Below are 285,537 nucleotides of genomic sequence, written 5' to 3' on the forward strand. Positions count from 1 at the left end.
TGAGGTTGGTTAATCCTAAGAAATTCCACAAAGCTTTTGGTAGGAGCCATCAAAAGAAAGGACAGTATGAACTGTTATGTCTAAAATGGTTTGAGTCAGAGCTGACCACTGGGCAGCACTTCCTGCACCTGTGTATGAGCTCCTTGTGAATTTTTTCCTTTATAAGATTGCCCTGAGAAGGGGGTTGGGGATTTAGGTCAGTGGTAAAGCGCTTGCCTAGCAACCGCAAGGCCCTGGGTTCGGTCCCCAGCTCCGAAAAAAAAGAAAAAAAAAAAGATTGCCCTGAGAAATGTTTGATGTTGTAGTCTCAGATAACCCCGAGCTACTCCCTGAACTGATCAGTATTAGGGTGTGCTTTCAATAAACCATCCCAATCTGACTGAGATTGGTGCTTGGGTGGTTTGTGGGGTGACTCATGAACGCCAACACTCTGGACAAGCTGCCAATGTTCTAACTTCGTGCCATCGATCTAGCCTCGATGATTATGATGATGATGATGATGATGATGATGATGATGATGATGATGATGATGATGATGAAATTATATACATGTGATCTTTTTTTTTTTTTTTTTCGGAGCTGGGGACCGAACCCAGGGCCTTGCGCTTCCTAGGCAAGCGCTTTACCACTGAGCTAAATCCCCAACCCCAGATGTGATCTTAACAGATGAGCCATCTCTCCAGTCCTGTGGATCAATAATTTAAACAAAAAGAAAGAATGGTATAAAAATCATCAGAGGAGGCTGGAGAGGTGGCTCAGTGGTTAAGAGCACTGACTGCTCTTCCAGATGTCCTGAGTTCAAATCCCAGCAACCACAAAGTGGCTCACAAACATCTGTAATGAGATCTGGTGCCCTCTTCTGGTGTGTATAAAGACAGCTACAGTGTACTCATATACATAAAATAAATAAATCTTTTTTTTTTAAAGAAAAAAAATGGTCAAAAATACCAACAGTCAGTTAATGGAAAAGTAAGTCTTTACTAATCCCATGAGAAAGCCAGTCATGGCAGTTCGTGCCTGTGGTCTACTGGAAGCTGGAGACAGGAGGATCTCCATGAGTTCAAGGCCAGCCTGAGCTCCAGGCTACTGAGGGATACTATCTCAAGAACATGTTTTCAGAAAGAAGAGAGATTATGAACATAAAGGGCTGAGAGTGTGGATGGAGAGTGGAGGGTAGCTTGTGTACAAGGCTCTGGTTTTGATGCTTAACACCAGAGAAAGAAAAGAGACAGACCGGGGCTGGAGAGATGTCTCAATGGTTAAAAGGTCCTGAGTTCAATTTCCAGCAACCACATGGTGGCTCACAACCATCTGTAATGAGATCTGATCCCTCTTCTGGTGTGTCTGAAGACAGCTACAGTGTACTTCTATACATAAAATAAATCTTTAAAAAAATGAATGAATGAATGAATTAGTGAATGAAAGAAAAGAAAGAGGCCAGTAGAGTGGTTCATACCTGAGATTTCAGCCTGAAAAGCTGAGACAGGAGGATTGCCTCACATTCAAGGTTAGTCTAAGCTACATATACACTTTCCTTTTCTCTTTGTTTTGTTACTATTTTAAATTTCATTATTTTTTCTTGTAGTGAGGTACATGTGCTCATGCGAATGACGGGAAAGGAGGTGGCCCATTCTATGGCATACAGGTGGAGGCCAGAGGACAACTTCGTGGAACCAGTTCTCTCCTTCCACCTCTAACTTGAATTCCAAGGATCTGATTCAGGTTGTCAGATTTGCTTTTACTCGATGAGTCATCTCCTCATCTCACCTCACTGCCCAATTCAGTTTGTTTGTTTATTTTAATTTAAGATTTATATAATATTTAGATTTGTTTATTTTTTTCTTTTATGTGTGTAGGTGTTTTGCCTGCATGTGTGTATATGAACAATGTGTCAGAGCAGGTGGCCAGATTCCCTTGGATCTGGAATTATAGAGATCAAATCTGGGTCTTCTGGAAGAGCAGCCAGTGATCTTTAAACAGTTTTTCTTTTTCTTCTAAGACTTACTTATTTATTATATTCAGACACACCAGAAGTGGGCATCAGATTCCATTGCAGATGGTTGTGAGCCACCATGTGGTTGCTGGGATTTGAACTCAGGATCTCTGGAAGAACAGTCAGTGCTCTTAACCACTGAGCCTCTCTCCAGCCCCAGTTACTGATCTTAAGGGCTACCCAGTTTCTCCAGTCCCCCAGCTGTTGTTCATTTGAAAGACAAAGTCTAATGCAGCCCAGGGTGGCCTTGAACTTGCTGGTAGACAAGGATGACCTGGAAGTTTCCATCCTCCTATATCCATCTTCTAAGTGCTGAGATTACAGGTGTGTAACACCATGTCCTGGTCATGCTGTAGTAAAGTGTCAAACCCAAATCTTCATGTATGCTAGGCAGGCCCTCCACCAGCTGACCTGCATCTCCAATCTCCTCCAAAATAAATACCAAAAAAGTCTGAAGGCTGGAGAGATGACTCAGCTGTCCAAACACTCTCTGCTCTTCAAAGGACTCAGGATTACCAACACTGACATAGTGGCTCATAGTCATCTGAAATTTGAGTTTCAGGGGATCCAATGCCCTCTTCAGGCTTTGTGGCCACTACAACCAGATGTACATGCAGGTAAAACACCTATATATATCAAGTTAAAACAAAACAAAACAAACAAACAAACAAATAAGCCATGCTTATTTACATATGGTGAAAGTCTTTAATCCTAGTACTTGGTAGTGAGAGACAGGCAGTTCCCTAAGTTTTCGGTCACCCTGGTCTACAGAGTGAGTACCAGGACAGCCAGGGCTGCACAGAGAAACTTAGTGAGGGTTTCTATTGCTGCAATGATACCCCATGACCAAAAGACTGCTTGGGAAGGAAAGGGTTTATTTGGTGTACACTTCCATATTGCTGTTCATAATTAAAGGAAGTCAGAAGAGGAACTCTAACAGGGTAAGAACCTGAAGGCAGGAGCTGACGCAGAGGCCATGGAGGGATGCTGCTTACTGACTTGCTCCTCGTGGCTTGCTCATTCTGCTTGCTTATAGAATGCTGGACCACCGGCCCAAGGATGGTACCACCCACTATAGTCCGGGCTCTCCCTCATCGATCACTAAGTAAGAAAATGTCTTAGAGCTGAATCTTACTGAGGTCCCCTCCTTTAAACAACTCTAGCTCGTGTCGAGTTGACATAAAAACTAGCCAGAAACCCTGTCTCAAAAAAATTAAAGTAAATAGGTATATTTTTAAAGTCTGACAGGACTTTGTGGAGAGGAGTTATGGACTCTGAAGCAGAGAGGTTAGATGTTGGTGTGTTGGGTTAGTTCTAGGTCATGAAGACAGCCTCTGTCCACATAGCTGATCTGGTTAGTTTCTCAAATTTAATGCCAACTAACCCAACGGGGAAAACAATTCCCTCAGAGTATGTAACTTTAATTCTTTTCAAATCATATTTTTTGCAGTTTTTAAAAATTAACTTGAGTATTTCTTATTTACATTTTGAATGTTATTCCCTTTCCCGGTTTCCGGGCCAACATCCCCCTAACCCCTCCCCCTCCCCTCCTTTATGGGTGTTCCCCTCTCTACCCTCCCCCCATTGCCGCCCTCCCCCCAACAATCACGTTCACTGGGGGTTCAGTCTTAGCAGGACCAAGGGCTTCCCCTTCCACTGGTGCTCATACTAGGCTATTCATTGCTACCTATGAGGTCAGAGTCCAGGGTCAGTCCATGTATAGTCTTTAGGTAGTGGCTTAGTCCCTGGAAGCTCTGGTTGCTTGTCATTGTTGTTCATATGGGGTCTCGAGCCCCTTCAAGCTCTTCCAGTTCTTTCTCTGATTCCTTCAACGGGCGTCCTATTCTCCGTTCAGTGGTTTGCTGCTGGCATTCGCCTCTGTATTTGCTGTATTCTGGCTGTGTCTCTCAGGAGAGATCTACATCCGGCTCCTGTCAGCCTGCACTTCTTTGCTTCATCCATCTTGTCTAATTGGGTGGCTGTATATGTATGGGCCACATGTGGGGCAGGCTCTGAATGGGTGTTCCTTCTGTCTCTGTTTTAATCTTTGCCTCTCTATTCCCTGCCAAGGGTATTCTTGTTCCCCTTTTAAAGAAGGAGTGAAGCATTCACATCAAATCATATTTTTTTCAAATCATATTTTTAATGATCGTTCTTAAAACTTTAACCTCCCTTGTAGCCCATCACCCACCAGAGGTAGTGGGAAAGAAAGGATATGGGAGAAGTGGGCCTGTTTAGAGGTTCTTTGGAGCAACTCCCATCTGTGTTGTCTGTAAATAGGCAGTTCAATTCAGTTCAGACAGGTCAGCAGCAGCAGCTCGATTCACTTGCAAATACTTCACAGATACACCAATAGTCCAGTGATATGACGTAGCAGAGACGGCCAGGCCTCAGCCTCAGCTCGAGTCAACAAGAAGGAACAACAGGAACACCTGTTCTCTGCTGTGATTTTTTTCCCCCCTTTTCTTTTTTTTTTTTTTTAACTGTTTGTAATTTTCCCCCCTTTTCTTTTCGGAGCTGGGGACCGAACCCAGGGCCTTGCGCTTGCTAGGCAAGTACTCTACCACTGAGCTAAATCCCCAACCCCTATTGTGACTCTTTCAGTGAAGCTAGATCAGCAAAGACTGGAGACTCACAAATGTTATATACCTAACTGTACCAGCAAGCCACGGTCTGTCTCCATTACTTCGTTGAGTCCTATTTATACCCTCCGAACATCTGTGTTCTTTACAAGCCTTGTCTCAACACAGTCTTACCTGTTTCAGCCTGTGCCTTGCCTCAGTACCTGTCTTGCCTTAGCACATGTATACAATCAGCCCCAGCTTTGGAGTCCCAACAAATGGAGCTCAACTACACAATGTAAGGTGGACCAATAGGTGTTATCAATATACTTTCATGTGTTTGTTTTAGCAGAACAACCTCTCTCCTGTGTCTGTTTTAGTGAAACATTGCTTCATGAGTCTGCTTTAGTCTTTCACCTATGTCCACTCCTTTACATATTTGCCCCAGCAAAACACCATCCAACACAACACAACTGACTCTCCAAAGAACCCTTAAGTTTCCACAGGACCAGAAATGACTCAAAGACAGCTACATCACCATAGCCCACCCAGCATGGGTGACTGCTCACAAAGCTGGGAACCTGGAGCCCACTGCACAGTCTGCAGGCGGGTCAACAGGTTGGAGAGTGTTCTTTCCAGGTAACTCAGTTAGTCTAATACTCATTTGATCTAAAGCTCAACTGGTTTCTGCTTTTTTTCTAGGCAGCTGGTCCTATCCTAATCTTTGCAGCTTGGGTTTGTCTGAGAATCTTCTTTGTTACTTTTACTGCTTACTCTGCCAGGGAGGGGCCTAGTGGATCTGCTCAGATTCATGGACTTCCGGAGTCTATTTTGTCTTGTTTACCTTTCTTTTTTTTTTTTTTTTTTTTTTTTTTTTTAGGTTCTTTTTTTCGGAGCTGGGGACCGAACCCAGGGCCTTGCGCTTTGTTTACCTTTCTGTTTAAGGAGCTTTCCTGCAGCACAGAATATTTCAATCTCAAAAGAAACTGTTATACCCTACTGATCAAGAGAATGTAATATAATACCTGGTAGTGACTGAAAATGCCCTGGGCTTGTGTCCCCAACTTCCTTTAAGGGCAGGAGGAAAGACTCTTCCCAAAGGCAAAGTGAACTGCCAAGAATGAAGAATAAACTTTGTATCTAAGAATAAACTTCTACCCACAGCGCATGGGCCCATCTGTTCACCAAATTGGCTACACTTAGCTGGCCAATGTGTTTGTCATAAGTCTCACTACAAAAATCCCAGAATGAAATGGACAAACTTCCTCAAAAGATTAATAACAGGTAACATGTAAATATCTTTTCTTCTTGTTGTTGTTAATGACACTGTATGTTTATTTTGTGGTTGGTTGTTTTTGTTTGTTTGCTTTTTGTTTTTAATATTCTTTTGTTGTTTTGAGACTGTAGTCCAGGGTAAACACAAAAACCGTTTTTAGCACCATCTGGCAGAATAACTGTGTCACAGCTGGGCAACCCCAACTGCAAGGACCTGGAGGTGTTGACTCTGTTCCAAGCAGCAGATTGTCTGTTTGGGACCTTTAATTGTCAGAGCAGGGGAAAGAGATGCCACTGACATCTGGCGGGTAGAAAATGCCCAAGCAAGCATCTTAAAACAGACAGCTTCTCAACAGCTTCTCACCAGACCCAAATGTCAAAAGTACTGACATGGGTTGGGGATTTAGCTCAGTGGTAGAGCGCTTGCCTAGGAAGCGCAAGGCCCTGGGTTCGGTCCCCAGCTCCGGAAAAAAAGAACCAAAAAGAAAAGTACTGACATGAAGAAAAATCTTTGTTGTAATTATTTTTAGATTCCCCACCACACTCACACATACACAACACAGGGTCTCTCTGTGTAGCCCTTGCTTTCTTGGAACTCAGAGATTAGCCCACCTCTGACCTCTACGTGCAGGGATTAAAGGTGTGCACCACCATGCCCAGCTAGATTTAAATATATATATATGAGGGGCTGGAGAGATGGCTCAACAGTTAAGAGCACTGACTGCTCTTCCAGAGGTCCTGAGTTCAATTCCCAGCAACCACATAGTGGCTCACAACCATCTGTAATGGGATCTGATGCCCTCTTCTGGTGTGTCTGAAGACAGCTACAGTGTGCTCATATCCATAAAATAAATAAATCATATATATATGCATATATATATATGCATGATTTCCATGCAGGGATGTACGTATATATACCATGTACATGTTTTGTGCTCTTGGAGTTTGAAAGAGGTTATTAAACCCCTTGGGACTGGCATTACAATTGATGGTTATCCAATCCAGTCCTTTGCAGGAACAGACAGTGTTTCCAGCCACCGAGCCTTGTTGTCAAACCCATTCATCCATCTGTCTATCTAAGTTTCTCTTAGGGTTTCCATTGCTGAGAAAAGACACCATGACCAAAGCAACTCTTTTTTTTTTTTTTAAGATCTACTTATTTATTGTATATAAATATACTGTATATACTGTCGCTGTCTTCAGACACACCAGAAGAGGGCATCAGATCTCATTACAGATGGTTGTGAGCCACCATGTGGTTGCTGGGATTTGAACTCAGGACCTCTGGAAGAGCAGTCAGTGCTCTTCACCGCTGAGCCATCTCTCCAGCCCCCAAGGCAATTCTCCCCCCCCCCCTTTTTTTTTTTTCGGAGCTAAGGACTGAACCCAGGGCCTTGCGCTTGCTAGGCAAGCGCTCTACCCTACTGAGCTAAATCCCCAACCCCTCAAGGCAATTCTTATAAGGACAACATTTAATTGGGGCTGGCTTATAGAGTCTGAGGTTCAGTCCATTCTCATGGCAGGGAGCATGGCAACTGGAGCTGAGTTCTCCATCTGGTTCTGAAGGAAAAAGGAGACTGGCTTCCAGGAAATTAGGAGGAAGGTTTCTCAAAGCCTAACCCCACAGTGACACGCTTTCTCCAACAAGGCCACACCTCTTAATAGTGCCACTGCCCTGGCCTGGCCCAGGATATTCAAACCACCAGTTTCTTTATGTAGTCCTGGCTGTCCTGGAACTAGCTCCATAGACCAGGCTAGCCTCAAACTCAGCGATCTGCCTCTGCCTCCCGAATGCTGGGATTGAAAGTGTGCACCACCAGACATATTATTTATTTTTGTTCTGAGATATGTGTTTCTATGTGTGTGTGTGTGTGTGTGTGTGTGTGTGTGCACCCACTCGTGTGTGTGTAAAGGCCAAAGTGACTTACTCCATTGCTATCCACTTAGGTTTCAAAGCAGAAGCTCTCAAGTGCTCGCTGATTGGCTAGACTGGTTGGCCAGTGAGTGCTACTCATCTATCTCCTCACAACATGGGGTTACTGCCACACAGGGCTACTCTAGCTCATGCCTGGTTTTTCATAACCCACACATAATGTATGTATGCAAGTGCTCAGGAGACCCTAAGGAGGTGTCATTGGAACAGAGTCTTTGCCATGAAAAAGAGCAAGTCTTGTATTAAGCAGAAAAAATAGCATTTTTAAACAGAGGGAACAGGGCTGCAGAGATGGCTCAGCGGTTAAGAGCACTGACTGCTCTTCCAGAGGTCCTGAGTTCAAATCCCAGCAACCACATGGTGGCTCACAACCATCTGTAGTGAGATCTGATGCCCTCTTCTGGTGTGTCTGAAGACAGCGACAGTGTACTTATATCTAATAAATAAATCTAAAACAAAACAAAACAAAAACAGAGGGAATGGACCGTGTAAAGGCTTTGGGTAGAATGAGATTGTTTGTGTGAGTGTAGGGACAAGCACCAGAGACAGAGTGGGGGGCAGGTGGGTAAGTCCTGCTGCCTACAGGGGATTTTGTTCTTAGAGTGGTGGTTAAGCAGGGGCCACGACATTGTTTTCTTTTCCTTTATTTGGTTATTTGTATGTGTGTGTGTGGACGCGTGCATGTGTATATGCGTGTTCACAGGAGGGTGGGTTTGTTTGTTTTGGTCATTGTTTTATTGCTGTGAAGGGACACCATGACGAAAGCATTTAATTAGGGCATTCTTTTTTTTTTTTAAGATTTATTCATTTATTATATATAAGTACATTGTAGCTGTCTTCAGACACACCAGAAGAGGGCATCGGGTCTCCTTACAGATGGTTGTGAGCCACCATGTGGTTGCTGGGATTTGAACTCAGGACCTCTGGAAGAGCAGTCGGGTGCTCTTAACCGCTGAGCCATCTCTCCAGCCCCCTAATTAGGGCATTCTTACAGTTTCAGTGGCTTTGTTCATTGTCATCATGGCAGAGAGCAGTTTGTAGGCAGACATGGTTGTAGCTTTAATTTTTTTCTCAACCCTACTTTTTTTTTTCTCTTTTTTTTTTTTTTTTTGGTTCTTTTTTTCGGAGCTGGGGACCGAACCCAGGGCCTTGCGCTTCCTAGGCAAGCGCTCTACCACTGAGCTAAATCCCCAACCCTCTCAACCCTACTTTTAATGAGGGTTCATAAATGCTTTAACTTCCCTTGTGACCCACCACCCACCGGAGGTAATGGAAAAGAAGGGATATCGGGGAAGTGGACCTGTTTAGAAAGGTCCTTTGGAGCAAATCCCATCTGTGTTGTCCGGAAGTCAGCAATTCAGTTCACAGGTCAGCCGTGGCAGCTTGGTCCACTCACAAACACTTCTCAAATAGATACACCTCAGTCCAGTTCAGTAGTGTCAGGATAGCAGCAGTGGTGGCACGATCTAGCAGCTGGATTGGCACAAGTCAGCAGGAGGGACCAGAGTCAGCAGGAATGGCAGGAGAAATTCTCTGTTGTGCCTCTCTCAACAAAGTGAAGCTAATCAAAGACACCAGACCAAGAAGTGTTGCAGAGCTAAAACCCTCTCGTAGTCTGTTGGTCTTTATACTCCCTCCAAATATCATGTATCCTCCACAGGTCTTGCCTCACCAAGTATCTTGCCTCAGCATGTGTGTCTGTATCAGTTGACATCACTCTGCCAATCTGCTGAGTCCTTAGAAGAGGCCAAGAAGCCACAGCATACTACCAGAAGTTTTTTGATGCGTTTCTCTATGGAGTCCTGACAAATGGAGCTCAACTATGCAATGTGAGGCAGACCAATGCATACATGTTGTTAGCAAAGAATCCTTTATCCCACCTCCTTTCACCTGTGTTTGCTTCAGCGAACATTCCTTTAGAAGTATGCCTTACTGAAAAATCCTTTTTCTGGTGTCCGCTTCAGGAAAACACTCCTTCACATGTTTGCCTCAGCAAAACAGCATCCAACACCACAGACTTTCCAAAGAACCCTTAGTTTCCACTTCACATGGTGCTGGAGAATGAGCTTAAGAGTCCTACATTTGGATCCACTGACAGTAGAAAGACTCTGGACCTGGCCCAGGCCCTTGAAACCTCAAATCCCACCCTCAATGACAGAATTTCTCCAACAAGGTCACACTTCCTAATCCTCTCAAACAGTACCATTCTCTGGTGACCAACATTCAAATCTATGAGCCCATGAAGGCCATTCCTATTCAAAACACCACAGGGTACATGGATGTGAAGGACATTGGGAGTTATCCTGAATGGCTTTCCATCATATATTTTGAGGCAGAGTCTCACACCAAACCTAGACCTGCTGATACTGGCTAATCTAGTCAACCAGCTTAGACCCAGGCACCCTTGTTTCTATCTCCCAAGTGTTGAGATTCCAGGCAGCCCCGATGTCTGATCAATTTCTTCATGAATTCCATATTCCTCACTCTTGAGGGATGTACTAAAAGACAAGTACTTTATCTACTGAACCATTCTCCAGCCCGAGTTCCTTTTCTGTTTAGGTATGGTCTCAAATAGCCCAGGCTAGCTTTGAATTCTACAAAGGATAGCCTTGAACTTTGTATCCTCTTGCCTTACCCTTGTGCCCCACCACCCCATGTTTGGATTAGAGGTATAAACTGACACAAGTCGGTACAGGGAATTGAACCTAGAGCTTCATGCTATACAAGCAGTCTACAAGCTAAGGGCAGTGAGGCCTCTGGTGTGTGTTTCTCCTTGAGCCAGGAGATTGCCGTTTTGGCTAAACTGGCTGGACAGCAAGCCTTGTGGATCCTCTTGTCTCTGAGTTTGGATTAGAGTACTGGCTCCTTGATTCAGATTTTTTAAAAGATATTTCTGGCTGAGCAGTGGTGTTGCATGTCTTTAAACCCAGGGCTAAGGAGGAAAAGGCAGGTGATTCTCTGAGTTCAAAGTAGGTCTGATATATAGATGGAGTTCCAGGACAGTCAGGGTCAGAAAAACTGTCTGGAAATGCCAAATTAATAATAAACAAACAAATAAATAAAGTTGTGATTGATAAGTTACTAGGGAGGCAGAGGCAAGTGAATCTCTGAGTTCAGAGCCAGCCTCTCGTCTACAATGAAAGTTCCAGGATAGCCAGGGCTACACAGAGAAACTTGCCCCTCTTCAAAAAAGCATGTATTGAAAACAGTCTCTCACACTCTCTCACACAAACCTCAAAGTGTTTATTGTAGTGAGAAAAAAAAATCCAAGAACGTAAGAAAATAAAACTTACAATTCTACCACCTTTAAAATATTATCTATTTATTATTTAAAATTACCAAACCTGGGCCTTATGCAAGAGCAGCCAGCGCTCTTGTCTCAGTGGTTACACTGAACCAGCCCTCCAGAAATCCAGCCTCCTGTTAATTATTATCATTGTGCGTATAAAGACGGGTGTGTTCACTTGAAAAGGGTGTGTAGATCAGAGAACAATTCTGGATTCCGTGCTCTTCTTTCACCTCGTAGGTACCAGGATCAAACTCCTCAGGATAGTGTGGCAAACGCCTTTGCTAGGCTAAGCCGTCTTGGCAGCCCTTGCTACCATTGTTGTTTATTTCCCAAATGTACCATACTTCTAATTTTTCCCTCACCTTGTACACACTCTCAGACTTCCATTTCTTTCTGAAAATTGAAATCGTAGTTTTCTAATTTAAACAACGCCCCACCCACTTGGCTTTATTTTTCGAAACCACGCTGGCGAAGCCTCAAACTTCCCGAGAGCGGAAGTGACGTAGCAACGCGCGCGACGCTGAGCCGGTCGCGGAAAAGGCAGGTTGTGTCGGCGCGCCGCACTCACTTCCGGAAGTGGCTGCATCTTCAACATGCTGGCGGAGCTCGGTTTCATCGGGACCATCGGCGAAAATGACGAGGTGCCGGTTGAACCCGAGTCGGATTCCGGAGACGAGGAGGAGGAGGTGGGAACCGGCGGGGGAAGGAACCATGGGCGGGAGCGGCCGGGAATGAGCTGCGAGCTAAGCTGTGCGAACTCCGCAGGCGGAGTCAGTCTTGGTTCCTGCCTGGTTGGGGACACATGCTCCCGTGTATCCACCAAGCCTCCCAGGCTGTTCTAGTGGTGCTAGGGGATGTAGCCTTGAGAAAGTAGCTCTAGGGTGAGTGGCGAGTAAAACAAAAACAAAAACATCCAAAAAGCCAAAAAACCCTGCGTATCTCACATTGTCATCTGCCTGCCTCACACGGCCCTTCTTCGGGTCACCCAGAGCCTCTGCAGTCCGATTCCGAAAAAACTAAAGTCTAAGGCTCCAGTCTTTGCATTTCAGGATGTTGCTGTAAGGTTGTTTGGTGCTCTGCTGGCCAACTTGGGCATCTGTTCAAGGCTTCTGCCCTCTCTGTCCATCCACACACCGTTCTTTGCTTCTTCCACTGGCAAGTCACACCCGCAAACCTGCCTCCCTCACATACTTCGTTTCCTGTCCTCTTCGAGTAGTCTCCACGCCAAGCAGCAGAGTGGTCTTCTCATGATGCCGTTTCAATCCTGCAGTTGCTTTTCTATGTCTTTCAGAGTGGGACAGGCTCTGTTATCTCCTTTCTGGATTTGACTCTCAACAGCCCTCCTTGTCATGACAACACTGACACCCTGTTCCGTTCATGTCAGAAACTTTTATATTTGTTTTTTGTTTTTGTTTTTTTCCTGCTCAGAGCCTTTCACATCCCCACCCACCCCACCCCCTAAACATGCTTTCTCTCTGTAGCCCTGGCTGTCTTGAACCTACCTCTGTAGACATCGAACTCAGAGAGATTGCCTACTTCTGCCTCCTGAGTGCTATCACTGTACAGGACAGCATTTTTCTGATGTCTGTCACTGGAATGAGGCATTTTAAATAGGACTCAGGCTTGGGAGCAAGAACTTAAGGGTCTGGGTTGGAATATCACTTTTTCCCTCCTGACGCACCAGGCGGTGATCGTGAGATACTTAGCTCATGCCTTACCCCCTCTGTAAGGCAGAAATGAAGTGATACCTCACTTGGTAAGAGGCTTGTTGGTATCAAATTCTGTATCGGTTCTGTGTTTTGGAACGGGGCCTTGTAACCCCCTGGCTGGCCTCATTAAATTTGCTATGTAATTAAGACCAGACTTGAATTTCTGACCATCCTGTTCCTGTTTGCACTTTACGTACATTCATGTGTGCATGTGCACACGCTCACGTGTGGGTGCTTGTTCCCACGCATGTGTGTGGGGCCAGAGGACGACTTTGTGGGCTGTTACTCCACTTTCCACCTTGCTTAAAGACAGGATCTTTCATTGGTGTGAATGGAGTTCACTGGTTAGGCTAGACTGGCCATTATTAGACTCCCCAACCCCCATCTCCCACCCCCGTGTGTGTCTGTGCTTGGAGATGTATATGCCTCTGCAAGTGTGGTACATGCGTGTAGGTACATACACACGTGCTCGAAAGCCAGAGATTAATGACTATCCAGTGTGTCATTCCTCAGGAGCTGTCCACCTTGTTTTCTCTTACCGGAGCATGGGACTTACCAGTTAGGGTCGGCTGGTCAGTCAGCTTCTGGGGATATGTCGGTTTCAGCCTTCTCAGAAGTTTTAGAGATGTGGAGACATGGTTCTTCTGTGTAGCCCTGGCTGTCTTGGAACTTACTGTATAGACCAGGCTGGCCTGCTCAAATTCTGAGATCTGCCTGCTACCTCTGCCTCCCAAGTGCCAGGATTAAAGGTTTGCACCACCACAACTAGCTTAAGATTCATTCATTCATTCATTCATTCATTCATTCATTTATATTGAGACAGGGTTTCTCCATGTAGCCCTGGCTGTCCTGGTACTCTGCCTCCCAAGTTCTATTAAAGGCACGTACCTCAGCCACCTGGTAGATTTATTTGTTTTTATGTTTTGTGCATAGATATGTTTTTGTCTGCATGTTATGTATGTATACCACAGGTTCACAACAGCAGAACCTAACTAATGGGCTGGTGACTAAGTACAGTGATAGAGCATTGGCCTGCCATGCCTGAGGGCACAGGTTCAATTCTCATTACTGCCAGAACAACAAAAAGACATGTCATCGGGGGCTGGAGAGATGGTTCAGTGGTTAAGAGCACCGACTGCTCTTCCAGAGGTCCTGAGTTCAAATCCCAGCAACCACATGGTGGCTTACAACCATCTGTAATGGAATCCGATGCCCTCTTCTGGTGTGTCAGAAGACAGCTACAGTGTACTCATATACAAAATAAATAAATAAATCTTTAAAAAAAAAAAAAAAGACATGTCATCATGTATACATATGAGGCCCAGCATGGCCCCACACTTTTAATCCTTGTTTGAGGAGGCCAGAAGAGGGCATTGAATTCTTTGCAACTGGAGTTATAGAAAGTTGTTAGCTCCTAAGTTGGCACTGGGTACCAAACGGCCCCTGTGGAAGAGCAGTCAGTGCTCTTCTCTCCAGCCTAGATGATGACTCACCTTTACGCCTTGTGTGCATTAGGGACTCAGTAGCTATGTCTTTTTCTCTCAGCTTTACCGAAGTACATTATCGTTAATTGTGATTTTGTAAATATAATGTGGTGATTCGGTATGCGTACATTGTTATTATCATTATCACTGAGATAGGGTTGGATAGCCCTGGCTGTCCTGGAGCTCATTATGGAGTTCAGGCTGCCTTCAAACTCACTGAGATCCACCTGCCTTGGTCTCCAAGTGCTGGGATTAAAAGTGTGTGGCCATGCCAGGCCTCATATGTATACATGATGACATGTCTCTTTGTTGTTCTGGCAGTACTGGGAATTGAACCTGTGCCCTCAGGCATGCCAGGCCAATGCTCTATCACTGTACTTAGCCACCAGCCCATTAATTAGGTTTTGCTGTTGTGATAAAACACCGAGATCCAAAGCAATTTGGGGAGGAAAGGATTTATTTCAGCTTAGAGTTCTATATCACAGTCAGTCATCAAAGGAAGTCAGTGCAGAAACTCCAGGTGAATCAGGAACTGTAAGCAGAAGCCAGGGAGGAATGCTTACTGCCTTGCTCAGCCTGTTCCTTATACGGTTCAGGACCACCTGCCCAGGAGTGGTACCTCCTATGGTGGACTGGGCCCAACCGGATCGGTCATTAATTAAGAAAATGCTGGACAGATGTTTGGGTATGAAACTTGTTAGGTATTTAATAAAATTTTCTGTGCAGTTACTCACTTTTGGCCTTATAGACTATTGAGTCCCCACTGATAGGTGTGTTAAAAATCTCCCAGGACCGTTGTAGGCTGGTCACTTCCTTATTGTCTGTCCATATTTGCCTTCTATGTTTCTTTTGTATTCTGTGTGTTGATTTGAACCCCAGGTCTCACACGCACCATGCAGGCTCTTCCAACTGGTCTACCCATCTTCCCAGCTGTGGGTTTCTCCTGTCAGGCCCCCTCCCTTTCCACTTTCTGTTCTGCCTTCCCTCCCTCATCTCAGCTGGGCACTCTCACTCCCACTTCTCCTCTCTGCAGGGACCCATTGTGCTGGGCCTCAAGCAGAAAGCCCTGCAGAAGAACCGCAGTGCTGACTTCAACCCTGACTTTGTTTTCACTGAGAAGCAGGGCACGTATGATGGTAGCTGGGCCCTGGCTGACGTCATGAGCCAGCTCAAGAAGAAGGTAAGACTGACAGGGATGGGATTCAGGTGGTGGGCGATGGATGGGCTGTTAAGGTTGGACAGTCAGTAGGTGTTAGGACAAACACTTACCTCATGGCCTTTCACGTTCATCCTGCACTCAGGAGCGTTTGGAACGTGAGGACTCTGGAAATCCGTTGTGTAGGTTTGATGGAGTAGGGAGAGGAGGTTCTGAGTACCCCATAATCCTCGTGACAGCCTCAGTAGAAAGCACTGTAAAGTGAGCTGATTGTGGACTATGGTCAGAACTATATTAGTTTGTCTGCGGGTGACATTTATAACTATCAGAGAATCTTAGTTCAGTTGGTGAGATGGTAAGGGCATATGTTACCCGATGATCTGAATTTAGTCCCCAGGACCACATGGTAGGAGAGAACTGAGTCCTGCTGTTTGCCCTCTGACCCCCACATGCTCTGTATGGCTCTTATCCCCTACATCTGCTTCAGTAAATGAGTAAATGAGTTTTTCTTCTTTATTAAATGCTCACATCTGGGCCCGGTGGCACATGCCTATAATCCTAGCAGAACAGAAGGTGAAGTTTGTGTGAAAGTGTACTGCATGCACAGTGTGTACGCAGTCTAGAAGAGGGTGTCAGATCCCAAAGAACTGGAGTTTTAGGGGGTCGTGAGCGGTCTGTGGATCTGGAAGCTGTAGTGGAGCCTGGCTCCTCCAGAAAAACAGCCAGCGTTCGTAACTGACGAGCCATCTTTCCAGCACCAAGATGTGCGTGTGTGCGTGTGTGTGTATCTGCTAGGCATGTACAGGTGTGTGTGTGTGTGTGTGTGTGTGTGTGTGTGTGTGTGTGTGTATCTGCTAGGCATGTACAGGGGTGTGTGTGTGTCTGTCTGTCTGCCTGTCTGCCTGCCTGCCTGCCTGCCTGCCAGGCATGTACAGGTGCCTACTGAGGCCAGAATGGAGAACTGATCTTTTGGAGCTGGAGTTAAAGGTGTCTGTGGACCACCCAGTGCAGTACCTGGAAATGGAACTCCGGCTCTGATTTGAGCAGCAGATGATCTTAACTGCTGTGCCATCTCTCCAGCTTCTAAAATAGTCTTAAAAAAAATTGTGTTCTTAGTAATCTAGTATTTATTCTTATTTTTAAACAAACCATTTAATAACTTTTTTTAAACATTTAATGTTCATATGCCCATGGTAATATGTTTGGATCAAATCCTACTTTGGTCGTTAACTTTGGTTAACAAAGTTTGCAGATTGATTAAGATTTCCAAAGCGAGGGGTTGGGGATTTAGCTCAGTGGTAGAGCGCTTGCCTAGGAAGCGCAAGGCCCTAGGTTCGGACCCCAGCCCCGAAAAAAAAGAACCAAAAAAAAAAAAAAAAAAAAAAAAGATTTCCAAAGCGAGCCTTTGGCAGCACCGTCTAATAGCCTTTGAGACAACCTTAGATAGGATTGACAGGCCAGGTCGGCTTGGAACTCACTGTACTCAAGGCTGGCTTTGGCTTTGTGGCTTCTTGCCTCCACCCTTCCAAACACTAGATTACAGGCATGAGCCGCCATGCCTAGCTCAGACAAGCCTTTTCTGTACTAACATTTTGGGTCCTGACCCTGTGACATGCCTGTTTGGCGTCCTTCCTGCATTATGCGTTCCTTTGACCTGTCTTGATTTTCTCTTCAGAGGGCAGCCACTACCCTGGATGAGAAGATTGAGAAAGTACGGAAGAAAAGGAAAGCAGAGGTGAGGCTGTGGCCATTGTAAACACGCTCTGGCCTGTGGCTTTGGGCTTCACTGCCTGAGAGTGGGGCGGGAACAGGTGATGCAGTCTGCGTGGTCCTGACTCCTTACTGTCTGGCTGCGAAGCTCACCATGGCTTCTCTAAGGTTCTGAGTTTCCTGGTATTTGTAGTCACGCCTATTTTATTTGATTTTTTTCTTCAGGATAAGGAAGCCAAGTCTGGGAAGGCAGAGGAGAAAGAAGGCCAGGAGGGCTCTGACCTGAAGGGGCAGGAGAATCTAGGAGAGAATGAGGCAGGCTCCAAGGACGAAGAGTCTGAGACTGACTACTCCTCTGAGGATGAGGAGATCCTCACCAAAGCAGGTAGACCGATGCGCCTGCTCTGCAGGAGGCTATGCGGTCTTCTGTGCTGGTGCCGCTGGGCCCACAGTGCTGGGATGTGTTGTATTAGGTTGTCTCTTCATCGGCCATCATGTCAGGGGTTTATTCTTTGTGGGCAGCCACTTCTCCCTCATCCTCAGCTCCACAGAGCGTTGGCTCTTCTACAGCTTACCTGCTTGGGGTGACTCAGCCACATTGCGTTTGCCTATGCAGTTGGGGATCCAATGAACATTTGTCAGAATTCACTAAAATGCCACAGTGTTGTGTTGTGTTGTGTTAAGAGCCTACTGTCTACACTGTACTCCTCGGGCTAGTGTCCTGTCTGCATTTGTTATTATCTGTGACAGGAGGCTGGGACAGCAGCCTCCCTGGACAGTGATGGGCCTAGCAGTCCCTGGACAGTACTGAGGACATGTGGTCCAGAGGCAGCACTGGGTAGGAAAGACTATGCTCACTGCTGTGTTTTCCCACAGACACACTCAAAGTGAAGGAGAAGAAGAAGAAGAAGAAGGGCCAGGTGAGCCTGAGTCTGAGGTTGCGGGGCAGCTTGACGTGCAGGCTTGGCTGCTCTGCTGAGTTCTTTTCTTGCGGTCTGGTCTGTTGCAGGAATCAGGAGGATTCTTTGAAGATGCATCTGAATATGACAAAAGCCTGACCTTCCAGGACATGAACCTCTCCCGGCCCCTCCTGAAGGTAGGGCAGCAAGGGTTTGGCAACAAGGGTTGATTCTTTTTTGATTGATTCACTTTCGTGTGCGCGCGTGTGCTCATGTGCAGTGTGAATGTGTGTGTGCTGGTGCCTGTGGACGTCAGGAGAGGGCATGGATCCCCTGCAGCTGGAGTTCCAAGTGATTGTGAGCTGCCACGGGTGCTGGGAACCAAAGTCAGGTCTCCCGCAAGAGCAGCAAGTGCTCTGAGTTGCTGAGCCATCACTCCATAGAGTCTCATGTAGTCTAGGCGCCCTGTGAACATGCTGTGTAGCTGAGGTCGGCCTTGAACTCCTGGTCCTCCTGCCTTGTCTCCCAAGGGCTAGGATCTAGATGCACATCACCGTAACCAGCTGATGACTGACAAGGGTCGATTCTTACAGTAGGCTCCATCCAGGCTCCTTGCATTCCCCATTGACCTCCTCAGTGTTGTGGGCTCAGCTTCCAGAGTTTGAGCAGTAAGTCCCACTTTCATTTGGGATGAAACCAAAGTCCTTGCACTGACTTCCAGACTGCTCTCCCTTCCAGTCCCTTTGGAGGACATTGCAGCACTTTTCTCCTTTGCATCTGCTGTTTCTCTGCTTGAAGGAGTTTTTCTGGAAGTCTCCTGCGGTGCTCTCCCACCCCACACTGTCCAGTGAGTCATCCCTGACACCCCTGGTATGACTCAGTGTCTTCCCTGGTTGTCTGCAGCTCCGTCATGGCTGCGTTTATCTTTATAGAATGGGTGTCTTGTTTTTCTGCCGTTCCCAGAGTGAGGCTTTCCTTTTTGTTTCCTGCTGTCCAGTGTGCAGTTGGTGCCTTAGGCTCCGGAGCAGAGGCACTCAGAGGAAGCTGTGTGCCTGGGAGGCTTGTTACCTGCCCTGTCTGACTGTGACTTTTCCCTTCAGGCCATTACAGCCATGGGCTTCAAGCAGCCCACTCCAATTCAGAAGGCATGCATTCCTGTGGGTCTGCTGGGGAAAGACATCTGCGCCTGCGCAGCTACTGGGACAGGTGAGGGGGGGTGGGGAGGAGGTGGAGGCAGCGGCAGTGGAGTGCACAGCGCTCTAGGCTGCTGTGACTGCTCAACACACCTAGCTCCTTAAAGATTGATTAGTGAGCTGGGTGGTGGTGGTGCACGCCTTTAATCCTAGCATTCGGGAGGCAGAGGCACATGGATCCGAGTTTGGAACCAGGTTTGTCTACATAGAGTTCCAGGAAAACCAAAACTACACAGAGAAATCCTATCTCAAAAAACCTAAAATAAAGATTATGACTACTTTACCCGCTCGTATGTATAAGTACCATATGTGTGCAGGTGTGGTATAGGGCCTTGTGTAACTGTACCTAGGGTTGACCGTAAAGTACCATGTATGTGCAGGGAACCCACCCAGATCTTCTACAGGAGCAGCAAGTTCTCTCAACCACCGAGCTATCTTTTCAATAGAAAGTGTATTCCTCTAATCTCAGAAGTGAGACAGGAAGATTGGAAATTTCTGCTCAGTCTGGGGGATTAGAGAGTATCTTAAAAAGAAAAGTCTGTAGAAATCTGTACTGAATTGGCAATATGAGGTCTTTGCTGCTAAAGATTTTATTTATTAGTTATGTGTTTATGTGTATGTCTTATGTGGGTATATGTACATGTGAGTGTGGGTATGCCCAGAGTCCAGAAGTGGTGGCAGGTCCCCTGAGCTGGAGTCGCAGGCAGCCTGGTGGGGGTGCCGAGAGCTGTGTTCATTTTTCTAGACGAGTAGCACTCTGACCGTTGAGCCATCTCCCAGGTGGTGATTTTTTTTTTTTTTTTTATAAATATTTTTAACTCTCTTGCTGTCTTCAGACATAGCAGAAGAGGGCATCTGATCTGGTTACAAATTGTGAGCCACCATGTGGGTGCTGGGAATTGAACTCAGGACCTCTGGAAGAACAGTCAGTGCTCTTAACCGCTGAGCCATCTCTCCAGCCCCTCTCAGTTGGTGATAGTAACAGTATTTAAAGCTGTTGGGATGCCAGTTTGGCTTCCTAGCAGCATGCTCTAGAACACTGAACTTGGGGACTGGAGAGATGGCTCAGAAGTGAAAAGCACTGGCCACTTTCTCAGAGGACCAAAGTTTTGTTCCCAGTACCCACTTGGCAGCTTAGCAGGTATCTGTAACTGCAGCTCCAGGGGATCAGATACCCGATCTCTGCTGGCCTCCACGGGCACCAGACATCTGTCCGTCCAGGGTAAATCCTCACAGACATGTAAAATATAAAATAAATAAGTGTCAGGGCTAGAGAGACAGTTTAGGGGTTAAGAGCACTGGCTGCTCTAATGGGACCCAGGGTCACTTCCCAATCCCCAGTGGCAGTTCACAGCTGTCTCTAACTCCAATTCCAGAGGACCCATTGCCCCTGTATGGTTTCAGGACGCATGTGTGGCATCCATGCACAGACATGCACATAAGTGTACAGAAAGGATGAATCTTTTCGATAATGAATGACGGAGACTCTAAGCTGTTGAGCTTTGTGTCTGGCATCCACTGGTGCTTGGATGGGGATGGGGATGGGATGATAGTGGGTCCTGGGGAGAATGGCTTGCCTGGTAACGACCTGCTCCAGCCTGGTCATCACGCTTTTCTTTACAAATGTTTACGTGGACATGGTGCGGCAGTAGGCACACACAGCATGCGTAAGTTGTGTGCTCCCATAAGCAGAGATGTGGGTTCCTGTACTCAGCTGGGGCCAAAGCATGGAGGGTGCCGAAGCTGCTCTCTGCTCTCCTGTCCTCCTCTAGGCAAAACGGCAGCCTTTGCACTGCCAGTCTTAGAGCGTCTGATCTACAAGCCCCGTCAGGCTGCGGTCACTCGAGTGCTGGTGCTGGTCCCCACCAGAGAGCTGGGCATCCAAGTGCACTCTGTCACCAAGCAGCTGGCCCAGTTCTGCAGCATCACTACCTGCCTGGCTGTGGGTAAGTGAGGGCCACGGCCTCTGGGAGATACAGTGTGATGGATAGAGGGCGGACCTTTGTGTTAATTGGGTCCACCTAAAAATTAGTGGACATGTTTTCATAGTGGGTACTGGAGCAGGGAAGGATGGTTCATTAAGACTTAACTCTTGGGGGTTGGGGATTTAGCTCAGTGGTAGAGCGCTTGCCTAGCAAGCACAAGGCCCTGGGTTCGGTCCCCAGCTCTGAAAAAAAAAAAGAAAAAGAAAAAGACTTAACTCTTTTTGTTTTGTTTTATATTTTTGAGGTAAGGTTTTAATATGTAGCCCAGGTTGGCTTAAATCTTTTAACTGTGTATAGCTCAGTTTGACCTCAAACACAGCAATCTTCCTGCCTTCCCTCCTGCTAATGAGTGAGACAGCTAGTACACTTGGCATGACGCGACCTCCTTGATTTGTAGTGCCGGAGAGTGAATCTAGGGGCTTTTGTGATACTGTATTATTTTATTTTATTTATTTATTTATTTATTTTGGTTCTTTTTTTTTGGAACTGGGGACCAAACCCAGGGTCTTGTGCTTCCTAGGTAAGCGCTCTACCACTGAGCTAAATCCCCAGCCCCGTGATACTGTATTATTGAACGCCATTTCTACTCACAAAACTTAACCTTGGGGTTGGAGAGTTAGTCCAGTGGTTCAGAACATGTGCTACTCTAAAAAAAGGACCTGGGTTTCAGTTCCAAGCACCCACATGTAGCTCACAACTATCTGTAAAGAGATCTGATGCCCTCTTCTGGTGTATCTGAAGACAGCTACAGTGTACTTATATATAATAAATGAATAAATTTTATTTAAAAAAAAAATTAAAAAAAAAAAAAAACAAAAAACCCCACAGTATTATTTTCCATAGAAACTTTTGTGATCCTAGCTCTTGGGAAGATGAGGTAGGGCTCATTGCCAACCTGGGCTACATATGTGGGGCTCTGTTTTACACCAAACAAGAAAGATGAGGCTTCAAAGGTCAGACTTGTAGGTACTGTATCCGTTTAGGGCGGAATTTCCACTTGGTGTGAGCGATCGTGTTTGGGGAGGACTCTCAGTGAAGTTAGTGTCATGGAGTCTCACTTTGACCCAGTGTGTGCAGTTGGGAATGATCGGGGATGGTCATGGTTCCAGGACAGGGACATCATCGGTTTGTGCAGCTGCTGCCTTCAGACCCAGAGCTCTAGCCGTTGAGTTCTGAAGTGCTGCTTTGATGTCTGCTCTCAGCGGATTGTAATGGATGCATCAAAACCCCAAAGAAGACTTAACCTTGACAAAGAGAATTCTGGGATGGGGATATGGCTCCCCATCCATGCTCATTGAGAAATCATATTGCCAAGGCCTTGGGCTCTCTTGCTTCTCTGTGTTCTACATTTGCCCTGAGCCCCAGGCAGGTGGCACCACTGCTGAATGACTGACCAGGTCATCCATGGGGTCTGCTCTGCAGGGGGCCTGGATGTGAAGTCTCAGGAAGCCGCTCTTCGGGCAGCACCAGACATCCTCATTGCCACTCCTGGCCGGCTCATCGACCACCTCCACAACTGCCCTTCCTTCCACCTGAGCAGCATTGAAGTGCTCATCTTGGACGAGGCTGACAGGTGTGCCTGAGGTGCAGGGCCTGGGATTGTGCACTGTTCCCTGTGTATTCTCTAAGGCTCTGGGTGACTCCTGTGTAGCACCATTACTGTTCACATTGTGTCTCTGTCCAGATTCTGGGTATGCGTGTGTGCTCTCTCCCTTCCCTTCCCTTCCCTTCCCTTCCCTTCCCTTCCCTTCCCTTCCCTTCCCTTCCCTTCCCCCACCTCTCCTTTCCCTCTTCTTCCTCCCCATCTCCCTCCGTCCTTATTCCCCTCCCCCTTCCTCCTTTCCTCCTTTATAAGGAGCTGCTTACGAGGTAGGAGAGGTCATTCGGGAATAGTGCTGGTGCCTGTAACCCCAGCACTTAGAAGGCTGGGGTACTGAGGTGTGAAGATGGCCAAGAGTGAGGCTAGCTCAGAGGACATAGCAAGTTCCAGACCAGCCTGTGCGCGGAGCGAGTCAGTGTCTCCAAAGAATCAGAACTCTACCATTTCTGAGATTTGAAAATTCGAGATCCTCAGAACAGATCTTTTTCATGTCTGTACCCATCTCCTGCTGAATACAATAGTAAGAGGAATGCAGGCAGTATAGCTTCTGCAGGCTACTTCCGGGACTGCCTCTCCACACTGCCCTCCCCTCCCCTCCACACTACTTCCTGCCCCTCCACATTTCCCTCCCCCGCCACACTGCCCTCCCCTCCCCCTCCACACTCTACTTCCTGCCCCTCCACATTTCCCTCCCCCTCCACACTGCCCTCCCCTCCCCTCTACACTGCTCTTCCCTCCACACTGCCCTCCCCTTGTTCATATGTCCCAGTTCGACCAATGACAGGTCCATTGAGGAAGTGGGTTACCCTCTTGGCGGAGCACAGGAGAACTGAGCACACCTCACACTTGTTCCTCTCTCAGCTCAGCTGATGACAGCCCAGTTGGTCCAGCTCAGCTCTTGTGTGTCACGTCTGTGGTGCGCCCCTCCTGAACACTGTTAATGCCCACATGGTGTGTTTCCACAGCACAGCACCATCTCCTTGATCTGCTTCAAGCTTCTGTAAACCCTTACCCAGCAGCCTCCTCCCTAGGATGGCTTAGCATTCCAGTCACCAGGACACAACTGGACAAGCACAGAGAGAGCGAGTCTGAGGGGTTATTCCAGGCAGACTAAAGAGACATGACCATCACCTGAAACACAGCATTTGGGGGTACAGTGGAGGAGATTGGTCTTGTCCAAACACTCATGTCTGTCGGGTGGTTTGACGTTGTGCTTATATAGGAGCAGGTTATTGTCTTCAGAATATGTGCTGCTGGGACATTTGGGGACAAGCTGCTGGGATCTCGGTGCCTTGTAGAATAGGACAGAGTCCTGGTGGCTCAGACATAACAGAATAAGGGTGAGACAACAGCAGTCCCAGAGTAAGCCTGAGTCTCAATACGGCCATGGCCTGTGCGGTACCCTCCCTCACCCTCGCTCTTGGCGGAAGAGCTTCCTCAGCATGTCCACTCCTTCCTCCAGGATGCTGGATGAGTATTTTGAGGAGCAGATGAAGGAGATTATCCGAATGTGTTCCCACCACCGCCAGACCATGCTCTTCTCGGCCACCATGACAGATGAGGTGGGTGTGCCTAGTTGCATGCAGAGGATCCCAGACGGGCAAGCCCTCCTTTTTCTCCACGTCACAGCCCTGACCTTGTACCTGGTAGGTGAAAGATCTGGCTTCGGTCTCCTTAAAGAATCCTGTGCGGATATTTGTGAACAGCAACACAGATGTAGCTCCCTTCCTACGGCAAGAGTTCATCCGGATCCGGCCTAACAGGGAAGGGGACCGGGAAGCCATTGTGGCAGGTGAAGCCTCGGGGCTGGACTGGGCAGGGTGGGCATCTGCACTCAGGCTCTTGGTTTCTTTTGTTGTCTAGATGCCTCAATCCATTGTCCCCTAGCTCAGACAGTGGCACTGCTTGTCACCTAGCCCACGTCACCTCTTACAGGAGGCTGGCTAGCCTGCTGTCTCCTATACTTTAGAGCTGGCTTCGCCTTGGCATGTGAGCCCCACAGACAGGACATGGTCAGTGTGCTCAGTGCTGGCTCACTCTTCTCTCTGCAGCTCTACTGATGAGAACCTTTACTGACCACGTGATGCTGTTCACCCAGACCAAGAAGCAGGCCCATCGCATGCACATCCTCCTAGGGCTGCTGGGGCTGCAGGTGGGCGAGCTCCATGGTAACTTGTCACAGACGCAGCGGCTGGAAGCTCTCCGGTAATGCTTGGTGCTGCCCTCCTTCCTGGTAGGCCCAGGGGACCTTATGGGGAGCAAGCAGGACTGTGGGGTTGTGTTAGAGCAGAGGCAGGAGACACAAATAATCAGTGCCCCACTTTAAGCAGTTGGCTACGCCAGTGTCTGCCACCACACCTCTAGTCCCAGCAGTGGGAGACTGAGGTGGGAATCGGTGACCTCTTGGAAACCGTTAGTTCTAATCTGAATGCTGTAAGGGTGCGTGTAGTTAGATCTGGCCTGACCTTAGAGCACGAGGCTCTCATTGCTTTCCTGTGTGTGGCTTTCCCAGGGCAGTGCAAATGTCAGATTGTTAAGATTCACCTTTGGCCAGCAGCCATTCCATGAGCATCTGCTGTGTATGTGCTACACGGTTCCTGCATGGTTTGCCATTCAGTTCTCCAGAGCAGAGGAGAGCTAGGGGCAGGGCCTTCAGAACGCCCTCGCTGCCCTGCTCGGCACTGCCTGAGAGCTGTCTGTCAAGCAAGGAGGCTCCACCCTCTGGGGCTCTGCCCTCTGCTCTCTGCTGTAGTCTGGACAGTTGGTTCCCAAACTTGAGTGTGATGGGAACTGCCTGAAACAGTATATACCGCCTTGGCTACTTAGTGCTGGTTGTTTTTATTTATTTTGTGTGCTTGAGTGTGTGACATGGTGCTAGTGTGGAAGTCAGAAGACAGCTTGTAGGAACTAGTCCTCTCCAGCATGTGGGCCCAGGGATTGAGATCCTTCCATCGTGAGGCCCCAGGTCCTCAGGCGTGGTGGCAGATACCTTTACCATTAACATCTCTTTGGCTCTTTCTAGGCGCTTTAAGGATGAACAGATTGACATCCTGGTAGCCACAGATGTGGCAGCCCGTGGGCTTGACATTGAAGGAGTGAAAACAGTGAGTCCTGTATTGCTTCTGTTGGTGGGGTCCCGGTGCCTCCCTGCCTGCCTGCTGCACCTCAGTATCCTTGCTCTAATCTTCAGGTGATCAACTTCACCATGCCCAACACTGTTAAACACTATGTGCACCGGGTGGGGCGAACTGCACGTGCTGGCAGGGCTGGGCGCTCTGTCTCTCTGGTGGGAGAAGAGGAGCGGAAGATGCTGAAGGAGATCGTAAAGGCTGCCAAGGCTCCAGTGAAGGCTCGGATCCTTCCCCAGGGTGAGCAGCACGGGGTTGGGCTCAGGCAGCTTGAGCTCTGTCGCTCCTGAGTCCCCTGGACAGCAGCTGTGGAGCATGCAGAGTGATGACAGTAGGGTCCAGCTCGTCAGAACTTTAGGAGTTAACAGAGCCCCCCTTCCTACTGGGCGGCGAGGCTAGCACTTACTCTTGGCTCTCATCCCATTTGGTCTGTTCCTGTGGGTGCCCACCCTTTCTTCCTTCCTTCTCCTGTTTTTGAATCCAACACTAGAGATGGAACCTCGTGCCTGTGCATGCCAGGTAGCTACTCTCCTGCCAAGCTTTGTCCCAGACTTTGGTTTGTTTTGAGATGTGGTCTCAGTTGTCCAGGGTGGCCCTCAAACTGGTTCTGTGGCTCATGATAGACTCCTTTTATTTGCTAGTTTCCTTTTTCTTTTTCTCCTCCTCTTCTTCCTCCTCCTCTTCTTCCTCTTCCTCTTCTTCCTCCTCCTCTTCTTCCTCTTCCTCTTCTTCCTCCTCCCCCTCCTCCTCTTCCTCTTCCTTTTCTTCTTCCTCCTCTTCCTCTTCCTGAGGCAGGGTCTTGCTATGCTCTGTAAACCGGATTGGCCTCAAAGGTGTGCCCACCATGCCTGGCCTTGGCTTACATGTGTTAACACTGCTGAGTTGAATCTACTTGTGGGGATTAGTGATAATAAAAATGAACTCTGTAATCAGAGAGCTCATCCTTCAGAGTCTCTTCTTTTTGTGGATGTCTTTCATTTCTTTTTGTTTTGAGGTTTTATTTCTTTTTATTTTATGTAGGTGGATGTTCTGATGTTCTGCATGGATGTCCGTGTAGTGTATGTGTGATGCTCCTAGAGGCCAGAAGAGGGCATCAGATCATCTAGAGCTGGGATTACGGATGAGACTGAGCAGCCTGTGGGTGCTGGGAACAACCCAGGTCCTGGAAGAACAGCCAGTGTTCTTCCAACCTGTTTTCCCCATTGTCATTTCTGGTTGTCACTCAGGGAGTGGGTCCTTCTGTGCCCTTCAGTGCTGTTGTCCTAGTAGCCAGGAATGGAGTAGGAAACAGCAGCTGGTATTTTGCTATGGGAGTCAGTGAGTTAACAGTGTGACCCAGTGACAGAAGGAGAGGAGCATGTTAGAAAAGCTGTCAAGTCTGGTTTTACCTCTCATCTGGCTGTAGGAACAGTGGGGATCACAGATGTGTGCTGTTGTGCCTGGCTTTGTGAGGGTTCTACGTGACATCTCCACGGCCCTTATGTTTACATTTATTTATTTATTTATTTATTTAGGTTCTTTTTTTCGGAGCTGGGGACCGAACCCAGGGCCTTGCGCTTCCTAGGCAAGCGCTCTACCACTGAGCTAAATCCCCAACCCCTTATGTTTACTTTTGAGAAGACTTCTGGCTCTCTTGTGCTCAGGCTGGGCTGAGCAGGTCTCAGCCTCCTGAGAAACCAAGGATTGGCAGGCATCATGGGGCCTCATTCTTAGTAGGTATCTGCATTATTTTCGCTAACTGCCTAGTAGTCCCCTTCATTTTTATTCTTCTTTTCCTTTCCTGTAAGATGTTATCCTCAAATTCCGGGACAAGATTGAGAAAATGGAGAAAGATGTGTATGCAGTGCTGCAGCTGGAGGCGGAGGAGAGAGAGGTGCAGCAGTCAGAAGCCCAGGTGAGGCTGTGTGGCCTCTCCCCACTCCTGCGCTCATGACAGCTGCAGCGCTCACCTGGCAAGGACGCTGCAGTGTGACCACGGGTATCCTTGTACCATCCCCACAGATCGACACAGCACAGCGACTCTTATCCAAAGGGAAACAGACAGCAGACCAGGAACCTGAGAGGAGCTGGTTTCAGACCAAAGAAGAGAGGAAAAAGGAGAAGAGTAAGTCCTGAAGCTCCTCACTGGCTGGGCACTATAAGGGCCCGACTTTGAATTTCCCCGTATAAGGAGCTCATGACATAACTTCCACGTTGAGGGATATTGAAAGTTTAGCCAATTTTTGCCACTAGGCAGATGGGGTAGGATGTCCCGAGAATCTTTGAACATGTGCTCCTTAGTTAAGTAAGCGTGTGTGTTCTGTGGGGGATGCCAATCTCTGACTGTACTGGCAGTTTCAAAATGACCTCCCATATAGGCTGTGCCAGCAATGTCAGACATCCTACCTCTATTTGATGGGACAGGCAGGAGGGTGAGTGTATTAGACTCCAGGGTAGAAGAGGGCTGTGACTGTTGGTGGAAGCTGTTGAGTCCTAGGTAAAACCTGTCTTTGCCCTTTGTAGTGGGAGTGGAGAGAGTAGGAGCCTTCAGTGTACCGAGGCAGCTGGGGCTGATGAGCTGAGGGACAGACAGCCTCAGCTGTTTCTCTTCAGGGTCTTAGGTTATCCACCCTGTTATTTATTTATTTATTTAGATTTATTCATTTCATGTATGTGAGTACACTGCCACTGTCTTCAGACACACCAGAAGTAGACATTGGATTACATTACAGATGGTTGTGAGCCACCATGTGGTTGCTGGGAATTGAACTCAGGACCTCTGGAAGAGCAGTCAGTGCTCTTAACCACTGAGCCATCTCTCCAGCCCTAGGGTCTCTCATTGGTCTAGAACAAAGCAAATGGGCCTAGTCTGGCTGGCCAGTGAACCCTAGAGATCAGCCTTTCTCTGCCACCTCAGTATTGGGGTTATAAACAGATTACCACCACCACTACCCCATGTAATAGCTTCTGGGTGCTGGGTTCACCCTTAATCTCAAGATTCTGGTGGCAGAGGTGGGTGGATCTCTGAGTTCCAGGCAAGCCAGGAGTACATAGACTCTGTGTCGAGAAGCCAGTTTAAAATGAACAGGGCCGGGCTGGAGAGATGGCTCAGTGGTTAAGAGCACCGACTGCTCTTCCAGAGGTCCTGAGTTCAATTCCCAGCAACCACATGGTGGCTCACAACCATCTGTAATGGCATCTGATGCCCTCTTCTGGTGTGTGAAGACAGCAACAGTGTACTCGTATACATTAAATAAATAATAAATAAATCTTTAAAAAAAAAAATGAACAGGGCCAACTTGCCAGTGGCTGCACCACTGAGGAGTATGACTCCCCTTCTCCCAGCAACCATAATTGAGCAACCCTCCCCAAGCCATCATTCTTCCCTGAAGGGCACTTTACTCAGTGAGCTGTCACCCCCTAGTTACTTCTCATTTTAATTATTGACAGAGTCAAACAGCCCCTAAAATCCACTCTGTTTCATTCCAGTTGCCAAGGCTCTGCAGGAGTTTGACTTGGCCTTAAGAGGAAAGAAGAAAAGGAAGAAGTTTATGAAGGACGTCAAGAAAAAGGGGGAGATGACGGTGAGTGGCCTCCCTGTGGCACAGGGTCCCATGGAGCACTGGTTGGTTCTGTGCTCATCCCTCACTCTGCTCCTAGGCGGAGGAGAGGTCCCAGTTTGAAATCCTCAAGGCACAGATGTTTGCAGAGCGGCTGGCCAAGAGGAACCGCAGAACCAAGCGAGCACGGGCAATGCCTGAGGAAGAGCCTGCAGCAGGCCCTGGTAAGCGATGAGGAGGTCCATTCTGATGCCTGCACCAGGGCAAGTGTTGGTGGCGTGCATGGCAGTGACCAAGCTTTGGAGGACTTGGGATGTATCCGTGTACTTGAATTCTGGAATTCTCTCCCTCAGTGTCAGGGGACTCAGTAGCCTCTGAGCCATTTTTCTCTGTGTGCAGCCAAGAAGCAGAAGCAGCACAAGAAGTCTGTGTTTGATGAAGAACTCACCAACACAAGCAAGAAGGCCCTGAAACAGTACCGGGCTGGGTAGGTTTAAGTGCTGTATTCAGCCTCTGTGCTGCTCACGGAAGCATCTGCATCTAGGCTCACTCCCAACTCTTCCCTAGAGCTTCATAATGCTGTGTGTGACTCAGGTCCTGATGAGCAGGAGCAGGGGAGGTCTAGTGTGCTCCCTACAGGAGCTCTCCTCATATAGACAGCTTGATCTGGCTGGTCGGAAAGGCCTGCCCGCTGATTCTGAGTTGTCGACTGACTTCCAGAAGGGCATGTCGTTCTGTACAAGCCCACAGGAGACTGAGCCCCAGCCGCTAAACTTTCCTCTCAGCACTCGTCCCTCCTCTGCTGGCCAGCGAAGCCAAGATAGGGTGGGTGCCGTCACTCATGCCCCACAGCCTGCCCAGCTCATACCTCATCTCTCTTACAGCCCTTCCTTTGAAGAGAGGAAACAGTTAGGTCTGCCCCGCCAGAGGAGAGGGAACTTCAAGTCTAAGTCCAGGTGATGCTGCGCTTTGGAGGGGCTGGAGAGGCAGGCTGCTGTGGGAGGCAGTACTGTCCTCCCTTCTGGTTCTAATGTTGATTTCCTTAATAGGTACAAGAGAAAGAAGTAGTATGAGTGGTGTGAAGAAGTTGGTGGGACAATTTTATATCCCTTCCCTGTGGGAAGTCATCTTGTCTTGGTCTGAATTTTTCCATTTATGAAACCCCAAACCCGAGGCTGGAGAGATGGCTCACTGGTTAAGAGCACTGACTGTTCTTCCAGAGGACCGGAGTTCAAATCCCAGCAACCACATGGTGGCTCACAACCATCTGTAATGGGATCTGATGCCCTCTTCTGATGTGTCTGAAGACAGCTACCATGTACATACGTACATAAATAAAATCTTTAAAAACAACAGACCCTCCTGTTGTCTGTGGATCTGTTGGAACAGCTCTTAGATACTCACCCAGTGTTATTCATGCCTCCTTTTTTAAATCTTGAGTGTGTAGCCCAGGCTAGCTTGGAGCCTGCGGTTTAGGCCTCTATTTATTGATGGGATTACAGGTGTGCACTGCTGTGCCGGGTTCCCCTTCCTGGCTAGATCTACACATACCAAATGCAGGAATTCTACTGTGGGACACAGCCAGTTCTCCAGCTGCATAGACCCTGCTCACACTTGCCAACTCGGGCTGTTTAGTAAGTCAGGGCTCATCTGGGGCTGGGGTACAGGTCAGACCAGGCTCTGCCACAGGCAGAAGGATCTCCTGTTAAAAGGCGGGGCTGGTGAGACGTCTCAATCAGCAAAGGCAAGACTGACCTGAGCCCCATGCTGGGACCCGAACCCTGGGAGAAGACCACAATGTGTTCTAAACAGTAAAGTGCTGAACTTTTAGGAATAGGCACAGGGTATATCGTCTCGGGACTCGTGAGACATTTGCTATGGGTTAAGGAATGTCTTACCAAAAGTGATATGCCTCACCATAGGGAGTACCCCACCCACTATTGCTACTGAATGGAAGAGAGACAAATCATTGGCCTAGGACGGTGACAGCTGTTGAACATAGCTGAAACCTTAGGTGCGTCAGTTACCAATACAGCAAAAAAGACTAGGTTTTTTCAATCATTTTTATTAATTGGCTTTATAGGTTAAAGTGCATAGTAAAGACAAAAAAAGGAAATGCATACATAAGAAAGGGGCTTTCCTAGACAACATTAGAAAGGACCTGAGATGCCTACGTCTGTTCTAAGAACATGGAAAGAGATGCAGATGCAGGCAGTGGGCCTGGAGTCGGCCTGCAGAAGCTGCTGGCATGCTAACCCTGCCCAGGCAGAGGCCGGGAGGGAGGGTGCCTGGATAGACTCACAGGCGGTGCTGCTGACACTGAACCTGCACACAGCACCCCACAGAACCTCTCCTACAGACACACATACCCACCCCTGCTATTTGAGTGCAAGTTTCAGGAGGGTGCAGGGGTCACTCAGCTGTGTCTGCTATGAAGCCCCACCACACTGGGGACAGTGACTATATAACTGGGAAGAGAGTTGAAGTGTCTGTCACAGGTCTCCATCTCCAGGAGGGCAGGAGCCCGAGGAGTGGATGCCTGGGTGCTTGTGCTCCTTGAAGGTAAAGTGGTTCCTAAAGCTCTCTGGGCTGCACTTAACTACAATGGAAGTTAGTATGCAGGCCAGGGCCTGGACATGAGAAGCGGTGCCCACTGGGCACGCGCAGAAGTGCTGACCATGCCAGGCCCCAATTTCCCTAACAACGGGTGGAGGTCAGTTGCTCCCAGGAGTCAGACTTGCTACAGTAGAGGAGCTGAGAATTGTGGGCTCTGCTCAGTGCTGGGGGTAAAGTGCTTACTCTAGCGCAGGGTACATCTAGAATCACATGTGGGCAAGCCCTAAAAGTGGATCCTTAAACAAGTGCGAAGACTAAGGACACTAATAAACTGGTTCCTCCACAGGGGAGCCAACCCTGGCTCTGAGGTGGCAGGGCAAAAGGCTTGGGGTGCCATCTTCTACATCATCCTGTGGATCTCAAAGTTCATCAGGTTGTTGGCTGTGTCAGACCAGGCAGGGTGCTGGGCTCCATCCATCTCAGGGGCAAGGTGGTTGCTCCTCTCCAGAGTATGATTTTCACCACCAATCACCTCCTGGCACTCAGGACAGGTACTCCTCTGCATGGCTCCCCCACACTCAGTAATTACATAGATGTGGCCATTGGGGCACTTGAACCAATGGCCACGAGGAACACCCAAGGCAGTGACAATCTGCACACGTTCCTCCTCTGAGATGCCCAGGCCAGAGCAGGGAAGGGTGGTTTTCAGAGCATCCATCTTCTTCTGCACAAGTTGTTCATCTTCCTGGGTAAACTTACATGTTTTTTCGAGAATATTCCGGATGCTGGAGACCTCTTCTGCTATGCTGCCTTTCACCTCTGTGATCTTGCAGCGCATCAGAAGGTTCACCAAATAGGTCAGCCTCTGGATTTCGCTCTGCAGGTCACTCAACTCCTGACTGCTGAAGCCCAGGCGCCTCCTGGCCAGCCACTCGTGGACCTGTTCAAGGCGAGTCCTCACCTTCTGCCGTTCTAGTTGATGCACCTTCTCCAGGGACCCCTCCAGGTTGGCCAAGTGGTCATAGAAGCTGATAGAATTCTCCACAAGGCACAGGTCCTTCACTGAAAGGTTTTTCTGGGTCAGCTTCTCTTGAAGTATTAGGAATTCTTCAGGCCGCAGCTGGTGGAAGAGGGTCTTGCTCTTCAGCAGGGCCTTAAGTCGCTCCTGGCTGGCTGCGATCTCTCCTGCAGAGCCCTGGATCTTTTCCTTGACGGTTTCTATCTCTTCCAGCCGCTGCTTGATGCTGGTCCCATACCTCAGGTTTTTGCGGATGGGCACCTGACAAATGGGGCAGACTTTCAGCTTGATGGCAACTTCATCATCCTTCTGCTCGTTCATGTAGCGATCCAGGGCTTGTACCTCAAAGATGTGGCTACAGTCTTCCAGCTGCACAAAGCGGGCATCAGGCTCATCCTCAAAGCCAAAAAAGATTTGGGTGACCTCATCCAGGTGGCAGACACGGCACTTCCTTGGACATGGCTCCCCACACAGACCAATGCAAGGGTGGCCGCAAGCCAGCAGCTTAGTACAAGGCACGTAGCATGGGGGCCGGTTACAGGGCTCTGAGCAGAGTTTGGTGCATTGGTAGTGCTGGCAGCGCCAGGTGCAGGGCTCCACACAGGGGCTGCACAGCTCCCCACACTTCTTCTTGCACTGGCTGTGGACACAGCGGTTCTGACATGTTCGCTGGCAGGGCGGGCACTCGCCCATGCAGGGCTCCTGGCACTTGTGTGAGCACACGAGCAGGCGCTTACATGCCTGTTGACAGCGCTCATGGAAGCGCCCTTCAAAACAGCTGTGACAGGAGCCTGGGCAAGCATGGCCACAGTCTAGGGTAGTGTCACACTTGGTGGTACACTTGACTGGCAGCCCGTATTTTAGATCTTCCACCTGGCCACACTTCACCAGTTGACTGTGCCCACAGTTAAGTTTTACGGTGACCTTTTCTGGACATAGCCGCACACAATTCTCACCACAGAGGTGGCTGCATCTGTGGCCACATCTTAGTACCTTGGAGCAAGGCTCCTGGCAACAAAAATCTGACTCTGACACTGAACAAGGGACCATCTGTTTGTGGCCACACTTAAGGATGATTTTGGGCACTTTCACCTGACAAGGCTGACACTCTTGGAAGCAAACATTTGGGCACCGGTGCCCATCCTGGCAGATGACTTTCTGGCACGGCTTCATGCACTGGAACTCCTTGTGGGAGGAGTCATATGGGTGGCAGGCCCTTGTGCACACATGCCCACAGGCCAAGCGGAACTCACAGGGCAGGCTGCAGCCTCCTTCTGGTACTTTCTGGAAGTCAGAAGCTTTGGATACAAGTGTGTGGGTCTCAGGGTGGTTTTGGCAGCAGAGGCGGAGGGATGGGCCTATTTGGTGGTTCTCTCGCAGGGTGTGGATGATCCTGCTCCACAAGGGCACCTTGGCCAGCATCTGCATGTTCCCAATGCAGTACATCCCCTTCTTGGCCCGGGACAAGGCTACACAGATGCGGTTGGGAATCTGGAGGAAGCCCACCTTGCCCTCTTGGTTGCTCCGCACTAATGAGAGGAGAATGACGTCATTCTCTTCCCCTTGGTACTTGTCCACTACATGGACCTTGATGCCAGCAAACGTCTTGACAGGCATGAGTTTGCGCAAACAGAAGAGCTGCCCAGTGTAGGTGGTGAGGATGGTGATCTGGGAGGGCAGGTACTCCTGGCACAGGAGGTACTGGCACAGCTCCACCACAAAGTGTGCCTCATGCTGGTTCTGGTGACTTTTGCCTTCTTGGATTTCCTGTTCAGGAAAGTTGTGCTCCACAAAGAAAAGGTTGGAGGAGACCCCCTGAAAAATAAGGCAGCAGCACATCAGACCCCCTCGTGCTTTCCTCTTCCTGTCAGCACTGGGGCAGAACCCAGAGCCTCATCCATGCTGTGTGCACCCGCTGCACCTCTGAGCTCCACCCCAGCCCTTGGCACTTCTGTTTCTCATCTCCTGGACGCTGACCACTGACCCACAGGAAGAGCCTTTGCGCTTTCTGTGCCGTCTCAGTTCACCTCTGCAAAGTGCTTTATCTTAGGCCATGGCACTGAGCTGGAAAATAATTAACCTGTCTTTGTTTTCCAAGTACTGGATCACCTGTCATGGCCAAGGGGACAGCAGTGCTGGTTGCCGAGGAAGCAGCAGGTGTCCGCAGCACTGTGGTGCTGACTGGTGCACACAGAGCCCTGCGCAGAGTCCGGCTCAGGGACAGGGCAGGAGCCATTGCTCTCTCCACTGCGGACTACAGCATCAGGATCTCTTGCTGACTGACTTGTTCAGGCCCACACAGATGCTAAGTGCCAAGACTGAGATTCAAGCCAGGTCGAGATCCACTGTCTCCACCCCATTCCCATTCCTCCTCCTAAGGCTTAGTAGTCCTGACTGGCTTTATTCCCATTTTCCTTTTTACAGCTTCTACTTCTGTTTTAATGTATATAACATATATGATATATATTATACATATATGAGTGCTCCATCTGCATACAGAGCCTTTATGCCAGAAGGGGGCACCAGGTTGGGGCTCACCAGGTTGTGAGCCGCCATGTGGCTGCTAGGAATTGAGCTCAAGACCTCTGAAAGAGCAGCCAGTGCTCTTAGCCTCTGAGCCATCTCTCCAGCTCCCTCTATTTTTATTCTTAGTTATTATTTGTACGTATGTGTGTCCATATGTGGTTATGTTCATCTGAGTGTGGACCAGAAAATGCAGAGAGACCAAGAGAGAATCAGTGTTGGATATGGAACTGGAGTAAAGGCAGTTGGGGGACCCAGTGTGGGTGCTAGAAGCTGAACTTGGGGCCTCTGCAAGAGCAATGCACTTTCTCTGAGACGTAGCTGTCTACTATGGAACTCTTGCTGTCCAGGAACACGCTGTATAGACAAGGCTGGCCTCAAGCTCACAGAGCTCCACCTGTGTCTGCCTCCCGAGTGCTGGGCTAATGGTATGCACCACCACGCTGGCTTCAGGACACTCTTCAGCGCTAAGCTAGCTCTCCAGCCCATCTACTACTTTCAGAGGCTTTTTTTTTCTCCTAAGGAAGGAAACCTCCTAGGCTGCTGACACCATCAGAGATGACCAGGTAGGTCAGACTGACCTTAATCTGCTCATACTTGAGAACAGAAGGATGGTTCTCCAGATCCTGGTAAATGTGGGGGGTCAAAAGGCGGGCGATCTCAGGACGCATGCGGTGCTGAAATGACAGGTATCATTAGGAACAAGTACCAGACAAAGGGCCATTTGCTGGAGGCGATGGTACCAGCAGGAAACCTACAGAATTAACACTGTAATGGTTTCAGACAGTATTTCTGATTGGCTATTTAAGCAATAGCCAGCTCTATTGCTGGCAAGTGGCAGACACCCAGAAGCCTTCTCCTAGATGTTGGTAGCGACACAAGTCCAGTTTCTCACCTGGTAATTCAGACGGACGAAGGGGACGTTCACTTTTACCAGCCGTTCAAACAGGGACACTTCAAGGTTGAAGTTCTTGGCCAGATCATACACATTAGCGCTGGGGCGCAGCTGGGGAGAGAAAGAAGACAGAACTCTCTGGTAGGCACACACTGACTGCCCAGCAGCATGTGTTTCAAGCACCTGTTGGAGGTGGTACTAGCCTAGGTGCTGACAGGTTCAGGACTAATAGTGCCAAAGATCATGAAGAACCCAAGATGACGTAACAGAGAGCTCTAGAGGAGAGAGTCTGGCTAGGCCTCTGCACAGGGACAGCTGAGTTGGCAGCAGGATAGAGGAGGCCGCTGGTCATGCATTCATTTGCAATGCAAGCCATGAGAAGGGGCAGGAAGGATAGCAGTGAATGTAGGCCCTGAGCAAATGAGATGAGGCAGAGACAGAACAAAGCCCACTTCTGATTCTGAGACGGTCTTATGTAGCAGCTTCTAGGCTAGACATGGCTGTGCATGCCCCCATAAACCCACACTTGGGAAGTGGAGGCAAGGGTCAGTGGTATAAAGCCACTCTCAGCTACAAAGCGAGTTCAAGGCTAGCCTAGGCTACACACGATCATCTCAATTGTTATCATCTTGATTTTTAACATCAAGAGTAGTGAGAAGCCCCTGAGGGCTGTAAGAGTGACTTGTATGGACTGAAGAGAGCACTGGCTGCTCTCCAGAGGTCCTGAGTTCAATTCCCAGCAACCACACTGTGGTCCTCTCTTTGGTGTGCCTGAAGATATATGTAAAATAAATAAGTAAATCTTCCTTAAAATAAAGTGGCATGATCTCACTTACTGCGATTTTGAAGTTTTGGCTAATTTGGCTAACTGTGACTGGCTAATTTACTTTTTGTCTTTCTGTTTTTGAAGGCACAGTTTCTCTGTGTAGCTCTGGCTAACTTGAATCTTGCTCTGTAGACCAGGCTAGCTTCAAACTCAGAGACTGCCTGCCTCTGCTTCCCAAGTGCTGGTATTAGAGGTGTGCACCACTAAGAGATGTCGTTTATTGTTTTCTTTGTTTTTGTTTGTTTGTTTTTCTTTTTCTTTTTTTTTTTTTTGGTTCTTTTTTTTGGAGCTGGGGACCGAACCCAGGGCCTTGCGCTTCCTAGGTAAGCGCTCTACCACTGAGCTAAATCCCCAGCCCCGTTTGTTTTTCTTTTAATTCACTTTGGCTCCTTTTCAGAGGACAAACCAAACAGTAGCAAAAATGAAAACAAAAGACATAAGGAACTTTCTATGCAGTTGTTCATGGTGAGAGCTGGAGGGAGGGCTCCACGGTTAAGAATACTGGCTGCCGGGGTTGGGGATTTAGCTCAGTGGTAGAGTGCTTGCCTAGGAAGCGCAAGGCCCTGGGTTCGGTCCCCAGCTCCAAAAAAAAAAAAAAAAAAAAAAAAGAATACTGGCTGCTCTTGCAGGGGACCCAAGTTCAATTCCCAATACTCATGTATCAGCTCAAACCTATCTGTAACCCCAGTCTAAGGGGATCTGTAACTGCAGTCTAAGGGGATCTGTAACTGCAGTCTAAGGGGATCTGTAACTGCAGTCTAAGGGGATCTGTAACTGCAGTCTAAGGGGATCTGTAACCCCAGTCTAAGGGGATCTGTCTAAGGGGATCTGTAACCCCAGTCTAAGGCGATCTGTTGCTCTCTTCTGGCCTTTGCAAGCACTGCAGGTGTGTGACACCGACGCAGGCAAAACACCCATACATACAAAAACAGGACACCGTGTAGGTTAGCTTTGGGCTTCTTTCTTTACAGGTACGTTGAACCAAGCAAGGTGCAGTTTTATAATCCCAGCAGTCTAAGGCAGGAGGATTATAAATTCATGGCCAGGGGCTGGAGAGATGGCTCAGAGGTTAAGAGCATTGACTGCTCTTCCAGAGGACCTGAGTTCAAATCCCAGAAACCACATGGTGGCTCACAACCATCTGTAATGGGATCTGATGCCCTCTTCTGGTGTGTCTGAAGACAGCTACAGTGTACTTAAAGATAATAAATAAATAAATCTTTAAAAAAAATAAATTCGTGGCTAACCTGGTCTGTATGGTTGGGGGAACAGAGCTCAGGGAGGGTAGGGCAATGGCTGCCTAGCATGTGTGGCCCTGGGTGCAATCTCTAGTCATGAGGTTGCAAAGGAAAAGAACACGGTTGCAAGGAAGAGAGCAAGCACCAGTAAGCTTGAGGACTGTTAAATAGAGCGGCCAGGGCTTCTGTTTGTCCTGTCCCCCAAAGAACACCCCATCTCTTAAGAATTCTTGGGCTAGGGGTTGGGGATTTAGCTCAGTGGTAGAGCGCTTGCCTAGCAAGCGGAAGGCCCTGGGTTCGGTCCCCAGCTCCGAAAAAAAGAAAAAAGAAAAAAAGGAAAAAGAAGAAGAAGAAAAAAAAAAAAGAATTCTTGGGCTAGAGAGACGGCTCAGCGGTTAAGAGCACTGACTGCTCTTCCGGAGGTCCTGAGTTCAAATCCCAGCATCCACATGGTGGCTCACAACCATCTGTAGTGAGATCTGGTGCCCTCTTCTGGTATGTCTGAAGACAGTGACAGTGTACTTACATATAATAAATAAATCAATCAATCATAGAAAAAAAGAATTCTTATGTACCTGCTGGTGGTCCCCGATCAGAATAAGATGCTGGCAAGCTTTGCTTAGTGTGGCAATGGTATGGGCCTCAAGAACCTCGGCAGCCTCTTCCACAATGACGATCCGAGGCTCCACCTGCTGCAGGATCTGGCGGTACTTGGCAGCACCTCGAATCAGGAAAGATGAGAAGGTCCTTTGAGCACAAGACCTGAAGGGCCAGTTCTTCTGTACCTTCCCTGGGCTGGTAGAAAACTAAGCCCTTCTGTTCATTGGAGCAGCCACTGAATAAGAGGGTGGGCACTGAGAGGTGGGCACCAAGTGATCCTGAGCTACAAGTCTATTGGTTATGTTGGAGTTTTAAGCTCTGCACCAAGTAGGACAATGTCCCAAGATAAGCGCTGCTTGCAACAATAGCTCTCACCATATTTCTTCATCTGATGGGATAGGGCACCAGGGTAAACTTGGCTTCAACAAGTAAATCCCACCCACCTTCCTACCTGTGGTTGTCATGCCTACAACCTGGGCATCTTTGAGGATATGAAGGTCTTCCTGGAGTCTCAGCTCAGCCATTCTTTCTGCCCAAGTGCGGTACTGGCGTTCATAGCTGAGGATCTTCCGGCGAGTGTCCGACTGGTACATCTGCAGCCACAGTCTGGAGAATGGAGAACCAGGGAAAGGAAACCTTTCTCTGAGTAAACGATGTGCCAGCCAGTTCTTGGTGTGAGCTATAAAACTCTACAGAGTTTACAGGCCACATAGGGAGATGAGAGGTCCAGAATTACAGGGACTGAGAGTTAAAAATGCCCCATAAAGGCTGTGCAGGGTCATCACGATGTAGGGAGAAGTGAGGACGGAGCATGGGACACACTCTGCTATAAAAGCCTCCAGTGTTGTCCTCCTCCTCACTTGAGCCATACGAGGTCCTGCCCAATTAGGAACTAGACAGAACTTCCGTGGGAGGTGACACAGACTGGCCAGGCTTAGGCCCCACACCCATACCTATAGAGCTGCCATCGAGAGCTCAGGTCCAGCTGCCAGACATCCTGGATTGCACTGGCCTCAGCCTCGGTTATGGTGTTCAGTTTGCGAAGTTCAACCTTCACTCTCCTCTTCATTTTCTTTTTCTGGCTGCGCTGAGTCTGCAGACATAAATACCAGGCAAGAGACAGTGAGCAGAGGCCCCATCACACAACAGAGGGATCACCACCCCAGTGAACTCTGTCTCACTCTCCAAACAGCCCTACTCTATCATGGCAACTTGCACAAAGTTCTAGAGAACTGCCTGGATCCCAAATCTGACTGTCCTGACTGTTCTCTTTTTTTCTTTTTTTTCTTTTTTTTTTTTTCTTTCGGAGCTGAGGACCGAACCCAGGGCCTTGCGCTTGCTAGGCAAGCACTCTACCACTGAGCTAAATCCCAACCCCTGTCCTGACTGTTCTCAAGAGGTGTGACCTAGGGTGCTGGCTGTGGGCGTGGCAATGTGAAGAGCCCTCGGAGGGACCTCCACTGGCCAGCAATGACAAGGTCATCATGACATTTTCTGACAGTGTGTTTGAACCATGCCCGTCCTTCCCTTTTGCTGCTACTCCTGTCCAGACTCACTTTGACAACCATTTCCTTCTAAAGTGGATGTGAACCAGCAAAATAGAGGACCCTGGGCTCCTGCTGAATGCTTTCTGGGCCATTGCCTAGGAGCTGGTGTTTGATACAGGGTCTGCCAAAGACCTGCTGCAATAGTCCTCACTCATAGTATCGTATCCCTTCTGGATCTGTCACTGAATGAGGCTACAAGATTTCATGAGGACTGGCATAAACTGATTTCACCACATTAAAGGCCCCTGAAAGAGTAAGAGTTGAAGTCAGTCTAAGGCAGTGGGAAAGTTCCACCGAAAACCTCCACGCACAAAGACCCCTCCCTTCCAGGGAGTAGTTAGTTCCTATGACATAACTACAAACCAAACTGTCAAACAGAGCTACCTGTGACTCCCAACCATCCCCCCTGGAAAGTCCAGAATGGTCCACTGATCACAAGTCAGCTTGGAGGTCACTTTGTCCCATCAATAATCCCTGCCTAGTTACCAACTGTTTGGATTCTGCCCCAATTGTTTGCAAGGTATATAACTCCCTGTCAGAGTCTGCTCGGGGCCATCTCCCCTTGAAGTGGGAGGACCCCGACATGTTGTAATTAAATTCCTCTTACTATTGCATCGATCACCATCTCCATGAGTCTCATTCCAGAGGTCCTGGAAGAGGTTCAACTCAGACTCACACCCCAACACCAAGTGACACAACAGAGAAGCTCAATACACAGTTTTGAGAACTGGGTTCATTCCTTTGCCCCATACAATACCATTGACCTGAACCAGTAAGGCGCAAAGTCTAAGGTGAAACATTCCTGCAGTCAGGTTGTCCTTAAGAGACCTTCATTCTCAGTAAGGGATACAAATTGGTTTTTGGCTAGCAAGTCTCCGATTGATATAGTAACACATAGTAAATGCTTGACCAAAAGCATGGGAAAGTTTACAGGAGACTAAGTCACACTACCCTGGCTCTAAGACAGGCTTGATTCCAGGGTGACTGGAGGATGAAGTTTGTGACCTGTTTACTCCCTGTCCTCTATCTGCACCGGCTGCACACAGACACAAGGCTGATGAGCTACGTGAGACAGCAAAGCACTGCACTGTGATGTGGTACCCTGGCCCCTGCCTCTCATCTAAGGTGCTCGCTCCTGCCTGGACGCTCCGACCAACCATGGCTTTTCTACCCTCAGGTTACATGCATGATGCTACAGCAGCTGGCTGTGAGGAGGGAGTGATGTAGCAGTAGTAACAGCAATGGCCAAACCCTCCAGAGCCTGCTTCTACCAGCCCAATCCAAGTCTGCCTGGTAAGACTAAGTCCTCTCCTCTATTCTACTGGGGCTTCCCTTCTTAGGGAAGGAAACTGGTTTACCTCCCACTCTTCTGCAGCCTGTTCCGGTCCAGCCGTAGTCCCAGGCACATCCTGGTCCAGTCTCATGGCCAAAAGCATTTTAGCCAACTCCTGGTCTGCCCCGTTCTCTTCCTTCTTTCTTCTCCGGGGTCTCACCACCTCTTCCTCTTCAATCACTCGATCAGCTTGGATCAGGTCCGCTTCCTCCTCAATCTCAATTAGGGAACCCTCCTCTTCCCCTTCTTCCTCCTCCTCCCCTTCTGCCTGGGCTAAGAGAAGAAGCAGGAAGGAAAGGGACACCTGTAAGAGCTCACACACAGGACAAGCTCGTGCCACTAAGCAGTCCTGGGATGGAAGTGGGACGAATACAGGGACAGGGACTTAATGCTTTCTGTACGTGCATTTGTTACCTTTTATCAAGTTTTAAAAATCATATAAGGGCTGGAGAGATGGCTCAGCGGTTAAGAGTACCAACTGCTCTTCCAGAGGTCCTGAGTTCAATTCCCAGCAACCACATGGTGGCTCACGACCATCTGTAATGGGATCTGATGCCCTCTTCTGGTGTGTCTGAAGACAGCGACAGTGTACTCATATACATTAAATAAATAAATTTAAAAAATCATATAAGGGGCTGGGGATTTAGCTCAGTGGTAGAGCGCTTACCTAGGAAGCGCAAGGCCCTGGGTTCGGTCCCCAGCTCTGAAAAAAAAAAAAATCATATAAAAGGTGGCTCTTTTTGGGGGGAGGGATTGTGGACACAGAGTGTCACCGCATAATCCAAAACTTAGTATGTAGACCAGCCTAGTCTCAACCTGTCAGAGATCTGCCTGACTCTGCTTCCTGATGCTGGAATTTAAAGGTGTGCACTGCCAGATCCAGCCAAAAAAATGTTTTTTGTTTTCTATTTTAAGAGAATTATTCTGCATAGTCTTGACTATCCTAGAACTTGCTCTATAGACCAGGCTGGCCCTTGAACTCACAGAGGTCTGCCTACCTCTGCCTCTCAAGAATGCTGGGATTAAAGGTGTGCGCTACCACCCAGCTATCCAAAGGTGCCTTTTAAAGAAAGTTTTAACTATATCAATTAGAAAAATGAGGGTAAATAAAATTTAAGTGTGAAATTTATTTTATTATTTTTTTAAAGATTTATTCATTTATTATATATCAGTACACCGTAGCTGTCTTCAGACACACCAGAAGAGGGCATCAGATCTCATTACAGATGGTTGCGAGCCACCATGTGGTTGCTGGGATTTGAACTCAGGACCTTTGGAAGAGCAGTCAGTGCTCTTAACCACTGAGCCATCTCTCCAGCCCCCCGTGAAATTTATTTTAAATGTTTATTCATTTAATGTATATGAGTGTATTGTAGCTGTCTTCAGACACACTAGAAGATAGTGGGCATAGGGGCCCACTGTGAGCCACCATGTGGTTAAACTCAGGACGCCTGGAAGAGCAGTCAGTGCTGTTAACTGCTGAGCCATCTCTCCAGCCCTATTTTTTATTTTTTAATGTGTCTTGCTTGCATATATGTCTGTGCACCACAAGTATGCCTGACGTTGGTGCAGGATTCCCTGGGCTAGACAGTTGTGAGCTGCTACGTGGGTGCTGGGAACTGAACCCTCTACGAGAGTAACCCATGATCTTAACTGCTGAGTCATCTCTGTTGTCCCCCCACGCCCTCGAGAGGGTTTTGTTGTGTTTTGTTTTGTTTTTGTTGTGTGTGGCCTGGGCTAGCCTTTGATTTCTGAGGGCTAGGATTATAACTGTGCACAACCATATATTAAATTCTCTGGTTTCTTTTTCTTTCTTTTATTGTTTTATTTTTTCTTGAGACAGGGTTACTCTGCATATCCCTGGTTGTCCTGGAACTCACTCTGAAGACCAGGTTGGCTTTGAACTCTGAACTTTGAAGATTTTCCTGCCTCTTCCTCCCGAGTGCTGGGATTAAAGGCGTGCACCACCACTGCCTGGCTTCTCCAGTGTTTTTGTTTGTTTTTGTTTTTAATTTATCTTTATTATTATCAGTGTATATGTATGCATGTGTATGTTTGTGTGTGTGTGTGTGTGTGTTTTCTTTTTTCTTTTTCTTTTTTTTTTCCGGAGCTGGGGACCGAACCCAGGGCCTTGCGTTTGCTAGGCAAGGGCTCTACCACTGAGCTAAATCCCCAACCCCTGTGTGTGTGTGTTTTAAGACAAGTTCTCACACTGCCCAAGCTAGCTTTGCAGTTATAATAGAGTTGGGCTGTTTTCTTTTCTTTTTTTTTTTTTTTTTTTTAAATCTGCCTGAGGCTATATTGAAGAGGTTGGCAGGGGAGATTTCTTTTTTTTTTTTTTTTTAAGATTTATTTATTTATTATATATGAGTACACTGTAGCTGTCTTCAGATACACCAGAAGAGGGCATCGGATCTCTTTACAGATGGTTGTGAGCCACCATGTGGTTGCTGGGAGTTGAACTCATGACCTCTGGAAGAGCAGTCGGGTGCTCTTAACCGCTGAGCCATCTCTCCAGCCCTCTTTTCTTTTTTTTTAAAGATTTACTTGACTTTATTTATATGAGTACACTGTAGCTGTCTTCAGACACACCAGAAGAGTGCATGGGGTCCCATTAGAGATGGTTGTGAGACATCATGTGGTTGCTGGGAATTGAACTCAGGATCTCTGGAAGAGCAGTCAGTGCTCTTAACCTCTGAGCAATCTCTCCAGCCCGGGCTGTTTTCTTATTCTTTTATTTTCTCTCTTTTTTTTTTTTTTCTTTTGAGACAGGGTCTCTCAACAGCCCTGGCTGTCCTGGAACTTACTATGTAGACCAGGATGGCTTTGAACACACAGAAATCCTTCTGCCTGTGTCTACCTAGTACTGGAATTAAAGATGTGTGTCACTATCCCTGGCTTGAAGTTATTATGTAGGTAAGGATGACCTTGAACTTCTGATCCTCCTGCCTGTACCTCCTGAATCCTGGACTTATAGGCATGTGCCTCCATGCCTGGTTTCAGGGTGCTAAGGATGGAACCTACCTACAGCTTTGTACATGCTAGGCAAGCAGTCAGCTGTAATGCTTTAGTTTCTAACAAGCACTTCCCATGTGTGTACTGTCTAATTTTACTCATCAGTCTGGGCCTTGCTCTCCTGTTAAGTCTTCTGCTGACTGATGCAGTCTGTCAAGTGTGGACACTGCATTTTGAGTGAGGTTGTTCTGGCTTTCACCATACTCCAGCTGACGGTGCCCTGGGTCACATGACCCTCTCACCTGTGTTCTCAGGCCCTGCTGGAGACGCACTCTGAGTGAAGGAACCCACACCAAGCCCCAGCCATTCGACTATCATGGAATGTTTTGAGGGCTGCACACAGAGCCAGTCAGCATCCTGCAAAGGAAGAATTGTCAGGCATGAGAATTCTGGGACAACCAGAATGAAGACAGTGTCTCTTCAAAGGATTTTAAAGTCTTTCCTGGGCTGGAGAGAGGGCTCAGAGGCTAAGAGCATTGACTGGTCTTCCATAGGTCCTGAGTTCAATTCCCAGCTACCACACGGTGGCTCACAACCATCTGTAAGGGGATCTGATGCCCTCTTCTGGTGTGCATGAATTCATATAGGTAGAACACTAGATACACAGTGAATACATAAGTCTTTAAAAAAAGAAAGAAAAAAGGACGACATAAAATTCTTTCTCGAGGGTAAATCTCAAGAGTATGTTCTTGCTTAGTTTGTATGAAGCCCTGGGTTCTAACCCAAGCATAGAGAACCTAAACCTTAAATCTTACAGTTCAGAGGCTGCTGGTTCAAACCCGGCTGGTGGACCACAGAGCCTCATTCCTGACCAGGGCTCTCAGCTGCTTATCACAGGAGGAAACTGGTCCCCACAATAGCACAGGTCTGCAAACAAGTAAGGCTCTGGACTGTGGCTTCTGCCAGAGCTGCCACCATGGGCTGAGCATCCTCGGGCAGCCCTACCTGCACGGGTCCATTCATGAGGCTTTCCCAGTGCTGGGGAGCGATGTACTTCTCCAGGTGCTGCTCCCGAAGGACACCATGCATGGTGCATTCCAGGGTCTGGGCCCCCACCTGAAGCTTTTGCTCTGACTCCTTCATCTCTGTCACAATCTGCCAAGAACAGAAAGACGCAATGAAGAAACATTCTCTCCTAAAGTCAGCCTCTGCCCTGAGAGAAAATAAAGTGGAGAAAGGAAAATCAAGGAGGAGGAATAAGTAAACAGACCAGCCAACAAACCTGTTTCTCAAGTACATTGTGGTCCTGGGGCCCAAGGACTAATGCTCAACAGCCTAGCCATTCAGTAAGCAGGGTGAGCAGAAGACAGGGGAGAGCAGGCCCAGGCTCTCTGGTCAGACATCAAGCCTCACAGTCTCTTTTCTCTTTGATGATAAGGTCAGAGAGATTGTTTTCTCCATGTGTTTAAGACACAGGTTCTTGGGGCTGGGGATTTAGCTCTGTGGTAGAGCGCTTACCTAGGAAGCGCAAGGCCCTGGGTTAGGTCCCCAGCTCCGAAAAAAAGAACCAAAAAAAAAAAAAAGACACAGGTTCTTGCTACATTGTCCAGGCTGGTCCCAAAGTTCTAGTTTAACCAATCTCTCCTGCCTCAGTTTCCCTAATAGCTGAGAATAAAGGTCTGTGTCACTGTACCTCGTTGTGATTGTATTGGGCACCCTGCTCAGACAGACACTTCCTAGCTGAGGCCTGAAGACGCACACCTTTAGTCCCAGCACTCAGGAGCAGAGGTAGGCAGATCTCTGATTAGAGGTTAGCCTGGTTTACAAAGTGAATACTAGGACAACAGAGGGTACACAGAGAAAACTGGAAAAACCAAGATGCTTCCCAGCGAGTAGGCTAAGTGTTCTAGGTATATGGAGGAAGCAGACTGAAGGTCCTAGTAGGGGCAGGAGAGGAGCTTTCTCACCCTTTGTCTTGGGCACCAAATGATGGGCAGGATGAAATGCCAGAAGGACGCTGGGTCCTTCAGAGGGCTATGGAGCCTGCCGGGAAGCAGTCACTATGCTCCGTGGTCCCTCACCCTAATCCAGCTAATCCAGGACTATGACTCACATTCATATAGGCCCTTCGCAGGTGCATGGGCAGGGTGCGGCGGAATTCCCGCTTGTTCCTCAGCTCCCTCAGGGTGAACTGCTTCAGGATCTCACTGTTGCTCCTTCCACCCACTCGCACAATGCTGGTCTTCTGACACCCGTAGATGCCTGTAAAGTAGCGTGCGATATCTGAAGTGAGCATTGTGTGTGTAGGACCTTATCTCACCTGGTGTCTTAGGGGGCAAACTTGTGCTTCTGGGATATTCACTCCACTTGTGTAAGCTACAAGGACAATGTGGGCTGCTGTGCATGGAGTGCAGTGCTTAAGAGCAGGGCTGTGGACCTGGACAAACGGATAGAGGACTCTGGCTTTAACAATTAGTGTTGCACGGCATGAGCGAGCCAGTAAGGCACTGAGCTGGCCGCTCACTCTGTGTACAAGCTGGATGCAGGACTGTCGTCCTTGTGTGGTTACGGTCTGGATAAGCAAAGAGTCCATTTCTGCAGCACAGAGCGGCAAGCAGTGAGCACATGTGACCCGCTCCACACGTGTAATGGCTGCTTCTAAGCTGGAGACAGCTTCTGACTTGCTCTCCTGTCTCACACTCTGGCTCTTTAAACCACTTACTCCAGCAGCCATAGCTCTAATATTGAAGGACCTGCTACTGCAGTAAATGCACGGACAGGACCTGAGCTGGCCCCTGCGTGGGGTCCACAGGGGGTTACGCAGGGGCTTACGCAGAGAAATGCAGAGAACATTTCAATTAAAGGAGAGCAAACTTATTTACTCACTGGGCCAAACTGTATTAAACATATTTTATCTTTCTATGTATATGACTGTGTCAACAGGAGTCCATGGGGACAGAAGAGGGGGTCTGATCCCCTGGAGTTGGTGTTACAGGCAGATTGAAAATGTGTTCAACATGGGTGCTGGGAACTGAACTCAGGTCCTGTGGAAGAGCACCAGGCACTCTCAGCCACTCAGTTACCTCTTCAGCCCCTAATGAGTATTTTGTGTATGTGATCAATATGTTGTGAAAAGTCAGTAAGAACGTTTCCAGCCCTTAATGTTTATAGTTCACGGCCCAGCACAGACCAAAATCAGCCAACCATGGGGCTGCAGAGACAGCTCAACAGTTATGGTCACTGGCTGCTCCTCCAGAGGACCTGGGTTTGACTTCCAGCACCACACGACCGTACATAACTTCAGTTCCAGGGGGTCGGACACCCTCTTCCTGTCTCTGACAGCACTATGCATGCATGTGGTACACACATACATGCAGGCAAACAGCCAAGTTTCAGTTAATATTTCATATATTAAATATTTAATATGTCATGTATAAAACACAAAATAAATTAATCTCTAAATTTGTCTTTAAAAAATACAAAAAGGAAAAGAAAAAGAAAAGAAAATGAAGGGCTGGAGAGATGGCTCAGCGGTTAAGAGCACTGACTGCTCTTCCAGAGGTTATGAGTTCAATTCCCAGCAACCACATGGTGGCTCACAACCATCTGTAATGGGATTTTTAAAAAGATTTGTTTATTTATTACATATGAAGGAGACAGGGCCCAGGGACTGGGAAGCAGAAACACAGATGCAGAGGAGAGCAGATCAGCCAGCCCTGCTGTCGGGGTGAGGGCTGTGCACACAGATGAGAAAGCTACAGAGGTTGCAGATGTTTGTGTGCGCGCACGCACCTGAGGTTGGAGCCCAGGGCCTTGTGTCACTGAGGAAGTACTCCACCACTGAGCTAGTCTCCAACCCCAGTAGAAAATGATTTTGTCAAAAGACATTCATTACCTTCTAGAAACTGGTCCAAAGCATGATTAGTATAACATACGACCAAGATGGGGAACTTCTGGGCACTGATTTGCCAAACAGACTTATTGGTCAGAAGGGCCTGAACAATTTTTAGACCCACATAAGTCTTGCCTAGAAAATAGGGAAAAGACAAGTTACAGAATGTACGCTTGTGTCAGTTTAACATCTCACTCCCTAACTTAAATGGTAAACAAGTGTGTAGTTCAAGTCTTAATAAACATATTTATCTGAAGTTTTCCTACAGAGAGAAAACACAGACACCGGATTTCAAATACCAGTCCACTATCTGCTTAAAAACATTCTCATTAGCCAGATGTGGTAGCACATAACCTGTAATCTCAGTGCTTGGAAGGCAGAGACAGGAGGATTGCTGTGAATTGAAGCTAGCCTGGACTACATAGTGAGCCTGTCTTATAAAACAGAAGTATTCATCCTTCTTCCTTGAGAATACTTTAGAAGACAAAGAGGCTTTTATAATCTCCAGATCACGCCTTCTCCTTTCCACATCCTCCTTACAAAAGCTGCTGACTCCTGTCTGTGCTGGATACATCGCTTACGAGATGGGGACTGTGGCTACTACCTATTGTCTGCCTTAGTGGACCAAGACTCTGCCTCCCTGTCATTGCAGGATGCTGGCATCAGAGCCCACACTTTGTAAGAGGGGTAATAAATGGGTCAGAGCGACTACTAATTCCTGTGGAGAGAGTGTGGGTGCTGCCCAGGATAGGCCTCAACTCCTCCTGTCTCAGTCTCCCAAGCAGCTGGAGTAGAATAGGTATATATTGGTATATATTTTTAAAAGTCTATTTGTGGGGGCTGGAGAGATGGCTCAGCGGTTAAGAGCACTGACTTCCACCTCTTCCGGAGGTCCTGAGTTCAAATCCCAGCAACCTCAGGTGGCTCACAACCATGTCCTCTACTGGTGTGTCTGAAGACAGTGACAGTGTACTTATATATGATAAATAAATAAATCTTAAAAAAAAAAAAAGGAAGGGACTGGGGGGTAGCAGGAGGGAAGCAGTGACTTTTAAAAATGTGAGCTATTTCTTTTCTTTTCTTTTTTTTTAAGACTTATTTCTTTATTTTATGGATATGAGTACACTGTAGCTGTCTTCAGACACACCAGAAGAGGGCATCAGATCCCATTACAGATGGTTGTGAACCATCATGTGGTTGCTGGGAATTGAATTCAGGACCTCTGGAAGAGCAGTCAGTGCTCTAACCGCTGAGCCGTCTCTCTGGCCCCGAGTTCTTATTTCTTAAAAAGACAACACTAAAGTTAGTGAGCCAGAAAACTTCACATCTCAGATGAACAAAATCCAGTATCAGGTGGCTTGGCCTGAAAAGTCTGCTTCACCCAGACCCCAGGACTGGCCCCCTGTCCTCCTCGACTCTGCTCTTGCCTCCATCACAGCAGCCCTTCTTATCAGAAAGAGATTTTCTATTCTGCTCCATGTCTGTGGGTTTTGGGGTGGGGGGTGGAGGTGGGGGGTCGAGGTAGAGATGTAGTTGCAGGCTGGTCTTGAACAACAACAGAAAAAAAAAATCCCCATCTTCTTGTTTCCACTTCCCATGCCAGCAAAACATTTTGCTTTTTAAAGATCTCCCTGCGTAGCTTGGCTGTCAGGGGACTCACTCTGCAGACAAGTTTCACAGAGATCAAACTCAGAGAGATCCACTGGTCTCTGCCTCTTGAGTACTAGGACTAAAAGTGTGAGCCATCAGGCCTGGCCTAATTTTAAAAACAAAAATCATGAATTGCCCTCACTTACCAAGACTCTGCAGACCTGCTTCTGCCTCCTTGCCTGACTGGGCACTGCTTTGGGGAGTGACTTTAGCAGTCTCTGCAGAGCTGCTTGCATATGCGGAAACTCAAAGCACAGACAAGCTCGGCTATGTCTTGAAATACAAAGGTACCCACAGCGCAGGGATAAACACCGTCAGACGGAGCCCAAGGAACCACAGCTACTGCTCCAGAGTAGGGTCAGAGTGCCTGTGGGGGTCCTGTGAGCAGCAGAGAGAGGAGCCAGGCCGCTCCAGCTCCATCCAGGCTGCCCATGCTCAAGTCCCAGGTCTGCTCACTGTGTGAGCTTCAAAGCATCTCACAGCTCTTAAGTGAGAGGAAGTTTACCCTTTCTTTGACTTAGCTTTTCCATCTGCAAGAAGATTTTCCTTACCAAGCAGGGCTATTGTCACGACACAGTGACCAGGCACATGTAAAGCAAGGCAAATGGTGCTTGGTATGTCTACTATAATTATATACTTGATGGTACTTAGTTTAAGAGAGCACAAAGCCAACAAACCTTTGGAAGAGAAGATGCACCTCTCTTACCCCAGCAGTCCTCTTGTGAACTTGAGATTCTGATCCATCAGCATCTTGCCTATGGTCCCCACTGGGAATTACTGTAAGTGGCTAGGCCACAAGCGAGAGTCATTGCATTTCAGGGAAATATTTCTAAACGAGGCACGCCAGACACCTGGAGCAAAATCTCCCTGTGTGACGTCGCTGTCTCGGAGATATTCTCTTACCTGTTCCCGGAGGTCCTTGGATGATAGCCAGCTCCCTTGTGAGGGCGAATTGTAAGGCTTTCATCTGGGAGTCATCCAGATTCAGGGCTTCTTTGACTGGCCACTGGCTAAAGTCTAAGACATTAATCTTAGAACGTCTCAAGACCTCGGCCCCTCTCAGAGACTTCCTAATGGCTGAGGGATTCTCAATTAGGGGGGTGAAATCGTATTTGCCACCCATTAGCAAGTACCTTGGTTCCCTCACATAGGAGTCACACTCCACAATGTTCCTCTGGAAGGGGACATCTTCCTCCTGGACCTCTTGTAGTCCTTCCAGGACATGCCGGTAAGCCTCAAAGTAGGCTGTTGTCTCTACCATGAGGAAAGAGTCAGAGGGTTGGACATCTGCAAGCAGCTGCTGGCTCTGCTCGTTGAAGCACAGCTGGACAATTCCTTGGCAGAGATCTTCATGCTCTCGGTTTGAAACGGTGGCAAAAAGAAACGTCTCAAAGTTGTCCTTGGACATGCACACTAATGACCCATACAGTAGTCGCTTGGAATTCTGCCAGCGAACAAACTTCAGGGGCTTTGTGTCAAACTGCACTTTGTACACGATGCCTGATGCTGAGCACATGGGGGTGATAATCCTGGCATCAAAGTAGATTCGGATGTCATCGAACTTCCTCTTCCTCAGACACTGGTCCTCGAAGCTCTGTAGAAGCTTCAAAATGCCTTCCCGAAGGGGCCTAACAAAATCCTCTCGCAGGAGGCGGAAGTGAGTGTCGAGGTAGACAGCGGTGCTCTCGTATTTCCCGGAAATGATGTTGGGGCGAAGGAAGGGCCTTTCATCCAAGTGCACCTCATTGTAGGTGGGGTAGATGGGCATGGCCCGGTAGCTCTCAACCTCGCCTTCTACCTCCGCCTGCACTAGCGTGTAGGTGTCCACTCTCAGAGTGCCCTCGCGCCTCTTTTCCTGCAGGTGTTTAATGATGGCCTGCACCTTTTCCAAATTCTTCTCTGTCTCCTCTTCTATGTCAACCCCAGAGGCTCTCAAAGCATTAAGAGAGGTTGGCAGTAGAGAGATGAGCATGGAGGTTTCCTGCACAGAACTGGCAGGGAAGACACTGACAAGGTCCTGGAGGAGGGAGATGATATTGCTTATGTGTTCTGGGTACTGGTTCCGAATGTCAGGGACAGGCTCAGTGATCATTCCCACCACATAAGCTGGCAGGCAGACTCTGAGGAACTTTGAGTTGTTCAGGATACCCAGCACATGCAGGATGCTCTGACGGTCTATCCTGGAGCTGCAAGCCTTCCGGAGAACTTGGCAGATCAGCTGAAGGAAGCTGGGCTTCATGTAAGAATGAGAAAGCAGCTCCTTGAGCCCTAGGCTTGTGGCAAGCGTGATGGCCACCTCAGAGGGCTCTTTCTGCAGGAGGCTCTCCAGGAACTTGTAGCCCAGTCTTTTTGTGTGCTGTGGCTGCTCTGCTGGCTTCTGGAGTGGGGTGTGCCACTGCTGGAAACTGTCACTGGACCATGGTGGTCTGTGGTTCCTACCCTCCTGGTCGTCATTTCTCCTCCTGGTATCATTCTGGCTTTGTCTCTGGTCTCTAGCTTCATCACTGGTATGCCCTTCATGGTTTCTTCTTCCCTGATGTGGGTTCCTGCCCATAGCCCTAAATCTCTCCTCCCTCTGTCGGAAAGGAGCAGCATGGTTGCTGGCCCTAGGATGCCTTCCAGCATGGTTGGTGGCTGCTGGGTTATTGGCTTGATTTCTAGCTCTTGGTGGTACTTCTCCATCTATAGGACCTAAACACAATGGGAATATTGGGTGAGCACAGAGTCAAGGAGTAATGATGTCCGATGAGACAACAATGAACACACTTTCATCTTCCACAACAAACAAGCAGCTCGGACTTTGCTTAGAGATTAAAGTTTCTTGCCAAGGGTTGAGAGGGTGATAGCTTAGCAGTTAAGAAGACACACTGTTCTTCCGGAGATTAGTTCCCAGCACCCACACTAGACAGTACAAAACTACTCTGACTTCAGCTCCATGGGGATCAATGCTTCTGGCTTCTGCAAGCACATGCACACACGTGCCCTTAACACAGAGAGTTAAAAATTCCTGAGTTTTATTTTTTCAGAACAGTCTGACTGTGTAGACCTGGCTGTCCTGGAACTCACTCTGTAGACCAGGCTGGCCTTGAACTCACAGAGAACCACCTGCCTCTGCCTCCCCAGTGCTGGGATTAAAGGTGTGTACCACACTCAGATTATTAATTTTTTAAAGTTTCTTATCAAATTATATAATAAATAAAATATAGAACGACAGAGTCAGTCAGGTGTGGTGGTTCCTATCTGTTATCCTCAGAGACTGAAGCAGATCATTCAAGGCCAACTTGGATAGCATCCCTTCTTAGAAGCTAGCTTGAGTTTCATGGCAAGAGCTAGTGTGTGAGTGTGTGTGTGTGTGTGTGTGTGTGTGTGTGTGTGTGTGTGAGAGAGAGAGAGAGAGAGAGAGAGAGAGATGACTGTGGGACCTGGGGGGGGCGGGGGCGGCGCTGTGGGACCTAGGCAGAGAGAGAGAGAGAGAGAGAGAGAGAGAGAGAGAGAGAGAGAGAGAGAGAGAGAGAGAGAATGAGAATGAATCGTGAGCAGGCTATAGGACCTAGGCAGTGGCGGTATACTTGTCTTGAACGCATGAGGCCCTGCATTTTACTACAAGGAAAAATGATTATTATTGCCGTATAGATCATGAAGAGACTGTTCCTGAAAGATTCAAAAGAAAAACTGAATGTGCACCTGATGAGCACCTGGTACGTGTTGGAGAATGTTATTTTATTTCTTGCTGGTGCCTAACTTTCAGACGGTTCTAGTTTCTGGCCAGCACAAAAAGTCAGAACACAAGAGTCAGCAGTGAGGCTTGATCACTTCCTCACTGTGGAGCAGTTTCTTGGCTTCTAAGTGTTTGGCTGTTATAGATAAAATGTTTATAAAATGTCAGGTAAACACTGCCAATGTATGTCTCAATGTTTCATGTAGACTTAATCAGAGGAAATTTATTTTAACCCACATAAAAATTTTAGAGTGCTTGGAGCTATTCTTGGGTCTATCTTGTGATTATGCGTCTCCTCTGCTACGAAACTCTCATTTGCTACAAGGCCAAGTGGAATAAAACACGAAGGAAACACTACCTGACTTTTACCCTGCAACAGGAAATGAAGTGTGAATGGGAAAGAGGAAGGCAGTGCCTCCCCCTTCCAAGACGTTTTTTATTTTTGTGGCTAATCCGCAGACTGTGGAAGAGAAGGCAGCATGAACTCCAGTTTCCTTATCGGAAAATGAAAACTGAAACCTGAAACTCGAACTGAACTTTCATTCAGGAAACTGAAAATCGAAACCAGTCATTTCCCAGCTCCCCCAACCCCCACACTCACAGGGGAGCAGCACCCTGTGCAGGCTCCCTCAGACCCTTTCCTCTCCTCTACAAAGACTCTAGAACTGACCTCAGCAGAGTGGTGTGATTTGCAAAACACAGGTTGCTCACAACCTGACAGTAGAAGTTAGGAAAGCTACAAATATATGTAATACTTAAGATTTCAGATGCCTGGCCTCGCCAGGCAGTGGTGACACTTAAGAGGCAGGGGCAGAAGCAAGCAGATCTCTCTGAGTTCAAGGCCACAGAGTGAATTCCAGGACAGCAAGGATGACTCACAGAGAAACCTTGTCAATGAAAATACCACTTAAATGGCTTTTTGGTTATTTTGTTTGTTTGATACAGGGTCTCACTGTGTAATCCTGGTTGGCCTGCAATTCACTACACTACACTGACTTAAAACACAGAAATTTGTTTACCTCTACCTTTCTGCTGCTGGGATTAAAGAAGTGTGCCACCTACTAGTCCTTTTTTTTTTTTTTTTAAATTGGAAACAGGCTCTAATCCTGTAACCCAATTTGGCCTCTAATTTTAAAAAAAAATATTACTATTATTATTATTGTTGTTGTTGTTTTATATATACGAATGTTTTGACCACATACGACTATGCACGTGCATTAATTTTCATAAAATGTTAACGTCTTGGATTTTATTAACTTAAGAAATTAGAGCATTACATTTTACTAAGTTGTCAATGAATTAAAAAAAATTTCAAGGTCAGTGAGATGTCTTAGTGATGAGGGCACTTGCTTCCCAACCCTGAAAATCCTGAGTTCTGTCCTCAAGACCACATGATGGAAAGAAAAACCCAACTCTTATGAGAAGTCCTCTGTACACACACACACACACACACCATTAAACACTAATGTTACTGGATGTCTTTTGAATTTCCTAATGATGCTACTGGAGATTAGAAGCAGCTTGTATTGGACAGCCCTGCTGCAAACCACCAGTCAGTTTGTTTCTCCTACCCCACCACTTGTGGCAGGAACCAAACAAGAGCCTTGCACAAGGCTAGTGCCCTGCCGCTGAGCCACACGGTTTCTAAGCCCTGGTTTCTAAGACGCGGTTTTGCTATGGGACCTTAATCTCACTGTTCAGCTGGCCTCAATTTCTCAACTCTCTTCTCTCTGCTGGAGTGACAGGCCTATTATTCCACCACAGTACCATTTGCAGCTCTCCTAGGGAGACCAGGCTAGCCTCAAACTTAGGTCTGCCTGCCTCTGCCTCCCAAGTGCTGGGATTAGAGGTGTGTGCTACAGCCGCCGCCGCCGCCGCCGCCACCACCACCACCACCACCACCACCACCATGAAAAGAATTCCTTATTAATTGAGACACAGGTCATCTCAGGTGGGCCTCTCCTCACTGGGTAGAAACCCTGCTTACCTCTGTGGTTGGTAGGGGGATTCCTGGGTGTGGCCTCCAGATGAGGTCTTCTGTCTTCCATGTCTGAGTCTCAGGAGTTCTGCCGCATTCGTTACCTGTAACCGCACAGTCTGAGAGTCAAGTACAGCTAATACCCAAACACTATGAAGCCAGCCCTTCTGCCTTTATGTTAATGATTTATTAACAAAGGGTAACATGCAGATTCTAATCACAGGGCACAAGCACTCAACCTTGCAGATTCCCAGTCATGACGAAAACTCTAAACTTGAGCTCACAATTTAGGCGATTCCAAGGGACCCAATCCTGGCCTCCTTCACTTGCTTGGGGGCAGACGAGTGTGTCATCAACTCCCAAAATACTGTTTGGTTTGCCTTCAGCCAGGATATTTAATCCTCTGCGTAGGTTTCGTTTCCTTTCTTACAAAATGATTGCTGGGGCAAAAGGAATACAAGTGTGGGGGTTGGGGATTTGGCTCAGTGGTAGAGCGCTTGCCTAGCAAGCGCAAGGCTGTGGGTTCGGTCCCCAGCTCCAAAAAAAAAAAAAAAAAAGGAATACAAGTGTGCCAATCCAAAACCACACCAGCCAGCTGCAGGGTGCATGCCCCGAATCTCACTCAGCAACTGGGAGGTGGAGGCAGATGGATCGGGTAGTAAAGAGTACTTGGGGGGGGGAGGGGGCTGGAGAGATGGCTCAGTGGTTAAGAGCACTGGCTGCTCTTCCAGAGGTCCTGAGTTCAATTCCCACCAACCACATGGTGACTCACAACCATCTGTAATGGGATCTGATGCCCTCTTCTGGTGTGTGTGAAGACAGCTACAGTGTACTCATATACATAAAGTAAATAAATATTCTTTAAAAAAAAGAGCACTGGGGCTGGAGAGATGGCTCAGCAGTTAAGAACACCCGACTACTCTTCCAGAGGTCCTGAGTTCAATTCCCACCAACCACATGGTGGCTCACAACCATCTGTAAAGAGATCCGATGCCCTCTTCTGGTGTATCCGAAGACAGCTACAGTGTACTTATATATAATAAATAAATAAATCTTTAAAAAAAAAAAAAAAGCACTTGGGAAAGTAGAAGCAGGAAGATCAGAAACTCGAAGACAGCCTCCACTGAGCCTGAGGCCAACATGGACTCTATGAGACCCCGCTTCAATAAGCACACACACAAGGGCTCAGGGCCTTACTGGGCATTTTCATGACATGGCAGTTGACAGGTTCCTGCTCCCTCCCACTAGAGAATAAGTGAGCTCTTAGCATTCTTGTTGCCTTTCTTCTGTCTTGACGATTTCTGATGCTGGGTGAAGAGGAAGCCCCTTCAGGGAACTTCTCAATAGAACTCATCCTGTGGATGCAGGGGGGTGGGGTGGTGGTGACTCAGTTCTCAGCAATAGGATTGACTGTCCTCACAGTTTTAAAATATTCATAGTTGGAAACCGTGAATAGATTTGGCATTGTATGAGAGGTGGCTTTTATTCTTATCAGAAAAAAAAAAAAAAAGAGTCCCTTCTCTTCCCACTGGGAATATTTTTGTGGTGTCTTTTCTCCTCATCTTACCAAACCCTGTTCTCATGATGCAGGCTCAATGGCTAGTGTTTGTTTTAATTTTTTTTTTCCCCCTGAGAAAATCCCTTCTCCCTCATTTTGGAAAATACTAAAATAGAATGCCAGCAGTGAAAAGTGTAAAAGGAAATGGAAGAAAATAGTGCTAGAAAAGACAAGGAAAGAGGGGGGAGCAGGCAGGGGAGTGGGAGCTTTTTGCTTAGGGTTTTGAGGGAACCAAGGCAAGAGAGCAGCAGATTAGCAAGGGTTAAGCTGTTGCATGGATAACAAGTAAAGAACTCTAATTACAGGGTAAGAAGAAAGAGGATGGAGCAAGAGGTGGCAGCTGGGTTGCAGAGTAAGTTTCAAGTTCTGAAAGAAGTCTCCACACCTCGCATCCCTCAGAGAAACACTGTAAGGTTAACAGAAAGCTGGAAAGATCTGGGGGGAACTTAGAGGTCGGCAGAGCTTAGGGATAGGAGCCCAGGGTGGCTGTGGGAGAAGTGGGGACAGAGATAGGGTTGAGAAATGAAGAGAGTGGGGCTCCGGCGGCTGGGATCAGAGGCAGGACAGGTGTTGTGGGTACACGTGGAGAACTATCATCTATGATGAGCCCAGGGGATGCTAGAGGCGCTCCCAGGAGTGACTGGGTGCTGAGATGAAGGGCTCCTGGGGGAGGGAGGTGATCAGGGTGGTGACAGGTGAACTGAAGAGAGGCAAAGCAGGGTAATGGCAGTACTAGAGGCTCAGGAGGTGCTGGGTGCTGGGGGAGGAGACACCGACTCTGGAGGTGATGGGGGATGCTAAGGAGAAGAGACAGGAACTCTGGGGAGTGATGGTGAGGATGATGGGAAGGAACAGGGATTTAGGGGTGAAGGGGATGCTGAGGAGAGTAAACAGGGACTGGGGAATGGGGCTGCTAACCACGTAGACTTTACTCAGGGAACGATTGGGGGCTGAGGGTAGAGGTGGGAGGACAGGACTCTGGGGGTGGTAAGAAAAAGATCCTGGGGTGACGGGAGATCTCCAGATACTCCGGGGCTATAGGGGAACTGAGGAAAGGGAACAGGGGCTCCGGGGGCTATAGAATTGAGGGAAGGGGACAGGGACTCCGGGGCTATAGGAGAACTAAGGGAAGGGGACAGGGACTCTGGAGACTACAGGAGAACTGAGGGAAGGGGACAGGGACTCCAGGGGTGGTGGGGGCGCTGAGTGGAACAGACAGGGACTCCAAGGCTAACCTGACACCCGGCCCGAGACAGAGCGGGGCGCCGGCGGTCGCAGCGCCGCAGAAGCAGGTGCGAGATAGGGCGGAGGCCACTCACCGGCTCGGGTGCGTCCTCGGCAGGGCTAGAGCTCAGCTCTGGCCCTGGCAGGTCGCGGCCCCGCCCGGCACCGCGAACTTTCGGTTTCCAGTCCCCGCAGCCCCTGGGCGGGGCGAGTAGCCGGGTGGGCGGCCCGGAGGAAGAGGAGGCCGCGCAGGACGAGGAGGCGGTGCCGCGGGCGCCAGCGAGAGGCTGGGCTCGCCTGCGCCCCCGCCCTCGGGGCGGGCGGAAGGGCGGTGTCGCCTCAGCCCCCGAGGCGGCGGCTGGACTGGCGGCTCCCGAGGGCGCGGCTGAGGGGAGGACGCGGCGGGGGGCGGGCTGACTGCGCCCCCGGTGGCCGCAGGTCTCGGCCGGCCCCGGAGCCGGGGAGACGCGGCGGGCGGCTCGTGAGTGCCAAGCGCGACATGGCGCGGAAGCCGAGAAGCCCTGGAGGCCCAGTGAGCACGGGGAGGGGCTAGAGACTGGCTGGACAACCATTAGAGAGCTGGGGCCGGGAGGCTAGGGGACTACATTTCCCAGGACGCCAAGCGGTCGGGTCCGGAAACGACGGACTTTGGGCTAAGTGCGCAGGCGCACGCGCCGCCGTGGTCTATATAAAGAAGGTTCGCTCCCTTTTTCGTCCTTTGATTCCTGAGTCTCCGTGAGGTGTTCTCGTGGTTACGATAGGTCTCTTCCCTGTGATATTCATTTGCAGATGGTGAGTTGAGTTCCCACAGCACAATTTTCCTTTTTCTTTTTTGGTAACTTCTTACCAAGTTTAATTGCTGGAGCCGCTCCTAGTTCTCCGGGTGTGGCTTATGGAATGCCATCCTCAGGTTGACCTTGGAGGAGGTGATTCGGGTGGAAAAGACGCCTTCTTGTTCAGCCTGGAAAGTTTTTGCTGGTGTAAATGATGACCTCACTTTTTTCCCCGTCATATCGACAGTGCTGATGTCTTAAAACATTTGCCAGTTAGTTCTGATAACACCGGCCTCCAGGAACCCTGGTCTGCTTTGTTCCGGTCGAGGGTAGGTGGTGATTGATACTTTGTTTTGTAGGCTGGACTGATCAAGCAGTACAGAATGGAGGTCGGAGGGAGAGAAGGTCCTCCAGGGAGATGAGAAATCGCCGAGCACCTTAAGTCTCAAGGTACTCATTTGTCTTGTGGCCTAATGTGGGAAACACGTGCTTTGAAAAGCCTTTAAAGGCGGGACGGTGTGTGTGGGGGGAACACCCTCATAGAAGGGGGATGGCATAGGGTGGTTTATGAACGGGAAATTGAAGTCAAAAGACATTTAAGTGCGCTGTGATAGGAAATTAAATGCGAGTTAGTGCTGATATTGTTTAAGTGTTGAGGATTGAACCTCCGTTAACCCTAAGCACACAATCCTAAGTATACGTCTTTTTTTTCTTCCCTAAATATCCTGATTGCTACTTGTAACTTTTTTTTTTGTTCGGAGCTGGGGACCGAACCCAGGGCCTTGAGCATGCTAGGCAAGCGCTCTACCATTACTTGGCACATTTTAAATTCTCATTTCACATCTGTACATACAGATCCACAAGATGCAATGCTCTGTCCTTACTCAACCTGCCCTGGTTGGTAGAACTGCCTGAGAGAGGGCAGTGGTAGGGCGCTTGCTAGGCAAGCGCAAGGCCCTGGGTTCGGTCCCCAGCTCCGAAAAAAAGAAAAAGTGGTCTCATGAGTTTTGGCCTGTAGCATTTTCTTAGCAATTTGATATTAGAGGGCACAGCCATTTTTGGGCAGTGTCTGAGCCTCCTTGTCGAGTTGTTGGAATTTCTTTGGTGTATGCATGATTATTTTTCCTTTTTAAAAAGCCGTGAAACGCGTTTACTCAAGTATTTGCAGCCAGGTGCTTTTTTTTTATTTTTCCGGAGCTGGGGACCGAACTCAGGGCCTTGCCCATGCTAGGCAAGCGCTCTACCACTGAGCTAAATCCCCAACCCCAGCCAGGTGCTTTTCAAAGCAGTGTGATCATGTCTGTCCTCAGCTACTGTGTTCTGGTGGTGTCCATCCTAACCTGCTCAGAATGTGAACTACATGCCCTTAATGGAGGAACTAGGCCCAGGCAAAATGACGTGTATGTTTGAGGCAAGCTAGGGCTGCGGCGTGGGACCTAGAGACCCGAAGGGTGCTGCTGTGTCTGAACAGTACTAGTCAAGTCAGACTTGTATACTTGAGAATACCTCAGCAACTCTGACTAGTCATTGCAGACACTGGTATTACAGCTGTTGCCTCTGAAAGAGATGTAGTCCTGACTAGCTACCTACCTAACACTTAGGATTAGGTAGGATTAGGTTCAAAGCTTCCAGCAGGCATGTGTGATGACTCAACTTTTTTCCCCATCAGATCGACCATGTTGATCACAGTCTTTTAAGCCAGTTTATCTGACATGCCTGCTTGACAGCGCCTGCTGCTGCTGTGCCCCTTGGTCCAGGTAGTTGATGTTATTTTCTGTATTTTTTTTACCTAAGGTTTGCTGACGGCCAAGACCAGGCTTTGAATGAATGGTGAACTCAGAGGGGAGCGCGTTGGTAAGTGTCCCTCCTCCAGTGCAGACTTGTTTCTACTTGACACAAATTGGGCTGGTGAAGCTGATGATACCACTTCTTTCCCCATCAGATCGACCCTGTTGATCTCATATGCTAATAGCCAGTTTTCTCTGATGCACCAGCCCCTGGAATGACTCATCTTGGCTTTAATCTGTTTCATGTATTAATGGCTCCCATCTATTTTCTTTTCTACAGGCCTGAGGAACCCACGGATGCCAGTGTTGGTCTATTCTTGCTTTCAGGTGCGAGTCTGTTTTGACCTGTTTCTAGGGATGTTAGCAACAAGTATGGAGGGTAATGGACCCAGTTCTGAAGCTGTTCTTAGGGCTCTTGATACTCAAGTTTACCATGTTGCTCAGTGGGATTGGAGGGGAGGGGAATGTGTATGTTGCCAGGTCATCTACCTCATCTGATATTAGATCAAGGAGTGGGCCAGAGTGAGTTTCAGGATGCTGCTCCTGTCAGGCAAGCCTATCAACAACTGTTTTTCTTTTTAGGTACCCCTTGGAACACAGAATAGCAGTCTAGTCCTGCTGCCACCCCCACAAGGCTGGGCATGGTTCAAAGGCATGCAGGATGCAAAGAAGAGTCAGCTTTGGCTGGGGAGGAGTGGTTTGGTGTACACTGCTACTGAAATAGAAACTTTTGGCCTTCTGTCTGTAGAAATAAAAATCTGACTTGGTGATGTTTTTATATCTGCTGCCCCTCAGTTTTTCTGGGTTAACCCTGGAGTGTACTGGGTCTACTCCAAATGCCAGATTAGTGATTTTCCCCCAACAGTGTAAATGAGGCTGCTGTCATGCCCCTACCAGGAACAGTGCATAAGCCCAAGTCCTTGGGATTTATTGATAACAATTTCCCAGTCCCTTGAGTTGGGGATGCCTGTGTCTACTTAGACACCTTTTTTGTGGCTGGTCTTTTTTTCCCCCCCCAGAGCTGGGGACCAAACCCAGGGCCTTGCACTTGCTAAATCCCCAACCCCTCAGCTGATACTTTTAAGCAACACAGTATCTTATTTCCCCCATGGGTCTCTAAAAAGCCCATTTAAAATGTGTATGGATGTTTTGTTTGTATGTCTGCACCACATGTATATAGTGCCCACAGACATCAGAAGGGCATCATTCCCTGGAGGTGAAATTACCAGGGTTGTAAGCCAACACATGGGTACTAGACAAATTTGGTAGCCACTGGTCCATCCCTCCAACCTTTTAAAGCCCTCTCCATTACATGTGAAATATCTCTGAGGTGACAGGCACCTGACGCAAAAGAGGTGCGGAAGCCCACATCCCTGTTTCACTCATTGTCTAAGTGGCATTGCATTCTGGTATTCAAACAGATGAGGGCTCCTGGGTGTGGCAAGAAGTGTGGCAGCTGTGTGGACTGTGGGCTCACAGAATGCTGCTTTTCCTTCCTCCGCTTGCTTCTCCCTTTTTGCTTCAGTTTTCTGATGGGTGAAAATGGCTGGGAAGATAGTTAACTCGGTTTTTTTTTTGCTGTGCATCCTGAGGACTTGAGTCTAGATTCCAGCACCAAGCTAAGTGCACCTGTGAGCCCCATGAGGAGGGTGGGGAGACAGGATCCCTGGTGTTTACACGTCAGCCAGTGTAAGGAAATCTGTGAGCCCCATGTTTAGTAAGAGCAGCTCTTTCCCAAGATAAGATGGGGCCAGTGAAATGGCTCAGTGAGTTTAAAAATGGCTGTCTGAGTAAGCCTGCCTGAGCTCATTCTTGGGTTCTAGGGTGGAAGGAGAGAACCAACTCCCACTAGGTAACCTCTTAGAAGCACACCATATATACACCACAGAGTTATAACGCAGGTACACACACACTCACACGAAATCACAGACCAAATCTTCAGACTTTATTCACAATTTTCTTCCAAGCTGGGTGTCTGTAGTATAAACTTTTGATTCCAGTAGGAGGCAAAGGCAATTTGGCTTTTCCCAGTTAAAGAACAGCCTGTTCTATACAAAGAAACCTTGTATTCAAAAACCAAATAAACAAATCGCTATTTTGCGGGAAAGTGTCTCAACTCATTCCCCCCCTTTGTTTTTGTTTGCTGAGACAGGGTCTCACTGTGTAGCCCTGACTCCTGACTCACTGTGTACACAGTCTCAGCCTCAAACTCAAAAGAGATCTGCCTGCCTCTGACTCCCTGTCTCTGGGTGGGGGATTTAAGGCACCACTATGCTCAGATTTGTTCTTGTTCTTGGATGTAGTTATTTTTTATTTTATGTCTGAGTGCCTGTGCCACCTGGTGGTCAGAACCAGAATTAGTCAGTAGTGAACTGCCTTGTGGGTGCTGGGAACCAACTTGGGAGCCCTGCAAGACCAGCAGGGCTCTTAGCTGCTGAGCCATCTCTCCAGGCACCTCCATGCAAACCTTGCCAGCTGTCTGCTCATATCTCAGGAACATTTATGCACTTATAGATCTCCAGAGAATCTCTAATTTGGAGCAGTAGCTTGCTTTTTGGGGTTAGGTTTCACTATGTAGTCCTGGCCTACCAGAAACTCACTGAGACCAGGCTGGCCTCAGACTCACAGAGATCTGCTTGCCTCTGCCTCCTGAGTGCCAGGATTAAATGGATGCACCACAACATGCTTTAGACAGATAGTCAACATGTTTCGTTTGCTTCTGACTCCCCCCCCCCCCCCCCCCCCCCAGTTTCATCTCTGTCAGAGAGGGATGCTGAGCTGGAATAGTAGAACCACAGATCAAGGGAAACATCAGGCTTCCCCCTGAACTTACATTCACATGTGGTAGGTACAGCTTGTGTGTTCAAGGGCACCATATGCATTTTGAGTTGGGTAATGACCTCACACAGTTAAAGAAATGCCCCTTCTATCAGGCAAGCATCTTTTGTTTTCCTTTGAATATGGTTGACTACATAGAATGTCATTGGGGACGCTGTTCTCTGACAAAGGGTTCTTTGAAACAGGGTCACCTGTAGCCCAGGCTGACCTCTAGTTCACTATGACCAAAGATGACCTCTAGCCAAGGACGACCTTGAACTTGTGATTCTGGTTACCTGGCTTATGGGCTGCTTGGTAATCCAGGGCTTCCTGTATGCTAGGCAAGATCTCCACTGACTAAGCCTCATCTCTCACCCTCACTCTGACACTCTCGGGTGGGGTGGTCTGGGTGTGATGCTGTCTGCATTAATGAAAGGCTAAGCCAGGTTACCCTTGAGGTAAGTGTGGGGCTTGTGGGAAGTCATTCCCCTTGATGGTTTTGGCGCTATTAGGATGGAGAAGAGTCACAGGACTGACTATGTAGGTAACTCCTTCAGTATTCAGAGCACTAGGAATTCAGACAAGGTTAGGAACAGGTGAGAACAGGTGGCCAGCACACCAACAGAAGCTCCATCTGTTTCAGCTCCTTGACACTGAGAGAGAGCACTGTTTCTCTGAGCCTCGGCCCACTCCTGGTCAGAGCAGAACCTCAGTTAGCTTGTCCTGAAGTCACCCAGGAGCCACCTCTCTGAGCAGCCAGGCACGCATCCAGAGATGTTTACTCCTCTGCCCACAGACACCATAGAGGCAGACCCTTAGCTGCCAGGAGGTTAATTACCCAAATGGAAACTGACAGGGGAGAGCTCTTCCCCGGGCGGAGATCAACGGCTCAATTCCCTTCTCGGCAAGATTCCAGGCTAGCCTGGAGTACAGACACAAGGTGTAGGGAAGCCCTTGTTTTAGCAAGCACCACTCGCCACTATATCTAGATGAAAAGCCACTTTTCAAGACCCCTGGCTCCAGGAGCCCCAACATCCAGGAAGAGGTTGACCTGGTCAGGTTGCTGATAGGTGACAGGCCTTCTAAGTGTTGGACTGAACCTTGCGGGGCAGGAACTGTATAAACATTACGTAAAATGTACTTTTGGCCGGTAAGATGGTTCAATGGTTAAGGGCTGTGTTCGCCCAAGCCTGACAACCTGAGTTCAATCTTCAGGACCTGGGTGGTGGAAGGATGCATCAGTCTCCACGTGTGTGCAGTGACATCACCTCCAATAAATGAATAAATAACGCGTTAATAACGGGGGAAAAAAAGGTTATTGTAGCCAACCTAACCCACCCCGTATAATGTATGCGTATAATGTATACGTATAACGACACTCACTCTTCTGGCCTGTTACCCGCTCTTCTCCCTCTCCCGCCATCCCCCATTCCTCCTCTAAATTAGCTCACAGTCTTCTAGGCTTGACCTTTACACCGTTGAAAGGAATTACTGGTTGGGATGGCTAATATTGTCAGGTTGACATGTTCTAGATCCTCCTAGGAGACAGGGCGTGCCTGTGAGGGCTTATCTAAACTAAGTTGACTCGGTAGGAAGACCCATCCCATGATCTGCCTCCCGCCCCCGCCAGGAGAAAGGACAAAGGGCGCTGTGCACCGACATTGCTCTTTGCCTCCTGACTACAGAGGCGGTGTGACCAGCTTCATCCTACCCCTGTTACTGCTCTGGCCATGGCGGGCTGCACCCTGGAACTGTAAACCACAATAACCCTTCAGTTATTTTTGTCAAGTATTTCGTCACAGTAAAGATCCGTGTAACTAGTAAACTGTCATGATGGACGTTTGGAAATAAGACCCCTACCAGGTCGTTGGGAGATGCCCATCCCTGCTCTCGTCTTTCTTTCTGGCCTTATCTTGAGTAGCTGACCCTGAAGAAGCCAGACTTGCCACAAAGGGGACGCCTTAGGGATGTACATTCCCTTCAAATCCTTTTCTCTAGTCCCTGAGAATCATTTCTCGAGAGACTCTGCTTGGCACTGCTTGGAGCGCACGTTCATCCCTGAGCCAATCACCGAGGCCAGGAAGATAGAAAGCTCTGATTGGTCTGGTCTGGCGGTGGGCGTGGTTCCTGGACCAGGCACTTTTAGAGGTCGGCCTTTGGGTCTTCAGGCAAGGACCTGGAGTATCCTCTCAGTCAACTCTAATAGGCAGAGTCCTCGGAAAATAACTCTTCCAGTTCCACCGAGTGCTGGTGGGCATAGAGGGGCAGGGTAGGAGGGGCCAGGCAGTTTTGAGCCATCTCTGGAAGAAGCCTATCTACGCCTTCAGGCTGCCAAGCGGGAAGGACACCAGGGGGCAGCATCCCCTCATGGTCACCAGGGTCTCCGCAAGCAAGAGGCACTTTCCAGCAGGGGGCGCTGGTCATCGTCTTGTTCTCTGGGACACAGCTGGGAAGAAATGACTTGAGGGGCAGATCGTGTCTTATTTTGGATACCTTGGAATGAGCCTCCTTTAAGGCTCTGAAATTTTCCTCTGAGACAGGGTCTCACCTAGCGGAGATACTCAGCCCACTGGCTGGGCAAATCTGGCTTTGAAGTTAGGATCCTCAGGCATGCCAGGCTGCACCTGGGAGACTCACCTTTAATGGTTCTCATGATACTTCTGTTTTATAAATTAGGATCCTTTGCAAGATGTAGTGTCGAGCACAAGTCTTCAAACCGCCCTTTCCCAGCCGGCCCCATCATTATCCGCTGTATGACGTTGGCTTCTTGGTTTCCTGTAGCCTGGGGCGACACCTGCCCTGCAGGTTCTTCCCACCGCATCCGATAAGATGATTTGTACAACAAACTTTATGGAGTTGGGGTCTGTCTGGGGGCCCGCACACAGAAGCTAAAAAACGGATGCTGGGGAGTGACTGTGTTGGTCAAGTGCTTGCTGTGCAAGCAGGGACACTTGATTTTGGGACAGATAAAAGACGGTGCTGCCCGAGCCATTCCTAGTGAGTGCTGGTCTCGCCACTTAGACCTTTTGAGACCTGGGTTCTTCATTCTGTTATTTATTTGAGATAGAGTTTCATGTAACCCAGGTTGGTCTTGGACTGGTTATGTAGCTGAAGGTAACCTTAAACTCTTGACCCGAGTCCTGAAATTATGAATATGTGCCACCATGCTCATATTTAAAGTTTTTTTTCATTTTTTTTCTTTCCTTTTTTCGGAGCTGGGGACCAAACCCAAGACCTTGTGCTTCCTAGGCAAGCGCTCTACCACTGAGCTAAATCCCCAACCCCCTTTTTTTTCATTTTTATTTGTATGTGTGTCTTACTAGCATATATATTTTTGTACCATGTGTGTGCCTTGGAGGCTAGAAGGTGTCAGATCTCCTGGAACTGGAGTTACAGATGATTGTGACCTGCCATGTGGGTGCAGGAACTGAACCCAGGTCATCTGCAAGAGCAGCTAATGCTCTTAACCAGTGAGCAATCTCTCCAGTCCCCAGCCCCTGCCCCCTTTTTTTGTAACAGAATTTGACAATGTAGTCTGGGTTGGCCTAGAATTGGAGATGTAGACCAGGCTGGCCTTAAACTCATATTTTCCTACCTCCGCTTATCAAGCGCAGGGATTAAAGGCGTATGCCACAATGCCCAGACAGGCATTTGTTTTTTGAGACACAGTCTATGTAGCCCAGGCTAGTCTTGTATTTGATGCTCTGACATCATCTTCCCAGTGCTGGGTTCCAGGCCCAAGTTACCTTTGAAGACATGGGTGATGCTTACAGGAGGTTGGCTAAGTAAAGAGCAAGTGTTTGAGGGAAATCTGTAGTCAGACCCGGTCAAGATCGGAGTTTGGCCAGCCCCAAGTGGCCGGCCATCTCCTCTTTCTGCGCGGAGGAGACCACAGTCTGCCTGTGGCTCAGGCTCCTTCCCCGAGTTCATGAACAGGATTTTGTTTTGTGATTTAACTGAGATAAGGTGAAATGTGCCCTTGGGCATACTGTTACATTTGCTTAAATAAAGTTGGCCCTGTGCGTATGTTTATGTGTGCACGCACAGGTGTGCACACCTAGAGGTCAGAAGACAACTTTTAGGAGCCAGTTTGCTCCTTCCCCTGTGGGTTCTGGGGATCAAACCCAGATTATCAGACTTGAGCTACAAGTCCTTTACTTGGCGAAGCATCTTGTCAGCCCTGAATACATTTATTTTAAAAGGAAACTTACATTGCAGGATGGACTGTATACTTGGTCCAGATGACTGCAGAACCTAAAAAGGCTGTTGTTACTGTCACTGCCTAACATACCATGATTACTGTTTCATATAAATGGAAATATATATGCCTGTATAGGTGTAGCACACATTTTTGGGAATGCTGACTGTGATTGTCAACTTTGGATAACGTCTTCCGGTTTTGTGTGCAGAGTTGGCATGGAACCAAAGTTAACAGCAACACTGGCCTAGAACCATGAATTGTTCAAGGACCTTGTCTCTGATTGGTACAAGGGTAAAACCCTGTCCTAAATATTCCAAGTCTTATTCATGAGGGTTTGATGGGAGATGCTAATAATCTAGACGATGAGAAGAGTTACAACCCTGTAAAGAGGAAACGTTTATTACAGTTATAAATGACAATGAACGGAGTTCAGGATGTGGCTCAGTTGACAGAGTGCTTGCTCAGAGTGCAGGAAGTGTGGGTTCCATCCCAGCATCAGACAAATTAGGTGTACTGGCTTGTAATCCCAATGTTCAGGAGGATCAGAAATTCAAGGTCATCATTAGCTACAAAGCAAGACCGAGGCCCTGCCTATCTCAGTAACAGGATAAATAAAAGACAGAGCTGTAGCACCCTGCGCCCGTGACTCAAGCACTCTGGCTCCGCCCCACACCTGTGACTCTAGCACTCAGGCCCTGCCCACACCTGTGACTCAAGCACTCTGGCTCCGCCCCACACCTGTGACTCTAGCACTCAGGCCCTGCCCACACCTGTGACTCAAGCACTCAGGCTCCACCCCACAATTCTGACTCAAGCACTCAGGCTCCACCCCACACCTGTGACTAAAGCACTCAGGCCCTGCCCACACCTGTGACTCAAGCACTCTGGCTCCGCCCCACACCTGTGACTCTAGCACTCAGGCCCTGCCCACACCTGTGACTCAAGCACTCAGGCTCCACCCCACAATTCTGACTCAAGCACTCAGGCTCCACCCCACACCTGTGACTAAAGCACTCAGGCCCTGCCCATACCTGCTACTCAAGCACTCAGGCTCCACCCCACAATTCTGACTCAAGCACTCAGGCCCCAGGGATCAGAATCAGTTTCTATGTTGTTTCACTTTTCCTATTGCTGTGAGGAAAATATTCAGACTAAAGCAACTTAAGAGAGAAAGGGCTTATCCTGGCTCACAGTTCAAGGTTGCAGTCCATCAGATCAGGACCACAAAGCAGCAGGAGCCTGTGCCAGCTGGTCACATCTCATTCACATCCAGGAAGCAGACAGCGATGAATGAATGAATGAGTGAGTGAGTGAGTGAATGAATGAATACAGCTGCTTATGGTTCTCTCTTTTTCACACAATTCAGTGTCCCAATTCATAGTGGACTCAGGGCCACCATAGTGGGTAGGTTGTCCTACCTCAAGTAACCTAACCAAGATTACTTTTCACAGGTGTGCCCAGAGGCCCGCCTCCCAGGTGACTTCATTAAGTTGACAGTTGGATCATCACAAAGGTCACCCTCAGCGGGTTTGAGGTCAGTTTGGCCTACCTGAGACCCTGCCTCAAAACATAATAAAACAAGGAAACCATACAAATACAGTCAGACATTTTGGCTTCTCAAGACGCCGAGTATGGGGGCTGGAGAGATGGCTCAGTGGTTAAGAGCACTGCCTGTTCTTCCAGAGGTCCTGAGTTCAAATCCCAGCAACTACACGGTGGCTTATAACTATCTGTAATGGGATCCAATGCCCTCTTCTAGTGTACACTCATAGACGTGAAATAATTCTCTAAAAAGATGCAGACTGTGAAGTCACCTCTTGGTCTGGTAGGAAGCTAGTGACTGTTAGGTGACCAGGATCCACTAAACCCTGGGAAGGCTCAGATGACCGAAAAGCCAGCAAGAGAACTCTGTTCCTGAGAGTCAGCTGCACCGAGTCACTCTCGGTGACATCCCACACAGACATGCACTCCACTGCTCACCCATGAACAACTGCCGTTTGGCCCTCTCTGCACACCAGAGCACCGTTAGGTCCGTACTGCACTCCAGCCAACTCTGAGACCATCACATTGCTTTAGTCACTGTTGCTGGGAGACACCATGAGCAGGCAGCTTATAAAAGAAAGCATTCGACGGGGTCAAAGGGTGAGGCCACGGCTACACCGAAGCAACTTACATCTTATCTGCAGGGAGCAGAGAGGAGAAAGAGGGAGAGACAGAGAGACTGAGAGGAAGAGCCTAGCATGGGCTTTTGAAACTTCAAAGCCCACCCCCAGCGGCACGCCTTCCCCAACAAGGCCACACCTCCTAATCCTTCCTGAACACCTCTACCAGCTGGGAACCAAACATTCAGCGATATGAGCCTATGAGGGCCGTTCTTTTTTTTTTTTTTTTTTCTTTTTTTCAGAGCTGAGGACCGAACCCAGGGCCTTGCGCTTGCTAGGCAAGCGCTCTACCACTGAACCAAATCCCCAATTCCTATGAGGGCCATTCTTATTCAAACCACAAGAATGTACTTTTGGAACAGCCTCACTCCCATCTAAAAGAAACCCCGTCCCTGTTAGACTCGCCCCTCCCTCAGTCCTCTGACCCAACCAGCCCTAAATCATGGATTTACCAACTGTATGAATGGAACCAAGTGACATTTGCCCTTCTGTGCCTGGCCTCTCTGACTTGTGAGGTATTTACCTGGTGCCTCCTGATCTTGTCAGATCCCTAGAAATCCTGGGTATCACCTGCTGAAATCCTTGAATCATAGCTCCACATCAAGGGCTATGGTGGGCATGGATGGGGGGAGGAGGGTGGACGGGGGCGGGGGTGAGGAGAACGTAGGGAGGGGAGGGGGTGTTGGTTCAGGGTCTGGTCAGGTAGCCTTAGATGCTGATGAGGGAGGCACATCCAGCTGTCGTTGGCCTGGTCGGGAACTGGCTTGAGTCACTGTTACTTGATCCTCGTGCCTAAGTCAGGACTCATGCTGTCCCCACTCTGGCAGTGTGAGTCATTGGATGAGCATCTCTTCCACACCTGTGTGCCAGTCTGGGGTCAGGGGCTGGAGTAAAGGAACTGAGCGGCCACCTGCACAGCCAGGGGCCAACAGGGGACTGTCCCACTGCCTCAGAGCAGACACCCTGACCCATTGTATTTTGTTTTCCTGTGAAGGTTCTCTTTTCTCAAGTGGACTCTAAGTGCCTGGCTGTGACCCAGGCTCAGAGCATCTGTGCCACTATTGTCCTATCTAGAGATGGTGGCCCTTGTTTCAATTCCTTTAATCAGCTGGCAGGACGGGTGCCAGAGACATGGAGCCAGTGTGCCTGTAAAACCTCACTGCTGGAGGGTTAGAAACTGAAGGCTAGCCTTGGCTATATGGAGTTATGCCACAAAGGAAAGGAAAACCACAGTACAAACAGAAAAAAAAAGAGGAGAGAGAGAGAGAGAGAGAGAGAGAGAGAGAGAGAGAGAGAGCACTCGAGCCAGGCCCAGGAACATGGCAGGGTGTGTTGTGTATACCCTCAGGCAGGGCAGAGGATGTTGGATGGAACTGAGTTTTGAAAATGACTTTCCTGTGCTCTTGACCAAGCAGGAAACAGGGGTACACGAAATGGCCATGAGCCACCAGTCGGGTGCTCTCCCCATGGGTACTGCCTTTAAGGTGTATGGTGCTGTGTGACAGGGAGTTGGGGGACATTCTGGGGATGGGGAGAGGGTCCCCCAGCACCCTGTTTTGGAGCCTTGTTCCATAGCTGTACCCCCATTTTGCAGGACGAGTGACAGAACTCAACCGACTTCAGCAGAAGGGAGAATGTGCTAATCCGAGGAGTCCAGCCATCTCTGTCCAGCTCGCTCAGGGGATTCTTCCAGTCAAAGCCTGCCATATCACTTCCCTTTGGCCATGAGCTCCCTGTGTGCCTTTCATTCTTGGGTAGTCACCTTCTGACAGTGGCAGAGGTGGTTGCCACCAGTCCTGGGTCTTGTTCCCTCCAGCTGAGAGCACAGGAAGGGTGGCTTCATTTTAATCACCCCAATTAAATGGGAAGTGAATGTCCCCCCCTCCCCGGGGCTGATCGCTTACCAACCTGAAGGAGTTGGGTAGGAGGGAGGAATGAACTGCTCTGATTGGTTAGGACTGAGTCAGGTGGGTGCCCTTGGATGAGTGGGGGCGGGGGGGGGGTTAATTTTATTTGAACCACCTGTCCCAAGGGTGGGGAAGGTTTGATTCCCAGTAGAGATTCAGGATCCTTCCACCAGAAGCAGAGGGGATGGATGGTGGATGGACAGGTTCCAGGCAATGGCAGCTTCAGGGAGAGCAGTGGGATCACCAGCCTCCCTCCTAGCTCCGGCATACCTGTCTATTTGAGCCTGAGCAGGCTGCTCTCCTTCTCTGAGCCTCAGTTTCCCCATCAGAACAGAGACAATCTCAGAACTCTCCCAGTTCTAAACTCCTAAGGCCAGCGACCCAGTAGTCCGGCATCCCAGTGTGTCAGGTCTGAGCTGGGGGCTGGGAGTATGGCCCTAGGATGATCCTGGGACCTGCACCTGGCCTCCGATCTCTGCCCATCCCACAGGGTACAGCCTGTGATGAGGAAGGAGGTTTCTGAGGACCGCTTTGCACATCCCTAGTGTTCTTCGGCTAAAACCGCCTCCGAACGGCATGATCTCATCCCTGAGGAAGGAAGGCTGGGGGGGAGGGGGAGGAGAGTTTGGCTGCCAGCAGCTGACACAGTTTGTGACTAAACCATTTCCCCACGGGAGGCAGGGAGAGACGTCCACATTCTCAAAGACAATGTAAAAGTTTGGGGAGGGGGATGACATGAAGAAGAGAAGGCACCTCCTTTTCCAGTGTTGGGGAGGCCCACGATGATCCCCAGGGGGTCCAAACCGGATGTGTTCTAACCAGTGTTTACATTGAACTCAACCCCAACTCGGGCCCTCAACCGTTGAGGTGGAAACCTTGCCAGCCCCTTAAGTGGCCTGCCCCTCCTGTGTTCCTGGGCTCATTTAAATGCCCATACATTAATTTGGAAGGATAGGGTTGCGGGAAGCCTGTCTCTGCACCATCTGCTCGGCGTTTGTCACGGCCGCATTACATAAGAGGAAAGACATTTTTTTTTTTCAACAATGCGACTGCATTTAGTAATTGGATCGCCGGGAGAGGAACCAGGCCTAGGCATTTGGCACCGTGACTCAAAGATGCCACAGGCTTCTCTCCAGGGTGCGCCCTCCCCAGATTCCAGGCAGTATTGGCAGACACCTGCGTGCAGCCTGGGTCTGGGAAGCAGGCCCAGAGCCTCTGCCTCGCCTCCCTCTCTCTCCCTTTTTCTCCTGTTACATCCCTTGCTCTCTCCAACTGACCTTGCTCCACAAGTCCCGATTTCCATGACCCGGGTCACCGGCCTACGCTCTGTAAAAGAGCAAAGAAAAGGAAGCCTCGGATTCTCATCCAGGGCTCTGCCCAGGGTGATGGGTGAGGTCAGGCTCCAGGGTCTGAGGTGAACGGTGACAAGAACCAGCTGTTTTGTAAAGCTTTTCTGATACCAAGTGGGTACTAGGCTTGTGGCCATTTTCCTCTCCCCTCTAGTAGATTCATAAGTTGAGGAGGTGGGTGGCCCTGTTGGAGCAGAGCTGGCTGTGTGGACAGGCCCCAGCTCAGAACACCTAACGCACCTCAGCTGACTGCCACAGAGCAAAATGACCCTAGAATCAACACTTTATTTTAGATAACTGATCGATTGACTTTTTTTTTTTTTTTTTGAGGTAGAGTCTTGCTCAGTAGCCCAGGCTGGCCCAGAACTCACTTTAACACAGGCTAGCAATTCTCTCATGGCAACACACATGTCTAAGCCTCCTGGGTACTAGGATCATATCCAGCCATAGTCAGTATTTTAAAATCAGTTCTTGGAAAAGGCATGGCTTGTTTTGAAAAAAAAAAAATCTAAACACCTTGCTGTGGCCAATTTACTTTTTCGTATGGCCCACCCTGTTCCCATTCCTGGGGGCTCTCGGTCACCGTACTCTGTCATTAAAGTACATCAGCTGGTGGTTGCGGCCATGGGCTGGGTTCAGCTTGGCCAGGCAATAGTCATGTGACCTCTAACAAGGGCCGTTCCTCCTTTAAAGTTTTTGAAATTACATTTTTAAACTTTGTTTGCGTGTGTGTATGAGAGAGAGAGAGAGAGAGAGAGAGAGAGAGAGAACACATGCATTTGTCACAGTTCAGGCGCAATGGTCAGAGGCGTTAGCCTCAGAAGTTATCCTTTCCTCCTGCCTCGTGAGTCCTGGGGATCCGTCTCAGACTGGGAGGGTTGGCAGCAAGCACCTTTACCTCCTGAGCCATCTCGTTGGTCCTTAAAAATGGATCTTTCTGTTTCTGTCTCTCTGTCTTCTCTCTTAGGGTCGAGAAGCCACATGGTTGTATAAATGAAACCCTGGAACCTGTTCTGTTTGTTCTTTCACAGTCTCTTGGCAGGGCAGCTAAGACACCAGGGCTGAGGGTGGCCATGCCAGGGGCAGGAAGCTGGACCTACAGCAGGTGTCAGTGAAGTTGTCTCCTGGGGTCTTCAGCAATGTCCCAACGTCTCTGTTCATGTTCGCTTCACCTGCAGCGGCTGAGAGTTAAAGGTGTCATTCTGAAGGAAAGTCCTTCTGTCTGGGCTGGGTTATGGCTGCCTCAGGGCCTTTGCCTGTCACCCTTGCTCTCTAGACTGCTGCTTCTGTTCGTGCATCTCTGCCGTTTCATTCAGCTTGAATGGCTGAGGGGGGCCCTCTCTGCCTAGCCCAGGAAGAGCAGCCCTGACCTGCACACCCATTCTTCCCTGACGCTGTTGTTATTCCAGAGGGCGGTCTGTCCTGGCTATGGCTGTGTCCTCAGCAACTAGACCATTGTGCGGCACATGCTGAAGGAGAGGGAAGGAGAAAAGGAAGGAGAGAGGGAGCGAGGGAGGGAGACAGGATGGAACAAGGGAACCTTTTAACTCCTATTGGCCACACTGTGAAGCAGGGTTAGACATCTGGGGAAGAGAAGGTCACCAGCCAAGAAGGGGACAGGAAGGAAGGGAGGGACCCAGGATTTCTGTTTCTACACCTCCTGTGCTTCTGTATCCCCGCAGGTAGCAGCAGAACAGACAAGCAGGCCACCAGCCCACAGGTCACCCAGAAAGGGTCAACTTCAGAGGGTCACAAAATGAGCTAAGCAGGCAGTCAGTAAGGGAGACTGTTTACAGGGGCTGGTGGCCATCACCATGACAACTGGGCAGCCTACAGCTTCCTGCGTCACCAAGGACGCAAGTTTGCTGCAGACTGGAAAGAGTGAGGACAGTAGCTGGGAGGGGTGCTGGCAGAAGGGAGGGGCCATGAACGTCCATTGTGGGGCAAGATGTTCTTATTCCTCAGAGTTGCTCTAGACCTAGAAGAATCTGGTGTTACTACACTGTGTGTGTGTGTGTGTGTGTGTGTGTGTGTGTGTCTGTGTGTGTGTGTGTCTGTGTGTATTTGTCTGTGTGTGTGTCTGTATGTGTCTCTCTGTGTGTATTTGTGTGTGTGTCTGTGTGTATTTGTCCGTGTGTGTTTATGTATGTGTGTCTGTGTGTCTGTGTGTGTCTGTGTGTATTTGTCTGTGTGTGTGTGTCTGTGTGTGTGTGTGTGTCTGTGTGTGTTTGTGTGTGTGTGTGTCTGTGTGTGTGTCTGTGTGTCTGCGTGTGTGCCATCTTGAGGAGGTGACTTAACCTCTCTGTGACTATTTTCCTCCACATAAACAAGGATGACCAGTAATGGCTCCCCAAGGCTCATGTGGGGACACTGTGGTACTGGAATGGAGCTTACATTGTATCCCCTGTGTTCATTTCAGTTTTGTTTTTTGGGACAGAATTTCACTAAACAACTTAGGCCATCCTCAAACTCTCCATCCTTCTAGCTCAACCTCTGGAGTATTGATGTTACAGGTGTGCCAAGCACAGCTCTCTTTAGTTCTTTGTGTGAGGTATGTGTGCATTTGTGTGTATGTGTGTGCATGTGGAGGTCAGAGGTCAATGTTAGATATCTTCCTTACTTCCTTAGTTGTTCCCTACTGGTGCTGGTGTGTGTGTGTGTGTGTGTGTGTGTGTGTGTGTGTGTGTGTGTATAAAATTAGGCTTATGGGCTGGAGAAATGGCTCAGTGGTTAAGAGCACTGGATGTTCTTCCAGAGGTCCTGAGTTCAATTCCCAGCAACCACATGGTGGCTCACAACCATCTGTAATGAGATCTGGTGCCCTCTTCTGGTGTGTATGAAGACAGCTACAGTGTACTCATATAGATAAAAATTGATAAAAAAATAAAAATAAATAAATAAATAAACTTATTTATTTTGCATGGATGAATGTTAGCCCCAACATGTATATGTGCACCAAATGCCAGGTGCCCAAAGAGACCAGAAGAGGCCATCACATCCTGAAACATTCCAAACCATGCGGATGTTTGGAATTGAAGCCAGGTCTCTGTGAGAAGAGCCAAGGTTCTGAACCACTGAACCATTTCTCTAGTCTTCCACCTTAATTTTCGAGACAGATCCTCTGACTGGGCTCTCTGATTGATTGGCGTTTAAGTTCCCTTGGGATCCTCTAGTCAGCTTCCCCAGCACTGAACATATACCTTGCCTTCTTACATGGGTTCTGGGGATTCGAACTCAGGCTCTCGTGCTTGTCAGTGGGTGCATCTCAGTGGAGCCATCTCCCCCAGCCGCTCTCCTTACTCCTTGAGACGGACTTAACACTTGACTTGAGGGGAGGGGCAGTAGAGTGTTCCATTATTTCAAGGAGCTTCATTCTCCATCTTCTCTCATCCCTTCCACAAACATCGAATGAACACCTACTGTGTGCCAGGCAGGGTTCCAGAGGCTGGCACAGCACTGAGACAGAAAACCCTGCCAAGGCTGGGAAACGTTAAAAGTGACTGAAGGAAGCGTGCTGTGTGCATATTAGATCATGTCAAACTGCAGTGACTGCCAGGGAAGGAAGCAGGCAGGGGCGGGGCGGGGAGACAGCGTTGCTCATGGATGGTGATGGATGCTGAGGACTTAGGAAGCACTGGCCATACTCGTGGGAAAGCTTCACTGAGCAAGTGAATTTTGAGCCCACTTTGCAAGATGTGAAGGAGGAAGTTACTAGTCATTTGGGGCAAGTCTTCCAGGCGGAGGGAAGAGAAAGGACAAAGGGCTGGAGCCATGAAAGTGAGCAGGTATTTTTTTCCCTTTAAAGATAAAGAAGATTTGTCTTTTTGTTTTGTTTTTGTTTCAAGTCAGGGTCTCTGTAGCCGTGGCTGCTCTGAAACTCATTATGTAGACCAGACTGACCTCGAACTCACAGAGATCTGCCTCCCTCTGCTTCCTAAGTGCTGGGGTTAAATACATGCAGTACCACGCCCAGTTTAAAGAAGATTCATCTTATGTTTAGTTGTCTGTATGTGTGCCTGTGTGTGGGTTTGTGCACATGAGTGCAGTGCCCACAGCGGCCAGAAGAGGGCACTAGACCTCCAGAAACTGTAGTTATGGGCGATTGTGAATCATCCTACGTGAGTCCGCTACAAAATGAGTGTGTGCTGTTAACTGCTAAGCCATCTCTCCAGACCTCTGTCTGCGTGTGTGACATTGTGTGGCACATGGTAGTAAAATACTTATGTCTATTTATTTAGGGGTGTCATGGAGCTTGTGGTGCAGGGAGACTTCTTGGATCTAGACAACACAGTGTATCTGTGAGGGAGCACATCAGACATGCCTATGGACCACACACCTATGTCTATTCCGGATCTTTTGGGTGTGAATGATATGCAAATGCATGTATATGGATAACATTAAACCATTGGGCATGACGGGTCATGTCTAACACTGGCACTTGGATGGCAGAGGTGGTGGTAAGATTAGGAGTTCAGGATTATTCTAAATTACCTATCAAGCCAGCCTAGGTAACTTGAGACAATGTTACAAACCAACAAATAAGCAGAAACAATGAGTCTGGAGCAATTAAGAACACTGGCTGCTCTTCCAGAGGACCCAGGTTCAATTCTCAGCACTCAACATGGTGTGGTGCACAACCATCTGTAACTCCGGTTCCGGGGGATCTGATGCCCTCTTCTGACCTCTGCGGGCTGACAGTGATACATGGATTTACACTCAGGCGAACTGCCCATATGCATAAAAGTAAATGCAATTAAAAACAACAAAATAAAATGAATTTTTAAAAGACAGGGCCTGGGGCTGGAGAGAGGGCTCAGTGGTTAAGAGCACTGACTGCTCTTCCAGAGGTCCTGAGTTCAAATCCCAGCAACCACATGGTGGCTCACAACCATCTGTAAGGAGATCTGATGCCCTCTTCTGGTGTCTGAAGACAGCTGCAGTGTACTTCTATATAATAAATAAATCTTTAAAAAAAAAAAAAAAAAAAAAAAAAGAGCACTGGCTGCTCTTCCAGAGATCCTGAGTTCAATTCCCAGCAACCACATAGTAGCTTACAACCATCTGTAATGAGATCTGATGCCCTCTTCTGGTGTGTCTGAAGAGAGGGACAGTGTACTTATATATAATAAATAAACAAATCTTAAAAAAAAAAGGACAGGGCCTTTATTTTTTTTTTTTTTTTTTTTTTTTGGTTCTTTTTTTTTCGGAGCTGGGGACCGAACCCAGGGCCTTGTGCTTCCTAGGTAAGCGCTCTACCACTGAGCTAAATCCCCAGCCCCAGGACAGGGCCTTTAAAGATTTATTCATTTTTATTTATATGTATATGCATGTGCTTCTGTGAGCTTCTATGCTCTGCATGAGGTACCCTCAAAAGCCAGAGGACATCAGAAGCCCTGGAACTGGAGTTACAGATGGTGTGAACCACCAGGTTGAGCGCTGGGGATTGAATCAAGTGGATGTGAGCCACTTGATGTGGGTGCTGGGAGTCGAACCCTGGACCTCTGGATCAGTAGCTGGTGCTCTTGATTGCTGATCCATCTCTCCAGATGCTAAAGACAGGGTCTTACACAGCCCAGGCTGGCCTTGAATTTGCTATGTAGCAGAGAATGGTCCTGAACTCCTGATCTTCCTGTTTCTGTCTTCCTGGTGCTGGGATTCCAGGCATGAGGGACACCGAGCCCAGAGCTTCACAATTGCTTACCTAACAGCATCACTGTGTCCGCTGATGTTGGAATATGGTTCCCTGGAGGTTTTTGTGCTGGTGCTGTTGATTCTGAAAGTACCATTGACAATGATGTTAGTGATCTAGAGTCCCTGGGTCTTCTGTGAGTTTGTTTGTGAATCTGACACAGACACATCACTCTCCTCACAATGGCTGAGCCCCGGGAGGGAGGCCTGTCTGCTTCCAGCGCCTCAGCACGTGACCAGAATCCAAACACATCTGAGCACATTACATTCTTTTAAGAGAAGACAGCCTGGCCCTGTGGTGGTGCACGCCTTTAATTCCAGCACTTGGGGAGCAGAAGCAGACGGATCTCTGAATTAGAGGCTAGCCTGGTCTACAGAACTAGTTCTAGTACAGCCTGCGGTACATAGAGAAGCCTTGTCTTGATAAGAACCAAACCCTGGGGGGGAAAAAAAAAAGACAAGACTTTGAGCAGGGTGTAATTGCTCCTGCCTGGAATCACTGTATTTGGAAGCTGAGGCAGGAGCATCAAAATTTCAAGTCCAGCTACATGGCAAGTTTGAGATCTGAATGGGCGATGAGGGCTCCTGCCTTGAAACAAGAAACAGGAACCGAAACCCAAACATGATAATGTTTATCACAGCATGGAAACCCATCTGCAACACAGTGCTAAGGCACCTCATGTAGCTCTGGGTAGAACACTTGCCAACATGCATGAAACCCCGGGTTCCATCCCCGCAGCTTAGGCAATAAAGAGACAAGAGTCCAGGCTAATCACATGCCAGGACTCTACTCTTATTTCGTGTTCCCTTATGACCACTCCAGCGGAAGACGTCTGCCTATTCAACCAATGACCTGTCTGTGCACCCGCATGTGTGTGTGTGTGTGTGCAAGTGCATGTGTGCAAGTGCATGTGCATGTGTGTGTGTGTGTGTGTGTGTGTCCAAGGTCCTGCTGTGTGACCTCAACAAGTGTTCCTACAATTCAAGCCTCAGTTTCCCCACCAATAAATGGCAGACATGGTGCTGTCTGCCCCCAAGGGTGAAATGAAGGATAGAACGGTAATGAAGTAGGTTACAGAGCGGGGATGGCGAGAGCTGATGAATGTGAAGTGTTATCGTGGCTCTGCTTTTGAGGGAAGGAGGGGTCTGGAGCTCCCAGCAGCCCTTGGCAGCACCTTCATCCATCTTCTGCCAGACGCCAGGCCCTGGTGCTCCGATCCAGGCAGCACTTAAGGAGTCGCTCCCAAGTTTCTCTTTTAATTTTCATTATGTAAATTCCACATTTCCTGGAATTAGGATCTTGACTGTCTGCACTTCTTCGGAAATTGAGTCAGCGGAGGGCCTCATTTATATTAATCGGGCCTAGAGTCTGACCGGAGGAGCCCAGACAAGGATGGATGGTGGCAGTGGGCCTCCGAGCCATGCAGGCGATACTCGTGTGCTGCCAGGGGAGGGGCTGCCTCTGGCTTGAGGCTAAGACTCAGGATGAGGAACTCCTCATGTGGCCTAGATTCCAGCTATCACTGCTCATAGTTTGGAGAGAGCGATAGGCAGTTTGCCTTGTCAAGAGGCAGCTTGATGGGCTCCCTGGCCTCTCCTGTCTTCTACCCTTATCCTTTCCCTCATCCATCCCTGTAGCCACACGGGCTTACAGAGCATTCCTGCCCCAGGACCTTTGCACTTGCTGGACTTTACCCTGGGTTGTTCTCCTGGCTCATCCGGTGGCAAGCTCCCTCTTGGCAACTCAGTTACACTACTACCATCTCAAAGAAGCTTTGCCTGATTGTCTCTCTAGGGTGACAGTCTCCAGGCCCCAACCATTTCATGGTCTCCATTGTGACAACCTGTTCTCTAGTCTGACTGTGTATTTATATGTTGACTGTCTTGCTCCAGGAGAATTTTGACCCCAGGGAAGCATCCTTTATCTCCTTCGGGCTTGGCTTAGAAAGGACATCTCATAAATAATCATGAAGCAAGCATTAAGCAGGGCAGAGTCCTGCGCACCTGTCCCAGGTGAGGCCCTGTGCTGGTCCAGGTGAGGCACTTGGAACACAAGCGAGAATAAGACAAGGTGAGTCCCAGCATGGAGGGAGTGAGGGGCAACTGACTTCAGCTGAGCGTGACAGAGAGTTTTACAAAATAACACACATTTAAACTCAAACTCAGCCCCTGGATCCAGCTGTGACTTCCTCACGAAACACAGAGAGAAGTGAAGTCACTCATGCGAGGTCACACAGCTGGAAAATAAAGTAGCCAAGATTGGAGTCCTAGTTGTCCGGCTCCTACCACCTCCTTGGGGTAATCAGTCTACCCAAGAGATGGAGGACCTGTGGGCTATGATTGGAGAGGTGTCAGAGGCTGCTGGAAGTGAGAGGAAGCCAGGCTTCGATAGAGGGAGAGATGTGGAAGCCTTCCTGAAAATGAGGTGCCTTAGCACTGTGTTGCAGATGGGTTTCCATGCTGTGATAAACATTAGAAGCAAAAGCAGCTGGTGAGGGAGGGGCCAATCCCACCCTGTAGATCCTCACTGCCCTCTATCTCTGAGGGAAACCAGTATAGGAGCTCAGGGTAGGGACCCTGGAGGAACCAGCTGAAGAAGCGGGTGCTGCTGACTAGCTTGCTTCCCAAGGCTGGCTCAGCCTGCTTTCTTATACCACCCAGGACCAGCAGTTGAGGAGTGGCCACCTGGAATTCTGGGGGTGGAAGGTGGTGATAGCTTGGAACTGTGCACTTCAAAAGGGTCACCTGGAGCCAGGCTTGTGGCTAACACCTGCCATTCTAGCACACAGGAGGTGGAGACCGAAGGATCAGAAGTCGGGGCTGGAGAGATGGCTCAGCAGTTAAGAGCTTCTGACTGTTCTTCCAGAGGTCCCGAGTTCAATTCCCAGCAACCACATGGTGGCTCACAACCATCTGTAAAGAGATCCGATGCCCTCTTCTGGGCACTGTATCTGAAGACAGCTACAGTGTACTTATGTTTAATAAATGAATAAATCTCTTTAAAAAAAAAAAAGAAGTTCGAAGTCATCCTCAGCTACATATCAAGTTTGAGGCAGCAGGCTGGAGAGATGGCTGAATGCTTAAGAGCACTTGATGTTCTCCCAAAGGACTTGGGTTTGAGTCTCAGGCCCCATATGCCTTCCACTCCCTTTCTAGGGATCTCATTCTCTCTTCTGGCTTCCCAGGGGCACCAGATGAGAAGGCAAAGCATCCATACTCACAAAGTAATAAAATAAAGAAAAGAGCAAAAAGGAAAAAAGAGGAGGAGAAGGAAGAGGAGGGGGAAAGGGAGGAGAGGAGGGAGAGGAGGAGGCAAGGCTGGAGAGATGACTCAGTGGTTAGAGCACTGGTTGCTCTTCTAGAGGTCCTGAGTTCAAATCCCAACAACCACATGGCAGCTCACAACCATCTGTGATGCCCTCTTCTGGTGTGTCTGAAGACAGCTACAGTGTACTCATATAAATAAAATAAATCTTAAAAAAAAAGGAAGAGGAAGGGGAGGAGGAGAAGGGGAGGAAGAAGAGAAAGGGGAGGAAGAAGAGGAGAGGGAGGGATAAGAGGAGGGGAAGGAAGAGGAAGAGGCGGTGGTTATAAATTTACATATACTTCACCAGAACAAGAGTAGGAGAGAGAGACCAGGCTTCTGTCCTTGGTTCGTTCACTCTGGAGAACATCAGTTACCGGGGCACTCTTTCGACAGAGAATTAGATGAGGTTCTGAGGTGTCTGGTCCCCAGACCCTCCCAGACAGTGCCACCCCTTGTAGGACGGAGGATCATCTTAAGGACATTTCCGCTTTCCCAGCCTCCAGTCACTCCTGACCACCCCTCGGCTGCTGCACATCAGTAAGACCCTTTGCAAATCCACTGGGGAAGATGTTCCCAGATGGCTAAGGCCCAGAGACAGTGAGATAGTAAATGTTAAATTATTCAAGCCACTGAGGGACAGAATAACTTGTTTTACAGTGACAGACAAAGGTGGCTTATCAGTGAAGGAAAGATGGTGACTTCGTGGTGAATCTCTCTGTGGGTCGTTGAATCAGTGCATTGCATGGCATACTTGGAGTAGTGCCTAGCATGCAGTAGGTGCTTAATAAAAGCTCACTGGGACAGTTTTGCGTCTTCTGGGACTGCTGACACTGTGGAGTGCTTGGAGTCTCACTAAGGAGCAATTCTACACCCCAGGGTGCAGTGAGGGTAACGCATGAGAGCCACAAGCAGGGAGGCTGTGATAGCACAAGCTTGCACAACTAGAGTTTGGCTTTGTTTTGTTTCTCAAGACAGGGATTTTCTGTTCTGAAACCCTGGCTGTTCTGAAACTCGCTCTATAGACCAGGCTGGCCTCAAACTCACAGAGCTCTATCTGCCTCTGCCTCTAGTGCCCAGCTAGATTTTTGAATTAGAGGTAGTATTGAGTTTGAAGCCAGCTAGAGCAACATGGTGAAACCCTGTCTCAAAACAAACAAACAAACCAACAAACAAACAACAAGCCAGGCTTAGCAGCTCACAGTTTAGTCTCAGTGTTCAGAGGCAGAGGCAAGAGGATCTCTGTGAGCTCAAGGCCACCCTGGTCTACATAGTGAATTCTAGAACAGTCAGGGTTACATAGAGACCATATCTCAAAAGCAAAGAAATAAAACCAGTAAGCAAAACCAAAAAGATGACATAAACGGTAGAGGCTAGAGGGATGGTTCAGTAGTTTGTCTGCTGTTCATTCATAAAACCTGGGATTTGGCTCCCAGCACCTACATGAAGGGGCTCACAACCGTCTGTAACTCCAGCTCCAGGGGATCTTAATTCAATGCCCTTTTCTGTTCTCTTGTGGGCACTACACACCCCAACACTACCACCCTACCAACAAAAATTACCCAAAGATAACGCAATGAGACCTGCCACAATTGAGCACCTACTATGTGCCTGCTCTTGGGATAAACACTAGAGCCTTTAACTGAAGCTCCCAGCAGCATTCCAGAGACCAACTACCATTTTCCTCATTTTTAGACTAGGAATCCAAAGAGGTTCAGACAGGCAAGATTACAGCTCTAGGTAACACCACAAAGATTCAGTATAGATAGAATTTGAACTCAGCTGCTTCAAACCCTCCAACGATCTTAAACGGAAGTGCTGAACTGAAGCTACGGATACCCCGAAAGCCCACTGCTCCCTTCAGTAGCCCCTGCTGCCTGGCACAGGGCTCATTGTCCAAGTGTCTAACAATGGGAGCATTTGTTTCTTTACCCCCATTTATACAGCCAAAGTCTTTCACATTGGGCAGTCGAAGGGCAGTCTTGGGAGACTCCCTTTTGCCATTCTGGGGTTCTTCTCCCAGCTGGTAAACAGCTGGATCTAGAATGAGAGAATAGCATGCAGGTGCACACAGAGAGTGCAGGTGCACACAGAGAGAGTGCAGGTGCACACAGAGGGAGTACAGGTGTACACATAGAGAGAGTGCAGGTGCACACAGAGAGAGTGAAGGTGCACACACAGAGAGAGTACAGGTGTACACATAGAGAGAGTGCAGGTGCACACAGAGAGTGCAGGTGCACACACAGAGAGAGTACAGGTGTACACACAGAGAGAGTGCAGGTGCACACAGAGAGTGCAGGTGCACACACAGAGAGAGAACAGGTGCACAGAGAGAGAGAGAGTGCAGGTGCACACAGAGAGTGCAGGTGCACACACAGAGAGAGTACAGGTGCACAGAGAGAGAGTGCAGGTGCACAGACAGAGAGAGTACAGGTGTACACATAGAGAGAGTGCAGGTGCACACAGAGAGAGTGCAGGTACACACAGAGAGAGTGCAGGTGCACACAGAGAGAGTGCAGGTGCACACAGAGAGAGTGCAGGTGCACAGAGAGAGAGAGAGTGCAGGTACACACAGAGAGAGTGCAGGTATACACACAGAGAGAGTGCAGGTGCACAGAGAGAGAGAGAGAGAGTGCAGGTGCACACACATAGAGAGTACAGGTGTACACATAGAGAGAGTGCAGGTGCACACAGAGAGTGCAGGTACACACACACAGAGAGTACAGGTGCACACAGAGAGAGTGCAGGTGCACACAGAGAGAGTACAGGTATACACATAGAGAGAGTGCAGGTGCACACACAGAGAGAGTACAGGTGTACACAGAGAGTGCAGGTGCACACACAGAGAGAGTACAGGTATACACAGAGAGTTCAGGTATACACAGAGAGAGTACAGGTGCACACAGAGAGAGTGCAGGTGCACACAGAGAGAGTGCAGGTGCACACAGAGAGTGCAGGTGCACACACAGAGAGAGTACAGGTATACACATAGAGAGAGTGCAGGTGCACACACAGAGAGAGTACAGGTGTACACATAGAGAGAGTGCAGGTGCACACAGAGAGAGTGCAGGTGCACACAGAAAGAGTGCAGGTGCACACAGAGAGCGTATATGCACACCACCCAAGCCCTGCTACTTCCAGTGTTTCACTGGGGGCTTTTAGTCAGCCCCAGGCAACTTCAGCAAGCTGGCTCTGCACAAACAGCTCTCCAGATTGCTGCTGGAGGCCATATGACTGGCAAGAGAGCCAGGTCTCCAAACAGGCCCTAAACTCAGGCCATGGGCATGGGCACACCCTGAGTGCTGAGCAGTGGGGCAATCACAGCAACATTGTCTTTTTTTTTCTTTTCTATTTTTCGGAGCTGGGGACCAAACCCAGGGCCTTGCGCTTGGTAGGCAAGCGCTCTACCACTGAGCTAAATCCCCAACCCCAACATTGTCTTTTTTAAGTGGGTCTTAAGTGTGTTCTTGGGCACAGCAGGAGAGGGGCCAGGGGCCAGACTGAGCCTGGTAGGGGCTCAGAGGGACAAAGGCGCTTCCAAATATCTGTGATCTGGCCAGGGCTGAGTTGGGCCTTTTTGTCCTTATGTTGTCTCTATCATCCCTTAGATTTTTGTTTTGTTTGTTTTGTAGACAAGGTTTCTCTCTCTATGTAGCCCTGGTTGTCCTGGAACTCACTCCGTAGACCAGGCTGGGTTCCTACTCAGAGATACATCTGCTTCTGCCTCACAAGTGCTGGGACTAAACGTGTATCACCATTAGTGGGGCTGAGTCCCTGGAAGAAGGAGAGTTCACTTGTTGAAGTTGATGTATTGTGACATCAGAGTCACCCAGGGAAAGCTGCTCCCGACCTTCAGTATCATAAAAACCCCAGGAGGGCTGGAGAGATGGCTCAGCGGTTAAGAGCACTGACTGCTCTTCCCGAGGTCCTGAGTTCAAATCCCAGCAACCACATGGTGGCTCACAACCATCTGTAATGGGATCCGATGTCCTCTTCTGGTATGTCTGAAGACAGCTACAGTGTACTTACATACATGAAATAAATAAAATCTTTAGAAAAAAAAACACAGAAGAACAAGTGCTTCAAGTTGCCAGGTGCTGGGGTAATCTGGTTCACAGTAGTTACAAATAAAAGGATATTCTTGACCTTGTTACTCGGGGCAGAGAGCCCAGTGCTGGTGGTTACTTCTGGTCCATAGTTCTGGTTAGTCTATAGCTATGGCTGGCATGTGACTGTGGTGAGTTAATGGTGTGACCAGCCTGCACACGAACCTCCATTGGCCATTACACGTAAACTGACTAGAAGTCATCACTAACACTTAAAAGCTGTCTAAAAAAAGCTTAAATGCTAATCTCTTGTAAAATATAGATTTCTGATTCTTTTTTCTCTCCTTCTACCATGTAGGCCTAATGGTCAAACTCAGGTCACCAAGCTTGGCCGCAAGTGCCTTTATTTGCTGAGCCATTTTGCCAGCTGCAACTTGCTGGTCCTTATAGGGTATGATGTTGGTATCCAGGTCCCAAGGAGATAAGAACCAGTGGAGAAGACAGCATGGTGGGCGTGTCTTCCAGCTGCCCACCCCACCCCCACCCCTTCCTTTACTCCCGGAATCCAGGTTGCTTTGCAAGTCTGTCAGCCTTTCCACCCTGTGTTAGTCTACTCCCTTCTTCTCTTCTGAAGAGACTGTTATTTTGTTTTGGGCTTCAGGAGACTGAGTCTCCTAGATCCCAGTTGCCTGGAGCTGCTGCTCCTGCTTCCACTCCTAGGAGTGCTGGGATGCACCATGTTACCTCCTCACTTGTGCATTCTTATGGGAAAGGGGCGCCCAGGTAAGTGGCTGTGAGAACCACATGGCTGGCACTGGGTAGTGATTCACGGACCCAGGCTTGTGGAACGGGGGTGGAAAGCCAGTTGCGTTTTCACGCACCCACTCTTAATGGACCTTCCAGGTCCCCAGACTCTCAGATCGAGACTTTCCTACACCCCAGCCCACCCGAGCCTTCCCCCCTCCCGGAAATAAGTCAAACACCACAGACTTGTTTTCTCCGTATCTTTTATTTGAACGCTGTAGACTTCATTAAGGGACCATTTGCTTGAAAATTCTTAAACATGTGAACTTTTTTTTTTTTACAAGACAGGACAGCAGCCGGAGGTCACACAAGGGTCACAAGTCCATCTCACCACATGCAGAAGATGACATTGGGGTTTGGTTGGTTTCCTTGTGTGTGCACTCTTGTGCACGTATGAGCACACGCACACCGATGTGCATTGTCACATGGACCGGAAGGGCTGATGAAGGTTGAACAGGACCCAGGAACACAACCCAAGAAGAGTGACTGAGGACCCTGGTGGATTATGGCTAATATGGTTGGCTTGGTCTCCTTGAAAGGTGGGGCAGTCAGAATGGCTTTGCTGGCAGAAGAACCCTGACCTTACATTGTGGGGTTCTGGGAGGGACAGAGAGTCTGGGCTGATGGGATTGGGGTGCTTGTCATTTTAAGGGGGCTTCTGGGCTCAGATGAAAGGAGGGACCATCGGTTCTTACAGTTCAGATAATGAGACCCGGTGATAGACACTGGCTCCTAGGTTCCTAGTCAAGTCCCATAAACCACCCCCTACCTTGGACCCTTGGCTTGGACTACTGGGTAGCCACTGTGGTCTCCATGTGACCTCCCTGGGAACTGAATTAGAACAAAGGAAGGAAGAATTAGAAAAGGAAGAAAGCCAGTGCTGGCCAGCCTCAGGGTTTGAGTAGATGATGACCCCATCAGCTTGAGGCTCCCAACATCAACCGTGGGCATTAGTGTGACTCCAAATAATATGGTCATAGAAGAGATGGCATTTGTGGGGACAGTTCAGACAAAGGGACACTTCCACTCTTTCCTTCCTGGCTAGCAACACCTCCAGTCAGGTGAGAATCCAGCACCGTCTGCCCAAGCACTTACCATACTCACATGCACTCACCCCAAAACACAGGCTGGATGACGACCGCTCTGTGCCAGCAGCACATTGGCAGAGGGCCATGAGCTCCTGGTGTAGGAAAAGGGGACTCCTTGTCCTTTAGCTTGGACTCAAGCCAAATGGGCCCAGAGAGAAAGAAGACAGCTGCCCTACCCTTCCTGTAGCCACATCTGGCTCTTGGATGCTCGATGGTCTTGGGCATTTCAAACCTTGGGGAAGCCTGGAGGCTGGAAGCTGTGCTGTTAAGATAGTCCTTGGTGGTCTCTTCTGTGGTGCAACCCTGTCTATCCAAACCAAATTTCACCCAGGGAGGCAGGAAGTGCCTGGGTTATATGTGTGTGGCTTGGAGCACATCTAAGTGGGACAGAATTGGGTGGCCCTACATTTCTCTCATTTACTCTGTAACTGGCAGCTGAGGTGTCATGGGAAACACCTCTGTGGACTGAGAATCTATAAACCAGTTTCTATTTAATTTAGTTTTAGAAGATAATGGTTCAGGCAATTCTGGCCTACTGGTCTACCTTGCCTTTCAAAACCACCAGCTCTGTGCTGAGTGGAGACAGACAGCATTCTCTTTGGAGATGGATGTGGAAGTGCAGGCTTTCCTCTTGGAAGCAGCTGAAGCCTTGTTTCCCTGATAAGGCTGGATTTTAATTACCTCTGCTGTCTTTATTTTTCTGGGTTTATTTCTTGGGCAGAGACCTTTGAAGATCTTGATTAGGTTTCTTTTTATTTAATAAGAAAAAAAAAACAGCCCTTTTGGAATGGCGCCATTTGGGATTGCTTGGGCAGTGGGTGGCTGGCTTGTGGGGAGATAGATCATTGAGTCCCTTTGAGGGCACAGGATATAGGGGGAGGGGCTGAAGCACCATGCGGTGGCCAACCACAGGTGAGACCTCAAGTTGGCCCTTTACTGGCCAGGGGAAGGGCGACGTGCATCTCTTCCCTAAAGTGGTCCTTGTTAGGCCGCTGGGAATGGGCTGGATAAATGCCTGACAGGGTCAGAAAAATAGCAAGAGCAGGCTTAGGATGCTGAGTCTTCTGCGGCAGCCTGTCTGCTGTGGCGCTTCCTGGGCTGGCCCGGCAATATAACCTGAGGTCCCAGTAGCTCTGCTCTAAGTCCTTGTCTATGAGGCTTGAACCTGGACCCAGAATGTTCAAGACACCTATGCAGATACCCACATGTGCATGAAGGCCATGGACACACACACACACACACACACACACACACACACACACACCCCAAGAAAGAATTGTTTTGAGCTTCCAGTCCCATTTTGTATTAATGCCAAGGCGTATTGGTGCATTCCCCAGCCTCCCAGGGAAAACCTGTGATACACTGGAGAGTCTAGATTCCCCTTACCCATCTTGCACTGTGATCTGAGAGCAGATAACCCACCCTGCTGAGAAAGGGCTTCATTGCTTTGAGCTGAAATGGACAACTCCTGTTGAGTGGCTACTTCTTTGGGCCAACTCCCCACCCATGCTCTCCCACTGGCTTTTAGATTTCTTCAGGACCTTGGCTGAGAGAGACAGATGTAGGGATAGCGATGGAGAGGAGGGCTCAAATGACTAACAGCCCCTTCCAAACTAGGTTCAAGTTACCTCTTGGAAATTTCAAGAGAAATTCTAGGACAAGGAGAGAAGGTAGGAGGGTACCCCGTCTTTCTTGGGAAGACAGCCAGTGTTTACTTATCTGGGCAGGAAACCTCAGAAACAAGATAGCAATTTTAAATTTTGTTCTTGTGCAAAAGTTGCACACATGCATATGTCACACACACACACACACACACACACACACACACACACACACAAAATCTTGTCTGTTTTATTTAGCTCTGGAACAAACCAGATTACCAGGAATTTTAGGGATGGGAAAAACGGATTAGAATCACATTCCGAATTAATACATTCAGGGGCTGGAGATGTAGCTCGGGGTTGAGCGCGCTTGTCTGATACAGCCAAGGCCCTAGTTAGGTCCCCAACACCACAAAACAGAACAAACCCAAGGGGAAGGAGGGAAAATCCAACCACCAGAATATTAAATTTGTGTTTAGGTAGCATCCTCTTGGGATTCTTTCACTGCCTGAGATGAGGCTGTTCTGGCTTGACTCAAATCTCTGGGGCTGGCAGAGCTCAGAGTCCAGAGCTGAGGCAGGTAGGTGACTGGTTGGGCATAGGAGGCAATCTGATTGGCTTTTCTTGTTGCCCTGTGTAAGTTGACGGTCGGCAAAGCCTTTTCACTCCATGTGGAGTCTGTCCACCACCTGTCCCTAGGCTCAAAATTGTTTCCGACGGATGTTCAGGACTGACCAAGGACTGGAGACTTGGAAAAGTAGAAGCTGGAAAAATACTGCCTCAAGTCTCTCATTGGCGCTGCTGAGAGGGGCTGGGTGGGGAGATCACAGCTTTGGGCTGTCAGTCCTCAGCGTTCAGCTACAAGGCTGTCTGGCCACTGGTTTTTGGTAAGACGGTGAGAAATGGTTATGGAGACACAGAATGTTCTTCTGAGGTTTGCTGGAGCCTGCATACACTCTGGTCCTTGGATCCAGTTGGTGGCCCTGGGAAGCAGGATGCTGGACTTGGGGACAGTCTGGCCAGGAGGGACTCAGGAATGTTCCTGAGCTCAGAGACAAGTTTGCTTGCAGGTAGGTCTTGATTCTAATATTTCTGGGAACCAGAAAGCCAGTCCTTTAAGACTTGGGGAGGGAAGGGTCTGAGCTCCCGGCAGCCCAGGTGCGAACCGCACCTGTCTTCACCTGGCTTGCTCCTGCGCACCTGGATTCTTAAGAGTGACAGCCAGGGAACTCAGACCTGATGAGGACAGACATGGAGCTGCTCTCCCAGGCCCCCATCACCCACCCATTTCCAGGGCCTCCGTCTGCCAGGATATCAAACCCCAGTCTTTCCCCATTTCTAGACAACTGGGATCCAACAGAAACAAACAGAACAAAACAAAACGAAAGAAGGGACAGTGGGAAGGAATGAGAGCGCAGAGAAGACCAGCTATGCAAATGAACAATAAGATCCCCAAGGTATTACTCTGTTACAAAAGAAATCAGACTCGATTGCCCTGTTATAAATATACTAAAAAATACATATATGTATATATTTTATCTGAACAAAAAAATAGACTACTCTTGAGATGTGCGGACATCCTAGGGTATAGAGGCTTCTAGAGCCAGAAAAATGGCAACGGAAAATGCGGAGGTAACTCTTATTTCCAGGTGTGGCCTGGGCTGGTTTGGGTGGCCCTGGCCTAGGACATGAAAGCCATTCAGGGTTTGTCAGATAAACAATAATAGGTTAGGAAATGCCTGAGGCTAGAGCATACTATTGTCCTTTTGGGGACCTCGGAGACCCCATCTTCTTCCTCTCAGATAGACCATACACAAAGTCTGCCCCCAAAGGACCATGTTCTAGAAGCTTTTCTGTGTGTCCTCCCCACTTTGATTCAGTGCAGCCTGTGGCTATTGTACATGAGACAAGTTGACAGAGAAATAAGGAAAAGAGATCTGTTTATATACCTATACTTATCTATCTATATAGAGAGACCTGGCTTTAGGGACCCTTGTCTGTGATGACCTTTAAATATCCCCTTGTTCATGGACTAGACATTCCAGCCATGACCAGAGTCAGACAAATATGTAATTATAAATATCGACAATACATTACAGTTGTACAGAAGAGGATGCTTCTGCGTCTTGTTTCCTCCTTAGGGATGTGGATCTTCTCAGGAGAAGGGACAGAGACAAGGCTGCAGCTACAGAACACAGAGGAGATGAGGAGAAGGTGAGAGAGACTCAGTAGGGAAAAACACAAAAACAAAAACTCGTATTCCCAGCCACTGTCAGGGTGAGTGGAGAGGGTTAAGGGTGGCTTCCTCATGACTTTGGTGTCTCCTCTCTCCTCGATAATACATCGTCTCTCCTCTTTTATTCTCTCTCTCTCTCTCTCTCTCTCTCTCTCTCTCTCTCTCTCTCTCTCTCTCTCCCATCTAAATGTGCTTAAGGTAGAATCCCAGAGAGAGGTCTGTCGCCCCAGACCTGTTGCTCTGGAGGCATCCAAAAATGAGAAGGCAAAAGAACTGGGTTGTCCTCACCTTGTCCACAGTAAGGCTTTCCCAGCTTGATGGGTGCTCTGACGCCTGGCCTTTTCTGATGGTGTGATTGGTGCTGGAACTCAGGTTCAGCTGGCTTCTTGATGGTCCTGTGGACTTCATAACTGGACCGTTAGATCTCCACCTCCAGTTCCCACTGTCATTTGGGTACCTTACTTCCTTTTGCTCTGGTTGGGTCAGATCAGTTGGACCACCAAGTTCAAGCGGCCTCTGCCTCCATACCCTGGCTCTTTTCTTCACGGCTGAGACCCATCTTTCGGATTCAGCTTCATCTTGGCAACTCAAGGTTTCCCAGTGCGTGTAGACACACATACCCGGGTCAGGTACACGCGGCATGAGACTCTATGTTCCTTTTTAGCAGATGGAGGGTTGGTAGGAAAATTTATAGTATTCTAACTTGAGTTACACACGGTGGGGGGGGGGGAGCTGTATTTCCACAGTACATACAATTATAAGTGAAGGAAAGAAAAAGCCAAACAAAAACCGAAACGGAAAACTTTTATGGATCGTCTACACTGCTATGATGGTTGTCTCCATAGGAATTCTGTCGGACTCTGCCCGTGCAGCTAGGAAGGGTATTATTCTGAATTCATCATTTTCTCTGCATAATGCTACTTGAAGGTCAGACAAAACACAAGAGGGAGGGATAGCCAGGTCCTACACAAGGCAGAAGGGGCCTTTGGTTACAAGGAAAGTCGCACCAAGTGGTTCTTAAAAAAGAAAGCAATCATTTCTACACTGTACACCCGCCACCGGCTTAACCAACCAATGAAATGCCTTGGTTTTAAAGAAGGGGGAGGGGCGATAACTTCCTTCTGGCTATATATGGCTATGTTAAGACGCGTTTACTTCCTGATATGTAAAATAGAAGACTATATCATCAGTAGGAGTTTTTACAGATAGCTCTAAAAATATCTGAGTCGGAAATCACAACTATTTACTTTTTTATCAAAAAAGCATTTGTTTGTTTCCCTGAATTTTCACATTTGTGCTGATGGGTGATTGATGGGCAACACAAAAGACAGACATGGGAGATGGTCAGCGGAAAGGTCCCACGGTCACGGTCATGGTCACGGCAACAGGCCCCCAGCACCAGGCTGAGCTCAGCAGGGGGCCATGGAGGCCCACGCCCTGCTTCCTGCCTCCAGGATGCTGCTGGTACAGGTGACCAGGCGAGCTCTCAGCCCCTTTGCTTCTGCTCTGAGAAAGCTCTGAGGACGGATAATGAGGCAGAGCCAACGTCTCATCTTCTTCATTAACACAGCCAAGTCCCAAGCTGTGCTCACTGGAGGGAGGGGGGCCCAGGTCTTTGGAGATGCTGAGAAATGTCATGAACTGTAGAAAACGCGCTGTTTAAGGGTGGTGGTCTGAGCTTTGAGCATCTGTAACAGGTGGCCTGGCCTCAGCCGTGGAAACAAGAGAAGAAGGCAGAACATCGTGATGTGCATGTGCTGACGGGTGGATCATGCCATCGAACTACCGGGCCGACCAGCCACACATGATACTGAGGTCAGGTGACATTACTGCCATCGCCCATCACTGTTCTGAGGACAGGGAGGAGGACACTACAGCATTCGGGACATTACCCACTCACACCATCATAAGAAAACCACAGTGCCCTGTTGTACCACAGACAGGCTGACCAACGACATCGCCATAACGAGAGCATCGCGCAGACTGGTGTCACTGAGCGAGGGGCCAACAATACTGTGCCACTGGGTCACAGGCAGGCGGGACAACGCCAGGTCAACACTTGAACAGGAAGACTGACACCAGGAAGTACACGGGAACCTCAAGGGATACACGTGGGTGCTTATTGCTTTTGGCTGTGCCGTCTGCCTAGATGGCTGTAGGAAGGAGCGTCGGGCTTTCGGGACAGACAGTAACATAGAACACACAATGGCCGGTTGACAAGAAAGAGTGGTACGACACCCGACACCTAACTCTTTCTGCGCCCATTTGAGACGTCTGTGTCTCTTATATGCAGGACTTTAAGAGAGCCCTGCCCCGAGAGCTGAGGACCTCTCCTGTCCCATGAGGGATGAGGGGGGTCACAGAAAAGCCCCGGACTCTGGTGTGGTAACGGCAGACCCACTGTGGCCAGAAATGGGCACAAGTAATACCCCAAGTGCCAGCATGCGGCCCACGGGAAATAGTGCTTGTTTTAAAGTGCGAGATCTTGACACTGTCCCTGGTAGAACCTAGATTAGAAAAACATAAAGTGCTTTTTTTTATTAACTTGTTAGTATTTTTTAGCTCGAATACCACAGGAAACAAAAAACAAAACAAAACAACCCCCCCAAAAAAAACAACAAAAGAAAATTGAAAATCAAACAAACGAACAAACAAAAAAAAAGAACTTCCTCTCAGAGTAGGTGTGTTTCCCCGCTACAGCAGAAAGTACTCACAACTCTGCACAGGGCAGTTCAGTGAAGGATTTTTTTTCCTTTTCTTTTTTTTTTTTCATGTAGAAAATGAAATTTATTATTTTTTAATGTTGCTTTTCAGTCACACACAGTCTCCTTAAATAATCTATCTCGTTTGCATATTTGACGCCTGCGTATCTTTTCAGTCCATACGAGCGTTGTTTGGAACCCACGTTCCTGTGCCAGCCCTGGCTGCGTGCCAACCGTCGGAACACTTCCTGGATGGCCAGGTGGGCAGAAAGAATTGAGTCTAAATTGTCAGCTCACCCCGACAGAGTCTCCGAATAAAGCCCCAGGGACCACAGAATACTGAATCATTTGAGCCACTTGCTTATGTAAGCATCACAATGCCCTAGGAGTGTGGCTGACGGAGCAGAGAATCCCTCATGATCAAGGGTCCTCTGCACCCTCCTAACAGGAGACCGACACCCAGTACTTCTTGGGCAGCCCACTCTTTCACTAGCAACCCCTCGCTCCAACACCCATCTCAGCTGAAGCCTTGAGAGATGGTGATGGTGTATCCAGAGGCTGAGAGAGCCTCCAGACGAGACTAGGAGTGTGTGTCCTAGGCTAGGTCTTAGTGGTGGCTGTCAGCTCTGCTCCGGCCATCTCAGGAAGATGTTGTTAGGTGTGGTCCCCGTGGCTAGTTAGTGTCCACAGATTGGTCATGGCTCTCGGGGTCTCTCCTCTTGCTGGGGCTCTGTGGTGGTGGGGGCCTTGGAGTTCATGCAGAACTCAGTGGCAGGCAAGCCAAGCATCCCTCCTCCTTGATTTCTCCTGCAGATGCCCTCTGTGGTAGGGAGCTCAGATACTCTGATCCCTAGTGCTCCCGTGTGCTCCTCCCCCAGGCAGCATGTGCACATCCGGGGGGGTATGGTTCTCCAGCTTGCATTTCTCTTGAGCCCCAGGGCCTTTTCCAGTCAACCCTTCTGAGGAGTAGACACAGTTCGGCCTTAAGAACTTAGGGGAGGTGGGCAAGGGGGAGCTCTCGAAGTGGTTCTTCTCCGTTCTAGCTCCAGTGCTGAACTTGGGACTGGTACTCCCGTGGAGACTTTTGGGAGGGCTGGAGTCCACGCTGTAGAGCAGCTGACCCTCGTCATCTGTGTCGGTGTCTATGTAATGGTGGACTCCCGCCTCGAAGTTGAATGCTATTGCTGTGTGTTTCTCAGGGGAGCGAGGGGGCGTCCTGGCACTTGCTGTGGTGTAGATGGAGGACTCTGGGCTCAGCACGGGCTTGTCTAAGAGGGAGGCACACTCCAGTCCCGCAACTGCAGCCGCTGCCCCTCCTCTGTTCCTAAGAGGATCGTGATACAAGCCCAGGGAGGGCAGCAGCGGGGTGGGGTCGCCCTCCACGAAGTTGACCTTGAGCGCTCGCAGCTTCAAGGGGTTGTTGGTCTTCATGGAACTCCTGGGACTCTCCACGAAGAAACCAGAGCGGCTGGTCTCAGGAATGGGGTTGGTCTCCGTGAGCCTCCCGCCGCTGGCACCCAGAGCCCCCCGCCAGCCCACCTCCGGGGCTGTGCTGCTCCCAGCCTTGCTGGAGAGGGATGCCAGAGGACTGTGGGAGAATCTGGTGGCTTCAGGGAAGTCCGTGGCACAGCTGATGAAGCTGTCAATGCTGGACATGCTCCGCATGTCGATGACGCCCTCCGTGCGTGCGGGCAGAGGGGCCACGGGGCTGGGCATGCTGCTCATCTCCAGCTCCTCTGGAGGCTTGCTCTGCGGGGCCATCTCCTTGGTGTTGAGGATGGGCTGGGACTGTGTCTTGGCCATCTTACTGTACATGTCTTCCAGCTGCTGGACGTTCAAGTGCTGTGGACTAGACGAGGACCTGGCCTTTTCGGGGGATCCCTGCTCCTTGGTTTCAAAGGACTTACTGGAGCTGGTCTCGGAGAGTGCCCTCTTGGTCCATTTCCACTTGTTGGGGGACAGGTGGTTATCTTGCACTTTATCCTTCTTAGCTATGCTCTCGCCATTTTTCTCCACCACGATGTCCATCATCTCGATGCTCCGGGCGAAGGCGTCCTTCATGTTCATGGACACGATGCTGCCATTCCTCTTGGCTCTCTCCAGAGCCTCCCTCCGCTTGATGGCTTTCTCCTGGCGCTTCTGCTCCTTGTAGAACTCGGAGAAGTTATTGACGATGATGGGGATGGGGAGAGCAATCACCAGGACCCCGGCAATGCAACAGAGCCCCCCCACGATTTTCCCCAGGAGAGTCTTCGGGTAGATGTCTCCATAGCCAACAGTTGTCATGGTGATGGTAGCCCACCAGAAAGAGGCGGGGATGCTTTTGAACTTGGTGTCGTCCTCATCCTTCTCCGCGAAGAAGACCAGGCTGGAGAAGATCATGATGCCCATCGCGAGGAAGAGGATGAGCAGGCCCAGCTCGTTGTAGCTTCTGCGCAGGGTGAAGCCCAAGGACTGCAGGCCAGTGGAGTGACGGGCCAGCTTCAGGATCCGAAGGATGCGCATGATGCGAAAGATCTGGACCACGCGGCGCACGTTCTGGAACTGCAGCACGCTCTTGTTGGATTCTGTGAGGAAGATGGTGACGTAGTAGGGCAGGATGGCCAGTAGGTCAATGGCGTTGAGGGGGCCCTTGAAGAACTTCCATTTCTTGGGGGAGGACAGGAACCTCAGCAAGTACTCCATGGTGAACCATGCGATGCACACCGCCTCCACGTGCGCCAGCTGCGGGTTATCCGTGCTCTGGCCGAACTCGTCTAGGCTCTGCAGCTCAGGCAGCGTGTTGAGTGACAGAGCGATGGTGGACAGGACGATGAACATGATCGAGATGATGGCCAGGATCTGCGGGGAGAAGAGAGGGCTCGGTCAGCACCCAGCACAGCATGACAGCATGGCCCTCACACACACACATATACGTACACACACACACGCACGCACACACGCGCACACGCACACACGTGCACGCGGTCATCTCAGCCTTCTCCCGGCTCTCCAGGGACTTCATGGCTGACCGAGTTTACAGAAGGTAAGGTCGTCTGTAAACCCGTTTATGACACATGTGGAAAACCCAAGCTAGAAAATTGAGAACCGTTTCAAGCTTGCCAAGCAGGTAGACCAGACCTTCTCTACAAAGGCACAGGAAGTTAAAAGTGTTGCCTGGTGCTACTTTGTTGCAGCCCATGCAGCCCTGCAGCGGCAGCCTGGACAAAATAAGGAATGGCTGTGGCTACCTCTCAATAAAATGTTATTTATAAAAAGGTCAGGGGTGGGGGGCAGAGGTGACGTAGTTCTGGGGCGCAGTGCTGATGCTCAGGGCTGAGCTGACCAACTTCCACCCTGTGGTGTGTCTCGCTGTCCTTTTGGTTTTTGCAGACAGGGTCTCACCTTGCCACCTAGGCTGGCCTCTCCATCCTGACTCTCCTGCCTCTGCCTCCCAAGTTCTGGGATTTTATGGGTGACACCACACACAGCTTGTATCTCACCGTTAGATCAACTCTCCTCAATGTTATTCCTGTCAGGAACTCAAGGCCGGCTTGCCCTTTATGAGATCCCACCTCCCTAACCCCCCACATCAAAGGAAGTGTCAATAGCTCAGCTGAATGGGGAGAAACTCAGCAGTGAGGAGTCGGAGAAGTGGCTCAGTGGTTAAAAGCACTGGCTGTGGGGCTGGGGATTTAGCTCAGTGGTAGAGCACTTACCTGGGAAGCGCAAGGCCCTGGGTTCGGTCCCCAGCTCCGAAAAAAAGAACCAAAAAAAAAAAAAAAAAAAAAAAAAAGCACTGGCTGTTCTTCCCAGAAGACCTGGTTTGGGTCCCAGCACACACAACTGTCTGTAACTCCTTTTTTTCAGGGGACCAGAGCCCTCTTCTGGCCGCACACATGCGGTGCACAGACATACACGCAGGCAAAACACTTAACCACATAAGATAAATGAATAAAAAAAAAAAAAAGATACAGCTGAGCCATGACTTGGACCCAAGTTCTTCTGATCCCTCAGCACGTGCTCTTAAGTGTGTTAAAAGTCACATGCGGGATGGGGTTTCTAGAGAGACAGCTCAGCGCTTAAGAGCACTTGCGGGGTTGGGGATTTAGCTCAGAGGTAGAGCGCTTGCCTAGCGAGCGCAAGGCCCTGGGTTCGGTCCCCAGCTCCGAAAAAAAGAAAAAAGAAGGGGCTGGGGATTTAGCTCAGTGGTAGAGTGCTTACCTAGGAAGCGCAAGGCCCTGGGTTCGGTCCCCAGCTCCGAAAAAAAGAACCAAAAAAAAAAAAAAAAAAAGAAAAAGAAAAAAAAAAGAGCACTTGCTGTTTCTCCAGAAGACTGGAGTTAGATTCCCAGCACCCTAACCGTTTGTAGCTCTAGTTCCAGGGGATCTGATAATGTCTACATAACACCCACACACAACACACACACCTACACATAACTAAAAATAATAAATATGAATCTGAAAAATGTGAGATGGCTCAGCGGTTAAGAGCACTGACTGCTCTTCCAGAGGTCATGAGTTCAAATCCCAGCAACCACATGGTGGCTCACAACCATCTGTAATGGGATCTGATCTGATGTGCTCTTCTGGTGTGTCTGAAGTCAGCTACAGTGTACTCACATATATAAAAATAAATAAATAAATAAATAAATAAATAAATAAAATGCGAGATGAGCACTAAGAGTCGTTTGCTGACAACGAGAATCTGGAATGAGATCTTACGGTTCGCTTTCCCGCAGGCACAGATGTCCTGCATGTGTCTCAGGAACTGGAGGGAAGTGCAAACATTTGGGCTCAAGGGCCTCTGCTTTGCCAGTTTTACCAACTAGTCCCTTGGGTCAAGACGAGAGCTTTAGGCTGGTGAGAGGGCTCAGTGGGTAAAGATGCTGTCACACAAGCCTGGGGACCCGAGTTCGCTCCCTGACACCCACATGAAGGTAGAAGGAGAGAACGGACTCCGAGAGTTGTCCTCTGAACACTATGACACATATTTTCACTCGTGTGTGTGTGTGCACACGTACATATACACACGCATACAGATTATGACCATACAAGAGAATTGGCCAAGAGAAGGGGCTTGGTGAATATTTGTTGAGATTAATGAATCCATCTGCAAACAGATATAATGAATGGTTTCAGGGTTCTTTCTGTAAAACTATGAATCTATGCTGGGCAGTGGTGGCGGCTCACGCCTTCAATCCCAGCACTCGGGAGACAGAGGCAGACAGATCTCTGTGAATTCAAGGCCAGCCTGATCTACAAAGTGAGTTCCAGGACAGCCAGGGCTACACAGAGAAAAAAAAATCCAGCATCATCAATTTCTGCTTAATACAGTTCCAGGATTCTCAGGACAAAACTGAAACCCTTAGCCTGTCTGTCTGTCTGTCTGTCTGTCTGTCTGTCTGTCTGTCTGTCTGTCTGTCGAGATGCCTGTAAAGTCTCCTTGGCTGCCCTTCCTTCTGCCACTGCCTGGGGGTGGGGACGCTCATAGCTTTATGTTCTTGCCTGTTGCTGACTGGATTTCAGGTGGGCAGGAAATTCAGGCTCAGTCAACCCATCCTAGAAAAGCTGTTCTCAGAAGTCCAGGTAGCGAATAGCTTGAGGGAGGGTGAGAATTAACTGGTCACCCTGTCAATCTGTCCGAACTGTCTGTACCTCCTGAGTTGTAGGAGAAGGGAGGCCATGAAAGTTCAGAGAGGGGGCCAGGGAGGGGACTCAGCTGGCAACAGAGCTGGCCTAGCATGAGGGAGGCTGTGGTTTCCAGTCAAGTGAACCAGAGGCGATGGTAAACACCTGTGATACCAGCACCGTGAAAGTTGGGGCAGGAGGGTCAGGAGTTCAAGGTGACACATCGTGAATTTGAGGTCATCCAAGAGGGCTGACCCTTAGCCTTTCTGTGTACTCTGCTCAGGCTCAGGGAGCACCATCCAATTCAGTAAGCTGAGTGCCAAGCCAGGAACGAGAGCTCATCCTGGCCTTGCGCTTGCTGTGCTGTGAACTTGAACGACGGCCTGCAGACAGGTGTGCCAGCCTCCTCCCATCAGCCGGCTTTCCTGCAGCTGTCTGCACAGAGCACCAAACAAAGCCTGTTTCCGTCAGCCCAACACCAAACTGTGCATGTCCCCCTGTTACTGACACCGTTCTGCAAAAAACATTCACACTCACCTTTATTTCAGCCACATTCTACAGTGACACGTCATCCTACCCGTTCTGCCTGCCCAGTGACCAGTGTATTAATATCAAGATAAACTTCGATGTCACTCTCCATGAACAGCTGTGCATGGCTCTGCCACCCTTGGCCTTGGAGACTGGCCCCTTCCCCGACTCAGTGTCCTTGTTTGTACCACGAGGCTACTTCCTAGGGTGGATCTTAGCAACTTCTTGGAAGTGTTTGGTTTCTATAGCCCACAGAAGGAGTGCCACTGGCAACATCAGATAGGCAGAGGACAGGGGTACCACCCAACATCCTGCAATGTACAAGGTGACCCCTAGAAACACCACTATCCAGGCTAAGGTGGCGAGACTCTGGGGCGCGCACATGGTAGCCCCTTGCAAGTTCTAGAGCAGGGACCTGTGTTATCTTTAGCACAGGCTGGGCACACAGAACTTGGGTGGTACAGACACAGGCCTTAAGTTGAATCCTGTTGGCACCTGCTCCCATCTCTGATTCCAACAGGAATGGATCTTGGGCATGGGGGATGTCTGTCCCTTTAAGAGCTGGGAGACTCTGTCTCCTCGGAGACTGGCAGGGTGTAGCTGGCACCTGCTCCTATTTCTAACCGCAGACAACTCTGGGCAGACCCGCAGAGTGCATAAATAGTCTGTGACAAGAAATGAGTTGTAGACCTGGCTATCACACGTTGGCGGGGTCAAGGGTCGTTGACAGGAGTGACTTACAGACCTGGCCATTGGCAACCCCATGGCTTGTTACCCCAAGGCTGTAGCTGTGTCCCTGTGCATCCGGGGCCTCCGAGTGCCAGTCTGGATCTTAGGCAGTCATTCATGTGTGTGTGTGTGCGTGCATGTGCGCATGTGTCTGCCATTGTGGGAGGGGAGAGCCCGAGATAGCAGCCCCTCTCCGTGAATCCTCATTGTATGTCTAGGAGCGTATGTGTCCAGGCAGCTCGGGGACTCCCCTAATCTCACGACAAGGTTTGTTTCATCAAAGCCCTCAAAGCCCTCAGCGTCAGGGCCACTCTTCCTGCCTCGGGAACTTCCAAATGTTAGCTAAGCCCTCTGTGGCTTGGCTTCCTACCTCAGCAGGCTGGCCATCACGGCAAGACTGAGGTAGAAGGCCTTTAGTCCGTGTGGCGCGATTGCCCCTAACTCACAGCTCCCGTTTCTCCTTAGCTTGTTTGTTTATAATTTGGTTGGGGACCTGGGTTCGAGTCTTAGTGACTTTATTCCTTGGCTATGTGTGGCCCTGGACAAGCAAGCTACTTTCCCTCTTAGAGCCTCCAATTCTTTATCTGTTGAACGGGGTGGAATTAACGGAGCACTTGCCTGTGATGGTCACCTGGTCATTAGGTCATTATCCAGGTAACCTATAGCTAACCCCTGCAAGCTTCATATGACTCTTAGGTTATGTGTACAGGTCCTGGGATGGGTGGCTAGTTATCACACAAGGTCCTTCTGGTCCTGGGTCAGGTCCAGAAAAGTCCCTGCTTTCTTGGGATTAGAGCCTCACTGGGTCAGGGTGGGACTCCAGGCTCCAGACTCAGAGGCAGGAGCCAGCCTAGGGGACCTGTGCCCACATTCTCTTCCCATGAGGAGGTCCCAGGAGTGTCCTGAGTGTGCCAGACAGTAGAGGGACAGCAGAGGGATTCAGGGCTGCCTGGATCAGGTCTTCTTTAACTGCTCTGGCCCAGGGACAGTTCCCACAGTTGATGCCACCTCCCCGCCCCTTCTCTGTCCTTCCAATATGGAGGACAAGACATCAAGTGTCCAAATAGCATAGGCCTCAGGTGCAGCAGAGAAAGGAGAGGCCACCGTCACTTGGCCCCCTGTGGTCAGCAGAGACACAAGGGTCCTTGGCAAATTACTTAGGACATTTGGGGCTCACCAGTTGCTTCTCCTACCTGTCTCTAAGAGCTGTTGCTTCTAAGTGCTGCAGAGAGCAACAACTAGAATTCCACCAAGCTATGATCAGACAAACCAAAGATGGTCCTCTCAGGCTCAGAGGGCTCAGGAAACGCCGTGAAGGTGATGTGAGGTGACAGAGAGAAACGCCATTCTTTCCCTCCCTCCCTCCCTCCTTTCCTTTCTTTTTCGAGACAGGTTTCACTATGTAGGCCTGGTTGTCCTGGAACTCACTTCGTAGACCAGGCTGGCCTTGAACTCACAGAAATCTGAGGCTGCCTCTGCCTCCCGAATGCTGGGATTAAAGGCGTGCACCACCACTACCACCACCACCCGTCCGTTAGACTCAATACAAGCATTATGACCATGACCTCACATCACTGGCAGTTACCTGCACTGGGCCCACACAAGACCAGCCCTAACAACCAGTCCAGAGGTGGAAGGGACTCACTAGGCCCCAACCTTTACCTCTGAGCTACTGGTTACTGATAGGTCCTAGGAGGGCGGGGACCATGGTCTTCCCTTGTGTGCCCAATGCTGATCCCAGCAAGCTCCAAGGAACGGCTCCTAGGCCACAGTCACGCAGACTGCCTTGTTTAATTTCAATGGGTCGTAAAACAAGATAGAGTTATGAACTATGTATTACGAGAGAGATGTGTGGTGTGGGCCGGGGGTGGGGACGAGGGTGATCAGTATTTAAAGTGAGCGTAATTGGAAATGTTAACAAACAATAATTTAAAAAATTCAAAAACATCATTGAATTGTACACGAGAAGTGGGTAAATCATGACATGTAAAGCAAGCGTCAGTAAAGATAAGGAGTCATTTTCTGCCAAGGACGCCCCATTGCTTCAAGTCCCCATGACCTCAGGAGTGTCATAGACAGGGTCCCATTACGGGACACAAACTCAGGATCCTCCTGCCTTGCTCTCCTGGGAGTGGAGATCACAGGTGGCTGTGAACCCAGTTGCTAGCTAAGGGGTTGCCACTTGCAAGTGGAGTTCTGGAAACCTCTGCCCATCGTCGCTGAATCCTAAGTAAGGTAGCATCATCGGAAAACGGAGGTTGAGGCAAAGACACCTGATTCAGCCAAGGAGCACCGGACCCGTCTCCCTCATGGTGTTCCCAGCTTTGACTCTCAGGGAGCAAACTGGAGCCTCGTGGCCCTCAGCTTCATGCACCCACTCTGCCTGGCACTGATTCAGGAGCTGGGGATACCAGTGACCCTGTCGGAGAAAGACAACAGAGGACCTGCTTCCCTCTGGTGATGCTCCTGAGGTCACAGGGACTAAAAGCAAGGGGATGTCTTTTGCAGAAAATGATTCCTTATCCCACGTTTGTTGGCGCTTGCTTTGCAATATCACAATGCTTTTTCACACTGTCATCTGTTAGCATTTGAGATCCGCTCTCTTGGTGGATCTGGGATGGGGTCTCAGGCCATGGGGCTCCCCAAGAAGTGCTCAAGGACACAAGAAGGGGTTCCTTTTATGGTCCTTCCGCTTCCTGGGTTTTAGGGGGGCCCAGGGGGATTACATCAGGGAGTTTTAATTGGAAGGGTCACTGTGGCAAATCCGATTAAGGGATTGGGAGCAGCTTGAGGAACTGTCTCCTCTCTGCCTGCTGCAAGGGCTGGGGTGGGGGTGGGGGTGGCAGGGGATGCTGGTGGGCACCTGGGCCTGAGCGAGAGAAGCCATCGTAAGAGGACAGGTGTGTAGGACATATCTCAGGGACATCCAGACAGGCAGAGCCTGGATTCATTTTCCTCAGTTGCCCATGTTTCAAGTTGGGAGTTTTTGTTTATTGGTTGGTTTGTTTGAGACAGGGTCTCACTGTATAGCCTTGGCTGGCCTTGGAACTCATTACATAGATCAGGATGGCCCTGAACTTGAGGTTCTTCCGAGTGTTGGGATTACAGGTATGCACCGCCACATCTGGTTAAAATGGGGGAGATTTCACATAAAAATCCAGATGTTTGTAGTCCCTCAACAAACCAGAGGCGTGTCACCAACCTGTGCTTTCAGTCATGGCCACTAGGTGGTGCTAAGGAGCAACAACCGCTTCCCAGGCAGAGACTCCCAGTCTCAGGACCTTTGCACCTCACCCTAGGCCACCATCTCTATGTGCTCCTGCACTTCTGGGCCTACGTGGTACTATGGCAATGAGAATAGCTATTAACAGACCTGATACTATGTGTAAAGAATGTTCTAGAGATCTGCATGGAATAACAGAGGCAGAAACAAAGGGGGCAGGGGAACCCTACCATCCTGCCTTAATTTGCCCCATATTCACAATCCAGTCACCACCCTGTCACAAACATCATCAGATCCCACTTGTATGGCTGCAAACAGATGCCTTTCCTGCCTCCTCCAAGTTGCTGTACAGACCCCACACGCCAGTGTATATTTCCTCCTTCCGTTTCTGGGTGTGGACCATCCAGGATAAAGACTGCACTTCCCAGCTTCCCTTGCTGTGTAGATGAGGTCCTGTGATCTGGTTTCGGCAGCAAAAGGCACCTGGAATTGGTGTAGACGCCCTCTCCTTTCTCAGGTGGGGAGAGCCATTATTCTGGATATGGGTGAATTAGCCACAGCACTAGACTGACCTTTTACAGAGAGGCCTGCCAGCTCTTGGTCTGTGTGGTCTGCATCTCCAGTCACAGAAGCTCGGTGCGCAGGCCCGACAGCGGTGGCAGCATCGGTCCCAGCCTCTCTGTTCTGTGATCGCAGGTCTTTCTAGCCCCCTCATGGTCTCTACGGTCCTTCCTGCCTCAGTGCCTTTGCCCACACTGTCCCTCATGCCTGGGATGTTTCTCCCTCCACCCTGCTAGCCGTCTGATTCTCATGTGTGGTTTAGCTGCAGATCACCTCCTCGGGGAAGCCACCCCAACCATCCCCAGAGGCACAGGCTTCTCTTCTCTCAGAACTGTCCACTGGGAATTTCCAGCAGCAATGTTTGCCGTAGATACTTCCCGGTTTGTGGGCGTGGGCTGAGTCTCAAAGTCGAGTCCTCAGGGACCGTGGGAGACCTCAGCAGAGCTGCACACAAAGATGGGTATGGTGGCTCGTGCCAGCCACCCTGGCACTCAGTCTAACATAGTTCCAGAGTTGGTAGTTCCAGGGCCGCCTGAGCTACACAACGAGAGCCTGAATGAATGAATGAATGAATGAATGGCCTGCGTGTGTCTCAGTGGGTCTAGCAGGCACGGAGCCCTGGGTTCTACCCGAGCATGAACCAGGTATGGCTGGGCTCTTGTCATCCCAGTACTTGGGGAGTGCAGAGGAAGGCGGATCAGAGGTTCAAAGTCATTGTTAGCTACAGAGGGGGGTTTGTGGCCAGCCTAGGCTACATGAAACTCCCATTTCACAAAATATAGGAGAGGGCTGGAAAAACAGCTCAGTGGAGGAACGCCTGCCTAGCCTGTTTGAAGTCCTCAGTTCAATTCCCGGTGCCTCATAACAACCAAACAAACAAAAGCCTAGCACTGGGCCAGCAAGACGATTCCTTGAGGAAAGGTGCTGGGCACACAGAGTGGAGATCTGAGTTTGTGAGTCTGGTGCTCACTCACACGGTGGAAAGATGGAAAGAGTCTCACAAACTGTCCTCTGATCTCCACATGCACTCTGTGGTGAGCATGTGCTCCCTGTGGCCAGCGCACATGCACATGGACACTTACACACACACGTGCACACACGCGCACACACACGTGCACACACACGCACACACACACGCATGCACACGTGCACACACATGCATGCACACGCACATTGTAGTCTGTGCGCATGCATACTGGCACACATGCACACTGTGGCACGCACACACACACACATGCAAGTTGTGATGAACACACACACACACACACACACACACACACACACACACTAAAATAGAGTTCAAGATATGCGACCTAGATATACAGAGGGAAAAAACTTTCCCTGTGGAGGTCAAGGGCTGGAGATTGTCCCCTCCTGCCTCCTGAGCAACCTTGTGAAGGGGGAGCAGAGGTCGGCCCTGGTCCACATGGGGGAGACTAGGGAGAGGTCCCTAAGGTTCCTTTCTGAAAGGGAAAGTTCGGGACTCTGCCCTTCTGGCTGGGTGACCACCAGTCCCCTAGACCTGCAGAGGACATGACCAATGTGCAGGCCGTCCCTGCTAGCAAGCAGCACTGACCTGTGTCTGGCCAGGCAGGACGGCGTCCACAGGTTCTAAGCCTCTAATTGGTGACTCTGTCCCCTGGTATGGCGGGCTGTGAGTGTAGAAATGGTCCCTGAGAATCTAACCGTGGTAGCTAATAGTGGAAGGCACACCCTGTGGGTCAGGAAAGAGGCTGGATATGGCTAAAGCTACAGCAAGGCCTTCAAGAAAGCCATCTTCACAGCCACGTTTGCTAGTAGACAAAACGGAAGTGTGTCCATGAACTGTTGTCAGCCTGCATTTCTGCCTCTCAGCTGGGGCATCTGAATGTCACCGATATGTCACTCACGGTAGGCTAAACGCAGGGACGACAGGCCTAGTTTCTGCCTTGCCACTGGGGAAATAAGAATGCAGTCTAGGATGGGTGCTGTGGTTCTCAAACTCCTGTGTGCACAGACACTGCTGGGGACCTGGAGGAATTGGGAATGGGGGTCTGTGGGCTGCGCTCAGCCCTGGACAGGGCGGAATCCAGCTCAGTTCCGAGTGAATGCCAAAGTAAAGAGGGGTCGGAAGAGGGACCCTCTACGGGAGACTTGGGCTTTGCTCTGTGTGGCTAAGGCCTTGCTCCACAGCGGTCCTTGATGAAGGAAGCAGTCTTCACTTGTCCAAACTGCTCTATTCATGGCAGATGACGATGCATACGTCTTACTCAGGATAAACCAGGGATTAAATACCTTTTGCAGAAAGGGATGCCCAGGAAGGGAAGCTCATTAGCTAAGCACTCAGGGCCTCCCTAGATACCTCATTAATATGGAGAACTCTAGGTTTTCCTGCTATGTGATCGGTTGTCATGGTCCTCTCAGTGGGGTGTCCTAGTCACGTGCTCCAGGGCAGGAACCTGGTCGGAGGCTAGTTCCTACTCCTGCCATGCTCAATTATGAGATTTACCAGGGATTCTGAACTTGCTACAACCTTACCAGTTCTGTCTGGTGGCACGGTTCACTGCCCCACAAACATGGCGGATGTGTTGGCTGGTGGGTCAACATTATTTTCTCACCTGATCTCACACAGGTCACCGACACAAAACAGACAGGTGAGGAGTCGCAAGAGTTGCCTTCTAATTCCAACTGAGCATCCTCAGGCAAGTATCCTCATGGCTCTGGCTTTGCTCACACAACAGCCACTGAGAGTCCGGTGGACCTCCTGTCCCCTTCCCCGGTGACTCTCTCGCCCTAGGGCACAGCCACCATGTGTGCCACAGTAGAGTTTGTTGTCCAGGATGGCCTTAAGCTTATGATCCTCCTGCCTCAGCCTCTGGGCCCCGCCTGATCCCTGTCTTCCTTCAGGCATTTAAGACAGGAAGGTAGAATGAATGAAAACCATTTCAGAACTGCTGGGGATTGAATGCAGGGCCTTGTGCACAGACTCAGTGACGTCTGGAAATGAACAGTGACCTGTGTCCTGCAGGAGGGCAGCGGTGAATGTGTTGGTTAAGATCCTATACTGGACCACGATGTGGCTCAGTTAGTTGGTCGTGCTTGCCTGGCGTGCATGAAGGACCGCTAGCTCAAATAGTGGTTTGGGTGTTTGCAACGACCCAGTCAGTCTTCACTCGCTCACTTTCTCATTCATTCATTCACTCATTTGCTTGCTCATTCACTCATTCATTCATTCATTTTCTTGCTCATTCATTCATTCGCTTGCTCATTCATTCATTCGCTTGCTCATTCATTCATTCACTCATTCACTAATTTGCTCATTCATTCATTCATTCATTCATTCATTCTCCCTCGTGCTCACTCACTCATTGACATGCCAGGTCTCATCCTAAAGACCCAACAGTAGACAGTTCAGACAGAAACCCAACTGTGTGTGTGAAGAGCCTGCCAGTGTATACTGACCAAAAGCAAACCGGGTTTGGTTTGGCTTACTAATGTCTATGGAGAGTGAGGTGTGCCTGTGAGAAAGTGGTGGCTGCTAGGTGGTTCGTTTTGGCTGGCGGGGCTGGGCCTGGGCTCGGGCCTGAAGGATAAGGAGAAGCTGGCCCTAGGGAAGCACAGCAGGTGCAAAGGCCCTGGGGTGGAAGCTGCTGGGCAGGCACGTTTGAGTTAGGGAGAGGGGGGGAAGGGGGAAAGAGGTAAGGGGCAGACACGAGAGGTCCCTCTACACGACATGCAGCTCAGGCTGCGACAGCCACTCACGGGAGAAGAGCAATGCAAGGAGACACCCCAGAAAGCATCGCCATTTTTATCCTCTGAGAGATGCTGGCAGTGTTCAGCTGTGCCCACGAGACAGCACAGTGCAAATGTCGGAAAGAACACCGATGGGGAGGCTTAGTCATGACCTTGGAGTGGCCATGTTACTGGCTCAGGGGAAGGAAAGGAAGCTGTGGGGAACCCCGGCTGCAGCATTCTGAGCTTGGGTCTCTGCTCCCAGAACCCTCTCCCTGCCTCCTCTAATCCCTCATTCAGTGCATCTCAGTGATGGGCTCCTCATGGGCCCAGTGCCACTGGAGGAAAGCCATGTACTGCAGACAGCAAGCACCCATGTGCTGTTCCTTCATACCAACAGACCCCCGATTTTCAACGGTCTAACACAGATACTTGGCTTAGAGACTACATTTCCCAGCTGTCCTTGATTCTAGATGGGTACTCAAATGTTTGGCCAATAACACGGGAATAGAGGTGTTGCATGGGCTTCTGGAAACCTCCTTAAAGCAGAGATGATTGCTTCCTCTTTCTAGATATTTTTCTTCATCCTGCCAGGGATGATGATGTGATGGCTGGAACTATGGCAGCCATAAAGCGCCACCACACTGAAGCTATACTCCCTAGGCAAGGGCGACAAGAGCAGATGAGCCGGGGCTGTGATGACCTCATGAAGCCACCTCACTGGCCCTTGACTGTTTACCTCCAGATGAATGTGAGGAACCTAGAGAAGAAACATCCGGAGTCTAGATGTCTCTGAAGAAACAACTCAGCAGTGGTTAGCCCAGCAACCCTCCTGTAAATGGAGACTGGAGTGCTATTTGCACACAGGACTGTGCGCCGATCTGACCGGTGGTCCCACTGAGGGAGTAGGGACGTCAGGCAAAGAATGAGAGAATGGACTTGGAGCTCAGTGTCCTCTAGTCCACAGGGCCAGGCAGAGTCTTCTCTTTTATCTGCCCCTCCCTTCCTTCTCTGGCCCCAAATGGCTTCACTTTTTCCTGTCGTGGTTTTGGCACCACCCTGTCTGCGTGCCCAGGAGTGTCCGGGAGTTGTTTTCCTTGACGTTCACACTCCTGATGGGAAGAAATGTCATCTCCTCAGGAAAGTCTAAAGTGCTTTTTCCAGATGGAAATCAACGCACCACCATGGTCCTTACAAGTACAAAGTAGGGGCACGACACACTTTATAGAGTCCTGCCCCGTCTTCCTGTTGCTCTCAGCTCATAGAGGCTCACGTGGCGCTGCCTGCACTGACCAGTCTGGGTTCTAGGCCCCCACCCCTCACCTCCCACCCTTATCTACAGTGTCACCTCCTCTGGTCATACCAACTGTCCATCTTCCCACGCCAAGCTCACAAACACAGATAACAATAACAAATACAGTGGTGGGTGCTCAGGCTCACACGGCCTGCATGGCTGCTCTGAAGAGGTGCTTTGTGGGAAACGGGCATGGGGGGGGTGGTGGCAGAAAGTTTCCAGGATGATAGTAAGTTCAAAGGTCCTAAGGTTGGGTACAAGAGAAAGACTGAGGACAGAACTGGGCCTGGAGTGAGGGTGGAAGGTGAGGCTGTCAGTCAGAGATGAGAAAAATGAGGCAGGCCTCGCAGACCTGATGACCCGGGGCCTCCTTGTCAAGCTAGTAGGGAGTCTTGTGGCCTAATGGAGCTTTAAGACCTGATACCCCCTCCCTCCCACATTTAAAGACAAGTTGTAGGAAGGCTGGGGCGGAAGCAGCAAGCAGAGTGTGTGAAGAGGCCATGGCAGGCGTTCAGACTGGAGGTGGTGGCCGCTGAGAACTCAGAAGCCAAACTCAAGGCGTATGCTGAGGCCAAGGGAATTGCTGATGGGGCAAATCTCTGGGAGGGAAGAGCCAATCATTGGCTCCTCGGATTTGGTCCTGTGCCACCAGGAGAGTGCTGGCACTTCCCGAGACAGAGAGGGTAGCTTGGGCTGTGGACACTGGCTGAGACCCTGAAGGCAACACGGAGCGGTGGAGGATTTTGAGCAGACGTGAGGTTACTCAGTCTTTTGATGAACATTTACGGGAATGTAAGCCCCCTTCCCCCTCAGACAGTTAAGCTCCCTCCAAGCCACCATAAGTCACAGGGTACACACCTGGCCATCACCAGAGCGAGCACAGGGACCCCTACGAGCCTCATGAAAGGTGGATGCCCCTTTGTCACATCTTTGTTCCCACATGCCCTGCACACAGTGGGTGCTTAGTAACTGTGAGGAACCAAAATTTCAAAATAAGGAAGTGAATACCACAGGGTGAAGGATCAAGACCATGGGACCATGCCCAGTACACAGCAGGTGCCTCCGGGGCATAGTGTCTTGAAGGCGTTGAGGCTACCCCAGAAAAGCAAGCGCCGGAGTTGGAAGGCAGCCTGTCAGGCATGCTCTGGTCTCTCTTGGGCTTGGTATCTGCATTAATCCCACTGAGCATCGCAAGCTTCCGAAGCAGCAGACCGAGAGACAGCTTGAGCCCGATCTTGACTGGAGGACCTCCAGCACAGGAGAGCCTATTCCCCAAGGCCACTCACAGCCGAGAGCCTCTCTACCCGTACACCTCTGCCCCAGGGTCCTCCCTGCTGGGTGTCAAGCTGCACACGTTTTCAGGGAAGGTGTCGGGCCATTCATTCCTTCCCTCACTCATTCATTCCTTCAGCAAATAATTATGGAACCCATGTCATGCTTCAGGTGCCATCCCGTAGCTGGAGGAGACAACAGCGAGCAGACAACTAGACCCTGTCTTCACGGGTGTATATGTATGTGTGTGTATGTGTGCATGCGTGTGTATGTATGCACACATGCGTGCACGTATATGTGTATGTGTACACATGTGTGAATATGTGTGCATGTGTTCTTGTGTGTACATGTGCCCATGTGTGTATGTGCATGTATATGTGTGTACACATGTCTGTCTGTGTGCATGTGTGTGCATGTGTATGCTTATGTCCATGTGTGTGCCTGTGCCCATGTGTGTGTCTGTGTGTATATGTGTGTGTATGTGTGCACACACCCATGTTTGTGTGCATGTGTATGTTTGTGCTTGTTTATGCATGTGTGTATGTGTACACTTGTATATGTGTGCATATGTGTGTGCATGTGTATATGTATGTGTGCATGCATGTACACATATGTGTACATGTGTGTGCGAGAGCATGTATGTGTGTGTACCTGTTGTTTCTGTGTGACATTTGGGGCAGGAGAAGCAGACACACCTCACAGGAGCAGACCACTCACACATCACTTCAGAGCTACAAAGGCAAGAACATGAGTAGCAGGGGTGACCAGGTGCCAGGCTGATCACCATAATGACCAGGGGCTTCTCTGAAGAGTTGAGATGGACTGGGTGCTCTCCAACCCCGAGAGTTCACATGTTGGAGATGTGGCTCTCAATGTGGTAGTGTTGAGGTGATGCTATCGTTAAAGGGGTCAGAATGGTGGAGTCTTAGGTCTTGGGACTCTTTAACCCGGCTGAGAAGATTGTGTATCTGAGGCTGGCCCTCTGGTCCCTCCCCAGCCTCAAAACCCTTCTTCTTCCCCAGCCTCTGGCTCTCCAAGTCTAACCCTCTGCTGGCCATGTGATCTCTCCTCTCAGACACCAGTCACTGTAATGCCACCTGCCAGGAAGCCTTGCAGCCAAGAGGCCCTCACCGGAGCCCACTCTATCCTGTTCCAACTTCCAACCTGTGACATGGAGACTAAATAAAGCTCCTCGCCCCAGGGATTCTGTTACAGTCATGAAAAGCTGGCTAATAGCGCAGCAGCTGTCTGAATGAAGCTCACAGAGCTGTCTGCAGCCCGGGAGAGGAACGTCCAGGCAGAGGAAGGGTTTGTGTCACTAGTCCTCCCGTCACATGAGTCGGCGCTGTGACTTCCATTCTGTAGACAGGAGAAATAATGTTTACTGAGCACCCACTCACTGAGTGCCACACTCTGTTCCGAGCACTTCACACACAACAAACTATGTCGCGTTCTGGCTGCTGGGAAGGTGGCTCAGCAGCTCCAGTTTCAGGGCACCCTCTTCTGCCCTCCCTGTCCTTTCTAGCAATTTCTTACAGGTCCTTCAAGCCCCGATGCCCCTTGTCAGTTGCTGTGGATAAAATGAGAGCCCCAGTTCCTTTGGAACAGAGCGCATATGAAACAGTGGAGTGGGTCCCATTTCTTCTCCCCAGCCTCAAGGACCCCCAGTATCATCTGGGCACACAAGATTCAGCGGGACTCTCATAAGCAATGTCATTCCTCAGCTGTCCCCAGTCTCTGCCTTCAGAGGACAGTGCTGGGCCAACCAGGCTACAGAGAAGGCACACATCCCGCCTTTAGAAGGACAATGTTGCCAAGCTCCGTGATAACAAAGGACACAGATTGAGTACCTACTGTGTGCTGGCGTAACACGGGAGAACGAAAGAAGGGCCTTAGATTTATTTCTGTGTGCTCTCTCTCCGCCTACACGTTCTTTGGCGCTTCTGCAGGCTGACACTGGCAGTCGGCCGAGGGGACAGGCCTGGAGATGGGGTCTGAGGACACATGTCCTGTCCTGCTCTGGCCTTCTTGGCCCTGCTCTGATGTTTGTAGGCAACAGAGGGTTAGGCTAGCCCTGGTTCTCTACTCAGCTGGGCCCTGGGCCTCCTGCAACCTCCTTCTGAGGCACATGAGTACATCCTGGCTCTCACTGACTAACCAGGTGCCCCCAGAACTGAGCCAATGGTGATTGTGGGGCTAAGGCTGGGGCCGGGTGGCCAGGTGCTCACTACACAGGGGTGAGACCCTGGGTTCCATCCCTAGCCTGACCTCCCCTGCCAGGGTAGGGACCCCAGAGTCTTCAAGTCCTCTTGCCCCGGATAAGCCACACCCAGGGAGTTTCCTGTTCAGAGGCCAAGGAGTGGGACTGTCCTCCCCCCACCCCTTCCCTTCCGCCAGAGGGCCTGACCTCTCTGCTCTACAGGGGCCAAATGGGAAGAACATGGGGCTGGGCCAGGCTGGGTGTGAAGCACCAGGAAGGGCAGGCAGCCCTAACCAGCTCCACGGGGGCCTGGAGGTGTCCACAGGGTGGCCCGATTTTCCTGCTTCTCAATACATGTCAATGAAGAGGGCTATTGTAAATATAAATATATATAAGTATCTATACATATATTTGTGTGTGTGTGTTTGTGTGTGTGTGTGAATAAATTAAATTATGTGAATCAACAAAGTCAGCCCCGATGGCACAAACCATTGACCTCAACCCTGAGGAGGCGGAGGCAGGAAGATTGTAAGTTGGAGGGCAGTTTGAGCAAATGTAGTTTAGCTGAAGTTCACACATTTACAGGTGATGTCTTTCTCCTCCTCTCACAACAAGTTCCAGTTGCTAGCTGGGTGTCCCTCCCTCCCCTAAATTATTACAAGCAAGCTCAGCTCCCTCGGGAGCTCACTGCTTCTGCGCATACAACAATAATGACAGTAGCAGCCACCACAGAGGGCGGCAGGGAGGCGAGTGCCCCGGGGTTGGCAGAAGATACTAAAGTCACCCCAGTAGGTAGTAGGAGGAACACACGGGGCTCAGAGAGGTTAATCAACATGCCCAAGGTCCCACGGTTAAGTGACAAAATGGCTTTGTGCCCAGGCTGTGTGACTCAAAAGACTATGATCTAGCCCAGCGATGGTGGCCCTCTCCCTTGGGAGACATTTTGGAAACATGGGGGAGGGAAGGTGTTTCTGACTGCCATGCTACTGACATTGTGGGGGGGGGGTATCATAGTGGCTTTCAGTGGTGCAAATGAGGAATAAGGCCATCCTGTGATATAAGTCGCCCTGAGTCATGATGTCACATCCTCACCCCAGTGTCAATAGTGCACCAGATCTCCCTTCCATAACAGAGTGCCGGCTGAATCCAGTGAGGGGGGCATCACCAGTCCCAGTCTCAAAAAAGGGATGCCGATCAAAGAGAGGAGGGGTCGTGACAGGTAAATGGCAGCTCAGAGAGAGGAGGGGTCGTGACAGGTAAATGGCAGCGGGGCTGGAAGTCCGTGGAGTGAAGTTAAGAACACTCGTTTTGTCCAGAACCTCAGGTCAGGACAGGGCTATGCTCCGAGAAGTTGAAACATTGGCAGTCAAAACCCCATTCACAAAGGGCTGGTAGGTGGGCAACCCGCCTTTAATCCTGGCACTCAGGAGTCAGAAGCAGGAGGACCTCTGAGTTCAAAGACAGCCTGGTCTAGAGAGTGAGTTCCAGGACAGCCAGGGCTACACAGAGAAATCCTGTCTCGAAAAACAAACAACAAGAAGCAGAAATAAAACCCAACCAAATAAATACCCCTCCATGCAACTGTCAGCCTTCCCGGCAGAGCCCGGCAGCTTCCCGGTGCACCCGTGGTGATCTTGGGCCACCTGCCAGGGGTTTGTCTTCATTTTGCTCTCCCCCTTCCTTGCGTTCAACAACTCAGAGCCGTGTACACGCCAGACAAACACTCTACAACTGAGATTTAGCTCTGGTCCCTAAAACAAGGGTTTTAAAAAAACCATCTCACTAAACTACTCAGGCTGGCCTTTAACCATTATCTTCCTGTTTCCGGCTTCTGAACAGTTGGGATCACAGGCCTCTGCCTATAGGACAGTCTAGCCCGAATCAATGGACTGTTAGGCCACACCACACCAACCTTTAAGAAGCTTAAAGAAGGGGTTGGGGATTTAACTCAGTGGTAGAGCACTTGCCTAGCAAGTTCAAGGCCCTGGTTTCGGTCCTCAGCTCCGAAAAAAAGAAAAAAAAAGAAGCTTAAAGAAAAAACCAACCTACCAACCTACTAATCAACCTACCAACCTATTAACCAACCAACCAACCAGCCTGTCAACTAACCTATCAACCAACCAACCAACCTACCAACCTACTAACCAACTTACCAATCAACCTATTAACTAACCTACCAACCTATTAAACAACTTACCAATCAACCTATTAACCAACCTACTAAACAACTTACCAGTCAACCTACTAATCAAACTACCAACCTATTAACCAACTTACCAACCAGCCTATCAACTAACCTTTCAACCAACCTACCAACCAACAAAACCCCCAAGATTCAAAGTTCTAAGTACAGTGTCCACCAAAGCAGCCATGGTCACCCACCACCAACCATCATGCAAATTCAAAATGTCTAATGTCAAACCACTTCCAGACCAGATGGGGTGTGCTCAAAATATTTTAAAGGGGATTTCTTTGTTTTGTAAACAAGTAGCTCAGGTTGAGCTAAATCTTGGAAATCTCTGCTTCCGTCTACCGAGCACTGGAATTTCAGGCACGTGCCATGGTGCTTGGTATGATTTTTTTTAAAGATTTATTTATTTATTATATATGAGTACACGGTAGGTGTTTTCAGACACATCAGATCCCATTACAGATGGTTGTGAGCCACCATGTGGTTGCTGGGATTTGAACTCAGGACCTCTGGAAGAGCAGTCAGTGCTCTTAACCACTAAGCCATCTCTCCAGTCCGGTATGATTTTTTTTTTTTTTTTGCTTCTTTTTTTTCGGAGCTGGGGACCGAACCCAGGGCCTTGCGCTTCCTAGGCAAGCGCTCTACCACTGAGCTAAATCCCCAACCCCGCTGGTATGATTTTTTTTAAAGGTTCTAACTAAATGTTGCAGTTGCTAGAGTGCTGGGCTAGCAAGCATGAAGGCCTTCAGAGACTAGGTGCGGCAGCCCATGTCTGCAATGCCAGCACTTGGGAGGCGGTGGCAAGTGGACCAGCCTTGGATACATAGCAGATTCCAGGTTCGTCTGTGCTACATGAGATCCTTCTTCACAAGACTTAACACAAAATACAAGATGTTTAGATCAGTAGTACAAGGCTCACGCAGTGTGCAAGAGGCCTTTTGATCTATATACACACATTACAGATGCACGCACAGACATGCCATTAAATCAATCTATAATGAATAAAATACCCTTATTAAAAAATAGAGCCTGAGAAAAGTGGTAAATGAACTTGTGCCCGGGGGGGGGCCCTCAGTCTCACTGAGAGCAGTGGGCCTTTCTTCTGGAACCCTGAGCCTGGTGAGACATGGAGAGTCCAGTCTCCTGCCTCCACTGAGGATCTTGGAAAACATGGTTAAATACAGGCTACCACCAGCACTGGTCTGTAACGCAGGAAGCAGATAGTCCTGTCATCAGTGCCATGCCACCGGGTGGCTGGGCGGCTGGGCGGCTAGGCAGCTGGGCAGCTGGTGGGTGCTAAGCTCTACACCCCAGCTTCAAATAAGCACCGGAGTTCCCAACATGCTGGCTTCTACTGTTTGCTTCCCAGAAGCCTCTTTTGGAAACTGTTTTGCAGAAAGTGGCACAGACAGCTATTTCTGCCCCAAGGAAGAGAAATGAGCTTGTGGCAGGGAGCCAAGGCCCAGCCCTGCCCCTCACTGCTGTGTGGCCTTGGGTAAGTCAGAACCCTTTCTGAGTCTGTTTGCATCTGCCAATGGCAGAGAAGATTGAAAACCCTACATAGCCAGATTGAAAACCCTACATAGCCACTTTGTCATCTCTCTCTCTGTCTCTCTCTCTCTGTCTCTCTCTCTCTCTCTCTCTCTCTCTCTCTGTGTGTGTGTGTGTGTGTGTGTGTGTGTGTGTGTGTGTGTGTGTGTGTGCCCAGTGAGGCCAGAAAAGGGCTTTGGCAGATCCCTAGGACCTGGGGTCACAGGTGGTTGCGAGCTGCTTGACATACGTGCTGGGATTTGAACCCAGGTCCTCTGGAAGAGCAGCCAGTGCTCTTAACCACTGAGCCATCTCTCCAGCCCCCACAAGGAAGCTGTCCCTAAGTTTTGAAAGTGGAATCCTGAGGACACAGGACCTGTCAATTGTCAAAAAGCCAACAATTTCATTTATTTCATTTTTCCTTCGTCTTGAGACAGGGTCATGACGCTTAGCCCAGGCCATCCCTGAACTAATTGTGTAACCTAGGCTATCCCTGAACTTCCCATCCTCCTCTGTAAGCTGCCCAGGTGCTGGCATCCCAGGCGCATACCACCATACCCGACTTCAAGACCAGCAATGTTCTTCCTTTTCTCTGTTGTGGTCTCCCTCTCCAAGGCAGAAGAACAGGTGGTTCACACAGGGCAGAGGGTATACGGTGGAAGGAGGAAGAAAGGGAAGGATCTTAGTGTCTTTTCCTTCTCAACTGGGAAAATGAGCTCTCAGAAGCTCAATGCTTTACAACACAGTACTCCTGAGAAGGGCCCTTGTCACCTGCAACTTCTGTGGGGCGTTTCTGAGGGTCTCCGTCCTCTCAGCTGCTGTCACCACACACATCTGGGAGTAGCACTGTCCCCAAGCTGACTAGTGCACACAGAGCTGCTGAGACATCACAGTGTGTTGTGTCAGGGCTGCTGGCTTTGCTGGACGCTTTCCCTGGCACCTTCGAGGCCTGTTGACTCCCAGGACAAGGATGTGTGAGGATGGGGAAGGGACCCTGACAGTAGTCCTGTAAACAAGCTATCAGCTTACAGCCGAGTCATCCGCACAGCCGAGTCATCCGCACAGGTCTGACTGTCACTCGGGGTTGGGTTCAAGATTCCAACTAAATGTTCTGAAAACCCACAAGGATGTTCCACAATAGCAGAGGATGCCACAGGCAGGAGCGAGCAGAAGCTGGGATTCCAGGTGACTTGGGAGGCACCAGATGGACTTGATCTTCAGAGCAAGCGTCTTCCCTTGTATTGATGGTGACAGGCCCTCCAGTTGGTGACAACTTATCTTACACTTCTTACGCCTAGATTCTGAGGTTTTTCTTTTGTCCTTGCCTCTTTGAGACTGGGTCTCATGTAGCCCAGGCTGTACTTAAACTCTATCTGTAGCTAAGGATAGCCTTATATTTCTGACCCTCTTGCCTCCCTAGTGCAGGGATTGCAGTGTGCTGGGTGTGGTACCCAGGGCTCCATGTGCACCAGAATGATGCTCTACCCACTGAGGCACATACCCAGCTCTGCTAAATTTCCCAGAAAATGCATTTCCTGGAGAAAAGAAGGGACCAGAATTGCCTTTCCTTCAATTCAGATCTCCCATGCAGGGACCATGGCATAGTCAACAACCTATTTATGTCCTTGTCACACTCTCTCCATAGCACTGGCAGCTCAGTGGCCTTTTCTGGTACCATTGTTGTGAGCAGATATTTGCATAAGCAAATGAACACACTGTCCATGCAAACGAGTACAATGCTGGCCATTTCCTTGAAATTTCTTGTTTGGATGAGGTTATACTTTATACTGACTTAAAAAAAATAATTATGTGTGTAGAAAACATGCTTTTGTTTTTGATTTTGAGACAGAGTCTCCTTATGTAACCCAGGCTGGTCTCAAATCTATGATCCTCCTTCCTCTCCCTCCCCAGTGCTAGAACTGAAGGTGTAGTAAATCTATTATATACAGACTCATAATCTGATGACCCCTGAGAGGATGAATTCAGAAAGTCTACAGATGGAGGGACCTGGGGCTGGATGTGGGGAGTCAGAGGACCTCTGTGACTCTGATCCCTTTGAACTCTGGCTAGATGTCAATGTGCCTGAATTTTCACAGTGTCTGCCCTTACTTTTCACTGTGTACAGGGACCCCATAGGCTGTTCCTGCCTCAGGTCCAGGCACCTCTCTTTCAACCTGTAACTTAATGACTTATAAGATGAGCACACTCACAAACATGCACATGCACAGGTGCACACACACACACACACACACACACACACACACACACACACACACAGAGAGAGAGAGAGAGAGAGAGAGAGAGAGAGAGAGAGAGAGAGAGAGAGAGATGTTCTTTTTTGTCTTGCTTGCACATGGTTGAGATTTCACGACATCATTTTGACATAACATTCCGGAAACACACATTCATCTAAACCATGTTTTTCTGTGCTAGAGACGTGCCACCTTTCCAGCATTACAGCATGTACAATGACAGCCAATATTTGTCACTCAGAGATAAGAAAAAAGAAAAGAAAAGAAAAGAAAAAAGAAAAAAAGAAAGAGAAAGAAAGAAAATTCAGCAAGAAGGGAAAATGTGCACAAACAGCCGTGTTCCCTTTCATTTTCATTCACTGTCAATGCTGGGTGGACAGCTGTAGACATAGCTGCCACATTTCCTCATCAGAGACTATCAACAAATAAGGTAACATCAGCCCATGAGAAGCAGCACCTAAGAAAGCCAGTGCTAAAGGAGGGCAGCAAGCAGGGTAGAGCATGGCCCTGTGACTCATCCACTCCTTCCATCAACATTTAGGGAGACAATGATTCCTAGAGTAGGCCTGTTTCCAGCTTCCCTTGCAGCTAGAAAGTCTGTTTCCAGCCTTCCTTGCAGCTAGAAACCTCATGTGTCTCAGTTCTGCCTTGTAGAAGTGAATAGGTAGGTTTAGCTGTATTTGTTCTTAATGGTGTGCTGTCTGCTTTCCTCTATTCCTTCCTGTTGGAGCCTCTCTTTAAGACTTTAGTACATTTTGTTTGCTTGGTTTTGAGTCTTTGAGACAGGGCTCATGGAGCCCAGGCTAGCTTCAAACTTGCTACAGAGCCAAGGTGACCTTGAACTTCTGATTCTCTTGCCCCTACCTTCCAAGTGCTGGAATTATGGGTATGTACCACTAGATTCAGTTTGATGGGGTCCTGGGCTTCATGCATGTTATCAACTAAGTCTTATTCCTCAGTCTCTTTCTTTTTCATTTTTTAAAAAGATTTATTTATTGTATTAATATGAGTACACTGTTGATCTCTTCAGATTCAGCAGAAGAGGACATCGGATCCCATTATAGATGGTTGTGAGCCATCATATATGTGGTTGCTGGAAATTGAACTCAGGACCTCTGGAAGAGCAGGCAGTGCTCTTAACCACTGAGCCATCTCTCTAGCCCCCTCAGTCTCTTCCTTATTTTGATTTTCTTGATTAATTCATTTATCTGTCCACTGGGCAAGCATGTACAGAGAAGTGAGCCTGTGCTGAAGATGCATAATTGAACTAACTCTACCTATGTGTCAAGGAGCCTCGAGTCCTTTAAGAGGGAGGAGACTCAAGTAGCTCTTTATACAACAGGACATATAAAGTCTGAAACTGTTGCTTTGGTTTCTAGCTGCAAGGGAGTCTGGAAGCTTACTCTGGGAATCATTGTCTTCCTAAATGTTGACGGAAGAAATGGATGAGTCAGGAGGCCATGCTCTGCCCTGCTTGCTGCCTTCCTCCAACACTGGCGTTTTTTATTTGTTGCTAAAGTAACATCAGAGTCTGAAACTGTTACTGCCTTGAAGCTGTAACTTCATGTCCCTGAACTTTAATTTTCTTGTAGTAAAGCAAAGACAGCAATGGCCACTCCCAAAAACCAGGAAGAAAAACACTTTTGGGGAGTGTGGGGCCAGCTGGAACTCACAAGCCACTTCCAGCTATTCTATTCTAAGTGGAGACAGGGAAGACGTGCTTGGAGACTCCCAGGCATTGTATGGGAGCTGAGGAACCTGGGTGTGTGTGAGAGGGAGTTAGAAAGGAGATCTATGCAGAAGGCAGGGAGAGCACAGGCGGATGCACACATGGATACAGCTGACTGTGGGGCAGTGGGGAAGCGTTCGCTCTCTCTTCCCCAGTGTCCCACTGGAAAAGACTGGGGATGGGGTATAGGCTTAGAGCACCTGCCCAGCGTGTCCCAGACAGCTACCAGCAGGCAGAACTGGGCTGTGGGAGTTAATATCTGCCCTAGGTGCCCAGAGTCTTGGGAACTCTCTGACTCCTGTCCCCTGTATTCCACACTGGGTGTTCCTACGGACCTCTATCTTTGAGGCAGAGTTCTTTAAAGAACCCACATTCTGACTACTTTCTCGTGCCCACTGCCCTGGCCCACGCCACCAACATGTCCCACAGAGGCTACTGTTCTCTCCCTTGTCTCCCTCCATCCCTTTCACCTCCACAGTCTATGCTCTCTTCAGGAACAGCTTTGTAAAATAGACCTTGACCTGCTCACAAGTCCTCCGAGGCACCTCCCACCCTGACTGCTGGAACAGAAGCCCCTGGCTTCCCGTGGTCTTCAAGACCTCTGACACTGAGACCTCTGCCCATGCTCACTTTCACCCATCTGGACTCTTTCTTCCCTGGCCTCCCATTCACCACTGGCTGCAGTCCCAGGGCCTTTGCACTGGATCCTCTCTCAGGAGGTCTCAGTCCCATCTCAGAAGTCGCTTTCCTTTCCAGCCTCAGGTTTCCACTCCATGCTACCCCTATAGAGGATCCCTGGCTACACTCTAGGGGCTGGGGATGTGGCCCAGTCGGTAGAGTGCTGCCTACCATGCAGGAAACCCAAGGTTTCAACCCTAGCGCTGTGTGAGATTGATGTGGCAGCATGCACGTGTCATCTCAGCACTCAGAAGATGGAGACAAGAGCATCAGACTGTCCTGGGCCAACCTTGGCTACATGGAGAATTCAAAGACAGCCTAGGCTATGGGACTCCATCTCAATAAATTAAATAGATTAACAGAGCCACTTAACCCTCACAGGCACCATGAGTCTCTATGGGTTTTAAAGCCTTTGGTTGATTCACGGTGCACTGACTGCTTCTTGTGCTTGCATGTGGGGTTCCTGAGGGGAGGGTGTGTTTTATAAATCTCCAGCACATGCTCCACTGGTACAGAGCACGTGCTCAATAAACGCTCACTGGGTGAACGAGTTGCGAGATTTGTCCCGGTGGCAAAGGTGAAATGCCAGACTTGACATCTGGAGCATTTTCAGGAAGTGGGAATGGAGTGGTTGATAAGGATCCTTCGAGGGCCACACCCATGGCCCAGACATAAAGCTGAGACCCAGAAGGGACCCAGGAAGGGATGCAGGCATGTAGCCCAGCCACACAGCCAAAGCCACCCACAGTGGCACTACCACAACAGTTCCCAGAGGGGGCCCATGCCTCCCTCCTCTCTCACAGACCTTTCCTTCCTCAGGAATGGCACTGCCCAGGCTTTCGACAGCCCCCCTCAGGGCCCTGCTCATACTTAGTCTCCCCTGCCTCACTGAAGGAGGTGGGGAGGAAGAAAAGCCCCCACCTTCCCCTCTGGGCTTCAGGGGTGTGGCAAGAGCTGAGTTTTCTGCTGTCCCAGGACAGGGTGACCCAATCCAGAGGTCCCTCTGCCCCAGTTTCCCCTGTCTGGCCCTGCTCCCTACTCTGTACCCACCCCCCATTCCTCTCCTTCCCTGCCAAGTTGCAAGGGTCAAGCTCTCGCTGAGCCTGGCTCCACATTCAAAATGGCATGGGAGCTATGGCACCACCAGAAAACAAACAAGAAACCTCCTCTTGCTGCTTCTAGCTGTCTGCAGTCACAGCTTAAGCACCACTGTATGCATTTTCCGAAGTGCTTTTGTGGTTTCTGCACCGGAGGGGGCAGGGTATGAAATATTCTTCCTGTCTGGTGGCGGCGACACAGGCTCTCACCCACAGAATCGATTTACATTCTTCAGTTGCAAAACACTCTGTCCGTTTCTGCAAACCCTACCGCAGAGAGCTCCCCCCCAGGCCCACCGAACAATAGAGGACCAAGCGGGTGGAGGTCATAGGCCAGTCACCCTCGAGGGGAGACGGTGGGTGGCATCTGTGTGTGTGTGTGGGGGATTCTTGGGGCTCTCTGATGGGCTCTCTCTATAATCCTTGGCTGCTTCCCTGTCTGGGCCCTGGCAACTCCTCTTTTGGTTTCTCTAAGCAAGATGTCAGGTTAGGGAAACAGATTCCAGCCTTTAATGAAAATAATGAGTTGTGTCAGAGCAAGGGCGCCAGCACCACGGAGGATGAGTTATGGGGCTGGGGGCGGGGGGAGGGGGAAGACAGCAGGGTGGGCGGATGACTGAGGCTGTGGGAGAGGAGAGAAGACAGGAGAGAAAGGCAAAGCCAGGAAGAAAAGGAGAATGGAGAGGAGGAGAGGATGGGGAAGAGGAAAAGACAGGACAGAGTGGAGAGGGAGCAGGAGGAGGATGGGGAAGGAGAGAGAGAGTAAGGAGAAAAGGAGGGGGGAGAGGGACGAAGGGGAGGAGTGAGAGGGGGAGGGGGAGAGACGGAGAGGCAACACTGTTTCCGTTTGGCCTAGTCTTGGCCTCCTCTGACCTCTCCTTCCAGAGAGCCTACTACGGATCTTTCTCCAGGATCGAATCTTGCTGTTCCTAGGCTACAGAGCTGTCTACTGCGTCTCTGTGCCTTCAGGACGAACGCCTCTCCTTACAGTGACTGGGGGGCCTCAGGAGCTGATTCCTAACCTCTCCTTTCACAGCCTGCCCTATCTTTGCCCTGACTGTGCCCAGCTCCTCCTGCTGAGTGAACCCCACCCCTGCCTGCTTTCAAGATCCAATTAAATACCTCAGGAGTGCAGGGGGAGGTAGTGTAGGGGGAGCAGGACTGAGGCTGACTAGTAAGACCCCTTCCTGATGCTTATAGTTCAGAGGCTGGGAAGGTGGGGACCAAGACTGTCTCAGGTGATTACCAGCAAACTCAAAAAGTCAGCCTTGAGTTTCTGGAGTGCTCAGCCCTGTGCTGTCTAGAGCCCTCAGGGCTGGCTCAGAGCTTCTAAGAAACAGCCTGCTGTCCTTAGGCTCAGACTAGAAACCACTAGGAGAGATGGGGTGGGGTTGGGGGATAGACCGCAGATGAGGGGACAACTTGATAGTTGCCAATCGGAAGTGGCCTTCCAGCGTCCAGGTAAAGTTAGAGGGTAGAGAGAGGCAGGTACAGAAGGACCCAGAAAAGGCAAGGAAGTCAGAGCGCTGGCGAATTCTGGGTCCCATGAGTCCCCGTTCTTCCTGGTTCAGATTAACAGAGTAGTGGGAGAGACCAGAGCCAAACCCACAGAAGCCTGTGGAGGCTGGGCTGGGGGCAGAAGTGTGCGGTGTGTCTGCGAGCTGTAGCAGTGCAGGGCCTCTTCTTGCTGGGGCCGGCACTGAAGAAAGATCTGGGAAATGCAACAGGAGAAAGCCTCCAGTCTTCCTGGCAACAAGAACTGTGGCAAGGGCCATGCATGCTTCTTGAAATACCACAGTTTCATGTAACATGTAAGTGGCTTCTCCCAGCTCACATGTCTCCACAGGCCTGTCTTGCCTCTCTTCTTGGGGGCTACCCCTCTGCTCTGTTCCGTGGCAACCTTGGTGGGCCTCTGGCTGCTTTTCTACTACATTGAGCTCACTGCTACTCCGGAGGCTTTGTATTGCAGTTTCCTCTTCTGAGAATTATCCTCCTTTATTCTGTGATGGCGTCAGGCAAGCCTCAGTTTCCAGAAAGTAGCCGGGGCATATGAAAGCGTGTACCACGCTTCTCAGCTAGAGCGGGGTCCAAAAAGGTCTTAAACAAGGGTTTTTCTGACAGGGGTAAGATTATTCACTTCAGAATTCTGTGCTTGGTTGAAGGGTCTAGTCTATACGTTCATTAAGGCGAAGTTAAAACTCCCAGGGGGATACTATGCAGCTGTGAAAAAGGAAGGGTGTATTGTGATGACCCTAAACAAGGAACACGCTCTTGGCTGTACAGTGAGCAAACACAAGCACAGGCTCCTATTTTGACAAAAACTGAAGAAATATATGTATGTGTCTGGGTTTGTTAGCACACGACTGTAAGAGTTTATAAACTGGTGCCAGTGTCTGCCTCTAAGGAGGACCGGCTGTCCAGAGCTGGAGAGAAAGAAGACTTCCCCCATGTGCCCTCTGAACACCCTGGCTCTCCAACAGGGGAGCTATATTCGCCATTCAAAACCCAAGGCTGCAGTATTTTTAGAATTTCGACCGTATCTCTAAATGGGTCGAGGTTGCGTACACAAAGAGCAGCAGGCCGATGGCGTGTAAAAAAGTCTTCTGTATCCATCACCAAGTCACTCCCAGAGGCTGGCACAGACCAGAGGACACAGACACCTTCATACACAGACTCTATCAACAACCTGTCTTGTGGCCTCCTCTCCCGTGGCCTGGCATTTGTGCACACAGGTTGGACCTGGCATTTCAGATGCGCCAAGCTGAGAGGTGTTTTCTCGTTTCTTTCTACACCGATCAATATTCCAGGAGCTGCAGAAAATAGAATGTTCCAGGCTTCTTCTGTTCCTGAAGGGCCCTGCCCCTGCTTTCCTCAGGGAGGAAAGAGGCCGGGTTCTCAGGAGGCACGGCAGTCACATGCCCACATTTAGCCTCCCCCGGGGGACATCGATAAATTTGCCAAGGGCACAGGGCTACGGGGCCTGCCTCTGGGAACGCGCTCTGACTGGGCGTGGGGAAAAGGTGCCGCCCCACCCCCAGCACTCAGCCAGGGGCTCCATCCAGTCCGGTCCTGAGTCCGAAGCCTAGGTGTTTTACTTTCTGTGTCAAAGTGAGAGAGATATGACCTGACTGGCTGTGGGCTGACCTGAACCAAGCTGAAAATCTCCTGCTAGCCAGGGGGAAGGCAGAGATGTCAGAATGGCTTGCTGCTAAGGAATGTTTCGCCCACGTGACAGCATCACCGAGGCCTTCTGTCTTCACGGGCACCTGCCTGAACCTGAACTAACCTTCGACATCCTCAACCCATCAGGGGAAGTGGTGGTGGCTGCCGGCTGGCTTCCTAATGTCCAGACTTTCTGCATGGGGAGGGGACTCCCCTGGGGTCCCTGAGCTGAGGCATGGCCAACACAGGGCCCCTGGAGTAGAAGCTAGTCACTACTAGCTACTACAGCCCCGATGACCCTGGTGACCAGAGAATTCTCCTGAGACACCAGCCCAGAGACTCGGAATAGCCAGCACAGCAGCGAGCTGCCAGTTTGGCTTCTGGAAGCATCCAAAAGGCAAGCATCCAAAAACCTCTTAACAGAGAAGCCTGGGTGGTCACAGCCCCCTGCACTGCGGCTGCTTCCCACCCTGGTCCCCGTGGCAGATGTCCTTCCACCTCAGTCGTCCAGAGGGACCTATTGGAACCCACAGCAGATCTCTCTGTTCCCTCCTCAAAACAACCTCCACTTCCACCCTACTCTGGGCAAAAGCCAGAACCTTCCACTCCTCCCAAATGCTGTGCGCCTGGCTTCTCCTGGTCAGATGTCCACCCACAGCTCCCCTTGCGGCTGCTATCCTGACCTCCTCTGGTTCCTGCGACACAACAGGAGCCCTGGAGCCTCGGTGCCTTCCCACTTGTTGGGCTCTCACAACCCTCTGCCTCCAGACGTGGGCCTCTCCTCACTTTCATGACTCTCTGCTGAAGTGTCACCCTCCCGGGACAGCTTTCTCCGACTGCTCTCTTTTGTCCACTGTATTGTCCCTTACCCCCAACGTGTCACATCTACAGGCCCGTTTTATATATTGAACTAGATCTTACGATGTCTCCACAGGTTTTCTTTCCCCTTTAGAATGTACCTTCAGCAAGCCTGGATCCCTCCCTTGCTTTTCAATGCTATGCCCTCTAAAGCCTAGCATCGGTCCAGGGACTTCACCGTTCTGGTGAAGAGCCGGTAGGGAAAGGTTTCCACACTTGCATGGTCAAGCACTCAATGAGCAAATGTGAGGACCTGAGTCCCAAGCCTGGGAACTTGCAACAGACCAGGGTGTGGAGGCTTATGACTGGAATCCCAGCACCAAGCAGGTGGAAACAGAGCTCCCTCAGGGCTCCCTCACGCTGCAGCCTGATTGTATAGGTGAGTTCTGGTTTCACTGAGAGACTGTCTACAATAAGGTGTAGGAGTGATGACTGAGGGTACTTAACACTGACCTCTAGCCTCCACACCTGTGCCCATTGCAATGGTTTGTATATGGTGGGCCCAGGGAGAGGCACTATTTGGCGGCGTGGCCTTGTTGGAGTAAATGTGTCACTGTGAGTGTGGGCTTTAAGACTCTCGTCCTAGCTGCCTGGAAGCCAGTCTTCTCCTAGCAGCCTTCAGATGAAGATGTAGAACTCTCAGCTCCTCCTGCACTGTGCCTGCCTAGATGCTGCCATGCTCCCTCCTTAATGATAATGGACTGAACCTCTGAACCTGTAAGCCAGCCCCAATTAAATGTTGTCCTTTGTAAGAGTTGCCTTGGTCATGGTGTCTGTTCACAGCAGTGAAACCCTAACGAAGACATGCATGAATGTACATATGCACACATACACACCTGTATGCACATACAGACTCTGGGCTCAGTGCCTTATAGTTTTGTCCTCCCTTCCCCTCCCCTCCCCTCCCCTCCCGTCCCCTTCCCTCCTGTCCCCTTCTCTTCCTCCCTCCCTGGGTGGGCTCCATGCACCCGTTGTCCATGTGTCCAGGTGACTGTAGGAATGATGTTGCTTAGTTAAAGAACTTCCATGGCTGGAGATAAAGTCCGCCCTCTCCTCAATGCTGTCAGTCAAAGTAAGAGCTGAGGCGACTCCAGGAGAGTTGTGTAGAGTGAGTTTCGCTGGACACAGGCTTTCAGGAAGCAGGAAGAAGGCAAAGGCTTCTGTAAACTGCTAGGGAGGCTTCCCCTCAGACTGGCTTCTCCTTCCAGGAAGGACTCAAACATTTTATCACGTAGAAAATAACTATCCAGGAGAATAACGGTGAAGATTAATGCAGCTGTGACAGGCACCGCCCCGAGCAGAGGGTACTGCGTGCCTTCTTACGCAAACCTCCAACATCTCCAAATAGTATCCCTGCTTGCCAGAGAAGGAAACTGAGGCTCAGAAAGGTGAGGTGATTTCCCTGATGTCCTACAGACTTGAAGAGGGACATTGGCTTAGAAACATCCTCATCCTCTCGATTTGGTTAAAGCCAGAGCCCTGGGGCTGCCATGTCATAATGGTCCTCTCTAAGTAGACATGGCTGACTGAGGCTGGTAAGGTCTTGGGCTCTACATGCTCAGCCTCCTTGGGGACAGGGCGAGGACAATGAGCAGCAGCCAAGGGCAGACAATCTTGAGCTGCATTCCCACCAGGCAAGATGGAGTTAGCTCTAGCCATCTTTGGCCACCGTGGAGTTCCAAGCCATGTCCTGTTCTTGGGCAGTCTTGTGATCTGTCAGTCCTGTGCAGTGCTGTCCTTCCACACCTGATCCCTTCCTTGACATGAACTTGTAGTCATGACAGAGCTTCAGGATGTCACCCCATGGTCTCTGAGGTGACAGTCTCTCTTACCCTTGATTCCAGCTCAGAAACTGAGGCTTAGACAGGTGACTACTATGGGACTCTGCTAACATGAACTGTCTAAGAATAGCACCGTAAAGATACAGGATGGGGGCTGGAGAGATGGCTCAGCGGTTAGAGCACCGACTGCTCTTCCAGAGGTCCTGAGTTCAATTCCCAGTAACCACATGGTGGCTCACAACCATCTGTAAAGAGATCCGATGCCCTCTTCTGGTGTATCTGAAGACAGCTACAGTGTACTTATATATAATAAATGAATAAATCTTAAAAAAAAAAGATACAGGATGGACCAGGTCACCTGTCCAAGGGCAGGGGGACAGGACAGAAGGCATAGGGACATGAAGTTCCCTCAGGAATGTTCTCAAGTTGGATGGTGGTGGCTGCTCAATTCTGTAAACTGACTAAAATTCATTGATGCACAGACTCAAAATGGACCAGTTATGTGCATGTGAATTGTACTTTAGGTGGGTGGGGTGATGCACACCTGTAGTCCCAGCCGCTTGGCCTGGATGATTGCAAGTTCAAGACCCACCTGGGTCCAGAATGAGTTCAAGGCTTTAGTGAGACCCCGTCTCAAAATAAATGGTAAGAAGAGAGAAGGCGTGGAGCTCGGCATTAGAGCATCAGCCTAGCTCACATGAAATGCTGAGTTCAACATCTAATAGGTCCCCCCGTCCCGCCCCCCAAGAACCAGCCGATGGAGGAGGGATGCAGGCAGGGGGCTGGGGCTATGGGTGCCTCACTGGGACATGTTAGGCTGACGGGTGTGTGCCGGCTGGAAATAGAGCTGTGACATGCAAGGCATACAAGCAGGAGGAACAGGGTGGTGGCAACCGCCGGCGAGGTGCGGATGCCGCCCCCAGCACCCTGCAAAAGTGGCTCCTATCGAAGGTGGCATGTGCTTGTCTAGAGCCCTGTGAGGAAGTGTTGGGGGACAGCTCCTGTGGATTTCCCAAAGTCTGGTGTGTACCGAACCTCCTCTGGGGTGTCTGGTTATCTATCAAGCAGACAGAGCTAGCATGTCCTCTGGGACCATAGACATGGTATCGTTTCTGCAGTTAGCATGAAGGCAGTGTCTACCAGGGCAAAGGCTGGCCAGGCTTGCTGGGCACACCATGAGAGGACGTTTCTTGGCTTGGGGATCCACAGCTGTGTGTGCTGTGCCCATAGGGACCGCTTTGTGTGGAATGCAGGGACAGAGAAAAGCAATGTGAAGATGTTGTACCTCCTGGCCTATGAGCTGTGACTCCTTTCTTACCCAGGAGGCTCCAGGCCTCAGCAGCTGGGGGCAAGCCAAGTTCTCAAGGTCTTTGTCAGTATACACCACCTCAGGCTCAACTTAGAGATGAAAGCTCAGACAGAGGCCCAGAGACCTCAAGCTTCTTATGCAAGGTCACACAGCTGGGGGAAACTCAGTTGGTAACGTGTTTGCGGAGCTCAGATTCCCCAGAACCCATATGGGAAACTGAGGGTGGTGGTGGCACACATCTATAAATCCAGCACCAGGGAAGCAGAGAAAGGCAGATCATCAGGGCTCTCTGTCCTGCTAGTTTACTCCAATATATGAGCTCCAGGTTCAGTGAAAGATGCTGTATCAAAATATAAGGTGAAGGAGTTGGCAAGATGGCTATGTGGGTAAAGATGCTTGGTGCCTGGCCTGGTGACTTGAGTTCAGTCATCAGGTTTGCCTGATGGGGTCTGGCAACTTAACCTTCGACCTCCACTCTCATGTCATGACACGTGTGCTCCCTCACAATAAATAAATATGAAATACGAAATGAAACATCTGTTAAAAATAAGGTGAAGAGTGACCGAGAAAGACACTTGACAGTCATGTCTGGTCTCCACACAAACATGTATATATATGTACATGTGCTTGTCCACCTGTGTGTGCACACGCACACACACATACATACATACAATCACAGAAAAACAGTGGCAGGTCTGGGACCAAGCTCCAGGCAGGCTGGGAGAGGCAAGAACTCCAAGCAGGGATGGGAGCAGCTAAGAACAGCAGGATCTGAAGACCCCAGTGGTACCCAGAAGGCCGTCATACCTCAGCGTCCCTACGCCTGCCCCCTCCATAGGCCGCCTGTCCCCACATCCGGCTGCTGGGTTTGAGCAGCCAATTTGGGATGACCGTGATATATTTAACGGTGAGTCACGCTCTCCCCCGGCAATCAGCAGTGGCTGGGGAGGATGCAGGAGCATCTCTGGGAATCCGTGCCCGAGGGTCGCCATGGCAACCCCACCCGAGTTGCTTGCCAGCAGCTGGGATGCCAGTACCCAACAAAGGCAGAAATAGTCTCAGAGGCTGAGTGCGGCCAAGGATGGGAGCATCCGCTGCGGCGTTCTATGGGGTCACAGGGGCTGACTGAGAGTGGTGGGGTTGGGTGGACACCCCATCCAGACCAGGGCTTTTGATGGTGGCTTGGAACCCTTGGCTTGCTGGGATAGACACATTGCTGTGAGCAATCGTGAGTGAGAGACATCACTTCTGCCCTTGGCACCCAGAGTGTCTGCACTCTCACTACCTCCTGATTCTCACAGAGGTCCCCCCTCCACGTGTGGGGAGCACCAAACAACCCTCACTGACTGACAGCCACCCACAGAGTCACCTTCTAGAACCTAGGACACATCGGGCACACCCACACACCCCGTCACATACGAATGTTCCTGTGAAAGCAGGAAAGTTTGAAATTTTTCATTCATCTGTCTGTCCATCCATCCATCCATCCATCCATCCATCCATCCACCTACCCACCCACCCATCCACCATCCAAACAACTGATCTACCATTCACCCATCCGTCCACCATCCATCCATCCATCCATCCATCTATCCATCCATCCCTCCACCATCTATCTGTCCATCTGTCCATCCATTCATTAATCTTTACTAAATTTGAATCAAGTCCCACAGCCCCTGGCCAGAAACGGACTCTCCACTCCTCTACTCTCATCTCCTTCCACTCTGAGCTAAAACCTGATGGCCTAATTGCTGCTCCTCAGACAGACAGGTCTGCCTCGGGGCTGTTACGTAGCCTCATCTATTGGAAAGCTCTCCCCTCAGATAGCCATGACCTGACTCCCTCACTCTCTTCATGTCCCTATTCCAGTGCTACCTTCTAGAGACGTGCAATCAAGACCACATAGAAAAGCAGCCGCCAATCTAGCTAAGGGATATAACCAGTATGTAGTATTTATGCATGTATGTATATATGTATGTATGTAATATGCAGTATGCATGTAGTATGTGGTGTGTATGTAGCATGTAGTATGTGTGTATGCATGTATGTGTGTGCATGCATGTATGTATTGTTTATATATTTATATAAGGAGTGCCTTAGTTTTCCCATCTGTAGCAAGGAGAGGGAGAGAAGTTGAAAATGGTGGCCTGGAATTTGAGTCTATTCCCACAGGTATACTTTGCTTGCTCTAAACCCTGATTCAAAACAAAACAAAACAAAACAAAAACAAAACAAAAATGTACTAGCCTTTAACATTCACATTTTTAAGAAATTGCATTTTAAACTCTTAATTTTTCTACTTCATATTTTGAAGGCGTGAGCTACGTAGGCTTCCTGCTTGTGCGCCAAAGGCCCCGTGTGATCTTCCTCCTTCATTCATGGGGCTATATCCAGTCTCCAGGAGACTTTGCACCCGGTCTCAGGTCTGAAGGGGATGGAGGGCCATGGCTACAGAGGATGGGGAATGTGGTGGCTTAGGGTTGAGGGATGGGGGTTAGACCTTGCCCACTTCACCTGTACAGCCTGTTTCTTCTGGTGGTTTCTAATCCCTAATCTTGCAAACTGAGCAGTCATTTGAATAGCAAAGCATGCTGGGAACCTGGGCAGGACACAGCAGTCACAAGCTAAGAGAGAAGGCTGGTGAGTTTTCTGGCCTCTGGGGATAGTGTGTCACTAGGCTTGGCTCACCAGGGAGGAAGGGAGGGCTCTGTGCTGAGGCAGGAAGGACTCCAGGCCAAGCTTGGAGTTTACATTTCTGAATCTCAGAAGAGACAACTGGCCCTGATGACAGGCTCCACCCCGGGGAATATCTCCACCCTTCCCCAAGACCTCCCCTCCTAAGACATTGGCTTCAAGTAGGCATCAGCTTGGTGCAGCTCCAGCTACGGGCACTGTATGGACACCTGCTGCTTCCGGCTCCTTCGCCCTCTGCACCCTTTGAGGTTGGAGCCTCCCTCCCTGGTCTCCAGGAAACAGCTCCAGATGAGGGTGTGGACCACACCTGCCTGGTCAGAACCTTCATGAAATCAGTTCAGGGATGTGTGACACCTCCAGGTCCATGTGTGTCAGGCAGGATTGTGACAGAGTCACTGGCATCCACTGGGGTTGTTAGATGGTTAGGAGCTGGCCTGGGGCTGCAGAAAGTCATCCTGGCTGGACAGCAAAACCAACGCAAAAGACACAAGGGCCAAAGGTCGGGGAAATGGAAATACTGCAGTGTAATCAAAAGCCTGGATTCAGTCATGCTCGCCCCATTAACTATAGGGCTTTTAGTTCTCTGAGGCAGCCATTCACACCTAGCCCCCTTTCCTTCAGTCAGCTAGAGCGATTTAATAGTCAAAGCTGGGCTTTTTTGCTGGGTGACAGTGGTCCAGGGGTGGCACACGGGACACATTCTGGGATTGCTACCGACGCTGGAATAGAAAGGTGTTGGCTGTGTCACAAGACACTAGGACACACGGGGCTTGAGTCGATTTACCAGGTCACAACTTTACTCACAGGTAACCTCCAGAAGGCTCTGGAGGAAGGAAGGGGATGTAGCCAGAATTGGAAGTTGTGTGAAGTCTGGCTCAGCGTTCTCTCAGGGTCACCCTCCCCCAGGCTGGGGTGCATATGGTAGTGCATGGAGTGGGTAGTGTTTCCTTCCAGCACTCTCAGCTCCCAGAGCCCCACCCTAGCTGGTTCATAATAACAGTGTTTGCAGTAGACACGTCCAAGGTCCCCTGCCGGGAATCATTCAGCTACCCTCCCGGGGAGAAAACAGAAAGCCGTGGGTTTGGTGCACTATTTTGGGTTCTGCCCACGTCTTTGTTCTTTGAGAGTACACTCCCAGGGTGCCCTTGCTCAGCTGTGGCCCGACCCAGGTGAGGAGCACCAGGCCTGGCTTCACTGTAGAGACTGAGTAGCAGACGTCGGATGACGACTGACTGCCACGAGCCCCGTGCGGGTAAGGATGTCACCAGAAGGTGCCAGAACAGGTGGTGGTGGTGACTGACTAAGCAGGTATCTTATCCCAGGTCACATGCCCACCCATCCCCACAGCTGCCTGATCCATCTGCTCCGGAAGCACCGCCCCCACATCCCAGGATGCCACACGGAAGGAAGGGGGTGGCTTGCACCGTGTCTGACCCCTGTGCCCCTTCAGGCAGTAGGCTGAAAGGAAGGAGGATTCTCCTGATCCTCTGTGGGTGCAGTTCAGATTTACAGGTGGTACAGCTGAGGCAGGAGGAGAAAGCCGGTTTGCCCAGGATGGCAGAACAGTGGCCACAGCTATGGACTGGAAAGACCAGAACAGGAGTCAAACCTCATAGGTATTTCCTTGTCTGCACTGCCACCCACCGTAATGTCACATCCTGGCAAATCAACACGGTTGTGGTAAGCACGTTTGAGACAGATGAATAACATCTCTACCACTGTGTTTGGATTTCGTCTCCACGGAAACATAGATTCAGAGAGGTTTAGTTGCCTGCCCGAGAACACACTGCCCAGAGAAGACAGAAGCAGAATTTGACTCCGTGCTCAAAGTTTGGGGAATTTCTTAGAACCTTAAGAAGAGACTCTGAAAATGCCTACCTGGGAGGCTGGAGACTTGATTCACAAGGATCACTCAGAACTGAGTCATACTGAGGGCTGAGGAGATCAAAACTACCAGGTATGCAAAATATCAAATATAAGATATTTCCATACAGCCCAGTGATCCACTCCTAAGTATATATGCAGGAGAGTGGAGACACTGAGAGAAGCACCAGTCAATCAGTAGATCCATCCACCCACCTACCCATCCGGTCATCTGTCCATCCACCTACCCATCCGGTCATCTGTCCATCCACCTACCCATCCGGTCATCTGTCCATCCACCTATCCGGTCATCTGTCCACCATCTATCTACCTATCTTTCTCTTCATGCACCCATCCATCCACCCATCCACCCATCCATCCATCCACCTATCCATTCATCTACTTATCCATTCAACCACTAAACTATTCACACATCCATCTATCCATGTATCATATCCATCTATCTACCATCCATTCATCTACCCATCTATTTACCCATCCATCCATTCACTCTCTCGTTCACCATCCATCCATCTATCCATCCATCCACTCTCTCATTCACCATCTACCCATCCATCCACCCGTCTATCTATCTATCCATCCATCTGTCCATCTACCCACTTATGCATTCATCCACCCACCCAATTATCAACCCACCCCTACACCAGTCAACCCACCCATCCATCTAACCATCATCCATCCATCCATCCATGCACCCATCTATTTATCTACCCACCTATGCATTCATCCATCCATTCAGCAGCTATCGACCTACCCTACACACATCCCTCCACCAGTCAATCCACCCATCCATCTACCCATCATCCATCCATTCATCCAACCAACCATCTGTTGACTCATCCGCCACCCATCTAACTACCTATCAATCTATCGTGCACCCGTCTATCCATCATCCATCTGCTGTTCGTCATCATCCAATCATACATTCATTCATTCTTCTGTCCACTCATTCATGTGTCTCTCATTTATTTGATCCACATATTAAACAACAATCCTTACTGAAAGCCTGCTCTGCGTCAGAGTTTATTGCCACTGGGAAGAGAGGACAAAGAAGGTCTTTGTTACCGTGAACTCACAGTCTAGTGGGAAACAGTCCTTAGTACACATAAGTGTATCTGTAAACGGAGACAGATGCCACTGAAGAAAAGTCTAGAATAACATGAGGACCAAATGTCCATCTCGAATGTGGGGAGGGCTCTCTGAGGAAGGTGGCGTTAAGATGAGATCAGAAGTGTGATTTATGATCTATTAGTCAGGAGAGTTTGGCTTATAAATTAGAAGACAGTGAGTAAAACTCTACAGGGGACTTACTATCCCACACAACAGAGCTCTGTCTCAGAGTTCTCTGCCCAGGCTCTGGTCCAGGCTGGCTTACCTCATGGATCCAGCATGGCTGCCGGTGCCATCATGGGAAGATATGCCTTGTTCAAAGGAAGGAAATGAAGAACCTCTTCCTCCCTCCCCAGAATCCTTCAGCAGCCCTGACTGTGGCACCACAGGGTCACACACAGATCACCTCTGGCTACCACAAATCCTCCAGCAGCTCTCACTCAGGGTGAATATGTCCTTCAGGCACATTTGAAGGGATTGTTTTTTAAGGTTTATTATATTTATATGAGTACACTAGCTGTCTTCAGACACACCAGAAGAGGGCATCAGCTCTCATTACAGATGGCTGTGAGCCACCATGTGGTTGCTGGGAATTGAACTCAGGACCTCAGGAAGAGCAGCTAGTGCTCTTAACCACTGAGCCATCTCTCTAGCCCGAAGGGATTGTTTTAATATCCCACCCACAAACACTGTGTGTGTGTGTGTGTGTGTGTGTGTGTGTGTGTGTTGGCATGTGGTGGGAGGAGTCAAGCTGGGGTAACACATCCTTTAACACACAGAGCTATTCTCTGAAAAGAATGTCCAATCACAGATGACAGCAAGGTTGAACTGCTGTACACTAGTCATAGTTAGATACTGGGTATGTGGTGCCAGCCTTAGGGGCAGCCCTAGCTTCATCCTCCAGGCCATGAAGCATGAGTGGTGACTAAGCAGATGTGGACAAGCCTACCACCTTTTCTGTCTCTCTTCTGTTGCAATAAGCAACCACAGAGGCAGGGACCTTCCCAGCTATTCTTCTATTCCCACCTCCATCCAGTGTTAGTCACCAAAGTCACGCTGTTGTCAAAAGGACCAAGTGGGGACCCACTCTTGATAATGAGGTGCCGACTTCGAATCTTCAGTAAATTACACAGAGAATGCTGGGGACAGAAGTGCTGGGATGGACTTAAGAAAATGAGAGTCACTGGGTGTGGTGGCTCACACCTTTAATTCCAGCGCTAGTGGGCAGAGGCAGGTGGACCTGTGAGTTTGAGGCCAGCCTGGTCTACAGAGCAAGTTCCAGGACAGACAGTTATGAGAAAGATCCTATCAAAGAGATGGGGAAGCTGAGGCACAGAGGAGAGCCCAGTTCAGTGTCAACCAACAAGCAAAGGCAGGTACATTTGATCCAAGTGCCCCTCTCCTAATCTATGGCCAGGATCTGCTGGTGTGTGTGTGTGTGTGTGTGTGTGTGTGTGTGTGTTTAATGTATATGAGTATCCTGTAGCTGTCTTCATAGAGCTGGGAATTGAACTCAAGATCTCTGGAGGAACAGTCAGTCTCTTAACCACTGAGCCATCTCTGTTTTTTGGCTGACTTGTTTGTTTGTTTGTTTGTTTGTTTGTTGAGCCATGACCCCCTCAGTGATCTGGGGTTCACCAATTAGGCTGGCTGTCCAGCAAACCTCAGGGACCCTCCTGTCTCTGCTCCCCAGCTTTGGGATTACAGGGCTGTCCCCACAGCACAGAGCTTTCCACTGGGTTCTGGGGATCAAGTTCAGATCCTGTACTTGCAAGGCAATCTCTTCTTGTTTTTGTCTTGTTTTCCCTTCTGACAGTATCTCACTCTGTAGCCCGGGCTGGTGAGAACCTACTGAGGAGACCAGGATGGCTGAAAGTACTGTCCTCTAGTTAGAGCCTGTAGCTCGGGTCTCTAGGCGTGTGCCACCATGCCTGTTCTGATGGCAGATCCTGAGTGATCACGGCGTCCCAGGATGCAATGGGACAGATCCCAGTTCTGACCTAGAGTCTTTTTGCGAATGGGGTTACTTCCTACCTCCCCTCCCTTCCCCAGCCATCTTCTCAATCACTCACTGCAGGGCCGGGATGCAGCAGGGTGAGCATCCTGTGAGTGACATACCCTGATTAGATTACAGAATAATAATGACTGGACGGGCCAGTTCCACGTGCCAACCCATAGCCGCACTCTGGCCACATGGCCCTTATAGAACAATTCTCGTCTGGGTTCTTTGCCAGCAGTGGTGTGCTATAACCGCACTGTTCATCTCCCCGAGGCAGGTAGAGGTTGGCAGCCCTGAATCCATTTTTCTGCATGTCGGTAACTGGCTGGAGTCAGACAGAAGCCAGACCCAAGCACCTGATAACCCCTAGCTACATCTTTCACATCCAGCTCCGTCTGGTCCCAGGAGGCATTGTTAGGTTACAGTCTTGCCCCTCAGCTGGTGAGAATGGCGTGGGTGGGTGAGGCCACTCCAGGACCCCACGCAGGTCTCCAGGGAGGAAGGAAGCACTTCGGTTGCTGTGGCAACCGGATGCTGTTTATACAGCATCTTCTCCTTGAAGCCCATTCCTCAGATAGGCAATGAGCGTCTCTGGCAGCCCAAGCCCAGAGGGCATGAAGGAGGAATCTGGGCCCCCGAAAGCAGACACCCCACACAGCTCCGTTTGTTCAGCAGACCCAGGACTGGGGTGATGGGATGGCTGGCTTAGATTCCACCTTACGTAAAAACACTAGAACATTTTTGACTGGAGATGGAGGAAGGCGTGGGTGTCTGAGATGGGGCTCTGTTTTTGGGGCACGTACACATTCCTGCCACCTCCCTTCCCTCCTCTGCTCCAGACAGACCCTAGGGCACCCCAGTAGTTGCAGGTTTCCAGCTTGCCGGACGCCCTGGACCCCTTCAGCTCCCTCAGGGAGTGGGGGAAGCTTTCAGACAGCTGTCAGAATGGGATCTGAGTCCAAGAGGAAAGGCAGGTGCAATGCCTCGCTTTGAAGTGGAAGAGCTGAAGCAGAGGCAGCCACCACCACCAGCCTCATTGAGAAAGGAGACCTAAGGAAAGAATGCTAATTAACACCCAGGTCCCCCTTGGAGCGCCATCCATGAATATTAATGACCCTAATCATCCAGCATTAGAACTAATGCCTTGTAAATTAAGGGCATTTTCTTGGGAGTAAATAGTCACATTAGTGGCAGGAAAAGGTGACAGCAGGTGACAGCTCCCCGCAATGGCAGGCTTGAGTGGAGCCGGCCCAGGATAGAATCCCAGCCAGGGCAGGTCCAAGGTGAGGCGTAGCCAGCGGATGCAGGAGTGGGGAGGGTGGGGTGCTTGGCTATTGTCAGAACAGATGTAATAACATTTGAGGCCACAGCAGGGACAGAGTTGGGGGGCAGCAACAATGAGCTCAGGCACTGGGGCTCAACCTGTGCGCTTCTGCAGCTAAGGCTAACCTTAAGCTTACTCTGTAGTCCAGGCTGGCCTTGAACTTGTGGCAATCCTCCTTGCCTCAGCCTCCCAAGAGCTGTGAATTCACACATGTGCCACCATGCCTATTGTCATGATTTTATCTTTTCTGTGTTTATGTGTTGTGTGTGTTCACGTGTGAGAGTGTGTGTATTTGTCCTCAGTGTCCAACTGAGTTTCCAGAGATTCTCCTCTCCCCCTCCTCCACACTGGAATGCTGAGATCATGCTACTGAGTCTGGCTTTGAGTTAGTTCTGCAGATTTGAACTCGGGTCCTCGAGTTTGCACAAGTGCTCTACCCACTGAGCCATCTCCCCAGTCCCAGGTTTGTTTCTTCATTTGCTTGTTTGCCTGTGATAAGGTCTCTCACTATGTAGTACAGGATGGCCTCAGATCTCTATCCTCCTGCCTCAGCCTCCTCGGGTGTGGGCTTGCACCAGCATGCCTAGCTCCTCCCATTGTCTTGATGGAACCTGCCTCCCCCTCCTCCCTTCCTTTTCCCCTGCCTCCTCCAAGGCAGACTTCAGCCCAGTGCACACAGAGCCCCAGGACTCACACGACTTCCCGAGAATTTTTTTATTTTTATTTATGTGCATTGGTGTTTTGCCTGCTTGTACGTCTCTGTGAGGGAGTCCGATACTGAAGTTACAGACAGTTGTGAGCTGCCATGTGGACACTGGAAACTGAAATTGGGCCAGTGCTCTTAACCACTGAGCCATCTCTCCAGCCGACTTCCTAGTTTTAAAATGGTGTCATCGGTTACATGGTTTGACCCTGACACCTAAGCAGCCTCAGGCAGCAGGACATCATTTTTAGGAAGGGAGACCAGAGTTCAGAGAGCGTACCCATTCACCTACTGCCAACACCCTCTTCCATCTTCCCCTTCCCTTTTCGCCCATGAGATCCTAAGCAATTAGCTTTGCCTACCATTCACAGCAAAGGAGCTTCATCTCTCATAACATGTGCTGACCAGGGGACACACACGGAGGACTTGCAAATAACCTCAGGGACCCAAAGCAGGCAGCTCACACCCTTCCCTTCCAGGAGGCTCCAGGATTCTGGGCCCTGGGCGGATGATGGCCTTGCACCCCCGTCTAAATGAACTGCCTGGCCCCAGACCCCTTAGCCCTGGCTCTACTTCATGGCGCTCTAGAACTGGCTGGATTAAACCAGACAGATCAAGACAGTGTTTCTGAATTCCCTCTGAACAGCTCTCCCAGGGCTGACTGATGGGACCACCTGCTCCTTGTTAGCCAGGGCAGGCAGGATTGACAGAACTGACTGCCCATAAGAAGGCAGGTCCTTGATCCAGTCAAGGACTTCAAGGTGATGTCAGAGACTCAAACAAATTGTGGGGCTTCCCTAGAGTGGGTCCTGTGTCAGCTCAAGGTGAAAGTGAGCGCGCCCCTCCCTTACCCTCCCCGTTCTCTCCCTCTCTCCCTCCAATTTCAGCCAAAAAGAATGACTCCTACCTCCAATTTATGCTGGGCATAACACTGCACCCCCATTTTCAAAAAGCAGACCAAAGGTAAAAATAAAATAAACAAGACAATAAATTTAGCAGGCACTCATGGGGTGCTGACGTCAGCACCGTGTGTGTCTTAGTCCTCTTTAACACTCACTGCCACCTTCTGAGGTGAACCCTAACATTATCTTCATGGGGATGACGGGGAACGGGGAACTGAGGCCTGGAGGAACATCATTTGCCCCTGATCAACGATGAGGGAGTAGGCAGAACTGGGATTCTGTGGGGCTGGAGTGGGGCCAGAACAGAGAAAGATGTTGGGTGTGTCAGGCCACCTGAGTAGCTCCGGATTCCAGGCAGGAGTCCTTGGATCAACACGACCTGTGTCTCTTGGGACAGGAATATGACTTGACTGTGAGCATTCCCACTCCAGGACCTTTGACCTCCACCCTGGGCATTCCCACCCCAGGGCCTTTGACCCCCACCCTGGGCATTCCCACTCCAGGGCTTTTGCTTTTGCTTCTACTCAAATGGGAAGTTTAAACTTTTCTATTATATTTATTTATTGGGGCAGGGGGCACGTGGGTGAAGGGCAGAGGACACCTTGCAAGAGTCAGTTTTCTCTTTCAGCACGTGGGTTCTATGATCGGGCTTACAGGAAGGATCCTTTACCTGCTGGGCCTTCTTGTCATCCTGCCCTGTTTTTATTTTTATTATCTTGCTTTAAATTCAAAGAGCAAGGTATTCAGGGAGGGGTGTGGTCTGCCTCCCTGTGGGAGGCCTCGGACAACCCTGTCTACCAATGTCCACCCAGCTCAAGAACAGAGAACGAACCAACCGGGACTGTCGCAGACTCACACCCTCTGCTGTGACTCCAAACCCCTCTTCTTCCTGAGGCTCTAGGGAGCCTTGGGCTGTGGCCACTGTCAACACCGCAGAGGTTGCTTTTAACAGGACAGGACTCTGCCTAGTCACTTCGAGGTTCAGATGTGGGCATCAGGGTGAACACGGGCGCTGTGGCCAGTCAGCAACTCCGACATCCATCTCTCCCCTTTTCTCGTGTGCATAAAGGGGGTACCGGCTGAAGTGCAGTTGGAAGAGGAGCAGAGAGCAAACCTCTGCCAAGCTGGCAGGGGGGCCAGATATCCTCCCAGGTTCTAAAGCCTGGGCCACAAAAGCCAGCAGCAGCTGTGGGGCAACCACTGGGCTTGGCTGAGGGTGGTGTGGTGTAGACGCCTCTAGTGCTTTTCACACGGATCATGAGTGAGTAGCAAGGGTCTTATCCAGGGCCTTCAGCAGCCTCAGAAGCCTCAGCTGCACTGGGCCTGAGTGGGTCTTCCAGTCAGCACAGAGTTCTCCGCACTCTTGCAGGACGTGGTCGCAATTAGCCAGCAGGGACATACGCAAATCAAAACCGCAGTGAACAGCGCTGGGCACGGTGGTGTGTGCCTTTAATCCCAGCACTCGGGAGACAGAGGCAGGCAGGTAGGTCTCTGTGAGTCTGAGGCCAACCTGGTCTACAGAGTGAGTTCTGGGACAGCCAGCGCTAAACTACATTGTGAAATCCTGTCTCAAAACAAACAAACCAGCAAACAACCACAGCTTCCAAAGGAGGCAAACGACCAGCAGTTTTACCAAGCTGTGACGTCCGTGAACCACGACCACGACCAGCATGGTCCTAGAACGGTAAGGGGCACACACACACATACTTTGGGGGCAACCAACAGCTCTCTAATTAAACTAAAGACCTACTCAACAAGAAGGAAGTCATGCCTGGTACTGGGAACCCAGGCAACTCCTCAGGACTAGGATGTTATGGATCTGAGATGAGAACCTACCACCACCAATTGATCAGACCGACACAATCACAAACTACACCCCAGAATTCATCCTTGTGCACAGAGGTAAGCGCAGTCCTCACCCCTCATCAGAAACAAAACAAAAACAGCAAACAAACAAACAAAAACCCTTCTCTTTGCAATAGACGGAGAACATTAATTACAGAAAACCACAACCAATCACGAGGAAGGGAACAGAGGCCGGATGGTTCCCAATCCCCATTGAGACTTCTACAACACAGCTCCCACATCTAAGGCTCAGGGATCATAGCAGATGAGGGGGCGGAGAGATTGTAAAAGCCAGGGGAACAGGAAGTTTGCTGCGAGATCGTATCTCCCAGAAATGTCAGAGAAGGTAAACTCGTAAGTCTCATCCACACAGTTCCCTAACCTGACCCGAGCGTGAATGGATACCAACGGATGGGCTAACACGGACGCCAAACAAACCTTTTCCTCTTCAAGTTGCTTTTGGTCGGTTTCACACAGCAGCAGAGACAACTGAGGACAAGGGGTGACTGCTGAAGCAGACTCAGGCAGGAAACAGGATGGCTGCTTTAGAGGGTGGGCAGAGGCCCTGACTCTCTCTGTAGAGGTGACACTTGGAGTGGGACACCTGAATGAAAAGAGGGAGCTACATCTGCCCGGGAACACAGGGTGGATGGAGGGATGTGGGGGGGGGTACAAAAGGCCCTACGGTGGCAGTGATGAGCAGCTGGGATGAAACATGATAATCCAGATAGCATGTGACTGTGACGGGAGCTGAGGCAGGGGAATAATGAGGTAGGTAGACCCTGCTAAGAGCAGTGGCTTTATTCTGAGTGAAGTAGGAGACACAGGAGGGTTTTGGCTCTGATTTGCTATGGCTTGGAGGTGGAGTTGGGCAGAGAGAAGCCAGAGACCACAGAGGAGCCTCCTGAAGTAGACCAGGGGAGAAACACTGGGGCTCGGAGCAGATGGGGCATTGCGGAATGAGACGCAGTCATTTGCTCCCATTCTCAACCGGACTCCCACAGCTCTGAAGAAGACAGGGATTTTCTCCTCCCTTAACTTGAAGGAGATATCAGTTGAGGCTCCCCAGACAGCAAATGCGAACCCCTCAACCTACAGGTCGATCCTGAATCCGCAGCCCCTCCTCGGAACTCTAAAGGCGTCCACAGATCCGCACACCCATGATGGCTGCTGCTCCTGACTCTGGTGTCCAGTGTCTTGGCCATAGTTGAGCAGTGCCCAGTCTCTACCTACTCATGGCAGCGTCCTGGTGTTCTCTTCCTCTAGATGCAAGTTACACAGGGGACCACTCATGAAAGCACCATCAGAATTAAAGAAAGAACTGAGGCAGAGACACCCAGATCTTAGCACAGCACAGTCATGGTGCCCAGGGGTACGTGGGAGGCCACTCTCTTTCTGGAAAGCACCAGCTCGCCCACCTTCATCCCACAGACATTCTCGTTTTATGAGCCACAGAGAAACCATCTTCCTAACGACATTGGAGCCAGAGAGGATTCTGCAGCTGAGAAGAGGGCCTGCTCCCATTTTCAATCGTTCCCGTGGACGCAGAAACCCCTGGAATGTATAAAGGTCCAGCCCAGGTCATGAGGTACAGGTGTGGCCAGGAACCTTCTGTGTATGTCAGGGCAAGAGGCCCCACGGCAGCTTAAGGAGAGCCGATGTCATTGGGAACCTATTGCATTCTGCACCATCTCTGCAAAGGCTGCATTTTTATATAATTTGTGCTGTTTTTTTTAATTCTTTGGATGCTTTCTTAATGAAACTTATTTATTGCTTATGTGTATAACTGTTTGCCTGCATGCATGTAAATGCACTGAGTGCATTTTGCATCTACATAGGTCAGAAGAAGGCATTGGATTCCTTGGAACTGCAGTTGCAAATGGCTGTGAGTCAACATGTAGGTGCGGGGAACTGAACCCACGACCTTCTCAAGAACAGTCAGTGCTCTTAACCACTGAGCCATCACTCTAGCCCCTGCTATGTTTTGAAAGGGAAACATGGATAAGTTTGAAACAAATATAAAAAGGTGCAGAGTTAGAAGTGGGGGTTCCTTCCTGTTCCCCAACCCAAGCCAGAAACAGCCGCTGTTCCCAGCCAGCAGAACTTTGAAGCACAGGGCTATGAAAGGCAAATTCTTTCTTACTGAATTCTACTTTTATTCAGATGGCAAGAGGCCCAGCTAGAAAACATTCATGCTCCCAGACTCCCTTGCAGCTAGGGTAGTCACATGACTCAGTCCTGTCTGATGAACTACCAGACTCCCTTGCAGCTAGGGCAGTCACATGACTCAGTCCTGTCTGATGAATTATAGGTAGAAGTTTCTCATGGAGAGCATTCCTGCCCACTGCCCCCCAAAATCAAAGTGCTTAGGAAAAGGGTATTCATGATTTTCTTTGCCTCTGTCTCCAAGCCCACCTTTCCTTCCTTTCTTTATGGAACATGGTCTTAATGGCTGGAGGCCACATTCTGGGGACAGAGCAGTAGAAAGGCCTGGAGCTGGGTTTCCTGACCCTTGCAGCTGCCCGTCTTCCTGAGAAATATGTTGTGGCCAAGCACGCATTTGTACTTTCCCCATAGAGACTGCAGGACATCCCTCACTCACCCTTCAGGATCTTATATCGTCAATTAACAACAGGTTATCACATATCAGCACACACTGATACCCCAGCTTTATCTGTGTGTGTGTGTGTGTATGTGTGCGCACACACGCGCGTGCGTGTGTATGTGTACTTGCAGGTAAATGTGCATGTGGAGGTCAGAGGTCAGTGGAAGATGGTCTCCTCTCTCACTCTCTACTTTATTCTTTAAGACAGGGTCTCTCCCTGAGCCTGGAGCTCAGATTCAGCTAGAACAAGTAGCCAGTGAGCCCCAGGGATCTTTCTGTCTCCTTCTTCCTAGTGCTGGGCTACAGCTGCGTGCTACCACACCAGACTTTGCTAGCCCTAACTTTAATGACTGTGTCACTGGCCTGAGCTGATGTCTCATTGAGCCTTTAGCTGGTCCCTCCTGTTACCAGCTTCATGCCATTTCAGACACTACCATAAAGGCTAGCCAGGCATACAATCTCCTGACTCCCTAAGAGTGCACGTGGCCAGAAGAATGGCTGTGTCAAAAGGCAGGTGCCCTTAAACATTCTAAGGTGCTTTCCCTGCCTCTGCAGAGACATGTGACCTGTTTGCATTGCGACAGCTATGTGTAGGTGTCACCACACAGTGTCTCTACCCCTTCAGTAGCAAACGCAGAAGTACTCACTCTGCTGAGGCCCAGGAACTTGGATGCAGGCTGCTCAAGCCACTGAGCAGAGAGCTTGGCGTGGGCTTTTACCTGGGGCTAGGGTGATGTCCAGGCTGGGTCTGCACAGCCTCAGCTGTCCAGCAGACTGGGGTCTGAGACCCTCTGGGAATGGATAAATGTGACTAGAGGGGTTTGGCCCGAGAGAAGTGGATGGGATAGCCTCTGAGGGCTGGGTTTGTTCAGGGCAGATGGAGGGAGGTCCTGCTCCATTTGGTGTGTGTGGGTGGGTGGGGGGCGCTCAGTCTCTTCACAGCCCGTGTCCCAAGGTCTCCTGAGAACATCTTTTTAGACCCCCAAATGGAAACAATCTTTGGAGGAAAATTTCCTCTGTTGCCTTCAGAGTGAGCTGGGGTTCTAGCTTCTTCTCCCTGCTGAGGTCACACTCCCTGGGTGAGGTTAGGCTGGGGGCGGGGGGACAACCTCTGCTTCCTCCACTCCCCAGCGCAGGTTCTAATCACAGCCCTGGTGATCCCACTCCGCACCTCTAAGATCACCAACTCCTACTTTACAGATAAGGAACCAGGGTCAAGAGGTGACAAGCTGGCATTTGACCCCAGGAAGTTTATTACCAGGGTCTGTGCCCTCCCCCAACAACCCCCCTTTTGTCACAAGGACATTCTGGGGGCTGTCCCAGGTGATGTGGGGCATTGGGAGACATCTGTGGTCTCTTAGGTAAGATAACTGAAAACAGACCTTAAGCCGTCTCTGTAGTCAAGATTACACTCCTTGTCTCCCCTGAGAACCACTGCCTTAGCACAGCTTCAGGGGGCGGGATTCTCCTGAGCTCCACTCTGAGGTAACATTAACCAAGGTCATCACAGCAACATCACAGGGGGACCTTTGGGGGCAGTTTGGTCAGAACTTGGAGGTTGGCTGTGTGACCTCAGGCAAATGTCTTAAACCCTCTGAGATGTGGTCTTCTCAGCCACAGTGAGAACAACCCTTACAGAATCGGAAACAAGATGCTTATCAAAGAGGTCACATTCACGGATGAAAGAAAATCACACTGGGAACAGCCCCAGTGTCTAGTGAAGTTAGCTGAAGCAAGGCGTCTCCTCAGCAGGGAAAAAGAATGTGGCTTTTGGCTGACGTTGGCTCTCTGAGGTAGATCAACTTGGGAGTAGTTACATTGTAGCACAGAACAGTATGAACCTTCAACATCTTCTTACTTAGGACCTACTATGAACCAGATGCTATTGTAAACAGTCAGGAGCCAGTGCCAGATGAAACAAATTACAGTCACTATTACCACAGGCTGCTGGGACATAACCAGAACCGATCCAGGCAAATTCTCTACGAAGATGGGCAGGGAGATGCTGGGGGAGGCTAAACTGTGGAGTGGGGTGAAGGAGTGTATCCTTCACAGCTGTGCCCTGAGGTGCTGTTTAACCTGGACTGCTGGGGGTGGGGTCTGTCCTTTGGAAGTGTCAGACTCTAAAAGACTCAAAAATCCTGAGGGAAGGCCAAGAGCCACACAGCTCAGGGGGAGAGCTGCTGGCATGGCCGTTACTGTCTGTTCATTGTTTTCTGAGCAGCTACCCTGCACTGGGTGCTGGGGACACTATGCTGAGCAGGAAACATAGGAGTAGGGTGGCAGAGATGTTGCAGAAGTGGCCACATGGTTATGATGACTGGAATATGCTGGAGAGGAGGCCTGAAGCTCTGGGAACTGGCCAGAGGTCAGACCTTCATCTCCCCTCTGTCCCCATACGAGTTCTGCCCTTTCACAAGGAATGGCCCCTTGACCAAGTACGAACAGTTGACATTCATTGAACACTTAACCACCCGCCAGCCGCACTGCCAGCATTTTACACATATGAACTTTAATTAATCCTTTCTATGACTTTATAGCTGTTATTCTTAGCACGTCGCTTGTCAATGAGAAAGTGGAAACACAGTGAGTTTGGGTAACCTGCTCGAGGTCACACAGCTAGCAAGTGCCAGATCCCAAATTCAAATCTACACCTTCTGAATGAAGGTCCCCTCCACCTTTGGCATTCCTAGTCCCCGGGCTCAGGAGGTGCCTGGTTTTGCTCTGGAGCACAGAAGGTGGAGGGGCACGATGAACAGGAGCCAGGCTAGTACACTCCTGGTTTTCTGTCTGTGCTCCTACAGGGTTGGTGTCCCCACAGACTCTACCTCCTGCCCTGAAAGAGGCACAAGCCAAGCCCCAACCCTGGTCACAACGATTCCCAGGCTCCTGATCCAAGGCCCTGATCCTGGCCACACAGTCACACTCACTGACTGAGTCATGATACCTGTCAGGAATCAGCCCCATACCTTTGGAAGTGTCCCAGCTGCACACAAGTCCCTTGGCCACTGCTCCTTGACAGGGGCAGCCAGATCTGATGGCTTCCTTATTTACAGTCCCCCAAATATGCAGAGACAGGCCAATAGTCTCTCAGCCAGCCAGCCAGCCCCGAGGATAGCTGCCTTACTTTTTCATGTAAACACCAGGAAGGCAGACTCAAGTCACCCATCTGGTTTTTCAGTGGAACCCCACTGCTGACTGGCTTGTGACAAAACAGGTCATTAGGACAGACTGGACAGTCGGTAACCAGACCCTGGAGGATTCAAGGAATCAGACACTTGGTCCAGTATCCACAGAACACCTGGGGAGATCTCAGTACCCCTCAAAAGCCATGGTGGCCCTTAAGACCCCAGAGGGCCTTTCTATAAGAAGAGGAGGAAAGGGGGGAAGAGAGGGAAGGGAGGGCAAGGAGGGGAAGAGGAAGAGAAGAGAGGAGGAAGAGGGAGAGGAGGAAGAAAAGGAGGAAGAGAATTTCAGGTTGGTCAGTTGCTTTCTGTAACTCTGCCCTCTATTAGCTGGGGGATGGTGCCCACACACCTGACCTGACTTTTGTGTCATCACCAGGTATCCCCCCCACAGCAGGCACCTCCTCTTCCTTGGCGGCATCCAGCCTCCTTTCACAGGCCACAGGAAAGAGGAGGGACAGGGAGCCCTGAGGATATGGGTGTGTGTGAATGTGTGTGCCCACGGTACGTGAAATGAGAGGTGGTGGGCAGAGTCCTTGCTCAGCCCCCAGCTCTGCTAAGCCCCCTCCCTGCTTCATGCTATGGGGGTGGAGAGCCCACCCTTCTGGCTGCAGGTGTGGGGGTGTACTGCCCTCCTTTTCTATGGCATGGCATGGGGATGGGCAGCCCCCCTCCCAGCTATGTGGTGTGGGGGTGGGGAGCCCCCTCCCCTGAGTGCTGTGGGGTGGGGAATCACCCTCCCTGCTGTGTGCTGTGGGGGTTGGGAAGCCCTCCCTCCCCGCTGTGTGCTGTGGGGGTTGGGAAGCCCTCCCTCCCCGCTGTGTGCTGTAGGGGTGGGGAGCCCTCCCTCCACTTCCCATTTTGGGAATCAGGCTAAGAACTATGCATGAGACAGAAATAATTCCTTTTTCGAGTCTGGCCAGGGCTGCAGCAGCTCAAACACTGGTTGGCACAAGACCAGTGCTGGGGAGCCTAAGGGGGTAGCGGGATGGGATTGAGCTCTGGGGCCCTGATAGACAAAGGCCTGGCACGTGTGATGTGCCTCCTCACCCAGGGCCAGGAAGATTCCACTCTCTTAGAGTGAGGCTGCCCGGCCAGAAAGGGCTGGAGGTGGGGAGAGGTGGGACAGAGGCAGAGTACAGAGAGCAAGAGAGGAATCTGCTCAAGACAATGTGAATAGACCATGCCCAATAGCCCAGAGGGCTCCTCAGGTCCCTCTAGAGAATGCACCCCTGAGCCAGCCTCAGAGCCTCCTGGGCTAGTCACCTCAGCCCTGGCCACACGTTTGCATCTGATGAGTCCACAGGATAGAAGCCCCTTGTGGGGGGGGAGGGGGGACGGGACTAAATGGTTAAACAGGAGGTGTGCAAAACAATCTAGTCTTTCCTTCTAGCACAAAGCACCGAGGTCCCCTAACCACCTCAAAGGGAGTCTGGTCCCCATTCTCTGGACAAACCATGTGCCTCCTCTCTGAGCTTCAGCTTCCGAAATGAGTGTCTTAACAGGAGCAGTCTGAGAACACATCCTCAGCAGAGTCCCCCTCCCCCATCCCTGTGGCGCTGACTGTTGTGTCTCCTGGACACTGGTCTCACTCCCAGCTCTTCCCTCCTCTGTAGGGGCTCTGCAGGACTCCAAGGAATAAGCACCCAGTCTGCCCCATCACCAGAGCCTGCTCCGAGGTCATGTCCTCATAGGCCGCCGGCTAGGGATGCTGGGACTTAAATCCCCTTTCCCTCTGGCTGACACTGTGTGATGCAAGAAGGTTGCAGCCACTGGGCCTCATGGCAAAACTGACTGGCCAGAGTAGCACAAAACAGAGATACCGGGAGGGGGGACCCTCCCCCACCTCAACCAACACTGCCCCTCCCTGGGGGCGGGGTCGAGGACAGATACCTCAGTGCGTGTGGCTTCTTGCTTCCAGAATGCAAATATACCCACCCGAAACCTCTCAGCAACAGCTTGAGTCCCCGCCCTCACAGAGAGGCCGTTGCTTTTCCTTTTTATGAATAAGGACTGAGGTTCAGCCACGTGAGACAGTCTGTCCCAAAATCACAGGGCCCATAAGAGTCCACACTAAGATTTGAACCTGGTAATGTCCTACACGCTCTACATCTCTGCGAAAATGTGAGAGAAGATTAACGAGAAACCCACCAAATCCCCAGCAACAACCCGCCTGGGGGCGGCTGAAATACTCATAGATAATGGTGGGGGAGAAGCTCAGGAAGAGCTGGGCCTGTGGCAGCGCGCTCCTCCACCTTGGGGTGGCTTTGAACCTGTCTGGGGGCTCCTTCTTCACTTCTTGAGAGCCACCTCTTCCAGTCATTGCCTTTGTGGGTGAGGAGGCACAAGTGAGGAAAAGCTCCGCCTCCTTCTCAACGCTTGGCCAATCAGAACTCTACATTTAGAGAGGGTGCCCCAACCATGATTGGCTCAGTTTGGGCATGTGACCAGAAAATTAGACTGACTTGTAGAAGGGGCCTTAACAAGGCTCAGCGGCCAGATGGAGTTCAGGAACGTACTCGGTTTTCTTGGGCTTCCTTTAAGACCTGTCTTCTGTCTAGAGTGACTAGCTCTGTCTGGTTCAACAGGACCACTCAGATTTTAAGTTCAAAGGTCATAGCCAAGAACCTCTGTAATCCCTGGTTTTCTGGACAGGGATGGTTGGTCGCCCTGGTTCGATGTATGAATATCAGGTCTGGTCCTGGCTTTAGTAAAAGAAGGTTCTTTCTTAAATCAACGTGCAAATTTTTAAAGTGAGTTGGGATCAGGGATTTGGCTCAGTAGTTAGAGTCCCTCCCCTATAAGCCTGGGGACCTGTGTGCTGGGTAGACATGGCTCCTGGCCTGTAGTCGCAATCTCCAAAGGTGGAAGTCAGGATGGGGTCTCCTGAGCAAGCTGGCTAGCAGGACTTGCCACATCCATGGGCTCCGGGCTTGAGGGAGAGACCCCACCTCAGTGAACTACAGTGAAAGAGTATTGACTGATGGCTTCCACATTCCAATCAGGCCTCCACATGAACCCTCACATGTCCACACACATGCAAAACATACACATACACACACACACACACACACACACACACACACACACACACACACGGAATACCTGCACTCTTGGTGAGAGAAAATGGCTCCCCAGTCACCAAACTTGCACTGGACTGATAGGTATCAATGGGAGACACTCAATGCCTGGAAATCTGTGCCCTGTGCCTGGGTCTATGGATAGCACCGAATGTTTTGATCCTGGACCTGATCTCCCTCCCTGAGCCTCTGCCTCCTCCCTGGTTCATAAGGCCAATCAAATATGTCAGAAGCAGGAGGAATCTGTCCATACCCTTACCAGACTAGCTCTTTAAGGTCAGACTACAGAGTTGCCTCAGGCATTACGGGTGCTGGCTGCCCTTCCACAGGCTCTGGGTTCAAGTCCTGGTATCCACACGGTGGCTCACAATCATCTGTATCTCTGGTCCCAGGGGATCCTGTGCCCTCTTCTGGCATTCATGGGTACCAGACATGCATGTGGTGTGCTTACATACATGTAGGCGAATGCTCAGACACATAAAATAATTTTTTTTTTAAAAAGTCATCAATGTGTAACCTCTGGGACAAACCCAGAACCAACGGCAGGGTTGATTTTTCACTGGCTCTTGGGGAAAGGCTGTCATTCCCCACCTTCCAACTGCTGTGTGCGCCCAATGGGGCCCTGTCTGCCCATTAACCACCATTCAGTGGAGACACCCTTTAGAGATGCTAATTGCCTGGTGCCCAGGCCTCCTCAACCCTCCTGGCACAGCCGGTTGGCTGCAGGTCCCCTGCCATTATCTTCCGATACCAGTATTTGAGTTGTCTACAGAGGCCAGAGGCCCTGCCTAGCCCTGCTGGAGCCTCACTGCTGGCCAGGGCCACACAGGGTGCAGTCATTAACCCTCACTAGCAGAGAGCCGGGTGCCAGCAGACATCTGGGCAGTGTCTGCGGCCACACACAGTTGCATCAGCAAGCTCGTCCTGGCCCCTGAGGGTGTATGTGTAAACCATTCCCATATTGACTTAGAGACAGCCTCCAAGACTCACACAGAGGATCTCGGCCTGCACAATGGCCGGGCATGCAGGAGTGGGCCTTTCTTTAGCAGATGCAATGTTACTGTTGGAATGTGGTTTGATACATGCATAATAAAACACCTGTTTATGGGTCCTTTGCAATGCCTCTGTGTGTGTGTGTGTGTGTGTGTGCGCGTGCGCGTGTGTGTGTGTACACTCGTTCACATGTGTGCACCTGTATATGGAAGTCAAATGTCTGCTATTTTATTTGCCTATATTGACTAGCCAGTGAGACCCAGGGCCTTTCCTGGCTCTGCCTCCCCAACACTGAGATGACAGCTGCTTTTTACTTGGATACGGGGAATTTAAGTCACATGACCAGTCAGCACTGTATGACTGAGCATCTCCCCAGTCCTGGACACTTCCAATAAATAGATATGCTTGTGCTTTCCCGGCCCTGGAGTTAGGGAGCAGAAGGCTCCTATCTTAGGCTCCTCTGTTCCAAGCTCTCAATATTGCCTCCTTGAGCCTCATGTGCATAGAATCACGTGGTGTGTCCTTCACAATGCTGGGGCATGCCCGGGTGTGTGCAAATGTATGGAGCCACACACTTGTACACACATGTGTGACAGTCAAACAAGCTTGGGACGAGACATGCCTATACTATGGAGCCTCACAATGAAGCAGGGCCCGTTCTGGGGGTTGTATAAGCCCTAATGTATTCTATGCCCTTGGAGACTCCACAGACAAGCCAAGCCGTCCACAGTTCTGACAGATAAGGAGCCAGAAGCACAGAGAAGTCCATTGGCTTGTCCAAGGTCACACAGTCAGGAGACAGAGTGGCTGAGATTTGACCCCAGTACAGCTCAATGTTCTCCTCATGGGCAGACTATGAGGTGTTGACAATGTCTATGCTGGAGAACATAGTAGGTGCTTAATAAGGGTCAGAAGTAGCTACTTCCAAAACCATTTATGGTTACCACCTCATGGAAACCTCAGGATAACCCCATTTACAGATGAAGAGATGAGGTCAGCAAAACGACTGGCCACTGAGTGGGCGTGAGCCAAACTCAGGCTGAGAAGTGTTGGTGAGGGTGTCTGGAGTTGGGACCACACACATACTATCAATGGGAACGCCAACTATTACAGTCACCCCAGAGAACAGTACTGAGGTCTCTTGGCTTAAATATAAGAACAGAACAACGCAGAACCCCACTTCTTCACACCTTTCCAAAGGGAACAGACTCCGTTTGGACAAACAACACCTGTGCCTGCAAGGCTTATTACAGCCCCACTCACAAGAGCTGAGCTATAAAGTCAGTCCAAGTGTCCATCGATGATCCGATGGATAAGAAAAATGTGGTGTGAAAGATTGTTCAGGCACACACCAAAAAAAGGTGAAATCTTGCCATTCATGACACCACAGAGGAACCAGGAAGACCTCACGGTAAGCGAATTAAGCCAGGCACAGAAGGGTGAGCACGGAACGGTCCACTCAGATGTAGAATCCGAAACAGCCATTCTCACAGAAGTAGAGAATAGAAGAGTGGGGCCTGGGACTGTTGGGGTTGGATGACTGCCAGGGTGGTACAGTCAGGAGGAATAAATAAGCCTTGGTGTTCTGTGCAGTGGGGCCACTAAAGTTGATAACAAACTGTCTTTCAAAACTGCAAGAAGGGAGGCGATGACAGTTAGTGCTAATTACCAACTTGACAGAATTTAGAATCACCTGGGAGCTGGGCTTCTGGCATGCCTTTGGGGGATTATGTTGAGTGTCTTAACTGGGAAGACATGCCCACTGTGGGCGGTACCATTCCCTAGCCAGGATCCTGCGTTGTGTAAGTAGAGAAAGGGCAGCATGTATTTGCCACTCTGCTTTCTGACTGTGGATATGATGTAACCAGCTGTCTCATGCTCCTGTGTCTTGATTTCCCTGCTGCTGTGAAGAGAATTTCCCTGCTGTAAGCGAGAATAAATCTTTCTCCTTTATGTTGATTTTTTTTGTCAGACTCCTCTGTCACAGCAACAGAAAGGAAGCTAAGAGGATTCAGAATGCTCTCAGTACAAAGAGATAAGTGTCTGAGGTGGTGTTGTGTGCTGATCCCCTAATTTGAGCAACACTCCACACTCTACCCCATAACTCTATGTGGCTGTTAAGTGAATAACATTTCAAAAAGAGATTTAGAGCATGGCCCAGGGAGATGGCTCAGTTGGTAAAGTGTTTGCCTAGGAAGCATGAGGGCCTGAGTTTCATCCCCAGAATCTACATTTGGAAAGGCTGCTTTTTAAAATCCCAGTGCTAAGGAACTGCAGACAGAGGAGCTGGCTGGTCAGACAGCCTAGCCTCACCGGTGATCTCCAGGCTAGCAAGAGATCCTGCCTCAAAGGAATCAGAAGGCTCCCGAAGAACGACACCCATGGTTGTCCTTTGACCTCCACCTGCATGCCTATACGTGCACCCACAAATGGGGCCACACATACATGCATACATACACATGCTTTTTAAAAAATGTAAGTCAAAAAGGTAAAGTCAGTTTAAAACCTTAGGCTCTCTGATTCTAAAACCCACCCTTTCCCCATTACCCCACGTGATGGTTTGTATATCCTCAGCCCAGGGAGTGGCAGTATTAGAAGGCGTGGCCCTGTTCAAGTAGGTGTGGCCTTTCAGGAGTAGGTGTGTTACTGCGGGTGTGAGCTTTAAGACCCTCATCCCAGCTTCCTGGAAGCCAGTCTTCTCCTAGCAGCCTTCAGAGGAAGATGTAGAACTCTCAGCTCCTCCTGCACCACGCCTGCCTGGGTGCTGCCATGCTCCCACCTTGATGATAATGGACTGAACCTCTGAACCTGTAAGCCAGTCCCAACTAAAAGTTTTTTTTTTTTTTATAAGAGTTGCTTTGGTCACGATGTCTGTTCACAGCAGTAAAACCCTAAGACACTTTTACCCCACAAGGCAGGGTTTTGTGTCTTCTATTGTCCCCAGAACCTAGGAGAGGGCCAGGCATACACGTGCTGATCAACAGACGCTTTTGCAGTGACTGGATACAGCAAGGAGCTGGGAGGGTCTTCAGCTCCTGGACCTTCTCCCATTCATAGCCAGGGGACCCCGGGAGGAGTGTGGCTCATTGATGTCACTGTCTCACCCACTGACCTCTTATTTCCCTGCCTGGCTTACCTTCTCCGCCTCCCAGCCTGAGCAGGCAGGAAGGTTCAGGAACCCTGAGGGACTCTAAAATTTGAGCTAATGTGGAGCTGGCACGGGGCCCCTCCCGGCTTCATTAAGTCGTCCAGGGTCGGCTCAGAACGCTGCCAAACCAAACCTCAGGAACGCCACCACTGAAGGAAACAAGGCCCAACTGGCCAGAGTGTTTGCTGGAGACGGAGGCTGTGTTGCTGGCAGCCTAGGCAGAAAGGAGAGACCAGGCGAGCCTTTCAAAGCCCTTCACAGACAAGCACAAGCACTTGGCCGTCCCTCTGGCGAGAGTCTTCAAGCAACTCAGCAGAAAAGGCCAAACCTCTCAGGCCAGTAGAGACGGTGAGCCCACCCCGAAGACGAAGCAGAGAACTGCTGGGAGGAGGACATCTTGGCACTCGGGCAAGGATATACTCCTCCTCCTTCAGGCTGTCAGGAAGCCTGAGGCAGAGCCAGCCAGGAACAGGGTTCCATGATTCATTGAAGGATCAGAGTGGGGTAGGGTTTCTGCTGGGACCAGGCCTCAACTGAAATCTGGTTTGACCTTGACCTGACCCCATGGGAGCTTGGCACTCTGGAGACACAGTGTAGTCTACCTGGAAACAAGAGGACTGACTTCTCCTGTACCTGACTCAGGCCTGCTAGGGACAGGAGAGCCAGGACACAGGGTAACCCCCTAAGTGACCAGAATAAGTGCTCAGGGACAGCTGTGATGTGACAGCCCCCAATCAGCTGACAGCATTTGCGCAGTGCTCTCCGCAGTCAGGTGTGGCCATACCATTTGCTCATGGATGTCAGGGGAGCCATCCTGGATGCCCCAGCCCAGCTGCCCACTCTTTGTACAAGTTCCTTACAAGCAATGGGACTCAGGGCAACCTCAGAAGCCGTCATGGACCGTACCGGCTGGTGGCCACCCATCCCTAGCACAGACCACTAAGTAGCACCCGAGACCTAGAGGGCGTTGCCCACAAACTCAGGTTGTCAGCACAGTATGTCTATCGAACCCTTGACACTCCGGAGTCCATGAGGTGTGGAGGGTTTAAGGACCTGAGGCCACGTGACTGCTGAGAATCAACCAAAAAGCAGACAGAGTCACAAGGTGACAAGGAAGCTGGGCTAGGCCAAGGAGGACCCAGATCACAGAGGATGGAGTGCTGTGATCCCGTGAGAAGGCAGCGTGACACCGGAGGACAGACACAGGTACCCAAGGACCTGACCTGTAGCCTCCATCGCAGCTGACAACACCCACAGCCGTAGTCTCCTGATACCGGACCACACTAGAACCCCGCTCTACAGTGACCACCCAGCTACGAGCTCAGCACTTTGAAGTAACTGAACTGAGATCAGGATTCTGCTCCTGGGGACACAGGGACCACAAGAACCAGGCTAAGCACATCCATGAACAGATATTAATCAACCACTGGATTAATTATGGGTTCTTGGGGCACCTTTTTAAAGAGCCCAAGAGTTGCTGCCTCATCATACCTTACAGGTTCTGCTGTGCCATGTGTGGGTTGGGGCAGAGGCTACGACAGCTTTAGTGAAAACACGCAGGCAGGGAAAGGGGTGAGGTGGACGCCACTATGTCACCTCAGACTGTCAGGGAAGGAGTTACCATCTACGAAGGAGATCTTTGACTACACACCCGGAAGGAAGGTAGACATTCAGGCCAATAATAGCGTGAGCAGACACTGTGCCAAGGCCCTGGGGTAGGTCCACAATGGAGGTGGGAGGACAAAGGCAGAAGGGTTATGTGGAGGAACGATCCCCACAGGTCCTTGGGTACCATGAGTTTTTTTACATGAAGTGACTGGAAACACTGGAGGCTTTGAGTGACTGGCCTCCTGGTGTGACTTGAGTTCTCTCAGGATGGTTCTGGCTGCTGTGGGATGAACACAGGGAAGCAGGTGGTCCTTGACGTGGTGACAGAACTTAGGTCTGCAGTCTCTACCCCAGAACAATCAGCATTCAGGACTAGAACAAGCAAGTGAAGGGGGAGCCTGTGTTACTTGAGGCCTGTGAGCTTCCCCGTTGTGGCTGCTTAGTGGTGTCCTGGTGTCTGTCTACTCATGAAATGCTATGAGCACATTCACCTTACAAACTGTGTCCAAACATCTGCAAATGACTCCGGGGTCAAAGGTCAGCCAACTATAACTGTTAGAGGAAAGATAACCAGCTACCAACTTTCCACAACATGATCTCAGTGATGAATGTCATCCTCTGTACCTGGAATCGTAGCACTTGGGAGGCCGAGGCAGGAGACTCTCCAAGTTTCAGCCTGAGCTAAATGACAAGAGTCTGTCTCAAAACCCAAACCGATACAAAGACAAGAAAATAGAGGTAAAAGGCAGCCCTCCGGGATTTAAAAGGTTCCATTTTCACCGATTTTATAACAGCCCTGACTTTGCCTCTCAGCCCACAGACCTGACTGTTTACTGTGAGGCCACTTAAGGAGCTGCTGGCAGCTCCTGGTCAGAGCTGTTAACAGGGTGGTGAAAAGGGGTCAGAGTACAGACAGCTTGGGGAGCTGCGCTTTGGCGTCTGTGCAGAGTCCGGCACAGCACAAGCGGAAGGCACGCGGCATGGCTCTCAGCTTTCAACCCTGTACCTGAATTAGATACTAAAATGGGGGAATCCCAGCAAGGGTTGAAGTGGAAGGGTGTGTGTGTGTGTGTGTGTGTGTGTGTGTGTGTGTGTGTGTGTATCTTAGGGCATGTTATAGACCAAATCTGTCTTGTACAAAGATGGGGAAAGCCCCAACTTGAGAGGTAGAAGGTTCATCAAACCCCAGCTTAGCCCAGAACTTCTTGCAGATCCTGGGCAAAGGATGAGGGTTCTCTGGGCCCAGCGTCCTCTGGAAAAGACTGTTTCGGGGTTGGGGATTTAGCTCAGCGGTAGAGTGCTTGCCTAGGAAGCTCAAGGCCCTGGGTTCGGTCCCCAGCTCCAAAAAAAAGAACCAAAAAAAAAAAAAAAAAAAAAAGACTGTTGCAGGGAGGGCTGGAGCACATGTGGGTAGACCTCTGCTTAGGGGCTTTTGTAAGGAGCCTAAGGCATTAAGGGTGTGCTTTAAGTGTCCAGAGAACTACACAGGGAAGGTAGACCTGGGGACTGGTAGACCAGTTGTGTGTGTGTGTGTGTGTGTGTGTGTGTGTGTGTGTGTGTGGTGTGTGTGTGTGTGTGTTGGGAGTGGGGGCTTGGGATCTAGCCTTGCCTAGTGACAGAAGTCCTGTTAAGAAGCCTGTAGGTTTTCCCTGCTCACAGACTTTCAAAGACCCCCAGAGTAAAGATGACCTGATGTTAAATCTCGGTTGTCAAGTTGACCATATCTGGAATCCTCTAAAACTCAAGCAGCTTCGAACACCCATGAGGGATTTTCCTGATTGGATCATCTGAGGTGGGGAGACCCACCCTAAATCTGGGCCACACCTTCTGGTGGCAGCCCACATAAAAGAATGAGGAGGAAGGAAGCATCTGCGTTTTGCCTGCTCGCCCTCACTCTCGCTGGTGAGTTCATCTACCCTGCTGCTGAGGCACTCCTTCCCTGGCATTGAAATCCACCTCGTTCTGGATTCTAACAGAAGACCAGTGCTCTTTAGGAATCCTTTGGGACTCCAGCTCCAGATTGTGGCCCATGAGACATCCCATCTCACGGACTGAACAATGCAACAGCTACCGGATTCTTGACCTTTCTGAATATGAATATGAATATGAATATACCATCAACCATACTTCAGAATTCCTGCCAGACACGGGAGCCTGCTGCCTCTTTGGGATAAAGGGACCATCTGTGTGTTAGAGAGGCATCCAAATCCTAGTTGCCTCCCTCTGGGGCTGTTTCCTGCAAGAAGGCAGAAAGTTTGATGAGGACCAGAGGGGGTGATCCCTTCTTGGGGATCAACTGGTGTTTGCTTTGGGGCAGCTGACCTGGTATGGGCCACAAGGGAGATTTCTGAGAATCCTTATCAGACTCATTTGATCTGAAGCTCGGAGGTTGGAAGGAGACCTAGCCACGGGTACAGAGATCCCAAGATAACCTTATCAGACAGCAAGGCCAAGGAGGGTCAGGACTAAGGAGTCCACTGCAGGTAGTGTGTGTGTGTGCACAGTGTGGCAAAGCACTGAGGCTGCAGGAAGGCATTGCCTTGGGCTGACTGGGTGCTGTTACAGGGAGAGCATTCTCCATCCCTATGGAGTTCTCTGCACCAGAGTCTTGGGAGGACCTGTGTTAGTCTCCCAATCCCAGAAAGGGGTTCAGGACCCAGGATGAAATTTAACTCTCACCTCTACCCTCTTCAACTGTCTGGACCCAACTTCATTACCATACCTGATCATCTGTCCACCAGCCACTCCAGCCATGACTGCCGTGTGGCGTCTGGCAAATCATTTATGAAGTCAAGTTCCCTTTTCATCCATTTGACTTCATTAAAATAAATGAGATAGAAAAAAAAGTGAAGCAAACCCCATGTTGGACCCTTCCTGATGTCATAATCCTCTGGCCCACATCCCTCCTCTGCCCTCAGCAGGCTCTGTCTCTGGAGTATCCGACAGCAGTCAGTCCTTGGCTTTTGCTGGGAAAGTCAGGAAACAAGACTATCTGCTAGCTCCATACTGGGACACTGTGTCAGAGGAGAACCGATCTGTGGGCTCTGGGCCCGGCCATTATCTTAAACACTTGTATGCATGAATGAGAAGAATAGAGGTGGCTCTGTGTGAAATGATCGGGGGATCTGAAAACCCAGGCCACCTCTGAAGGAGCAATAGTCATTCATTCATTCATTCACTGACAAATACGAATTTCATGCTGGACAAAGTTTGGGCATTTTAGGGGAAACTGGGTGCTCTGATAAAGATGTCTATAGGAGACAGGCTGACATGGAAGGATGGGCCTGACTGGACCAGAGAAACCTCAAAGACCGGCTTGTGAGAAAAAAACAGGAGAGTCCCGGAGGAGGGGTTGGGCATGCAGCACAGACGGCGTGGTATGGTGAGCTTAGAGGACAGGCCTGGGGAGTGCCAGTCAGCAGTTCCCACCAGCCCCTTCCAGCAGCACCCGCCAGTTCTACACTGTAAATAGACTTTAAAGATGAGCATCGAGGGACCCCCACTCCATCTCGGTATCGCCACAGGGCATTCACGGCAACCAACTGCAGCAGCCAGCAAACTACCACTTCCCCATCTGCCCCGTTAGTCACACCTCCCCACACTGGGCAGCCACAAGCCTTTGGCACATCCTATCACCCTTGCCTGACACCATTTTCTCTTCTCTGGATGACAGCATGGTGAGGTCCTGCGAGAAGACTCAGGCCTCCGTGTCCAGCACTTCAGGACAACAGACTCCGGGGACTCCAGTGGGTCGGGCAGGAGAACCAGGCTTCCACCGCTCGGTGATGGCGGGAAGCAGCTGGCTAAGTGGAGACTGGGGAACCTTCTGTGGTTTCCATTTCTTCAGGATGGCTGCCAGAGGGGGATGATGGCGCCTTGATGGCATGCAGACGAGGGAACAGGCACGCACCGGGAGGAGCCGAGAGCCATAGCTCTTTCTACACGTGTCTGCAGAGTTCTGACCTTGAACCTTGGATTTCCAACTCTGGACACGAGTCCCAGCCTGAAGACCAGCTGTCTGACCTTGCCTGTGAGCTTCTAGCACACAGAACGATGCTCTGGCCATACTCCTTGGGTCCAACTATGGACCTGACGGTTCTGAACAAGGGCGGCAGTGACCTTGAATTTGAACGGTCGCATTCCGAGGCAGGACACACAGCTGTAAGCCTGAGAGCCAGGATTCCAACCCCGAACGTCAAACCGCAGCACCTTGATCTTCCTGGAGACCCTCTGAACGCTCAGGCCCCTCTGTCTGAAAAGGAGCTGGTGTCTCTCCGTAAGAACGGACACTGAATGATTGACTGACTCCTTCACGGGCCTGGGACATGGCTCAGTAGGTTGGATCCTGCCCTGGGCGCACATTTTTAGCACCTTGTAAATCAGGCATGGTGGCTCACACCTGTAATCTCGGCACTTGAGAAATGGAGGCAGGAGGATCAGAATTTCAAGGTCATCCCTCTGCTACAGTTGAAGTCTGGCTGTCCCAGAGCCACCAAAGGCTGGAGATGATGAAGGAAGCAATGGTTTACGTTGCTGCATGCCATGCTGCTCTGTGATTCGTCTCCTTCTGGCCCCTTGACAGCCTGAGGGTGACTTTATTACCCTCATGCTACAGAGGGAGGTCCTGAGCTTGGAGCCGGTTCAGTTGACAGCCTCGACATCCGTGATCTCCCTGCAGCCTTCTCCTCCAGACCCGGTCAGAGGTGGGGTGAGGGACTCAGAAGCCATTTACCACCGAATGGGCTTAAGATCTACCCTTGAGTTGCCCTGACTGCTGTTTGCTTCAACCAGATGGGAGCTGACTTGGTCCGGGAAGCCGAGACCCATCTGAGTGGAAGCCATTCACTTCATAAATCCTTGCCACCCTGGGCTGTGTTGATGGTAAGACTGTAAAATGGAGAAGAGGACTGTGGACTATGGCTGTGGCTGTGGCTGTGGCTGTGGCTGGGCCCAGTAGTACCTGGAATGCATCAGTGAGGGGTTAGGGCCCCAGCTCATCAGTACAGCACTTGCCTAAACCTCCAGAAAAGATTTGGGGTGTGGTCAGCAGTGAGAAGTGGCCTAGAATCTATCAGTGAGAGGCTGTGCCATAGCTCAGGGGTAATGTACAGAGTATTTTCCTTAATTCCCCAGGGAAGGACTGGGGCATGGCTCAAAGGTAAGCTTAGCTTGTACAAGGCCCTGGGTTCCATCCCCAGCATCACGAGAAAGATGGTTGACATGGCATACACCAGGCAGCTGTGCCACAGGGTGATTGGAGGAAGCGTTCTGGGTGTGTCTGCCAGCATGTTTTAGGTTGAGGTTGGAGAGGTTGGCATTTGAGTTGGAGACTCCCCAGACCCCTTCCTGATGGCTGAGGGCTTAAGCATCACAAGAAGTTAGGAAGGCTCTATCTAGCACTGCAACTCAGAGAGTGATGTCTAGTGGAGCATGCGTGAGGCCATGGCTCTACATAAACCAGTACACCAGGGCGCATGCCCTTAATCCCAGCCCTTGGGGTGGGGTGAAGATGGTAGAATCAGGAGTTCAAGGCCGTCCTTGGCTATATAGAGTCAGAGGCTAGCCTGGGCTACATGAGACTCTGTCTCAAAACACCCTACACCTAAAATTGTAAGCTGTTAAGTGCCGGTGGCACTCGGACACTTGGGCAATGGCCCCACGGTCTTGTTACTATAGCTTCCTTTTCATGTTGAACTTGGTACAGCTCGGGAGGCATGTCACTCCCTGCTGGCCAGGGCCCACCCAACCTATCCCTCAAGAGCAGTGGCCAACCACCATAGCCTGCACTGTTGTGGTCTACCTTGTCTCTGACACCCACCTCTGGTGAAGTTGGGCTGACACTGGGACCTGTTCCTACAGCCCTTCCTTCCAGCTGTTTCCTGTTGGTGCCACACCTTCCCTGGCAGACCTCCCATGCCCAGACAAGGAGCTTGAGAGGACAGTTGAGACAACCTCACGTCATCCTACATAGTGGGTGGCACCAGCTTTAGGGGAATCTTAGGGACTGCCCAGGCATGCAGGGTGCAGTGTTTCCAAAGCTCCCCTCCAGTGCTGGGGAAATGGCTCAGTCAAGCGCTTGCTGTTCAAACCCAAGGACCCAAGTTCAATCCCCAGTGCCTGCCTGAAGCCAGGCTTGTGATGTGATCCTCTACATACACTATGTGTAACCGTACCACACCAACACACACAAAATAAAGATAAACAAAGCCCCTCGTCTTTTTTTTTTAAGTAGCTATCTTTAGACACACCAGAAGAGGGCATCGGATCCCATTACAGATGGTTGTGAGCCACCATGTGGTTGCTGGGAATTGAACTCAGGGCCTCAGGAGGAGCAGTCAGTGCTCTTAACTGCTGAGCCATCTCTCCAGCCCAGCCCTTCGTCTTAAAACAAAAATGCTGGCCATGCTGTGGTGGCACACCTCTTTAATCTCAGCACTGGGGAGGTCTCTACCAGGGGATTACTGAGTTCAAGGCCAGCCTGGTCTACAGAGTGAGTTCCAGGATAGCCAGGGTTACATAGAGAAACCCTGCCTCAAAAGACCGACTCTAACCCCCAAAGGCTCTACTCTGCATGTAGAGTTCTTTTTTTTTTCTTTGGTTTCGCTTTGGGTTTTGGTTTCTTTGTGTAGCCTTCACTGTACTGGAACTCCCTTCTATAGATAGGCTATACTCAAACTCAGAGATTCTCCTGCTTCTGCCTCTAATGCTGGGGTCAAAGGTGTGAGTTATCACACTCTGGTGTGTTTAGAGTTCTTTGTCCCCACTTGACGGCGTTTTGAAGAAGGTTACCCCATTTCATCCTGGCTGCAGCTCTTAAATGTGTAACTGGCCTTGCCAATGGGTGCCTCAGGAATTAGGGGCTCCCAGCCCCCACCTGCTTTGTCCCCAGGCCTGTCCACTCCTCTGGCATACCAGAGGGTAATGAGCACCCTCTCGACTACGATGCACACAGAGCTCAGAGGCTTACACTTTAAGGATGCTACCGGCGTAGTCTGCTGAAGGCGGGACAGGGGACCTTCCATGACAGGCGCTTTCAGAGATTTTTGGGGCCAGAGAAGCCATCTGTACCCATCGAGGATGAGGGCGACTGTGGGACCCTCCCTCTTCCCACTCCTGCCAATCATTGTATGTGGCAGTCAGGCAGACCACCAGGTCACGAGGTCAGAGGTCACGGTGGTGCTAGGCGAGGGCTAGGGCTGGGAAGAGATGAATGCTTCATTGCTTCTGCACCCTGCCGAGCACAGAACCACACCATGAAGAGACACGTGACTCCCTGCATTGGGGCCACCGTGTGCATTTCCCAGCTAGGCCAACAGACTGAGAAAGGCAAAGGTACTCAAGGGTCAGATAGGTCACGTACCACACATGGGGATTAAGAACACACGCCATCTCCTTCACTCACTGCCGGTTTCTAGAGGGGGACGGAGGCTCCTGCCCACCAGGTTTAACCCTGCTATATACCAGAAACACCCTTATCATGGAAAGGCCTCGACACCACTCCATCCAAACTAGTCATTCGAGGTCTGAGACTGTCTCTCAGAAGAGCTGATGAGCCAAAATCTGGAGTATCAGGATGGACTGGTGGACACTGGGCCAGAGGCCCAGTGACGGCAAGTGATTTGTACAAGGTCACACAGCTAGTTTGCCTTGTCCCTCCTCTGCATCAGGCTCTATGGTGGCCTCAGAACACAGGTCAGTCAGTTTTTTCTATCTTAGGCTTCTTCATCATCATCACCACCACCACCACCACCACCACCACCACCACCACCACCACCACCACCACCACCATCATCATCACCACCACTACCACTGCTATCATCAATGTAGGCTTTGTGGCCATACATCTGAAAGCAGTTGTACCTAACAGTCAATGAATAGGTTTGGCTGTGTTCCCATCAAATTTTACTTACAAACCAGGCAGCCCTTCTACCCTACTTTAGAACATGAGGCGAGGAAGACATGGCAGGGAGAGCATCCTGCTTCACTCAGTGAGAGGAAAAAAAATGCAGAATAGAATAGAAAGCAAGAGTGATCCCGTGGGGTTGGGGATTTAGCTCAGTGGTAGAGCACTTGCCTAGCAAGCACAAGGCCCTGGGTTTGGTCCCCAGCTCCGGAAAAAAAAAAAAAGAGTGACCCCGTGTATGGCATAAGGAGAAATCTTGACTCAGCAATTCCTAGACAAAAGGAAGATAAGGTTGTACATTGTTGCTGGATATCTGGTCACATTGTAAACTCCAAAGATGGTGAACTGGAAAAGCCTGTTTCTAGGTGTGGTGTGGCTTAGCCTTAGCACACACTTTTAATCCCTCCTACTGGAATGCGGACATGTCCTTACTACTCACCTTTAATCCCAAACAATGAAGGTAAAGTTAGGTTATGGAAGGAGGCATCCATGTTTGAAAGCGATAGTTGAAAGTCAAATTGAGTGGCAGACAAAGTGACGAACCAGGGAAAGATTTGACAGAATGAGTCAGAGATAGGATATACCTAACTCTCACTGGAAGAGAGGAGGAAAGGGAAGCTACTTAAGTAAGGAGCCGTGCAGAAAGAGAGAGAGAGAGAGAGAGAGAGAGAGAGAGAGAGACAGACAGACAGACAGACAGACAGACAGACAGACAGACATCAGGAGAGTACAATTACAGTACACCCAGGGGAGTTCACCTTTGTCTGTACCCTAGATTCCCATTAAAACATCTTGAGTCCTTCCCTCCTTTAAATCATGCCCACTGTGTGTCCTTCCTTCACAGCATGCCTACTGTGTGCAGTATGATTATCTTTCTTTGATTTTTTTTCACTCCACTCACACTTGACTCCTCATGAACACCATGGTGGCCAGAATCCTCCTGCCAGCTCACATGGGTCCCCTCCTCTTGGCTAGAGTGTTTCCAGTGTCCCCTCACAAGCCAAGCACAGCTAAGTGATTGATTGTTTCCAACAAGATTGGCTTTGACAAAGGCCAATGAAAATCAGCTCTGAGATTTCGCTGACATAGTTGGTGCCCAGGAAGGAAGCCTGAAGAGCCAGAGGCCATGTTGATGCTCCCCACTGAGAAGCCAAGGTAAGAACAGAATATAGAGATGGAGGAGACTGAGTCCCGATGATGTGTGTGAGGTCCTAGATCCCGCCGTACCTGAAGCCTCACCTCACTAGGATCTAGATGCAGCTTTGCTTGTGAAATTCTGAGCTACATATCTGTCCCGACAACCAAAGGGTCCTGACAATTGCCTCCTCGGCACCCAGTATGGTGCCCAGCATATAGTAACATATACTGATTGGTTGTTTTACAAACAGGTGGCATCTGGGCACATGCGCACCATCGAAACAGAAGACTGGCAACCCTGGAGCTGAAGAGACTGTCCCTTAGCTGGGAAGGAGGACTGAATCAAATTTCAACCACTATTTAAGGCTCATTCCATCCAGGAATATTTCCTATGTAAGAAAAAGACACTGAGAACTCATGGTGACACCGAGAACTCACGGTGACGGCTGCTCCCATGACCTCTGTCTCCTGGTTCCTCTGTGTGGATGCCATGGTAGTGTCCCTCTCCCTCCTTCTGGAAGGCCTGGGCTATGAGGTCAGTGTCTGCTTTGCCATCTGCAAGGCCCCTAACTCCCAGCACAGCGCTACGTATACAGCAAGTGCTCATTGAGTCCTGACTGAATGGGCCTGAGTTCTGGATCACACCATCACCTCCTCACTACCCTTCCAGCCTCCTTACAAGCTGGGGCTGCAGTTAGCTCCATTGTACGGCAGAGGAAACTGAGGCACCCCAACCCAGGCTAACACTGGCCGAGACTCCCACAGACAGACTGGGTATCTGTGCCCACTGGGCAATGATTCCCTGGCACTGCCTCATAACCTCACACACTCCAGATCCAGGATCCAGCCACCGCTCGCTCGCCCAGTGCTTGGCTTCCACCCTCTTTTTTTTTTTTTTTTTTTGGTTCTTTTTTTCAGAGCTGGAGACCGAACCCAGGGCCTTGTGCTTCCTAGGTAAGCGCTCTACCACTGAGCTAAATCCCCAGCCCCGGCTTCAACCCTCTTAAAATCCATCGCCACCTCGGTGGCAGAATCTGCCCTTGTCTTGATGAGGCCGGCTCTCTACAGGGCACCCAGCATACGGAGATGCACCGTGAGCACACAGGTCCATTCCCAAACAGAAGCGAGGCCCAAGGTGAGGAGCTGGGGTGTGTGAGGCTCCAGATAGGCTCTTCAGTGAAGGGCAGAATGTGTGGGTGAAGTCACACTCCTAGCCACGTGTCAGTCCCCCATACATGAACAATTCCCTTTTGTCCAATTAGTAATACTCTCTGTTAGCCTTATGACTGCCTCACTCATTCGTTCGTTCGTTCGTTCGTTGTTCATTCATCACACAGCTCTTGAGGTTTTATTCTGTGGCAGCCACTGCTTCAGGCACCAAAGAGCTTAGGCAGCCCTAAGCTCTGTCCTTTAAAGTCACATCCAACGGGTGGGTAGGGAGAGGAACCCAGAGTTCAGGGATATAGAGTGTGTGTGTGTGTGTGTGTGTGTGTGTGTGTGTGTGTGTGTGTGTGTGTGTGTGTGTGTAAGAAGCTACCAGGGGAAGAACACGGAGCTGAGGACATGCCTGAACCACTAGCATTTGAGCAGGGATCCCCACCAACAGAGCGTGTGTGTGGTTGGGGGCTGATCATGGGGGCTGTCTCTAGGATTGACTCCAGTGAAGTCAAGAGCTACTGCAAAGGCCCTGAGATGAGAAGGCACCTGGCTGGTGTGAGGTGGTGTGAGAAAAGAGGTTTGAGGGGGACTGAGTGGTAGTGGGGGGCCGGTGAGGAAGGAGGGTGCAGGGTGTCTGAGAGAGGACAGCTGGGTTGTTTTGAGCCAGAGTCTCACATAGCCCAGGCTGGCCTTGGACTCACTGGGTAGTGGAGGATAATCTTAAACTTACGATCCTTCCACCTGTAGCTTCCGCGTGAGAGCTAAGGTTATCAGTGTGCACTACCATGCTTGGTCTATGCAGCCCTGGTGACAAACCCGCACGCTGGGCCAGCTCTCTGTTGACTGCTAGGTCCTCAGTCTCTGTGGAGGATTTTGAGCAAAGGAGTGGAAGGCAGGCTGTGGGCTGGGGTGGGGAAAACAGTAGTGAGGAGCTCTGGGTAAAGGGCGGGGACAGGAACAGCAGTGGATGGTGAGTGGTGACCACATTCTGGGACAAGGGTCCAGAGTCTCCACTCCTGCTGTCACAGCTTTCTCACTATCATGGAGAGCCTCTGTCCTCCTCAACTGCAGGACAAACCAAAGGGCTCTTCTGTGGGTGAATAGGGGGCACGTGAGATGGTCTGAAAATGCCTGTTATCCCACAGCCTTGACGCCTGCCCCAACCCAGACGGCCACACCGGACACTTCTAGAGCTTTTAGGGTGATGGGCCACACGGGCATAAGCACTTTCCTCCCAAGCCCCTACCTGGCACTTCCTGCCACTCAGAGACACCTAGGGCAGCACAAAGGGTTGGGAACAGCGTATCCACAGGAAAAAGTGTCACCAACTCCTAAACTCGTACTACAGCAAACCACCAAACGTGAGACCTGAGCCACAGGCCCGAGAAGACCGGACCTGACAATGGTGTGTTAGCAGCCACACTGGAGCACAGGAACAGGCTGACGATGGGGCTCAGTTGGCAGAATGCTTGCTTGCCTAGCATGCTCAAAGCCCTGAGTTTGTCCTAAGCACGGCGTTTGGGAGTTGGAGGCAGGAGGATCAGAATTTCAGGGTCACCCTGAGCCGCAGGATGGGCGACACAAGACCTTGCCCGAAAAGCAGATGAAATGGACTTCATCAACATTAAAAGGAGCTCTCTGCAAACGTCAGCGTCAGCAGAGAGAACACACCCACGGGACGGGGGAAGACAGTGGCAAATGACATCTGATAAAAAAAAAAATGGATGTCCTGAATATATATAAAGGGCTCTGAAGGCTGGAAGACGGCTCTGTGGGTAAAGGGCTCCCTACACAAGCATGAGGTCCTGAGTCCAATCACCAGAGAAAAGAGGATGTGGTGGTGCTTGGGAGGTGGGGCCAGGGATCCCCAGCCTAGCCTACCACAACAGGCCACAGTTCTGAAGGGAAAGAGACTGTCTCCAAAAACAAGGAGGATGACTCCGGAGGAGGAACACTCAAGGTCAACCTCTGACCTCCCCTCCTGCCCCCCATACTAAAGGACAACTCAACCACAAGAGTCAAATAATTCGATTGTAAAGTTGAATGAAGGGGGCTGGGGAGTGAGCTCGGAGGGCTAAGGTACCTGCTGCCAAGCCTGCCAACCCAAGTGAGAGCCCAGGGACCCACGTGGTGGAAAAAAAGCTGCAACTCAGGAAAGTTGTTCTTTGGTGGCTACGTGAGGGCCATGCCACCCCCCTCATGCATATAAAGTTTATTAAATAAAACGATGACATCATTTTATCTGAGCAAAGGGCCTAAGTGCTCCTCGGCATCCCCGAGGCGCAGAACCACAGTGGGAAGTGGGCTTCTCTCTCTGGTTGGCTACTCTGTGAACAGAAGGAGCCGGTGCACAGACAGCACAGTGGTGCGTGCCTGGAATCCCTGCACTGAGGAAGCTGAGGCAGGAGAATGTCTAGTTTGAGACTCAGTTTTTTAAAAAATGGGACAGTCATGGTGGTGTACACTTTTAATGCTGGCACTCGGGAGGCAGAGGCCATGAGGATCTGAGTTGGAGGCCAGCCTGGTCTACATATGAGTTCCAGTTCTAGGACAGCCAGGGCTACACAGAGAGACGCCGTCTCAAAAAGCGGGAAGCTGGCACAGGTGCGGTAAAGTCAGAGCCCTTCCGCTTTGCTGGTGAGAACACAGAGTGAGGTGGCTGCTACAGAAACAGTTTCTTAAAAACTTCGTGAAGCCAGGGAGCGGTTGCCATGGGGAAAGCCACACAAGCAGGCCCTAGAGCCCACGTAAAAGCCTGCCACTGGGGCACATCCATAATCCTAGTGACTGGGAGGCAGAGATGGGAGGGTCCCCGACGCTCATACACTGAAGCCTGGGACAGAGCAGAAGACCACTAAAGTTGTCCTCTGCCCCCCACATGTGTACAGTCATGTGCACATACCCAAACTCACATACACAAGTATGTTTGTGCACACACAGAGAGAGATAGACAGACAGACACAGAGACAGACAGACACAGAAAGAGAGACAGATGACAGAGACAGAGACTTCTGCATATAGACTGGAAAAAAATGAGAGTAAGATTCAGTTGTTTGTACCCCCACATTCCCAGCAGCCAAGAGAGGTGAAGCACCCAAGTGTCCATCGACGGATGAAGCCAGAAATGAAATGTAGTATATCTACACAAAGTCTTAAAAGGAAAGAAACTGTGTCAGGTCCCAAGGACCTTAGGCTACACAAAAGAAGCCAGGCACTAAGGACAGGGATGTGTGATCCCTGTGTGTAACTTTCCTATGAGAGTCAAATCCAGAGACAGGAAGTCCACGTGTAGTTCCCAGGGGTTGGGGGTCACTTGGGGTGGGTGCTGTCTAATGGGGACCGAGGCTTGATTTTGGTAATGAGCCGTTCCAGAGGCTGGCTGCATAACACTGCGCACATCTCCTCGCTTAAAACTGTGAAGATGGACAATCCTATACTTGGTGGGTTTTACCAAATTTTAAAATCACCTGGGGCATGTGTCCACCATGGGCCCTGGTCACTGGAATTTAGGTGACCCCAGGGGACACTCACTTCCCAGTCCCAGCAAGGCGAGATGCTTCTGGAGCACATGCACCTTGGGAGTGCAGAGGGCAAGACACACCCCAGCCTGTAGGAGAGTCACATGACAACCTTATTTCACCAGTGGAAAAAACATAAGGATTGGCACCCTGGACATTCACCTGTAGATTCTGGCTCCTGCCCATCCCCCCCACTCGGAACTGGCCTCCTGTCTCAAGCTTTACCTCATGACACCTAAGTCTGCCAGAGACACCCAAATGGAGAATGCCTACCTAGGGAGATGGCAGGCACTCCTCTGGTAGATTACCTTACAGATAACAGTTAATGCCACTCTTGTGTCTCTAGGACCATCAAGCGTCCTTTGGGGACAGAGCCAAGACCACTCCCATCTCAGGCAGCAGACACTTGACACATCTCTCATCTCCTAGCACACCCCTGTGAGAAAAGTGACTTTCTGGGGCAGGGCAGCATCCCTAGGATGCATCTGTACTTCTGAAGACCATCGTCACTGCCCAAGACAGATTCGTCAGTCAGAGCACCCGGGGTGGGCTCTGTCCCAGCCTCCCATTCCTTGTGGCTGCCATTCCACTTCTCTAGGTCTCAGTCTCCACAGCTGTAAGAGGAGAACAGATCAATGGGGCTACGGGGTCCCCTTTGTGTGTGTTTGTGCAGGGTACAGGCGTGTGAGGGTGTGTGGCGGTCAGAGGGCAACCTTGGGTGTCATTCCATCTCGTCTGAGGTCAGATCTCTTCGTTATTTACCACTAGCTAGCTGCCGAGCAGCTTCTAGTAACTCTCCTGTCTCCCCATATTGCCTTTGAAGCAATGGGGTTGCAGTCATGGGGGACTGTGCCTGGCTTTGTGTAGGTTCTAATGATGGCTCGCTTCTCCCCCACCGAGATGTCTCCCCAGCCCCAGCCCCCATCCTCTTGGCACTGGGGTCACACCCAATGGTTACTGTCACTACTGCTGCTGTTGTTTCATTTTAATCCAAGAGATGACAGCAATGTTGAGGGTGTGCAGCCTGGGATGTGCGCTGCTGAGACGACCTCAGCTAGGGGGTCTGTGGCAAGGTGCCCTCGTAGCTCATAACATAATCAGGACACACCAAGTAAGACTCCCACTGACCAGTTCTTCCAGAATTGGATCTTAAATACATGTGTTGAGATATGAGGAGTGACCCTCCACCCCCAAAAAGTGGATAGCAAACAAATGTGTCATCCCCCACCCCACCCCACCAGGACTCAGAGCCTCAGCTCCATATGAGAACCAGCCTGGAACAAGATGGCTGTGATACGTCATACCTCTGCCCCTCCGACAGCAGCTGAGGGCAGCTCTGGTTGGGGCACTGGGTCCCTGAGCCCCTGACTTTTCTGGGTTCCAGCGGCCAGAGAAAAATCCTGCAGGCTTGCAGCAAACCTGGCATTTTCTCAGGATGACGTTTCGGAAGGAGTTTATTCCGCAGATGGATTAGGAGAGACAGTCAGACCGTAAGCCTTTTAGTCACTGCCCCTTACGTGGGTGACAACTGACCTCTGGAGGTAATTCAATGAGGCAGGCAGAGCTGTGGATTCTGGATGGCTGTCACCTGACGGAACCGTAATTCTTTGCCCCAAATCACACAGAGGAAGGGTAAAGGAGCCAGGCTGAGCCTGGGCAGCCCAGCTCTGTCAAGATGCTCCCATCTAGGCCAAGGATGGGGTGAGGCGGGGGAGGTTGCAGGGCTGGGCTTGGAGATGCTGTCTAAGGTATGAGAGTTGTCGCCCACCCCCAAGCTCCCTGCCGGCACTTTGACTTCCTAAGGGCCCCGCTGCCAATATTCAACCCCGTCACTCTTCTACGATGAGGACCAGAGAGATCCGAGAATGGCACCAAACTTGGAGTGACTAGGAAAGTCAAAGGAGCAGCCCAGCCCAGCCTGTGGGTTCCCCTTTAGCCAGTAAGAGCCTGGATCCGCCAAGCCTGACTTCAGTACTTCCCACGAGTGATCACATCTCACCCTCCTATGGCCCCAAGGGGCAGGTTCACACCATCACATTTACGGATTGGGAAGCAAGGCTAAGAAGGGTCCAGAGTCCACAGCCAGGAGAAGGCAGGACTCACATCCAGCTCTGGAACGGCCCTCCAGCTGAGTCTCTGGCAAGCGATCCCTCTAAATCAAATAGACATGGAGGCGCCCTGCCTGGCTCAGCTAGGCAACACGGAGCCCAGGGGGCCCTGGGCTCCGGGTGTTTCCTCACAGTTGATGGTAACACACGGATCCTCCTAGCTCAGGTGGGGAGAGCTGCAACCTCACCCAGCCACATCCAGCACCACAATAGGACATGTAGCTACAAAGGAGGACTCTGAAGGGCTGCCAGGAACTGGTGTGGCCAGTCGCCAAGTGCTGCCTCATGCCAGGAACTGGCTGAACTCTTCTCTTGGGCACGTCCTGGGCCTGCATGGTGGCCTCCCCCTAACTCCCATTTCCTACACGGGAGACGGACTCCAGGTCCTCGGAAACCATGGGAAAGAATCTGCACGCATTGCGCCCACAGTCAGTCGGAGCGCAATTCTAGCCACTATCTCCAGGGAAAGGCCACTTCCGCTTTTGATATAACACGGTAATAATAATAATAATAGTAATAGTAATAATAATAATAAAAGATAGCCTTCCTATGTTCTGTGTGTAAATGTGTGGAAGAGTGGGAGTGCAGGGGCAGGTGGGGTGAGGACAATGTCTCTACTTCCCCAGTACTGGAATTAGAGCGAAGGGCCACCGTGCCTGGCTTTTTCACATGGTGCTAGGATTTGAACTCAGGTCCTCATGGTTGCTAAGCAAGCTCTTTACCAATCAGTCCATCTCCAGGCCCCTAAAATTTACCTTTACAATTCCTTCCTTCCTTCCTTCCTTTTCCTTGTTTTTTATGACAGGGTTTCTCCATGTAGCCCTGGTTGTCCTGAAACTCGCTCTGTAGACCAGGCTGGCTTCAAACTCAGAGATCTGCCTGTCTCTGCCTCGTGGTTTGTGAGATTAAAGGCATGTACCACCACGCCTGGGTTTACCCTCATAATTTCTGTTCTCAAGGTACGCTCACAGCTGAAATCCCTTGACTCTTAGGATATTCCTGAAGGTGGGTGTGGCCACCGTCCCCACTGGGCAGACACACTCACTCAGATGGTGTGACTGACCCACCCGAGCTTGGGAAAAACCTGGATCCAAACTTGATGCAGTGCGAATGAGACCCACGTTCGAATACTTGGTTTCCGGTTGGAGGAAATGTTTGGGAAGGACTAGGAGGTGTGTCTCTTAGAGGAGGTGTGCCACTGGGGGTGGATCCCGAGGTTTCAAAAGCCCACACCAGACCCAGTTTGCCCAGTAGATCTTAGCTCCAGCTTCAGTGCTGGGCTGTTCTGCCTGCCTGCCACCACACTTCCAGCCATGACGGTCACGGACTCAACCTCCGGAACTGTAAGCAAGCCCCGAATTAAATGCCTTCCTTTAAAATTAGACCTGGTCACAGTGTTTTGTCAGAGCCGTAGAACACTAATTAAGATGCTCCACTTTGCCATTCCTGCTCAATTCACACACAGTTACTGATCCTTCTGGCGTAGATGAAGGCGCATCACCTCCCATAGTCAGTTTCCTCTGGTGTGAAAGGTCTTGCATTCAGTCATCAAACGCCTTTGACCATCCGTAAGCACCACCCACTTTCCCAGATTCCCTGGCCGCTAACGCATACGTACATCATAGGTAATGCCACGAGAACACCCACGAGGGTGCTCCTGGGTGGGGGGAGGAGGTCTCTTGAAGGAGAACACAGTGGGACACAGGAGGAAGTGACACTCTTGGTGTGGGCGTCCGTGTTTCTACATTGGAGGGCTGGATCTGGCACTCATAGCTCCTGACACCAGGCATCAAGCACAAGTACCAAATCACTTTCCGGGTTTAGAGAAGCAGAGAGGGAAAGAGTCTCGAATCTGGGGTGGCAAGATGGCACGGTTGGAGGACTGACTGTCACCAAGCCTGATGACCTGAGCTTAATTCCTGGGACCCACGCGGCAGAAGCAGGAAACACAAGTTGTCCTCTGACTCCCGCAACTGTGCTACACACAGACGCACGCAAAATAAATAAATAATAAATAAACGTAACAAAATGCACCGTTTAAAACAACAACACTTGGGGGCCAGCAAGTTAGCTCAGCAGGTAAGGATCCTTTCCACCAAGCCTGATCCGAGTGATGGAAGATCGGAATTGATTCCCCCGAATTGTCTTCTGACCTCTGACCTCTGACTTCCATATAAAATCTCACACACATACAAACGAATAAGGGTAATTAAAAAAAAAACTGGGGCTGGAGAGTTGGCTCAGCAGTTAAGAGCACTGACTGCTCTTCCAGAGGTCCTGAGTTCAATTCCCAGCAACCACATGGTGGCTCACAACCATCTGTAATGAGATCTGATGCCCTCTTCTGTGTGTCTGAAGACAGCTACAGTATACTCATATAAATAAAATAAATCTTTAAAAAAATTGAACTTAAAAAGAATTCCTGGTAAGATTACTGAGCCATCAGCTTAGCCTGCTACCCTGCAATGTCAGGAGACACGAAGTAGCACATCTCCCTCCGTATAGAAGCTGATGTTTCTGCTTTGTCATTTATGACCCACAGAAGCACTAATGGGCGCCCCACTACCCAGGAAGGCTGCAGAAGGAATGTCTAGGTCACGCCAGCTCCAGAGACCACCGATCTGTGCCGAGCACAGTAAACATCCGGCAATTTGGAAGTGGTCTCAGAGCTTTAACCTGGAGACTCGGGGCTGACGCATTAGCTCTCCTCACACCACACTGAGAGAGAGAGAGAGAGAGTGTTCCCAGAGAGCAGGATCTCTGAGGAGGCCCTGGCATGCCTGCACTGCCTCCCTGCCAGGGCTAACCCCACCTCCCAAACAACCTAATGGGTTTTGATTTCTAGTCCTCCAATGGAGGCTCCAGGGCCTGGGCTTTGGTTTGCCTCCCTTGGCAGAATAGCCATCAATTATTCACAGCATTGGTTCAGTCTCCCCAGGGTGCTGTCGGAAGGGAAGTGATTGCTGACCACCCAGCCCAGGGAAAGGACCCCAGCTCACCCAAAGAAAGGACACAGCAACTTAGCACTGATAACAACCGCACCCTCCCGCTAGTGCTGAGCATTAAGATTCCACAAACACAACCTCACTGCCAAGTGGCCCCCAATCTTCATTTTACAGAGGGGAGGCAGGAAAGGGAAGAAACTGCCTCTGCCCAGAGAGTAGTGAAGAGTGGCTGATTCCACAGCCCTGGTCTGTCCTTCCTCCAGGACTTGTGAGATGAGGCCATGTCTGATCCTCACAGGCACCTGGAAGGGATACTTGGCACTTGGCCTGTGCGGTTTCTGAGGAACCTGTGAGTCTCACTGTGCTGACAGGTTTCGCTTTGGAGATTGTGGGATGGGGTGGGCCAGGTGCAGGTGATAGAGCAGAGGTCCAGGGAACTGAGCCACAGGAGGTGTGAGGAAGAATGGCTGACAGGTTTCTGAACCCTGAGAAAGTCAGTACCTGATTGTTTCTTTGATATATTTACCTATCCAGCTGCCCACCCAGTCATCCATCCATCCTTCACCAATCTATCAATCTATCCACCCACTCACCCATTCATCCACCAATCTACTCATTCACTTACCCATAATCTACCAATCCACGGACATATCCATCCATCCACCCACCCATCCACCCTCCTGTCCATCAAATGATCACCCATTCACCCGTCTACCCATCCATCCACCACCCATCCATTTATCTACCAATTCACTCATCCATTTACCCACCCACCCATCTATCCATCCACCAATCCATCATCCACTTATCTATCTACCAATCCACTCATCCATCTACCCACCCACCCATCCATCCATCCACCAGTCCATCATCCACACACCCATCCATCCACACACCCATCCGCCTCGATCCCTCCATCCACCCAGCAATCACTCACCCATCCACCGTACACAGAGTTATTTGGAGCCCTCTGAACCGGGCACCATGACGCACGCTGGGAACACAGCAATGTGTATGGAACGTCCTTGTGCGTGTGAAGCAGAAACACGCAGCCCAGATATGATCTCTAGTCGTGTTTAAAGATCATGCAGGAAAAATACTGCACTAGGTGACAGGGGACGGGACAGGACTCAAGGAGGTCTCCAGGGGGAAGCAGTTCATTAGGAACTCTGTAGCAAGCAGGGACGTGAAGAGAAGACATCCACCGGACAATCTGGGGATGACAATTGTAAACAGAAGGAAAATAAGTGCAAAGGTCCTGGGGTAGGACAGACTCTGATATGTTTCGGGACAGTAAGGAAGCCAATGGGACGGGGACCACAGGAGCCAAGAAACAGGAAAGATGAGCCTGAAGAGCTCTGAGGCCCAGGATCTAGACCTCAGACGCATAGTGGCATGTGGATTTCATGCTGAATGTGATAGAAACCTCCGTGGGTTTCAGACGGATGAACAATGCAATCCGACTTGCACCTCGGGCTGCTGGGAAAGAGACTATGGGAAGCAAAATGAGAGGAGGCGCTAGGGAGAGGGGTGCCTGTGGCCCTCGATCACCAACAGAAAGAAGTGGGGTGTTCAAAACCTTGCCTGGGGGAGGGGCGGGGAGGTACATTTCTGGCTACTCCTAGTTGCACGCTTTGTGACCTTAGGCAAGTTCCTTCACCTCTCTGAGCCATGTACCCGTTAGGCATGTATTTGCTCAGTGGCTGTGGACATGTGTGCGCTGACCAGCCAGCCCATTTTGGCTCTGGCTGCAGAAACTGCAAGAATGTGTGAGCTGACATCCCGGCCTGGGATCACAGCGAGGTCATCATGATGCTGTCCGACTGAACCAATTAAGCTGAGAAAGAGGAGGGAAGACGGTTTATTCCCACGCACTGCCTCTTGCAAGCCGGCTGCCTGTGCCCTGCAGCCAGGTGCTAACCCAAACACAGTCCTTCGCCTGTTTCTTCTCAGGGAAGGTAAATCCCCACTTCCTGTCCCTGGATCCAGTGTCTTAAGGACAGGGCAGGTGAGGAAGGAGGGGCCTACCTGGGCCTCAATGGGCTGAGCAGTGAGGGAACCTGTGTCAGGCCTAGAAATAGCAAAATAAGTCTGTTGATCCTAAGCCGGCTAAGGGTGAGTGCCTTTCGTCTTAGAGGGAGGCTTTCTGAACACGGAAACTAGGGAAGGATTATGGTCTCAGTCTTCCAGGAGGAGACCAAGCCCAGAGGCAAGAGAAAGGGATTGTGGGCTCTATATACCATCCTACTAGACACCCTTCCTATGTCTACTGCAGACTTCTTGAGCAAGTCAATTCTCCAGAAATAACCCCACAGAGTCCCCTGAGAGAAGGGACCAGTGATGGGCCAGCTCCACCAACTCCACACTCAGAGGCCAAGCTAGCCAAGAGCCAGGCCTTGCTTCTAAACTATGGCTGGCTGACCAGGCAATCTTGGTCGCTTGCTTCTGGTCCTGTTTCCTGGGCTCAGCCCTCAGCGACAATCTTGTCCCTTCCCGGACTTGATCTCTCTGGATTCCCACACATCTCTTTTCTGGGCCCCTTCCCAGCCTCCCATGCAGCCCTGAACACACCGCGCTGTCATTTACTCCTGCCACCCAACACGCAGGCCACGTGAGGCAGGCCTCACCCTCCAGACACGCCGAGGTGCCAGCCTGACTCAGAGGAATTGCACCTGCCTTGGTCCTCACCCCAGTCCTCTGCTGGCCCCCAAGGCTTCTGCCTTCGCCCAGCAGCCCACCCCGTGTGAATGACCCCACCCCTGACTCTTTCCCCTGCCTATTTTTCTGCTCTGATTTGGAAATTTACATCCTCCTCCAACAGCCAACTGCAAACTGCTTCATACAGCAAAGACATAAACAAAGAGTCAGCCTGGCCCCTCACCCACAGTCCAGAGCCTTTGGGCAGGCCTGTTCTTGCCACTAGCCTTCCCTTTCTTTTGTCATCTCTTAAAAGGCCCCAGCCTCTTCCAGGAGCGTCAGTAGGCTGCGTTTACACCCTTCCTTATGAGCAGAGTGGGGTTATAATACAGGGCTAGATGCTACATACAGGGCTAGCTATTCCAACATGGATCTAGGCCTGGGGGGCGGGACACAAAGACTATCCAGCAAAGCTCGACTCTGCTCTCACCAAGGGTGTAGCATTCTAGAATATTATAAACCATTTCCCCTCAACAAAGTGGAGGTTCACAGCACTGAATCACATGGGAAGGATGTAAAAGTAGTGGTCCTTGGAGAACTCTCCTGGAGTCCCTGCCTTTTACCAATACTCGACGTGAGGAGCCAGGAGCCGCTGTGTAGGCCTCCATAGTGGGAACAGACTCCAGACTCACCTTGGCGGCCACCGACGAGTTGGGCTTCTCCAGCAGATCCCAGAGTTTCTTCCTCTTCTCTGCACAGCACGTGTTGTCAAACTCCTCGCCCTCCCGCTCCCGCAGCGTCTCGGCCTCGCGCTTCAGCTCCTCGTTCATCTGCTCCTTCTTTTGGTGATAGCGGGCCTGGCAGCAGGACTCCAGGTAGATCTCATCGATGCCCCAGTAGTCCAGCTCCTGGCTGAAGCTCAGCGCGCACATCTCCTCCATCATGTGCAGCCGGCCGGTGCGGTAGAAATTGAGAATGGAGGTAAAGGCGCCAGGGTGGCGGTCGAAGAAGTACTCGTTGTCCTCAAGGCTGTAGTCGTCGCACACCTGGAGCAGGGAGTCGTGCGTGTTGCAGTCCCGAAGCTTGCCCAGCCGCGTGCGGGGCAGGCGGTCCAGAGTGCGCCACAGCACCTCGTGCGCCAGGCCCCCGACGTTGAGGCGCACCCGGCGCGAGCACGCCTTGCTGCGCACGATCTCCATGGGCTCGGGCGGCAGCGAGCTGGTGGAGCGCGAGCCATGCTTCGTCATGCCCGCCGGCATCGCTGGTCTGGCCGCCCCCGCCCCCCCTGCCCCCCAGGCCGCTGTCACTCGACGGCAAGGCCCGCTGCCGCGGGGGCGGGGGGCGGGGAGCTCTGCAGGCCGCTGTGGTGCAGGGGTGCGCGAGGGCGGGTGTCACGGCTACCGTCTCACCTCCATCCCGACGGCTGCGAGGCAGAAAGCGAAAGCGGACACGGGTCAGCGAACCGTACTGCCAGGCCCCTCCCCCAGGGTCCCCCACGGGCTTTGACCTTCCCAAGGCTTAAGCGGCTCAGGGTAGTTGGGGGGCTGGAGGGGGGGAGGGAGAGGGGGGGGAGGACGGATGGCCGCTGTTCCTCCCTCCGGTGCTGAAGTCAGCCCCACCCCAGGACGAAGGGAGGGGTGTCCCTCCAGGCGGGAGAGGCCCCCTGGAGGCTCCCAGGAAGCCCCACCCCCGCCCTGGCGCAATCCGGCCGCCCGGGGCGCTGTCCGCCCCGTCGAGTGCTGAAACTCCCTGCTCTGCGGGTCTCGGGATGGAGAGCCCAACCGGGCCCCGCAACGGGGAGGCAGGGGAGAGGCAGGGAGAACTTTCTTTCTTTCTCTCTTTAGTGAGTTCTCATCTCTTCCCACCCCAAGATAGTCAAGATTTTGGGTGGGAGCATAGCGATGGCATTGGGCTTGCTTTTTCTAAATCTTAAAAGATTTTGGGCTGAGTGGGGATCGTGGCGTCTACCAGATGCCCACCTGTCGGAGGCCACCAGGCAACCCTGTCCTGGGGCGACCCCACACCTCACTGCACCAGGACCTGAGGTCGCTCCCGAGACCAGGTGAGGGTTGAAGGAGCCCAGCCAGCGGGTTCTGCACCTCCTTGTGCCCCCCCCCCCAACCCTAGCGCAGGAGGGGCGCGGACTCCTCGGGATCCGCCTGCTCGGTGCTCCCCTTCTGCCCCTCCTCCTCTCTCTTTCTCCTCCTCCCCCTCCTCCCGCTCCTCCTCCTCGCTCCTCCCGGCGATGGCTTTTTATAACTCCGGGTTCTGCGCCTTTGCCCGGGCTCGGAAGGGAAGGAGTGGGGGAGGTGGGAGGCGGGGAAACCAGCGGAATCTTCTGGCCTTTCAGAGCGTGCCCTCCTCCCGCCACGCACCGGTGATTTCGGGGGGTTCCCGGGGCCCACAGCCCGCGGGGCGCACGCCCCGCCCCCAGCCCCGGGGCGGGCCCGCACCCCCCCACCCCCGCCACACTCACCCCCAGGGTGGCCGCCTCCCGGGGCCGCGCCGCGCGCATCTCGCCGGCCGCCCGCGCCCCCGCCCGCGGCAGCGGCGGTCCCGGGGCCGGGCTAGGCCTACCCCGGCCGGGCGGGAGGGCGGGCGGGCGGCGCCGGGGCTGCGGGGTGCGGGCGGGGCGCTCTGCGGGGCGCAGGGACGGCGCGGCCCGGGCGATCGGCGGCGCCTCCGCCTCCACCTCGGGCTCCGGCTCGGCTCGGCGGCGGCCGCGGCTGCCTGCGCGAGATCAACAAGTCGGGCTGAGCTTCGGCTCCGCGCTCGCCGCGATTCTGTCCCGCACTTCGGAGCGCGGCGAGTGGCACCGAGGCGGGACGGCGCCACCTGCGGGTCGGAAACGCGCGCGGCTTAACCCCTCCGTGCCCGGCCCGGTCCTGGCCCAGGCCGCGGGGCCCACCCGGGCTGCTCGTCTGGGTCCCGGCCACCACGAGGCTGAGCGCCTACTGCATGCAGGCGCTGCACGTAGGGCGGGCGTGGGAGATACAGTTGCGAAGCCAACTAGCCTCTGGGTTGCGAGGCTCCCTGGAGAGCGACTGTAAACAGAATTGGAAGACTATGTCAGACAGGCTAGAAGCTGGGAGGATGGGAAAGCTAGAGGAGGCAGGTGGCAATTTTAAATAGCCCTTGCTTTGATTCCATTCCCGGATTCTACAAAATCAAATTCTAGATTCTAGAGGAAAGTGGACGTTGCACCTACTAACCAACAAACATGCAAAAGAGGTGGGCAGCTGGGTGGTAGCTGCTGAGGAGAAACAAGGCCAGGTGAAGGGCCAGTGAAGACTCAGAGCTTGCCTGTCCTGGTTAGTCAGTCACCCATTCTTGCTAACTTGGACAGATGCTTCTGGACTGCTGAGGGTCTAGATCAACCCAGAGATCCACTGCTCCTGCCTCACCCTGTGCAGTGGGGTGGTCAGAGTGACTGCAAACAGGACTGAATGCAGAAGGGGCCAGGCCTCCCTTTGTCAGCCACACTTGGACCCTGCTGGTTTGTTCTCTCACACACATATCTGTGTGTGGGGTTGAGGAGTTAGAGGTACAGCAGAGAACCTGGCCCCGGAGGGAGGAAACTTAGTGGGGCCTGGTACCCGGAGATAAGGCCTTCTCCTCTCCACTTTGGGTTCCTGTCCACTGTGTCACACAGAACTGTTTGTAAAAACCCATCCGCTCTGATCAGTTCCCCTCCTGCCTTCTCTCCCTGTGAACTCTGCTCTCAGCTCCCCCATCCCGCCTCTGCCTCTGCTTCCTACAGAACCACGGCTGTCAGAATGAATGTTCCATTTCCCAAACTGAATGTCTGTTGTCTTCAATGGAGTAAGGCCTTCTTGGGTTTTCCCTTGCTCTGGCCTGATAGTTCTGATTCAGTCCCTCCCTCCTCATCTCAGCTTGCTCACCACTGAAGAAAGACAAACAACTAAACACATTTTTGTTTGTTTGTTTGTTTGCTTGTTTTTTAATGAGAAAGCTTTGGCCAATCATAAGTGCTACCAGGGAATCATGGGGCCAGGGGTAGCTATGCTGAGACTTTTACCCAGAAGGTCAGCAGGGCCTCTCAGACTCCACAGGTAGGAAGGGAGTCAGATAGATATGGAGGGATAAGAGGAATTCCATGCAGACTTGTATCCAGGCTGAAGGCCAAGGGCAAACAAGGGACGGCCACGTGCCTCCCTGGCCACCATAGAAACAGCATAGAAAATGCAAGATGAAGCACTCGGGAGGCAGAGGCAGGAGGATCTCTGTGACTTTGAGGCCAGCCTGGTCCACAGAACCAGTTCTAGGGCAACCAGGGCTGCATGGAGAAACCCTGTCTCAAAAAGCAACAACAAAAAGAATATGTAAGATTTGTTTTTCTTCCCATGTGTGCTTATGTGTGTATGAGAGAGAGAGGGTTAGGGTTAGTGTCAACTCACGACAAATTAAATTCACCTGAGCAGGGAGCCTCACTTGAAGAATCGTCTTAATTGCTTTAATTGATGTAGGAGGACCGACCGGAATGTGGGTAGCATCTACTAATGGGGAACCAGATTAAATGGTATGGAAGAAGGAAGAACACTTGCCCTTGTTGGCCTGGCCTTGACTCTTGGTGAAGGGTTGATTGATGGTGATGGTGGTAGTGGTGGTGGTGGTGGTGGTGATGATGATGGTGGTGGTGGTGATGGTGGTGATGATGATGGTGGTGATAATGATGGTGATGATGAATGTGGTGGTGGTGGTGATGATGGTGGTAGTGATGATGATGGTGGTGGTGGTGATGATGATAGTGATGATGATGGTGTTGGTGATGATGGTGGTGGTGGTGATGGTGGTGATGATGATGTGATGGTGGTGGTGATGGTGATGGTGGTGGTGGTGGTGGTGGTGATAGTGGTGATGATGGTGTTAGTGATGATGATTCCTCCACTGATATCAGAACCAACCATTTCAGGCTTCCATCCTGGGCCAAGGGCCTTCAAGTCTCCAGGAACCTTTGGATTTTTGGTGCTGGCTTGGTGACGACTGAGACAACTCAAGGACCAGGCAGCTACCAGATTCCCAGCCTCACAGTGAAATTTCAGAGTAAGCTGATCTAATCCATTCTTTATTTGGTATACGGAATGTTTTATATTTAATATAGAAAACATGGGGTTCCATCAGTTCTGTTTCTCCAGAAAATCCCAACTTATACAGGGCACGTGTGTGTGCACGTCCATATGGAGGTCAGAGGTCAGCCTTGGGCATGCTCCTTAGATGGCATCCATCTATGTAATCATCACATTTTACTTTGAGATAGCCTCTCTGACTGACTGGGAACTCTCCAAGCAGGCTAGGCTGCCCGGCCAGTGAGCACCAGGCATCCACCTGCCTCTGCCACCCCTCCCCCACCCTGGGAATATAAACATTCACAGCCACGCCTGTTTTGTTGTTTGTGTGTTCGTTTTGTTTATTAACATGTATTCTGGGGATTGAGCTCAGGTGCTTGTGCCCGTGAGGCAAGCGCTTTGCTGACAGCCCTGTCTGCAGATCCACTCATTCTGAATTCCTTGTCCCCCCACTTCCCCTCAGACCATACCCCCTACCTCCTAGGCAGTGGCTGTTATCTACCGAGTGAATATCATGGGACTTTTTTTCTATGTGATCTTGAAAAAAGATTCATACGTTTTTGCTGTTGTTGTTATGTTTTGCCTTCCCCCCCCAAAAAAAAATAATCCAATGTATAGCCCAGGCTAGATTTCAACTCACCATGCTGTGGGTCTTATCTAGGCTGGATTTGAACTCACCATGCTGTGGGTCTTATCCTTCTGAGCAATGTGGGCTTATAAGCCTGGATTACCTGCCTGCACCACTTGCTTTGTCTCAACTTGCCCATGCGCTCTGTTCTGGAACTTGAATGGGTTTTATTTATTTCATTTTATGTTCGTTGGTATTTTGCCTGTGTGCATGTCTGTGTGAAGGTACCAGAAGCCCTGAAACTGGAGTTACACACAGGTGTAAGCTACCTTGTTGGTGCTGGGACTTGAGCCCAGGAAGAACAGCCAGTGCTCTTACCTGGTGGCCCCCCTCTCCAGCCCCCACACTGTTTCTTTCTTCTACTCAGTTATGTGGTCCACGGTTCTTAGTGTGTTCCTCCCTGGTCGTCAGCCACGCTAGTCCTTGAACTCAGTGAGTTCTCTCACATCAACTCACAGACCAGCATAGAGATTTTTTTTTTTCCAAGACAAAGTCTCATAGCCCAGGCTGGCCTTGAACTTGGCTACATAGCCAAAGAGGATTTCAGATATCTGATCCTCCTGCCTTCACCTCCTAAATGCTGAGATTACAGGCATGCACCACCACACCTGGTCTACACAGCCCTAGATTGAACCGAGCTCTTAGTGCATGCAAGGCAAATGCTCTCTCTATCCACTGAGCTGTGTCCCCAGCCCTGATGTGATGACTTTGTAAACATGCTTCCTGAGGCTTTGGAACAATGTGTCCCAGGGTGTGTACACTCTTACCTAAGTGCACCGAGACTCCACTGCCTCTGGTGGCATCTCCTCTAAGTGCTGGGAGTCCTCCAACCCCAGTCTTAGCCTCCATTAGCTTTTATCCAGAGGATGGAACCTTGGCTATCCAGTGCGTGCCAGAAAACAGCTCAGTGTATTGAAATACCCCTCTCATTGACTATTAATGAATGTCAGGTTTGCCTCATAGGCATTGAAGTTCTGGTATGAGTGTGTGTGTGTGTGTGTGTGTGTGTGTGTGTTTGTGTGTGCGTGTGCCATTGTGGTGATTTCATCGGCTGTTGTGAGAGTTGTTACTGTAACGGTTATTTTTACGGTGGTGACTGTTGTTGTAGATATAATTATGGTTGTTGTAGTAGTGGCTGTTGCTATAGCTGTGGTCACGGTGATGGCGATGGTTACAGTTGTTGGCTGTAGCTGTTAAGAGTGTTTCGCTGTTGTGCTGGTGACTATTATTATGATTGTGGTTGTAGCTATTATGGTTGGGGGCTGTTGCTGTGGTTTTTATGGTTGTTTGGTGGTGGTTGCTGTGGTGGTTATGATTCTGGTTGTGTTGGCGATGGCTGTTATGGCTGTGGTTGTAGTTATGGTTGACAGGAGGTTGTTATGATTATGGTTGTTGGTAAAATCGTGGTTGCTATTATCATCAGTGGTTGTTGCTGTGGTTGTGATATGTATAGTTGATGTTTGTTGCTGTGATTGTTGTTTTGAGTATGGTTACTACAGTTGGTTGTTTCTGTGGTTGCTGTTATGATGCGGTTGTTATGATTGTGGTTGATGTCATTGTTATGGTTGGTAGTTGTTGCTGTGCCTATTGTTCTTATGGCTTCCATGGTTGCTGTTAGGATCTGGTTGTTGCTGATGTGACTGTTCTTATGGTTGTAGTTGTTCTTCTAGTTGGTGAGTGTTGCTGAGGTTGTTGTTATGGTCACGGTTATTATGAACGGTGGCTGCTGCTATGGTTGGTGTTTGTTGCTGAGGTTGTTGTTATGGTTACGGTTATTATGGTTGGTGGCTACTGCTATGGTTGTTGCTATGGTTGGTAGTTGTTGCCATGGTTACTGTTATAGTTATGATTGTATCTACTGCCATGATTGTGGCTGAAGTTGTTGGTTTATGGGATTCCTTATATCATCTACATGCTGAGTTCCTTATTGACCCTGGACATCGTGAACACTCGAGTATTCATTTTTTGTTTGTGATATCTTTTTGTTTCCAGAACATTATTTGAGGGGCCCATGAGATGGCTCAGCAATGCTTGTCCCCAAACCTGACAGCCATTCTCCTGCCTCAGCCTCCTGACTAGCTGGATGACAGGCCTCAACCACCAGGCCTGGTTATAGGTGGTTTCCTGGAAAGCATCCTTGGGTCAAGCCACTTTCCCACCCTGGTCTGAAGGGGCTGCCTTTGCCGTCTGCTGCACCCACAAGGTCGCTGCCTGCCCTTCCGGTCTGAGCAGCATGGGGTTCTACTCGCTGAGTTCACGAGGCCTGCTCTCTCTGCTCTTCTGCCTTAAAGTGAGCTTGTCCACTCTCCTCTTTCAGTCCTGAAGAGAGCGTCATGCAACCCCGAGCAAACCATCATCTCTTCTTCCCAAGCTCTGGGTGAGAGCGCCCATCTGCCCAGGGAAACCTTGAAAACTGCAATCTCTGGGAAGAATCCTGGCTTGAAAGCACACACACACATTCACACACACTCACACACACAGACATACACACTCACAGACACACTCACACACTCACACACATTCACACACATTCACACACTCACACACACTCACACACACTCACACACAGACACACTCACACACTCACACACAGACATACTCACACACACTCACACACACTCACACACACTCACACACACAGACACACACACTCACTCACACACACAGACATACACACTCACAGACACACTCACTCATACACACACTCACACTCACATTTGCACACACACAGACACACACTCACACACACACTCACACACGCAGACACACACAGACACACACACTCACACACAGACACACTCACACACACTCACACACAGACACACACACACAGACACACACACACTCACTCACACACACACACACACACACACACACACACACACACCCGCTCCTCCCCCGACCTCCCCCAGAAGGAGGCAGATGTTTCATTGTTTGTCCCAGAGGACATGTGACAACATCCGCACAGGGATTTGTTGTCACAGCTCTGGGGGAGAGGGCAATCTTCCTGCTGTCTTGTTGGTGAAGGCAAGGTGATGTCACTAAACATTGTACTGTTAAGAGAATGATTCCTTAAGTGACCCTCCATCAGAAAGGGCACCAGGGGAGCTGAGCAATGTACAGTGGTCTCAGGAGACCAGAAGAAGCTTCCTGCGTTTATCCAACAGAATGAGCCCTGGATCAGGTGGTGGCCATTTCACCAGCCACAGGTGATGAATCTGCAGGGATTCTTCTGCAAACCATGGCCAATGCCGAAAACCCTGTGTGATTGGGTTACCCTGCAACATCTACAAAGTTTAGCTGCAAACTCAGGGGAGCAGTGCCCAGATCCCCTTGTTCCTGAAAGTGCAGGCAGAGGGGACAGTTCCATGGGGCTCCATTGAGAGCCCTGTGTCTGTGTTTACTCAGCAAGGAGACCTTGGAAGTTTCCTTTGGGTGGCAGTATGGCCTCAGGGCAAAGAGAGGGGGCGCAGGACAGAAGAGCTGGCATAGAATGATTTTGGACAAGTGATCTAACCTCTCTTAACTGTACTGTTCCCATCCTTAAAATGAGTACCCATAGAGATAGTGACTGTTCAGTTATGAGGAGATTTTTAAAAATTCTCTTTTTGTGTGTATTTTGTGTATATACTAAGCATGCGTGTTGAGGACAGAGTTGGATGTTGGGTGCCTGAGAAATTTTTTTATTTATTTTTTGCGTCTGTGGGTGGTTTGCCTACACATGTGACTATGCGCTGTGTGTGTGCCAGAAGAAAGCATTGGATCCCCCGAAAATGGAGTCACAGACAGGTGTGAACCCCTATGTGGGTGCTGGGAATAGAACCCAGGTCTTCTGGAAGATCAGCCAGTGCTCTTAACCACAGGGCTATCTCTCCAGCCCATGAGGAATTTTAAAAGCCCTTTAGCACCAATGGCTCTGTCTGCTCAACTGCAGGTCACTAAGTGGGGGTCACTAAGGGAGGGGCTTGTGTGTTCAGCTCAACCTAAGTAACCAGAATGCTTAGCTGGTGCATGAGGAGACGGACAGCTGTGTCAGCAAATGCTCATGCACCAGCATGAGGACCTGAGTTCAGATCCCCAGGACACACACACACACACACACACACACACACACACACACACAGAGCCAGGGCTGTCCCCGCACAGCTGTAATCCCAGTGCCAAGGAAGAGACAGGGATTCTGGAAGCTCTGGCCGTCTGGCCCAGGAGAATCAGTAGGTTTCAGGTTCAGTGAGAAACACTGTTTTACCCTCACGAGAGCGTGGTTGAGGAAGACACCTGGCATTGACCTCTGACATCCACATGCACATACATGTGAACACATGTTAACATGCCCAAAACATACCACACACACAAATAAGTAACAGAGTAAGTAAATAAAGGTTCCGAAAATGCTTAACTAATCCAGGTAGAAATTGGGAATGGGGTGGAATTAGTCGGAGCTCCTCCTCCCACCCTTCTGTTTCGCCTTTTTCAGCACAGAGGCTCTTTCTCCACAGACATATGGTATTCAATTTTTACAAAGGGGCCACGGCCGTGCCAGACGTTAGTCTTCATGAACATGAAAGTAAGGTGACCAGGGTGGTTCAAACAAACAAACACACAAGCAAAGCAAATATCTTACCCTCCCCACGTCTACCTGGAAATAACATCATCACGGGTAAGGTAGAGTGGAATGGTATCTTGTCATTAGGACTCCTGGATCCAGCCATGCCTGAAGCCAGTGCCACTGGATTTCAAGTTATGTGAGCTATGAAATAACTCCTCTTGTCCTGTCAGCCGTCAGTCTGTTGGTACATCCCCCACAGTGACAGTCCTCTCTCTACAGACCAGAAATGTTCTTAGCTCGAAAGCAAATTAGATATACAGGAACCAGGCAAGGGGGGCTGGAGGAGTGGCTCAGTGGCTGGGAGCAGATGCCTCCCTCACAGGGGACCCGGGTTCGATTCTCAGCAGCCACATCATACAGCTCACAACCGCCTGTCAACACCAGCTCTAGGGGCCTGAGAGATGGCTCAGTGGTTAAGAGCACTGACTGCTCTCCCAGAGGTCCTGAGTTCAAGTCCCAGCAACCACATGGTGGCTCACAACCATCTGTAGTGGGATCCGATGCCCTCTTCTGGTGTATCTGATGACAGTGACAGTGTATTTAGATACAATAAATAAATAAACCTTAAAAAAAACCAAACCAGAAACACCAGCTCTAAAGGATCTGACACCTCCATTCCTCCTCGGGCACCTGCACTCGCGTACACGCACGCATACACATTATTAAATAAAATAAGTCTTTTTATAAAAAGAGAGAGAGAAGCAGGGAGAAACCTGGATTCCCACCACTCAGGAGGCAGAGGCAGGAGGATCAGAAGTTCAAAGTCACAATCCACTGTAACTCCATTTCCAGCTTGGTAGGCACTGAGCACGCATGTAGTGCACAGACATAGATGCAGGCAAATCACCCACATGCATTGCAGTAATTAATTATAGTAAAAGTTTAACGTCATTTTTTTGCTTAAATAGTGACCGTGCTGGGCTATATGAGATTCTGTCTCAAACATACCTAAGAAACAAACAGGAAAAGCGGGGCAGAGGGGGAGGGAGGGAGGGAGAAAGGACGGGAGGAAGGGAAAATGAACTACAACTGGGGATACTTATAAAGAAGGGACACAGCATAAGACTCTGATTTAAAGCCAAGCAAAACCACAACATCCATGGAGGGGACAGCTTCTCAATGCAGGTTCCAACAACAGACCATCTGATTCCTGGCGACTGCCCTCTCAAAACATGTCTGCTGGGGCCTCGCCCGCTATCTTGCTGGAGCAGCCAAGATCCATCCACGCCACCTCCTCTGACCAGTGCTGGCAAGAGGCTCAGCTGTTTGAAGTCTGATCTCCAGATTCCATGATACCATCCATCATTTATATCCATGGCGCAGCCTGCTCAGGTTTCTGGGAGTTTCTGGGTAGGGCAAGGCTAATGAATGCCCTACCCCTTACCCCTGCAAACCACACACACACACACACACACACACACACACACACACACACACACACGTGCATCAGTTCATGCATGGATTCCTTGGTAGAGAAAAGTGGCTTGATAAAGGTCAACAGACGAGTCCTCAGAGACACAGGGAACATGGGGACATCATTCCATATCATGGGAACCCCTAGAGCTCCTGGGATGGTCCCATCTGCTAGACTGTCCTCTCTCTGTTGTCCCTTTGTCATGCTCCATAGTCAACACCACAGTGAACAGAGCAGGCTCCACCTGGCAGGGCTGCTGGGAGGATGAACCGGAAAGTATGTGACAAGCTGCACGTCCCTCCCAACGCTGGGAAATACTCTTGAAACAACCACAATGACTGGATCAGTTTCAGACACACTATATATCAGCCACCATACGAGGGGGTCTGTCTGTCCATCTGACCCCACCGAAGGTTCTTTCTCTCCCTTGCACCAGTCACTGAGGACGAGTGGATGAAGCCATTACACTGTTAGATGACCCTAAGAGACCCACTCTCTGAGTCTAGCCCCTCTACATAGCCCAGAGTGGCTTCAAACTTGCCATCCTCCTGCCTCAGTTTCGTGAGTAGCTGGGATCCTGGACCTGCACCACCAGACTCAGCTCTGACGCCTGCTCTTTTCTTTCTGAGTCCACTTGTCTTTAATCAAGCCATGGGTTTCCTGGCTCAAGTCCCTGCAGATGAATGAAGCCTGTTTTTTTTTTTTTTGGTTCCTTTTTTCGGAGCTGGGGACCGAACCCAGGGCCTTGCGCTTCCTAGGCAAGTGCTCTACCACTGAGCTAAATCCCCAACCCCTGAAGCCTGTTTTTTGATCAACCCAAAGTATCTCTTCCTCCTCCGTCTATCACCTACCCACAGACCTCAGCATCCCCTTCATGGTCTCAGTCACTAAGCCCCACCCAGCATCTACCCACTCTCTCCACCACACACATGCCGACTGATTCCTCTGTCTCTCCGTCCATTCACAGATCCTAAACTGCCCATCTTCCCATCTGTCCACTCATCCTTTTGCCCTCGTCCTTCTACCAACACGCCACTTACCTTTAAACATGCCTGTCTACCATTCACCCACCCATTTGTCTATCCATCCATCTACCCACACACCCACTTCTAACTCATCCACCATCCATCCCATCTATCCTCCCCTCACACAGTGTTTTTTATCCACCTGCTTCTCCACTCATCCGCCTACCCGTCTATCCACCCATTCACACGCTCCCCCACCATCCCGAACCTTCCCAGCCACCACCTAACAATGGCTTCTCGGGCTTTGCATATTACAATGCTTGGTGCATACTGAGCTCCGTGAGACCCCATCATGGTCTCCTGGGTTCTCTCCCTGGAGAGCAGTATAGGTGCCACCAGAATGTCCCCACAGAGGAAGCCTCTTGGTGGTCAGGACTTTGAAAGTCGTTGACTTCCAGGGTTTAGGGCCAAAAGATGATGGAATGCAGGACCAACCAAGGGGCAAGCTTCCAACAGAGCCATTAAGGGTAAGCTGATCTTCTTTCTCTCTTCAAAGGAGCGGGGGACTCCAAGACACACAAAAACAGTCAGCAAAAGAAACCGAGGCTGCCGAGATGGAGCAAATGTTCCATTTGAGTGAGAGCTCAGCTCCCCTGCCCTTTGGACCTGGAGTCTCTCCTGCCTCCCCTCCCCTCCCCTCCCATCTCTCTTCTTAGCCTCCCCCCACCCCCAGCCCTTCACGCTTGCTGGCCACAAGCTCCCAGGATGAGACCAGATGGACTGGCACTTCCTCACCTCCCAGCAGACGACCTCACCCCCAGACACGCAGGTTCCCTCTCTGGAATCACACAGAGGCTGTTCATCAGCAAGACTTTAATGGACGCACGTCCGTCTGACAGCATGACACAAAGCTTGAATGCTGTGTTGTAACCGCCATGCTGCTCACGAAACACACTGACGCTGTGTTTATTAAAAATAACAGAAGCCTTGAAACCAGTGTTTGGGATAGATGCTCAGGTTGACGCTGGGCTACCAGCCCCTGCCATAGGCACTTCACCCCTCTTTTGGCCTCCTTACCCACTTAGAGTCCACCAATGAGAAGCTGAGGGGAGACATGGGCGAGGCTTTCAGCCAGCCAGGATACTGGCTCATCTAACCCAAGAACCCAGGCCCCAGCACCCAGAGTCTTGACCTCCACTGTCCAGGGCCCAGTTCAGTGTGGGGCAAGACCATCCGGGGAACACATCATCAGAACAAACTGCAGACGCTAGCACTGACTACAGCCGGGCACGGAGAGCTGAGATCCTGCCCGTGCAGGTGGCTAATTCATCTCTCCATTCTAAGCTGCCAGTTCTTCCTGCCCTTCCTCTTCCTTCAGACAGCATTGTGCATCCCGGGCTGACTTCAACTCACTGTGTAGCCCAGTCCGACTTCTGAATCTCTAATCCTCCTGCCTCTACCTTGCTGGGATTTCGGGCGTGCACCACCATAACCCAATTTAAGAGGAACTGGAGATGAACTCAGGACTTTGTGCGTGCTACCCAACTGAGCTAAATTCCCAGCCCGTTATAAAAGAAAGAAGCGGGGAGTGGCAGGAATTAAAACGAGGGCATGCATGAACACCCCCCACCCCCCTCCGAGCGCTGCTTCAGCACGTCAGGTCTCCACCGGAGCTGCCTGCCCTTAACCACAGTGTTACGCGTGTCTCTGAGGAGCTGTCACCTTTAAGGGGAGCCAGCCCTTTATCAAGTGCAGGTGAGCATCGTGGGGACAGCCCAGCCTGATTCAGTTAGGATGGGGCTCTGAAGGGCTTCCCCTAGCACACCAGGACCGAAGCCTGTGAGACCTTCAGCAGCTATTTCTGCCACTTTCTTCCTCCCCTTCCAGCCGTGAGGAGGCAACTGGGGGTTGCCATGGAAACAGGCTCATCCTCCCACAGGAGGCTTGCCAGCTCCGATTTCCTGCAAAGATAAAAAAGAAGGCAGCAGTGGGGGGTCACCCAAGCATGAAGCTGGGTTTCCCTGGGGATACCCACACTCCTGCCAATCACACTGTCTATCTGGGAATCCTGAGGGTGCCTGGAGACCCAGGGCCAGGCAAGCCTCCAAGCCCCAGCCCTGCTTCAAGAGCTGAGCCCCTGGAACACACAGGCTCAGGCCCTTTTCTGTCTTCCCAGCTCAGTCTAAAAGGACCTCATCACAGATGTGTCTGCACCACGCTTGGGTGTTTCTGGCTGTCAGCTCTCCAGTGCCAAACAGAAGTGTCCCACTGCCACCCCGAAAGCCTTCGGAATGAAGAACAAACTGCCCACCCAACATCTGCTCCCAGGAGAGGTGTGTAGGCTGAGCTACTGGCAGGAGCTGTGTGACCCCAGGCAAGTCACTTTACCTCTCTGAGCTTGCTTTCTCATCTGGAAAGCTGGCCTAACACTCCATTATCTCAAGGGTGCTTCCAGGACCAAAGGTATATACCTGCTGTGCCCGTCTCAGCATTTCAGGGTACTCGGGACGCTGGACATAGGGCCACACACTCTCATCCCAGCACTCTGAAGGCAGAGGCAGGTGGATCTCTGAGTTCAAGGCCAGCCTGGTCTACAGAGTGAGTTCCAGGACAGTCAGTGTCACAAGTGAGGCTGGCAAGCCACAGTTCCCTTGAAGTCAGTCTTTTCTCCTAACACTGACACAAAGGTTGGTTTTCATTACTGACTTGGTGCCGTGGCTGTGCCACCCAGAGTAAGGCGAGTGTCTAGCTGAGGAGCAGCCAGCCAGTTCCTGTCATTTCCCACAGTAGTGCTCCCAAGAGTCAGAACGGGGCTCGGAACCCAGTGCCTTTGAGATCAGAGGGAACTGGGGAGATTTTGATTCGGATGCAGCTGAAGCCTCGTGCTGGGTACCCCCAGCCAGAGATACTCTTGGGGCCATGGGCCTGGTGTGGCGGGGGCATTCACATGAATTCTCCACAGATAACATGAAACTATGTTGTTGTTTAACTGGATATCTCTAGGTAACCTTGACTGTCCTGGAATTCGCTATGTAGATCAGGCTTGCCTACAACTGAGAAATCCCCCTGCCTTTGTCTCAGGAGTGCTGGGACTAATGGCCTGTGCCACTACACCCAGTTCTACTATGTTGATTTAAAAAAATATATTTATTTTATTTATATGTGCACACTGTAGCTGTCTTCAGACACAACAGAAGAGGACATCAGATCCCATTATAGATGGTCGTGAGCCACCATGCGGTTGTTGGGAATTGAACTCAGGACCTCTGGAAGAGCAGTCAGGGCTCTTAACCACTGAGCCGTCTCTCCAGTCCCCTGGGTCGATTTTTAACGTGCAGGCTGAACAAAGCCATCTTGCTGCAGGCTGATATACACCACAGCAGGGGCGTGTATGCTGGGATTCAAGGGATAGACTCCTTAGACTGGCTCTCCAGACATCTCGCAGGGCCAGATCTTTCTGTCGTGCCCCTACCCCAGTCTTAGCACAAGGGAAACCCTGCTACCTACTTCCTGCGAATCAATGGAGGACTATGCGTCTTTCCAGATAGCCGCACGAAAAGGGGTCATGTCTCTTTAAAGATCTGGGGATAGGACTTAAAAGTAACAGACACACTGAAGAATCCACACACGGTCCTCCAAGGACCTGTGTCTGCCATTGCTAGCCAAGGCCTGGACTGCACCAGCTACCAAAGGAGGGGACAGTGCCTGCTCTGAGAGTCGGGGGCATGACGATGTGGACCATGAGTACCACAGGACAGGAGGCACAGGAGAACCTAGAACACAGCCTGATTTGGAAGCAAAGTCTTCACAGCGAGACACAGAGCTTTTATTAGCTTTTCCTGCTCTCGGTGTTCTCACTGTCCCCTCCTCTGGACACAGCATTCTGGAGGAACAACAGGAAGTCAGGAGGCCCCAGATGAGTGTAGTGTCTGCTCCACAGGTCACAGCCTGGTACGGTACCGGATGGGCACATCTTCCTCCGGCTGCATCAGGCCAAAGCCATATCTGCTAAGGTCAAACTCCGGGACCTCTGTGTCCTCACTGACCAGCTCCAGGTCGAAATGAGTCAGCAGCAGGACCACAAACCTGCAAAGAGAGGGCGTGCTGCACACTCTGGCCATAGCAGACCCAGGCAAGGTGAGGCTCAGTGGTTGTGTCTGTGGCAGCCATTTCTAGGTCACAGCCCCTAAGAGTCAGAGTGCGTGTGAATCTCCAGTTTTCCCGCCTACAGCATCATCTACAGATGCCCAAATAGCCAGAGAGAGGGTGGGCCCCAGCCATGTGTCTCTAACCCCACACCTGCGTGGCACTTGAGTAGTTCTGAGTCCCCGGTGCATCACAGTGTTCATGGTGACAAGACTCTGCCTCTCCACAAGTCTGCAGCCCTTTCCCTAAGCTAAGAACTAAGTCACCCCTAGCCAGGGCCATGTTTACCAGGAGTACCTACAAGATTAAAACCTGTGCCACTCCCTCAAGACTCCTTGCCATCACCGAGTGACACAAATGTCACCAAGGGCCACCTTTGCCAGGCAGCACTCTCTACTGCCACCTTTTGGAGACACATAAAGCTGTCCTATCTAGGATGCTCTCTGACTCAATGACACAATGACAAGTCCGCCCTGTGAGTCGATGGTGATCCTAATTGACCTGGGCCTCACCACTGTCCCCCACCTCAATTCAGGGGCCCAAAGCCACACCGAGAACACAGCAAGGGCTTTCTCCTTTCACTGAGAGAGGAGCAGGCGAGCGGATGAGCCAGTCCACTGCGCTTAAGAGGAAGTGATCCTTGCAGAGTCTGTTCCCACTTGGGGGCTTGCTTCTCCTGTGGGGTCAAGGGAGTAAAGACGGAGTGTGTCTCTTCCAGCTCTGGAGGGGTTGGGTTATCTGAGGTAGGAGTCTCGCTACCCATGTACCCAATGGTTAGAGCTATCGATGCTGCCGTCCGCTGAGAGCTTCTAGCAGGGAGCTCACAGGGACTGAGGTAAGAGCAAATTCACTCCTTTGAGAGGCCACGAGCAAGGTACCATCTAAGCATGTCAAAGCCAGCGCCTGTTTTATCTGTCCCTACATGGGTGGAAGCAAGAACTGTGACTAAAATTCTGTCCTAGTTACCGATGTGAACGAGTCTATCCTGATATGGTTGATTCGTTAGGGCGTGAGCAGAAGGCAAACCTCACCTTTGCTCTCGTGCTGGTTCACGCTCCAGCCACAGGGGTGAATTCAGAGCCTGCACTGGCGTAGCACGCACGCACACACACACACACACACACACACACACACACACACACACACACCTGAACATCAACTGTGCCCCATCCACCAGACTTTGTAGTGCTCACTCTAAGTCGCTGAGCCAGCTCCCTACCCTTGTGCGTTCCTCAAGCATGTGTAAAACTTCATGGGATGACCTGTATATGCTCGGCCCAGGGAGTGGCACTATTAGGAGGTGTGGCCCAGTTGGAGTGTGTGTGGCCTTGTTGGAGTGGGTGTGTCACTGTGGGCGTGGGCTTTAAGACCCTCATCCTAGCTGCCTGGAAGCCAGGATTCTGCTAGCTGCCTTCAGATGATATAGAACTCTCAGCTCCTCCTGCACCATGCCTGCCTAGATGCTGCCACGCTCCCACCTTGGTGATAATGGATTGAACCTCTGAACCTGTAAGCCAGCCCCAATTAAATATTGTCCTTATAGGACTTGCATTGGTCATGGCGCCTGTTCATAGCAGTAAACCCTAACTGAGACACTGCATGACCATGTTCCATTTGGTGCTAACCTCTCTGTGTCACTGATGGGCTTCAGTCTCCCCTTGCCTATGTCCTATGACTTTACTTTCTGAGGTACGATTTGTTGTGTGTTGCTGAGGATCGACTCTTGTGCCTCGTGTGTGCTCAGCAAGCACCCTACATTGAGGGCTGGCCTCTATCAGCCATCTTGTTATTCTTAATTCTGAAATAAGAGCTCACTAAGTGGCCAAAGTTGGCTTTAAACTCACCATCCTCCTGCCTCAGCCTCCCCGACAGCTGGGATTATAACTCCCAAGTCTGACACCCTGCTGCTTACGCTGCCTGATTATGCGTGATAAGGTGGTTTTTAGGAAAGGCTGTTAAACATTAGGGCAGAACTGACTCCATCATGGTTTCTACTTCGCTGTCCAGAAAAGTGAGGTCAAAGGGTTATGTGACTTGCTTTCCCCCCAGCATGGTGCCTTTGTGTCAATGACATGACATAAATACTGACTAACATTTCTCAAAGCCTGTGATGAGTCAGGCAGTGGGGTAGGCACTTAGGAAGGCCATTCTGATCCATTTTGGGGCTGTAATGGGTACCCAAATTTCATAGCTGAGGAGGCAGGCTCAGAAGGTTATAGAAGCTAGACAGAACAATGGGCAGAAGTTGCAGGCCTGCATCCAGGCAGTTTGTGGTCCTGAGACTGAGGCTGGAAGAGTCCCAGGAGTCTGAGGGGAGCTGCCTAGCCCTCCCAGGAGTTACAACAACCAAGGGGCACCCTAAAGATCAGCCAGCTCCTGCCACAAAGGTCTGAACCTCCTGCAGCAGCCACAGTCAGCCACAGCCAGAGTTCGGTATTCCCACTACACGTTCAGAGGGAGAGCCTTGCTGGCACATCTGATCATTATGTGAGAAATCTGAAATGTGGCTTCTGATTTTTAAAAGAGAGTTTTAAAAAGACAAATAAACGGATTTGCGGACAGGAGTTGACTCTCTGCCAGTTTGGAATCTAACCCCTAAACCATTAGCCTGAGGCCTTCAGTCAAAGAAACAGTAGAGGCATCAAGTGTCACCGCACCTTGGCCACATCCTGGGCCACATCCAAATCCTGCCCCAGCCATACCTCACTAATGGGACCCTTCCCTACTGGGCCATGCCCTGCTGTCCCCCATGCCCTGCCGCCCCCCATGCCCTGCCGCGCCAGCTCTGTGCTCACCACCCCGTACCTCACCAGCCCCCATGCCCTGTCCCGACGGCTCGGTGCCCTGCTGCCCCCATGCCCCGCCGGCTCTATGCCCCACTGCCCCATGCTCTACCACTCCCGTACCCCGCCAGTCCCCATGCCCTGCCCCGCCGCTCCGTGCCACACCATCCCCATGCCCCATGCCCCACCAGTCCCATGCCCTGCCAGCCCTATGCCCCGCTGCCCATGTCTATCGCCCTCATACCCTGCCGGCCTCCATGCCCTGCCCTGCTGGTCCCATGGCCCGCCGCCCCCATACCCTATACCCCACTAGCCCCGTGCCCCGCCCCCTGTGCCCCGTCCCCCTGTGCCCTGCCCCTTGCTTACTGTTTGATGCTGTTGATGGCATAGCTCTTCCCCAGGCACTGGTTGTGCCCTGCGCCCCAAGGCATGTTGTAATTCTTTAGCCGTTTCCCATCTTTGTAAAAATCTTTCTTTTCTGACCCATCTGGGTTCAAGAACCGGTTGTATTTAAAGACCTGAAACAAGAAGCTGATGTGTAATGTCACCCCACACAAGCCTGTGCCAGGACAAAGGGCTGGGGATCTTATTCCCGACTTGTCACTACTGAGTGCAATGGGAAGTGACTGGACGAGGCTTGGTGAAAGGACCATGGAGATGACAAACCCCAGGCTGAAGAGGGAGCAAAGAACACTTAGGGTTGGCTGATCCCTCTGTCATTTTCCCCACACCCCACAGATCCTGGGATAGCCAGCCCTGGCCCTCCCTGCTACTTACTTCAGGTTCTGTGTAGATTTCTGGGTCCTTCTGGGGACTCAGGAAAGGAAAGAGGAGAAGGCGGTCACCGCGTCGAAGAGAGAATTCCCTCCTGTCTGCCATAGGCAAGGCCAGGTCTGCCATGACCTCACGGGTGATGAAGGGGGCGGCCGTGAGCCGGAGGGTCTCATTGAGCACACTGTCTGCAAGGGCGAGGGCAGGGAGGGTCAGTGGGCTGTTCTCTTTCCCAGATGACACTTCCAGTTCTTGTCTAACAGAGCAAGGACCAGGGCGTGTGTACCTTGTACACAATCACACAGCGAGGTGGGAAAAGCCAGATGACAAAGTGTGAACTCTGTGATCCCAGAGAAACCCTTGGTACATGGGGGTGGGGTGGGATCCACGAAGATATCAGACAGCCAAGGAGAGTCTAATGCTACACCCACACTGTGCATTCCTTTCTGGGGCCATTCCCCACCAGTTTCCGAAAGTTGCACTGTTGATCTACTCTGAGGTGGTCGGTGTGAGCATTCATTGGCCAGTCCACCTACCTCTCTGAGCCCTGTGATTGGTTCTGGATGGACATATAACCCAAAAAGCCAATGAACACATTCACGGCACTTCAAATAGGAATGCTGAGTGAGAGGCCCAGCCTCTAGCTGCTGGCAGCCACTCAGAGACCAGGGGCACCTCCAGGAGAAAATAGGGGATGGAGACACTAAGCCCTGGCGACACTGCTCGAGCTCCTGGACTTCAGGCTCAGGACTTTCAGATGTACAACTCGATTTGAGCCTCTTTTCCACTATACCTACTTCAGGTTCACCAAACACCAAAAAATCTTGTGAGACCAGGAGCCCTGGGTAGCTGATACTGGGCATGAATCATGAGGGACACTTGGAGGACTTTGGGGGCCCTGTGCTACCCAGGCTGGTAGGTTTGAACATCTTACCTAGCACAGGCATGCTGTCTAGAATCTTCTGCGGGAGTGCGGTCATCTGTAAAACAGGCTTCTCTGCTTGCCAGACGATGCGTTTCAGCTCTGCATGGACAGCATCGAGGGCTTCCGGGTTCTTGAGGAGGAAGAGGAGGAGCCAGAAAGCCGTGGGTCCCATATTCCCCTGCAACAAAGAGATAGATGCCTGTTACTCTACCAGGATGACCAAGTGGGCTTCTCTGAGAGTGGATGCAAGTTGAGCCTCAGTGTAGCGCTCAACATGGCTGGGTCACGTGCTGGCGGAGCACCCAGGCATCACCAGTATCTACAATCTCCAGCCCGTGGCCAAAAGCTGCTTGAAACTTTGGTTGAGCCTGGTTCCTACTTGAAGGCCTCTCGTGGCATCCTGACCTCAAGAGAAGCCCCTGGACTAAGGTCATCCGGGTTGCCTCCATAACTCATCAGAGCAAGTGGATAAGAGGAACAAGACCGCCAAGCAAGAACAGTGAGAGCAGGAGAACACGAAGAGATGGCTCAGTGGTTAAGAGCAGTGACTGCGCTTCTAGAGGTCCTGAGTTCAAATCCTAGCACCCACATGGTGGCTCACAGCCATCTGTAATGGGATCCGATGCCCTCTTCTGGTGTGTCTGAAAACAGCTAAGACCTTGGCCTTCAGAGACCTTGTGTTCTCCCCCACCTTTGACTGGGCCTTTGGGTCCAGGATGAGAAATACACAGGCTACACAGGCTATAGCTAAATTGCTCCAGCCAGGCCTGGTTAGACCAGCCAGATCCACAGACTTGTGAGCTCAAAGAATGTCTGTCCACACAGGCTGCCGGGTTTAACTGGCGGATAACAATAGCTATTCCTAGTTTGGAAAACATTACTTCCTTCTTGCGTTGCAGTGGATTCTCTGGAAGAATAAGCAGGTGAGCAATTACAGGCAAAGAAATTATTTTAACTTCCCCCTCAGCATCTTCCAGTGATGCAGACATGGCCGAGCTCCCAAGCAACCTCAACCCGCAGGGAGGTTCTGTCTATCCTAAGTGCAACTGTAGTCACAGACTCAAACGTTGCCATTGGACATCTCTCCCAATAAGGTCTTCACAACATAGCTGCACAGGCAGAGGGCATGAATCGCAGCCCCATTCAGCAGGCCCAAATCAGAAACAAGCTGTGTCTGTCCGCAGAAACCATCGAGGAGGTGACAGCCTATCAGTGAGACTAGACGTTGGAAGCTGTTGAAAAAGCAGTCCCGGCCTGCTCCCTCAGGTCCAAAAGATACACAGGAGCAGGCAGGCTGCAAGGTGTGGGGTGAAGCTTGTTGGCTGCCACCGTGTGTGTGTGTGTGTGTGTGTGTGTGTATGTATGTATGTATGTGTGTCTCTGTGTGTGTGTCTGTGTGTGTGTCTGTGTGTGTGTCTCTGTATATGTGTGCCTGTGTGTGTGTCTGTGTGTATCTGTGTGTATATGTGTGTCTGTGTGTGTGTCTCTGTGTATGTGTGTTTGTGTTTATATGTGTGTCTGTATGTGTCTGTGTGTGTCTGTGTGTATCTGTGTGTATATGTGTGTCTGTGTGTGTCTCTGTGTATGTGTGTATGTGTCTGTGTGTCTGTCTGTCTGTATGTGTCTGTGTGTCTGTGTGTGTGTCTGTGTATATGTGTGTATCTGTGTATATTTGTGTCTCTGTGTGTGTATGTATGTGTGTCTGTGTGTGTGTCCGTGTATGTATCTGTGTATTTATGTGCATCTGTGTGTGTGTATCTGTGTATATGTGTGTATATGTGTGTGTCTGTGTGTGTGTCTGTGTGTGTCTGTGTGTGTCTGTGTGTGTGTCTGTGTGTGTATATGTGCTTCTGTGTGTCTCTGTGTGTGTATATGTGTATGTGTGTCTCTGTGTGTGTATGTATGTGTGTCTGTGTATGTGTCTGTGTATGTATCTGTGTATTTATGTGCATCTGTGTGTGTATCTGTGTATATGTGTGTGTGTCTGTGTGTGTCTCTGTGTGTCTGTGTGTGTGTCTCTGTGTGTCTGTGTGTGTCTGTGTGTGTCTGTGTGTGTCTGTGTGTGTCTGTGTGTGTGTGTATATGTGCATCTGTGTGTCTCTGTGTGTGTGTATGTGTGTATGTGTGTGCCTGTGGGTGTGCATCTGTGTGTATGTGTGTCTCTGTGTGTCTGTGTGTCTCTGTGTATGTGTGTATGTGTGTCTCTGTGTGTCTGTGTGTCTCTGTGTATGTGTGTATGTGTGTCTCTGTGTGTCTGTGTGTGTGTCTGTCTGTATGTGTCTGTGTGTCTGTGTGTGTTGTTGGAGTGGGGCAGAAGCCTTGGGCACTGTCCTCTGCCGTTGCGCTGGTGCTGCCCTGCTTGTTTTGTAAGACAGTGTCTCTCACTGGCCTGGCACTTGGCAGGTAGGGTAGGCTGCTGGCCAGCAAACCCCAGGGACCTGGCTGTCTTGTCACACCAACTGTGATGACAAATGTGTGCCTTCACGCCCGCCTGTGCTTTCTCTTTCTAACCTTTCTAAGGTGGGTTCTCGGCTCTTAGGTGAGGGACAAGCACTTTGCAAATGGAGTCATTCCCAGCCACTCCCTCGAGCTATGTGATCTCATGCATGTGCCTTTTAACCCGCTTGACTTTCTTTTATTCTTTTGTCTTTTTAAATTTCTTTCACTTTTTGAGCTTATAAATTGCATCATTTCCCTTCTTCCCTTTCCTCCCTTTCTCTCTTTCAAATCCGTGGCTTTTTTTTTCCCTCCCACTTTCTTTTGTTTTTCAAAGTAAGTTCTCTCTGTAGCCCTGGTTAACTTAGAACTTGATATGAAGAGCAGACTGGCCTCGAACCCACTTAGATTCACCTGTCTATAGCCCCAAAGTGCTAGCATTAAAGGTGTGTTCCCCGTTGGGTCCCATAGGTTTGTTTCTGACCTATGTTTTGACCCTGAACTCGAGAACATCTGCATCTCATGTGACCAAACCCCAACCTTCTGCCTTGATTTCTCCTCCCAACATTTTCCCTAGCCAGGCTCAGACTGGAAGCTGACCGATCCTGGCTCCCAGTCCTGCACATCAGTACTACAAGAGACTCCAGAACCCAACCCCTCTCCCTTCCCCTCCACCCCACCTTCTCTGACCTAGAGACTTCAATTCCTCTGCCTCCACTTCCCTCGAAAGCACAACAGGCCACACTATGGTGCTGCACAGAGTCTTAAAGTGTCACAGAAGCCCTTGAGACCCTGTGGGCAGGAGGGGCTTCATTCCAAGTGAGGTGGGTGCCCTTTAGGACTCCATGCAGCACCGTAGTGTGGCCTGTTGTTTAGATGAGAACTTGGATCTGTCCCCCCAACCCCCACTCCAGCCTTGTGTATATGGTTTCTAGAGTAAGGTCATGCACATTCGGGACTTGAACTCGTGTCTGTTGATTAGTTTTTGGAGATAAGATCTAATGTATCCCAGGCTAGCCCCAAACTCTCTAGAGAGGAGCAGGTGACCTTGAACTTTCGATCCTCCTGCCTCTGCCTCCCAAGAGCCAAGGTGGCAGTTGCATACAATAGATCTCTGTTGAAACACCAGGTGAACCCTTGTTACGTGCAGGGTGTGGGTCCAAAGCTCCTTTCGCCGTCCCACAACACCCTGAGGAAGGAGCTGCACAGCTATCGTAGAGGTGGGTAAACTGAGGTAGCGCCGTGTGCAGCGACTTGCTAGAAGGTGACAGCCACTTCACACCCAGGTAGACGGGCCCACAGCTGTGTCCAGAGCTGCTGGACCATCCAGCCTTTGCCCTGCTCTCACCACCCAGCGTCCTCCAGACCCCTCTGCTGGGAAGACCTGTTCCTTCTTAGCCCTGCCCAAGGCCATCGCCGGGATCTGCTTCTCCAGTGCCTGGCCACCTTCCCAATCTGCGCACAGAGGTCATTTGTACAAGGGGCTCTGAGGACACTTTGGAGCACCCTGTCCTCTTAGCCCATAAATATGTTATCAGGCACGCATAGGGCCAACTGCTGATTAAGACCTGCCCTGCCTCTGCCAGCCTTGGCCTGCAGGACAGTTAATAGCTCTGAGGACACTAAAAATAAGTTGTCAGTCGATGGAGAGGAATCACCCAGGGACACCAGTCACTGCCAAGCAGGGCCAAGAGAAAGCAAAGGGCTGGGCAGGGAGAGAGCAGTAACCGGGCCTCAGATTCACAGCATCCAAGCAACTGCTCCTTTCCTCAGGTCAGCACTGGCTCTGTGACCAAAGTCACTGGTTGCCATCTTAGTTCCCCACATGTATCTGACTCTCCAATCCCCGCCAACATTGCCTGCACACTGGTGACCTGCTCCTGTCCAGAAGGGAACCTTAAGATCTCAGAAACTAATGCTAGAGAGATGGAGAGGTGGCTCAGAGGTTAAGAACACATCTTCAGAGGACCCGAGTTCAATTTCCAACATCTGCATGCAACTGCTCTCACAAACATGTATGTTAACTCCAGTTCCAGGAGATCTGGTGCCCTCTACTGGCCTCCTAGGCACCAGGTGGTGCACGTATACACATACATGTGCTACACACACACACACACACACACACACACACACACACACACACAAATCTTCATGATAAACAGTCTCTAAAAAAAGATAATAATCTCAGAACTCTTCCAGCCCCACCCCCCGGAGTCATTACTTATTTTTTCTTTGGGGGCTCCCCAGGCTCAACCCCTTGTGGTAGCCAGATTCCTTGGCAAGCTCCAATCCTAAGACTTTGCTCTTGCTGACCCCCTGCCTAGAATATTTCCAAATTCCCAGATCTCTGAAGCTAGCTTTCTCGACATACAGGAACAGTGCAAACAACTCAGGGAGAGGCCTCCCTAAGCCTCTAGCTGTGACTCCTAGGACAGCACTAATCTCAGCCCTGTTTGCTACCACACATTGACTTCCCCAGCCATTGAGCATGCATCCTGGACCTCAGCTCCCTGCCCCAGCCTCTCTGAAACACAAGCATTCCCAGAAGGACTGAGGAACTTGAAGGAGCTTTGCAGTAATTCTCAGAATCATGGGTCTACACTCTACAAAAGCAAAAGTAAAAAATGCCAAGGTCATAGAAAGCAGTGAGAAGAACAGAACAAGCACCAGACGAATGGACACTGAAGGTGCAAAATGGCCAGGTACCACACGGATGCTGACGCAGAGGCCCAGCAGGATAAGCCTTAAGTGGCTACAATGGTTCTCAGTTGTCAGCTTGAGTTCTAGAATCCCCTGGAAGACTAGCCTCTCAGCACGCTTGTGAGGATAATCTTGCCTTAACCAAGATGGGAACCACTCCCTGGGTGGCTCCACTCCTAGGCTCTGCACTGTGTCAGGGGACAGAGGAGGTGAGCATTGACTGTATTCACTGTGACCAGAGCCCACACCGCCGTGGCTTTCCCACAATGACGGACTGTAATCTTGAACAGTGAGTTAAAACACACCCGTCCTTTCTAAGTTGCTTTGGTTGGAGTATTTCATCCCCAAAACAGAGAAGAAACCGGGACAGAGGCACATTTGGGATGACTAGGAGACACAGGTTAGACCGCGATCATGAGTCTGAGCTAAACCTTGTCGTTTGACATCAGGCCGTAGGACGATCTCGCTTGCTGGAGACATTGTGACATAAGCAAAGGAGAAGAGTTGGGTTATTTGCAACTTGGCCACAAAGGGGACCAAACCACAGCAGGAGCGAGGGAAAGAAAGTAACTGAGGTGTGAGAGGCTAGAGAACCAAGTCAGCACGTACAGGAGTCCATTAAGCTATGTACAGAGTTTACAGACTGGAGGCAAACCTTTCCCAGAATGCCCAGGCTCTCATCTATCCCAGAACCATATAAACCAGGCGTGCTAGCACATGTCTGTAACCTGGCGTTCTATAGAAGAAGGAAGGAGGATCACGTGTTCAAGACTATCCTTGGGGGGCTGGAGAGATGGCTCAGTGGTTAAGAGCACTGACTGCTCTTCCAGAGGTCCTGAGTTCAATTCCCAGCACCCACATGGTGGTCACAACCATCTGTAATGAGATCTGATGCCCTCTTCTGGTGTGTCTGAAGACAGCTACAGTGTACTTACATATAAATAAATAAATCTTAAAAAAAAAAAAAAAAGACTATCCTTGGCTACATAGCACGTTCGAGGCTAGCCTGGCCTACACGAGTCCCATTTTTCTATCAGTCTGCCATGTTTCCCTATAAAGCCCATCATTTGGACCACCTGTTTACAAAGCTGCTGGCCCAGAGAAACAGTGTCGGGTGGGTCGATCAGTAGTCTGTGTGCTCACGCATGCCTCACCTGCTCACACCAGCACACGCACATGAATTCCACACCTACCCACTCATGCTTACTTGTGTGGCCCAGAGCTGCAGCACCAGTGCCCGGGCCTGCATGTCCTCTGATACCCCCATCTCCTCAAGATGTCTCAGGTAACTCTCCAACCAGCTGCTCCGGTCAGCCCTGGAGGCCAGTCCGGCTGGAGACAGCAGCTTCCACAGGCGGCTTTTGACACTGCATGCATGGTCTTTATCCCCTGCGGGGACAGAGCACAGAAGAGGAAGGTTATAGTCGTCTCACTGAGGGCCACCCAGCCTCAGCCTCTCACAACTCATCTGGGTATCACTGATGGGAAAACGTGGGGTGAAGCCCTGTAAAGTTGCCTAGGACCCATGTCTTTTGCAGAAAGGCGTAAGGGCCTGCTCCTGCAAGAGAGAATTTCTCCATAGCAAGAACCCATGGAGATCTCATGAATGTGGGAAGCTTTCTGGGGCCGTCTGGGAGGACCACACTCGAGGCAATGGCCTCTCTCCCTAGGACCTAAACCATGCATGAAAGGCAGAGGCTTAGCATCCCAGAAAGAGCCTCACTGGCCATGGTCAGGACACAGATTTGGGGTCTCCACTCAAACACCTCTAGAGCAGAGAGGTAAGGTCAGCAGAGGAAGATCCCACAGAGGAGGAGGCTAAGTAGATCTGAAGAGAGGGGAGATCTCCAGGCCGCCCCAATACACCCTCAGACGCCACAAAGCAAGTGGCTTCACCCAGGCACATACCTCATTTTCTAACGAAACTGATAATCCAGGCTAGGTGTAGTGGTGCATGCCTTTAATCCCAGCGCTTGGGAAGTAAAGGCAGGCAGTTAGATCTCTGTGAGTTCGAGGCTAGCCTGGTCTACAGAGCGAGTTTCAGAATAGCCAGAGCTATACAGAGAAACCTTGTCTTGAAAAACCAAATTGGGGGGAGGGGAGGTTGATAATCTAGGTGCTCTTGTGTCTGTCTGTCTGTCTGCCTGCTTGCCTGTCTGTCTGTTTGCCTGCCTATAGTTCCTGGTGCTGTAAGGATCCGTTTCTCTTTGCTTCATCTCAATTGTTAAAGGCAAAAATCCAAGCATATGGCTACCACATCTGGATTGAGGTGGAAGGTCTGGCCAGTGTTCCCCACCTTGATCTCCAGCCACCGTGGGTTTCACCCCTTTCACTTCCACAGGTTTGGGAGCTGATGTCATATGATGTTCTCACACATTGTGTCCGTTAGTCAGCCCCTACTCTGGCACAGTTCAGTTCTAGCTCTTCAGTCACAGTGTGGCCATTGAGTGGTCTTACCGGCCACTACATGTGAGCACTTCTGTGGGATCATTGCCTGGAAGAGGCACCGTGGGAGGAAAAGATGTACATTTGATATTTTTGGTAGGGTTTTGCCGGTTGGTCTTTCTGTTTATACCGCACCCACCAGGTCTGGGAACTGCTTGAGTCCACCGGAGAGCAACTGTCCAACACTGCCACCTCCTGCTCACACTGGGAAACAGCCTTTCACGGATGCGTCCTCTGCATCCCTTGGAAGGAGGAAGAGTGTAGAAACTTTTTTTTCTGGAGAAGCAACTGGTGCTGCGTTGGGACATATGTTTAACACATTGGATTTCGGAATCAGACAAAGTGTGCCTGTTGCCTACTCTGCCACCTACCTGCTTCTCCTGTGACGAGTGATTTCACCCGTGCGAGCCTCAGACCCCAGGGGACTGCATCAGACAGTGAACAATGTCTGTACAATGTCTGCACAGCTCACAGAGAGGGCTTGCAGAGGCCGGAGAAGCCAAACCATCGCTCAACAGGTGAGGCGGGGAGGTGGGTGGGATGCGTATGCTCTTTTCCGCCCTCCAGGTTCATGACTTGCATCTGACAATGCTGTGACAAGAGGAAGCTACAGCCTCTGCCCAGCAGGCTGGCAAACCAACGGGAAGAGAGGTGACAGCCCTAGGGTCTGGCAGATCTTTGGGTAGGTGTGTGAATTGCTCAATGGACATGAACACCTGTAATCTTAGTTCTTGGGAGACTGAGATAGGAGGATCCTAAATTTAAGGACCAGCCTGGTCTACAGAGACCCTGTTTCGAAAGAGCAAAGTGAAGCAGGGAGAAAAGACATGTTAAAATGATAGGGTGTCTCTCAGATGTGTCCATACTCGGCCTGGTTGACACTCAGAACAAGGTTAAGTCCTCAGCAAGCAATGATGCTATCCATGGCCTCAGCGGAGCCTAAGGACACCTAGGATGACACTGTTGTCCTTCCCATTGGACACAGTAACACCACAGAGATCTGAGGAGGTAGAGCCCAGAGTCTGTTATGTCCCCTCCTCCTCATAGTTCCTGTCAAACGTGCACTTGGCTCAGTCTCAAGAGCTCTGAATCCAAATGGACTGCAACGTTCTGGATATGAAATGTGTCTCCAACAGGCTCATGTACTGAAGATTTGGTTCCCAGCTGGTGGCGTCCTGGAGACACAGCTGGGCTGTGAGGGAACCAGCTACATAGGTGGATTAACGACCAGATGAGCTTACGGCTGGAAAGGGCTACTGGGGATGGGGTGCTTGAGGCAGCAGATCACGGGAATGTGCTTTTGAACGGTGTATCTTATCCCCAGACCCTTCTTCCAGTTTTCTCCACTTCCTGGCTGCCACGAGGTCGCAGCCTCCTCTGCTGAGTGCTCCTACTGAGGGCTCTGCCCGCATCAAGTTCAGATATACCACAGCAATGGAGTCAGGTGGCTGTGGATCGACACCTCTGAAACCGGGAGCCAAAACACATCCTTCCATCTTTAGTGTTTTCCTTGGATTTTTTTTTTAAACACTTTATTTGAATACAACACTGTAGCTGTCTTCAGACACACCAGAAGAGGGCATCAGATCCCATTACAGATGGTTGTGAGCCACCATGCGGTTGCTGGGAATTGAACTCAGGACCTCTGGAAGAGCAGTCAATGCTCTTAAACCGCTGAGCCATCCCTCCAGTCCATTTCCTTGGATATTTTATCACAAGGTTTTCGCTGCTTCTTTAATGTTAACTAACTAATTAATTGGTTAATTTTTGGTTGTTTGAGACAGAGTCTCACTATGTAGTAGCCCAGGCTGTCCTGGAGTTTGCTATATAGACCAGGCTGGCCTCAAACTCACAGAGATCCACCTGCCTCTGCCTCTAGAGTGCTGGGGCTAAAGGCCTGCTCTACCCAGCATGGCTGCTGTTGCTTTGTAGGGAAAGACCATCCAGTCTGCCGTGCATGGGACGCACCACCTAGGCACAGTGTTCTTGTGCACAGTGTGAAGATTCAAGTGCTCATTTCTGTCTCCCTTGCAATCCTAATCCAGAAAACCTCCTGCCTCAATCTTATGTAAACACCAGCTCCTCAATTGTTTCCTGACATGTCAATAAAGAGAGCTTAACAGCCAATGACTGAGCAGGAGAGAGAATAGGGCGGAACTTCCTGTCAGCTAGGGAAAGGGATTCAGCCCAGGAAAGAGATCCAGGAGAGAGGATGAGAAAGCCAAACCTGCCAGTATCTTAGCCAGATCAGCATAAAAGATTAAAGCAGAGTAGTAACTGTTCAGTTGTTGTGCCCTTATTAATGCATGTTAAATAAATATAGTGATCCGATCTCAATTATTTGGTAGCTAGCCAGGAACGAGGAAAACTGTAACACACTTATTGAAGTGCCATGAGCAATCATCCATTTCTGCTGTGACATCACGATGCTTACCCACTGACAAGGAGCCTCGAGCCAGTTTGGGGAGCATCAGATCCAGCTGGCGGAAGGTGCGGAAAACGTCGGCTGAGTGGTCACGGTCGAGGGCCTGACTCTCGTGGGTGCGTGGTGAGGCCTCCACTCCATACAGGGTCAGGTAGCCAGCGCTGGGGTGACAGCAACAAGTCAGGTCCTGTCTTCAGTTCCTACCCTGCCTCAGTTTCCCCTCTTCAGTTCCTACCCTGCCTATTTCCCTCAGAGATGTTGTGTGACCTGAAAATGTATGATGAAGTAAACCCTTTGTTTCCCAAGTTGCTTTTAGTGGGAGTGTTTTATCACAGCAACAGAGTGGAGCAGAACACCACGTCACCTTCCTAAGCTCCCCCAGCCTTGGGTCTCCCAGGAGAGGGTTTTTCCAAGCAGGGAGAGGGAGAAACAGGAAGGAGAGGGGAGCGGGGAGACTGAGAGAAGCACGTGTAGCCCTCACCCTGAGCCTCACTCACACCGTGCCTGCAGCAGTAGGCCCGCAATGGATGCTGGGTCAATGATGGTGGGTAGGCATGTCTATGGAGCAATAGTGAGTGGCTGGGTGGGTAGATTCGTGGGTGAATGAGTGGGTTCACAGAGGTGGATGGGTGGGTGGATAGATGGGTAGATGGAGGTTAAGTCGGACGGTGGACAGGTTGATGGGTGGATGAATGGATGTGAGTGGTGTGGGTGGGTGGTAGAGTGACTGGAAAGATCGATATATAAATACAACACACTCCTGAGGACTCTGGTGACAGGCCATCATAAGTCTGTCTACCAGGAGCCATCCATGTCACCATCACAACCCCACCTGCACCCCACTCCCCTCTCCAGCCCAGCCCAGTGTCTGTGCTGGAAACAAACTCTCCAGGTAGGAGGCCCACACCTGCTCTCTCCTCTGGGCTGACAGGAAGCCAGCTTCGCCTAGGAAAAGTTAGGGCTCAGAGGCCAAGCTCAGCCTTCCCCATCCTCATCCTCAGCCTGAAAGGTTCTCATGTTTTCCTCCCTAACTCTGGGCAGACATAGGGAACACATAGCCTACAAGCGTATGTGGACCCAGATGGCCACTAGGTGGCGCTCGGTGCCATAAACTAAAATGGAGCTGCCGAAGCCCACAGCTCTTGGGAGATGCAGAGTTAGTGGCCTAGAGACTATGTAGCAAGCTTTTCCAGTCGGAAACCCAACTGAACCGCCCTGGAGAGGAGCCCTCTGCTCAGGGTGAAGTGAGTTGCCTCGGAGTCAAGGGAGCCAGAGTGGAACTTAGGATACCACTTTGAAGGAAGGCCAGGCACCACAGGACACGTTGGAAGGTTCGGGAAGTTGGGGCACAGGGACCATCACCTCGTATCTGCCTTTCTGAATCTTACGCACTTTCATTGTTCAGGTAACTGCAATGCCTCAGCACACCAAGCCTGGTGGAGGTAGAAACTCAGGCCAGGCCTAGACCCTGTGGGACTCCCTATGCTGGTGCCAACTGGTGCCCCTGCCTAAGCCCCCCACCCCGTATCTCCTTGCTGTTCCACAGGAAGATTCAGGGTGACAGAAGCCAGGACACCTGAGTGTCACCCTGCTGAGAACTTGCCAGTCAGGGACAAGGTTCTGCTGTCCCTTGCTAGATCAGTTCTCATTCTAAACAACAGGGGAGCCAGCAGCATGCAGACCAGTATAGCCCTACTGTGTGTGTGAACTGTGCCAAACAAAAAGGCTGTGTCTCACGGAAGGGATGCTGAGAGCAGCCACCTACCACCCTGACAGGGACCCTGGGTGAATTTTCCCATCTAACTAGTGGGTCTGTAAATTACCACCTCAGGGAGCATGAAGTGAGTTTACCCACCCAGTCCAAACAGATGTGATGGCACCTGTGTACACACATGCACCCATGACAACAAATGAATGGTTGCCTCTTATCGGAACGCACGTGTGTCTCTCTCAACTTCTATGAATAAAGTGTCTTTTGTTGTTGTTTTGGGTCGGTGCTACTGACCATTGAGGTACAGTCTCCCAACTCTCCCTCCTGTTAAAAACCTTCCTGCCAACCTTGTATTCTTGCCCTCTCCTCGGTCCAGGCTATCGCTATGACCCACGGATGTCCTGGTGGGTCCCCTTGCCTGGGTCTCGCCTACAGAGTCCTCTGCATAGACACAAATCAGATTGTATCGGGGCCCCTTTGTGGGTCCCTAAAGGTCACCACCATCCAGCTGAGCCTACATTCCAAAGCCTTCCACCCGGCTGTGAGGCCGGCTTCTGCAGATATCTCTACCTGTTCTCCCTGCCACTTCCCTGCTTTGTTCTAGCCGCCCTGGCCCCTTCACCCAGCTTCTTGCCACTCCAGGGCTTAGCACTTGCTGCTTCCCCACCAAAGTCTTCACACTGCAGGTGCCCCACAGCCCTGCGGTTAAACCTTAGCATTGAGGCTGAAAGCCCCCAGATGTCCCATCTCTGGATCGCTGCCCTCTCAGGCATAAGGAACTCATCTGCTATGTCCCCTGCTGTGTCCTGGGGGACCACTGAGGATGCTGCACAGCTGAAGGAGTTGCACTTTGCTGCACTGTTTTTACTACAGTTATGAGGTCTGACCTCAGGTCGAGCTCCCTGGTTGGTCTTCTAAGCATCATTGCTAGCTGATGAGAGCCAGATGCCAGGATGCCCACCTAGGGGACTGTGCTGGCTGCTTTTGTGTGTCAACTTGACACATGCTGGGGTTGTCACAGAGGAGCCTCCCTTGAGGAAATGCCTCCATGAGAGCCAGCTGTAAGGCATTTTCTCAATAAGTGATTAAGTGGGGAGGGCCCAGCTCCTTGTGATGGTGCCATCCCTGGGCTGGTGGTCATGGGTTCTACAAGAGAGCAAGCTGAGCAAGCCAGGGGAAGCAAGCCAGTAAGCAATATCCCTCCATGGCCTCTGCATTAGCTCCTGCTTCCTGACCTGCTTGAGTTCCAGTCCTGACTTCCTTTGATGATGAACAGCAATGTGGAAGTGTGAGCTGAATAAACCCTTTCCTCCCCAACTTGCTTCTTGGTCACGGTGTTTGTGCAGGAATAGAAACCCGGACTTAAGATGGACTCCTGCTCTGGAGGACACTCGGACACTTGGCGCTTTTTACAGCTCACATCTGGTTCACAGCTCAGGTTGCGTAGGGTGAATTTGGGGTTCCACCTGAGTCACCTCCTTCCCGTGTTCTGTTCTGAGCATCTCCCACAGTGCCCTCACCCACAGGGTACCCCCAATTCCCTCGGCCATGACAAGGTTATGGGCTCACCTGAGCAGGGAGCTGTAGGAGAACTCAAGCAGACCTTTCTCCTGCCAGCCACTGCCTCCTTCTGTGGAGTCACCCAGCAGGACGGTGCGCAGGTTGGTATACATGGCTTCCGTGAGCGCCTGCAGGTCTTTGTGCATGAGCGTCCTGAGACCAGCAACGCAAGATAGGCATTAGTCACTTAATATACTCAGAAAAAAAAGATTGCACGTGTGTCAAAGGAATAACAGCTACCACCGAGACAGTTTTACAGTGGAGAAACTCGGGCACAAAGAGTCCAGTGTCGGGACAAGGCCACGTAGGCAGGGAAGGGCACAGCTGAGGCACAGACACTGTTTGGACTCACGCTACATTATGAGGTCCTGGCCAGGACAGTCTGTCCTTGCCTGGTGCACAAACTTGGACAAGGGACCCACAGGCTTCTAGACAAGTCTGAACCAGTTCCTCTATAAAATCCAGCAAGGGGCTGGAAATCCAATTTCAGATGGATGGGGGATGGGACAAAGATTGAGCTGCTGACCCGGTCTCCCCATGTGGACCTAAGACGTAGTCTGGGGGTGCGAGTGGCAATGGTGAGAGGAGCAGCTGATCTACTTCAGGCCGACCAAAGCCTGGAGAACTGTCAAGGGTCAGGGGTGGTCTGTTGACATGTAAGAATCTAAGCCACCAATAGCAGTGAGTTACTGAGTGTCTAGGGGACAGCGCCCTGCCTGTGGAACCTCATGTAACATCACAAACTGCAGGTGTGGGCCAGGCAGTGATCCTGGTTGCATTTGTTTTTTAACCGTCTCTCCTGGACAGTGGCCTCAGGGCTGGGCTGAAGAGTTTTACAGCAACTTGACACAAGCTAAGTCATCGGAGAGGAGGGAGCCATGATTAAGAAAATGTCCCCCATAAGATCCAGCTGTAAGCAAGCCTGTAGGGCATTTTTCCTAATTAGTGACTGATGAGGGAGAGCACAGCCCCTTGTGGTTGGTGCTACCCTGGGCTTGTGGCCCTGGGTTCTATGAGAAAGCAGGCTGAGCAAGTCAGGGGAAGCAAGCCAGTAAGCAGCACCCCTCCATGGCCTTTGCATCAGCTCCGGCCTCCAGGTTCCAGCCTGTTTGAGGTCATTCCCTGACTTCCTTCAGGGATGAGCAGCAATATGGAAGTGTAAACCAAGCAAACCCTTCCCTTCGCAACTTGCTTTGGGTCATGGTATTTCGTCACAGCAGTAGTAACCCTGACTAAGACAGGGGCCCAGCACAACAGGATGTGGGGTTGAAGCCCCTACAAGGGCCTGCCCACAGGCCCATCTCTACACTCACGGCTTCATCCTGGCCTTCTCCTCGCTGGGGTTGAAATTTGGAAGCTGCAGATCAAAAATCCTCTCCATGAGGAAGATGGCGTAGGGGTGGAAGTCCAGCCGTGTACGCAGATCCCACACCACTGTGTCGTAAGAGTGTGGGTCCAGGAGGACAGTGACATACCTGCCCCCCACCAGCACCTGTTGGAGGAATGGGTGAATGGCACCCCTCTGCATTCAGGCATCTGTCAGCAAGCGTGGGCACGATAGGCACGGGCCGGCAGCAGTCTGGCTCATCCCTCCTGCCCTTTGAGCTAGGGACTGCCACTCCCCCATCTACCACTGCAAAACGTAAGCTGGGACACAAGACAACATGCCCCAAATCTCCATGCTGAAACCTATCAGGGCTAAGACCGGCCAATGTCTTCTAAAAGCAATGGTTGTAGCCAGGTGTATAATTGCAGCTCCTCAAAAGACTGAGACAGAAGGATCCCGGGTTCGAGGGCTGTCTGAATTAGAGTGGGTTCAAGGGCCAACCCAGGTCATAATAGTAAGATCCTGTCTCCAAATAAGAAGGGAGAGGGGGCTGGGGTACGAAAGTGAAAACTGATGCGGTCTTTGCCTGGCGTGTATGATGTCCTGGGTTCGATCCCTGGTACCTCACCAAGGAGAAGGATGAGTGGATGGGTGAGTAGATGAGTAGGGAGATGTATGAATGTGTGCGTGGGTCGGTGTATGGATGGGTGGGTCGGTGTATGGATGGGTGGGTCGGTGTATGGATGGGTGGGTGGGTGTACCTATGGATGGGTGGGTGGGTATATGGATGGGTGGGTAGGTGAGTGAGTGGGTAGATGAGTGGGTAGGTAGGTGTATGAATGGTTGGGTGGGTGTACCTATGGGTGGGTGGGTGTATGTGTGGGTGACTTGATATATGGTTGAATGTGTGGGTGGGTGGGTGGATAGGTAAGTGTGTAGATGGGTGGGTTGGCGTGTGAATGAGTGGGTGTGTAGCTGTTATCTGTGGGTGGGTGAATGAGTGGGTGGATGTGTAGATGGGTAGGTGGGTAGGTAGACGGATGGGTGGGTAGGTGGGTGAATGGGTAGGTGGGTGGGTAATTAAGTAGATGGGAGAGTTGGTGGGTGGATGGATTGGTAGGTGCATGAATGGGTGGATGGGTGGGCGGATGGGTGGGTAGGTAGGTAGGGTCCTGAATGGGTGGATTGGTAGGTGGGTAGATGGGTGGATGAGCGGGTAGGTAAGTGGGTGAGTGGGTGAGCAGGTGGGTGAGCGGGTGAGCGGGTGGGTGAGCGGGTGAGTGGGTAAGTGGGTAGGTGATTGGGTGAGTGTGCGGGTGAGTGGGTGAGTGGGTGGGTGAGTGGGTGAGTGGGTAGATGGGTGGATGAGCGGGTAGGTGAGTGGGTGAGTGGGTAAGTGGGTAGGTAAGTGGGTGAGTGGGTGAGTGTGCGGGTGAGTGGGTGAGTGGGTGAGTGAGTGGGTGAGTGGGTAGATGGGTGGATGAGCGGGTAGGTGAGTGGGTGAGTGGGTAAGTGGGTAGGTGAGTGGGTGAGTGGGTGAATGTATGGGTGGGTGGGTGAGCGGGTGGGTGAGTGGGTGAGCAGGTGGGTGAATGGGTAGGTGAGTGGGTGAGTGGGTGAGTGGGTAGATGAGTGGGTGAGTGGGAGGGTGAGTGGGTGAGCGGATGGGTGAGTGGGTGAGCAGGTGGGTGAGTGGGTGAGCGAGTGGGTGGATGGATGGATGGATAGATGGATGGATGGATGGATGGATGAATACAGAAGTAGACGTATAGGAGTAGACCAGAGTCAGGTGCTGAGTGGATGGATGCTGAGCGTTGGCTGGACTATGGTGGGTGGATAACTGTGGGAAGAAGAACGGAAGGAAGCCAGTGGACATGGAATCTAGAGATGGAAGCTGAATGGGTGCTGGGTGAAGGAGTGGAGAATGGTGGGTGACTTTTGATGGGTGATAGAGTCTGGAGAGCAGTTAAGAAGAACACTGGCTACTCTTCTGGAGGAACTGAGTTCGGCTCCCAGCACCCCAGTGGTAGCTCACAGCCATCTGCAGCTCCAGCTCCCGGGGGTCTGACACGTTCATCTGGCCTCTACGGGCACCTACACAGATGTCATAAACATGCACATGCACACACAGATACACACATGTATACATGAATAGAAATTAATCTTAAAAAATCTTTAAAAAAGACTAGATAGTTGATAAAAAGATATCAATACAGAAAGACAGATGGGTAAACAGACAAGCGGAAGTGTAATATTTAATCTTAATTGACCAGTTGATTGCATTGGAAGCACCTTAAATACTGACGTCCATCCCTACGAGAGCAGTTTTACACGCCCTTAGAGCACAGAACTCAGTTGATGACTAGTACATAGGAGGCAGCTGGAGGGACAGAGGGACAGTCAGCCTCCCCTGGGCAGGAATAGATGGATGGGTGGGTATGTGGGTAGATGTTGGAGGAGTGGATGGCCCCAGTATGAGCAGCCACTCACCCCTGTCGCTCCCAGAGATACTCACAGTAAATATGTCACCGTGCTTCTCCTTCATCCTGGTAAGGAAGCTGGCGGCATCCTTCCCAAACTCCAAGGCATGGCCCAGCCAGGGGATGCTGCCCAGGTCCAACGGAGGCTCACCGGGTCGCCTGCAGAAACCACAGCACCTAGCATCATGTGATGAAGAAAGGGAGGGGACAGAGAGCAGAAACCATGGGGAAGTCGGGGTGGGGGAGGGGTGACTGTGGAGGTGGAAGGGGACCGATGGCTTCTGAGAGAAGAGCTTTTCAGTAAGAGGGAACCACAAGAGCAAAGACCCTGGGCTTGGTGTTATGGGCTCAAAGGACGGTATGGAGTTGGGTAGGTGTGGGCCAACAGAGAAAGGACATGTGTGTGGAGCTACAGCCAGGTCGTGGGTGAGACCCTATGGTTCATGTGGGCAGGGGGCTGTCTGTGGCTTTGTGTCTGAATGGGATGGGGGTCCTGGGAGGGTCTGTGAGGAAGATGACTGGTGTGGGGAAGGCATGCAGATACGTTAGCCTCGACACAGAGGATGGACCCAGGGTAAGGGTGGAGGCAGGGGGTGGGAGGGCAGGCAGGGTCTACGGCATAGATGACTTCCGGTGGGAGGGAGCTTCCAGCACCCAGCAGAAGGATGGAGAGTTCTCTGAGCCAGTCTGAGCTCAGGGTATCTCACGCTCCCTCTCCTGACCACAAGAAGAGAGCAGTGGCAGGGACAGGGTGGCAGGGTGCAGGCTTCATCACAGTCTTTGCTCGATGGGAGCCCTCTGAGGCAAGAGCCAGGGCAGGAAGGCAGACTGCCTCAGCTTCCAACAAAGGCTAGTCTGTACGGTCCCTGGGGAAGGAACACTGTAAGGTCCATGCAGGTCCCTAAGAAAGGCAGGTCTGACCACAACCCGTGGGTTTGATCCCTCCTCGCTGTGAGAGTGTGTGTGTGTGTGTGTGTGTGTGTGTGTGTGTGTGTGTGTGTGTGTGTAAGGCCTGGAGAGGCTGAAGAGTCTATCAGATTCCCTGGAACTGGAGTTACAAGCAGCCCGATATGGGTGCTAGGAACCAAACCAGATCCTCGGTAAGAGCAGCAAGCATCGTACCAGGTGAGCCATCTCTCCAGGCCCCAGGGGAGAGCCTTTAAGACAAGCTTTCTTCTTACTGAGCCAGTCCTTATGGGGAGATGTGGCTTCTCTGGGCAAAGAGGTCCAAATCAGGAGAGGGATTTGAGGACCGGTCTCTGTGGCTGGCTTTGAGAATAAAAGAGACAGCCACTGGCTGTAGACAGGGACACAGGGGTCTCTGTCCTCCAGGTGGACTCTGCCCACCTTGGCCCTACCTCTGTGAGCTCAGGACCAGCTGATGGCTTAAACTGCTCCATTAACTACCACACGGGTTCCCAATGCCATGTGCTTGGCTTCCATGGGAAGTTATATTTCACCTGCTTCCTCCTGAAGGAGGGACGGTGAGCTAAGGAAAGCCCCTGGGAGGTCCCTAAGCCCCTATGAGGACCTGACTCAGTCTGAGAGACATCAGAACCACAGGAATGCCCCAGACGCCCATCTACTACATAATGAATGAGTGAGTGCATGCATTAATGGGTGAGTGACAGTGAGTGAATGAGTGGCTAATGTATGAACGAATACTGACAGAAGATGAATGAACGAATGAGTGAGTGACCAGTGTGAGTGAATGACTGAGAATGACCGAGGGAAGGAATGAATGAACGACTGCATGAGTCAATGAGCAACCAATGTTTGAATGAATAACTGACAGTGATCTAGTGAGTGAACGAAAGTCAGTGAGTGAATGAATGAAGTGTCATATCTCTCCTCTCACTGTGGTTCATTCACTCACTCACCAAACATTAACTACAAGGCAGACACTGCCGTGGATACTGGAGACAGAGGAGAGAACTGGACAGATGACCCCCAAACCCATCAGGAAATGGCCCCCAAACCCATCAGGAAGTGGCCCCCAAACCCATCAGGAAGCGGCCCCCAAACCCATCAAGGAGTGAGAGAAAGAGAAGCAAGTTGGCCACAGAGAACAAACATTCCCAACTAAAAAGTGCATGAGGTGGGCGTGGCCCTGCACACTTGTGAGCCCAGCCCTGGGAGGCTGAAGAGAAAGGCGCAGAAGTCTGAAGCTAGCCTGGGCTACAGAATAAAACCGTCTCAAATGAACAAGGGCTGGGTATGTGGCTCAGTGGTACAGTGCCTACCTACCATTCATGAAGCTGTAGCTTTGATATATATATATGAGCCAGCATGTTGACCAGGCCTGGAATCTGTACTTGGGAGGCTGAGGCAGAAGAACCATGAGTTTGAGACCAGCTGTGATGAAGACTGTTTCAAAAAACCAACAGACACTTAATTATTAAATGTACAAAGGATTTGAATGGAATGTTCCCCAAAGAAGATGCCAAAATGACTGATGGGCATTTCCCCGGTTACCAGGGAAACACCATCACAAGATACTATTTTGTACCCACTCTTATAGCTGCAGTACTGTTTTGTTTTGTTTTTAGTTAAAAGAAGATTAAGAGTTTGTAAGGATGTGAAGGAACTGGACCACACAGATGTACACAGATGCAAATTGCTGTAGAAACCAGCCTGGCAGTTCCTTAACCAGCATACTGCAGGATGAAGGGGTTTAGCCCCAAGAAATAAAAACAGGTGCATTAACAGATACACTGTTGCACTCACTGTTTCATGGAGCAGAAACCACCCTGCATCCACTGACTGATGGGGGAAGAAACTCACTGTGGTACATCCAAGCTACAGAATAGTATTCGGCCTGGAAAAAAGACGTGATGGACCTTAAGACAAGGTGCTAAGTAGAAGCCAGACCAGAGAGCCAGGAGATACACAGGGCGAGGCTTAGTTTGGTGGTTGCCTGGGGAACAGGGGTAGAGAGTAGCTGCCAACAGACATAGGGTTTCCGTTCAGGAGAAAGTGTTCTAGAATTAGGGGTGATGGTTGTTCAACCTTGAGACTGGACTAAAACTCTTGAGTTACTGTTTTAAACAGTGAATTCTAAGGTATGTGGAGTGCGTCTCACTAAATACAAAGTACGGAAGAGTGACTAGGACAGAAGAAGACCGGATGGATGAAAATGATGAAGGTGATGTCCCAGGGGCGGGGCCTGAAGGGTGAAAGACTCTGGAGGGAGGGAGAGGAACCTTCAGGCAGAGGGAACAAATGCGAGTGCCAGTGTCCCAGGTGCCGGTGTGCCCATGGGGTCTTCCATAATACAGCGACTGGTGTGGCCCAAGTGCAGAACACATTGATGGCGTGAGTGAGGATGTCAGAGATGACCTTGAAAACTGTGAGGGCCTGAAGGTCAAGGAGGGTCTGGCTTCTCTGCCAAGTACAGTGGGGACCCCGTGGAAGGATTGAAGCTGACTCTCACAGTACCAGGACTGTTTTTTGTTTGCTTGTTTTGTTTTTTAACATGTGACAGCAATACAGAGAGGCAAGATGTCCAGGTTCAGGAGAGCACAGTGACTGTCCAAGGGGAAAGCATGGCATCAGCTCCCCCCAACTCCAAAGTGAGGGGCTTTGGTCACATCTAGCAATTCAGGGGAGCTCAGGCTTCCCCTATGCTTCCCCTCTGCTCCTCAGTCTGGCTGTCACTAGCCTCAAGGGTATGTGGGACAAGATGGCCAAGGCTGAGGAAGGCCCAAGGAGACAAAGACGATGTAGGGGGCACAGGAAGTACCCCGCCCCCCAGACCCCCAATACTACCTCACCACATTGCTTCTGGAGGCAAACTTAGCCTCCCTGGACCCAGGGAAGACCCACAAAGCCAGCACGGCTCTTGTGCTGGTGGCTTCTGAGAACTGCCAGCAACTTCTTCCTTTCTAATCCCTTTGAAGTCCTGGGCCAGAAGGCTCTCCTGGCATGCAAAGGAGCAGCCCAGTAGTCAGTCTGCGTCTGCCCCTACCAGCCCAGACCCAAGCCTGGGATCAAGACCCAGAGCAATGTGTTGTGCAAGAGAGGCTGGAAGGTCAGGGGTTACCACCCAAACTTGGATGCCACACTTGTACAAATTCCAGCTGTACTTCTTGCTAGTTTGTAACTGTTCTCTGCGTCAGTGTGCTGGTCTGTGTAATGGGAAGAGCTCGTTCTGAACACTGTCAGTCTCAGGAGGGTTAAAGGGATGCCTAGGAGAGCACCTGGCAGCCAGGAGTACCTGGGAGAAGGACCCAGAGGCCTCCCAAGTGCCATTTACTGAGCCATGGCTGCACTTGAATTACCACCCACGACATCGGTCCTTGTTGCTTTGTTGGGTAGTAGCAGCTCGTGTTCAGAGGGCCAGAGTTCCGTGGCTCCTCCCCTCGAGGAACAGCTCTTCCCGAGAGGTCCATTTTCCAGAGGAGAAGACTGAGGCATGGAGAGACTGAAGTCCTTACCTGGAGTTCCCTGCAGATGTTCTGGGTTTCCATCCAGAGCCCATATGATCACCCCACTGAGCATTTGTAACCCCCCCAGCCCCCCCTTTACAGATGTGGAAGTAGTCTTACAGAGAGCTGGCAGCAGCTTACCAGTGCACAGGATCTGCCCCTGGGCCACCTCCTCCAGACTTTACCCTACAGTGGTGATGGGACAGTGAATCGGGTGTTATTTCTGGCCATGCTCTTTTTCCCCCACAGAGAAACCCAAGAAGGTGCAGACAAAGGCAGGAAGCTGGAGCCTGGGCGCCGCCGGGGGCCCTTCCAGCAGCCTGGCGGCTCCCCTGCACTGGACCCCAAGCCAGTCCCGGCCACATTCCAAGATGACTCAGCCTGTGGACAGCAGAGGCTAAGGAGGCTCTATTTCAGAGCCTGTGGTCTCCCAAGGCTAATTGACACTCTCACTTTCTGGAGGCCCTGCCAGAGCAGGAGTTGGGGGAAGAAGGGCACTCAGGCCTTTTCATCCTGTTTTCTACATACCAAGATGTTCCTCCGCTCTCTGTCCTAGTGTGTCCCACCAGGTAGGGGCCTCTAGACTCTGAGAGATTCTTATAAACAGAGCTAAGGGCCAGCTCTGCCACAGGGGAGGGAGTCAGAAAGGGCTGTCAGGCCCTCTAAGGCAACCCTGGCATGACGATGGTGTCCTCATTGAGTGGATCTATTCCAAGAGAGCAGGGGACCTAGTGTTCCCTCAAACTCTGGAAACTGTGCCTGGAACATAGTAGGTGCTTAAAGAATACGCATCACATGAATAAACTGTGCACATAGTCAGACTCAGTGAAAAAGCCTGCCTCCCAGAGTTGCTGAGAGGGACAAGATTGAGGTCCCTAGCAGTCTGGGTTCTGGAATGACCAGCACAGAGGCTGGCTCCATGCGCTGTGCAGCATTGGTAAGCTGCCCAACCTCTCTGGGCAAACTGCAATTCAGAGCACAGCAAGAAAGGGCCCTGGGAGAATTTGCTGGGAAATGGAACAGGGCTCAGTCGAGTCTTCCTCCAGTGTGCACCCGAAGGGATTCCTATCTGCCACTAACACAGGCTTTTTCTTCAGCTACTCCCATCTTGTTTGCCCTCCCTGCCCAGCCCCGCCCCCTTCACTGCCTATTAGAAAAAGCATATGGCAGCTGAGTAGGCCTGGCTCAGTGCGCAGAATGCTTGCCAAGAACATGTGCAGTCCTAGGTTTCACCCTCAGCATGAATAAATAGGGTGTGGTTGCAAACCCCTGGGACCCCAGCACACAGGAGGTGAGTTAGGACTTACTCAAGGCTAGTGGGGTACGTGAGACTCTGTCTTTAAAAAAGACAAAAAAAAAGAAGGAGGAGAGGGAGGAGAAGGAAGAGGAGGAGGAAGAAGAGGAGGAGGAAGAGGGAGAGGAGGAAGTGGAGGGGGAGGGCGAGGAGAAGGGGGAGGAAGAAGAAGAGGGGAGGAGGGGGAGGAAAAGGACAGGGAGGTGGAGGGGGAGGAAAAGGACAGGGAGGTGGAGGGGGAGGAGGGGGAGGAGGAAGAGGAAGAGAAGAAAGAAAGAAAAAGAGAAAGAAAGAAAAGGGAGGTTTTAGTATCATCAACATCCTCAAAAAGAAAACAGAAAAAAGAAAAGAAAAAAGACATATCTGCTTTTTGAGACTCAGTGAAAGACTGTCTCAAAAAAAAAAAAAAAAACAAGCAATTGAGGACGCAACCCTGTATCTACCTCTCTGGTCTCCTCCGTGCCACAGAAGCACAGCACACACACGAACGTGTGCACACAAGAAAGGGCCAGTGAGCAGGTCAGTGGGTAAAGACGCCTGACCACCTAGATTCAATGCCCAGAACCCCAAGGCAGAAGGTGAGAATGAACTCCGACGAGTTCTCTGACCGCAGCACGTGTGCCAGAGCACACATACCCACACGCGCGCGTGCGCACTCACAAACATAAATAAATAAACGTAAGCAAATCCTTAGTGAAAAGCAGCCGGAGCAGCGCAGACTTCTCGCTGCGGGTTCTTAAGTTTGGATTTTGCTTTTGAGGTAGACAAAGGAGTCAGATCACTTACTGGCCTGAGCAAACACTGCAGTGGAACCTGTCACGGACAGACCAGCTGCGCGCTGGAGTGGCAACTGGACGACGAAGGGGCTGTGGTGGGGTTTAGAGAGGGATACACCACCAAGTACAGTGTGTTTTCTCACTTTCACGAGAAATTAGAAGACTGGATTTGGATATATGAAGCCCTCCACCCATCCCATCCCAATCCCAAGTCTCTTCAGCTAACACTGACGCTAGGACCATTTGGTGACCTCTGTCTTACGCTTGCTTGTTAACACAGACATCCATTTCTACCTAGAAATCCTGCCTCCTGCCCGGTCCAGGTTACGTCTTCTGTGCAGCCCTGGCCACGCCTTCCTCAGTGCCACTGAGGATGCCCCCTAATCCTTCAGCCACAGGTCCCACCCATGAAACCTCTCCACACTCCCTGCAACAGCCAGCCCAGTCCAAAGGAAAGACTCCCTCAGCTAAGTGTCTAGAGACTGAGCACACACTTCTGCAAGCTACCTCGGAGTACCAATGGGGAAACTGAGGCCCGGAAAACAAAATAGAATGTTGCTGGCAACCACTTGCAAGTGACTAGACTGGGTGGGGGCCCACACGGGAGATTCCTAACTCCTCCTAACTTCACGATGTCCCCAGAGAAAAGTCACAGATGTTAAACCAGACTTTTATAACTCCTGTCAGCATTACAGAAATCTGGAGGGAGGGGTGCACGTTAGTAAGAACTGTTTTTCTGGGGCTGGAGAGATGGCTCAGTGGTTAAGAGCACCAACTGCTCTTCCTGAGGTCCTGAGTTCAAATCCCAGCAACCACATGGTGGCTCACAACCATCTGTAATGAGATCTGATGCCCTCTTCTGGTGTGTCTGAAGGCAGCTACAGTGTACTCATACAATAAAATAAAATCTTAAAAAAAAAATAAAATAAATTAAAAAAAAAAAAAGAACTGTTTTTCTACTTGGACAGGACCACGGAATTGAGACTCTCTGTTTTTGATATATGTTCTGGAACGTTTAGGAGTAAAAACATCATAACATCTGCAATATTTTAAACAAAATATGGGGTGAAGGGAGCTCTTAGATTCCTCAACAGGCATATTTGAATCCTCTGTACAAAGTTTTCAGTGTTTAACTCGGTGCGGAGATCAGGAGACCGGCGTGGAGCAGTAGAGAATCCCAGGTCTCGTCTGCTGTATTTCTTATGGCCAGATCTTTGCTTAATTGTACTTGAAAGGACGTCACAAAGAGTGTGAGGATCTAAGAGTCACAGGAACGAGCTGGTTTGCATTGTCTTTGTCTTCACTGCTAACATAGACGTCCAGATTGAGGGCTGTGTTACTTGACAAGCACAGCAGCACCCTGTTAAATGACTGTGGCTGTGACCTGCGTCCTTAATGCTGTATAGTGAGCCGCTTTGAAAAAATTAAAAATAAAAATAAAAATAAAAAAACCAAGGTTCTTATTTTAAAGAAAAAAAAAGGGTTTTTTTTGTTTTTTTTTTTTTTTTTTTGCTTTGTTTTGTTTTTCTTGTTTTTTTGTAAATGCTGGAGGGCAGACTCAGTTGCCAACCCACTGGCGCAGTCTAGCTTTTGCTAGGAACAGTAGATCCTGGGGAATAGAAGGATGATGTGGAATATGCTCTCTGTAGCCCTTCAAGCCCCGGCTCTATGATGGGGGAGTGGTGTAGAAGTCACCCCCGGGTTTGGTCAGGAGAAAGGAATGGGGCAGGGAGGAAATACAGCCTTTCGTATTTCACCCAAACAGTGGGTCCTGCCTACGCACACATCTTCCAACACGTACCTATCTTTTCCTTCCTTGGAACTGTTTGGTTCAGAGCTGAGGTTCTTATCGTCTGGGATTTTTGAGTGGTCAGATAAGTGAAGTAATACAAGGCAAAGGAAAGGAATGCTCGCTCCAAGGGAAGGAGAATGCCGGGAGCCCAGAGTTTTAACCAGGGCTGAAACTTGAGCAAGTTACATGGCCTCCCTGAGCCTCTATCCTCCTCTACACAAAATGGGCAAGCGAGACGGGCAAGAGAGCTCCGCAGTGAAGAGCAGCAGTTTTTCTTCCAGAGAAGCCAGCTTGCATCCCCCCAACCCACACTGAATGGCTCACAGCCATTTGTAACTTCAGTTCCAGAGGATCTGATGTTGTCCTCCGGGCCCTGAACACATATGGTTTACAGACATACATTTAGGCCAAAAGCTCGTACATACAATTTTTTTTAAAAATGTAAATGGTAGTAACCAGAGCGCCCCTAGGCAAGTAGGCCCTTCTGTCACCCCACAGTGGCCGGGATCACCCATACCCAAGTCTCCCCAAGCCTTCTCAGTGACCTTCCCAGGTGCTCATTTGAGAAACAGTTTTGGTTTTGGTTTCTATAAAAAGTTAGTTAGTGGCCGGGCGGTGGCGGTGGCGGTGGAGGCGCACAACTTTAATCCCAGCACTGGGGAGGCAGAGGCAGGTGGATCTCTGTAAATTTGAAGCCAGCTTGGTCTACAGGACAGCTAGGACTACACAGAGAAACCATATCTTGGGAAGGGAGGGGAAAAAAATGGCTAGCTCACCAAGGGCCAATATTTCATAAATCCCCTCACCCTGTAAAACTTTTATGAAAATCTTTTCATCTCCTACCAGGTGAGGCTGCCTCATTCCCAGAACGTACTGACCCTCAGCTGACCCCCATTCAACCCACAGCTGACCCCATTTAACCCACAGCTGTCCCCATCCAACCCACAGCTGACCCTATCCAACCCACAGCTGACCCCATCAGACCCACAGCTGACCCCATCCAACCCACAGCTGACCCCATCAGACCCACAGCTGACCCCATCCGACCCACAGCTGACCCCATCAGACCCACAGCTGACCCCATCCGACCCACAGCTGACCCTATCCAACCCACAGCTGACCCCATCAGACCCACAGCTGACCCATCCAACCCACAGCTGACCCCATCAGACCCACAGCTGACCCATCCAACCCACAGCTGACCCCATCAGACCCACAGCTGACCCCATCCAACCCACAGCTGACCCCATCGCACCTGTCCTTCGTGTCTCCACTGAGTCTTTCAAAGCTACACAGCTGTAAAAGACTGAGAAGCCAGACCCCAGCCATCAGAGAAAAGACACGGTCACAATTCCATTAGAATAAACCTTAAGGTGTCTTCCTGCCCTGGACGTATTTGCCAGCCTGGCTTGGGTCCTGGTGCACACTTTTTACCCAAACAAATTCCCTGGCCCAGTTACTTTCGTGTTGTTGGTGCTTTTGTGGGACATCAAGATTATTCTCTTGCGTTCGGTCCCCAGCTCCGAAAAAAAAAAAAAAAAAGATTATTCTCTTGCAACAGCTTTGAGGTTTATCCAATATTTCAAAGCCACCGGGGAGAGTGTTTGGAGCCTTCCCCTTGGGGGAGACATATCCTGTGGCCTACCACCTTGGGCCACAGGGTCTTGACAGATGAGTCTTTCAAATCAGTATCAATTCCAGGATGGAAAATTTCTCAGCAACTCACTGAAGGGCCCAGGAAAATATTGCAGTGAGTAGATTCTGTATTTAGACACAGAAACCTCCTTAGAATGGGGCCGTGAGCTTTAAGGTTTGGAATGTAAAATAATCAGGCCAACAAAAGGAGGGGGACATAGATTCCCTCAGACGGTTCCTCCATCCTGTTCAAAATGCCCCTCCTTGCCCCACGACTCGAGAGACCCCCAAAATGTAACTGCCGACCACCCTTCTCTGGGTGTGGGATTCTTCCTTCTGCCCCCTTCCAACCCGTTCCCTCAGAGAACCGGGGAGATTTTGGATCAGGTTTGGCAGAAGGAAGGTGAAGAGACATGGTTAGCCCAACACTATCTCGGACCACGAGATCCCAGGCGGCTGCTTCTGTGACCGAGGAAAACCATCACTGTAGAAGCTACTAATGTTTTAAATCAAGATAAACCGATTTTAACAAGCTGGTTTCTCAGGGACTTAAATTCCTACCAGTGCCGGCTAGAGAGCTGGCTCGGCGGCTAAGAACACGTGTTGTTCTTTCAAAGGACCCACGTTCAGTTCCCAGCAGCCATGTGATGGCTCACAGCCATGTGTAACTCTAGTTGCTAGTGACCTGATGTTTTCTTCTGCCATCTAAGGCGGCAGGCACACACATGGTAAACAGACATGCATGCAGGGGAGAACTCCCTGCCAGACCGAAGAGGGTCATAGAGCAGTCTCAGGCCATGCCACGCTGAGGTGGGACAGAAGGACACCAAGGTCATGTTTTCCTGCCCAGTCTCTTTACGAGCTTCTGGAGAAATGGCGCCCCCTACAGGCACCGAGTGCACCTCCTGTTCTTTCAGTTTCCTTCATGGACCCCCCAGCTGAGCGACAGCCTGTGCATGCAGCCCAGGGGACTTCAAAATGACACCCAGGTGGCATTGTTTGACTCTCACCTAGAATCTGTGGTAAGACACAGGGACTCCCTGCCTTGGGTTGGGGCCAGGGAATTGCTTCTTGTTTCTTCAGTTTGCTAGCCTAGACCTGACGGTCCACCCTGAGTCTGACAATGAACAGCATGGATCCCACTATGCGTGCCCCGATGGGGATGGGCCCACTTCATCATAGAACTGAGCTCATAGCAATCAGAACGGAACCGTCACATGTGCTGCCATCTTGCCCAGTGTCCTATCGGGATGGAGGCAACAGCGTGACTTGGTTGCCATTTTGGCGAGTGACAACATCAAGATGGTGAGGACCATGGACCAACCACATGACAAGAACTGAGATGGCAGTGCCCCTAAAACTTTCTGGTACCACTGAGGCCTCAGAGGATCACTGCACCCCTAGAAGTTCCTGCGCCACAGGCATCAGTCCCAGGTCCAAATACTTTCCCGGTTTTGGTTCATTGCCTAATTCGGTCATGGAAGTGGGAGTCCCAGAGGCGATGCCAACGCCGACTCTGTTGCCAGTGAGACCAGCACGCTTTTATGTCAAACTAAAGAATAAAAGCAGTTCACCTCGGACGAGCTTCTGAAAGTCTGACATGTTTTATATGATGTTTTCACTGGTATTTAGAGGGGACTTAGAGATTTCCCAGCCATGCTCCGAGAATTAGACAAACATCACAGATGTGGTCAGACCTGGGAGGCTCTTGTGAACTTACAGCCAGGGCTGTGTCTCGGAAACGGAAGATTAGACGCAAGACGGATAGACAGATGTTAGTCAAGCTGTCAGCCGCCGGGCTTGGGTCACAGTGCAGCCTTTTCTGAGAAGAAATCACCTGGCTAGGTTTTTTTCTCCTGCTTTGTCTGTGTTTCTCTGTGCAACACTAAGATTTTCCTTTCTAACTCCCAGAGGTATAAAGACCGGTTCCATCCCAAGATAAAGGAACTCTCAGATTGTCAGCCAACAAGATTCACCCCAAACCACAGTGCTGGGGGTGTTCCTTCTCCCCTGCCACCCTACACCTCCATTCTCATCATCATCATCATTGTCATCGTCATCGTTATCATCATCATCGTCGTCATCATCACCATTGTCATCATCATCATCGTCATCGCCGTCATCGTCATCGGTTTAGACATTGAGAACTGGGACAGAGGACACTAAGAGCTCAGATGTCCTACCTCACAAGGTCAACCCTCTTCCTAACTGTAGTACCTGCCCCAGGGCGTAGCACAGGTCACAGACCCCAGCAGGCAAAGCAAATCACCATCTGTGAAACACAAAAAGGTGTTCGAGTAGGGCAGGCAAGATGGCTCCTCGGGTAAAGGTGTTTGCCAGCAAACCTAATGACCTGAGTAGGATCCTCAGGACCCACGTGGTGAGGACTGATGCCCATAAGTTGTCCTCTGACTTCCTGGTGTGTGCCATGGTGCACACACATCCACGCACACTAAAATAAATACACAACGTGCTCTAAACAACATGACAGCCAGGGCGAAGGCCTGTGGGCGAAAACATGAGCAGAAAGGATAAAGAAACCCACGAGTACCTGCACAGAAGCGTGAGCAGATGTCACCTCTAACATCTGGCTTGAGAAAGGGAAGTCTGGAATCCGAAACCACAGATCTGGTGCAGAGAGAGCTAAAGGCACCCAGCTATTCCTGACAGGAATCCCTCCTTTTGGGGCGGATAAGCAAATGTTTTAACTTTTACCCGGAATTGTGCCTGGGGTGAGCTGACTACTGGAAAACTCAACTCAAACACATTGTTTAAAAACTCAAGTTCTCAGTGTTTCTGGGCTTTTAAGGCGCTCTAACGTAAACAGGCTACAGAGCTGCCCTGTATTACCAGAGCTGGAGTCTGTGGAGGAGAGCAACTCTTGAAACATCTGGGGTTGTGGAGTTGTCACGCCCTGGAAGCTGACAGAGAAGACTGATGAACTTCCAGAACCTGAAATGCGGTTATCAGCCAGGGGCCAGGGCTGGCTTTTAAGTGAGACAAACATCCTACAAGAATATAGGATGTGAGCCTCTGTGGCAGCGGGAGGGAAGTCAATAACATTTACCACTTCTCTGAAATTCTCAAGCAAGTCTGAAGTAGCGTGTATGTGTCTGGGGGTGGGGGCTGGGGGGGGGGAGACTGGTTTTTGTTGTTGGTTTTTGGTTTTTTTAAATCTGGAAAGTTCCGCCCAAACGGAGCAACAGGAAAGGCCTGAGGAAGGGAGAAGAGTCTGAGTGAGAAGGTAGTTGCTTGGCTCAAGTCAAATGTATTCTGGTTCTGTACAATTCAGATTAACTTTTCAACACCTTACACAAAGACCTCCTGTCAGTCGAACTCCCCGGGATAAAGAGAAGTTTGTGGTTTTCCTCCTAAATGTCAGAATTGCCACAATGCACTACACTTTTTGAGGACCAAGGATCTAGTTCGACTCTACCCAGGTTTCTCCGCTGGCAGGTATGTCCTGGATCCCATATGGGACCGTCATCCATGAGTGGGAATTCCTTGATCAGTGTGACCCAGGGAGAGCATCGCGGCCAGTCCCCAGCCTCAGCGTCCCCACCCGGGATCGAGCCACCGTTAAGTCTAGGAGTCTAGGACATGGGACACCGTGGAGGCTGCAGAATGGGTAGTACCAACTCTGTCCCGGTCCCACACTGCCGACCCTCAGTTTCACCTGGCGTCCTTTCCGCGCACCCTGGCGGGTCCCGGAGATACTCACCGCGCGCGCCGGCGGCTCAGCAGCAGCAGCAACAGTAATAACACGGCCAGAAGGCCGAGCAGAGCGGCCCAGGACATGGCTCGAGGGTGTGCGGCTGCCGGGTGGCAACAGGTCACCGCCACCAACACCGAACCGCAGGATCCTCAGCTCAGCCAGCCCCACTCCAGGGGTCCGGCTGGAAAACGTGGGATGGAGAGGGAGGAGCGGGGAGGGAGCGTTGGCCCGGCTGCCGCAGAGGGGAGGAGAGGGGATTGGGGAGGCGGCCCCTGGTGGTGATGGGAGGGGGCAGAGAGGAGGAGACTGGACCAGAACGGACCAGGGGAGCCTTCCCGCCACATTCCTGCAAACCACGGTTCCCCGCCCATCCCCCACCCCGGCCCTGTCCACCTCACCGGGAACTAAAGCCACTCACGACTGCCCCAAGCTCACAGACCTGATTGTGGTGGGGATTGCGGCAGGGCCTTGGGATCTTATCACATACACACACCACTTAACACTCTGGGAGGGCTTAGCCTAAAGGAGAGTTCCCTTCGAAGACCAATGGTCAGGGCTGTACTTATCTGAGAGCAGCCGACGACGTGTCTGCCAAGAAAGGGAGATTGCGCTTTCTCCCAGGTGTTACAAAAAGGTGGAACTGGGGGTTGGGGATTTAGCTCAGCGGTAGAGCGCTTGCCTAGCGAGCGCAAGGCCCTGGGTTCAGTCCCCAACTCCGGGGAAAAAAAAAAAAAAAAAGGTGGAACTGAACCTCTCACCCCAGTCCTGACACTTGTTCCCCCTCAATGTCCCCATTTGCTCCTCCCATCCCCCAAGTTGTTACCCCAACTGGCCCTCTGACTCCTCAGCTCAGTTTTTCTTGTCAAGCCTCCCCACAGCACCAGAGCTGAGCCTGTCTACCAGGCCTGTAATCCCAGCACTTGGAAGGTGGAGGATCAGGAGTTCAAGGCCAGCTTTGGCTACAGGTGAGTTGGAAACCAGTCTGAGTTCCATAGAACTAACACACACTTTCTCTCTCTCTCTCTCTCTCTCTCTCTCTCTCTCTCTCTCTCTCTCTCTCTCTCGGACTATGGTAGGTCTTAACATTTATAGACACCATGAGACAAGTGCCAGAACGTAGGCAGATGGGTCAGTTCAGCTGTGGGAGCTTTGTCAGTCCTTCCCTACTTTCCAGGAGAGTGACTGGGGCCCCAGGTTGACCCCATTACCTGGGCTGTCAGTATGAGGGTCTGTTATATGTTCACAAGTCAAGCTGACAGACGCCACCACTTTGTCTATTCCTCAGTCTGAATAAATATGAGATGTCATGCCATCTAGGGACCCGAGCGACCTTTTCCGAGCCGTGCCCCTTCCCTGTCAGGAGCTGAGAGGAAGCTGGCAGCCTGAGTGGGAAGAGAGCTTGCTTCTGCCTGAGCTCCCAGCTGCAGCGATGCTGGGAGGAGCTGGCCCAAGCCAGCCTGTTCTTGGCTGGTATGTCTGTGGTCCAGGCTGATCTGGCCTCTCGCCCTGTGTCTTTTGGTTTTTACTTTCCTCCCTTGTCTTAGTGCCGTTTCTGAATGCCCTGCTGCTTAGCGGACCCTCATTGCAGGGTCTTTTCACTCGGTCTGATCTGATTCTGTGAAGAGGAAAGAGCAGCAGGCACGGAACCTACTTTCTTGACCAAAATGAAGCATCTGAGACGTTAATAAATTCACTCCCTGTAAGCCTACCGGGGCCATTTTCATCCAAACCGCCATAGCATTCTTACAGAGTTCAGGATTCCCCTGCCTGGGGAAGGGTGGGGGGTCTTCCTATATCAGGTAATTTAGGCAATCTCTCATGGACAAGCTACAGGCTAACCCAACCTAGATGCCCCCTCATGCTCTCTTCCCAGGTTGTGTCAAGTTGGCACAATAACCATCACACACAGTAATTGACCTAGCTTTGTGCTTTAGGATTGTAACCACAGTATCAGCAGATACAAAGTTTCAAAAAAAATAAAATAAAAAGGCTTCAAGACAGCCAGAGAAAGTCAAAGACTTTAGGGCTGCATCAGGAGTCTTCTGGGGTGGGGGTGTCAACTTTTAATCCTCTCAGCACCCGAGAGGCAGAAGCAAGTGGATCTCTCTGAGAAGCCAGCCTGGTCTACAGACAAGTTCCAGGCCACCCACAGCAAGTTCACACGTGTGTGTGTGTGTGTGTGTGTGTGTGTGTGTGTGTGTATCGTGGCACATATGTATCCTCCACACATTTAAGTTTCTTGCAATCATATAAACCAGTGGTCCTCAACTTGTGGGTTGAGACTCCTTCGGGGGTCAAATGACCCAGTCACAGGGTGCACTTCAGATATCCTGCATATCAGACACTTACATTATGATTCATAACAGTAGCAAAATTAGATTTATGAAGTAGCAATGAAAATAATTTTATGATGGTGGTGGGGTCACCACAAATGAAGAGCTTCATTAAAAGGTTACAGCACTAGGAACGTTGAGGACCATTGATATAAACCTTTAAAAAGAAGTCCCCTGAAATCTAAACAACATAATCTTTACTTTACTAGAAGAGGATGTTATCCTGGAAATCTGAAAGCCTGGATGTTGTAGTTTCTTTCTTTTTTCTTTTCTTTTCTTTTTTGTTGTTGTTGTTGTTGTCGTTGTTGCTGTGATGAAAATATCCCAATAAAGACAGCTTGAGGGAAGAAGGGTTTGTTCTGACTTACAGATCAAGAGAACAGCCTGTCATGCTTAGTAAGACAGCAAGAGCTTGAAGCTCGCCCCTCTCATCCTCAGTCAGGAGGTTCAGAGTGATGAGCACATGCTACCACTCAGCTCCCCTCGCCATTTATTTCTACTTATAGAGTCCAGGATCCCACCTAGGGAATGGTGCCGCCCACAGTGGACATGTCTTCCCACCTCAACTAATGTCATTAAAACAAGTGCCTGTAGACTCTTCTCCCCAGTGACTCTATGCTCTGTCCAGTGGACGGTCAGCCTTAGCCATTTCACCATATTTGTGAGTTATTTCTCTTTAAATCATTTTTTTCTCTTCCAAAAATTTGGTTGGAACAAGAAAAATTATTGTTTTGAGACAAGACTTCTCATGTAGCCCTGGCTGTCCTGGAACTCCCTCTGTAGACCAGGCTGGCTTCGAACTCAGTGATTTGCCAGTCTCTGCCTCCTGAGTGCTGGAATTAAAAGCATGTGCTACCACACCCAGCAGAATCATGTCTTTCCTGATATTTGGGGCAGTAAGTTTGTTCAGCTGCTAAAGGCACTTGTGGCTGGGTCTAAGGAGAGAAGTGACAGCTGCAGTCGTCCTCTGAGCTCCACATGACAGCTGTGGAGCATGTGCACCAGCATGCACACCTCTCACATATACTGGCGAGCAATAAGATACAAAGTTTTTAAAAAGTGACTTCTGGTGTTACGTGTCAGTAACAATTACAAAATCCTTTTGAATTTCACTTCCTACAAAATCCTTTTGAATTTTACTTCCTAGCTAAACTTAGTAAGTGGCTCTTGGCAGCTTCGAAGATATTACTTGGCTAATTAACACGTGTGTGAAACCACATCTTACTCCAGACAGTCTGAAACAGGAAAAGTCTAAGGGTTTATTTGGTTTCGGTTTTTTATTTTGCCTCTGAATCTTCTTTGTGTGAGTATGCATGCGTGTGTCTGTGTGTATGTGTGTTTCTGTATGTCTGCACGTGTGTTTAGACACACATCAGAGGTTAAAGTTGAAGCCGGCCTCCGCATGTCCTATGAGTGTGAGTGTGTGAAAGTGTGTGGATTTTGCACATGAGTGCAATACCCATGATGGCCAGAAGAGAGTGCTAGATCTCCTGGGGGTGTTACTGGCCACCTGAGGTAGGTCCTCTCTGCAAGAAGAGCAGCACACACTCTCAAACACTAACCCATCTCTTGGCTCACACTTACACACATGTGGATGTACACATACACACAAAAATAAAAATATTTAATAAAAAGAATCTTTAACAAACATAGACAGCTATGATTTTTTTTATTCAATTTGTCTTTGCACGTGAGTGCAGTGCCCACACAGGCCAGAAGAGGGCGCCAGATACACTAGCGCTAGAGTTACAGGGCCTTGCGAGGGGTCCCATGTGGGTACTAGGAGCCCTACTAGGACCAACTGCAAAAGCAGCTATATCTTCTGCCCAGCCTTCTTTGATTTTAAATCACAGCATGCATCTGGAGCTCAGAGGACAACCTGTAGAAGTCGGTTGCCTCGTTCAACCATGTGGGTTCGTGGAATTGAACTCGGGTCCTCTTATTTGAAGACAAGTGCCTTAATCCGTTGAGCCACTTTGTCAGCCTGAGCATCAGTGTGGTTTTATGCATAGTCCTTCCTTCCTAAAATCTATTTAATAATTACGATCCTGAAAAATAAGCCCACAGCGATAACATAATAAAAGTGCTGATGACATCATTTGGATGGATCTGATCTCGTCTCCACAGAGACAAGCTATTTATACAGCTGAGAAGCTCATGTACAGCAGACTCCACATATCAAGAAATCGTCAAAACAATTACATTTGGACCCCCGTAATGTACTTCAAATAGTGCATTTTAATTAGCATAAGATATTTGTATAGCCTCTTTGTGTGTGTGTCCTTTGGCTATTCAGTAAGAAAATAAATGTGATTCCCTTTTTTAGAATCTACTTTAGACAAGTTTTGTTATCAATATCCTTATACCAATACAAAAATTCTTAACTTAAAACTTTTCTCCTGTGGTGTGGTGGCACGGCTCGGCCGGTAAAAAGGGGCTTGCGGCCAAGTCTGACGTCCGTGGTTCAATCCCTGGAACCCACGTGGTGGGGGCAAAGACTGACTCCCACAGGTTGTCCTTCGATCTTTTCATGTGCTCAGTGGCACGTGAGTCGCCCCAATATGAGTCGCCCCAATATGAGCAAATGGTTTTAAAATGCTGTTCAAATTTAAATGCCAATCGTTAGTTTTGCTGGGGACTTTGGCTTTCTGGCTCTTTATCCAACAACAGTGGTACCCCAAATCTAAGCAATATCACCACCCATGCCTCAGACAACGGATACAGTTAAGGTGGCAAAGGTCCAAACCATTTCTTCTCCTCAAATGTGGAAATAAGGATTAAAACAGAATCCAAGCCGGGTGTGATGGAGCAAACCTTTAATCCCACCACTCTGACTTTGAGGCCAGCCTGGTCTACATAGAGAGCTCTGGGACATCCAAGGCTACATAGCAAGACTCTGTCTTAAAAAAAAAAAAAAACAAAACACAACAACAACAACAAAAAAGAACAAAGAAATTCTATCCTGAAAAACAAAAATAAAACAAAACACACAACAAAAATTAAAATTGAACGAACTAAATAACTCAGTTACCACATAGGCAGGGTGGAAGAGCAAACTCAGACAGACCCAGGACAGCTCAACAAGGCCCAGGCCAGACTCTCGCACTCATCGGTGCCAGACCAGCCCACAGATGTCCCCGCAGTCCAAGTGAGACCTCTTGCAAACAAAACCTGACCTGAGCCCCCTTGTCACATAGCCAAGCAACTCCCCAGCCCAGGCCTCGGTGACGAGCGTCTCCAAGGCCCCTGGCTTCTTTCAAAACATCTTTACGAACCAATGCCAAGACAAAACAAAACCAGGTCCTGACCCCGGAATTCACCAGGGACATTTCAGATCATAGTGCCGACTATCACGCTTCCAAAATAAGACCGGACAGAGTCTAAGGTCACCCGTGTAGCACCCGTCCGTGCTGCACCAATGGCCGACAGAGAGACATCCGCAGGAAGCTGTTACCCCCTTGCACCCAAAACTCTAGGGCTCATCCCTTTTCCTCCAGTGAAAATGAAGCTAAATGTTACCAGACTCTGAGGCCCACAACCTGCGGCCTCAGTTTCTCTATGCTCCTGCAGAAATCAGGAACCATGAGATGATTTGAGAGGTTAATTCCCCTCCATCATACCTGTGACAGCCTTATAATCTAGAGAAAGCCATGAGACAAAAGCCAGAAGATGTGCAGATTTAGCTGTGAGACTCTCGGGTTAGTCCTTGGTGTGTTTGCGACTTCTCCTCACTTTCCTGTATTGAGTCGTTGGCCGCATAGAGAACCTGTTGTGTCCTACAAGTTGACCTGTTATAGCCTCACACTGACCCCAGGGCCTTTGCCTGTTACTCCCTGTCTCCAGAACCTTCTCCCTTGAGAGATTTGCACAGCTCACTCCTATGCTGTGTCCCCCATGCTTCAGCATGGCTGTTCCCTCCTCAGAGAAGCGCTGACTGTCCTAGCTCGTTCCTATTGCTGTGATTAAAAAACAAACAACTCGGGGTTGGGGATTTAGCTTAGTGGTAGAGCGCTTGCCTAGGAAGCACAAGGCCCTGGGTTCGGTCCCCAGCTCCGAAAAAAAGAACCAAAAAAAAAAAAAAAAAAAAAAAAAAAACAACTCGGGAAGCAGGAGTGGTAGCTCACACAGATCTCTGTAAGTTCCGGTCTAGCCTGGTCTACATAGTAAGTTCCAGGACAGCTGGTCTACATAGGGAGACTCTGTGTCAAAATAAAAGAAAAAAAAAAATCACCCTGACCAAGTCAGTCAGAGAGAGGGTCTCTTTCGGACTCACAGAGAGATGAACACAGGCAGGCTCACCGTTCAGCCTCCTCTACTCTCAGGGTAAGGCCCCTCCTTAGGTAATAGTCCCTCCAGCTTTCAGGGTGGCTCTTGTCCCATTAGTTAAGGCCATCAAGGCAAGTGCCCAAGGCACGCCCACAGGTCAGCCTGGTCTAGACATCCTCTCATTGAGACTCTTCCCAGATGATTTTAGATTGCATCCAACTGATACTTAAAAGCAGCTGTCTGCCTGCTGTGAGCCTGACACTGTCACAGAATACTTCCTGTTGCCTTCCCCTCCCCCCCCCCCCCCCCCCCCCGTGGCTGCTTCTCTGTGGGCCCTGTTTCCCAAACCCTGCTGAGGGACTCAGCTGCCTGCCTGCCTCAGGTTGGCCTTCAACCCAGCCACATGGACCTCGGGTGAACTCAGGTGACTCAGAACAGCAAGAGACAAAGAAGTTTCCAGACCCTCTTGTTTATGCATGCTGTCTGTCCGCTGCTGAAACCAGCAGTCCCCAGGAGGCTGTCAATGGATGGCCGTGGGGACGCTCCTTCAGAATGCTCACTCAGGAAAGCTCAGAGTCATTGACTGGCCTGCCAGCTGTCTCAGCTTTTTGTTTTTTTGCCACAGCAGGTCAGTGATGCATCATGGGGTAAGAGATACATCACAGACTCCAGCTGTGGCAATTTGGAAGAGTTCAGAGGGCAGGATTCTGAGGTCATCCTCAGCTGTGTGGTGGGTTTGAGGCCAGCCTGGACTTCTTGAGATTCTGTCTCAGAGCGGAGAGATGACTCGTTAAAGGCCTTGGTTGTTCTCGCAGGGGTTTTGGATTCTATCCCTGACACCCATGGCTACAATCACCTATAGCAAACTGAACATCTGTAACTCTAGTTCCAGGGATCCAGCGCCCTCTTTTAGCCTCCCTGGGCACCAGGTAGGCACTGCATGCATACCTATATGCAGGTAAAACACTCCCACACACAAAGTAAAGTAAAACAGAACAGAATCTTAAAACACTCAGAAAAACAAACTCTCCCTGCCTCTCAAAATTCCCACCCCTCCCCACACACCCATCACCCCTTCCCCCACACACCCTTCACTCCCCACACCCTTCTCAGTCACATCCCTCATCCCACATCTCTTACCCCTTGCTGAGCTTTAAGGAATCTGTTGAGGGCCTGACAGCTGGTGTTGCTTCAAACAGAAAGAGTGAGGCCTCCCCAGAAAGTGACCTCAGATCTGTAGTGCCAGAGTAACCAGGGTGGCCAGAGTGACCAGGGTGGCCAGGGTGACCAGGGTGGCCAGGGTGGCCACGGTGGAATATACGGGTCAATGACCCCAGGCTAGTCCCTCACCTGCTCTGAGTCTCACATGCCTGGAGGTGTATGCTGGGACTGGGGGCAGAGGAAATGCCAGTAAAGGTCTAACCTTGGCATAGGGCAGGGGCAGGGGCAGATGGGGCTGCTTAGTGGCAAAAGGCACTTTGCCGCCAAGCCGGAAGACCCAAGCTCGGTGATTAGAACTCATGGGGCAGAGAACTAGTTCCCATGTTCCCTGTGGGACTCCACCTTGTGCCACAGCACGCACGCACACACAGACACAAGCACGCAATAAGAAAATGAAGCACAATCATTTAACAAATAGACCCTGCCAGCCCCAGCATGGAAGCCTCCTTCTGGGGTCTGAAGCCCTGTGTCCTGCAGACTCTCAGTTGGTAACGAGCCCGAGCACTTCCCTGGAAAAGTCTGTGCGTCCAGATGTTCCCTGTCCACAGCTGGCCAGCAGCTGGACGAGGCTCTCCTTCCTGCGGCTGCTCCTGCTCAGTCACAAGGGAAGCGTCAGGACATAACCCATCAAACAAGGGGCTCTGCCTGGGAACGCATGGCCCTTGGTCCCATCAGGCCCTGCTTTCTCCTCCCAGGATTCTGTCTGCTTTATGTCTGTGACCTAAAGATTACAAACTGTCCAGAGGGGAAACAACACGCACTGCTCTCTTCAAAGCTGAAAACCGGCCCATCAGAGATACCCTGGCTTCAACTCATAGCTTAGGACATCTGGCGCTTTCTCATAGTCCATTTAACTGTCATCTTTAACCTTTAACCCTGGAAAGCGGGTGCTGTTATTACCCCCAGTCTTCAGAAGGTGAACTCAAAACTCAGAGAAGGTCAGTAACTTGCCCAAGGCCACACAGCCTGTCCTGTGGTAGGCTGGCAGATGGGATTGTGATGTCCTCTCTATATGCCCTCACTTGGCTCTGCTATGAACACAGGCCTCGGACTTCTGACCTCTGACCTCTGACCTCCAACCTCCATGCTTGGCTTGTGCTGTTTGCAGCCTGGATGCCTCTTTTTACTCTCTGTGGGTAAAAACTGTCAGCTATGGGAACAGGTGTTTGATCAGATCCCTCATCGGTCAGAACGGGAAGAGGTGCCATGCACTAAGACAGTGTTCTTGTAGCTTTCTGTTGCTGCAGCAAGAAGGTCCAAGATGCTAAGCACAAGACAGGATCCTTGCCGCTTCATGGCTTCAGAGGTCCATCTGGCAACAATGTATCAGTGACAATGTATCTGTGATGAGGCAGAAGGTTGTGGTGGACGCCAGTGACTGAAGGGGTCTGCTCATAGCATCCAAGCAGCAGAGGGGTGGGAGGCTAGGGGTCGAGGTGCCCCCACTTCTAGTTCCCATCACTTCTGAGAGGCCCATCAACTGACTTATGAGTCTACCGGCAGATAAAGAATCTATTGCCCAGGTCAGGCCCCACCTTGATCCAGCCATCTTCCCAAAGCCCACCTCTGAGCACCACATGGGGACCACACCTTCAATGCATAAGCCAGAGTGCATTTTACCTCCGAACTAGAACGGAATGCTCTTGAGAGGAAGCCAGAGGAGGCTGGGAAAAAGGGAGAGTGGAGAGAGAGGGAGGGAAGCAGTGGGAGGGGGGAGGGAGAAAGGGAGAGTGGAGAGAGAGGGAGGGAAACAGTGGGGGGGGAGAAAGGGAGAGTGGAGAGAGAGGGAGGAGAGCAGTGGGAGGGGGGAGGGAGAAAGGGAGAGTGGAGAGAGAGGGAGGAGAGCAGTGGGAGGGGGGAGGGAGAAAGGGAGAGTGGAGAGAGAGGGAGGGAAGCAGTGGGGGGAGAAAGGGAGAGTGGAGAGAGAGGGAGGGAAGCAGTGGGAGAGGGGGAGGCAAGAAGGAGGAGGAAGAGGGTGACCAGCTGCAGAGGATTCCAAGAAGCCAGAGGACTCCAGCCTCCCTCACAGAGCACAAGGACACCAGGACTGTCTCTGTGAATTAGGCCCCAACCAGGGAACCCCAGGAAGAAGCCCTTGAGAGCTGCATGGGTGTCCCCCTCGTCTCCTCCCTATAAAGGAGACAGGCTCCACTCACAGGTGCTAAAGGGTGAGGTGAAAATAGGGATGTGTCCCACCCCTACCCGCTGCAGTCTCTGCTAATGTCTGGTGCAAGTTTGCATGCTGGGGGAGGTAGTGGGCAAGGAGGGGACCAGGAAAAACTGGATAATGGTGTTCCAGCCCAAACAACCCACCCAGCCTCTCAGTTCCAGCCTACAGCTGGGTAGAGAGACAGGCCCTTATGCCCAGGTCTGCTGACTTACGACGAGAGGCCAGAAATAGCGGCTCAAATTATTTCAAAACACAGGACAGCCAACAACATATATCTGTCTCCTAGTTTGATCCCTGGAGTCTAGCTGTGCCAAGGGCTTGTGTTCTGGAACAATGTGTAGCTGTCTGTAAAAGAACCAACCACAACAAGGTGCTATGAGACCAAATAGAGTGGCAGACAGACCCATGGTGGCCGAGTGTGACCTATAGCATCCTCAGTTATGGACACTTAGTGACAGCAAGACCAGTTAGGTGGCTCTCACAGAAACGGTGGGGACAAAGATGACTTCATCCTTGCTGCAAAGTGCTGGTTTGTCTGACACTGAGATGGGGGTGGGGTGTATGCCGGGTCTTGGCTCATAGAGTATGAGCTCCCCCCACCTCTCTGGCTTTTCCTTACAACTGTAAGAAGCATCACTTCAACTCAGTCACAGAGGTCATGACTCAGGTGACAGTGACCCCAGGATTTAGTGAAGATGATGCTTGCTGGTCAGCTGGCTCCGTGGGACTAAGAAGGTATTGCCCAAGCCTGACGACCCAACTCCAATCCTTGGATCTCACAGTAGGAGAAAACTGGCTCCCGAAAGTTGTAGTCTTCTGTCCTCTATGTGGCCATGTCGGGGGGGGGGGTACTCAAACTCACACGACAGACAGGCAGACGGGCGGGCAGACAGACAGACAACAAATAAAATAGAAAGGGCAAAGTATAATCATTCATAAGTATCCTCACCAGGGACTTAGTCTCTAGCACCTGCCAGTCTCCCTGTTGGGACCAGGGACTTAGTCCCCAGCACCTGCCAGTCTCTCTGCTGGGAACAGGTACTTAGTCTCCAGTACCTGCCAGTCTCCCTGTTGGGACCATGTACTTAACCCCTAGCCCCTGCCAGTCTCTCTGTTGGGAACAGATACTTAGTTCCCACCACCTGCCAGTCTCCCTGTTGAGACCAGGTACTTAACCCCTAGTCTCTGCCAGTCTCTCTGTTGGGAACAGGTACTTAGTCCCCAGCACCTGCCAGTCTCTCTGCTGGGAACAGGTACTTAGTCCCCAGCACCTGCCAGTCTCTCTGCTGGGAATTTTAGAGGAGGAAGGAAGAGCCTCTTCCCTTCAAGTTTGTGTGCAGCGGATGAAGCGTGTCTAGGTCCAAAAGCCAAAGGAAACAAGAAACAACTTTTCCCCAAAACTTAGTTCTGAAAGTTCTCAGCTGCTGCAGCCTCCCAAGGGAGAGCCAGGATTAGGTGAAGAATGTACTCAGAACAGATTGGGGGCGGGGGTGGGGGGAGGGCAGTCCAGACAAACACAGCCTGCTAGTCTAATTCCACCTGGGCCTCGGCTGGGGCTGGGAGATGACGTTCACCAAGCACCACCTCTCTCTCACAGGTCACCTGCACCTTTGAGTGCCCCAGGACTGGGGCATGGACAGCCACATGGCTCCTGGGTAGCCACTTTGGAGTCTGCAGTGGAAAAAATGATGTAGTCCTCAACCCCCTTAATTCCCGAGTGCGTTCCTGCAGAGAGCAAGCCTGGCAGGGAGGACGGAGCCAGCTCCCCCCCCACCCCCCCCCACAACCCCATCACTTGGTCCCCCACACCCCAGGGCTAGTTCGTTCTCCTGCCAAAGTGCAGGTCTCCGACTCCCCAGCCTGGGAACCTGTGCAAAATGAGGACCAGTCATGGCTGTTCTGCCTGTGTTCAGAGTTGCTAGAGGGGCCCAACAAGATGGTTGGTAGTGGGGACCGGAATAGAGTTGCCTAACAACACACTCCCTTCCTTTGTACCAAAGCATCACAGAAAACGGGGAAATGAGCAAAGCAGGCACAGAGGGGATTTCATGGAATTTAGAGTGTGGGTGATGTTTCCCCAAAGCAGTTGAGACAGGGGAAGTCACATGGGGTTGGGAGCGGGGGGGGGGGGGGGGGTGTCCATGGTGATATCCAGGGAAGCTTCAGCAAAACATTTGCCAGGAGCGGACAACACACTTTCAATCCCAGTACTCGGGAGGCAGAGGCAGCTTGATCTCTGTGAATCTGAGGCCAGCCTGTTCTACATAGTAAGACCTGTCTCAAAACAAAAGAAAACCCTGCAAAGGAAGTTACATTTCCTACTGCTACGAATGGAGGGGGTTTGGGAATGGTGATAGGTGCCCATGGTCCCAGACCTGGGGAGGCTGAAGCAGAAGGATTGTCAGTTTAAGACCTGCCTGTGTTACATAGCAAGACCCTGGCCCAAACAAACAAAACGGAACAGTTTCCAAAGGACATACGTTGGTGTGAAATGTGGTGTGTGTATATGTGTGTATGTGTGTGTGTATGTGTGTGTGTATGTGAGTGTGTGTGAGTGTGTGTGTGTGTGTGTGTGTGTGTGTGCTGTTGTTGTTGTTTTGAGACAGGATAATGCTATGTATTCTAAGTTTGCCTCAAACTTCGAGAAGTGAAGAGCGTCCTCCTGCCTCAGACTCGCCAGAGCTGGGCCCACCATGCCTAGCTGTAAAACAGATTTTTAAAGTTTTTAAAACTTAAAAACAAATGGCAATTGAGTCTGTGAAGGAACTCAATAAAGCAGAAGTTTAGGGGCTCAGGAGGAACTTGACAATCAAAAGGTCAAATGCACAGAAGTCAGCCAGGACAGAGGGATGGGTGGGGTGCTTGTGTATCCTGCGGAGCGGAGCGTGTGCTGCTGTGCTCGCTGTCCTGATGGCCCCGGGCAGGGGGGGGGGGGGGGGGCTACGGCAGGAAACAGCTAGACTCCGGGTTTAAGAAGTGCCTGAAGGGGGTTGGGGATTTAGCTCAGTGGTAGAGCGCTTGCCTAGCAAGCACAAGGCCCGGTCCCCAGCTCCGAGAAAAAAAATGTGTCTGAGGGAGCCAGGCAGTAGTGGTGCACGCCTTTAATAATTCCAGCACTTGGGAGGCAGAGGCAGACAGATCTCTGTGAATTTAAGGACAGAGTGAGTTCCAGGATGGACAGAGTGAGTTCCAGGATGGCCAGGGCTACACAGAGAAACCCTGTCTCAGAAAACAACAACAAAGTGCCTGACTGTCTGGGGAGATGATGGCTCCCGCAGAGCACCCAGGTTCCCTTCCCAGCATCCATACAGGGTAGCTCACCATGGCCTGTAACCCTGGCATCCAGACCATCTGATGCAGTTTTCTGGTTTTCTGGCTTCTACATGCACCTGCACACACATACATTGTGCACATACACACACAGAGGCACACGCGCGCGCGCGCGCGCGCACACACACACACACACACACACACACACACACACACACGAGTTATATCTTTAAAAGAAAAAAAAGTGTTATGAGCCCAGATATCTGGGAGGGGGCGGGGCACAGCGCAAGGCATGATCTGGAGAGGGGCACAGGCCTCATGAGTCTCAGCCACGTGGCTGGCCACGTGACTGGAGAGGCAAGCCGGAGCTCCGGAATGACTGAACGCCTCTGTCCTTCCTTCCTTCCTTCCCTCAAAAGGCCAGCTGGCTGGAGATGAGACGGGCGGCTTTTAGGGCGTTAACCTGCTGCTTTCTCAGAGTGCTGGCTCTTAGAGCCCAGTTCAAGGACTCAAGTCCTGCCTTGCTCATCGTCCTCCGAGGTGGCAGGCAGTGAGGGCCACCGGTTACAATCACACACACAGAAAAGATCCGGGTGGGAGGACATGAGAGGAGTTAAGGCAAACTGGAGCCTCGTGTGGTGACTCATGCTGCAAAGCCAGCACTTAGGAGGTTGATGCAGGAGGATTGCTGTGAGTTTGAGGCTAGCCTGAGATACATAGACACATCTCTAGGATAGCCTGGGCTGTAGAGTGAGACCTTGGCTCAGACAAACAAAATGCAAACCTGGAAGAAGCATAAAACGGCCCTGCAGGAAATACAGTGATGGGAACAGCCAGAGGAATGGGCGGGGGGGGGGGGGGGGGGGGAAGCTAAGTAAGAGACTGGGAGATGGGGGGTTGGGGATTTGGCTCAGTGGTAGAGCACTTACCTAGGAAGCGCAAGATCCTGGGTTCGGTCCCCAGCTCCGGGAAAAAAAAGAACCAAAAAAAAAAAAAAAGAGAGACTGGGAGATGAGGCGATGATGGAGTCCTCAAAGACGCGCAAAACAACTGACAAGAGCAAAATATGCAGACACACAGTGGGCACAGCTGCCATCAGCACTCAGGGGCTGCGCCACAAAGACTAGCCTGAGCTACACAGTGAGACCTGGTCTCTTAAAAAAAAAAAATGAAAAGAGAATCAGACATGGAGACAAACCCCATGTCAACAGCACTTGGGAGGTGGAGGCCAGCCTAGGCTCCAGGAGACAAACTGGTCTGGAAATAATCTGAGTTCAATCCCCAGGTTCACATGGTGGTCGGAGAGAACCGACCCTGTAGAATTCTCCTTTGACAGGCACGGAAGTGTGGTGACACACAGAAATTAGCACTCGACACGCTCTAAATAAATAAATGCAAAAAGATGATTCTGGTCTGGGGAGATGGCTCGGTGGCTAAGAGCATTTGCAGAGGACCCAGGCTCACTTCCCAGAACCCACATGGCAGCACATAAACAGGCGTAACTCCAGTTGTAATATCCGATGTCCTCTTGTGACTTCTGCAGGCGCCAGGCACCCATGAGGTACAGACATACATGCAGGCAAAACACCCATGCACATTTTTTAAAAAAACTTTACTCTTTAAAAACATACAATTATCACGGACTTCTCTGTGTCCAGTCTTGAAGCTGTAAACTCCAGCGTGACTATATTTGGCTATAAGGCCTTCGTGACGTAATTAAAGCTAAAGGAAGTGCTGGTGGGGGGTTACCCTGCTCCAACAGGATCAGCACCTCAGCTCTGGGTTTGATTGAGAGACCCTACCTCAGTACCCTACTACTCGGTGAAAGTAGGTAGAAAACAGAGCAAACTCCAGGTCTCCATACATGCACATACACTATACACGCATGTGCGCACACATGCACACCACACAGGCATGCACACACACAAACACAGGCAACACACACACACACCACAAACACACATGCATGCACACACACATACACAGTATACACATGCATACCACACATGTGAGCATACACACAAACACACACACAGTACACACATCCATACCACAAACACACATTGCAAGCACACACACACACACACACACACACACACACACACACACACACACACGGAACATTTTTTTTTTCTTTTTTTTCGGAGCTGAGGACCGAACCCAGGGCCTTGTGCTTGCTAGGCAAGCGCTCTACTGCTGAGCTAAATCCCCAACCCCCGGAACATTTTTTAAACAGAGATGTAAAACTGAGCGGGAGAAGGTAATCTGAGCAGCACGTTGCACACAGATGCTCTGCATCTGGAAATATTCAACAGTTGAGGGAAGTGGCCTGGTACGAAGCTAACATATTTAGCCTTGCATATTCAAATAAACCAGAGAAGATACCAGGAACAAACCTGTCCAACTTCAGCATATTCAGATCAGGGGCTGGGAGACAGCTAGTGCATAAAGGATCTGCTGTGCAAACAGGAGGATCTGAGTTCAATTCCTGGCTTCCCTGAAAAAAAAAAACCAATTATGGTGGGTGGTGTGCTCCAGTAACTTCCCCATCCTCACCCCACTGGAGGCAGAAACAGATGGATCCCAGGGGCTCAGTGAACTCAGATTCGGTCTCCATAAAGTGGAGGAGATATTAGGCAGGCACCTAGACAGGCATGGTGGTGCGCACCTTTGATTCCAGAACCCAGGAGGCAGAGGTAGGAGGATCTCTGTGAATTTGAGGCCAGCCTGGGCTACAAGTGAGACCCTGTGTTAAAAAACAAAGAGGGGAGAGGAGAGGAAGGGAGGGAGAGGGAGAGGAGGGAGAGGGAGAAAGAGAGAGAGAGAGAGAGAGAGAGAGGAGAGGAGAGGAGAGGAGAGGAGGGGAAAGGAGGGGAGGGGAGGGGAAGGAGGAAGGAAAGAAAGAATAAAATGAAAGGCATTTGATGTGGACATCGCCTGTCCGAGAGGCAGGGAGCTGCATAGCTAAGATGAATGAAATTTTCTGTCCTGGAAGGAGGCTCATTAAAGCTTTCTGCCTCTGAAACTGTACCTGATTCTCACAGCCCTTCCCCCAAGCTGAGGACAAAGCCCTGGAGGAGGAGATTCTCTCTGTGGAGCTGTTTGGGCTTCAAGGACAGGAAGGCTGGTAGGTACACAATGTCCGTCTGTCCGTCCTCCCCCCACCCCAGGATGATTCCGAGGTCAATGCTCACAAAGAGAAATACCAACAGCCTTTTAACTCCAATTTTAATAATGAACAAAATACATGAGCAAAAACGCCCAGAAAATTCTCAGCTATTATAGTTGATCTTTTAAGCTTTTATTTTTTTTTTTACACTGATGTATCAATGGAGAGAAATAGCCTAGGAATAAACCCAAATCCATTCAGAAATAAATATACAGTAAAAATGTGGCCAATTGTATTTTCTTTTATTGAAAAGTTGCCTTATTTTTAACTACATGTATGTGGGGGTTGGGTAGGTGCCAGTGAGCGCAGGTGGAAGAGTTAACATCAAAAACCACTGGTAAAAAGATGCGTTATTCTGTGAGCGGTGTTGGGGCAAGCTGAGAAACTGTCTGAAATAATACTGAATGCGAGATGCAAGCTTCACGCTTCTGTAAGAAATACAGTCTCTGAGATCCACGAAGACATGCAGGACCAAAACGGAGTAGTCGTTTGAATAGAAATGACCCCAAATAGGCTCATAGGCCGCGGCACTATTGGGAGGTGTGGCCTTGGTAGAGTGGGTGTGGCCATGGAGTGGGTGTGGCCTGTGGGAGGAAGTGTGTCACTGGGGACAGGGCTTGAGGTTTTAGATGCTCAAGCCAGGCCTAGTGTCATCCTCTCTTCCTTCTGCCTGTTAATCCAGATGTAGAACCCTTAGCTTCTTCTCCAGCACCATGTCTGCCTGCATGCCGCCGTGTTTCCTGCCATGAAGATAAGGTACTAAACCTTTCAAACTGTAAGCCAGTACCACTTAGATGTTTTTCTTCATAAGAGTTGTGGTCATGGTATCTCTTCATAGCAATAAGAGCCTAAGACACCCAGCAAGGCAATTTCTTTCTTTTTCTTTTTTTGTAAAAAGGGTCCTATTCCATGGTCCAAACCAGGCTAGCAGACAGGCTGGGGTGTCGGACCCTCCTGGGTCCCCTGCAGTGTTTTGACCCCAGCTGAAGCTCTGCTGATGAATGTCGAAGCCTTTTGTTCCTAAGGAACGCCCTGGCCCCGGTAGCGACACATCTGGGCATACACCTGGGCAATAATCCATTCCTGTCTTTTGTTCTCAGTCTTTTGTTCTTGAGGGTGTAAGCCGGTTTTCCCACTGTGCTTCCTGGAATTTTCCACCCTGTGAACTTGGGGTATATATTCAGTGAATAAAGCTAAAGATTCAGCATTCTCCTGACACGAATGACCCGAATGACCCGAGTCTGTGTGTTTTTTCTTAACCCCGCAGGCTTACGCCCGGCTCTCAGTACCATGTCGGCGTGGGCACCGACAAATGGAGGTTCCACCGAGATGGGGAAGCTAGGGAATTTTCTCACAGGGTCATCCCAGGAAGCTGGCTGTCGAAGGAGGAGGGACGTATTGGGGTAAGGTGGGCCAGATAAGGCCTCAGTGATTTGAGCTAGCGTGAGTAAAACTTGTGAAAAAAAAAAAAAAAAAGGGACAAGGTAATGGTAAAGTGTTTTTGTGTATGTGCTCTTTAGAGTTGTTTTAGTCTTTGGACCCTGACTAGAGATAGTTTACACACTAGGCATGAGAGAGAATGGGTTTGATGAGAAAAACAGTCCTCCCGGACTCTTCAAGGATGCTTTGGAGAAAGAGAAGGAAAATGAGCTTGAGCTTTTTCAGAGCTTTCCTAGGGACAGAAGGAAGGCGGGAGACGTCCTACCTCCTCCCTGGCTCCTATTGGAGAAGTGCTTATTTCTGGTTCTGGGTTCCGTAGGTAGGATATCTGGGTCCCTTTGGTGGGACACCATCTAGTTTTTTCCCCTCTATGTCTGTTGTCTGTCCTTGGTGCACTAAGCTGTCCATGTCTGTCAGTTTATATCTGTGGTTTTTGTTTCTCGTTGGTTAAATGTTTTATGTTTCATGTTCAAAAGTAAAAATGGTAAAAACTTTATCTGCCCGGTTGTTCACGCCTTGATTCGGTTTTAACTTGTTTCAAAAAAGGAACAAATAAATAAAAAACAATATTTTTCATGTTCAGAAGAAAAAATGGTAAAAACTTTATCTGCTGGTCGTTCATGCCTCGATTCAGTTTTAACTTGTTTCAAAAAAGGAACAAATGAATAAAAAGCAGTTTCGATCGGCCTTTGGAGCCCTGCACCTGTAGCTAGGAGCCTAGGTCAGCTGGAGAAGCTGCCCGGGGGCTTAGCCTCTGCACCAGCTGATCTTAAAGGCACCAGCAGCTTCTCAGCTTCTATGGTGGGGAGCTGATGGCTGTTAGAAAAATCCATGACTATGATTATTGGACTTAGCAGGTGACAAAGTGCTTCTCTTAAAATTACAGCTAGAAAAAGTAAAAATGGTGTTCAGTCTAAATATTAAAGATATGTGTAGCCACTTCATTTTTGTTTCTGTTTTAAATGTATAAATATGCTCTACATGTCTTGGTTATAGACTTTTTTTTTTTTTTGGTTCTTTTTTTTTTTTTTTTTTTGGAGCTGGGGACCGAACCCAGGGCCTTGCGCTTCCTAGGCAAGCGCTCTACCACTGAGCTAAATCCCCAACCCCTTGGTTATAGACTTTTAAGTTATTGGATATGGTTAAAAATTGTAACATTGGGGGGCTGGAGAGATGGCTCAGCGGTTAAGAGCACTGACTGCTCTTCCAAAGGTCCTGAGTTCAAATCCCAGCAACCACATAGTGGCTCACAACCATCTGTAATGGGATCCGATGCCCTCTTCTGGTGTGTCTGAAGACAGCAACAGTGTACTTATATTCATTAAAAAAAATCTTAAAAATTGTAACATTGGTAACAGAAAGTTGGCTTAAAACTGGTAATTTAGATGAAGGCATTCTAGGCAACATGTGACATGAGCCAACCCAAGAAAACAGGTCTGAATTGGGATAATATTTTTATGGAATTCTTATCCTAGAAACCAGACTTATAAAAGAATTTAGGCCAGTGTCTCACAATGTCTCTTTGTTGAGGTATTGGAGGCCACACCATCGTGCGTTCATATGCAGGAATTGGCAGTCAAACTTTATAGCATGAGGGATAGACTCGGTGTTTTAGAGAGACTGGATTTTGGAGACTGGATTGTTTGTTGGAGGTTAAGTTTTGCTTTCCAAAGTTGTGGCTGTGCTCTAGTGTTGCAAGGAGAATGTAAAGATTGTGGTTAAGGATTGCCAGTGTTACATTGGTTCACTCACACATATTTGTAATTAAGAAAAAAAAATCAAACAGGTTGAGATTGTTACAGGATTTACGAAGGGTTGATGAGGCTATGGAACCTGTGAGAGCATTACAGCCTGTTTGCTTACTCCAACTGCCATTTCAAGATAGATTTAGAGGATTGTCTTCATGCTGTTTCTTTATATCCTGGTGATTTCGAAAGGTTTTCATTTAGTGAGCTTGCTTATAATTTTAGAGAGCCCATGAAGTGATATCATTGAAAAGTTTTACAAGGAAATGGCTAATAGCCCTACATTATGTAATTTTGTCGCTGCTTCAACACAAGAAGTTTTAAGACTTTGAATCCTTCAAAATATAGTATTCATCACGTAGGTATTTTATTAGCTGATCCTTCTGAAGGAATTTTACTACAAGCCTTTGCTCTTACAATGTGTTATAAATTTTTGGAGTAGTTAACCCAGAAAAGATTCAAAGACAATATCCTTTACAATATTTGAAACATTGCTTATATCCTAAACAAATTGTGGCACAGAAAATTCAGGATAGTCTATTTTTTTAAAGCTTCTCAGATATGTTAATTGGCTAAGACCTCACCTTAAGCTTACCACCAGACGACTTACGCCTCTGTTTGATATCCTCAGGGGGAGAGAAAGCTGTTGTTGGGTTAATACAGAATTGTAAGATAGAGTATGGAAGTATTTTAAAAAGGGACCTGGTGAAACATACCTTATTCCAAACAGCAATTAAATTGGTTATTGCGAAATACTGATATTTGGCCTATTACCTATACAAAGTTTTCAGGTAAAATTGATAATTTTACTCTATGCATGCTTTTGTATTTCCTGTAAATTTGTGCATGCAGCCCATAGGAAATGCGCTTACTGTATTTATAGATGGCTCATCTAATGAGAAGGCAACATATATAATTGGATCACATGTTTATTCTCTTGAGTTTCCCCTTGCTCCAGCATGGATTATTGAATTACGTGCCGTAGCCGCTGTTTTTAAAATGTTGAAAAATCAAGCTTTCAATTCATATGCTGATAGTCAATGTGTGGCTTATGGTTTACAACTGATTAAAATTTTTCCGTTTTTAGATACTGCTAACCCTCAAATTTTACAATTATTTATGTCATACAACTGATTGGAGGCAAGTTTTTTTTTTTCTTTTTTCTTTTTTTTTTTTCGGAGCTGGGGACCGAACCCAGGGCCTCTACCACTGAGCTAAATCCCCAACCCCTGGACGCAAGTTCTCTACATGAAATCAGTGAGTTAAGATTTCAGTGTGAGTGTCTGACAACTCGCTGTCCTTTCAGAGCTTTGGCTTAGGCAACTGAACAAAACCATAGACTCATACCTGGCTCTTTAGAAATGGTAGTGGAGTTGATAGCACACCCTCAAGGAAGACTCCATTTTCTCACTCTCGATTCCCAGCCTCGCCCTGCCAGCTCAGGGATTTCTAAGTAAGGCTGAGGTTGGACAATATTTACAGGATCTGGCATTTCTAATTAATGTTTAATGTTTAGGTAAATAAAGCTTGTGTAGGGCCAGAGAGATGGTTCACAGGTTAAGAGCACTAACCGCTCTTCCAGAGAATGTACTGTTCCTTTATAGGTCATTTAAGAACTCAGACTGGGGGCTGGGGATTTAGCTCAGTGGTAGAGCGCTTACCTAGGAAGCGCAAGGCCCTGGGTTCGGTCCCCAGCTCCGAAAAAAAGAACCAAAAAAAAAAAAAAAGAACTCAGACTGGATTACCTGGACCCCTTAGCGAGGGCAATGCCACGATAGATTTATTACCAGGCAGATTACAGGCTTTACATAGGAACAATTAGCCAAGCAACCTCATTCTTTATATCGTCAAAACAGTAACAGCTAAAGACAATAATTTGGTATACAAGTCAAATTGTAAATACAAGTCCTTGGTGTCCTCAATTTCTGTCATGGGAAAGACTTTGGCATCTTCACTGCTATTGTAGCTGCAGCCACTGTGTCTGCATTGTCTGGCATTGCCCTCCCCCAATCCGACGTTAAGGCAAGCACAGTGGGTAAACTCTCAGGATTAGTTGCCGGATGATTGGGAATTCTAAATTTAAATCAACAATCTGTACTCTTACAGGAACAGCTTGACAATGGCCCTCAGTGCTATGGCCCGAAGTAGTCAGCTTTGTGCTTCTTATCACATGCGCAAACAGCACTCCCAGTGCTGGGCAGCAACTAAGCAGGTGTTGCTCCCCTTGGTAGGAGACAATCCCTCTGCCCAAACCTGGCTCAGCCTTTATGAGAAGCGGTTAGTCAAAGACGGGCAACTCTTTGGGACCAATCCTCACCTGAGACAGGAAACTCTGAGACTGGCAGAGTTTTTCCAGAGGCAGGCAAGAGGCTGCCACCCCAAAGTGTCTTGAGACAGGCAATGCTTAATAAAAAATAAAAAAGGGGGACTTGTCGGACCCTCCTGGGTCCCCTGCAGTGTTTTGACCCCAGCTGAAGCCCTGCTGATGCATGTAGAAGCATTTTGTTCCTAACTGAGGAACGCCCTGGTTTGGTAGTGACACACCGGGGTGTACACCTGGGCAATAATCCGTTCCTGCCTTTTGTTCTCCATCTTTTGTTCCCGAGGGTATAAGCTTTCCACTGTGCTTCCTGGAATTTTCCACCCTGTGAACTTGGGGTATATATTCAGTGAATAAAGCTAAAGATTTTGCATTCTCCTGACACTGATGACCTGAGTCTGTGTGTTTTTTCTTAACCCCGCAGGCTTACACCCGGCTCTCGGCTCTCGGTACAGCATGACACTGGGGCAGGATGGTGACTTGGTTTTTGTTCTAACCTGGGTGGCCACTGTGTCTTTTCCTGTTGCCTGGGGTTGGATATCACATTCCTTCACAGTTGGTATAATAGATCTGAACAAAGGGGAGAGTTGGCTGATCTGGGAACACAGCAGGGCCTCTGTGTAAGCAGAAGTTTTACAAGGTGGGGAGATTTAGGGAGTGTTGACCCATGGTGTGGGAGACCAGCTGGTAGGGCAGCCAGGGTTGGTGACCATGCCTGTGACATGGCTTTTACAAGGTCAAGGGGGTTGGTTGCTGCTTACTTGAGGCCAGCGTGGGCTACATAGCAAGACCTTATCTCAATAAATAAATTAAGTTGGATTGAATTATATTATTGTACTGGCTGGTTTTACATGTCAATCTGACACATACTAGAATCACCAGAGAGGAAGGAGCCTCAGTTGAGGGAATGCCTCCATGAGATCCAGCTGTAAGGCATTTTCTCAAGTGATTGATAGGTGGCACCATTGTGGGTGGTGCCATCCCTGGGCCAGTGGTCTTGGGTTCTATAAGAAAGCAAGCTGAGGGGTTGGGGATTTAGCTCAGTGGTAGAGCGCTTGCTTAGCAAGCGCAAGGCCCTGGGTCCGGTCCCCAGCTCCGGAAAAAAAGAAAAAAAAAAAAAAAAAAAAAAAAAAGAAAGCTGAGCAAGCCAGGGGAAGCAAGCCAGTAACTAACATCCCTCCATGGCCTCTGTATCAGCTCCTGTCTCCTCCAGGTTCCTGCCCTGTTTTGAGTTCCTGTCCTGGTTTCCTTTACTGATGAACAGTGCAGTGGAAGTGGAAGTTGAATTAACCCTTTCCTCCCCAGCTGGTCTTCTGGTCACGGTGTTTCACTGCAGCAACAGAAGCCACAAGACAACTATATTAGAATAGAATAGATTAATGCCAGAATAAAACAGGAAGAACTGGGCATGGTGGACCCACCCTCAGTCCCAGCACTCAGGAAGCAGAGCCAGGTGGATGGATCTCTGAGTTGGAGGCCAGCCTGGTCTACATAGATAGAGTTCCAGGACAGCCAGGGCTGCACAGTGAGAATCTGTCTCAAAGAAACAAAACAATAAACAAAAAATAATAATACCCTTCCTGGAGCCATATGTAGTAGCACAGGCCTGTTACCCCAGACTCAGGAGTAGAGGCTGGAGGCTCAGGAGTTCAAGGTTAGCTTCAGCCAAACTGCAAGCTTAAGGCCGGGTAGGGCAATGCCAGACCTGTTTCACAAAAACCAAGACAATAACACAACAGCAGCCATCCTGACAGGAGTGGGGGATGGGGTGGGAGAAGGGAGGGGGAGTGAGGTGGGGAGTGGGATAGGGGAGGGTGGGATGGGGTGGGGAGGGTGGGGTGGAGTGGGAGGTGGGATGGGGGAGTGGAGGATTAGGTGGGAGGTGGGATGGGGAGTGGAGGGTGGGACTGGGGAGTAGGGTGGGACTGGGGAGTGGTGTGGGAGGGAGTGAGGGGAGGGTGGGGGGAGTGGGGGATGGAATGGGGGAGTGGGGTCAGAGATGGGATGGGGTGGGAGTTGGGACAAGGTGGGTTGGGATGTGGGGTGGCAGATGAGGTGGGATGGGGGATTGGAGGGATGGGGTGAGATGGGGAGCAGAGGGGTGGGGTAGGATAAAGGAGTGGGGGAAGGGGGAGGGAAGGGGGTGGGAAGAGGGAGATGGGGAAGGAGGTGGGAGAGTGGAGGGTGGGATGGGAGAGGGGGAGATGGGGTGGGAGGTGGGATGGAGGAGTGGAGGGTGGGGTGGGGTAGGATGGGGGAGTGGGAGATGGGGTGGGGCTTCTTCACAATCTTGGCAAGAGCCCCACAGCCTCTGTCACTAGTCCTGAACTCCACCTTCAAGCTAAGGAAACCGAGGCCCGGAAACAGGAATCAAGGTTCTGCCTCTGGCCTGAGCTCTGCCATCCTGACCCAGCGCCTGGTGCCCCTGACCTCAGCTTGGTCTGCGCAGCCCAGGCCATTCAACTCACATCAGCTTTAGAGTGGAGAAGTCACCCTGGTGGCAGGAGAGCACCTGGACTTGGGCAAGCGGCAGAAACTGGCATTAGCTCATTGGAAGGAAAAGCCGACCAGAGGACTTAGAAGAGACAGGAACAGCCAGTCACTCCGGGCCAGGGAGGAACAAAGTGAGACAACACTAACCCCCAACTGCCACTCCTGTCCCCTCCAACATTCTTGTCATTGGTTCACCTGGAGAGCTAAGTCTCCTAAGAGAGAGTCTGATTGGCTGATCTTGTATATCTCTCTCTGTCTCTCTCTGTCTCTCTCTGTGTGTCTCTGTCTCTGTCTCTCTTTCACACACACACACACACCCTGCCCATTAACTCTGATGGACACTAAACAAGGAAGAATGTCTGGTGCTTGCCCATTTCATAGAGGAGGAAAGTGGAGCCCAGAGAGGCACAGGTGAGGTGGCTACGGAGCTGACATTATGGGGTTTGTAGTGTGAGCAGAAGCCTGGTCACCCTTCCCTTCTTAGACAATGGCTGACAGAACTGGACACCTCATCCTCCCTGTAGGATTCAGTGGCTAGGTCTGCCCAGAAGAGGCCTCGGGACAGGGCACAGGAAACTGCTTCAGACTGGCCTCACCCCAGCTGGGGCCTCTCCTGTTACCATGACCAGCGGTGAACTGGCTCCCTTCAAACCCTCAGCCCAGCCCTGTAGTTTTAAAAAGAAACTGTGGCCAGGGGCGATGCCTGTTTTCCAAAGAGCATTTTTTCCAACACGTACACACAGTGCTAACCAAACTAAATAAGCCTGAACCTGGAGGCTGCCCAAGCTTGGCTGGTTACTAACCCTGCAGGGTTCCTTTCTGAACACAGAAATGAAGGCCCTAGTCACACAGTTTTACTGAGAGCCTTGGGTAGCAGAGTCCCCAAGTTCAGTCCCACCACTAAAGAACCTCTGCAGAAACTAACACGGGAAGTGATTGGAGCCCAAGGATCTGGGTTCAAATCTCAGCTCTGGCACTAACTGTGTAGCCCTGGGGAAGGAACCTAACCTCTCTGGGCCTGGAGGAAGTGAGGTGCAGATACTTAGACAGCAGCTTAGTTCAGAGGAAATTTCCCAGAAGGCATTGCTAGAGCTCTGCCTGGCTGGCCCGGTGGCCAGGAACCCTCAACTGTAAGGAATCATAGAGTCTGGCTGGGCTTCCTCTGGCAGGATCAGCCTCACCAGGATGCTGGGGCGTCAAGCCACTGTTGGTGAGTCTCCTTCATCTTCAAGATTCCCAGACGCCCAGATGGTGTCTGCCTGTCCACCTTAGTGACAGGAAAGTGGAGCCCCTGTGAGGAAGATGAAGGTGAGGAGGGGCCACTGAGCCTGCACAGGGTGCCCTGGAACCTCACGATCATGCTCAAGGCAGCCATAGCTCAGGGGACTGACTGCAACACTATCTTTTCCCTGTGCTTCCATTGCTGGTGGTCTACACTCCTTTCTCCCGACACGTCACTCAGAAACTCTCCAACTCTTTGGCCAACAAAATAGCGACTTGTTCGTTCGTGTGTTTGTCCTCAGCTCATGCCTGAGAACTTGTGGGTTGAATCTTGGTTGCTCCAAGACATTGTCTGCACTCATCTCCGTTGCTCCCTGCGGACTGACTCGCCCGGAGATGGCCTCTGCCAGTTCCCACATCTGTGACCTCATTCTCAGTAAGTTTATTTCCACAAGGACTTTAGTGGATGGAATGGAAGGTGAGTGCTTCTCCCGGCCCAGGCCTCCATGTAGTTCTTTGGAGAGCCACAGTGACTACCAAATGAGGAATCTCATAAGGGCCTTGGGATGGGGACAGTATCTGTGACAGCACTGTCAATGGCCACCTAGGTGTGTGGGGATGCACATGAGAGTGTCCATGCACAGATGTGCACATGCATGTGGAGGACAGGGGACAACCTCGGGCATTGGTCTCCAGGTGCTGCCCCCTTTTTATTTATTTACTTACTTACTTGCTTATTTTAAAAGAGGGTGTCTCCTCAGTCTGAAGCTCAGTCAGTGGGCAAGGCTGGCTGACTGGCAAGCCTCAGGCACCCTCAAAACCACCACGCCCGCTTGGAGTTGGACTTCCATCCTCAAGCTTTTCCTGTGGGTGTTTTACCCAGAGTCACGTCCCCAGGACTAAAATCCCTTGGGGATAAATCTTTCTTAGGTCCTTTCTGTTCACTTGTCCCCTGCTGTGGGACCTGCACACAGTGGGAACTCCCTGCTGTGGGACCTGCACACAGTGGGAACTCTCTGCTGTAGGACCTGCACATAGTAGGAACTCCCTGCTGTGGGACCTGCACACAGTGGGAACTCTCTGGTGTGAGACCTGCATACAATAGGAACAGAGAGCCTCTACAGCAAGTTCTGTTCCTCTTTGGACCTGTTTCTGTCTCCTCCAGGAAGAGATGCTGTTAGGGAACTTCCCTCCTCTTTTCTGGAAGTGTGAAGTCCTGGTGAGGGTGTGGTGATGGCTCAGTGCTCAGAGCATCACTACATAAGTGAATCATAACACTTTCCAGCTGGAGGCTGGGTAGAGATAAGGATTGGTGAGGAGGAATGGTGATGCCTGAGTGGCTAAGGCATTCACTGGGCTGGAATTTCTCAGCATGGTGATTAGGCTTCAGTGCCTGCCAGGGATGAAGCCACTGACCTAAGCCAAGGCTGATCTAAAGCCAACATACTGACCGGCTTTCAAGGGGGGTGTCCCAGGCACCTGACTCAGACTGACACAGGCTGGCTACAGTGGCCCGCCCTGCTTCTGAAGCCTGTGTATAGTCAAATCCTCAGGGAGCTGGAGGAGAAATGGCCGGTTATGGTGACATAGGCCACTGTGGTATATTGAAGAGCCCATGTACATAACCAAGGCTGAGCTATGTGTGTGGGACCAGCAGGAAGGTCTGCATTCCATCCCAGGACCCACATGATGGAAGGAGAGATCTGACTTCCTCACAGTGTCCGCCATCGAGACCGTGGACCTCTGAACCCTACACACAGGTGCACAGGCACACAAACTAAAATAAATAAGATGCTAAATAAATAAATAAATAAATAAATAGATTAAACTCCTGGTTTAAAAGCAGAATGGGGAAGCAAGGCATGGCGGCAAACGCCTTTAATCCCAGCATTGGGAAGCAGGGCCAGGAGGCTCGCTGTGAGTTCAAGTCAGCCTGGTCTGCATTGTGAGCTCCAGCCCTGCCTGGCCTCAGAAACAGAAGTGTGTGTGTGTGTGTGTGTGTGTGTGTGTGTGTGTGTGTGTGTGTGTGTGTGTGACCCTTCCAAAGCCCAGTCCTGCGATGCTAGCTCCCAGCCTGGTGTCTGCAGGAACCTTCAGCAAAACAGAGGAGGCCCAAGGGCCTTGTATAGAGGGAACAGAGCAAGTACAAATGTCAACAGGAGCCAGGCCTTCTCCATACTAGAGAGGAGCTTCTGGTCCAGGATCTGGCTCCTTTGGGGGAGCTTTAGAGAGAGCAATGGGGGTCCCAGAGTCTGTTTCCAAGTATGATCCACACACCAACAGCATCAGGCTCTGCAGAAGGTTGGTGAGAGCTGACTGGTACATGTTTCTGGGACTGCCATTTGAGCTGCTTTGCCCAAGGGACAAAGCACCCACCTTTTTTTTTTTTTTTTTTTTTTTTTTTTTTTGTCAATTTGGAGATGCTATTGACATCCCAGTTTAAAAAACAAACAAACAAGCTCCGGGAAAAAAGAAAACAAACAAACAAACAAACAAACAAACTTGGTCTCCGGGCTGGAGAGATGGCTCAGGGGTTAAGAGCACTGACTGCTCTTCTAGAGGTCCTGAGTTCAAATCCCAGCAACCACATGGTGGCTCAGAACCATCTGTAATGGGATCTGATGTCCTCTTCTTCTGGTGTGTCTGAAGAGAGCGACAGTGTACTTACATATAATAAATAAATAAATCTTTAAAAAAAAAAAAAAAACTTGGTCTCTGACAAGCCTGGCTTCAGCTCTGTTGCTTTCTTGCTGTGTGACTTTAGGTCAGTTTCTGTACCTCTCTGAGTCTTGTTTTCTCCTTCTTTAAAATGGAAACAATCTTAGTGTTTGCCCCATAATCCCGTTTTAAGGGATGCTTCATGTGACACTCATAAAGCGCTCAGCTTAGGTCCCAGACCCTCTGACTCTGGGGGCTGAGGTGGGAAGAACAAGGAAGAGGCTGGCCCATGACAACCTTCATCTGCCCTTTCCCAGCCCCCTAGCAGCATGGTTCGTTTCTCTCTCTCTCTCTCTCTCTCTCTCTCTCTCTCTCTCTCTCTCTCTCTCTCTCTCTCTCTCTCTCTCTCTCTGTCTCAGGAGGCTGGATAATACTTGAGGTCTTCCCTCAACAGAGTCAACTGACAATACCCACACACAGGTCCAGTATAGATTTGTGCTACCACATCCAGCTTTTACACAGATTCTGGGATCTGAACTTGGGTCCCCATGCTCACATGGCGAGCACTTTCACCTGTTGACCCTCCTTCTCCTCTGCACAGGGTATCTTAGGGTTTTATTGCTGTGAAGATACACCATTACCACATACAGAGGAGCCCAGAGACCCCCAGCTCCTGTCCACTCAGCAACAGAGCTGTAAGGACCCAGAGTCTCGGGTGTTAACCTCGGCTATGACGAAGTCTCTGTGGTGGCAGACCCCTTCCCTAAGGGTATCACCAGTTGCTCCCACTGGCGCCATCTAGAGGATGGGATGCTGAGGGAGGCAGGCAGGACCAAGATGGCGTCTTCTGGAGAAGTTAAGTATTTACAGAGGACTCTCCTTCCCGCCTGTGTGGGCAACTAGAGGCTTAGAGACAGGGAGACAGAATCCAGAATTCTGGGGTAGGGGGAAGGCCAGAGGGCAGTAGAAAGTGTTCCCGACTTGCAAGATAGTGTGTTCCCTCCCTCGGTGTCCCTACCACCCAGAGCTGCCCCACTGCCAGTGCGGTCAGTTCCTGGAGGAGGGGTGGAATCTAAAATATGTTTTGGTTTCCTTAAAGATATTTGGGGACAAAAATGATATGTTTCTTTCTCTCGGTTTTGTTTTTTTTTTTTTTTTTTTCTTTCTGTTTACGAAGGGGGAGGGTGGTAGAGGAGACACACGGTTGATTCAAAAACCTGCCCAGAGGAGACTGTTCTCCTAGACCCAAAAATACTCTGTTTACAAGTTGATACAGGTGGTTGGTGTGAGGGCCTACCTGAGGCTTGAAGGAAGTGGGCGTGGTGGGGAGAGCCCCACCTCCATCCTCCTGTCTCCTCCCCCTCAGTCAGCAAGCTCTGTGCCGCAGCTGCTCTGAGGAGTGCTACCCTTGAGTGGTGGACTCAAAGCAAGTGCCCTCCAGCTGCCATTTCCTGTGTTCTCTGACCTCTAGGCTCTGGTGACCCCTGCAGATCTCAGTGGACTACTACAGGAAGGCAACGCATGCTTCCTTGAGGAAATAGAGTCTATCAAGAAAATAAAGGGGCCATACAATTGTGGCACACAACTTGAGAGAGGGAGGCAGGTGAACCTCTGAGTTAGAAGCTGGCCTCATCTACAGAGTGAGTTCCAAGATGGCCAGGGTTACACAGAGAAACCCTGTGTGGTGGTTTGAATAGATATGGCTCCCGTAGACTCAACTGTTTGAATGCTTGGCCATAGGACACTATTAGAAGATGTGTTCTTCTTGAAGAAGGTGTGACCTTGTTGGAAGAAGTGTGTGTCACTGTGAGGGCGGGCTTTGAGTCTCAAATGCTCAAGCTAAGCCCTGTGTGGCACACAAGTCTCCTGCTGCTGCCTGGGGATCAAGATGTAGAACTCTCAGCTCCTCTTCCAGCACCATCCCTGCCCGGACGCTGCCGTGTTCCCCACCATGGACAGAACCTCTGAAACTATAAGCAAGCCAGCCCCAGTATAATGTTTTCCTGTATGAGTTACTGTGGTAATGGTGTCTCTTCACAGCAACAAAACCCTAAGACACCCTGTCTCAAATAAATAAATAAATAAATAAATAAATAAATAAATAAATAAATATAAAAAGAAAGGGGGTGGTGGCTGAGGTGGATGGGTCAGTGGTAAAAGTGCTCGCCACGTGAGCATGGGGACCTGAGTTCAGATCCCAGATCCCGTGTGAAAGCTGGGTGTGGCAGCACACATCTATAATCACCGGGGAAGGGGGGAGTTGGGGGAGGGGTCTCTAAAAGTGCAAGCCCCTGACTCAGTCAGTGACTGGCCCTGTCTCATAAAGATAAGGTAGTCAGTGATTGAAAAAGGTATCAGGCATCAGCCTCTGGCCTCCACACACGCACACACAGTGCACCTGCACATGCAACACCCACCCACCCACCCACCCACCCACACACACACACACAGAGAGAGAGAGAGAGAGAGAGAGAGAGAGAGAGAGAGAGGAATGTCAGTGGAGTCACTAGAAACAGAAACCCAGCACCCTCACACTATAAATAGTGGGAAAAGTATATAAATAAATCCCCAGCATAGTGACGTTATCCGGCAAACACTGCCTCTGATGGAGACTTAAACCGGAGGATGACTCAAGGCCTCACTGTGTCCCCATGCTGGCTTAGAACCCACCGTCCCCTGTACAAGCCCCCCCAGCTGCCGGAGGCATGGCTGCCTCTCCCGTTCTTATAAAGGACTTGGTGGATGTTGGAGAGGCTCGAGCCGGCTAACTCCATGCTGAAGCTCCCTCATCTGTCATTTTAGCCTCTCCTACCCCAAACCTTCTGCAAAGCGAAGAGGCAGTGGCCTTCCACGGCCTCTCCTGACACCCAAATCCTGCCAGCAATGAGCCGCCCAGAAAAATATGAGTCTCTCAGAGACGAGAATCCAGTGAGCTCATTTATAGAAAGAGGCAGAGCGGTGACCACACCAGGAATGACCAGCGCTTACTGATAACGCAGCCTCTGAGGCCCCGGGGGTAAGCCTCTGGGTTCACTGTATCATCCACACCCTTGATGTGATTGATGCTGTTTATCCTTTGGCAAATAAGGAGACAGAGGGGCCACATGGTAAAGCTCCCTTCTAGGCCACAGCAAGGAGACAGTAGAGGCAGACCTGACCAGGCTGCCTGGGCTGTGAGGAGCTGAAGTGCCATTGCAGTCTGTCTAGACCCACCTTCCACAGGTTGCCGTGTGTGCCCCGAATGGGCTAGCCTTTCTCCCACTACCTGGGCACCAGTCCTCTGCTCTGAGTAGACTCCCTTCCTTGTACCCTTGAGCCTGAGGATTCCAAGAGGGAGAAAAGTGAGGTTGACATGGATAACTCTGAGATTAGGGTGGTGACCTAGTCGGTTTTCTCGAGATCAGTTTCTCAGAATTAGGCCCTGGCCATGCGCCCATCTGTTTCTCCTCTACCACCCACCCACCCAATCAGTAACCAACTCATCCCCTATCCATCCATCTCTCCATCCTCTCTTAGTCAGGGTTTTTATTACTGCGAAGAGTCACCATGACCTCAGCAACTCTTAAAAAGGCAAGCATTTAGCTGGGGCTGACTTACAGTGTCAGAGGCTTAGTCTACTATTGTCATGGCGGGAAGCATGGCAGTGCGCAGTCAGACATGGTGCTGGAGAAGGAACTGAGAGTTCGACATCTCAGTCCACAAACAGCAGAAGTGAATATGACACGGGGCCTAGCTTGAGTATCTGAGACCTGCCTCCTCCTCAGTGGCACACTTCCTCCAACAAGGCCACACCTCCTAATAGTGTCACTGCCTATGGGCCAAGCATTCACATACACGAGTCTATGGGGGCGCCATACCGATTCAAACCACCATCCATCCAACCATTCATCATCCACCCACTCATCCATCCATCCATCTATCCATCTATTATTCCATCAATCCATCCATCCATCCATCCATCCACTCACTCATCTATCCACCCACCCACCCATCCATCATCATCCATCCATTCATCATCCATCCACCCATTGTACATACATCCATTCATTTCCCATCCACCTATACTCTATCTACTCATCTATTGTGGTGGTTTAAATAGACTCATGTCTCTGAATACTTGGCCCACGGGAAGTGACACTATTAGGAGGTGTGGCCTTGTTGGAGGAAGTGTGCCACTGTGGAGGCGGGCTCTGAGGTCTCCTATGCTCAGGCTATTCCCAGTGTGGCACTCAGTCTCCTTCTGCTGCTCATGGACCAAGATGTAGAGCTCTCAGCTCCTCTAGCACCAAGTCTGCCTGCGTGCTGCCATGATGAACTAAACCTCTGAAACTGTAAGCCAGCCCCGATTAAATGCTGGGGTGAGGCTGGGGCTGGGCCTGAGATGGGGCAGAGCTGAGGCCAAGCTATGCTGGGTTGTCTGGAAGTGGCTGTGAGTACAGCTTTCCCCCGGGAGGCTACAACCAGTGTGGCTCTGTCTGTTGGGTCCTGGTCCAAGCCCATGGCTCCCCAGGGCTGGGCTCCAGCACTGTGGCCTTCACCCCTCCCCCACACTCCCCAGGTATCTGAGCTTACCACATGACAGAGGACCTCTTGCTGGCCCTGGACTCAGCCAGAACCTTCTGCAGCCATGGAAAATAGTCACAAACACCAAAGTGACATAGGAGGGCCACGTCAGCTGTAACCTCTCGACCCGGTGGCTTCCCTGGTTCCAGTCCCCTCTCACCTTGTCTTGTCTGCCCATCGTCTGCCAGCCTGGTTTCACACATATTCCCTAAGGGTCACAGCTCCAGGAGCCACCCAGATAGCCTTGTCTGTCTGTTTAGTGGCTGTGGACCTGCCAAAGCCAATACTTAAGGAGTCAGGGCCAACAAGCCAGGGCAGACAAGCCAGGATTCAGATGCAGGCCCTAACCCTGGCCGAGTGGCCCTGACCACCACATGACCTCTCTGAGAAGCCATTTGTCATCCGTGAAGTAACCTGTCAGGCTTGCCACCTGGTCCCAGCATACTTAACATTTAAGAGAATAGGGCATGGTGGTATATACCTATAATCCCATTATTTGAAAAGCTGAGGCAGAGGGATTATTTTGAGTTCAAAGCCAGACTGGAGAACACAGTAAAACCCTATCAAAAAAAGGAAGGGATGTGCCAAGAGTGGCCTCAACAGAAGTAAGCAGATCTCTGTGAGCTTGAGGCCAGCCTGGTCTGCATAGCAAGTTCTAGAACAGCCAGGGCTACCTGAGACTCTCTCAAAAACAAAAACAAAATATAGTAGTAAGGGGTTGGGGATTTAGCTCAGCGGTAGAGCGCTTGCCTAGCGAGCGCAAGGCCCTGGGTTCGGTCCCCAACTCCGGAAAAAAAAAAAAAAGAAAAAAAATATATAGTAATAAGATGAAAGAAACAGAGAAAGGAAGAAAGAAAAGAGAAACAAGACTCAAACATGGTGGCCTGGTGGGTGGGGCCTGGTGACCCAAGTTCAAGCCCCAGGGCCCATGTAGTGGAGAGAAAGCCAGTTCCTGAGTGTTGTCCTCTGAGTGACAGCCACGTGCTCACCGTGGACACGCACATGGCCTGCAGTTCCAGGAAATAAAAGAGGAAGAAGGGCAGGAACCTCAGAACCCAGTTCTGAACACTCAGCCCCCGAGGGCCCAGGCGAGAGCCAGCGATGACCACAGAAGCTGGGTGGTAACTTGGCAGTGGCTCGCTCCCTCAGCCTGGTTACCCGCAAGGCCAGATCTCCCAGTTGCTTGGGGGTAAAGGGAGGGGCCGGGAATCTCGAATTTTCCGGAGTCTTTCCCAAGTGTTAAGTGTGGACAACTAATTTAAAACATGTAAACACGTCTGTGAGTGGGACGTGTCCACCAGCTGATTGAGGCCTCTCCATTGACCTAGTCACTCAGGCCCCGGAGATGATGAGCCACCAGCCTCAGGCCATGAAGCACAGGCAGGGAGGAAACACAGTGACCTTTTCTTCTTGGACCACAGACGGCGGCCCAGACTTGGCTATCTATTCTCTGACCCTCAGGAGGGCAGCTCAGCCCCACCCTCCAGGCCTGGCAGCTGGCACTAAGGCCCATGCTGTCCTCACCAGGGTGCCGCCACCTCTCTCTGGCCTGACTGGCCTTTATCAGATACTGAGTGCTGTGGGTTAGTCACCAGAGAAGACTGCTCGGGATGGGTTGAAGCAAACAGACAGCCTTTACAAGCAGGCTGGTGTCTGGGATCCCAGTGTAGCCCTGAGCTTTTCTCAGGGTGGGATTTCAGCACCAAGTCCTGGGTCGGCGTACTTCAATGAACAAGAACAGTTAGCCGGAAACAGAGGTACAGATGACAAAGAGCAAGGCCAGTACAGTTAGAGACTTTCCCATAACTGTGGACTTTGATGGACCAGGCCTTTGTTTTTCGTTTTAGCAGGTGATGCAGCCTGACTGGCATTTCCATCATGGAGTCAGTTGTGTTATGGTTTCAGGGCCTACTAAGGTCTGGACCCTGCTACACTGAGACCAAGAGAATGTCTCCAAGAAGGAGCCACCCTAGTGGGCTGGGAAGTGGTGGTAAGGAAGGGCTCGCTCCTTCCATGTTATGGTGACCTGGAACCACTTTGGCAGGCTTGAGCAGAGCGGGGGAGGCGGAGGCTGGGCAATCAAAGTCCTGAACCGTACGTAGGCTCAGGGAAATGGTACAGTTGGTAAGCATGTGCCACGCAAGCATGAGGACCTAAGTTCAAATCCCAGCACTTCGGAAAAACCAGGTGTGGTGGCATGCATCTCTAATCTTAGAACTTAAAGGCAGAGAGAACGGGGAGGGGGGGGTTCCCTGGGGCTAACTGGTTGGCCGGTCTAGTCAAAACAGCAAGCTCTAGGCTCAGTCATGAGATTCCTTCTCAGAAAGTAAAGCAGAGGGCAAATGAAGAGGTTATCTGGGGGCTGGAGGGGTGGCTCAGCGGTTAAGAGCACTGGCTACTCTTCCAGAGGTCCCAAGTTCAAATCCCAGCAACCACATGGTGGCTCACAACCATCTGTAATGAGATCCAATGCCCTCTTCTGGTGTCTGAAGACAGCTACAGTGTACTCATATAAATAAAAATAAATCTTTAAAAGGTAAAAGAGGTCACCAACCCCTGGCTTATATGTGCAGACACACGCAGACACACACAGACACACACACACAGCATGTGAGTACTGGAGCTGAGAGTTCTACATCTGGAATCAGTAGGCAATAGGAAAACACAGCAAGACACTGGGCCTGGCTTGAGCATCTGAAATGTCAAGGCCCGCCCCCAGTGACACACTTCCTCCAACAAGATCAGACCTACTCCAACAAGGCCACACCCCCTAGTAGTGCCAATCTCTATGGCCCAGGGGAGGCCATTTTTATTCAAACCACCATACTGACATTGCTTACACTAACCAATCACCACCGACCTAGTAGCAGACAGTAACGTGGAGTTATTTTCTTACAACTCCGGAGGTCAGAAGAGTAATTTGGGTCTCCATGGGTCTCCAGAGAGAGAAAACCACAGTAAGGGAAGGGCAGAACTCCACCTTCTGGATCTCTCTCTCTCTCTCTCTCTCTCTCTCTCTCTCTCTCTCTCTCTCTCTCTGCCTTTTGCAGCTTTAGAGGCTGCTGCACCTTAACCAGCCATTTTCCTCTGCAGTCTTCCAAGCCAGAGTGTGTTTATCCTGTCCTGGGTCGCTTCTTTCTCGTCCTGGCTCCAGCCCCTGAGTCTCCAGTCTGTACCCTGTGATGACACTGAAACCCTCTGGCCTGTAGCCAGCTGCTTAGCCACCTAAATTCCACCTGTAACGTCTGTCCTCTCTCCCACAGCCACCCACAGCCATGGGCCCACCAAGACACTCTGGGAGTGCGGTGCTATTCTGTTACCGCACATGAGAACACGTGTGCACTTGCTGTCCTGCAGGCATGTCAACTCTGCTTGGTGCCTGGCACAGTGGGTGGCTTTGAGGATGAGCTCATGGGTGACAGAGACATAGCGGCTGTTAGAGGGAGAGGCAGGAAAATGACTCAGACCGGGCATCTTCTTATCAGACAGTGAAGAAACAGCGGCAGGCACCAGTGTTGACGGCTTCTTTCTCCATCACCCAGGACACACCTCGGAGACCTGGGAGCCTCAGGGAGCAGGTCAGAGGGTGGGCAGCCTTGGGTGGAATGGGGGAGGGAGGGGACTTTGAGTAGGTCAGGCAGGGTAGTGGGTAGCCCTCACCCCAGCCCCGGGCAGCACAAGGTTAGTTATGGCAGGCAGCCAGCATGAGGCTGTTCCCTCCTGCTCTTCATGTCTTTCCAGCCTTGGCATCACAGCAGACAGCTCCAGCCCAGGCTTCCTCACAGCTGAAAACTGTTCTGGCTCAAAGGGAAACAGAGCAAAAGAGTTCTTGAGTCTCAGGCCAAGCTCTGGCCTATAGAGGTCAGTGAGCCCTCCAAACACTTGATGCCACTGTAGTGCACAGATAGAACCTGGGCCTGGGTACCAAGGATGAAGGAAAAAACAAAATAATGTATGAAGAAACAGGGCCAGCTAGATGGCATAGCAGTAAAGGGGCTTGTGGCCAAGCCTGATGACCTGAGTTCAACTCCTGGCACTCACAGGGTAGAAGAAGAAAACCAATTCCTGTGAGCTGCCCTCCAACACATGCATAAACATATGTACACACACATGGATACACACATACATATCCATGCACACAGACACTACACACACAGGCACACACCACAGATATACCACATACACACACAGACATACATACACATACACAGCACACAAAACATACACACACATGTGCACATATACACATGTACACACATACCACACACACAACACAGATACACACAGCACACACCGTACATTGTTGCGATTTGCCCTGGAGTTATCTGTATTTTGATGCTAATTCCACTGCCCCAAGGACAGCTGCCTAGTCACATACTCAGGAATCAGGTGACTTCACCAGAACCTTCTCCCCATTTAATTTGTAAAATACAGGTGAGGGCAGGTACAGGATAGAAGGAGGCCTGTCATTGGAGGAGAAGGAAGGATGGGCAGGAGAAAAGTTTGAAGGAAGAGGAGGAGACTGGATCAGAAAGGAGAGACAGGAGAGAGGAGAGGGTAAGAAGCCATGGCAGGTGATGTTAAGATTCTGCTCTGTGTGTTTACAGGTTGTTATTAATGTTCTCAAGGGATGGATGGTACCGGGCTACGTATGTTTAAGTGGGCAATTATATCTTACCAATTGGGTCAAAGGTTATTGTGTTGTGTGTTCTTGTTTCTTTCTTTTTTTTTCAGAGCTGGGGACCGAACCCAGGGCCTTGCGCTTCCTAGGTAAGCGCTCTACCACTGAGCTAAATCCCCAGCCCGTGTTGTGTGTTCTTTTATCTGACGGTTTGAGTGTAGGAAAGTGTACAGCGGCAAGAGACACTGGGCCGCCACAGAGTTGAGATGTGTTTCTGCCAAGATATCTAGCAGATATCTTGGGACACCACGGTGTAGGACCTAGCGGGGTAAAAGACAACAATTTATATGATATTTTTATATTTTTACAACAACAATACATACACATGCACACAGAGCACAGATACACAACACAGACACAGCACAGACCACACATACACAAAGACACACATAGAACACAGATACACACAGTATACATATACACACACAAAGCACAGACACACACACACAAAACACATACATATGCACGCACCCAGAAACATGCACATAGACACAAACAGAACACAGATAAAATAAACAGACACATACCACACATACACACATACCACACACATACACACACATGTATGAGTGTGCCTACACACACACACAGAACACAAGAGAGTACACACATATATACACACATGTGTAAGTGTGCACACACACACAGCTCCCTGCCAAGGGAGATGCTCACACATAAAGTTCTGTTTCCCTCTTAGTGAAAACTGTCATTCGTGTCATTTGGATTTTTTCTTGTTGCAGTGGGGGGTCAAGTGCTCTATTACTCACCCTCCCTTGCTCGTTCCATCTCTCCTGGTCCTACAGTGTGGCCCAGTCCTCAGCCTCCATAGCTCTGCCCTCGTTCCCCTCCCAGCCACACAGTTGGGTCTGAAGGTTCAATCAAGTTCACGCTTAGCCTGCTCTGAGGCAAGCCGGGATGGAGCTCCCCAGCACGGAGCCCACTTCTGCCACAGCCTTTCTGCTTGCCTCTTTCCGAGCACAATGGGCTTAGAACAGGCCCACTGCTCACTACAGGGACTCCCACCCTCTCCAAGCAGGAGAGGCCACTCAAGACAGATGTTTTCTGTGACCCAGATGAGGCTGTGATTTGAAAGCATAATGCCCGCTCTGTGCCTACATATTGGAACACTTGGTCCCAAGCTGGTGGCATAGTCTTGGGACCGTATGTGTCTTAGGGTTACTATAGCTACAAAATGCCATGACCAAAATAAAAAGCTGGGGGTGGGGAGGCTGCAGAGAAGGCTCAGCAGTTAAGAGCACTGACTCCACTTCTAGAGGGCCTGAGTTCAATTCCCAGCAACAGGTGGTTTACAACCATCTGTAATGGGATCTAATGCCTTCTTCTGGTGCGTCTGAAGACAGCTACAGTGTACTCATAATAAGTAAATAAATAAATAAATAAGAAAAAAAAACAATTGGGGAGGAAGGAGTTGATTCAACTTATACTTCATCACTGAAGGAAGTCAGGGCAGGAACTCACACAGGAACCTGGAGGCCGGAGTTGATGCAGAGGCCATGGAGGGATGCTGTTCACTGGCTTGCTCCCCTGGCTTGCTCAACCTGCTTTCTTATAGAACCCAAGACCACCAGCCCAGGAGTGGCCCCACCCACAGTGGGCTGAACCCTTCCCTATCAATCACTAATTGAGAAAATGCCTTACAGCTGGATCTCACGGAGGCATTCCCTCAACTGAGGCTCCTTCCTCTCTGATGACTCTCGCTTGGGACAAGTCAACACCCGGAAGGCTGTAGCCTGGTGGGCCCCGTGCTGTGGTAGAGCCCGGCCCTGCTTCTGGTCCTGATCCACCAACAGGTGAGCACCCTCACCACAGGCGGCTCCAGCACGGACCCAGCGGCTCTGCCCTTATGTGTTCTGATGTGACGGGTTGTGGCTCCTGTCCAGACCCTTCCTCCTTTAAGTTCCTAATACAGGTGGGGACCTGGGACCCCCGGGACAGGAAAGGCACGGGGACAGAATTGTGCATGTGGCAAGGGCTAAAGGAAGAAAAAAGCCCAGGTCTGATGGGTATTCTGAGAGCCCTGAGGCAAAGCCTGGGGGAGTTGGATATGGAGAGAAATGAAGCAAAATGTAGGGGACAGGAGCTATGGAACCTTTAGACTTTCCTTTTTCAAGATTTAAAATCTTTATTTTATGTGAATAAGTGTTTGGCCAGCACATACCTCCTCTGCTCTATGTGAGCCTCTGGTGCATACAGAGAATAGAAGAAGACCTTAGGGCCTCGGGAAGCCACCATGTGGGGCCTTGGAATCAAACCCAGGCCCTCTGAAAGAGCAGCCAATTCTCTTAACAGCTGAGCCTTCTTTACAAGACTATATCTGTCTGTCTGTCTCTTCCTTCCTTCCTCCCTCCCTTTCTTTTCTTTCTCTCTCTCTCTCTTTCTTTCTTTCTTTCTTTCTTTCTTTCTTTCTTTCTTTCTTTCTTTCTTTCTTTCTTTCTTTCTTTCTGTTGAGACAGGGGTCTCACCACATATCCCTGGCTGCCCTGGCATTGACTATGTAGAGGAGGCTGACGTCAAACTCACAGAGATCCACTTTCCCTTGTTTCCTGAGTACTGGGATTATTGAAATAAAGGGGCATGCCACCACATCCAGACTTTTCTTAAAACTTAAAAAAAAAAAAAATCCCGTTTTTTTTGTTTTGTTTTGTTTTTGTTGTTGTTGTTGTTGTTCTTTTTTTCGGAGCTGGGGACCGAACCCAGGGCCTTGCGCTTGCTAGGCAAGCGCTCTACCACTGAGCTAAATCCCCAACCCCTATAATTTTTAAAATACCCAGAGAAGCTACACGGGCCTTTTTTTTTTTTTTTTTAACAGTTCCTGATCCACCAACATGTGTGGCACCATTTTAAAATCTTATATTTTATTTATTTGTATGCTGTGTGTATTTATATGGTCCTGCAGACCACAGCATACCTGTGGAGATCAAAATCAACATTCAAAGACTTGATTCTCGCTTTCTTCCACACGGGTCCTGGGGATGAAACCGGTGTCCTCGGCCTTGTGACAACTGCCTCTACTAAGGAGCCATCTGGCCAGCCCTCTGTTCCTAATTAAAATCCTTCCAAGGGGCTGGGCGTGCAGCTCACGGTGATACCGATGGACACGCCCAAGCCTGATCTCCAACCCCAGAACCACAAAACACCCCACCTCACGATCAGAACGACACAGTGGTGGACAAGCTCCCAGAAATTTCCCTTCCATCCACTCACACAGAACCTTGGAGGAATCCCAGAGTCCCAAGGTATTCAGGCAGAGAGTGTCCTAGCCAAGTGTTCCCTGTGCACCCTGGCTGTTCGCTCAGCCTCTGGGTGAGCACACGGATCCCATCTCCATCCCCTCGCTGTATCCCACCACAAAAATTCATCAGGTGGGTGCAGAGAGTAAGATAGCCCATAGCAGCAGCAGCTGCTTGCTCTGGGAGTGATGACCCCTCTACTCCCCATGTCTCCATGACCCTCTCTGTGTGAGGAATACTTTAAAGATCTTTCCTCAACCCCAGACCATGTTTTGAAAAGCAAAACAAAACAAAACAAAACAAACGAACCCCACATTGTCCCTTTCCAACCATATATCCATTTTTGCACTGGGGCCAAGCCACAATTTTGGGGTGCTGTCTCTGGAACAGCTGACCCGGGACCTCTTCAAGATGATTCTGAGTCCAGGTGGTAGGGAGTTGATTGGGTCGGTCATCAGTCATCCTTTGAGGCCACAGACACCGTTTAGGACCCAGATGTCCATGACCTGAACACACTCAGTGCAGGACACTTCAGTCTCCCAGCACGGAAAGCATCCAGCAGCATCAGGAAATCCCCAAGCTGGCCCAGTGCGTTGTCCCAGCGGGAGTGGGTGGCAGAATGGCCTGTAATTTCAGCCTTTCCTTGTCCCTAAAATTATTGCCCACAGGAAATGGGTGCCCAAGCCCTGCCCAGGAAAGAGTTGGCGGTATGGGGAATGCTTTGCTATGCAAAGGAAACAGAGAACGAAAAGAAATGGAACCACCTATCAGACGTGAAGGCTCCGGAGGCCTGACAGCATCAGCTGCATGTCCTGCCTCAAGGGGTCTCTATCTGGGCCTGTGCACGCCTTAATCCCAGCACTTAAAGGCAGAGGCTGGCTGATCTCTCTGAGTTGGAGGCTAGCCTGGTCTACAGAGTGAGGTCCAGGATAGTCAAGGCTATGTAGAAAGACCCTGTTTCTTTTTTTTTTTTTTTTTTTTGGTTTTTTTTTTTTTTTTTTTTTTCGGAGCTGGGGACCGAACCCAGGGCCTTGCGCTTCCTAGGCAAGCGCTCTACCACTGAGCTAAATCCCCAACCCCGAAAGACCCTGTTTCAAAAGGAGGAGGAGGAGGTGATAGAAGAGGAGAAGGGGGAGGAAGAAGAGGAGGAAGAAGAGGAAGAGGAGGAGGGGAGGGGAAGGGGGAGAAGAAGGGGGAGTAGGAAGAGGAAGGAGGAGGGAGAAAAGGAGGAGGAAGGAGGAAGAGGAAAAGGGAGGAGGAAGAGGAAGGAGGAGGAGGAAGAAGGAGGAGGAGGAGGAAGGAGGAAGAGGAGGAGGAGGAGGAGGAGGAGGAGGAGGAGGAGGAGGAGGAGGAGGAGGAGAAGAAGAAGAAGAAGAAGAAGAAGAAGAAGAAGAAGAAGAAGAAGAAGAAGAAGAAGAAGAAGAAGAAATAATAATAATAATAGTCTGTTTGGAGTATAGGGGAGTCCACGCCCCACCCCACCCTGAGCCTGCACAAGGTTCCGGTGGACACCAGGTTTGGAGGCCTCAGACAAGCCAAGGATTTAATCTGTAGCCACCTGAGGCCAGAGGAGTTTCTAAGTCACTCAAGCCAGGAAAGTCGGCGACTAGGTGTTATCCTATCTGGACTCATTGCGGCTGCTCAGAACCTGTTTAGGGCACAGCTTATCACTGGGTGGTACTGCAGGCTCCCTCTGGACCAGCTTCTGACAGGGTTCTGTCGAGTCAGAGCCTGCAAGGATGTTCCTCCACTCTCAGGGCGACCATTTTCATAACTGCCACGAAGATGGCCATCTCAGCCCATGATTAAGCTCTACAGCGCCCTCTTTCGGTCACAGATGGGACAGGCACACTCACCTGCACCTTCCCTGCAGGAGTCAGCCCAAATGTTTAAGGCGGTCACACTCTTGTCCTGCCTCCACATTCCTGCCATGCAGTGATGGGAAAGTGTTACCCTGGCTAGTGAACACCCTTGTCCAGCCATGCCCAACACCTTTGATTAGCAGGAATGGCCATGAGTCCTCTTAGCACATGGTGAATGCCGCAGGGAGTATTTGTGGGAAGGAGTGAGTTTTCTGTGCAGGAAAGAGGTCCAATAGAACCCCTCCTCCCAGGTCAGGTGATCCTAGGGTAGAATAAGGAGATTACTAGGCCATCAGAGGTGCTGATGCTCGACTGGGATTCCCTGCAGTCAATGAGGAACCCCAGGCTCCAGTCTCCCCCTGCTGGCCAGCATGCAGAATGACAGTCTGGGTCTGAGCCCCACTGAGCGCTGGGTAGACCACCCGCCACACTAGCATTTAATGAGCACCTACTGTGTTTATGGGAGGAGCAACCAGGCTGAACATAGCTCTCCCCTGCAGGGATTAGAAGTAGAGAAGGAGGAGGCTGAGCGTGGTGACTAAAGTAAGAAACCGCCTTTATTAAGCACCTAGTGTTTGTCCTGAGAGTAGTCAGAGACGTTGTCCTAGAGCCCGGTCAGCCACACGCATTTGCTGAGAACCCATTACATGCTGAGCCCGGGCTTACCTGGAGTACTCATGGTCTACTATATACTTACAATTCTCAGAGGGGAATTTTTTTTTTTTTTTGGTTCTTTTTTTTCGGAGCTGGGGACCGAACCCAGGGCCTTGCGCTTCCTAGGTAAGCGCTCTACCACTGAGCTAAATCCCCAGCCCCTCAGAGGGGAATTTTTAATCTCTCTCTCTCTCTCTCTCTCTCTCTCTCTCTCTCTCTCTCTGTGTGTGTGTGTGTGTGTGTGTGTGTGTGTGTGTGTGTGTGTGAAGTTGCCCTCGAAGGCAAGAAGGCAGTGAATGCCCTGGAGCCCCTGAGCTTAAAGAACCAAACCCAGACCCTCTGGAAAAGCAGCAAGTTCTTTTAACCACTGAGCCACTGCCCCGGCCACAATGGGGACTATGCTTACAACATACTGTAAGGCCCAGAGAGATTCCTCATTTAGCCTGCAGGTGGTGGGAGTGGGACTAGGATCCTTAGTGTAAGGGACCTGTCTGTCCCCTCACACCACTGCCCGTGTACAGAACAAACCTTTGCAGGGCTCCTCCCGTGCAGTGGCCACTGTTCTGCCTGAGGGGACAGTGGTGACATCAGGAATGGCAGCGTCCCAGGGAGCTGTTCTTGAAGAGGAGATGGGTGAGAGCAGAAGCAATGGACTGTGTAGCCCTGGGTGATCCTGCAGCACAGCACGGCAGAAACCATGATGAGGCGCAGTACATGCCTGTGGTCCCAGCACTCAGGAGGTGGAGGCCAGAGGGTGAGGACCTCTATGAAGCCAGGCTCAGCTACATAGGGAATTGGAGGCACCCAGGGGTGCTAACCCTGGGGTGCATCTGTGACAGGTTCACCAGTCTCAGAAGAGAGGGGGCTGGGGATACCTCAGTCAGCACAGAAGCACGGAGTCCTGAGCTCCATTCCTGGCATGCGTGTAGAAAGCCACGCTTGGTGGCATGTACCTGTGATCCCATGGCTGCTACCAGAGACAGGGTCACTTAACCTGAGTGTTGGGTCCAGGTGAGAGGTTATGCATCAAAAGCAAGGTTGGGTTGGTAAAATAGCTTAGCAGACAAGGGACTCACCATACTAGCCTGACAAATTGAGCTTAACCCCAGAACCCATGTTCTGGGGCCAAACCTACTCTAACATCCCTGCTCTAACCTCTATCATATCTAACTCTAACATCCCTGCTCTAACATCAATTGCTCTCCAGTGCCCTCCAGACTACAGTAATGTCTTCTGCGGCCGCCAGGTGGCGCCAGCCCCAAATGCAAGACCAGTCTCAGTCCTGGGCAACTGTTGGTGTTTGAGGGTTCATGGGAGGCTCTGCCATTCAGGGCAGGATGTTAAGAGCGGCCGTGGTCTGTTAATTCAGGCCGGTGGCATGCCTCTTTTCTCACACAGAGGTCATCATAACTGTATCCTAATATCGTTAAGATCATATGCAGAGAGGATCCACCAACAGACAAAGCAAGCCGGCAGCAGCCATCCAGCAAGGCGTGGTACTGAGAGTCAAAGCTATGCTAGCTTCCGCTTGGCCCATGTCCTACCCTACACTGGGCACACTCTTGGATTGCTACACTGCCTATAGAAGCCCCTTCCCATTTCCTTAGCTCATCACCCTTCCCTAGCTCTGAGGCAGATGTGGCAGCGTCCTTGCAGCCCCTCAGATGTGCTGATGCAACCTTTGTTCGGGATGGTTTGTTCTTGCTCTTTCATTAGAAAACTTTCCTGCCATGCCAGATGTCTTCTCATGTCTTCTCCTCAGCACCTGATGGCTCTCTTGGTACGCCTCGCCTGTGTGGTACTTCTCATTACCATCCTGCCTCTGGCAGCTCCCCTGGTGAATTAGCTGCTCTAAGGTTCTGAGGGAAACCCAAGGACAGGTTTTTCCTGGCAGAGGAAACAGCAAAAGTAAGGGTCCCATCTAGCCGGCCTGCTTTGGGGAGACTAGCTCACACGCCACACACAGCTGCTGGTGGAAAGCCTTGAGCAGTCAGGAAGCAATATAGAAACCCATGAGAAGCAGCAGGAAGAGTAGGAGGCGGGGCAGTGACACACATCAAGGGACACAACACAACACCAGCTGGCAGCAACTCCCTGAGGCAGGATGGTTGCTGGGAAAGAGAAAAGAGGAATCTCAGAGCATCAAGTTACCTCAGAGGGGGAAGGGCAGGCAGGGACCCGGTCACCTGGACACCAAAGGCAGCTGGGAGGCTGGGAGGGACCACACATCACGCTGGCTCAAGAGCCACATGTCTCTTGAGTTCAGGGGTCTTCCCTAACATGGTGTGAGAATGGACCAGTCCTTCCTGGAAGGAAAGGGCCCCTGGCCTGGGAGTGGTCACCTGCAAAGTCAGATGCGGTATCTGCTGTGATGGTCAGCTCTGGGGGCCTGCTCTCGTGGTCATTGTGGTAGTCAGCTGAGGCGGTCACCACGGAGGTCAGTTGTCAGGGTCACTGTGATGGTCGGCCATAGGTACTCAGTGTAATGGTCACTCGTCATGGCCAGTGGTTACTAGTCAGCTGTGGTGGTTGTAAGATTCAAACTTAAGGACAAAGGCTGTCTTAAGCAAACCCCAGGTGGAATTTAGGAAAACACCCTGTTCCAGGAAATGAGCTAACTGCCCTTAGCAGGGGTCCTTCACCACCCCCTCTGCATGCCAAAGATATTTCCCCACCAAGGGCCTCCAGTGAATTCAAAGGACAATAGGCCCCACCAATGAGAAATAACCAACTCGTGCTGTAACCTAAAGCCTATACCCTGAAACAGTATAAATGTGTGGGCCTCTGTTCTTCAGGTCGCCTCTGTCCCAATTACAGGGTCACCCCAGTGCACTGGATCATTAAACCTCTTGCTTATTGCATCGATCTCCATCTCTGTGTGTTCGTGAGTGGCACCTCCTGTACGTAGGGCTGATCGAGTCCTACAGTGATCACGGTTATGGTCACCCATAGTATTCAATGTGGTCAGTTGTCATGGCCACGCTGGTGGGCAGGCATAGTGTTTATTGTAATGGTCACCTCTAGTGGTCACTACTACAGTCAGCTCTAACGGTCATTTGGATGTTCAGCTGTGAAGGTCATCACGGTGGGCCACTGTCGTTGTCCACACGGTGGTCAGTTGTAGCAGGCCGCTTTGGAGGTCAGTTGTCGGGGTCATTGTGGGGATCCGCCATCGTGGACATGTGGTAGTTAGTTGTAATGTCAGCATTAGTGGTCGCTGTGGCGGTGATCTTACGGTCACCATTGTGGTCTGACGTAATAGTCAGCTGTAGCCGTTGACTGAAGCGGTTGCTGTGGTGATCAGTTGTAGTGGTCACTGTGATGCTCGGTCACCGTGGTCACTGAAGCCCTTAGGCCACAGAGGTGGTGAGTCATAGTGTTTACTGCTGTTACCTATAGTAAACACTGCTACTAGTCGTGACCTCCGCAGGGACCACTATAGCCGACCACCAGTGAACGTTATATGTGGCTACCACACTGACCACCATGGCCGACCATCACAGTGAACACTACAACTGACCATTTCAAGAAAAAAAAAAGAAAAAGAATCTTCTTTGACTCCACTGATCTGTAGAATAAACAGCAAACTCCTCTGGAGGACATTCAAAACTTTCAGAACTGTTCCCAAGCTGGGGGCTCGCTGTACGCCCAGAAGATAAGCAATTAATTCCTACAGAAGAATTAGGAAAAGGGCAGGACGGGGCATCTCAGCTCTGTTCTTTTTTTTTTTTTTTAATTTATTTATTTATTATGTATACATCATACAGCTTTCTGCCTGCATGTATACAACTACAGGCCAGAAGAGGGCACCAGACCTGATTATAGGTGGTTGTGAGCCACCATGTGGTTGCTGGGAATTGAACTCAGGACCTCTGGAAGAGCAGTCAGTGCTCTAACCACTGAGCCATCTCTCCAGCCCCTCAGCTCTGTTCTTATTGTTTCTCAAACACTTGGACCAAATGCAGGGGGAAGGGAAGGGTTCATTTCCCTTTGCATCTTAACAGTTCATCCTCCTGGGAGGGCAGGGCAGAAGCTCGAACTGGAAGCTTGAGGGAAACTGAGGCAGAGGACGTGGAGCACATGGGCTGGCCCCCCCCCACATTAATCAGTAATCCAGAAAGTGGGGGCAGGTGTGGTGGTACACGACTTTATTTCCAGCACTGGGGAGGCAGAGGCAGGTGAGATCAAGGCCAGCCTGGTTTACAGAGTGAGTTCTAGGACAGCCAGGACTACACAGAGAAACTTTGTCTCAAAATAAAAGAGAAAGGAAAACAAACAAATAGAAACAAAGAAAAGAAAAGAAAAGAAAAGAAAAAAGAAAAGAAAATGTCCTATAAGCCAATATGATGGAGACATTTCTCAGTTAAGGTTCCTCCCTGCAAGTGACTCCAGCTTCTATCAAGTTGACATAAAAATTAACCAACCTAAGTAAGAGGTGAAGACAGGAAGTCAGATGACCTGAGTTCAGTGTCTGAGAACACAGGATGAAAGGAGAGAGCCAAGGCACGGAAGGTCAGGGGTCAGGTCCTGCATCCCAGTATGAGGGGGCATGACTCAGTTATCTTCCTCTGACTCAGCTTTTTTTTTTTTTTTTTTTGGTTCTTTTTTTTTTTTCGGAGCTGGGGACCGAACCCAGGGCCTTGCGCTTCCTAGGCAAGCGCTCTAACCACTGAGCTAAATCCCCAACCCCCTGACTCAGCTTTGATTCCTGCTTAGCCATGTCAGTGATGACTGCCAGTGTGTGTGTGTGTGTGTGTGTGTGTGTGTGTGTGTGTGTGTGTGTGTGTGCGTGCACGCAGAGAGAGGGAATACTGAGTGTGGGTGGATGAGTGTGACAGATCCATGACTGGCCAAGGTTCGAAGAGCAGGAACGCAGGTCAGGTCAGGTCAGGGACCTGCTGGCCATTGAATGTGTTCCCTGAATGACTCTCCCTGTGGAGAGGCCCAGTCTCAGATAGGGCCATGCTCTCAGGCTGACAGCAGCTTCCAGTGCTGACAGCTCCAGGGGGTCTCTGTCATGAAGAAATGCCCATTGAGCAGCAGGGGGTCAACTCTGTGGAGCCCTTCACTCCCAGAAGTCTCTGTTACCCGTCACCTCCTGCCTGGGCAGCGCTACAGGCTTCGTAGGTTGCAGTCCCATGCTGGCTCCTTTTCCACGGCCCCACTGAAGCTCTGGGCTGCTCTGATGCGTGAGCTGTCTTTCTTCCCTCTCCACGGTTCAGCCTCCCCAGAAACACCTGCAGTGGGGTCCAGCTCCTCACCAGGGCCATGTGGCCCTGCAAGAGCCCCTCTTCATCCCTCCCTCCCCCCCTCCCTCCCTCCCTCCCTGCCACTCTGGTCCACGTCTGTCTGTCCCCTCACACCTGTTGTCCTTACTGTCCATTTCTTCCAGACCTCGTTTTATTTTATTAACAGCATGTGGCTTGAATCTAGCACCTCTCACTGGTCTGGCAAATTCTTGACTAGTGAGCTAAACCCCCAGGCGTCTTTTGAACTCAGTCATTTGAGCCTTCTCCCACGTGCCTGGGATGTGGGCCTGCGCATACTGGAACTGGGAGCAGCTGCCTCTGTCCCCTGACCACACCATCACCCGCCCAGCACTTTGAAGACACTTCTCTTCCGTGTTCTCCTGAGCCCCAGGGACAGGCATCCTGGCAGCCTCTGCTCCCTGCAGCTCTTACACAAGCACTCGGGGTGGGTGTCTCACGAATTCCGAGAAGGGCTTGGGACTGTATTTCCTTACTTCCCCCAGTGCTGCTCTTCCTGTTTTCTTTCTTAACCGGGGTTGCTGAGAATTTGCTTCTCTTCCCTTCCCCCTCCTTCCTTTCTCCCGTGCTGTGGATGGAGCCTCACACGTGTGCAGCAAAGGCTCAAACCCGGGGTCTCACCCCATCCAGTCCCCTCCTCCTTCCTCCATGCTTTTTTGTATATTTTAATTTTTGAGACAGGGTCTCTGTGTCCCAGACTGACCTTGAGTTTGCTATGTAGCTGAGGATGGTCTGAACGCACTCGTTTTCTCATTCATTCTCTCTCTCATTCATTCTCTCTCTCATTCATTCTCTCTCTCATTCATTCTCTATCTCCCTCCCTCCCCCCTCTCCCTTCCCCTCCCCCTTTCCCTTCCTGCTCTCATTTTTGTTTGGTTTGGTTTGTGTAGTCCTATCTGTCCTGCAACTCTGTAGACCAGGCTGGCCTGGAGCTCAGGGAAATCCACTGCTGCAATGAAAGGCATGTGCCACCACCGCCCCACTCCTAAATGCTTTTATAAATATTTAATTATTTATTTTTCATGTATGTGAGTACACTGTAGCTGTCTTCAGACACACCAGAAAAGGGCATCAGATCCCATTACAGATGGTTGTGAGCCACCATGTGGTTGCTGGGATTTGAACTCAGGACCTCTGGAAGAGCAGTCTGTGCTCTTAACTACTGAGCCATCTCTCCAGCCCCCTCCTAAATGCTTTTTTTTTTTTTTTTTTTTTTTTTTTTTTGGAGCTGGGGACCGAACCCAGGGCCTTGTGTTTGCTAGGCAAGCGCTCTACCACTGAGCTAAATCCCCAGCCCCATTAAATAAGCATTTTTAAGGGCATCACTTGCCTCATTGCTTGGACAAAGTACCTAATAAAATCAGCTTAAGGAAGGATTCGTTTTTGCCCAGTGTGGGGTTACAGTCTGTCACGGCAAGGAGGGCGTGGCCCCCCGGGACTTGGAGGTGACTGTTTACACTGCACCGGGTCAGGAAGAGTTTTAGAAAGGAACACCGGTGCTCCGCTCACTTTCTCCTGTCTATGCTGTCCAGAACCCCTGCCCGTGAGCCAGTGCATCTCCGGTGCAGGGAGGGAACACCTTCCTCAACTAACCCAATCTAGAAGCTTGCTCACAAGCCCGTTTCCATGGTGACCTTGAGCCCGTCAAGTTGACAGCTGATAGGAATCCTCACGTGAAGAATGTGGAGTCTCCTGAGGACTAACACCTACATGTATAGAGTATAAGGTGCAATTGGCCTGAAAATTCAGGAAATTTGTGGCTGCCATCCCCACCCCCCTACACACGCATGCGGGCGCGCGTGGGCGCGCACGCACGCACGCGCACACACACACACACACACACACACATTTCCTAGGCAGAGGGCACACTTAGTGAACAGTAAGTCTCAAGGGAGACTTGAGAGGTTTGGCCGAAAGAACACAGGTTTGTCCAGAGGCCGCCCCAGAACTCCCAGGCTTTCTGAGGCTGTATGTTTACCTATGGTGGCTTGGGAGTTATTAAAGTTGTAGCAAACAAAGGAGCCAAAGGCTCCTACAGCCTAGCTTCACGATGTCACCACTGTAAGCCAGGCCCTCAGACTGCTGGCTCCTCAAACCCTGGCCCTGGACACTGTAGTACAGCTCAGTGAAATGTTCTAACGACCTCTAACACGGTAAGCAAGCCAACTAAATGCTTTCTTAGGAGGCTGGAGAGATGGCTCAGTGGTTGAGAACACTGACTGCTCTTCCAGAGGTCCTGAGTTCAATTCCCAGCAACCACATGGTGGCTCACAACCATCTGTGATGGGACGCAATGCCTTCTTCTGGTGAGTCTGAAGACAGTTTGTGTGTGTGTGTGTGTGTGTGTGTGTGTGTGTGTGTAGCTTTCTTAGGAGTTGTCATGATGATGATGTCTCTTCACAGCAATAAACAGTGACAGCAGCAATAAACAGTGACAGAAAGCTGGTAGCACATTTCATTCATTCATTCGTGTACCACACCTTCAGTGGCATCTCCTGTCAGAACCTGTTCTAGACATGAGTAAGAACCAATGACCCTTTCCCCGGAAGTTACCACAAATGGGAGAACACAGACCAAGAAGCCAGAAAACACACCAAACACCAGCCATCATCTGGGGGGCCCTGGCACAAAGACAGGGTGAGCTTTTGTTTCCGTTTTGTTTACTCAGACTCACTACGTAGCCCCAACTGGAAACATAGACCAGGCTGGCTGTGAACTCATACTGACTGGCAATCCAGCAGGGGACAAAGGCTCCCACTTCACTGTGGCACACTTGAGGGGCACTGCCCCACCCCAATAGAAAACAATACAAATGTTCTTTGTGTGTGAGTGGGGGGAAAAATAAAAGGACATGACTGCTCCTAGGTATGGCAGAGAAGGATTATTGTATATAAAAGGAAGAGTACAGGCATGGGCAGAGACATGCCAAAGAGTCCAGGGTGACCGTGACCAAGCCATACCATGTGAAAAGGGCCGGGAGAGCCAGGAGACCAAGAGGCCGAAGGGGTCAAGTAACCGAAATGTCTAGATTATATAGGACTCAGAGATGCTGGGGGAAGAGCGGCCCAGCCCCTGGCTGGAGAAGTTTGGGGTATGCCAGCCATGAGGACCCACTATCAGGTAGGGACTGAAGGATGCCGGGAGAACCCTGGCGGCCAGGTTCTTTGATACGTGGTTAGTAGGTATCTCAGCGGTTTGTCCCTAACTGTGTGAGAAACAAAATGGAGCGGAGAAAGAGAGAGAGTGGTGCCTTAGCCCGGGTGTTCACACAGGACTCTCAAGGGAGGCGACACTTGGCCCTACAGAAAGCAGCTGCAGAATCGTAAAGGTAACCAGTAACAGGGCGTTTTACAAATCATACAAATGAGTAGGCAAACTACTGGGTGATTCACCACCTCCTCCCAACATACACTTTTTTATTGCTTTTAGAATAAATTACTTTTAGGCTCTCCCTGGAATAGCCTTTAGGCGCCCGCAGCAAGGAGCGGCTGGGCTAGCCCTTGCTAGGATTCCGGACTTTCTCAGGATGATGCTTGGCCTCACCTTCTGACCTTGAGGCAGCCTCCCTGGCTCCCACTCCCTTAAAGCAACTGCCTCCTGAGACATTTCAAGTGGAGTGACTTTCAGATTGGCCCTTAGTGCGGAGGCTACGGAGCACCCATAAAGTACAGCCACCGCCCTGCCCTTGGTCCCACAGGAGACTTGGGTGACAGACAGGTGAACCATCAAGAAGAGATACACTTCTTCAGAAAAGGGGGGATGGGGACATCCGCACAGCATGCTCTGCACAAACAGGGCCCCCCAGACCACTTTCTTACTGGGGGACACTGCCAGGTGAAGGTCATTCTGCAGGGTGTGGTGGGAATGGAGCCTGTCATAGCCTGTCACACTTGCCAGGAGAATGACTCCCCTCCCACTGGTATTGACACCTCCCTTGCTATGCTCAGCAGCCCTGGGTCTTGCGGCTGCTTTCCTTGTAGCACAGTGCCTGGGTTACCCACCACCCATCTCCATTTTCCACCTTTCATCGCCTGTCACTTTTGGACTGTAGTCAATGATTCTTGAAATGTCCAACTTTCCCTGTCTGTTCCCAGCAGCCACACCTCTTCTGGGGTGCAGCACAGCTCCATGGCCCCACAAACCCCACCCAGATCCAAGCATCTTGTCCTCTGTAACCCCCCACACCATGATTTCCGTTCTCAGCACTCCTGCTCCAACACTCCATGCCTGCACCCCCAGTCCCCTGAGGAACTGACCCACCAGGCCTGGATGTCTTTCTCTGCCACCCTCACCAGGTTACAACTGCCCACCTGCTGTTATTCCTTGGTGGTCTCCAATCCCTTAAACACAATACAGAAAATCGTACCTCACAAGTGGGGAGGCTGGCAGCTCTCAAGGACTCCTCCATCCTCCAGGCCTGGGGTCCCACTCTAGCTACTTTTCTCCATCACACCTATCAGTCCTGACACCTTTGCTCCTCACCCCTGCCCCGCAGCTGGTGACATCCTTAGAGACTGTGTGAGGTCCCTGTCAAATGCCCCAACTCCCATCATTCTCTCCCCACCCCCACCCCCCCACCCCAGGGCCTTGCGCTTGCCTGCGCTCTACCACTGAGCTAAATCCCCATTCTTACTATGTGCCGGCCTCCCTCCCTCTCCCACTGGTCCTGCTGAGTTCTGCCTGCTTTCTGTTGCTGTGAGCACGCGGCTCCCCTCACCCACCTCTCCAGTTCCATCTCACAAGGCTACTGCCTGGACCAAGTGAGGACCAGCCAGCAGCCATTTTCCCCAGAACACTGTACAGACTGAAAGTGGCTTCCTAGCCCCCTTGGAGAGCTTGCTTTCAGGTCTTATTTTTGTTTACAGTGCCCAGATGCAGGGCTTCCTCCTGTGTTGTGGGGATCAGGGTGGAGGGGTGGGTGGAGAGGTAGCTCATTGGTTAAGGGTGTGGACTACTCTTGCGAAGAATTTGGATTCAATTCCCACCACCAACATGGTGGCTTATGATCGTTTATAACTCCATTTCCAGGTGAGCAAGACTCTCTTCTGGCTTCTGTGGGCCCCAAACACACAGGTTGGACACAGACATTCAGGTAAAACATCTGTACTCATGGAAGGAAGGGAGGATGGATGGACAAATGGAGGGACAGACAGAGCTAGGGCTCTGTTGATGGAGCGTTGACCAACGCCCACGAAGGCCTGGATGCTAATTCCAGCACTACACAAACTGAACTTGGTGGTGCATGTCTACCAGAAGCTCAAATCAAAACTCA

The 285,537-nt window shown here is 50.4% G+C and overlaps 4 protein-coding genes, 2 long non-coding RNA genes and 3 other non-coding genes across 16 annotated transcripts; 6 read left to right on the forward strand and 3 right to left on the reverse strand.

Annotated features, from left to right (window-relative positions):
• The first annotated feature begins 11,630 nt into the window (after window positions 1–11,630).
• On the forward strand, window positions 11,631–30,807 carry Ddx27 (DEAD-box helicase 27). The gene is given in 21 exon segments (NM_001135801.1): window positions 11,631–11,737; window positions 15,278–15,424; window positions 17,076–17,135; window positions 17,336–17,495; window positions 17,987–18,030; window positions 18,120–18,206; window positions 19,110–19,215; window positions 20,975–21,148; window positions 22,610–22,760; window positions 24,250–24,349; window positions 24,438–24,579; window positions 24,839–24,992; window positions 25,810–25,891; window positions 25,978–26,155; window positions 27,703–27,809; window positions 27,917–28,019; window positions 29,384–29,478; window positions 29,555–29,678; window positions 29,854–29,941; window positions 30,339–30,410; window positions 30,504–30,807. Coding segments are annotated over 21 exon segments (2,286 nt in total). The 5' UTR covers window positions 11,631–11,644; the 3' UTR covers window positions 30,523–30,807.
• A 692-nt stretch (window positions 30,808–31,499) lies between these two features.
• Znfx1 (zinc finger, NFX1-type containing 1) lies at window positions 31,500–59,192 on the reverse strand. 4 transcript variants are annotated; one of them, NM_001389271.1, is given in 14 exon segments: window positions 31,500–34,843; window positions 36,133–36,228; window positions 36,447–36,557; window positions 39,086–39,231; window positions 39,562–39,716; window positions 40,064–40,203; window positions 42,016–42,263; window positions 45,248–45,362; window positions 45,951–46,100; window positions 47,059–47,207; window positions 48,841–48,972; window positions 51,391–53,178; window positions 56,193–56,287; window positions 59,061–59,192. In NM_001389271.1, coding segments are annotated over 13 exon segments (5,724 nt in total). In that variant the 5' UTR covers window positions 56,254–56,287; window positions 59,061–59,192; the 3' UTR covers window positions 31,500–32,410.
• Window positions 59,193–59,681: 489 nt separating this feature from the next.
• On the forward strand, window positions 59,682–62,305 carry Zfas1 (ZNFX1 antisense RNA 1). The gene is made up of 5 exons (NR_110672.2): window positions 59,682–59,757; window positions 60,098–60,188; window positions 61,533–61,592; window positions 61,806–61,852; window positions 62,108–62,305. It is a non-coding gene; the product is annotated as a ZNFX1 antisense RNA 1 (long non-coding RNA).
• Snord12c (small nucleolar RNA, C/D box 12C) lies at window positions 59,940–60,031 on the forward strand. Its single transcript, XR_015685183.1, has one exon. It is a non-coding gene; the product is annotated as a small nucleolar SNORD12/SNORD106 (small nucleolar RNA).
• Window positions 61,370–61,458, forward strand: LOC147995821 (small nucleolar SNORD12/SNORD106). Its single transcript, XR_015685182.1, has one exon. It is a non-coding gene; the product is annotated as a small nucleolar SNORD12/SNORD106 (small nucleolar RNA).
• Snord12 (small nucleolar RNA, C/D box 12) lies at window positions 61,643–61,733 on the forward strand. Its single transcript, XR_015685181.1, has one exon. It is a non-coding gene; the product is annotated as a small nucleolar SNORD12/SNORD106 (small nucleolar RNA).
• A 25,684-nt stretch (window positions 62,306–87,989) lies between the features above and the next one.
• On the reverse strand, window positions 87,990–182,415 carry Kcnb1 (potassium voltage-gated channel subfamily B member 1). 3 transcript variants are annotated; one of them, XR_015682111.1, is made up of 4 exons: window positions 182,107–182,415; window positions 180,323–181,053; window positions 93,017–98,271; window positions 87,990–92,677 (listed from the first exon to the last, which is right to left on the reverse strand). XR_015682111.1 is itself a non-coding variant. In XM_087649779.1 (3 exons), exons 2-3 carry the CDS (start codon window positions 180,887–180,889, stop codon window positions 96,265–96,267), a joined length of 2,574 nt encoding a protein of 857 aa, XP_087505905.1. In that variant the 5' UTR covers window positions 180,890–181,053; window positions 182,107–182,415; the 3' UTR covers window positions 87,990–96,264.
• Window positions 181,362–197,448, forward strand: LOC147995822 (uncharacterized). 3 transcript variants are annotated; one of them, XR_015684857.1, is made up of 4 exons: window positions 182,541–183,973; window positions 184,564–184,694; window positions 192,890–194,088; window positions 194,510–197,448. It is a non-coding gene; the product is annotated as an uncharacterized LOC147995822 (long non-coding RNA). The 3 variants fall into 3 exon arrangements; XR_015684858.1 differs by lacking the exons at window positions 182,541–183,973; window positions 192,890–194,088; window positions 194,510–197,448 and adding exons at window positions 181,362–181,692; window positions 187,338–188,950; XR_015684856.1 differs by lacking the exon at window positions 182,541–183,973 and having other exon boundaries at window positions 184,275–184,694.
• Window positions 196,138–231,839, reverse strand: Ptgis (prostaglandin I2 synthase). Its single transcript, NM_031557.2, has 10 exons — window positions 231,688–231,839; window positions 218,078–218,201; window positions 215,549–215,727; window positions 214,245–214,388; window positions 210,974–211,125; window positions 207,302–207,483; window positions 200,968–201,136; window positions 200,040–200,221; window positions 199,629–199,780; window positions 196,138–196,419 (listed from the first exon to the last, which is right to left on the reverse strand). Exons 1-10 carry the CDS (start codon window positions 231,762–231,764, stop codon window positions 196,275–196,277), a joined length of 1,506 nt encoding a protein of 501 aa, NP_113745.1. The 5' UTR covers window positions 231,765–231,839; the 3' UTR covers window positions 196,138–196,274.
• Window positions 231,840–285,537: the final 53,698 nt, after the last annotated feature.

This window comes from Rattus norvegicus, chromosome 3 (assembly GCF_021556685.1).
Source record: "Rattus norvegicus strain SHRSP/BbbUtx chromosome 3, alternate assembly SHRSP_T2T, whole genome shotgun sequence".
NCBI lineage: Eukaryota > Metazoa > Chordata > Mammalia > Rodentia > Muridae > Rattus > Rattus norvegicus.

Coding starts and splice junctions, on each gene's coding strand:
- Znfx1 (XM_087651169.1), bottom strand. CDS start 56,253: ATGGAAGACAGAAGACCTCATCTGGAGGCCACACCCAGGAATCCCCCT. Junction 45,363..45,950: donor TCATGAATGGACCCGTGCAG/GTAGGGCTGCCC, acceptor CTTCCTTTGCAG/GATGCTGACTGGCTCTGTGT. Junction 34,844..36,132: donor TCAAGTATGAGCAGATTAAG/GTCAGTCTGACC, acceptor CTTATTTTTCAG/GGGGTCTCCTCCAACCTTTT.
- Kcnb1 (XM_087649779.1), bottom strand. CDS start 180,889: ATGCCGGCGGGCATGACGAAGCATGGCTCGCGCTCCACCAGCTCGCTG. Junction 98,272..180,322: donor ACTCGTCGGTGGCCGCCAAG/GTGAGTCTGGAG, acceptor TTCTCCCCGCAG/ATCCTGGCCATCATCTCGAT.
- Ptgis (NM_031557.2), bottom strand. CDS start 231,764: ATGTCCTGGGCCGCTCTGCTCGGCCTTCTGGCCGTGTTATTACTGTTG. Junction 207,484..210,973: donor TCGAGGCTCCTTGTCAGTGG/GTAAGCATCGTG, acceptor CTGTCCCCGCAG/GGGATAAAGACCATGCATGC. Junction 199,781..200,039: donor AAATCTACACAGAACCTGAA/GTAAGTAGCAGG, acceptor TTCTTGTTTCAG/GTCTTTAAATACAACCGGTT.